Source organism: Rattus norvegicus, chromosome 12 (genome assembly GCF_036323735.1).
Source record: "Rattus norvegicus strain BN/NHsdMcwi chromosome 12, GRCr8, whole genome shotgun sequence".
Classification (NCBI taxonomy): Eukaryota; Metazoa; Chordata; class Mammalia; order Rodentia; family Muridae; genus Rattus; species Rattus norvegicus.
Window position 1 is genome coordinate 22,196,838 of NC_086030.1, and position 285,570 is coordinate 22,482,407.

The following is a 285,570-nucleotide window of genomic DNA, read 5'->3' on the forward strand; positions in this document are numbered from 1 at the left end:
TCTTGGGGTCTCTATGAGACTGAACCACCAACCAAAGAACGAGCATGGCCGGACCTAGGATCCCCACACACATGTAGGAGATGTGCAGATTGGTCTTCCTGTGGTCTGCCAACAACTGGAGAAGGGTGTGTCTCTGACTCTGTTGCCTGCCTGTGGATCCCGTCCCCAAACTGGGCCTCTTGTCTGCCCTCACTAAGAGAGGATGTGCCCAGTGCTGCAATGACTGCAGCGTGTGTGTGTGTGTGTGTGTGTGTGTGTGTGTGTGTGTGTGTGTGTGTGTGTGTGACATACCCAGGGGTTTCCCCCTTCTCAGAAGAGAAGGGGCGTGAAAATGTGTGGAGGAGCTGTGCCCCCGTACTGGGAAGAGAGGGAGGAGCTAATAATGGGATGTAAAGTGAACCAATCAATCAATTAATCAGTTCTGGGCTAGTAAACATGGAGACACACAATGGTATTTTTGGGGGTTGGAGACAAAGTCTCTCACTGACATGGATATATTAATTCTGGAGACATTAAATTGTTTACACCATTGTTCTATGTTTTCTCTCTTAAAAAAGGAGCTTAATTTTAATATTAGAAAAATGCAATTGAGAGATTTTTACCCTTCTTAAAATTTAGAGGTTTACAATGTTAAAAAGGTTAAAATCACTGGACTGAACTGTGCTTGGCCTTGTTTTTGCTGTTATTAAGCTATAGTGTAGCTTTAGATTTTTATAAGCTATGGATTATTTTATAAATTAAATCATACAGGAAACTTATGTTCCGTAATGATACACTATATAAAGATCAGAAGAGTTCCCAGTCTTTATGGGCTGTGCTTCTAGAGTCAAAGATTTTATTTTGGGGTTGGGGATTTAGCTCAGTGGTAGAGCGCTTGCCTAGGAAGCGCAAGGCCCTGGGTTCGGTCCCCAGCTCCGAAAAAAAGAACCAAAAAAAAAAAAAAAAAGATTTTATTTTGATACTAGAAGAGCTTCAACTCAAAATCACGATTGTTCATGCTCAACCCTAGCAGGGATGGAATCTACTCCTACATTCACGAATGTGCCTGTAACAACGAAATGCAAGTTGGGAGTCAGTAGCCTTGTCAATGATCAAACCTTTAAATGTGTTCAGAAATATATTCAGTCGTGCAAGAACTGATGAGGGTAATTATGACTAAGCTTTATTTAGCCTCCTAGGTAAGGTTTACAGGATACAGTTTGGAGCAGATACCAAAAGCAGACAGAGATTATTCATCTCAGATGTGCTTGGCAATTACCAGGCCTCAAACCCGTCAGAGAATCTGTTGACTATGGCATTTAATATATTTAAACTTATGACAGAGACTCCAAAGGTCTAGTAGTGACCCCTTAAGGTCTCCAGGAAGACATGGGCATGGAGAAAACCATTGGGAAAGACTGCCCTCAATGCCTTGCCCAATGCTAGGGCTCAGCCTGAACAGTGGACAAACAGGACACCTGGAGAACTAATTGTCCCATATTTTCTATGATAAGGTAAGGTCAGTCACTCCCATGTTTCTCCCCCAAATTAAAAGCTTCTCATCTTCTGGGCCTGATGGCCAAAGACTGCCTCTGCCCTCAGTGCCATGGAGACCTCAGGAGGCTGGGACAACTGTCTAGGTAATGAACTATGGACTAGTCTGCTGCAGTAAAAATTAAAAAGGAACATTTTCTATTCCCAAGAGCGGGAATCCACTCACTCTGGTGGCTACTCTCCTGGCTGTCTCCCTTTTAGCCACCCTCTCAACGTGGTCCCCTAGGCGGTAGTTACCATGCCACACACACACACCTCATTCTGTGGGCCCTGCGTGTTCTCATTCCGTGCAGGCAACAGAACCAGATCTGCATGCTCCAACTGCCTCTCTGCCATTTCTTTCACACACAGCTTTTTCTTTAGCCTGGTAAAATCAAAATACCAGAAAACTGTAATTTAGAAATTAGATTTACGGGCTGGAGAGATGGCTCAGAGGTTAAGAGCACTGTCTGCTCTTCCAGAGGTCCTGAGTTCAATTCCCAGCAACCACATGGTGGCTCACAACCACCTATAATCAGGTCTGGTGCCCTCTTCTGGCTTGTAGTTGCATACATGCAGGCAGAAAGCTGTATGATGTATACATAATAAATAAATAAATGTTTAAAAAAAAAGAAATTAGATTTACATGTTAAATTCTCAATCCACAATTCATCCACACAATAAATTCACTGTCAATTGATAAATTGGCCTACCTAGACAAGATAAAATCCATCTAGTTCACCTAAATCTGAACCACCCTCCTTCATAGACTCCATTTGATCTTCCTCCTTCCTCCTCTTTCCCACCTTACAAAAACTTATTCCCACTCCACTCTCTATTGTCCAATCATGTATCCTTTTCACATCAACTTACACTAGTCTGTCATTTTAATAGATATCTAGGCTATTGGCATTATAATATATCCTTCTCAGGTCTTTGATAACATTGACCGCTAAGCTAGATGTAACTCTAAGCCAGCGCACAACAGACAGCTAACTCCTTCCCCAAGGTAATCCACCACCATGTTAGTTCATTAGTCAATTCATTCTCTAGTTAAGACTACTAGGTCCCTGATTAAAAGAGGCAAACTGGTTTGCCTTGCTTACAGGGTTTATGTTATAGCCAAACAGGTTTCAGAATTAACTTTTTACTATTCCTTTATCTAAAGGAACTCACTTTACAGTGGCTGCTCCCAGGAAGCAACCACCTGTGACTCATAGTGAAGCACCAGACAGGGAAAGATGTAGAGTTTCTGTGAGGCTGAGGATACAGAGGCTAAAGTTATGAGGACCTAAGAGAGTGCTCTAGAGCCTGACAAGGTATTTTAGGGTTGGTTAATGCAAGTGAAAGCTTAAATGGTGATAAAGTGTTCTAAGGTACATAAAAGGAATTAAAATTTCTTCACCTTTCCTCCCCTCACTGCTACTGTTGTGTTAGGACTTTGAAAGTTCAGAGTTGTAATATTGATCAATGGAGTTCTGATAAGTTATTAGTCTTAACTCTGGTAAAGCCTTCTACTGTGTGATCCACTATCACAGTCACAAGCTCAAGATTTTAAGTTTCCTTTGGTGTCTTAAACATAGACTTAAATGTGTTTTTTTACTGCGCTAAAGTTACATACACACGGACTTCTGGAGAGAGTGAAGATGCCCCTCTTTCACGCCCTGTGGTCATACTGAAAATCAAGAGTAAGTGAGCTTTTGCCCCTTTTCCCTGAGCTCAGATTAAGGAGTGTTCATGCTTTTAACAAAAAACTGTGTTCCAAGCCTCTACTCTAATGCAAAGATGTGTGTCTACTGCATTAATCTCCAGTGTGGATTCCAGTACAGATTACAAACGATGGTAATGCTAACCTATCTAAAGTTAATCTCTTTTTGTAAACTCAAAATGATTCTTGTAAGCCTCCGAGAATACACTTGGATCCACCTCTCATGGGTCAAATGGACTCCACATAAGTAACCTGTCAATCAACAGCCTGTTTCCCAACTATCATGGCCTATTTCAGAGGGTGGGATTCCTCCCTCATTACCTGGTTTGGGGACTTCCCTACCTGCAACTAACAGGACCATGGGTCTAAAAGTTTCAATATACACCTAAGAAAAAAAATTTCTCTCTAACATACTCATCTCCTCTCCCTAAGGTATACGTGTGTGCTCCAGTATCCTGTCAAGTCCAGGTGTTTGTTCCAGATGTGCATCCAGGAAGGATCCAGAGCAGCTACCCACTGTGCTCCAGGCTAGCCCTACAGACTGCTTCAGCTGGGCCTGTAGTTTCCGAACTACAGATATGTGCCAGCCGTGAAACAGCCAGGTCTCCCAGGACTTGGCCAGCATCCCAGTGTTCTTCGGGTCCCCCAAAATGACTTTGTCAGCAGAAAATTGTCTAAAGAACACAACATACTCACTCCTGCCCTACCACAACCCCTTCCTAGTTCCTCATTTTTTTTTTTTTTTGGTTCTTTTTTTCGGAGCTGGGGACCGAACCCAGGGCCTTGCGCTTCCTAGGCAAGCGCTCTGCCACTGAGCCAAATCCCCAACCCCCTAGTTCCTCATTTTTAATTAAACAAAAAGGGAGAAATGATAGATAACAGCCATTCCACTAGCCTCCTCCTAGGGACCTAGCAATGGTTTATGTCATTGGCTTATGTCATCAGCTGCTGCTGTCCCCTCCAGGTGCACCATGCATGGGCTGCATATAAAAGATATGGGCTCTCCCTGCATATTCTCATTCATTCTCTCTCTCTCTCTCTCTCTCTCTCTCTCTCTCTCTCTCTCTCTCTCTCTCTCTGTCCCCCCCTTTCTGTCCTTGTGGGCCTCCCCTCATCAGTTCTCATAGTAGTCTGTAAGCAGCTCCCACCAAAATCCACCAAAGCTGTGTAGCTTCTGGCCAGTCCTTCCTGCCCCACCTATGCCTGCCATAAGATAAAATGGAGGCACCAGGACTTCTCCTCAGCCGGCAGCAATCACAGTAGCACATCCGTTTTCCATCTCTGCAGGAGCTGACCTGCAGGAGCTATCTACAGTGGCAGCCAAGGTCACTTGGAACCAGGCAGGACTTTCCACTCTAAGCCATGGGACTGATGCAGGGAAAGGGGAGTAGTGGTGGAACAAAAGCCACCAATCCCTGAGCAGGAAAACCCATCAATCCCTAAAAAAGAAAGCCCACTAATCCTTGAGCACCCCAAGATCAGGACTTGAAATCCCCAAATCTTCAATCTGGAAATCTCTTTCCTAAAAAGCTCTTCTCACTAAGAAATCCTATATAACCGCTACCATTTGTCCAATTCCCACTGCTGGGAGCAGAGGGCAGCCATCCATCCCCGAGTTTGTTGTTTCTCTCCATGGACGCTCCAATAAATCTCTTTTATGAGATTTGCTGCCTGGTGTGAGTCTCATCAGAAGAAGCCAAGAAGCAATGAAGAGAAGAAAGGAAGAAGGGAAGAGAAAGAGGGGGCTGAGGCTCCTGAGTCCTCAGTGTAGATGGGGATACCCTTCCTGGGAGCTACCACGCCTCTGCTGAGCAGGCTTCCTCTCAGGGGTGTGCGGTTCCTGAGCTTCCGCGTCTCAGGATGCCTTTTCACTCAGATAGCTTCTCTACTCAGAGCTGTCCTGGGTTTCCAAGTCCCAGTTCCAAGAGCCAGGAACACTCCTGGCAATTTTACCGTCTGTCTGCCTGCCTGTGTACATGTCTACCTGTCTGCCTCTGCCCCTTCCTCGGACCCTTATTCCTCTCCCCTCCCCAAGTAAACCCCCTTGACACCGGACCTGATGCATGGTATATACTGAGGAGCACACCATGGTCTGGACGCACTAGGTACCCTCCACCCCCACCTGCTCCGTTGTATTTTATGAGAGCCTCCCCCAGTTCACTCTCCAAGATTACAGAAGTTAACCAATCTACCCATGGGAGAAGTGGTAAGGAAGCCATCGAGAGGCAGGGAAAGTACTTACCAAAAGCAGAAAGACCAAGCCCACGGTCAGAATCTTGTAGCCCTTGAACTGCCCCATGAACAGATCCACACAGACTCTTGTTGAATTATAAATATGAATCCAAGTAGCTCACACAGCGTTATAAATTTAAGAAGCCCTCCCTCCATAAAGGAGAGGAATCAGTGTGTTGGCGTCCAATTTCCGTTAACACTGTCACGTGATATACATACATATTGTCAAACAGAGGAATATGGTAATAGATGTAGCTTGGGCCATTGGTGCCGAGGTCCAGCTGCCCCTATTATAAAGGGGTTGAGAGAGGGAGGGTTCAGGTTAGCAAAACAGGACCTTTATTCACAGTTCTATGTGGGAATACCTCTGGGGGTGCGGGAATGTTTACTGGGAACACAGAAGTCCTTGGGCTCAAGCCACCCTGAGACCCTTTCGGCTCGCAAGTGAGTGGCGCACACAAAGGCGCTGGAGCAAGGCTGGAGTTCCAAGGAAGAGCTGCAGTTGGTGGGGGTAGAGGGGGGTGGGCCGTGGGATGGAGTGGGGTGGGTGAGGGAGGGTCTCCTCTGCTGCTTGCCCATGGATCCGCTGCTCCAGAGCTTAGTTATTGTTTCTTTGTTGTTTGTTTCCCCTCACAGATAGAATACAGATTGATCAATCGTCCTTTAAAGGGAAAGAATGAGTGGATCTGACTTCTAATAGGGGAATAACTGCAACTCGGACATAAAGGGCTTAAACCTGAGCCGATGCAGTCTCTCCTCTTCTACTTGTCTAATCAATACTGAGATGAGTGTTTAAACTCACCTTATTTATTTTTAATTTTTTATTAGATATATTTACTTACATTTATTTCTTTTTTCCCCCATCTTTATTAAGTTACGTATTTCTTATTTACATTTAAAATGTTTTTCCCTTTCCTGGTTTCCAGTCTAACATCCCCCTAACCCCTACCCCTCCTCTTCTATATGGGTGTTCCCCTCCCCATCCTCCTCCCATTACGGCCATCCCCCATCATCCCTGTCATTGCGGGTCCAGCCTTGGCAGGACCAAGGGCTTCCCCTTCCACTGGTGCCCCTACTAGGCTATTCATTGCTATCTATGAGGTTGGAGCCCAGGGTCAGTCCATGTATAGTCTTTGGGTAGTGGCTTAGTCCCTGGAAGCTCTGGTTGCTTGGCATTGTTGTTCATATGGGGTCTCAAGCCCCTTCAGCTCCTTTTCTCTAATTCCTTCAAAGGGGGTCCCGTTCTCAGTTCAGTGGTTTGCTGCTGGCATTCGCGCATGTATTTGCTGTATTCTGGCTGTGTCAGGAGAGATCTACATTCGATTCCTGTCAGCCTGCACTTCTTTGCTTCATCCATCTTATCTAGTTTGGTGGCTGTATATGTATGGGCCACATGTGGGGCAGGCTCTGAATGGGTGTTCCTTTAGCCTCTGTTCTAAACTTTGCCTCCCTATCCCCTCCTAAGGGTATTCTTGTTCCCCTTTTAAAGAAGGAGTGAAGCATCAACATTTTGGTCATCCTTCTTGAGTTTCATGTGGTCTGTGCATCTTAGGTAATTCAAGCATTTGGGCTAATATCCACTTATCAATGAATGCATACCATGTGTGTTTTTCTGTGATTGGGTTACCTCACTCAGGATGATAGTTCAATCCATTTGCCTATGAATTTCATGAAGTCATTGTTTTTGATAGCTGAGTAGTACTCCATTGTGTAGATGTACCACATTTTCTGTATTCATTCCTCTGTTGAAGGGCATCTGGGTTCTTTCCAGCTTTTGGCTATTATAAAAAGGCTGCTATGAACATAGTGGATTATGTGTCTTTGTTGTATGTTGGAGTATCTTTTGGGTATATGCCCAAGAGAGGTATAGCTAGGTCCTCTAGAGGTATAGCTAGGTAGTGCAATGTCCAATTTTCTGAGGAACCTCCAGACTGATTTCCAGAGTGGTTGTACCAGTCTGCAATCCAACCAACAATGGAGGAGTGTTCCTCTTTCTCCACATCCTCACCAGCATCTGCTGTCACTGGAATTTTTGATCTTAGTCATTCTCACTGGCGTGAGGTGAAATCTCAGGGTTGTTTTGATTTGTATTTCCCTTATGGTTAAAGATGTTGAACATTTCTTTAGGTTTTTCTCAGCCATTCGGCATTCCTCAGCTGTGAATTCTTTGTTTAGCTCTGAACCCCATTTTTTTTCTTTTTTTCAGAGCTGGGGACCGAACCCAGGGCCTTGCACTTACTAGGGAAGCACTCTACCACTGAGATAAATCCCCAACCCCTTGAACCCCATTATTTAATAGGGTTACTTGTCTCCATGCAGTCTAACTTTGTAAGTTTTTTATATATTTTAGATATAAGTCCTCTATCAGTTGTAGGATTGGTAAAGATCTTTTCCCAATCTGTGGGTTGCCGTTTTGTCCTAACAACAGTGTCCTTTGCCTTAAAGAAGCTTTGTAGCTTTATGAGATCCCATTTGTCGATTCTTGAACCAGGAGCATAAGCCATTGGTGTTTTGTTTAGGAGATTTTCTCCAGTGCCCATGTGTTTGAGATGCTTCCCCACTTTTTCTTCTCTTAGTTTGAGTGTATCTGGTTTGATGTGGAGGTCGTGGATCCATTTGGACTTAAGCTTTGTACAGGGTGATAAGCATAAATCGATGTGCATTCTTCTACATGCTGACCTCCAGTTGAACCAGCACCATTTGCTGAAAATGCTATCTGTTTTCTATTGGATGGTTTTGACTCCTTTGTCAAAAATCAAGTGACCATAGGTGTGTGGGTTCATTTCTGGGTCTTCAAATCTGTTATTTTATCTGTCTGTCTCTGTACCAATACCATGTAGTTTTTATCACTATTTTTCTGTAATACTGCTTGAGTTCAGGGATAGTGATTCCCCTGGAAGTCCTTTTATTGTTGAGGATAGTTTTAACTATCCTGGATTTTTGTTATTCCAGGTGAATTTGCAAATTGTTCTGTCTAACTCTATGAAGAATTGGATTGAAATTTGGTGGGTATTGCATTGAATCTATAGATTGCTTTTGGTAAAATGGCCATTTTTACTATATTAATCCTGCCAATCCATGAGTATGGGAGATCTTTCCATCTTCTGAGATCTTCTTCAATTTCTTTCTTCAGAGACTTGAAGTACTTATCATACAGATCTTTTACTTGTTTGGTTAAAGTCACACTGAGGTATTTTATACTATTTGGGACTATTAGGAAGGGTGTCGTTCCCTAATTTCTTTCTCAGATTGTTTATCCTTTGAGTAGAAGAAGGCTACTGATTTATTTGAGTTAATTTTATACCCAGCCACTTTGCTAAAGGTGTTTATCAGCTTTAGTAGTTCTCTGGTGGAACTTTTGGGATCACTTAAATATACTATCATATCATTTGTAAATAGTGATATTTTTGACTTCTTCCTTTCCAATCTGTATCCCTTTGATCTCCTTTTGTTTTCTGATTGCTCTGGCTAGAACTTCAAGAACTATATTGAATAAATAGTGAGAAAGCGGGCAGCCTTGTCTAGTCCCTTAGTTTAGTGGGATTGCTTCAAGTTTCTCTCCATTTAGTTTAATGTTAGTGACTGGTTTTCTGTATATGGCTTTTACTATGTTTAAGTATGGGCCTTGAATTCCTATTCTTTCCAGGACTTTTATCATGAAGGGGTGTTGAATTTTGTCAAATGCTTTCTCAGCATCTAATGAAATGATCATGTGGTTTTTATCTTTTAGTTTGTTTATATAGTGGATTATGTTGATGGTTTTTCATATATTAAACCATCTCTGCATACCTGGGATGAAGCCTACTTGATCATGATGGATGATTATTTTGATGTGTTCTTGGATTCGGTTTGCAAGAATTTTATTGAGTATTTTTGCGTCAATATTCATAAGGGAAATTGGTCTGAAGTTCTCTTTCCTTGTTGGATCTTTGTGTGGTTTAGGTATAAGAGTAATTGTGGCTTCAGAGCAGGAATTCAGTAGTGCTCCATCTGTTTCAATTTTGTGGAATAGTTTGGATAGTATTGGTATGAGGTCTTCTACGAAGGTCTGACAGAATTCTGCACAGAACCCATCTGGACCTGGGCTCTTTTTGGTTGGGAGACCTTTAATGACTGCTTCTATTTCTTTAAAAGTTTAAATGGTTCATCTGTTATTGATTTAACTTTGGTTCCTGGTATTTGTCTAGGAAATTGTCCATTTCCTGCAGATTTTCAAGTTTTGTTGAATATGGGGTTTTGTAGTAGGATCTGATGATTTGTTGAATTTCCTCTGATTCTGTTGTTATCTCTCCCTTTTTATTTCTGATTTTGTTGATTTGGACACATTCTGTGTGCCCTCTGGTTAGTCTAAGGGTTTATATATCTTGTTGGTTTTTCCAAAGAACCAGCTTTTGGTTCTGTTGATTCTTTCTATGGTCCTTTTTGTTTCTACTTGGTTGATTTCAGCTCTGAGTTTGATTATTTCCTGCCTTCTACTCCTCCTGGGTGTATTTGCTTCTTTTTGTTCTAGAGCTTTTAGGTGTACTGTCAAGCTGCTGACATAAGCTCTCTCCTGTTTCTTTCTGCAGGCACTCAGAGCTACGAGTTTTCCTCTTAGCACAGCTTTCATTGTGTCCCATAAGTTTGGGTATGCTGTACCTTCATTTTCATTAAATTCTAAGAAGTCTTTAATTTCTTTCTTTATTTCTTACTTGACCAGGTTATCATTGAGTAGAGCATTGTTCAACTTCCATGTATATGTGGGCGTTCTTCCCTTATTGTTATTGAAGACCAGCTTCAGCCTGAGGTGGTCTGATAGGACGCATGGGATTATTTCTATCTTTCTGTATCTCTTGAGGCCTGTTTTATGACCGATTATATGGTCAATTTTGGAGAACGTACCTTGAGGTGGTGAGAAGAAGGTATATCCTTTTTTTTTTTTGGATAGAATGTTCTATAAATATCTGTTAAGTCCATTTGGTTCATGACTTCTCTTAGTCTGTCTATGTCTCTGTTTAATTTCTGTTTCCATGATCTGTTCATTGATGAGAGTAGGGTGTTGAAATTTCCTACTATTATTGTATGAGGTGCAATGTGTGCTTTGAGCTTTAGTAAGGTTTCTTTTATGTATGTAGGTGCCCTTGTATTTGGAGCATAGATATTTAGGATTGAGAGTTCATCTTGGTGGATTTTTCCTTTGATGAATATGAAGTTTCCTTCCTTATCTTTTTTGATGACTTTTGGTTGAAAATCGATTTTATTCAATATTAGAATAGCTACTCCAGTTTGCTTCTTCAGACCATTTGCTTGGAAAGTTGTTTTCCAGCATTTCACTCTGAGGTAGTGTCTGTCTTTGTCTCTGAGGTGTGTTTCCCGTAGGCAGCAGAATGCAGGGTCCTCATTGTGTATCCAGTTTGTTAATCTATGTCTTTTTATTGGGGAGTTGAGACCATTGATGTTGAGAGATTTTAAAGAATAGTGATTATTGCTTCCCATTATATTCATATTTGGATGTGGGATTATGTTTATGTGCTTTTCTTCTCTTTGTTTTGTTGCCAAGAGGATTTGTTTCTTGCTTTTTCTAGGGTGAAGCTTGCCTCCCTGTGTCTGGCTTTACCATTTATTATCCTTTGTAGTGCTGGATTTGTAGAAAGATATTGTGTAAATTTGGTTTTGTCATGGAATATCTTGGTTTCTCCATCTATGTTAATTGAGAGTTTTGCTGGATACAGTAACCTGGGCTGGCATTTGTGTTCTCTTAGGGTCTGTATGACATCTGTCCAGGATCTTCTGGCCTTCATAGTTTCTGGTGAGAAGTCTTGTGTGATTTTGATAGGTCTGCCTTTATATGTTACTTGACCTTTTTCCCTTACTGCTTTTAATATTCTTTATTTGTGCATTTGGTGTTTTGACTATTATGTGACGGGTGGAATTTCTCTTTGGTCCAATCTATTTGGAGTTCTGTAGGCTTCTTGTATGTTTATGGGCATCTCTTTATTTAGGTTAGGGAAGTTTTCTTCTATGATTTTGTTGAAGATATTTACTGGTCCTTTGAGCTGGGAGTCTTCACTCTCTTCTATACCTATTATCCTTAGGTTTGACCTTCTCATTGACTCCTGGATTTTCTGTATGTTTTGGACCAGAAGCGTTTTCTGTTTTACATTATCTATGACCCTTCTGTAGATGATTTCTGTGGAATCTTCTGCTCCTGAGATTCTCTCTTCTATCTCTTGTATTCTGTTAGTGAGGCTTGTATCTCCAGTTCCTTGTTTCTTCCTTAGGTTTTCTATATCCAGGGTTGGATATAGAAAGCCCTTTGTGCTTTCTTTATTGCTTCTATTTCCATTTTTAATTCTATCCCTTGTTTGATTGTGTTTTCCTGTAATTCTTTCAGGGATTTTTGTGATTCCTCTCTATAGGCTTCTACTTGTTTATTTATGCTTTCCTGCATTTCTCTAAGGGAGTTCTTCGTGTCTTTCTTGAAGTCCTCCAGCATCATGATCAAATGTGATTTTAAACTTAGATCTTGCTTTTCTGGAGTGTTTGGATATTCAGTGTTTGCTTTGGTGGGAGAATTGGGCTCTGATGATGCCATATAGTCTTGGTTTCTGTTGCTTGGGTTCCTGCGCTTGCCTCTTGCCATCAGCTTGTCTCTGGTGTTACCTTGTTCTGCTATTTCTGACAGTGATTAGACCATCCAATAGGCCTGTGTGTCAGGAGTGCTGTAGACCTGTTTTCCTGTTCTCTTTCAGCCAGTTATGGGAACAGAGTGTTCTGTTTATAGCTGTGTAGTCGCTCTTGTCTACTGGTCTTCAGCTATTCCTGTGGGCCTGTCCTGAGTCCACCAGGCACGTCGCTTGGAGCAGAAAAGATGGTCTTACCTGTGGTCCTGTGGCTCAAGTTGCTCGTGGGGGGCTGCTTTTGAGCTTTCCATGAGGGCAGCAACCAGGAGGGCCTGCGCCGCCTTTTCCCGGAGTCCCTGTGCACCGGGGTCCCAGATGGCGTTAGGCGTTTTCCTCTGGAGTCAGAAATGTGGGCAGAGTGTAGTCTCTTCTGGCTTCCCAGGCGTGTCTGCCTCTCTGAAGGTTTATCTCTCACTCCCATGGTATTTGGGTGCAGAGAACTGTTGACCGGGTCCCTTCAGGTTCTCTCTCACTCCCACAGGATTTGGGTGCAGAGAACTGTTGACCGGGTCCCTTCAGGTTTGAGCGGTGTCTGGATCGCAGGGGACCTGCTGCTCGAGTGCCCCTATCTTCCAGTTCCCAGAGGCCCTATACAGTTTCCTCTTGGGCCAGGGATGTGGGCAGGGGTGGGCAGTATTGGTGGTCTCTCCCGCTCTGCAGTCTCAGGAGTGCCCACCGGTCCGGGAGGTGAGCTCTCTCTCCCACGGGGTTTGGGAGCAGTGAGCCGTGGGTCGGGATCAGTGAGGTTGGGGCTCCAGCTAAAAACCAGAAGTGTCTAAGGGAGTTCTTTATATCTTTCTTGAAGTCCTCCATTATCATGATCAAATGTGATTTTAAATCTAGATCTTGCTTTTCTGGTATGTTTGGATATTCAGTGTTTGCTTCAGTGGGAGAATTGGGCTCTGATGATGCCATGTTGTCTTGGTTTCTGTTGCTTGGGTTCCTACGCTTGCCTCTTGCCATCAGGTTGTTTCTGGTGTTACCTTGTTCTGCTATTTCTGACAGTCGCTAGACTGTCCTATAAGCCTGTGTGTCAGGAGTGCTATAGACCTGTTTTCCTGTTCTCTTTCAGCCAGTTATGGGAGCAGAGTGTTCTGTTTTCAGGCGTGTAGTCGTTCCTGTCTACTGGTCTTCAGGTGTTCCTGTGGGTGTTTGTCCTGAGTCCACCAGGCAGGTCACCTGGAGCAGAAAAGTTGGTCTTACCTCTGGTCTCAGGCCTGGAGTCTCTTCTCAGAGCCAGGTTTCAGCTCTCTGTGAGGATAGCAACCAGAAGGGTTTGCCCCGCCTTCGCTCGGGACCTTGTGCACAGGCGGCCCAGATGGCGCTAGGCGTTTTCCTCTAGAGTCAGAATTGTGGGCAGAGAGTAGTCTCCTCTGGCTTCCCAGGTGTGTCTGCCCCTCTGAATGTCTAGCTCTCCCTCCCACAGGATTTGGGTGCAGGGAGCTGTTTTACTGGGTCCCTTCAGATCCGGGCGGTGACCCTATCTTCCTATTCCCAGAGGCACTATACCGGTTCTTCTTCGGCCTGGGATGTGGGCAGTGGTGGGCAGTACTGGTGGTCTTTCCTGCCCTGCAGTCTCAGGAGTGCCCACATGTCTGGGCCTTGAGCTCTTTCTCCCACAGATTTTGGGAGCAGGGAGCTGTGGGCCAGGATCAGCGAGGTTTTTCTATCACATAGATTATGCTTCCATGTACTTCCATCCCTCCTGATAGAAATCCCATCTCTAATCATCCCCTTCCCTTTTGTCAACATCTGCCTTTGGGATGGACCTTTTTATGGATGTGCTATGCGTACTGCCTTCCTTTCCTGCATGGTAGGAAGGTTAAGGCAGGAGAGGCCCTAGTATACCCATTTTTATCAGTAACTCTTTGCCCTTGGTCAATAGAATGAAAAGAACGCTCCTGCAAAACTGTGATGAATCCTTGCTCGTATTGGACCCTGTAATGTTTGCAGCCACAATGGCTCTTTCATTGTCTATCCCAGGAATACAAAGTGGAATACAGAGGAAGGTCTCTAAGATGTATTCTGCTTCCTTGTACACATGGGATGGTGTTACACTAGGAAACCCAAATTATACTGGACTTAAATGTGCCTAAAATATACTGCCTAGTGCCAGACTCCATGAGATTGAAGCAACACCAGATACTGAGTCATGCTAAACAGCATTTCCTAGATAGAGCAGGATAACCCAAGATGTCCTCTGGTCTTTGTGTGCACAGAGGGGCAAGCAATCTGTACATATATGTGTACACACACCACCCACAACCCCTTACACTCAAAAAGAGAAAACGATGCAAATCATTTGTATTGAACTAGATTTATCCACGTGGCGCACAGAGCGAAGTATGAAATACGGACCCACAGTGTCATAGTGGGTGAGCCAGGGTAGCTTCAGCTTTCCATCACAGAAGTTCATTTTGAGACGGCCACACCCAGGCTCTCTCTCAATCCATTCAGCCTCAGATCCCTCAGGAGCACTCAGGTGGGACAGATGAAGGACAGAAATAATTCCACTTCATTGCGGACAATAAGCTTCCTTGGGTGGATGTCGTCTGGCACAGCCAAGCTGGAGGTCATTTCCCACGCATCCACAAAGGCCACGCGGAGACCAACAAAGGCAGCGCGGAGGAAGCGGTTCATCTGGAGTGTGAGCCAGTCACTGCCATACACCGATTTGTAGCCAGTGTTGGCCAGTTTGATGACGACCAGAGTACTGGGTTCCCGGTCCAGCAGGGCCTTCACAGCTGCCCGAATCCCTGCCAGTCTTCGGGCAAAGATGGAGGGAGGGAACGTGGTAAAGTGGGCTCCCATACCCAGCACCACCACTGTGTAGGGTCCCCCGGCCAGGCCATGTAGTTCTCTGGCCACAGAGTGCAGGGAGGCCACTGGGGTGCGGAGAGAACGCAGGGGCCAGCTGTGTGCCCTCCAGTGCAACACTGTCCCCCGAGTTGTCTCCACGGCCATCAGGGGACCTACTTGATAAGTGGCATGTAGGTCAACTGGCTTCAGGGCTGTATGGAGGAGGAGAAACAGGTTTTTAACATAGGGAACCAAGCAAGATGACTCAGCCAGGAAGGGCTCTTGCTGTCAACACTCATTATTTGAGTTTAATCCCCTGAGATTCATTCGTATGGTAGAAAGAGAGAGTCAGCTCTTGCACATGGTCCTCTGATCTTCTCATACACTGTAGTATGCCACTGTACACACACACACACACACACACACACACACACACACACACACACACACACAGACACACACACAGACATATCCACACACAGAGACACAGACACACAGAGTGAATTAACATGGGATTATTAATTACCTTTTTGCATACATCTCATATATGTATATGCCACTAAGTAGACAAGGCTGGCCCTGAAGTCACAGATCTGTTTGCCTCTGTATCCCAGGTGTTCAGATTAAAGGTATGCAGCACTACACCCAGTACACACACACACACACACACACACACACACACACACACACACACACACACACACACACACACACATTTCTCTGTGTAGTCCTAGCTGACCTGGAATAGACTAGACCAAGTTAGTCTCAAATTTATAGGGAGCTACCTGCTTCTGCCTTCCAGATCCTGAGAGATATGGGCTACCACACTCAGATGATTTTGTCTTTTAATTATGTGTATGCTAACATGTGTCTCTGTTAGATATGTGCAAGTGGGTGCAGGTGCCTCAAGAGGCCAGAAGAGGGTGTCAGACTCCCTGGAGTTTGAGCTTGTGCACTTGTGAGCCACTGAGTAGGACCATTTTAATCATTGCTGTTCTCATCTCATGACACTTCTTCCTTCTATTATTCTGCAGGGCTGGGGATGAACCCAGGGCCTCTCAGATGCTAGACATGTGCTCCACTCCTGAGATGCACTCCCTACCCCCTCAATGGAGCATCAGAGGTAGTGCTCCATATCTGTGGTTGTGGCTGGCTGTGGCTCAGTGGTAAGCTCCTGCTAGAATCTCTCACTGAGGAACTGGGGAAGTATGGCTCAGTGGTAGTCTACTTGCCTATAATCCCCCTGTGATGCTGGGGTTTTGCTCAGTGATAGAGATTTGCTATGCAAATACAATGACCTGAGTATGATCCACAGAGCCCACATTAAAAACAGTCAGATTTGGTGCCTTTTGGTTGTAAGGCTATAGCTGGCAACATATAGATAAGATGCTTGGGGCTTGATGGCCACCCAGCCTAGCCTATTAGGTCAATAAGAGGCAATTGTCTCAAAAATTGTTATGAAGCGTGTGTGTGTGTGTGTGTGTGTGTGTGTGTGTGTGTTTGTGTGTGTGTTTGTGTGTGTGTGTTCAACAGAGGGGACTCTTGTGTGCACACAACCATTTGAGGGAATCTTACGTGGGTCATGCTAGATTTCACCTTCTTTGTAGCTGAAAATGGCTGGCCCTCTATTCCCAACCTAACTGCCAGTATCTTGAGGTAGTTTGAATATGCTTGGCTCAGGAAGTGGCACCATTCAGAGATGTGGCTTTGTTGGAGTAGATGTGGTCTTGTTGGAGAAAGTGTGTCTTTGTGGGCATGGACTTTAAGACTATCATCCTAGCTGCCGGGAAGCCAGTCTTCTTCTAGCAGCCTTCAGATGAAGATGTAGAACTCTCAGCTCCCTCTGTACCTTGCCTGCCTGAATGCTGCCATGTTACCAACCTTCATGATGTCAGACTGAACCTCTGAACCTGTAAGCCAGCCACAATTAAATGTTGTCCTTATGAGTTGCCTTGGTCATGGTGTCTGCTCACAGCAGTAAACCCTACCTGAGACATATCTCCAGAGTGCTGTAACCATAGGAGTACACTACTATACTCAGGCTGTTGTTGTATTTCTCTCTGCACTCTAGGCAGGGACGCTGAGATCCAAGGATGTGTAGTGTTTTACCATGACCATAAACAATGGTGGCAGGGATGTAGCTCAGCATGTGGAATGTTTGCCTGGGGTGGCAGGACTTGCGGATGACTCAATAGGTAAAAGACCCTGAAGACCTGAGCTCCATCCCTGGAAGCAGAAAACTGACTTCTGAAAGGTGTCCTCTGAACTCCACACGTGTGCCAGGACATGTGCACAACCTTGGACATACCACACACATGAACACACAATGAGCATGCCCATGCACACTGATAATAATAAAATGAAACATAGTAGACTGTATCTAAGAGTGACGTCAGAAATTGTTTTCTGTCCTCCACCACAGACAAACACACACATACACACAGGCACACACATACACATACACACACACACACACACACACACACAAACACATGTGCATGTGCATACATGCACACACATACACTAGATGGTGGCTGCAGATTTTATTTAGAAACACAGCAATGGCTCTTTTGCTATCACCCCACATTTCATTGTTTGAAGGATTGTAGCCCTGTCTTTAACCTATTCTCCTGAATGACTTCCTTCTGGCAGGCTGGGGATGTGCATAGGTTAGTAGACATCTTGCCTACCATACAACCCTGCATTATATCCCAAATACCTCAAGCATCACACCAACAGGGTGTGGTAACATATGCCTGTAATTTAATCACATGGGAGGTAGAGATAGGAAGATCAGAGCTTCAAGATCAACCCTGGTTACACATATGCATGCAGGCATGCACATGCATGAGTTTCTTAAAACTCACTCTTAGCTGGAATTTGCTTTTAAGTGTAGAACTCAGGATGCACAGGGTGGTGGATATTGTGACTTTGCAGTCATCTTGATCACCATAATGGGTTCTAGTCCAACCAGGGCTACATAGTGGGACCTCATCTCATAAAACAAAGCACACACCGCACTCGTTCACTCATTGCCCTTCAGAAAATCACAGCAGCCTGCACCACCTTTCTACTAAGCGAGGGAGTCTCTCCTTCAATGAATTCGCTGTCAGGCTTCTCCATCATGAGTCCTCACAGGCCCTCCTCTCCCCTCACGGTCACTCACAGGGCACTGTGTCTCGAAGATACTCCCACCACTGCCGGAGTGTGGAATCCCCCATCATGTAGACAATGCGTCCAGCCAGGCAGTTCAGGATGCTGTCCACAGTGGGGAAAGGGCGGCTAGAACAGAATGTCGAATGCCATCTGTCTTGGTGGTAGAATCCAGAGGGTTTTGGAGACAGGTGGCCAGGGTGACATGGGGGCCTTGAGGGCAGGGCTACAGGGGAGAGAAGAAAAGAGCAGATGCAAAAAAAAAAAAAACCCGAAAAAACTAAAAACTTGCAAGTTGCTGTGCAAACACTATGTTTAGAAACTCTATGGTCAGTAATATATACTTTGGTCCTCCCTTGCTTCCTGGATGTGGCTGGAAAGAGCAGAATTAGCTCTTCCTTCTTGCTTGAGTCTTGCACACCATCTAACCAGACATACTTGGGCTGGCAGGTCCCTAATTTTTAACTCTCAGATAATAAATCATTTCCAGTTGAAACTGCTTTCCCTGCCAAAAAAAAAAAATGTTACACAACTTAACGTAAAATAAGATAGAGAACAATTGGGGAGAACATTCTGACATCAGTCTTGTCCCCGTATACTTCTACACAGGAGAATGAACACCTCAAATACCACAGATACACACACACACACACACACACACACACACACACACACACACACACACACAGGGGGGGGGATGGGCAGAGAGACAGGGACAGAGACAGACAGAGACAGAGGCAGAGAGACTCAGAGACAGGCATAGATTCACAGATACAAACACATACACCCATACACCACAGTAACACAGAGAACACGTTCACACATACACACATACAAAGTCACACACATTACACACAAAGCCCAACTATATAAAGACGGATACCCCTAACACCCCTACACACGTATACACACAGAGAACAGAGACCAACACAGATAACTTACATACACAGATACACACACAGGCAAACACACACACACACACCCACACACACACCCACACACACACACACGCACGCACGCACGCACACACACCCACACACACGCACGCACACACACATGAGCAAACACAGCTGGACAACATGCACATGCATACAAAAGCCCACAGCCCATCTAAGCTGATGCCCATCCCAAACATGCCCCAGCCTCACTCACCCGTGTTTTCCATGTTCTCCTGGGCTGCTTGTAGGACTAGGATTGGAGGTATGCCTGAAGGGAGTTTCTGGTCAGTCACATTCCTGAAGAAACACTGAATGTGAGCTTTGGGGAAACTTGACCAAGTGAAAATTAGATTTATACTTGCCTAATTCTGGGTCCCTACACTTAAGTGGGCACACTACATGGGGCAAGTAGAGTGGTTAAGAGGAATACACAAGGAAGGGTCTTATCAGTTCACTAATAGTTAAGATAACAGAAGAGTCTCATAGTTCCCTTTTATAATAACAGAGCTCCACAGTGAGTGAGAAATTGCAATTTCCCTGCCACTATAATCTAGAAAGAATAATAAATTGTTATTGTTCTTACACAAACAGTCACGAGGAAATACAACACCCTCCTCCAACCACCGTTCCCCAACCCTGCTTTTGTAACACAAGTTCTCATGCTTATTAACCCCAGGCCAAGGACATTGAACTCTTCACTTTTCTGCCTTCCTTAAAAGGTTACTCTCAACCACCAGAAACTCAAGTTCCCTCCAGGCTTAGGAATATCTAAATAATAATTGATGATGGTGATGATGATGATGGATGGTGATGATGATGGTGGTGGTGGTGGTGATGAAGATGATGACCGTCATGTTCTTGCTGCCAAACCCAACAGACTGAGTTTGATACCTGAGCCCCTCATGGTAGAAGAAGAGGACTGACTTCCTCCAGTTGTCTTCTCACCTCCACATGCCTGTGGTTAAGACTGGGACTCACTCAAGATCCTAGACTTCTTACCCAGCCAGCAGGTCTTCATCATGTGGCGTGGTCACCTTCAGATAACTTCCACTCGAGTGACCCACTAAAGCATTGCAGGGCAAAGTACGGGGTTGAGCACAGAACCAGATCTCCCCAGAAACCACATCCTTGTATTGGCAGGTAGACCCTTTGGCTCCAGTTGACTGGGGGTCCACGTTACAGATGACAGTCTCTTGAGTGCCATTTGCTCCTCGGAAATACCCTCTAAAATCAACAGTGGCTCGTTTTTCTCTCCAGACTCTTTGCAGGACCCCAACTGCCTCACTGGAGTGGATCAGTCTCACTTGCACCTGGGCCCATCCAGCCCAAAGCAGGGGGAAGGACAAGAGGTAAGTGCCATTCTCCAGATCCTTCACATCCCCTGGGACTCCTGCTCTCAATTCTGGGCCCAGCAGCTGTGCCCGAAACAGATCTCCACCATGAGCTTTGGGCCTACCCCAGTGATCCCTAGCCACAAGGATGGCCTCTAGGTTACTTCCCAGAGTATAGTTGGCCTGGGCAGGTCCTTTCAAGTGGTAGGTAGAGGTTCTGGGGCTGGTAGAGGCCAGAAAGTCATCCCTATCTCCCCCAGTTGGAGGCCAGTATAGAAGGTTGGTCAAGTTGGGGAGTTCTTGAGAAAGAGAGTCCCAGTCGATGGACTCTGAGACATCTTCAGAGACAGGACGGGGTTGTTCGAGCCAATGTATCATGGGCTCATGCCAAGTGGTCATGAGGCAGAACACCTGTGGGTAAAGAAAGGGGATTATGCTAGTGTGTTGTGTGTGTCCCATTTTCTTCCTATTGGCTGATTAGCACCTAGGTGTCCTACCTGCCTGTGTCTTTCTGTCTGTCCTTCATTAGCAAGGCATTTGAGTCACCATGACATCTATGTGAAAGAAACATCTCAAGGCTAGGGTGATTGTATTACTAGAATTTCTGTAAATTCCCACTGGAATGACCCCATATTAACAGAGAAATTGTGGTGCCCAGTGGTGTTCCTTTTTGCCTTTTGTATTTTTAATATTCCTTGACGTATGTGTATGACCTCTAACATAAACCAAACGCCACAATCACTTTCTTTGTTGACGTTACACAATGAGACTTACAGATAACCAAGGCCATGAAATGCCCTGAGACATACTATCTAAACCTTTGGAACCTGTTGCCACAGGATGGCCCATCTGTTTAAGAGCTGTGGTAGATACTGCTAGGGTAATGAAAAAGAGATAAAGAAGTTAACTCTGGTAAAAATCTTATACCCACAGCACCCCTGGCACGGTTGGGGACCCCCTCTACAGAGCACTGAAACACTGGCTATCTGATGACTTGTGACCCAGTATCATGCCCTATGCCTGGCCCACTTACAGTCCTATTTGAGGAAGCCACTGCTATTGATCAAATCAGCTACCTTCTTTCTGAGGATACCAGGCTGAGCCGTGAGTTTCTGGGCATGAAAGATGAAACCAGGAACAGAAAGCTGCAGGAATTACTTTAACCAAGAAGACTTGGGCCCAAGCCAGGTACCTCAGCCTAGAGAGTAGAACTGTTACTGGCTCTCAGATGGGGAAAAGGACAGTTTCCCACCACACACCCAGACTGTCAGTTGACATGTTTTTACTACTCAGCTTATGATCTGTAGAGAAAGAGGGTTTCTCATTGATGGGGGAAAGGATATTAGAAAGTCGTGGCCCTCCTAGAGTGTATTTGGCCTTCTCTACAAATTGCTGTCTTTCGTCTTTCTCTTTTCTTTTCTCTCCCGACTTCTGTCTCCATTGTCCTCAATTAACCTCTTCCATGTGGGAGGGTAAAAAAACATTCTGTCCTCCCCAGTATGAATAGAGGGTCCTTGTCTACCTGCCACCACCCTCTGCCTCCGCTGTAAACTTAGGAACAGGGACACAGGCAAAATATTACCTAGAGTGACTACACACAGCAGCCCATATCCATCTTGACCTTTGTCTGCTGATGTCTAGTTTACAAAGAAAAGGGAAAGTATAGCGATTTGTCTTTGAGATAGAAAGAAAGAGTTTACAATTCTATGAGTGCCATTTGACTAGATTCCCAGGTTGAAAGAAACAAAGGAGTTTAAATGCAAAAATAGGGTTTATAAAATGAGGTTTCAAGTGAAAAATCCTTTAAAAAGTTCTGGCCTTGGGAGACAGGACCAACCTGTGTTGCAGGAAGGGACCCTGGGGATAGAGTTAATCATTTCTGAAATCAAGGACAAGCAGTCAAGATTGCTGGTGACACTCAGACCCCCTTCTCTGCACAGCCTAGGGATAGGAACTAACCAGGCTGTCAGTCCATGGACAGCGACTGACGAAACTCACTGTGGCTGGGACAGTCCAAATTAACACTAGAGGACTTGGAAGGGGCTGAAACTTATCTAACCTCACAGACTCTTAACCTAGGCATTTCCCCTCATTCTGATGTCTGCTGTTTGGCCTCGTGGGCTAATTCATATGGATAACAACAATATTACTGGGCTCTGAGACTGCTGGGTGGACATGTTCTGGTTTGAATGAATGTGCCTCTCCTGATGCTTTCCAAACTAAGGACAGACATAGGTTGATTAGGACCCAGAGGTACTAAACGTTTCCATTTCTGAGTTAAAGAACAGTTAGATGTCTTGCAGACAGGGTCCTCCACAAAGGGAGAGGCTTCAAGTTCTCATGAGATAAAGAAAACTATGTCTGACCTTGGAAGAAACCAATTGTTTCTATGCTGATTTATGAGTTATTAGAAAAATTCTTGGGGCTGGGGATTTAGCTCAGTGGTAGAGCCCTTACCTAGGAAGCGCAAGGCCCTGGGTTCGGTCCCCAGCTCCGAAAAAAAGAAAAAAAAAAAAAAAAAAAAAAAAAAAAAAAAAAAAAAGAAAAATTCTACTGTTTGGGCAATATTGGTACCAGTCTCAGTTATCTAGTCTCCCTGGCTAACTACTCTGCTATGAGCACAGGCTGGGTCCTTAATTTTCATTCTGACTGGATTAGTAGTGAGACCCTGTTAAGCCACTGAGGCCCTGCAACTGAAACTAAAACAGAATGAGTTCATGATTTGACTCATTCACTAGGACAAGTCCCCAGGGCCCCAGACCTTAGCACAACTGACTCTGGGATAGAAGTACCATTCAGGCTGCAAAACTCAGCATATAGACAGCACTACGTGTCAAACTACAACCAAGGCCTTAACACCTCATGTTCATATAGCTCTGCGAAAGCTGTAATGTACACTAACCTGGCTTAGCTCTCGTAGTTCTGTTTCTGGTTATTTTTGTTGACTGAAGTGTGTCAACACAGTATACTGGATTTCATCCTACAAGCTCACCCTGAGAAAGACTCAGTGCTACACTAGGATCCTGAACACCTTGTGTCGTTGCTGGCTGGCTAATAAAGACTTTCTATTGGCTTAAACCATGTCCCGGCAGTCTTCTCTTATCAGCTGAGACAAGCTTCACAAAGCAAACGGCCCAGGGGATTCACAGACTGTCTCGGTCATTGATTTGTCTAAACTATGCAGGCAATCAACTTCTAAAGGGCTAGCCCTAATCATCACTCACACAGAGACTGAACAATACAGAGGCTGGACAGTCATCCGGAGACAGGAGAAACACAGAGCCTGAGCAACTACCCATTTCCCTCCTTAGGGCCCTAACAGGAATTCTCCACCCCAGTTCAGCAGGAAGCAATTTTACATAGACCGTTGCCCTGGTCCCTTAAGTTGCGGTGGATAGGTTTGGTCATTTGATGTGTAATAATTGTTATGATCTAGGATGTAATGTTCTTATTAGTTATGATCAGGTATTGATACAAATTCAAAGTCATTTTGTTTGAATAATTTAAGTTTTGTTCTTTAACTATATATTAATACAAATGTAAACTTTTTATTGAATTATTGTATATTGATCAGAGGCCTATGGCAGTCAGAGTTGGGTATCAGATCTCTCAGAACTGGAGTTGCAGGCATTGGGAGCCACTGGGCATAAGTGCTGGTAACTGACCTCAGGTTGTCTGGAAGAGCAGCAAGCATTTTTAACCGCTGAGCCCTCTCCTGCCCTCTATTTCCCTCCTTCGTATTCCTCCCTCTTCCAGGTCTGCTTTCCTCTGGGTGTGTCCTCATTAGTTTAACTAAGGTGGCTCTCAAGTACACGGCAAGTTACCAGTAACCACAGCACTGAGGGAAACATCTTCCTCTTTCTACAGGAACCACTAACAGTCGGTAGATTTAGTACGGAAAAGGCCTTCTGAGATGATCTGTAGTAATTCCTGCTGTGTTAGATTCTCCTTTTTTGGGGGTGACTTTTGAGGCACAATTGGCCTGGAGCTTGTATTGTATGCCATTCTAAGAATAGAATAGGTAAGATACCTTGCTTTCCTATAACACACAGTTGCTGTGGAAATGAGGTCACCATCCTGGAAAGAAGGCATTCATTTTTTAAAGTCTCTTGCACTCTGATTGATCTCAGAAGAATGTCCAATTTGTCTTCTTGTATTTCAAATCATTCATCTTCTAAGGCAAGTATGAAATCTATGTTTTCATGCAAAAAAAAGTACTACTTAAATATCTATAACAATACCCTGTGAGTTAAAATTCCTGTTTTTATAGACAGACAAATAGGGAAAGCTTCCTCCTGACACTTCTTGGCTTTTTCTTGAATGTAACTTCATAGAAGAGACAGAGGCTTATCCTAACCTCTTAGCTTGCTTTTGCAGGAGGCAGGGATTTAAATTTGTTTCCTTTGCGTTTTTTTTTTTTTTTGGAACACGCTATTTTCCGTGTAATCCTGGCTGTTCTGGAATTTGCTCTGCAGACCAGATTGGCCTTGAATTCATAGATCTGCCTGCCTCTGCCTCCTCCTGAGTTCTGGGATTAAAGGCAGGAGCCACCACTGTCCAGTCTTAATTTGTTTTCTTATTTACTGTGTCAGTATGTAAACAATGCATGTGGATCACACTCACCCCATTATGGTCTATCTCCATCTCACTCTCATTGATCCCCTTCACTACCACCCCACTGTCCCACTGTGTGTGTGTGTGTGTGTGTGTGTGTGTGTGTGTGTACACAAGAGTTTTCCTATTCCCTGACCTTTCCCCCTCAATGGTAAAAATGGGACCAGACACAAAAAGACTTCTTCCTCTTTACCTTGGACAGAGAGAACAACATCCTTTAAAGGCAAGAGAACTGAGGAGTTGCTGGTGTGGAACACAGCCATTAATTACCATTTTCCCAGAGCAGCGGTGAGAACAGGCCAGGGAATCTCAGCAAGGCCAAGTCTGCCGACTCCCGTGTTGGCAGAGGTTTCTGGAGGGTCCTTAGATCCTTCTCTGAAATTCCAGCAGCCCCACTCCCATCTTTTCCTGCTGTCTGCAGTCCTCCTCCAGCTCCGTGGTGTCTGGAGGGGCTGCAGCATGTACAGGTGAGCGCTAATAACAGGGCGAGCTCCATGTATGCAGCGGTACAGAGGTTGTATGTGGAGTACATTTGCTTATGTGGTTGTTAGGGGCAACTTCTTACTCGTGCTACTGTAAGTAACCCCAATCAACCCATTTATTCACCAAGCTCTCTTGTCTGCTGTTCATGCCCTATGTTGGGCAAGCAGACATTTGCTCAGGCCTTCCCAACAATAGTCCACATACTCGCCTATACTTTTCTCCTTGGGTCTTCCCTGGACAACTTCTTCTGTGCTTAAATACCCTGATTGAGTCCAACACATGGTACCTGCTCAGACTCTTTCTAGAGTGATGTTCTCCCCAGCAGCTGATGCCCCAAACATATTACTGTAGTCGAAGGAAGGAAGAATGAGAGCTTCCCCCAGTCCACTGTCCATGGTTAAGACATGTAACTAATCCACATCCACACATGGGAGAGTCGGTAAGGTAAGCAAGCCAACAAGAAGGGGGGAAAGTACTTACCAAAACCAGAAAGACCAAGCCCACAGTCAGGATCTTGTATTTCTTGAATTGCTTCATAAGGAGACCCATACGAATTAGCTTCTTGAATTATACATACAAATCTAGAAAATTCACACAGTGTCATAAGTTTAACAGGCCTTCCCAATACAGAGGAGCTGATCCACTGTGTTGGCCTCTAATTTCAATTAGCACTGTCGTCTGACATATGTACATATTCCTATGTTAGTATAGGAACATGGTAATAGCTGTATCCTGGCTTCCGGTTAGCTCCACCACCTGGGCAACATCTTCCCACACCCCACATCCTGCCTGTCTCCTAACAGGTCTGCAGTAACCAGGGACACAGGTGAGACTCCTGCCCAAATACCCACACCATCTGGGACACCCACAGAGCTCAGCTGATGGTGAACCCACAGCACCCTCAACCCCCAGATCCATTTTCCTTCCAGTCTAATCCTCTACTAGGACCAGAGCAGAAAGTCCAATACCCTCCTCCACCCCACAGCCTGCCTGTCTCCCGGGAAGTCTGTTGCAACCAGGGACACAGTCCTGATCTGCACCTCCATCTGCAACTGGAGCAGATCCTGGCCCTGGAACCCAAAGTCTAAGTGTCTTCCAGGAGGTTTGCCCTAATCAGGGACACAGGATCCCCCACCCCGCCTCCACAACCAGCGACAGCACTGCCTTCCTCCAAGGAGGCCAGCTCCATTCAGACACCCAGGCCAGTCAACACCAGATATAACCATATGTTAAGAGGCAAGCAGAAGAACAGAAGCAACAGAAGCCAATGTAATTTGGCACCATCAGAACCCAGTTCTCCTATCACAGCAATTCCTGGATACCCTAACACACTTGAAAAGCAAGGTTCTGCCTAAAGTTCCATCTCACAAAGATGATAGAGGCCTTTAAGGAGGATATAAATAACTCTCTTAAAGACATACAGGAAAACACAGGTGAAGCCCCTAAAGAGGAACCAAATAAATCCTTTAGAGAAATACAGGAAACACAAACAGGTGAAGAAATTGAACAAAATAGTTTAAGACCAAAATCAGAAAAAGAAACAATAAAGAAAGTACAAATCGAGGAAACCCTGCAGATAGACAACTTAGGAAAGAGATCAGGAGCTACAAAATACAAGAGATAGAAAAGAGAACCTTAGGTGTAAAGGATACCATAAAAGATATATTGGTCAAAGTAAATACAAAGTGTAAAAATTTCCTAAGCAAAAACATCCAGGAAATTCAGGACACAATGAAAATATCAATCTTAAGATCAATAAGAATAGAAGAGTATAAAGATTCCCAGTTCAAAGGGTCAGAAAACATCTTCAAAAATCATAGAAGAAAACTGCCCTAACCTAAAGAAAGAGATAGCCATAAATATACAAGAAGCCTGGAGAACATCAAATAGATTGGAATAGAAAAAAAATTATCCCATCGCATAATAAGCAAAGCACTAAATTCACAGAACAATGAAAGAATGTTAAAAGCTATAAGGGGAAAAGGCAATGTAACATATAAATGCAGATCTATAACAATTACATCAGACTTCTCAATAGAGATTTTTAAAAGCCAGATGATTCTGGACAACTGTCATCCAGACTCCAAGAGAACACAAATGCTAACTCAGGTTACTATACCCACCGAAACTCCTAATCACCATAGATGCAGATACAAAGATATCCCATGACAAAACCCAATTCAAACAATATCTTTCTACTAATCTAATACTACACGGGATTCTAGAAGGAAAATCCAACACAAGTAGGTTAACTACACCAAAGAAAAAACAAGATAATAATCATCTCACAGCCAAACCAGAAGTAGAGAATCAGATACACATAACGTCACCTACAACAACAAACGTAACAGTAACTAACAATCACCTTCTTTAATACTTCTCAACATCAAAGGAATTGATTTCCCAGTAAAAAGACATGGACTAACAGACTGGATATGTAAACAGAATCCAGAATTTTGCTGAATACAAGAAACACACCTCATTGACAAAGACAGATATTACCACAGAGTAAAGGGCTGGACAAGATTTTCCTAACAAATGGTCCCAAGAAACAAGCTGGAGTAGCCATTCTAATATCCAATAAAACAGACTTTCAACTGGAAGCTATCAAAAGAGATGGCTAAGTACACTTCATACTCATCAAAGGAAAAATCTAGCAGATTGAACTCTCAATGCGGAACATCTATGCCCCAAATGCAAGGGCACCCACATTCGTAAAAGGAACTTTACTAAAGCTCAAAACACACATTGAATATCACACATTAATAGTGAGAGACTTCAACACCCCGCTCTCACCAATGGATAGGTCATTGGAACAGAAACTAAACAAAGACACAGTGAAAGTAACAGAAGTTATGAACCAAATGGACTTGACAGACATCTAAAGAACATTTCACCCTGAACAAAAGAGTATAATTTCTTTTCCCTACCTCACAGAACCTTTTCCAAAACTGACCATGTAATCAGACACAAAATTAGCCTAAAGAGGTACAAGAAGATTGAAATAGCCCCATGTATTCTATCAGATCACCACCGACTAAGGCTAAACTTCAATAACAACAAAAACAAGAGAGAGAGAGCCCACATATTCATGGAAATTGGACAACTCTCTACTCACTGATAACTTGAACAGGGAAGAAATAAAGAAAGAAATTAAAGACTTTACAGAATTCAATGAAAATGAAGCCACAGCATACCCAAACTTATGGGACACAGTGAAAGCAGTGCTTAGGGGAAAATTCATAGAACTTAGTGCCTTCATAAAGAAAAACACCCCTGTGATTCCACCTCACACCAGTCAGAATGGTAAAGATAAAAAACTCAGTTGACAACAGATGCTGGAGAGCATGTGGAGAAAGAGGAACACTCCTCCATTGTTGGTGGGATTGCAAACAGATACAACCACTCTGGAAATCAGTCTGGAGTTCCTCAGAAAATTGGACATAGTACTACCTCAGGACCCAGCTATACCACTTCTGGGAATATCCCCAAAAGATGCTCCAACATAAAACAAGGACACATGCTCCACCATGTTCATAGCAGCCTTATTTATAATAGCCAGAAGCTGGAAAGTACCCAGATGTCCTTCAACAGAGGAATGGATATAGAAAATGTGGTGATTTTACACAATGGAGTACTATTCAGCTATCAAAAACAATGACTTTATGAAATCCTTAGGCAAATGGATGGAACTAGAAAATATCCTGAGTGAGGTAACCCAATCACAAAAGAGCACACATGGCATGCACTCAGTGATAAGTGGATATTACCACAAAAGCTTGGAATACCCAAGATACAATCCACAGACCACATGAAGCTCAAGAAGTTGGAAGACCAAAGAGTGGATGCTTCAGTTCTTCTTAGAAGGGAGAACAAAATATTCACAGGAGGAAATACAGAGACAAAGTGTGGAGCAGAGACTGAGGGAAAGGTCATCCAGATACAGCCCCACCTGGGGATCCATCCAATATACTGTCACCAAACCTAGACAATATTGTGGCTGCTAAGAGATGCATGCTGATAGGAGCCTGACATAGCTGTCTCCTGAGAGGCTCTGGCAGAGCCTGATAAATACAGAGTCAGATGCTCTCAATCAACTATTGGACTGAAAACGGGGCCCCCAGTGGAGGAGTTACAGAAAGGACTGAAGGAGCTAAAGGAGTTTTCAACCCCATAGGAAGAACAACAATATCAACCAACCAGACACCACTCCCCCGAGCTCCCAGAGACTAAAACACCAACCAAAGAGTACACATGGAGGGACCCATGGCTCCAGCCACACATGTAGCAGAGGGTGGCCTTATTGGGGATCAATGAGAGGAGAGGCCCTTGGTCCTGTGAAGGATCAATGCCCCCATGTAGGAGAATGCCAGTGTGGGGAGGTGGGAGGGAGTGGGTGGGTGAATACTCTCAAAGACGCAGGGGGGTGGGGGGAAGGGATAGAGGGATTCCAGACGTGAAAAGGGATAACATTTAAAATGTAAGTTAAGAAAATATCCAATAACAACAAAAAAATAGGAAAAGAAAAAGAAAAAGAAAGAAATTGGAGGGTTCCCATACTAGCAATGTAACAGCACACCTGAAAGTTATAGAAGAGAAAGAAGCAAACACACCCAAGAGAAATAGATGGCAAGAAATAGTCAAACTCAGGGCTGAACTCAACCAATTAGAAACAAAGAGAACAATACAAAGAATCAACAAAACCAAGAGCTGATTCTTTGAGAAAATCAATAAGATAGGTAAACCCTTAGGCAAACTAACTAAAGGACACAGAGACAGTATCCAAATGAACAAAGTCAGAAAAGAAAAGGGAGACATAGCAACAGAAACTCAGGAAATTAAAAAATCATCAGATCTTACTACAAAAGCCTATACTATACAAAACTGGAAAATCTAGATAAAATGGATGACTTTCCTAGACAGATACCACATACCAAAGTTAAATCAAGATCAGGTAGACTATCTAAACAGTCCCATAATCTCTTAGAAAGAGAAGTAGTCATTAAAAACCTCCAAACCAATAAAAGCCCAGGACCTGATGGGTTTAGTGCAGAATTCTACCAGACCTTCAAAGAAGAGTAATACCAAAACTCCTCAAACTATTCCACAGAATAGAAACACTACCTAATTATTCTATGAAGCCATAGTCACTCTCATATCTAAACCACACAAAGACCCAACCAAGAAAGAGAACCTCACACCAATTTCACTTATGAAAACGATCCAAAAATATTCAGTAAAATTCTCACAAACTAAATCCAAGAACATATCACAAACATCATTCACCATGATAAAGTAGGCTTCATTCCAGGGAGGCAGGGATGGTTCAATATAAAAAAAATCTATCACTGTAATCCGATGTATAAATAAATTCAAGGGAAAAAGTCTCACGATCATCTCATTAGAGGTTGAAAAGACCTTTGACAAAATGCAACACCCCTTCATGTTAAAAGTCTTGGATGTTCTGCTAAAGCAAGCATGTGAAAGGAAATGTGATGAAGAAATCTTTGCTAACAACACGAGTGTGTTGGTCTGCCTCACATTGCATACTTGAGCTGTATTTGTTGGGACTCCATAGAGAGAAATGGACCATAAAAGGTCTGGTGGTATACTGCGATTTCTTCGCACTTCTGAGGACTTGCTTGGGCTGATTGGATTCAAGTGCTGCGGCAAGACCCATGCTGAGGCAAGACACATATGTGGAGGACACCTGATGTTTGGAGGGTGTAACTGGGACTGGATGAAGTGAAGGAGACAGAACTTGGCTTGCTGGTACAGCTCGTTGCGCAATGCTTATGGATCTCAAGTCTTCGCTCATCTTTGATTCCCTGACAGAGCTAAGAATTTCTCCCAGTGTTCCTGTTGGTCCCTCCTGCTGATTTGCTGATTTGAGCCGAGGCCTGGCTGTCTCTGCTATGCTATGCCACTGCTGTTGCTAACCTGACTCTACCAAACTGTATTGCTGGTGTATCCATTAAGTGTTTGTGAGTGGATTGAGCTGCAGCTGCCTGCTAACCTGTGAACTGAACTGCCTACTTCCAGATAACGCAGATGGGTGTTGCTCCAAAGAACCTTTCTAAACAGGTCCACTTCTCCTGTATCCTTTCCTTCCCACTACCTCTGGTGGGTAATGGGTTATAAAGAATGTTAAAGTCTTTAAGAAAAATCATTTAAAGTAAGGTTTGAAAAAATTAAAGTTATTTGTAATGCTTACCAAGCAAGTGAAAGATTTGTATGATAAGACCTTTAAATACCTGAAGAAAGAAATTGAAGAAGACCTCAGAAGGTGGCAAGATCTCCCCTGATCATAGACTAGTAGGATTAACATAGTGAAAATGGCCATTTTATCAAAAGCAATCTACAGATTTAATGCAATCCCAATTAAAATTCCAACACATTTTTTTTATAAACGTGGAAAGGGCAATTTTCAATTTTATACAAAAAACAAAACAAAACAAAACAAAAAAACCAAAAAAACCCAAAACCGCAACCTGGGATAGCTGAAACAATTCTTAACAGTAAAAGATCTTCTGGGAGGAATCACCATCTCTGATCTCAAGCTGTGCAACAAAGCAGGAGTGATAAAAACTGTATGGTATTGGTACAGAGAAAGACAGGAATCAAATGGAATGGAACAGAATTGAAGACCTAGAAATAAACCCAAACACCCATGGACACTTGATCTTTGACGAAGAAGCCCCAAACACACAGTGGTAAAGAGGAAGCATCTTCAACAAATGGTGTTGGTCTAACTGGAGGTCAGCATGTAGAAGAATGAAAATAGATCCATATTTATTACCTTGCACAAAGCTCAAGCCCAAGTGGATCAAGGACCTCACCATAAAACCAGCTATGCTAAATCTAATAGAAGAGAAAGTGGGAGAGGGCCCTGAACTCATCAGCACAGGGGAAAATGTCCTGAACAGAACCCCAATGGTTCAGGCTCTAAGATCAACAATTGATAAATAGAACCTCATGAGACTGAAAAGCTTCTATAAGGCAAAGGACACTGTCAATAGGACAAACCAGCAACCTACAGAATAGGAGAAAATCTTCAGTAACACTACATTTGACAGAGGGCTTTTATCCAAGATATATAAAGAATTGAAGAAGTTAACTCTCAAAAACCAAATAACCCATTTAAAAATTGGGGTACAGAGCTAAATAGAAAATTCTCAGCACGGGAATCTTGAATGGGTGAGAAGCACTTAAAGAAATGTACAACATCCTTAGTCATCAGGGAAATGAAAATCAAAACAACCCTGAGATTCCACCTTACACCAGTTAGAATGGCTAAGATCAAAAGCTCAAGGGACAGCATATGCTGTCGAGGATGTAGAGAAAAAGGAACACTCTTCCATTACTGGTGGGATTGCAAACTGGTACAACTCTTCTGGAATTCAGTCTGGCCTGAAAATGAATAGTTTTACCTGAAGACCCAGCTATACAATTCCTCAGCATACATCCAAAAGATGCTTCATCATACCACAAACATGCTCCACTATGTTCCTAGCAGCCTTATTTGTAATAGCCAGAAGCTGGAAAGTACCCAGATGTCCCTCAACTGAAGAAAGGATACAGAAAATGTGGCTCATTTACACAATTGATTACTATTTAGCTATTAAGAATGAGAACATCATGAATTTTGCAGGCAAACGGATGGCACTAGAAAATATCCTGAGTGAGGTAACCCAGATCTAAAGGATATGTACTCACTGATAAGTGGATATTAACCAAAAAAGTGCAGAATACCCAGGATACAACTTATAAACCTTAAGAAGTTTAAGAAGCAGGAAAGCCCAAGTGAAGATGCTTCAATCCCACTTAGAGGGGGAAGCAAAATAATCACAGGAGGAAGGGATCTGGGTGGGAGAGGTGGGGGGGGGACAGGTGGGAGCCAGGAGAGAATCCCAGAGGACCATGAGAATGAGTGGAAATATTCAGTTTCTGCGGGGGTGGGAAGTGTGGGGAACTTCTAGAAAGTACGAGACTGGGAGGAAACACTCTCAGGACTCAATCGGGGTGAACTTAGCCAAATGTAAAGAGAGGAATCTCAAAGAGTCCACCTCCAGTAGATAGTCAGGGCCCTAATTGAAAGGGTTACCAATTAACAGTCAAAATTTCTGACCCAGAATTGTTCTGTCAAAGAATTGCAGGGGGCTGGAGAGATGGCTCAGCTGTTAGAGCACTGACTGCTCTTCCAGAGGTCCTGAGTTCAAGTCTCAGCAACCGCATGGTGGCTCACAACCATCTGTAATGGGAACCGATACCCCTTTCTGGTTGTGTCTGAAGATAGCCACAGTGTACACCTGTAAATAAAAATTAATAAAAAAATAAATAAAAGAACTGCAGGGAAAAAAATGGAGAAGAGACTGAAGGAAAGGCTGCCTAGTGACTGGCCCAACTTAGGATCCATCTCAAGGAGAGGCACTGTTACTGATGCTATGATATGTTTACAGACAGGAGCCTAGCGTTAAGTTCTCCTATGAGAAGGCCCTATCAGCAGATGACTGAGACAGATGCAGATACTTACAGCCAACCATTGGACTGAAGTCAGGGACCCCTATGAAGGAACTAAGGGAAGGACTGAAGGAGCTGAAGTGGTGGCAACTTCATAGGAACCAGCAGTCTCAACTAACCTGTTCCCCCACCCCACCCCTTGGAGATCCCAGAGACTGAACCACCAACTAAGCAGCCTACTGGTCTGAGGCCCCTGGCACATATATAGAGAGGACTGCCTGGTCTGGCCTCAGTGGCAGGAGATGTGCCTAAGGGAGAAGAGGGCCCAGGGAAGGGGGATGCCCAGCATGGGAGGACAGTGCACTCTCAGAGGCAAGAGGGCAGAGGAATGGGATGATGAACTTTTGGCGGGGGAGAAGAAGGGGGATGTAGGATGTTGTCTTTATACAGGTGAAGGCAGGTACAAGATAGAACGAGGTCTGTCATTGGACGAGAAGGAAGGATGGGTGGGAGAAACGTTTGGGAGGGGAGGAGACTGAAAGAAGAGAGGGGGAAGCAGCAGAGAGACCATGGAGGCTGATGTTAAGATTCCTCTCTGCACATTTACAGGTTGTTATGAATGTTCTTAAGGGATGGATAAAGGGCTTTTTATGTCTAGTTGAGCAAATTACACAGTCAATTGGATCAGAGGTTATTCTGTTGTGTGTTCTTTCATGTGGCGATTTAATTGAAGTTCAAGAGAGTGTGTGGTGGCAAGACATGCTAGCCTGCCACGAAATTGGGATGTGTATGTCCGGCCCAGTGACAACCTGCCTTGGGAACTGGACAGGTAGAGAGATTGCTGCCAGGCTCAGAGAGTAGCCATTGACAGTGTGATATGGGATAGAGCAAAGTGGGTGAGAGGCTTTGCTGACTGAGATGAAGATAGCTAACAGATACCTTGGGGCACTGTGGTGCCGGATCTAATGCGGGATAAAAGACAGCCTTTTTTTTTTTTTTAAAATAATTTTACAGCAACAGGGGGCAATGGTTGGAATGTAAATAAATAAATTAAAATAAATAGAAGAGACTACTAAAACACCATGATTTCAGTAATATCCATTCTTAGAGTAAACATTCATAAGCACAATATACTTCAGAAGCTATTTAAATATCAGATTTCCTAAAAAAAATTGCTGCAGCTTTGGCCATTGGTGCCGAGGTCCAGCTGCCTCTATTACACAAGTGGTAAGAGAGGCAGGGTTCGGGTTAGCAAAACAGGACCTTTATTCACAGTTCTATGTGGGATGACCTCTGGGTGTGCGGGAATGTTTACTGGGAACACAGAAGTCCTTGGGCTCAAGCCACCCTGAGACCCTTTCTGCTCCCAACTGAGTGGCGCACACAAAGGCGCTGGAGCAAGGCTGGAGTTCCAAGGAAGAGTTGCAGTTGGTAGGGGTAGAGGGGGGTGGGACGTGGGATGGAGTAGGGTGGGTAAGGGAGGGTCTCCTCTGCTGCTTGCCCATGGATCCGCTGCTCCAGGGCTTAGTTATTGTTTCTTTGTTGTTTGTTTCCCCTCACAGATAGAATAACACAGTACAGATTGATCAATCATCCTTTAAAGGGAAAAAATGAGTGGACCCGACTTCTAATAGGGGAATAACTGCAACTCGGACATAAAGGGCTTGAACCCGAGCCAATGCAATCTCTTCTCTCCTACTTGTCTATTCAATACTGAGATGAGCGTTTAACATTCACTTTAAATAAACTGAAAGAGCAAACATCCACGTAGCTCCAGATGTAATACAAATCAACTCTATTACTCAACAACAAATTGTCCATCATCCTCTCAGCCTCAACCTTCCCACACAGTGCCCCCTCAATGACTTACAACAAGTTTAGGGCCAAGTCAGTAGGGCATGTCCCTATCTGCTGACAGCCTCTGAGGGTTTGGCTCTGCTCAGTGGCCTTCTGGACACTCTCAGATAAATTCTTTAAGCAAAATAACACCCAATGCAGAGCGGTTTATTAGCTTACTAAATGATACTTCTCCTGAAGTGGTAGCTCACAGAATTAATTTCATATTTCCTTATCAATTATTTATTCTTCTTCGGCCTCTTCACCTACTGTAATTATATACCAATAAGGTACAGAAACATACACATCAAAACTCTGCAATAATTTATAACTTCTAATTTTAAAAATATTATAGATGTAACACCAATGAGTGATACAGGTGTTAAACAACTTACTTACCAGTAAGAGCCTAAAGACATACTTGTGCATGTGGATTATTTGTTCTACATTGATAATAACTTCCAGGCGCATTGCCAAATTCCTCAAAATCTATAGATAATCACTATCCCAAAGATTTCTTTAAAAATTTTTTATGATACCACATGGGTATTGCCTAAAATTACATCTAAATATCATATAAAGAATTTTTTTATGATTCTACAGATGGCTCATCAAAAGGTCAAGAAACATACGTTTTATATACAAGTCCCATATGCTACACAAAAAGGTAGTACTCACCCCTGGTTGTACAACTCAACAGTCTAAACTCAACCCAAGCAATCAGTTTTCGTTAGGAGTTTCTCAGTTGGATATTTGAAGTGATGTCATGTACGGCCTGGGACCGCCCAGCCGGCTTATGCCTTTTTGCTGAGTTGTACACATCATGGGCCATTGTTTCCTGTAACTTCAGCCAAGAATACTAGAGACTTCCTGGTAGCTTTCTTCTACCCTAGAATGGGTTTCACTCTATTGTTAGAAGCTTCAGAAAATTGAAACTTATTGTAGGTTGGAAGTTTTCGGGAGATTGGAATGTATGCCATTGGTTTCTGATGTGACATATGTTTATTGTTATCCTGACTACAGGTTTGTGTTGTGGGACTTTTCTGCTTACAAGCAAGTGCTTTTTGCTTTATTAAATGAGACTTGATCAGAATACTGTCTTGTCTCCATTTCTCATGCCTCTTGTCCTATCCATCCCACTCCCCACTCTAGGGTCTCTGTTGACGTTCTCGTGGGTTGGGACAAACTGGCACATGAAGGATAGAGGTGCATGGAGAATGGAAGCTGGCTAGACTTGAGAGAGCAGGAATGTTGCAAAAGAACTGTGAGCGCGGAGAGGGTATCAGACGCTTCAAACAGTTGGAAGGAGGTCTTTGAGGACGGAGTCTACTGAACAGAAGTTGGAATAGATGGGTCATGAGTAGCATGAGACAGAAATGGAAGAGAGGTGCAGTGCACTCCCTCCTTCAGCTGAGTCTCCTTGCCTTGAAAAGCAAAGGTAAGTAAATTAAAAACCCACAAATCCAGTTGTACTGAAACATGATAGTGACAGAGAACTGCTGCCACCTCTGTCTCCAGAACAAAAACAGGAAGGGCGTGCCTGACAGGAAAGCCAGGAGCAACCGTGCCTGCTGGTACAGGGAGTTGTGTGTTACTGAGAGTACAGACAGAAACTTTCCCTGCTGATGCCTGCTCAAATTATGGAAAAGAAGGAGCTGCATCCTGTCCTTTACATCCAGCAGGGAGGAGACTTTCTCATTTCACACCTTTGAGGCATGGAGGACCCAAATTACACACATATTATTTTGAATTTATGACTACTGAACTTCAGGTTTTAAAAGATGCACTTTTGTATTTGTGTGTAAATAGATACTCGGTAAATATTTGTATAGAGAAATATTTAAAAATAAACATGTGAAAAGGCTTGGGATGGGTTTAAAGAGGAAATTAGCAGGAAATTGCAATCAGAAAAATTTTTCCTGGAATATTTAAACTAGGTAATACAGGGGTCCAGAAATGTAAACAGAATTACATGTTTCTCAAATTCACTTGGAGGCCAAAAGGGGTTAAACCAAAACTGTAGCCAATAGGCGTTTGATTCCTTTGACATTTTCACCTAACAAGACTTTGGATATGACCTGAAAAGGTACTGCATCAGAATGCCTACAAAATGTAGGAAAAACTAGAGCTCCTGGTAAGTCTTTCAGTGGAAATGTTCTGCTGTAATGTCTGCCACGTTTTATTTCATTTACAGCATCAGTAGGATATATACAGTTACGTTTACATGGACCTCCATTGCTTCCTTTTTCTTTAAAGTTTCATTTATTTCTTAGGTATACAGTATTCTACCTACATGTATACCTGCATGCCAGAAGAGGGCATTAGATTTCATTACAGATGGTTGTGACTCACCATGTGGTTGCTGGGAATTGAACTCCAGACCTCAGGAAGAGCAACCTCTGAAACTCTTAACCTCTGAGACATTTCTCCAGAGCCCCTCCATTGCTTTCTCCTGTCTTTTCTGTGATTACTGCTCAGGTACTTCTGAGTATCTTGGTACTTAGCAGGACAGTCTTCTTGAGTTCAAAATTCAAATTGCTGTGAATGTTAAAGATCCAGATCTTATAGCCTTAGGTTTAAATCTTTAACACTTAATGGCCTTTGTTAACTAAGTGGACTTTGTTGTTTCTCTAGTTTAGTGCTTGCCTTTGGTCTGACAAATGATCAGACTCTGGCAAGGGAGTTAGAAGAGGCTCACGAGACCCTGTCCTCTGTGACAGGCATTATCTTACACACTATTTTGAAAATCTACTTTATCATTAGGAGTCAATAGTTCTCAAATCAGCTCAACATCTGAAACTACAGCCTGTCCGGGGCCTCCCCTGCTGCAGGTATGTAGAGGTCTGTGCTAGAGCACACTACAGGCAAGCACACTGCCTCTCCCTAACTAGAAGACTGCAAGGCACAATTCCAGGCAGGCTCCAGGAAAACACTACTGTGTCATGCCTGGAATTTGGCTTTCTCAAGAGCTCTTTATGCATTTTCTTTCTAGGATTCCCATTGAAAGGACCTGTGTCAGCACAGGATGCACCAAGACCACATTCTCCCACAAAAGAGATTTATTCACCCTGGAGGGAGAAATGACAGGGAATAAGAGACAAAGACAGGACAGAGAGGACATGGGAAAGAAGGAAGGGAACAAGGGACAGGGTCAGGGTTATTTATCCCCAGGATAAAGAGCTGCCTCCAGATGGAGAGGAGACAGGTGTGGCCCATAGGCAACAGGTGGTTTATAAAGTAAAAGGGGGAAGCTGTGTGAGGGTGATCTGGTGTTTTGATTGGGCGTGTCAATTAGGACAGCCAAAGGGGGATTTTGATTGTTGGAGGTCCATATTTAGATTGCTGGATCTTGGTAATCAGCCTCAAGGGCAGAAAGTGACCAAATAAGAGAATAGACCCAGGTTGCTATCTTTAGGGATGAAATCTAATGGCTTTTAGCAAGGGGGAAAAGGGTAAGAGGCAAAACCACTCGGTGCCATGTTTGCCTTGCTTGGTTCTGTAAGAGCTCTTCCCCCATTACCACTAAAATCTGATGATGGCCCTGCTCATAGTAGCAAGTGCTTTAACGAAGATTTTGCCGTTAATGGATAGTAGTCATGTGACCTAAATCCCTTGTTATCCACAGGATCAAGCTACTATGAGACAACACTTTTAAATAATGACTTGGCTATTTTTAAAAATAGAAAGATGATACTCGTACCCACAAGGAAAAGTAAATGGAAAACTTAGGGAGACATCAAAACTATAAGACATCAGGCAGAAACTTTGGAGAAACAGGTCACTATACTACTGTGCACCAAAAGGATGCTTTTGGGGTTACAGACTGGACTGCCTCTTAATTCTCAGGTTGTCAATGCAGAACACAAAAGGCTTTTGTCTTGGAGTATAAAAGGAAGCCGTCTACCAGGAGACAGCATCATGTTATCTTGCCATGCTAAGGACTTATTTTATCCTTTAGGATACGATTGCTGGATAAAAGATGGTATGCAGATATTTAGCCACATGGATGAGAGATAACTTGGTTGGAGTAATATAGTGAACCAGTACAAGTGCAATAATACAGCTTTAAGCATATTGAAGTACACTTTAGGAAGCCCTGACAGTGGGAACATTACTTGTATGATAATGGAATGGAGATTATCTGAAATATTGCTTACTGAAGTTGATTTTGTATTTTCCATAATGCTATCTGTTGCTGATGGTTTAGATAATAACTTGCAGCTTCATTTGGTACTGTAACAAGAGCAGTCTTTTTGCAACAGAGGAGAGCCGTCTCCTCTTGGGCACTTTGGTTGCTCCTGTGCACTAAGAACCACACTTGTATCCACAGGGCTCCCCCTGATATTTCTGTCAATGCTGTTTTTCTATCACATAGATTATGCTCCATATACCTCCATCCCTCCCGCTAGAAATCCCATCTCTAATCATCCCCTTCCCTTTCATCAACAAAGGCCTTTGGGATGGACCTTTTTTATGGATGTGCTATTGGTACTGCCTTCCTTTCCTGCATGGTAGGAAGGTTAAGGCAGGAGAGGCCCTAGTATACCCATTTTTATCAGTAGCTCTTTGCCCTTGGTCAATAGAAGGAAAAGAACGCTCCTACAAAACTGTGATGAATCCTTGCTCGTATTGGGCCCTGTAATGTTTGCAGCCACAATGGCTCTTTCTTCTTCTATCCCAGGAATACAAAGTGGAATACAGAGGAAGGTCTCTAAGATGTATTCTGCTTCCTTGTACACATGGGATGGTGTTACACTAGGAAACCCAAATTATACTGGACTTAAATGTGCCTAAAATATACTGCCTAGTGCCAGACTCCATGAGATTGAAGCAACACCAGATACTGAGTCATGCTAAACAGCATTTCCTAGATAGAGCAGGATAACCCAAGATGTCCTCTGGCCTTTGTGTGCACAGAGGGGCAAGCAATCTGTACATATATGTGTACAAACACCACCCACAACCCCTTACACTCAAAAAGAGAAAACGATGCAAATCATTTGTATTGAACTAGATTTGTCCACGTGGCGCACAGAGAGAAGTATAAAATACGGACCCACAGTGTCATAGTGGGTGAGCCAGGGTAGCTTCAGGTTTCCATCACAGAAGTTCATTTTGTGATGACCATACCCAGGCTCTCTCTCCATCCACTCAGACTCAGATCCCTCAGGAGCACTCAGGTGGGACAGATGAAGGACAGAAATAATTCCACTTCATTGCGGACAATAAGCTTCCTTGGGTGGATGTCGTCTGGCACAGCCAAGCTGGAGGTCATTTCCCACGCATCCACAAAGGCCACGCGGAGACCAACAAAGGCAGCGCGGAGGAAGCGGTTCATCTGGAGTGTGAGCCAGTCACTGCCATACACCGATTTGTAGCCAGTGTTGGCCAGTTTGATGACGACCAGAGTACTGGGTTCCCGGTCCAGCAGGGCCTTCACAGCTGCCCGAATCCCTGCCAGTCTTCGAGCAAAGATGGAGGGAGGGAACGTGGTAAAGTGGGCTCCCATACCCAGCACCACCACTGTGTAGGGTCCCCCGGCCAGGCCATGTAGTTCTCTGGCCACAGAGTGCAGGGAGGCCACTGGGGTGCGGAGAGAACGCAGGGGCCAGCTGTGTGCCCTCCAGTGCAACACCGTCCCCCGAGTTGTCTCCACGGCCATCAGGGGACCTACTTGATAAGTGGCATGTAGGTCAACTGGCTTCAGGGCTGTATGGAGGAGGAGAAACAGGTTTTTAACATAGGGAACCGAGCAAGATGACTCAGCCAGGAAGGGCTCTTGCTGTCAACACTCATTATTTGAGTTTAATCCCCTGAGATTCATTCGTATGGTAGAAAGAGAGAGTCAGCTCTTGCACATGGTCCTCTGATCTTCTCATACACTGTAGTATGCCACTGTACACACACACACACACACACACACACACACACACACACACACACACACACAGACATACCCACACACAGAGACACAGACACACAGAGTGAATTAACATGGGATTATTAATTACCTTTTTGCATACATCCCATATATGTATATGCCACTAAGTAGACAAGGCTGGCCCTGAAGTCACAGATCTGTTTGCCTCTGTTTCCCAGGTGTTCAGATTAAAGGTAAGCAGCACTACACCCAGTACACACACACACACACACACACACACACACACACACACACACACACACACACACACACACATTTCTCTGTGTAGTCCTAGCTGACCTGGAATAGACTAGACCAAGTTAGTCTCAAATTTATAGGGAGCTACCTGCTTCTGCCTTCCAGATCCTGAGAGATATGGGCCACCACACTCAGATGATTTTGTCTTTTAATTATGTGTATGCTAACACGTGTCTCTGTCTGATATGTGCAAGTGGGTGCAGGCGCCTCAAGAGGCCAGAAGAGGGTGTCAGACTCCCTGGAGTTTGAGCTTGTGCACTTGTGAGCCACTGAGTAGGACCATTTTAATCATTGCCGTTCTCATCTCATGACACTTCTTCCTTCTATTATTCTGCAGGGCTGGGGATGAACCCAGGGCCTCTCAGGTGCTGGACATGTGCTCCACTCCTGAGATGCACTCCCTACCCCCTCAATGGAGCATCAGAGGTAGTGCTCCATATCTGTGGTTGTAGCTGGCTGTGGCTCAGTGGTAAGCTCCTGCTAGAATCTCTCACTGAGGAACTGGGGGAAGTATGGCTCAGTGGTAGTCTACTTGCCTATAATCCCCCTGTGATGCTGGGGTTTTGCTCAGTGATAGAGATTTGCTATGTAAATGCAAAGACCTGAGTATGATCCACAGAGCCCACATTAAAAACAGTCAGACTTGGTGCCTTTTGGTTGTAAGGCTATAGCTGGCAACATATAGATAAGATACGTGGGGTTTGATGGCCACCCAGCCTAGCCTATGAGGTCAATAAGAGGCAATTGTCTCAAAATATTGTTATGAAGCGTGTGTGTGTGTGTGTGTGTGTGTGTGTGTGTGTGTTCAACAGAGGGGACTCTTGTGTGCACATAACCATTTGAAGGAGTCTTATGTGGGCCATGCTAGATTTCACCTTCTTTGTAGCTGAAAATGGCTGGCCCTCTATTCCCAACCTAACTGCCAGTATCTCGAGGTAGTTTGAATATGCTTGGCTCAGGAAGTGGCACCATTCAGAGATGTGGCCATGTTGGAGTAGATGTGGCCTTGATGGAGAAAGTGCGTCAATGTGTGCATGGACTTTGAGACTCTCATCCTAGCTGCCTCGAAGCCAGTCTTCTTGTAGCAGCCTTCAGATGAAGATGTAGAACTCTCAGCTCCTCTGTACCTTGCCTACCTGAATGCTGCCATGTTCCTACCTTCATGATGTCAGACTGAACCTCTGAACCTGTAAGCCAGCCACAATTAAATGTTGTCCTTATAAGAGTTGGCTTGGTCATGGTATCTGCTCACAGCAGTAAACCCTACCTGAGACATATCTCCAGAGTGCTGTAACCATAGGAGTACACTACTATACTCAGGCTGCTGTTGTATTTCTCTCTGCACTCTAGGCAGGGACGCTGAGATCCAAGGATGTGTAGTGTTTTACCATGACCATAAACAATGGTGGCAGGGATGTAGCTCAGCATGTGAGATGTTTGCCTGGGGTGGCAGGACTAGCGGATGACTCAATAGGTAAAAGACCCTGAAGACCTGAGCTCCATCCCTGGAAGCAGAAAACTGACTTCTGAAAGGTGTCCTCTGAACTCCATACGTGTGCCAAGCATGTGCACAACCTAGGCATACCACACACATGCACACACAATGAGCCTGCCCATTATTATGCACACTGATAATAATAAAATAAAATATAGACTGTATCTAAGAGTGACAGCAGAAATTGTTTTCTGTCCTCCACCACAGACAAACACACACATACACACAGGCACACACATACACACACACACACCCACACACAAACACATGTGCATGTGCATACATGCACACACATACACTAGATGGTGGCTGCAGATTTTATTTAGAAACACAGCAATGGCTCTTTTGCTATCACCCCACATTGCATTGTGTGAAGGATTGTAGCCCTGTCCTTTACCTATTCTCCTGAATGACTTCCTTCTGGCAGGCTGGGGATGTGCATAGGTTAGTAGACATCTTGCCTACCATGCAACCCTGCATTATATCCCAAATACCTCAAGCATCACACCAACAGGGTGTGGTAACATATGCCTGTCATTTAATCACTTGGGAGGAAGAGATAGGAAGATCAGAGCTTCAAGATCAACCCTGGTTACACATGGAGCTCCAGGCCAGCCTGAGTTCTGTGAATATTTCCTTGATTCATACACACACACACACACACACACACACACACACGCACACACACACACACACACACACGCACACACACACACACACACACACACACACACACACAAGCATGTATGCACATGTATGAGTTTCTTAAAACTCACTCTCAGCTGGGATTTGCTTTTAAGTGTAGAACTCAGGATGTACCGGGTGGTGGATATTGTGACTTTGCAGCCAGCTTGATCACCATAATGGGTTCTAGTCCAACCAGGGCTACATAGTGGGACCTCATCTCATAAAACAAAGCACACACCCCACTCCTTCACTCCTTGTCCTTGAGGAAGACCCAGCAGGCTGCACCACCTTTCTACTAAGCGAGGGAGTCTCTCCTTCAATGAATTCGCTGTCAGGCTTCTCCATCATGAGTCCTCACAGGCCCTCCTCTCCCCTCACGGTCACTCACAGGGCACTGTGTCTCGAAGATACTCCCACCACTGCCGGAGTGTGGAATCCCCCATTAGACAATGCGTCCTGACAGGCAGTTCAGGATGCTCTCCACAGTGGGGAAAGAGCGGCTAGAACAGAATGTCGAATGCCATCTGTCTTGGTGGTAGAAGCCAGAGGGTTTTGGAGACAGGTGGCCAGGGTGACATGGGGGCCTTGAGGGCAGGGCTACAGGGTAGAGAAGAAAAGAGCAGATGCAAAACAAAACAAAACAAAACACAAAAACAAACAAAAAACCTTATACCATTTCACCTTCTTCTCTTTTATGTAAATAAGTATTTCACATTTGTGTGTGTGTGTGTGTGTGTGTGTGTGTGTGTGTGTGTGTGTGTGTGTTACTCTGAAGACACCATTTGGGAGTCAGTACTTTCCCTTCACCATGTATATCCTAGGGTTTGAACTCAGGTCATCATTGCCCACTAGCCACTTAAGTGGTCTAGTCAGGCAACCTTCGACAAACTTTATATGTAGTATATCAACTCATTCTTACAGAGCATTGTAAATTCCAATGAGAGAGAGAGAGAGGGAGAGAGAGAGAGAGAGAGAGAGAGAGAGAGAGAGAGAGAGAGAGAGAGAGCGCACATGAGTAATTGAAACAGTCTTAAGTAAGCATGGTAGCCATAAATTCCTGTGTAGTTGATATTGGCCTTGACGTCTTTGGTGGTTTGAGTAGGTTTGGCCCCCATAGACTCCTGTGTTTGAATGCTTAGCTCACAGGGAATGGCACTACTAGGAGGTGTGGCAATGTTGGAGTAGATGTGTCCTTGTTGGAGGGAGTGTGTCAATGTGGGGGTGTGTTTGATGTCTCCGAGGTTTAAGTTCTACCTAACTTAGAATTCCAGTCTCCTCCTGGTAGCCTACAGAAGAAAGCCTCCTTCTGGCTGACTTCAGACCAAGATATAAACCCCTCAGCTCGTTCTCCAGCACCAAACTACCTAGATTTTGCCATGCCTCCCACCTTGATGATAATGGATTGGGTCTCTGAAACTGTAAGCCAGTCCCAAGTAAATGTCTTTTATATAAGGTCATGGTGTCTCTTCACAACAATGAAATCCTAACTAAACAACATTTTAATCCTCCTGCCTTCACCTCTAGAGTGATGAGACTCCATGTGTGCACTTCCAAACTCAGGGGCAACACTGTTCATGTCTCCACTTATGGATGGGGACCCTGACAATTCACCGTGATCAAGAACAATGATGATGGGCCAGAAATGGTAGCCCATGCCTTTGGGAGACAGAGGCAGCCAGAAGTTTGTGAATTCAAGGTCACCCTGGTCTACATACCACATTCCAGAGCAGTCAAGGCTACACAGTCAGACCTTGCCTCAAAACAAAGAAGTGAAAAACAAGAACGTGAATTTCTGGAGATGCTCTAAGTTTTAGAATGCTTACCTATTGTACTTGATGTTCTGGGTTCAAGTCTTAGCACTGAATAAACCAGTTGTATCAACTTCTGGCCTGTAACTCAGGAGATGGAAACAAAGGGATCACAATTTGAGGTTGTGCCCCCTAGATGGATCACTGAGGAAAGGCTTTTGCTGTGCAAGCCTGGTGTTGACTAGAGTTCAATTCTTCAGGACCCACTTACAGGTGGAAGGTGAGAACTGACTCCACAGAGCTTTCCTCTGACCTCACATACACACATATGGCATGTGTAACCCACAACCACACATACGCACACACAATCATACACAGGTAAGTAACTTTCAAAGGCCACTAAGATGCCCCCATCGTCAGGCCTGAGGCCTGAGGTTGATCCTGAGACCCACGGGGTGGAAGGAGAGAACCTATTTCTGTAAGTTTCTCTCTAAGTGCCACATTTCTACTGTGCTATGTATGTGTATACACAGAGAGAGAGAGAGAGAGAGAGAGAGCAACGCACACACTGACACACACAGACACACAGATGCACACACACATATACACACACAGAGATACACATACTGAGACACACACAGACACACACTGAGATACACACATAGACACACACTAAGATACACCCAGACACACAAGACACACACACAAACACACACAGACATACACTGAGACACAAACAGACACACAAACACACCACTTTAAAATATTTTTCTATTTAAAATATGTCCAAGCTCATTCTTGGCTACATAGCAGGTTCAAGGCCACCCTGTGTTAGCCAAGACACTGTTTCAAAAGAAAAGATAAGCATCAGCTCACACCTTTAATACCAGCACTCACAAGGCAGAAACCACAGTGCACAGTGAGGTTCTATCTAAAATGGAAAAAAAAAACCTCACTCAAGCAACAACAACAGCTTGCTTTCTCTCTCAACCAACAGTTGGAAGCAGTGTGCAGAAGAGTTGCTGAAGACCACCACACAGAGCAAGGCCATGGAGTGCTACATTCCCACACATAGTGCTTAGGCCCTGCTGTCTCCACCACACATCAAGAAAAGCTGCAGGGAGCCAAAAGGACATAGAGCTAGGATAGAGGATGAGCCACAGAGATAATCCACAGGAATGTTAGTTCAGCCTCGGGGTCCAAAGGCAAAGCTGAAACCCTGAAACGGCCTCTTCAAAGCAGAGAGAAGGTGACCGAAGTCTGATGAAAAATGCTATTGGTGTCAAAGATGAGAGAAGACGGAGCTGCCATGGCTTGGCCACGCACCTAAGCTGCAAGAGAAGCCCTGGCTGTGATCCTTAGCTTGAACTCAATATCAGGTGACACTAGACTTGAATTTGTGATCCTCCTTTTCCAGAGTGCCAAGAAAGCAGGTATGCACCACGCTGCCCAGTAGAAGCTAGATTTACCCCTCTTGTTCTTTCTTTCTTTTTTAATATATGTACACGTGTTTATGCCCTCTGTGTGGGAATAGCATGTGGAGCCGGAAAAGAGTGTTGGCTGACTGCCGTTAGGCTGGAATCACAGGCTTTGTGAGTCACCTAACATGAATGCAGGGAACAATTCTGATCTACTAGAAGGGCAGCATGGGTCCTTAACCTCCGAGCTCTCCCTCTAGCCCTTTGCTAATGGACTCATCAGACCTGACATCGTCAAGCTTAAATATTTGGCTTCGGGGAGGTGATGCATATGGGTCTAACGTGGATTGTAAAGATGGCTTCGGGGTTTATATTTCTGGTAAACTCAAGACGTTGAATACGTCACACATGTAAAGTTATGCATTACTTGTACCTGCACCAAATACTGTTTTCTTTTTTAGCAGTTCTGCGGATGGCATCCTGTTCCCTGTCCAGCTGGGAAACACTCTACCATTATGCCATAATACCAGCGTATAAAGTAGGTTTTTAAAAAGAACCATGAAATACATGGATAGTATTTGAACTCAGGAAGTGTGCTGTTAAACCCCGAGTACTAATTACTATACTACACTTCCCTGACAGGAAAGAGGTTAAAGTCCTAGAATAAAACCTATCTGAAGGCTGTGGAGATGGCTCAGTGAGTTGGGCAAGGGTTTGGACCTAACCTTGTCCCCTAGAATATGTGTAGAAGCTGGGTGAGATACACTTGGAACCCCAGCACATGGGGAGATAGAGATGTCAGATTCCAGGGCCTCACTGACCAGCCAGCTGAGCTGAATAGCAAGGTTCAGTCTTCGTGAGAGACTGTCTCAAACTATAAAGAGGATCTTTATGTGTCCTTATGTATACTATCCCGGATCATTGACCTCATGACTTCTTCCCCAAACCCTACCTACATAAGCCCTTCCTCCAGCCTGAGGCTGATGGCTGGTGGCCATAGAAGCACTTTTCCTTGTAGGAGTAGCTGCCCACATGGGGAACAACTCAAGGACTCTGTAGTGGCTGGGTCTGTGTGTCAACTTGACACGAGCTGGGGTTATCACAGAGAAAGGAGTCTCCCTTGAGGAAATGCCTCCATGAGACCCAGCTGTAAGGCATTTTCTCAATTAGTGATCAAGGGGGAAGGACCCAGCTTACTGTGGGTGGTGCCATCTCTGGGTTGGTGGTCTTGGGTTCTATAAGAGAGCAAGCTGAGCAAGCCAGGGAAACAAGCCAGTAAGAAACATCCATCCATGGGCTCTGCATCAGCTCCGGCTTCCTGAACTGTGTGAGTTCAAGTCCTGACTTCCTTTGGTGATGAACAGCAATGTGGAAGAGTAAGCTGAATAAACCCTTTCCTCTCCAACTTGCTTCTTGGTCATGGTGTTTGTGCAGGAATAGGAACCCTGACTAGGACATACTACCTCAGTGACCATGCATTTGGGACTTAGAGGATGCTAATGGTCAGGGCAGTTGATCTCCAACCTGGGCCATCCAAGTGGTTGGACACAGGCAGCCATGGCCACAGGGTTGACCACTTGGATCCTTGTGACTGAAGCTCTAGACCCGACCTGGCCTCCCCTGAGGCACTGTATCAGGTATATTCAGGGGCAGAGCATAAAGCAACTGGTACATTCCACCCTGTGCCTAGTGTCCTTTAGTTGTTGACTAGAGTTTCTATGAAGACTTCTTTCTGATTCTATGTGTGTGGAGGAGGTTCATGTAGAGTCTCAATGACTACCCTCCCTCAGCTCTGTCTGCTCTTGGGGAGTCACCTGTAGATTTCTATAGTCCCCTTATTCAGGTTCACCATTGGGTTGGGAATATGATGAATCCAGGGTTTCCTTACTTCTCTGAGGGAGACGTCAATGCCTTCAGTTCCTTACTTTCTGAGGAAGTATCAAGAGAGAGGCTGGGTCCCTCTGAATACTGTGAGTGCTTGGCTAGTCAAGGCCACTCAGCATTTGCCAGTCTCTGTGCAAACACTGTGTTTGGAAACTCTATGGTCAGTAATGTGGACTCTGGTCCTCCCTTGCTTGCTGACTGTGGCTGGAAAGAGCAGAATTAGCTCTTCCTGCTTGAGTACTGCACACCCTCTAATCAACTACCCTTGGGCTGTCAGGTCCTTATTTTTCCGCTCTCAGATGAAAAAAATCACTGCCAGTTGAAACTGCTTCCCCAACAAAAAAAAAAGTAACACAACTTAAAGTAAAATAAGATAGAGAACAATTGGGGAGAACATTCCAACATCCATCTTGTCTCCATATTCTTCTACACAGGAGAATGAACACCTCGAATACCACAGGTACACACACACACACACACACACACACACACACACACACACACAGAGAGAGAGAGAGAGAGAGAGAGAGAGAGAGAGAGAGAGAGAGGGATGGAGAGACTCAGAGACAGGCATAGATTCACAGATACAAACACATACATCCATATATCACAGAAACACAGAGACACATGTATACATATACAAATACAAAGTCACACACATTACACATACAGCCCAAATACACAAAGACAGATACCCCTACTCTCCTACACATGTATACACACAGAGAACAGAGACTCACACAGATAACCACAGTGAGAGACACACAGACACACATGTACATAGACATGCACAAGATACAGATACACACCCAGATACACACGCAGGCAAACACACACACACACACACCCACACACACCCCCACACACCCACCCACCCACCCACACACACACACACACACATGCACGCACACACACATGAGCAAACACAGCTGGACAACATGCACATGTATACAAAAGCCTACAGCCCATCTAAGCTGATACCCATCCCAAACATGTCCCAGCCTCACTCACCCGTGTTTTCCATGTTCTCCTGGGCTGCTTGTAGGACTAGGATTGGAGGTATGCCTGAAGGGAGTTTCTGGTCAGTTACATACCTGAAGAAACACTGAATGTGAGCTTTGGGGAAACTTGACCAAGTGAAAATTAGATTTATACTTGCCTAATTCTGGGTCCCTACACTTAAGTGGGCACACTACATGGGGCAAGTAGAGTGGTTAAGAGGAATACACAAGGAAGGGTCTTATCAGTTCACTAATAGTTAAGATAACAGAAGAGTCTCATAGTTCCCTTTTATAATAACAGAGCTCCACAGTGAGTGAGAAATTGCAATTTCCCTGCCACTATAATCTAGAAAGAATAATAAATTGTTATTGTTCTTACACAAACAGTCACTAGGAAATATAACACCCTCCTCGAACCACCGTTCCCCACCCTTGCTTTTGTAACACAAGTTCTCATGCTTATTGACCCCAGGCCAAGGACATTGAACTCTTCACTTTTCTGCCTTCCTTAAAAGGAGGTTACTCTCAACCACACCAGAACATCAAGTTCACTCCAGGCTTAGGAATATCTAAATAATAATTGATGATGGTGATGATGATGATGGATGGTGATGATGGTGGTGGTGGTGATGAAGATGATGACCGCCAATGTTCTTGCTGCCAAACCCAAAAGACTGAGTTTGATACCTGGGCCCCTCACGGTGGAAGAAGAGGACTGACTTCCTCCAGTTGTCTTCTCACCTCCACATGCCTGTGGTTAAGACTGGGACTCACTCAAGATCCTAGACTTCTTACCCAGCCAGCAGGTCTTCATCATGTGGCGTGGTCACCTTCAGATAACTTCCACTCGAGTGACCCACTAAAGCATTGCAAGGCAAAGTACAGGGTTGAGCACAGAACCAGATCTCCCCAGAAACCACATCCTTGTATTGGCAGGTAGACCCTTTGGCTCCAGTTGACTGGGGGTCCACGTTACAGATGACAGTCTCTTGAGTGCCGTTTGTTCCTCGGAAATGCCCTCTAAAATCAACAGTGGCTCGTTTTTCTCTCCAGACTCTTTGCAGGACCCCAACTGCCTCACTGGAGTGGATCAGTCGCACTTGCACCTGGGCCCATCCAGCCCAGAGCAGGGGGAAGGACAAGAGGTAAGTCCCATTCTCCAGATCCTTCACCTCCCCTGGGACTCCTGCTCTCAATTCTGGACCCAGCAGCTGTGCCCGAAACAGATCTCCACCATGAGCTTTGGGCCTACCCCAGTGATCCCTAGCCACAAGGATGGCCTCTAGGTTACTTCCCAGAGTATAGTTGGCCTGGGCAGGTCCTTTCAAGTGGTAGGTAGAGGTTCTGGGGCTGGTAGAGGCCAGAAAGTCATCCCTATCTCCCCCGCTTGGAGGCCAGTATAGAAGGTTGGTCAAGTTGGGGAGTTCTTGAGAAAGAGAGTCCCAGTCGATGGTCTCTGAGGCATCTTCAGAGACAGGACGGGGTTGTTCGAGCCAAAGTATCATGGGCTCAGGCCAAGGCATCATGAGGCAGAACACCTGTGGGTAAAGAAAGGGGATTATGCTAGTGCGTTGTGTGTGTCCCATTTTCTTCCTGGAAGGAGGTGTTCCTATTGGCTGAGTAGTACCTAGGTGTCCTACCTGCCTGTGTCTTTCTGTCTGTCCTTTGTTAATCAGGAATCTGAGTCACCATGACATTTATGTGAAAGAAACATCTCAAGGCTGGGGTGATTGTATTACTAGAATTTCTGGAAATTCCCACTGGAGTCACCCCATATTAGGAAATTGGGGTGTCCAGTGGTGTTCCTCTTTATCTTTTTTTATTATTAATATTCTTTGAAGTATGTGTATGAGTGTTTTGCTTTTATCTATCTGTGTACCATATAACAGTCAAGGACACCAGAAAAGAACATTGAATCACACCAAACTCAAGGTACAAATGGTCGTGACCTACTCTATAGGTACTGGGAACTGAACCTAGGTACTCGGTAAGAGCAGCCAATACTCTTAGCCACTGAACAATAACTCCAGGTTTGAATGTGTGTTTGTTTTTTATTTTCTTTTTAAACAGTGTGTGTGTGTGTGTGTGTGTGTGTGTGTGTGTGTGTGTGTGTGGTGTGTGTCCATATGGCCCACATGTAAAATCAGAGGATAATTTGTAGGGTCATTTCTCTCCTCTGAGTACATCCAGGGGATCAATTTAGGTCATCAGGTTTGGTAAATAGCTCCCTCACCTGCTGAGCCATCTTGCTGATCCCACTGCTGACATCATCTGGTATGCTGGAGAAGAGTAGTAGCTTAGAAGCTTACACGCTCTGCAGAACCAAGAACTTAAATATCTAAACTGGCAGTGGAAAGAGAGAACCTAGACAAATCTCACTGTGTACATTGGTAAATCAAGAAGATTTGAGGGTAAGTAGAATTAAGAAATGTGGCTGAGGCCAGGAAATGGATTCTGTGAAGGTTTATCTAAAAACTATATTCTTGAATGTGGGTAGTATATAATATATGCATACAAATGCTACTTAAGTAACGTGTATATTGAAAACAGTGAGGACCAACATACAAATTACTTCTCTGTGTGTTTGTCACTCACAGCTAGATTAGAACACGTATGAGCATGGGCTAAGGTCACGGATGGCATGCTTACATTGCCAGCCTTCAGTGGGCAGAGGCAGGAAGTTCAGCAGTTTCTGATCGCTCTTGGGTAATTGGAGGGCAGAGTTTTTGGGGGGAGTGGAGCAAAGCCTGAATGGATGAACTCCTAAGTGAGTGTATGCTCTTGACATAAAAACAGCTATGTCAAGGACCCAAATACTCAGTCTCATGGGAAGTTAGAAAGGCCTTCCCCAAGGTAGTCTCAAGGAAATGGCAACGCTTTCCCTGCTGGTCTGAGAGTGAATGTTGATAGTGATGACCACCAAGCATATCATTGGCAGTGAAGTGGAGTTAGCCAGAACCCTGAGGGCTACAGAAGGCAGAGCTGGAGAAGTGACCAAGTCCTTTGGAAAAGGCCAGAAGATCATGTGTGGACCCTGGCCATCAGAACAAGAAGTTGATGTTGCCTTGGAGACCCCAAGATGTAGAGATGCCAGAGCCAGGGGATACAGGCCAAGGAAAGCCGCTAAGAAAAAGTGGATCCAGGGGCTGGGGATTTAGCTCAGTGGTAGAGCGCTTACCTAGGAAGCGCAAGGCCCTGGGTTCGGTCCCCAGCTCCGAAAAAAAAAAAAAAAAAAAAAAAAGGAACCAGAAAAAGTGGATCCAGCCAAAGAGGAGGATTCTGTTGCAGTCCAGAATGCTGAAGGAGTTGGAGATCTGAAGAGCACTTTGACATCAGACATGGAGATGCAGACTTAGGAGTTTGCTCCCCAGGGTTTTAGTCTTGCTTTGGTACAGCATTTCCTCATGCGACATTTTGGAATGGTAATTTGTATCCTGTGATGTTGGAAGTCTGTGGACTGCTTTTTTATTTTGACTTTATAGGAGGTCACAGGTAAGTGATTGCATGAATCTCAGATGAGACTTTGAACTTTGCACTTTTTACATTGTTGAGACTGCTATAGACTATGGGGACTTTGCAAGTTGCACTAAATGCATTTTGTAAGGTGCTGTGGGTAGTTATGGCCACCATAGTTTCATGTGTTTTAAGAAGGTTATGGGAACAGGAAGTAGAATGTGCTGGTTTGAATATGCTTGGCCCATGGAAAATGGCACTATTAGGAGGTGTGTCCTTGTTGGAGGAAGAGTCTTCCTATATGTGTGGGCTTTGAGTGTTCTATGCTTAAGCTCTGCCCAGGGCAGAAGAGACACTGCTCCTCTCTGCCTTTAGATCAAGATGTAGACCTCTTAGCTCCAGCACCAAGTCAGCTTGCATGATGCTATGCTTCCCACTGTGATGATAATGGACTGAACCTCTGAAAGAGTTAACCAGCACCAATTAAATGCTTGCCTTTAAAACGGCTGCCTTGCTCATGGTGTCTGTTCACAGCAATGAAAACACACAAACACACACACACACATACACACACACACATACAGACACACACACACACACACACACACACACACCACAAACATACACACATCCTGCATCCCACAATTACACACCACCACACAAAATTATCATAAGTAAAAAAATTAAGTGGGACACTGAGGGCTCACGTCCTCCTTTGAAGCTGGAGGTCATTTAAACGTGCTGTGACAACAGAGCACTGATTGCGATAAGACCTCTAACATAAAGCAAATGCCACAATCACTTTCTTTGTTGATGTTACACAGTGAGACTTACAGATAACCAAGGCCATGAAATGCCCTGAGACATACTATCTAAACCTTTGGAACCTGTCGCCACAGGATGGCCCATCTGTTTAAGAGCTGTGGTGGCTACTGCTAGGGTAATGAAAAAGAGGTAAAGAAGTTAACTCTGGTAAAAATCTTATACCCACAGCACCCCTGGCACTGTTGGGGACCCCCTCTGCAGAGCACTGAAACACGGGCTATCTGATGACTTGTGACCCAGTATCATGCCCTATGCCTGGCCCACTTACAGTCCTATTTGAGGAAGCCACTGCTATTGATCAAATCAGCTACCTTCTTTCTGAGGACACCAAGCTCAGCCGTGAGTTTCTGGGCATGAAATATGAAACCAGGAACAGGAATCTGCAGGTGTTACTTTAACCATGAAGATTTGGGCCCAAGCCAGGTACCTCAGCCTAGAGAGTAGAACTGTTACTGGCTCTCAGATGGGGAAAAGGACAGTTTCCCACCACACACCCAGACTGTCAGTTGACATGTTTTTACTACTCAGCTTATGATCTATAGAGAAAGAGGGTTTCCCATTGATGGGGAAAGGATATTAGAAAGTCGTGGCCCTCCTAGAGTGTATTTGGCCTTCTCTACAATTTGCTGTCTTTCGTCTTTCTCTTTTCTTTTCTCTCCCCACTTCTGTCTCCATTGTCCTCAATTAACCTCTTCCATGTGGGAGGGTAAAAAAACATTCTGTCCTCCCCATTATGAATAGAGGGTCCTGGTCTACCTGCCACCACCCTCTGCCTCCACTGTAAGCTGAGGAACAGGGACACAGGCAAAATATTACCTAGAGTGACTACACACAGCAGCCCATATCCATCTTGACCTTTGTCTGCTGATGTCTACGGGTCTAGTTTTCAGAGAAAAGGGAAAGTATAGTGATTTGTCTTTGAGATAGAAAGAAAGAGTTTACAATTCTATGTGTGCCATTTGGCTGGATTCCCAGGTTGCAAGAAACAAGGGAGTTTCCATTGCAAAAATAGGGTTTATAAAACTGAGGTTTCAAGTGAAAAATCCTTTAAAAAATTCTGGCCTCGGGAGACAGGACCAACCTGTGCTGCAGGAAGGGACCCTGGGGATAGAATTAATCATTTCTGAAATCAAGGACAAGCAGCCAAGATTGCTGGTGACACTCAGACCCCCTTCTCTGCACAGCCTAGGGATAGGAACTAACCAGGCTGTCAGTCCATGGACAGCAACTGACGAAACTCACTGTGGCTGGGACAGTCCAAATTAACACTAGAGGATTTGGAAGGGGCTGAAACTTATCTAACTTCACAGACTCTTAACCTAGGCATTTCCCCTCATTCTGATGTCTGCTGTTCGGCCTTAAGGGCTAATTCATATGGATAACAACAATATTACTGGGCTCTGAGACTGCTGGGTGGACATGTTCTGGTTTGAATGAATGTGCCTCTCCTGATGCTTTCCAAACTAAGGACAGACATAGGTTGATTAGGACCCAGAGGTACTAAACGTTTCCATTTCTGAAGTAAACAACAGTTAGATGTCTTGCAGACAGGGTCCTCCACAAAGGGAGAGGCTCTAAGTTCTCATGAGATAAAGAAAACTATGTCTGACCTGGAAAGAAACAAGTTGTTTCTAAGCTAATTTATGAGTAATTAGAAAAATTCTTGCCACTGTTTGGGCAATATTGGTACCAGTCTCAGTTATCTAGTCTCCCTGACTCTGCTATGAGCACAGGCTGGGTCCTTAATTTTCATTCTGACTGGATTAGTAGTGAGACCCTGTTAAGCCACTGAGGCCCTGCAACTGTAACTAAAACAGAATGAGTTCATGATTTGACTCATTCACTAGGACAAGTCCCCAGGGCCCCAGACCTTAGCACAACTGACTCTGGGATAGAAGTGCCATTCGGGCTGCAAAACTCAGCATATAGACAGCACTACGTGTCAAACTACAACCAAGGCCTTAACACCTCATGTTCATATAGCTCTGCGAAAGCTGTAATGTGCACTAACCTGGCTTAGCTCTCGTAGTTCTGCTTCTGGTTGTTTTTGTTAAGTATGTCAACATAGTATACTGGATTTCATCCTACAAGCTCACCCTGAGAAAGACTCAGTGCTACACTAGGATTCTGAACACCTTATGTAGTTGTTGGCCGGCTAATAAACCATGTTGAAGCAGTCTTCTTTTATCAGCTGAGACAAGCTTCACAAAGCAAACGGCCCAGGGGATTCACAGACTGTCTCGGTCATTGATTTGTCTAAACTATGAAGGCAATCAACTTCTAAAGGGCTAGCCCTAATCATCACTCACACAGAGACTGAACAGTACAGAGGCTGGACAGGCATCCGGCACTGGAGAAACACAGAGCCTGAGCAACTACCCATTTCCCTCCTTAGAGCCCTAACAGGAATTCTCCACCTCAGTTCAGCAGGAAGCAATTTTACATAGACCATTGCCCCGGTCCCTTAAGTTGGGGTGGATAGGTTTGGTCATTTGTTGTGTACCAGTTGTTATGATCTAGGATGTAATGTTCTTATTAGTTATGATCAGGTATTGATACAAATTCAAAAGTCATTTTGTTTGAATAATTTAAGTTTTTTTCTTTAATTATATATTAATATAAATTTAAAGTTTTTGTTGAATTATTGTATATTGATCAGAGGCCTATGGCAGTCAGAGTTGGGTGTCAGATCTCTCAGAACTGGAGTTGCAGGCATTGGGAGCCACTGGGCATAAGTGCTGGTAACTGACCTCAGGTTGTCTGGAAGAGCAGCAAGCATTTTTAACCGTTGAGCCCTCTCCTGCCCTCTATTTCCCTCCTTTGTATTCCTCCCTCTTCCAGGTCTGCTTTCCTCTGGGTGTGTCCTCATTAGTTTAACTAAGGTGGCTCTCAAGTACATGGCAAGTTACCAGTAACCACAGCCCTGAGGGAAACGTCTTCCTCTTTCTACAGGAACCACTAACAGTCGGTAGATTTAGTAGGGAAAAGGCCTTCTGAGATGCTCCATAGTAATCCCTGTTTTGTTGGGTTCCCCTTTTTAGGTCACTTTTGAGACGGATCTAACTGCACTATTGGCCTGGAGCTTGTTTTGTACGCCATCCTAGGAATGGAGTAGGTAACAAACCTTGCCTTTCATACGACACACAGTTGCTGTGGAAAAGAGATCACCATCTCTGGAAAGAAGGCATTCATTTTTTAGTCTCTTACACTCTGATTGCTCTCAGAAGAATGTCCAATTTGTCTTCTTGTATTTCAAATCATTCATCTTCTAAGACAAGTAAGAAATCTATATTTTCATGCAAAAAAACCCCTGTACTACTTAAATATCTATAACAATACCCTGTGAGTTAAAATTCCTATTTTTATAGACAGACAAATAGGAAAAGCTTCCTCCTGACACTTGGCTTTTTCTTGAATATAACTTCATAGAAGAGACAGAGGCTTATCCTAACCTCTTAGCTTGCTTTTGTGGCGGGAAGGATTTAAATTTGTTTCCTTTTGCGGTTTTGGGTTTTTTTTTTTGTTTTTGTTTTTGTTTTTGTTTTTTTGAGACATGTTTTTTTCCGTGTAACCCTGGCTGTTCTGGAACTTGCTCTGCAGACCAGACTGGCCTTGAATTCATAGATCTGCCTGCCTCTGCCTCCTCCTGAGTTCTGGGATTAAAGTAGGAGCCACACTGTCCAGTCTTACTTTGTTTTCTTATTTACTGTGTCAGTCTCATCCATGTATACAATGCATTTCGATCACACTCACCCCATTATGGTCTATCTCCGTCTCACTCTCACTGATCCCCTTCACCACTACTCCACTGTGTGTATGTGTGTGTGTGTGTGTGTGTGTGTGTGTGTGTGTGTGTGTGCGCGCGCGCGCACAAGAGTTTTCCTATTCCCTGGCCTTTCCCCCTCAATGCTAAAATGGGACCAGACATAGAAAGACTTCTTCCTCTTTACCCTGGACACAGAGCACAACATCCTTAAAGTCAAGAGAACTGAGGAGTTGCTGGTGTGGAACACAGCCATTAATTACCATTTTCCCAGAGCAGCCGTGAGAACAGGCCAGGGAACCTCAGCAAGGCCAAGTCTGCCGACTCCCGTGTTGGTGGAGGTTTCGGGAGGTTCCTTAGATCCTTCTCTGAAATTCCAGCAGCCCCACTCCCATCCTTTCCCTCTGTCTGCAGTCCTCCCCCAGCTCCAGCGGTGTCTGGAGGGGCTGCAGCATGTACAGGTGAGCGCTAATAACAGGGAGAGCTCCATGTATGCAGCTGTACAGAGGTTGTATGTGGAGTCCATTTGCTTATGTGGTTGTTAGGGGCAACTTCTTACTCGCGCTACTGTAAGTAACCCCAATCAATCCATTTATTCACCAAGCTCTCTTGTCTGCTGTTCATGCCCTATGTTGGGCAAGCAGACATTTGCTCAGGCCTTCCCAACAATAGTCCACATACTCGCCTATACTTTTCTACTTGGGTCTTCCCGGGACAACTTCTTCTGAGCTTAAATTCTCTGATGGAGTCCAACACACGGTAACTGCTCACACTCCTAGAGTGATGTTCTCCGCTGCAGTTGATGCCCCAAATATGTTTCGGTAGTAGATGTAGGAAGAATGAGAGCCTCCCCCAATTCACTCTCCGAGATTAAAGCATCCACACATGGGAGAGTCAGTAAGGTAAGCAAGCCAACAAGAAAGGGGGAAATTACTTACCAAAACCAGAAAGATCAAGCCCACAATCAGAATCTTGTAGCCCTTGAATTGCCTCATGAGGAGATCCACACAACGAAGCTTCCCCTTGAATTTTCATGCAAATCTAGGTAATCCACACAGGGCCATAAGTTTAACAGGCCTTCCCAAAACAGAGGAGCTGATTCACTATGTTCGCTCCAGTTTCAGTTATCGCTGTCATCTGATATATGTCCATGTTGTCTAATATAGGAACATGGTAATAGCTGCATCATGGCTTCTGGTTAGCTCCACCACCAGGGCAGATGGGCAGGCTCAACATCCTCCCACATCCCACATCCTGTCTGTCTTCCAGCAGATCTGCAGTAACCAGGGACGTAGGTGAGACTTCTCCCCAAATACCCACACCATCTGGGACACCCACAGAGCTCAGCTGACGGTGAACCCACAGCACCCTCAACCCTCAGATCCATTTTCCTTTCAGTCTACTCCTCCACACAGGACTAGAGCAGAAGGCCCAATACCCTCCTCCAGCCCACAGCCTGCCTGTCTCCCGGGAAGTCTGTTGCAACCAGGGACACAGTCCTGATCTGCACCTCCACCTGCAACTGGAGCAGATCCTGCCCCTGGAACCCAAAGTCTGACTATCTCCCATGAGGTTTGCCCTAATCAGGGACACAGGATTCCCCACCCTGCACCCCCCAACCAGCGACAGCACTGCCTTCCTCCAAGAAGACCAGCTCCATTCAGAGACACCCAGGCCAGTTAACACCAGAGATAACCAGATGTTGAAATGCAAGCACAAGAACATAAGCAACAGAACCCAAGGTAATTTGGCACCATCAGAACCCAGTTCTCCTATCACAGCAATTCCTGGATACCCTAATATACCTGGAAAGCAAGATTCTGCCTAAAATTCCATCTCACGAAGATGATAGATTCCTTTAAGGAAGATATAAATAACTCCCTTAAGGAAACACAGGAAAACACACGCAAACAGTTAGAAGCCCTTAAAGAGGAACCAAATAAATCCTTTAAAGATATACAGGAAACACAGTCAAACAGGTGAAGGAATTGAACAAAAAGGTTCAAGACCTGAAAACAGAAAAAGAAACAATAAAGAAATTACAAATGGAGGGAACCCTGCAGATAGACAACCTAGGAAAGAGAGCAGGAGCTACAGAATATGAGAGACAGAAGAGAGACTCTCAGATGTAAAAGATACCATAGAAGATACATTGGTCAAAGAAAATACAATGTGTAAAAAGTTCCTAACCAAAAACATTCAGGAAATTCAGGACACAATGAAAGTTCAATCCTAAGATTAATAGGAAATGAAGGGTATAAAGATTCCCAGTTCAAAGGATCAGAAAACATCTTCAAAAAAATCATAGAAGAAAACTGCCCTAACCTAAAGAAAGAGATAGTCGGGGTTGGGGATTTAGCTCAGTGGTAGAGCTCTTGCCTAGCAAGCGCAAGGCCCTGGGTTCGGTCCCCAGCTCTGGAAAAAAAAAAAAAAAAGAAAAGGGAACAAGAAAGAGATAGTCATAAATGTATGAGAAGCCTAGAGAACATCAAATAGATTGGACTAGAAAAGAAAATCATCCCATCACATAATAATCAAAACATTAAATTCACAGAACATTGAAAGATTGACAAAAGCTATAAGGGATAAAGGTCAAGTAACATATAAAGGCAGACCTATCAGAATTACACTAGACTTCTTAATAGAAACTCTAAAAGCCGGATGATCCTGGACAACTGCCATCCAGACCCCAAGAGAATACAAATGCTAGCTCAGGCTACTATACCCACTAAAACTCCTAATTGCCGTAGATGCAGATACCAAGATATCCCATGACAAAACCCAATACAAACAATATCTTTCTACTAATCTAACACTACAGAGGATTCTAGAAGGAAAATCCAACACAAGGAGGGTAACTACACCCAAGGAGAAACAAGATATCAATCATCTCACAACAAAACCAGAAGTAGAGAATCATATACACATAACATCATCTACAACAACAAACATAACCGGAACTAACAATCACTGTCTTTAATACCTTTCAACACCAATGGACTCAATTCCCCAATAAAAAGACATGGGCTAACAGACTGGATATGTAAATAGGATCCAGCATTTTGCTGAGTACAAGAAAAATGCCTCATTGACAAAGACAGATACTACAAAACTTTTCCAACCAAATGGTCCCAAGAAACAAGTTGGAGTAGCCATTCTAATATCCGGTAAAATAGACTTTCAACTAAAAGGTATCAAAAGAGATGGAGAAGTACACTTCACAGGGAAAACCTACCAGATTGAACTCTCAATGCCCCCAAATGTAAGGGCACCCACATTTTAAAAGTAACTTTACCAAAGCTCAAAACACACACTGAACCTCACACTTTAATAGTGGGAGACTTCAACACCCCGCTCTCACCAATAGACAAGTCATTGGAACAGAAACTAAACAGAGACACAGTGAAAGTAACAGAAGTTATGAACCAAACAGACTTAACAGACATCTAAAGACCATTTCACCCTAAAACAAGAGAATATGGCTTCTGCTCCCTACCTCAGGGAACCTTTTCCAAAACTGACCATAAGAAATCAGACACAAAAGAAGACTCAACAGGTACAAGAAGATTGAAATAGTCCCATGCATTCTATCAGATCACCACTGACTAAGGCTGAACTTTAATAACAACAAAAACAACAGAGAGCCCACATATTCATGGAAACTGGACAACTCTCTATTCAATAATAACTTGAGCTGGGAAGAAATTAAAAGACTTTAAAGAAAGAAATTAAAGACTTTACAGAATTCAATGAAAATGAAGCCTCAGCATACCTAAACTTATGGGAACCAGTGAAAGCAGTGTTAAGAGGAAAATTCATAGAACTTAGTGCCTTCATAAAGAAAAACACCCCTGTGATTCCACCTCACACCAGTCAGAATGGCAAAGATAAAAAACTCAGTTGACAACAGATGATGGAGAGCATGTGGAGAATGAGGAACACTCCTCCATTGTTGGTGGGATTGCAAACAGATACAACCACTCTGGAAATCAGTCTGGAGATCCTCAGAAAATTGGACATAGTACTACCTCAGGACCCAGCTATACCACTTCTGGATATATCCCCAAAAGATGCTCCAACATAAAACAAGGACACATGCTCCACCATGTTCATAGCAGCCTTATTTATAATAGCCAGAAGCTGGAAAGTACCCAGATGTCCTTCAACAGAGGAATGGATATAGAAAATGTGGTGATTTTACACAATGGAGTACTATTCAGCTATCAAAAACAATGACTTTATGAAATCCTTAGGCAAATGGATGGAACTAAAAAATATCCTGAGTGAGGTAACCCAGTCACAAAAGAACACACATAAGATGCACTCAGTGATAAGTGGATATTTGCCCAAAAGCTCGGAATACCCAAGATTCAATCCACAGACCACATGAAGCTCAAGAAGTTGGAAGACCAAAGAGTAGATGCTTCAGTCCTTCTTAGAAGGGAGAACAAAAATACTCACAGGAGGAAATACAGAGAAAAGTGGGGAGCAGAGACTCAAGGAAAGGTCATCCAGATATGGCCCCTCCTGGGGATCCATTCCATTTAATGTCACCAAACTCAGACAACATGGCAGATGCCAAGAAGTGCATGCTGACAGGAGTCTGATGTAGCTGTCTCCTGAGAGGCTCTGCCAGAGCCTGACAAATACAGAGTCAGGTGCTCTCCTGTTGGGCCCTACCTTGGTGTTTCCCTTCCCCCTGGCTGAGCCTTTTAGCCTGCTATAGCAAGAAATTGTTTACCTCCTTGGCAGCTGCTCTTAGCCCCTGATTTGGGGCTGGGACTTTCCATGGCACCCTTCCTCCCCACCCAGCCTTCCAGCTTGTTGTTGTTTAAGAAGTTGTCCCCAGCTCCAAAAAAAAAAAAAAAAAGAAAAAAAAAAAAAAAAGAAGTTGTTTATGCCCCTGATTGGGCCTGGGACTTTGCACCACACAGACTTTTCCTGTTTTCCTGGTTGGGGATTTTCACCTGCCTTGTTGTTTTCCATGGCTTTTGCCTCGGGTATATAAGGAGATCTCAGTAAAGCCTTGGTGGCACTCGCTGAAAACGGGTGACCAGTGTAGTGTTTTCTTTCAATCCCGCAGACCTACGCCTGACACTGGCAGCGCAGGCACCAACACTCTCCACCAACCATTGGACTGAAGATAGGACCCCCAATGGAGGAGTTAGAGAAAGGACAAGAGCTGAAGGGGTTTTTAACCCCATAGGAAGAGCAACAATATCAACCAACCAGACCCCCCACCCCAGAGCTCCCAGAGACTAAACCACCAATCAAAGAGTACATATGGAGGGACCCATGGCTCCCACCATTTATGTAGCAGAGGATGGCCTTATTGGGCGTCAATGAGAGGAGTGGTCCTTGGCCTTGTTGAAGGCTCAATGCCTCCATGTAGGGGAATGTCAGGGTGGGGAGATGGGAGGGAGTGTGTGGGTGGTTGGGGGAACATTCTCAAAGAGGCAGGGGCATGGGGGAAGGGATAGAGGGATTCCAGATGGGAAATCATGAAAGGGGATTACATTTGAAATGTAAATTAAGAAAATGTCTAATAACAAAAAAAGAAATTGGAGAGATCCCATACTAGCTCTAGAAGAGAAAGAAGCAAACACACCCAAGAGGAGTAGATGGCAGTAAGTAGTCAAACTCAGGGCTGAACTCAGCCAATTAGAAACAAATTGAATGATACAAAGAGTCAACAAAACCAAAAGCAGGCTCTTTGAGAAAATCAACAAGATAGATAAACCCTTAGCCAAACTAAAGGGCACAGAGACAGTATCCAAATGAACAAAGTCAGAAAGGAAAAGGGAGACATAGCAACAGAAACTCAGGAAATTAAAAAATCATCAGATCGGGGTTGGGGATTTGGCTCAGTGGTAGAGCACTTGCCTAGCGAGCACAAGGTCCTGGGTTCGGTCCCCAGCTCCGAAAAAAAGAAAAAAAAAAAAAGAACAATCCTTGACAATAAGGCTTGAAAAAATTAAAGTTATTTGTAATGCTTACCAAGCAAGTGCAAGATTTGTATGGTAAGAACTATAAATACCTGAAGAAAGAAATTGAAGAAGACCTCTGAAGGTGGCAAGATCTCCCCTGATCATAGACTAGTAGGATTAACATAGTGAAAATGGCCATTTTATCAAAAGCAATCTACAGATTTAATGCAATCCCAATTAAAATTCCAACACATTTTTTTTTTATAAATGTGGAAAGGGCAATTTTCAATTTCATACAAAAAACAAAACAAAACAAAAAAAAAAACAAAAAAACCCCAAAAAACCCAAAACCGCAACCTGGGATAGCTGAAACAATTCTTAACAGTAAAAGATCTTCTGGGAGGAATCACCATCTCTGACCTCAAGCTGTGCAACAAAGCAGGAGTGATAAAAATGTATGGTATTGGTACAGAGAAAGACAGGAATCAAATAGAATGGAACAGAATTGAAGACCCAGAAATAAACCCGGACACTTATGGACACTTGATCTTTGACGAAGAAGCCCCAAACACACAGTGGTAAAGAGGAAGCATCTTCAACAAATGGTGTTGGTCTAACTGGAGGTCAGCATGTAGAAGAGTGAAAATAGATCCATATTTATTACCTTGCACAAAGCTCAAGCCCAAGTGAATCAAGGACCTCACCATAAAACCAGCTATGCTAAATCTAATAGAAGAGAAAGTGGGAGAGGGCCCTGAACTCATCAGCACAGGGGAAAATGTCCTGGACAGAACCCCAATGGTTCAGGCTCTAAGATCAACAATTGATAAATAGAACCTCATGAAACTAAAAACTGTCCTGATAAAGTAGTAGCTCACAGAATTAATTCCTTACTTCCTTATTAATTATTTATCCTTCCTCTGCCTCTTTACCCACTGGAATTACATACCAATAAGGTATAGAAATTTATACATGTCTATTCTATACCATTAAGGTATAGAAGTTTATACATGTCTATTCTTTGTAATGATCTGCAACTTCTTATTTACAAAAAATTATAGATACAATACGACGAGAATACAGGTGTTAAACAACTCACTCACCAGTAAGAGCCTACAGACATAATTGTGCGTGTTCATTATTTGTTCCACATTGATAATAATTTCCAGATGCATCAGCAAATTCCTCAAGATCTATAGATAATCACTATCCCAAAGATTTCCTTTAAAAATTTTTATGGTAGCATGGGTATTTAGATGTAATTACCCAAAATTACATCTAAATATCATATAGGGATTGTTTTTATGATTTTACAGATGACTCGTCAAAAGGTCAAGGAGCATATATTTTATATACAAATCCCACATGCTCCCCAAAAGGTCGTACAAATCAACAGTCTAAACTCGACCCAGTCCATCAGCCTTGATCAGGTGTTTCTCAGTCATTGGATATTTGAAGTGATGTCATGTAGGAACTGGAACATGAAGGATAGAGGTGCATGGAGAATGGAAACTGGCCAAACTTGAGAGAGCAGGAATGTTGCAAAAGAGCTGTGAGCGCAGAGAGGGTAACAGACGCTGCAAACCTTTGGAAGGAGGTCTTTGAGGACGGAGTCTAGTGAACAGAAGTTGGAATAGATGGGTCATGAGTAGCTTGAGACAGAAACGGAAGAGAGGTTCAGTGCACTCCCTCCTTCAGCTGAGTCTCCTTGCCTTGAAAAGCAAATGTAAGTAAATTGAAAACCCACAAATCCAGCTGTATTGACACAGGACCATGAGACAAAACTGCTGCCACCTCTGTCTCTAGAATTAAAGCAGGAAGGGCATGCCTAACAGGAAAGCCAGGAGCAGCCGTGCGGGCTGTTACAGGGAGTTGTGTGTTACTGAGAGTACAGACAGAAGCGTTCCCTGCTGATGCCTGCTCAAATTATGGGTCCATCCAGTGGTGTGCTCACAGCTTTAGGAAAAGAAGAAGCTGCATCCTGTCCTTTACATCCAGCAGGGAGGAGACTTTCTAATTTCAGACTTTTGAGGCACAGAAGACCCAAGTCGCCCATATTACTTTAGATTTATGACTACTGAACTTCAGCTTATTTAAAAAAATGTACTTTTGTATTTATTTTTAAATCTATACGTTGTAAATACTTGTACAAAGCAAATATTTAAAAATAAATATGTGAAAAGGCTTAAGTTGTATTTAAAGAGGAAAATAGGAGGAAATTCTTACCAGAAACATTCTTCCCTCCCTGCAATATTTAGTCTACAGAGTACAGTGTCAAAGGAATGGATACACGAATATATGTTTCTCTAATTCTCTTGGAGGCCAAAAGGGGTTAAACTGTAAGTACTATCAACAGGAGTTAGATTCTTTTAAAGTTTTAATCAAAAATTATTTTTGGTACAGATTGATAATTTATTACATCAGACTGCCTAAGTCCTTCCTTGTGGAACTAGCATGCTTTGGTTCTACTCACATTTTTATTTCATTTATGGCATCAATTGGATACATAGTATCACACTTACATGGGGAACTTAGCAGGTTTCTGTCCCAGGTAGGTATCTTTGCCAATGTAATAAACCAAATCAAGTGAGATTTTTTTTTATTGGTAATTTTCTTTATTTACATTTCAAACGTTATCTCCCTTCCTAGCTTCCCTTTGGCAAACCCCCTGCTTCTATGAGGGTGCTCCCCCCACCCACTGCCTCACTGTCCTAGCATTCACCTACATTGGGGCAATGAGTCTCCACAGGACCAAGGGCCTCCCCTCCTACTGATGCCAGACAAGGCCATCCTCTGCTACATAAGCAGCTGGAGCCAAGGGTTCCCCAATGAGATTTAAAGAGTTACAAGAAGGTTTATTGGGGGGCAGTGCTTGGGCTGTTCACCAGCCTCAGAAACAAAGCTGGAGACTATGCAGGCAGAGAGAGAGAGAGAGAGAGAGAGAGAGAGAGAGAGAGAGAGAGAGAGAGAGAGAGAGAGAGAGAGTGAATATGAAGAGCTCTGGGATGCTGGGATGGCAGGAACACTTTAATCTGGGGACCTTGGCTGTGGCAGGTGATGATGTAATCAGGTGGTAGGTCCCTGAGAGCAGACCAGTGTGACTGCCTGATACTAACATTCCTCCTCCTTTTTTTTTATTTTTAAATTAAAGAAATGAGTAACTAGGAAGGGGTGATGTTGAGGCAGGAGCGAGGGTGTTGTGTTCTTTAGTCTTCTTCCTGCTGTCTGGGACAACCACATCTTTGGTGAACCTAGGAAAATTGGAATGCTGGTCAAGTCCTGGGAAAGCCGGCTGCTTCACTGCTGTCCGGGCTCTGTAGGGCCATCTGGGGCTAGGAATGTGCAGTGTTAGATGAAGCAGTCTATGAGGCTAGCCCACCTTGGGCTAGCTGGTTTGAAGCTGTCCTGGATGCAGATTTTGAGGGAATAACTGGACTTAATATATATTAGGGACAAAAAATGAAGTTAAGTTTAGAGAGAAAAAATTTTCTTAGGTGTACATTTGAAAATTTTAGGCCCATGATTTTGGTAGTTGGGGTAGACAAGTCCCAAAACCAGGGAACGGAGTAGGCAATAGGCAATAGATGGGGAACATTAGCCTGTTCATTGACAGGGGTACTTATCCGGAGTCCATTTGACCCATGAGAAGTGGAGTCAAGTCAATTCCCTGAAGCTTACAAGAATCCATCTTCCTTCCTTCCTTCCTTCCTTCCTTCCTTCCTTCCTTCCTTCCTTCCTTCCTTGTTGCTTACTTGCTTTGTTCTATTTTTGTTTTAGTCAGTGTTCTTTTTTAAAAATATCAAATAAATTTATTGATTTAGAGACAGGGTCTCTCTACACCTGGCTGTCTATCCTGGAGCTCACTATGTAGACTAGACTGGACCCACAGAGATCCTTGAATATACCGCCATCCCAGGTAAATAAGAAAAAACAAAACAAAACAAAACAAAAAGAAAAAAAAGGTTCAAGGCCAGCCTAGGCTACATGCAGTCTCGAAACCTGGGGAGAAGTCTAAAGCAGCAAAGTTAACAGGTAAATTGAATGCTGTCCAAGACGTTTTCCTGACTTGATCCTTGCAAAACTAATTGCCAGCTCAATCTATACTTGTTATACCCCCAAATAAACAAGATAGCAGGTCTGCGGGCAGGATGGTGCTCTGCAGACACAGGTTGGTCACCTCCAGTCCGCCAGCCTTTCAGGAGTGCGACAACAGTGGTGCTTCCTCTTGAGTTCCAGTCCCTCATGGATGCAGAGACCAGGTGCAACTTCGTGCAGGTCTTGCAAACTCGTGTCCTCTGCAGAGGGGGCAGCTCCCAGACATGCTCTTAGGTGTCTGCAGCGCACAGGTCCCATGCGGGATACTCACTACCCTGCGGATACGCGCCTGGGTCCTCTGCAATGGCGACGACTGCGCAGAGCTCCTCTGAGCTCCTCGCGGTATGGGTCTCAACGCAGACAACCGCTGCCCTCCTCAGTGTCCGGATGGCAGGTCAGATCCTCTGGTTCCTAAACGCTGGAGGTCCTCATCCGGTGGAGGGTCTTCCCATTCCGCATCCCCAAAGCAGCCAGGAGGAAGAGTCCGGGTTCCAGGACTTGGAGGCTCTTAATCAGTGTTCCATTGCTGTATTTCTTTCACTTTACAAAAGAAATGAGTGGGACAGGAGAGAAGGCTCACTGGTAAAGGAAACGATTGCTCTTCCAGAGCTCCTGAGTTCAATTCCCAGCAACCACATGGTGGCTCACAATCACCTGAAATAGGATCTGATACCCTCTTCTGGTGTGTCTGAAGATAGTGACAGTGGACTCACATTAAAAAAAAAAAAGGCATATTAGCATTACCATTGTTTGTGACCTATACTGAGATCTACATTGTAGAAAAGACAGTAGACTCACGCCTCTAGGTCATAGTAGAAGCTTAGGGAATGATTTCCGGTTAAAAGCACGAATACTCTTTAAGGCAAGCTCAGGGACGATAAACCATCCTGTGAAGGAGAAGAGGCAAAAGTCTTCACTTTCCAGTGTAACTACAGACCATGATGGAGGGGCTTCTTCCCTCTACCCAGGAGACTACCCAGTGTATATAGATTTAGCACAACGAGAAACACTCTTAAGTCTATACTCAGAAGACAGCCAAAGGGAATTTAAAATCTTGAGCTTGTGACTAAGATAAAATATTATCAGACCTTGATGCATGAATATTTTTAACATATCCTGGCATGGGGCTCCTTCCTGTCTTAGACCATTTATGTTCCCAGATAGCGCGCGCACGCGCGCACACACACACACACACACACACACACACACACACACACACACACACACAGTCTTTATATTTTAATACGCCTTAAGCAGCACAATAGCTGGGCAAATGCTTAACCTTCATGCTGTAAGAACCTACTTTTTATCCATAACCCCAGTACTGCTCATTAATTTCTATGTTCCATTTTGGCCGCTCTGAAAAGTCATCTTTGCATTGTTCCCGGGTCGTGCTCTGCGCTCACTGCACCCACCTTTGCGGCTCACCCACCACCTCCTCCAACACAGCCACCAGCAGCTTTCTTGCCAGAGTCCTCGAACTCCAATAATTCCTTACTCTCAGTATCGGACACCGCGTGTCCGATGTCAGACGTGGCAGTGGACACCAGCTCCGAGATCACCACCAAGGACTTGAAGGAGAAGAAGGAAGCCGGGGAGGAGGCAGAGAATGGAGGAGATGCGCCTGCCCATGGGAACGCTCGAAATGAGGGAAATGGGGAGCAGGAGGCTGACAATGAGGTAGATGAAGAAGAGGAAGCAGGTGGGGAGGAAGAGGAGGAGGAAGAATGTGATGGTGAGGCAGAGGGTGGTGTAGGTTGATGTCATTATGCAGGTGAAGGCAGACGGGATAAAACGAGGCCTGTCATTGGACAAGAAGGAGGGGAGGCGGGAACAGAGGTATTAGAAGGCAGGGAGAAGACGAGAGAGCTGGCAAGAGGGAGAAGAGGAAGCTGAGAGAACGTGGCGGCAGACGTTAAGATTCTTCTCTGCACATAGTTATAGGTTATTATCACTATTTTTAAGAGATGGGTGTGTACAGGATTTTGTGTTGTTTAGATGGGCAAATTATACCTTATCCATTGTATCAGAAGATATTGGGTGCTGTGTTCTTCCACCTGGCTACTTGATTGAGTTCAAGAGAGTGTGGAGTGGGGGGATGCCATGGGCCCACCATGGAATTGGAATGTGGATGCCTGGCGTGGTAACAACCGGCCAAGGGAGCTGTAAGGGCCAGGTGCAGCGCTGGAATCAGGGGGAGCCCAGGTCAGAGGGAGCCGGGGGAGAGAAAGTGCAGAATGGTACGCACGGGAACCTAAATGCGTGCCTTTTTTATTGCTACCACAACAGGGTGGAGATGAAGATGAGGAAGCCGAGGCTCCTACGGGCAAGCTACGGGCAAGCTACTATGGGCAAGCGGGTAGCTGAGGATGAGATGATGATGTTGACACCAAGAAGCAGAAGACTGATGAGGACGACTAGACAGCAAAAGGAAAAGCTAACCTTACACACCGTGACCTAGTCACCCTCCATTTTCCATCTCAGAATTTAAATGTGGTGGTCATCTTCGATTAGAGAAGCAGGCCCCGCCCACCCACAGCGGGTAACCACAGATGACGAGCGTTCTCCAGCACCACATCAAAACCACAACCTGAATTGGCAACGCGGAGAAAAAAGAACCAGAACTTCCCAGGTTCTGCTTATTTTCTTAAAAATACTTTAAAAGGAAATTTTGTTTGTACTGTTTATTTACATTTTCTATTTTTGTACCTATTGTCAGGGGTCAGCCATTTTTAATGATAATGGGTAGCCGAACCAGCGTTCAGAGAGTTTTCTGTCCTACGTCGGACTTTACTTGTGGTGCTCACTATAATCTCAAAGGAGAGAAAAAAAACCTTGTTAAAAAAACTAACAACGCTTCCTGGTTGCTGCCGCTGCAGAGAGCCCCTGGGCAGCACCCCACGAGCGAACCTGAGCCTCGGGACCACAGGTAAGACCAAATTTTCTGCTGCAAGAAAGCTGCCTGGTGAGCTTGGGACACACGGAAGCAGAATTTCTCTAGGAGGCACGGTCTGTGTTTACCGGAAGTCCCACACCCGCGGATCCCGGCTCGCAGCAGCTCTCTGCTCCCAGACCCGGTGAGAGAGAGACCCAACCGCCTGGTCAGGTGGGCACTCCTGAGGCTGCAGAGCGGAAGAGACCACCAACACTGCTCACCCCTGCCCACATCCCTGGCCCAAGAGGAAACTGTATAAGGCCTCTGGGCTCCCGTGGGGGAGGGCCCAGGAGCGGCAGGACTTCTGCGCCTGAGACACCGCCGGAACCTGAAAGAAACAGACCGGATAAACAGTTCTCTGCATCCAAATCCCGTGGGAGGGAGAGCTAAACCTTCAGAGAGGCAGACAAGCCTGGGAAACCAGAAGAGACTGCTCCCTGCACACACATCTCGGACGCCAGAGGAAAAAGCCAAAGACCATCTGGAACCCTGGTGCACTGAAGCTCCCGGAAGGGGCGGCACAGGTCTTCCTGGTTGCTGCTGCTGCAGAGAGCCCCTGGGCAGCACCCCACGAGCGAACCTGAGCCTCGGGACCACAGGTAAGACCAAATTTTCTGCTGCAAGAAAGCTGCCTGGTGAACTCAAGACACAGGCCCACAGGAACAGCTGAAGACCTGTAGAGAGGAAAAACTACACGCCCGAAAGCAGAACACACTGTCCCCATAACTGACTGAAAGAAAGGAAAACAGGTCTACAGCACTCCTGACACACAGGCTTATAGGTCAGTCTAGCCACTGTCAGAAATAGCAGAACAAATTAACACTAGAGATAATCTGATGGCGAGAGGCAAGCGCAGGAACCCAAGCAACAGAAACCAAGACTGCATGCCATCATCGGAGCCCAATTCTCCCACCAAAACAAACATGGAATATCCAAACACACCAGAAAAGCAAGATCTAGTTTCAAAATCATATTTGATCATGATGCTGGAGGACTTCAAGAAAGACATGAACACACTTAGGGAAACACAGGAAATCATTAATAAACAAGTAGAAGCCTACAGAGAGGAATGGCAAAAATCCCTGAAAGAATTCCAGGAAAACACAATCAAACAGATGAAGGAATTAAAAATGGAAATAGAAGCAATCAAGAAAGAACACATGGAAACAACCCTGGATATAGAAAACCAAAAGAAGAGACAAGGAGCTGTAGATACAAGCTTCACCAACAGAATACAAGAGATGGAAGAGAGAATCTCAGGAGCAGAAGATTCCATAGAAATCATTGACTCAACTGTCAAAGATAATGTAAAGCGGAAAAAGCTACTGGTCCAAAACATACAGGAAATCCAGGACTCAATGAGAAGATCAAACCTAAGGATAATAGGTATAGAAGAGAGTGAAGACTCCCAGCTCAAAGGACCAGTAAATATCTTCAACAAAATCATAGAAGAAAACTTCCCTAACCTAAAAAAAGAGATACCCATAGGCATACAAGAAGCCTACAGAACTCCAAATAGATTGGACCAGAAAAGAAACACCTCCCGTCACATAATTGTCAAAACACCAAACGCACAAAATAAAGAAAGAATATTAAAAGCAGTAAGGGAAAAAGGTCAAGTAACATATAAAGGGAGACCTATCAGAATCACACCAGACTTCTCGCCAGAAACTATGAAGGCCAGAAGATCCTGGACTGATGTCATACAGACCCTAAGAGAACACAAATGCCAGCCCAGGTTACTGTATCCAGCAAAACTCTCAATTAACATTGATGGAGAAACCAAGATATTCCATGACAAAACCAAATTTACACAATATCTTTCCACAAATCCAGCACTACAAAGGATAATAAATGGTAAAGCCCAACATAAGGAGGCAAGCTATACCCTAGAAGAAGCAAGAAACTAATCGTCTTGGCAACAAAACAAAGAGAATGAAAGCACACAAACATAACCTCACATCCAAACATGAATATAACGGGAAGCAATAATCACTATTCCTTAATATCTCTTAATATCAATGGCCTCAACTCCCCAATAAAAAGACATAGATTAACAAACTGGATACGCAACGAGGACCCTGCATTCTGCTGCCTACAGGAAACACACCTCAGAGACAAAGACAGACACTACCTCAGAGTGAAAGGCTGGAAAACAACTTTCCAAGCAAATGGTCAGAAGAAGCAAGCTGGAGTAGCCATTCTAATATCAAATAAAATCAATTTCCAACTAAAAGTCATCAAAAAAGATAAGGAAGGACACTTCATATTCATCAAAGGAAAAATCCACCAAGATGAACTCTCAATCCTAAATATCTATGCCCCAAATACAAGGGCACCTACATACGTAAAAGAAACCTTACTAAAGCTCAAAACACACATTGCACCTCACACAATAATAGTGGGAGATTTTAACACCCCACTCTCATCAATGGACAGATCATGGAAACAGAAATTAAACAGTGATGTCGACAGACTAAGAGAAGTCATGAGCCAAATGGACTTAATGGATATTTATAGAACATTCTATCCTAAAGCAAAAGGATATACCTTCTTCTCAGCTCCTCATGGTACTTTCTCCAAAATTGACCATATAATTGGTCAAAAAACGGGCCTCAACAGGTACAAAAAGATAGAAATAATCCCATGCGTGCTATCGGACCACCACGGCCTAAAACTGGTCTTCAATAACAATAAGGGAAGAATGCCCACATATACGTGGAAATTGAACAATGCTCTACTCAATGATAACCTGGTCAAGGAAGAAATAAAGAAAGAAATTAAAAACTTTTTAGAATTTAATGAAAATGAAGATACAACATACTCAAACTTATGGGACACAATGAAAGCTGTGCTAAGAGGAAAACTCATAGCGCTGAGTGCCTGCAGAAAGAAACAGGAAAGAGCATATGTCAGCAGCTTGACAGCACACCTAAAAGCTCTAGAACAAAAAGAAGCAAATACACCCAGGAGGAGTAGAAGGCAGGAAATAATCAAACTCAGAGCTGAAATCAACCAAGTAGAAACAAAAAGGACCATAGAAAGAATCAACAGGACCAAAAGTTGGTTCTTTGAGAAAATCAACAAGATAGATAAACCCTTAGCCAGACTAACGAGAGGACACAGAGAGTGCGTCCAAATTAACAAAATCAGAAATGAAAAGGGAGACATAACTACAGATTCAGAGGAAATTCAAAAAATCATCAGATCTTACTATAAAAACCTATATTCAACAAAATTTGAAAATCTTCAGGAAATGGACAATTTCCTAGACAGATACCAGGTATCAAAGTTAAATCAGGAACAGATAAACCAGTTAAACAACCCCATAACTCCTAAGGAAATAGAAGCAGTCATTAAAGGTCTCCCAACCAAAAAGAGCCCAGGTCCAGATGGGTTTAGTGCAGAATTCTATCAAACCTTCATAGAAGACCTCATACCAATATTATCCAAACTATTCCACAAAATTGAAACAGATGGAGCCCTACCGAATTCCTTCTACGAAGCTACAATTACTCTTATACCTAAACCACACAAAGACACAACAAAGAAAGAGAACTTCAGACCAATTTCCCTTATGAATATCGACGCAAAAATACTCAATAAAATTCTGGCAAACCGAATTCAAGAGCACATCAAAACAATCATCCACCATGATCAAGTAGGCTTCATCCCAGGCATGCAGGGATGGTTTAATATATGGAAAACCATCAACGTGATCCATTATATAAACAAACTGAAAGAACAGAACCACATGATCATTTCATTAGATGCTGAGAAAGCATTTGACAAAATTCAACACCCCTTCATGATAAAAGTCCTGGAAAGAATAGGAATTCAAGGCCCATACCTAAACATAGTAAAAGCCATATACAGCAAACCAGTTGCTAACATTAAACTAAATGGAGAGAAACTTGAAGCAATCCCACTAAAATCAGGGACTAGACAAGGCTGCCCACTCTCTCCCTACTTATTCAATATAGTTCTTGAAGTTCTAGCCAGAGCAATCAGACAACAAAAGGAGATCAAAGGGATACAGATCGGAAAAGAAGAGGCCAAAATATCACTATTTGCAGATGATATGATAGTATATTTAAGTGATCCCAAAAGTTCCACCAGAGAACTACTAAAGCTGATAAACAACTTCAGCCAAGTGGCTGGGTATAAAATTAACTCAAATAAATCAGTTGCCTTCCTCTATACAAAAGAGAAACAAGCCGAGAAAGAAATTAGGGAAACGACACCCTTCATAATAGACCCAAATAATATAAAGTACCTCGGTGTGACTTTAACCAAGCAAGTAAAAGATCTGTACAATAAGAACTTCAAGACACTGAAGAAAGAAATTGAAGAAGACCTCAGAAGATGGAAAGATCTCCCATGCTCATGGATTGGCAGGATTAATATAGTAAAAATGGCCATTTTACCAAAAGCAATCTACAGATTCAATGCAATCCCCATCAAAATACCAATCCAATTCTTCAAAGAGTTAGACAGAACAATTTGCAAATTCATCTGGAATAACAAAAAACCCAGGATAGCTAAAGCTATCCTCAGCAATAAAAGGACTTCAGGGGGAATCACTATCCCTGAACTCAAGCAGTATTACAGAGCAATAGTGATAAAAACTGCATGGTATTGGTACAGAGACAGACAGATAGACCAATGGAATAGAACTGAAGACCCAGAAATGAACCCACACACCTATGGTCACTTGATTTTTGACAAAGGAGCCAAAACCATCCAATGGAAAAAAGATAGCATTTTCAGCAAATGGTGCTGGTTCAACTGGAGGGCAACATGTAGAAGAATGCAGATCGATCCATGCTTATCACCCTGTACAAAGCTTAAGTCCAAGTGGATCAAGGACCTCCACATCAAACCAGACACACTCAAACTAATAGAAGAAAAACTAGGGAAGCATCTGGAACACATGGGCACTGGAAAAAATTTCCTGAACAAAACACCAATGGCTTATGCTCTAAGATCAAGAATTGACAAATGGGATCTCATAAAACTGCAAAGCTTCTGTAAGGCAAAGGACACTGTGGTTAGGACAAAACGGCAACCAACAGATTGGGAAAAGATCTTTACCAACCCTACAACAGATAGAGGCCTTATATCCAAAATATACAAAGAACTCAAGAAGTTAGACCGCAGGGAAACAAATAACCCTATTAAAAAATGGGGTTCAGAGCTAAACAAAGAATTCACAGCTGAGGAATGCCGAATGGCTGAGAAACACCTAAAGAAATGTTCAACATCTTTAGTCATAAGGGAAATGCAAATCAAAACAACCCTGAGATTTCACCTCACACCAGTGCGATTGGCTAAGATCAAAAACTCAGGTGACAGCAGATGCTGGCGAGGTTGTGGAGAAAGAGGAACACTCCTCCATTGTTGGTGGGATTGCAGACTGGTAAAACCATTCTGGAAATCAGTCTGGAGGTTCCTCAGAAAATTGGACATTGAACTGCCTGAGGATCCAGCTATACCTCTCTTGGGCATATACCCAAAAGATGCCTCAACATATAAAAGAGACACGTGCTCCACTATGTTCATCGCAGCCTTATTTATAATAGCCAGAAAATGGAAAGAACCCAGATGCCCTTCAACAGAGGAATGGATGCAGAAAATGTGGTACATCTACACAATGGAATACTACTCAGCTATAAAAAACAACGAGTTTATGAAATTCGTAGGCAAATGGTTGGAACTGGAAAATATCATCCTGAGTGAACTAACCCAATCACAGAAAGACATACATGGTATGCACTCATTGATAAGTGGCTATTAGCCCAAATGCTTGAATTACCCTAGATCCCTAGAACAAACGAAACTCAAGACGGATGATCAAAATGTGAATGCTTCACTCCTTCTTTAAATGAGGAAAAAGAATACCCTTGGCAGGGAAGGGAGAGGCAAAGATTAAAACAGAGACTGAAGGAACACCCATTCAGAGCCTGTCCCACATTTGGCCCATACATATACAGCCACCCAATTGGACTAGATGGATGAAGCAAAGAAGTGCAGACCGACAGGAGCCGGATGTAGATCGCTCCTGAGAGACACAGCCAGAATACAGCAAATACAGAGGCGAATGCCAGCAGCAAACCACTGAACTGAGAATAGGTCCCCTATTGAAGGAATCAGAGAAAGAACTGGAAGAGCTTGAAGGGGCTCGAGACCCCAAAAGTACAACAATGCCAAGCAACCAGAGCTTCCAGGGACTAAGCCACTACCTAAAGACTATACATGGACTGACCCTGGACTCTGACCCCATAGGTAGCAATGAATATCCTAGTAAGAGCACCAGTGGAAGGGGAAGCCCTGGGTCCTGCTAAGACTGAACCCCCAGTGAACTAGTCTATGGGGGGAGGGCGGCAATGGGGGGAGGGTTGGGAGGGGAACACCCATAAGGAAGGGGAGGGGGGAGGGGGATGTTTCCCGGAAACCGGGAAAGGGAATAACACTCGAAATGTATATAAGAAATACTCAAGTTAATAAAAAAAAAAAAAAAAACTAACAACAACAACAACAAAAACAACAACGACAGCAACAAAAATCTTATTCTGAGCATTCCAGTAATGTTTTTGTGTCCGTACCTACCTGTACTATAAGTCGTTGGATTGTATGAGATGGTTAAAAAGACCAAAGATAAAAAGGATTTTTTTCCTTTTTGTTTTTTTTTTTTTCTATGAAGTTGTTGGTTTTGTTTATTTATTTGTTTGTTTTTGGCCTGTTTGACTTACGTGTGAAAAAATGTCCAACAATAAACCAGAATTTTATTTTGCTGAGTTGTTCCAAATAATGAAATTAAATCTCTCAATCATAGTTAAGGTCTATAGGGAGACTGGCAATGTTACTGATCCTGAGAAAATGGGTCTGGTAAAGAATGCAAGATAGGGGGCTGGGGATTTAGCTCAGTGGCAGAGCGCTTACCTAGGAAGCGCAAGGCCCTGGGTTCGGTCCCCAGCCCCGAAAAAAAAGAACCAAAAAAAAAAAAAAAAAAAAAGAATGCAAGATAGCCTCTCTGTGGGTGAAAAGGGAAAAAGGTTTACTTCAAATTGCCAAGGCTGTTTGAGTTAAATGGGACAGGGAGAAAGGTGGCTTGTGAGCTGGCGTGGGGTTAAATAAGGGAACAGACCTTGGTGGTAAGCTTTAGGAATATTATCTATGGGTTAGCAAGGGAGAGGGGCAAGGCCTGCCCGGTTGGCATGTTCCAGTCTGCTGGAGCCCAATACTGTTCCTTCTCTATCGGGGTTGGAAGGCCAGCCCATCCTTAAATCTTGGAAAACACTCTGAGACAAACATGCTCCTGTCTGAAATGGGGGTCGAGGTGGGGATGAGGGTGCAACTTTGAGTTCAGAGCCAGCTTCTCAGTGAGCTCAAGCAGCTTCTGCCAACTTACCGATATAATGTAAATCACAATAGCTAGGGAAAGGTGTTCCTCATCATCAATCACTAAGGAATTGGTACCAAAACTACCCCGCAGTTGTTAGGATGTGCGTCTCTTTAGGTTTATTACTTTATATGTAGGAGTGCTTTGCCTGCAAGTTTGTAGCAAAATGCTCTGTAGCAAAGTGTTTGTAGCAACGTGAGGCCAGAAGAGGGCGGCAGATCCCTGCAGGTGCTAGGAATCTATGCCAGTTCCTCTGGCAGAGCAGCCAGTGCTGCTGTCTTAGCCATCTGGCCAGCTCCTAGGACAGTTATCCTAAAAGACAAGTGATGGGTGCTGTGAGACTGGAGGGGACGGAATCCTTGCAGTTGCTGATGACCATGTAAATTTAGTAGAGTTATTATGGAAAGCAGTGTGAGGTTTCCTCAAAATATTGAGCACAGAACTACCATATGGGGTCTGAAGAGATGGCTCAACAGTTAAGAGTGCTTGCTGCCTTTTCAGAGGACTGAAGTTCTGTTTCTGGCTCCCACATCAGGTAGCTGCCAACTGCCTGTAACTTCAGCTGTGTCTGTGTGGGGGGTGTTGGGGGGAATTTGATGCCCTCTTCTGGCCTCTATGGGCATTACACTTACATACAGAAATGGATATGCACATAAGTAAAAATAATAAAAGTTAAGTATTATAATTAAAAAAAGATAGCATGTGATCCAGCCATTCCAGTATTAGATACATAACAAAAGGAAACAAAAATCAGTATGTTGAATAGATATCTGCATTGGCATGTTTGCTGAAATAGAATCATCCTAAATGTCCACAACCGATAAAGAAATAAGGCAGATAATAAGTATAATTATATACTTATTATATAATTATACTTATTATATATATATTATATTATTATCTGAGTGCTGAGATTAAAGGGGAATGCTACTTCTTCTTATTATTATAGTAATAAAATAATAATAATAATATTAAATATAATAATAATAATAATAAGAATAAGTAGCATTCCCCTTTAATTTCAGCACTCAGGAGGGAGAGGCAGGTAGATCTACCATGGGCAACCTGGTCTACAGAGTGAGTTCCAAGACAGCCAGGGATACAGAGAAACCTTGTCTAAACAATAACAACAACAACTTCCACCACAACAACGAGATACAACAGATTATTATTATTCAGACCTAAGTATGTAAGAGACCCCACCATCTGGCACAGCATAGGTGACCTGAAGTATGGAAGTGAGCCAGACCCATGAAGAATAGTACTGCATGCTCTCTTTGCATACAGTCTTTTGAAGTCAAATATACAGGTCTAGTGAATTAAAAAAAATAAGTCCCAGATATTGGTATGATGTGCGTTTTGGGTACTTTTATATCAACTTGATGCAAGCTAGAGTCGTTTTCAAAAAGGGACTCTCCATTGAGAAAATGCCTCCATAAGATTTGTCTGTAGGCAAGTCTGTAGTGCGTTTTCCTGATTATCGATTGATGTGGATGGACCCAGCCCCCTGGGGTCAATGCCAGCCTAGGCAGGCGTAAGAGGCAGAATGAGCAAGCCAGGACGAGAAAACCAGTCAGCGGTGTTTCTATGCAGCTGCTGCTTCAGATTTTGTCTCTAGGTTCCTTGACTTCCTGTCTTGCCCTCCCTCAGTGACAAAGGAGCAATTCCAGTGTAAATTTCCAGAAATTCCAGTAATGCTATCTCCCCTTCCTCCTCAAGTTGCTTTTGATCATGACATTTCATTACTGTGGAGTAGAAACCCTAAGACACAGTGGAAATAGGTTGATTTGAGTGGGGCCATGCAAAAGCATTCTGGGCCACCACATCCAGCACAGCCTTGAAGTCTTGATCCTTCTTCTCCTGTCTCTGCTCCTGAAGGCTGGAATGTTCAGGGCCATAAAACAGCTTTGTGTGGTGCTGACCTAAGGCATTTTTTTGTAGGCTAGGCAGACATTCTACAAATGGAACTACCTCCCTCACCTTAAAAATGTGGGAGGTTACTCTACCATTTGGAGCCACAGGCTTTAAGCTTGACAAAGACGACGATGTCTTCCTGACAAGTCATTGTTTTCTTGGTACATGTCTTGGTATATTCTTGGTGTGCGTCTTCATTTCCTACCTTTTTTATTTGTTGTTGTTGTTGTTTAGCCTTTCGAGACAGAGTTGTAAAGATCCCAGGCTTGTCTTAAACACCTCATATAGCTTGAGAACCACCATGAACTCCAGACCATCCTATCTCAGAGTCCTATGGGCTATGGTTCTGTGTATTTCCAGGTGGTATGCTCAGCAGGGCTACACAGGAGAAGCGTCTGTGCCGTGGACCTCGGGTATGTCATAGGCTGAGCACTGAAGCAGTCAGACTCGTCCTGTACAGCCCATTAAGGCTATAATGACATTTTGCAAAGGACATGCTGTTTGCTGTTTACAGAGGTTCTGATCGATGGGTTTACTGATAGGAATTATTTGGTTCACCAAGTGCTCCGTATTGAAGAACTGGGGTTTGGTATAAAATTCTGGGGCTCCATCTCCTTGTGACAGTAGGTAAGGAGAGAAGCTGAAACAAACAGATAGCTCAAGTTCATTAGCCAGACTGCTTAGTCCAGTGAGAGGCCCCACCTCAAAACATAAAAGTGGGAAGATACCCGAAAGTCTGTCTGTCGGCTTCACATGCTTGCATGTGCACACACTTATGTTAACAGGTACATGCAACACACATACCACATCACACACGCATACACATATATACCACATGCACACATACTTACGACACATACATAACACTATACATACACTAACATATACACACATATACACACAACACCCCCCACATATACACATGCACCATATACATACAGACACACCACACACATCCCACATATATGCATACGCACCATATGCACACACTACCATATATACAATCCATACAACACACATACCTCACATACAGCCCATTAAGCCCATACCACATATATCCCCCATATACACATACTCCACACATACACACACACCATATACACACACTCCCATATATACACATGTGTACAACATACACACCTCACACATACATACACACCACATATACCCCCCATATACACACATACACCACACATACACACACACACCACTCATACCCCATTCATACATATATACAAATATACATGCATATATACACCCTGCACATACACAGAGAAGGAGGGGACTCAAATAAATAATTTTTTAAAAAGTGTCTGCTGGGCATACTTATGCCTACCTTTGATCTTAGCACTCAGGAAACAGAGGCAAGTAGATCTTAGTGAGTTCCAGGCTAGCCTGATGTATATATCGAGTTCCAGGCTAACCAGGGCTACACAATGAAACCTTGTCTCAGAAATAAAATAATAAAACAATAAAATAATGAAACAAAATAGGTGTGCAGAAGGCGAGGGTAAACGTGGGTGGTGAATGGAGCTGCTCGTCAGTATAGCCCTAAATAGGCTAATTTCCTCATCAAGCTAAAGCTGGCCTAGTTCTTATGTTTTTAGCACAGTTCAGGCCAGCCTCAAACTCTCTTTGTAGCTAAGAATGAGCCTCAAACCTCTTCAAATTTTCCTGCCTGCACCTCCCGAGTGCTGTGATTACAGGCATGTGTTACTACATTACACACCTACCTAGGCAGTCCTCTCTCCTTTCTCTCCTTCCCCATGGCAACATCTCTGGCCTCCTTCCTTGGTTCCGGTAAATTCTTCCACCCAAGAGCAGCTTCCCAATAAACCTGCCTATATATATTTTAATCCGACTTGAATTGGCTCACCTCACCGTCGGCAAGAACTTGGGTCCAATCAAGCTCTGTGCAAGTTGAGAAAGCAGTTTGCCCAGTGGGCCACATTCCCAGCTTATTTAATTACACCGTGCTCTGTCCCTGATGCTCAGTTCCAAGGTAGGCATTTTTTTTTAAATTTCCTGCTTGTTTTCTTTTTCTTTTCTTTTCTTTTCTTTTCTTTTTTTTCGGAGCTGGGGACCGAACCCAGGGCCTTGCGCTTGCTAGGCAAGTGCTCTACCACTGAGTTAAATCCCCAACCCCCCACTTTTTTTTTTAAGTCCTGAAAAGCTACTTTGGTCACATTTTATAAAAGCATTGGTTTTCTGCTGGGCAATAGTGCACACACCTTTAATCCCACCACTTAGGCAGCAGAGGCAGGTGGATCTCTGAGTTTGAGACCAGCTTGATCTACAGAGTGAGTTCCAGGACAGCCAGGGCTACACAGAGAAACCCTGTCTCAAACCAAACAAAACGACAAAGAACAACAAAAAGAGCTTTACTTTTCTTTTCATTTGTTGTTGTTTTAATGATGTCTTTGTGTCCACATTCCATATGTCCATGGGAGCACAGGTACCTATGGAAGCCAGAGGCTCAGTTTTGGAGGCTCCTATAGCTTGAGTTACAGACAAGTTGCACAACCTGCTGTGGGTGCTAGGAACTGCACTCAGGTCCTCTGCAAAAGAGATAGTCTACCTGCTGAGCCAGCTCTGCAGCCCCCGCCTCAGTTGACAGATGGGAGGGAGGGGAGATCCAACCTTGCCACTCAGCAACAGATATTCAGCACGTTTCCACAGAAACCATTGCATTCATTTTTTTTTTTAAATTACACTTGTGGATTTACTTGTGCATGCTTGGGGGTGGGGCACTCGTGTGGAGGTCAGAGAACAACGCATGACAGCCAGTTCTCTGCTTCCGTCATGTAGGTCCTAGAGACTGAATTGAGGTCCTCTGGTTTGGTGACAAGTACTTTTACCAACTGATCCATTTCGACAGGCCCAGATCATCAGATTCGGATAGATGAGTATTAGATAAAGTCTTGGGGCTGAAGAGATGGTTCAGCAGGTAAGACTACTTGTTGCTTTTGCAGAGGACCTGGATGCAATTCCCAGCATCCCCATGGTGGCTTATAACCATCTGTAATTCCGGTTCCAGAAGATTCATCCAATGCCCCCCTCTGGTCATTGCAGATACCAAGCAAGTATGTGGCACATATATATCAATTCAAGCAAAACACTCATACATATAACATAGAGTAAATAAATCTTTTTTAAAAAGATATAATATTAGACATTTCTACAGTAAAAATTCAGAAACAACTGAAATACTATGGACAAAAGAGAAATCCATTTTGACACATTAATATAATGGAAAACAGTTATGTTAAATGACTGTTTCCAGAACTACACATGCCAATGAAAATAAGTTTCAGAACAAGTTGAATAAAAGCAAGTTTTGTGGCAGGTAAAAAGTACTTGCTAGGTATTGTGTTTTATAAAAAGAAAAAGAAACCAGGGATACATTTGGTGGAGGTCAGGTTTAGTGTAGGGGTGCTGGGGAAGGGGGTGCCCCTGTGGGCCCATGCTGAGGCATCCCTTTCCCCTGTGGTACCAGCTACATGATGGTACAGTATAGAATAGAGTTTATTTAGGGCATGGGGAGAAGAGTTGAGAGGTAGGGGGGAGAGAGAGAGAGAGAGAGAGAGAGAGAGAGAGAGAGAGAGAGACAGAGAGAGAGAGAGACAGAGAGAGAGAGACAGAGAGAGACAGAGAGACAGAGAGAGAGAGAGACAGAGAGAGAGACAGAGAGAGACAGAGAGACAGAGAGAGAGAGACAGAGAGAGAGACAGAGAGAGACAGAGAGACAGAGAGAGAGACAGAGAGAGAGAAGAGGAGAGAAGAGGAGAGGAGAGAAGAGGAATAGAGGCTGGCCATGAGCACGTGGTGGGGGGGATGAGACAATCAGGGGAAGAGGGTAAGGAAGCAAGGCAGAGGAGAATAGAGTGAGGAGGGGGCAAGCAGCCCCTTTTATAGTGAGTCAGGCATACCTGGCTGTTGCCAGGTAATTGTGGGGCGGAACCTAAACATTAGGAAATGCTTACCCTAAGCAAGCCTGACAACCTGAATTGACTAACCAGAACTGTGTACAATAGCTGGATGCAGGGAGGGAAAAAAAGAAGCTGGCTGCAGCAGCCCACATCTGTAATGCTGTACTCCTACAGAAAATGGGGAGGTAGAGAGGGTAGAGAGTGTATGGTTTCAGACTCAGGGACAAGGGACTGGGTACATATTTTACACACAGCAGACCTGGCCTCCAAGTTCTCCCAGCATCCCTCAGTCCCCACCTGGGCTGGGCTTCCCTCCCCCCACCACAGGCTCTTCCCTGTATAACCCAGACATTTCGGTCTCCTCAACCCCTCTCCCCTCCTCTCTGCGTGCACACTCTTCCCTCTCTCCTTTCTCTCCCTCCCCATGGCAACTTCTCTGGCCTCCTTCCTTGGTTCCAGTAAATTCTTCCACCCAAGAGCAGCTTCCCAATAAACCTGCCTATATATATTTTAATCTGACTTGAATTGGCTCACTTCACCGTCGGCAAGAAATAAATTATCACAGAGAATCAGCCAGAAGTTCAAAGGATACCTAACCTGTAGCACACTACAGAGAAACGGAGAGACCCGGCTTTGACAAGGTCCAAGGATGAACTGTCTCCCAGAAGTTGTCCTCTGGCACTCACATACATGCTGTGATAGATATTCACATACACACAAAAAAGTAATAGTAATAATAATTATTATTATATTTAAAGCTAGTTACAGAAGGAGAGCTACATGGTGTGACATCACCTATTTGTTGAGACCAAGGAAAGACAGAGTGTGTGTGTCTACTGTAGTTGTACTTTATGGGTGATATAAAACTTAGAGGAAGGTCACAAACAAAATAATCAGGGGAGAACAATAAAAAGTCACTCAGTTTTATTTTGCTTTTTCACTTTTATTGATTCTTTGTGAGTTGCACAACATGCACCCAGTTCCAGTCATCTCCCTGTCCCCTCATACCTGTCCTTCAACTTTGCAACCTCCCCTGAAATCAAAACCACGCAAACACACAACAAAGAACCGAAGCATAGAAAACATCTCATCCTGGAAGCTGTGGCGCGTCACAGTGGCCCACAGTATGCCCCTCTGTCCACACTTCACTTGCAAACGTTCATTCCAATGAGTCATTGGTCTGTTTGAGACCTGTGGCTTCTGGGACACCATCAATATTGGATCCTCACCCGGACTCCTACAGGTTATCCTGTTGCTGCCCTGTGTCATGGAGATGCTGCAGTTTTGGATTAGGAGGTCTATCCCTGTCGGGTGTCCCAATCACTCACAGATGATGCAGAATTGGGGGAGGGCCAATTCAGAGCCCTGAATCTGGGCCTGGGTGGCAGCTGAGGGCTGGCTCCCAGTAAAGGCTTAGAGTCCACTCTTCCAAGTGCTGTGCAGCCTGTGCAGGTCAGGGACAGCTCTCCCTCACTCACCCCCTCCCATTAGGGCCAATTCTACTGTGCTGCTCAGGCGAGCGAGGTACAAGGCCCACCGTCCTGAGTGCTACCGCCTTAAGGAATAGGGCCATCTCTCTCACTCTCATGACCCTGCGGGCAGCTTTCCTGACTGCTGGAGGTGGCGAGGGGGACATCACCTCTGTGCCTGTGCCACCTCATGGCAGACAGGTGTGTGTTGGGGTCAGCTCTCCCACACTTAAGTTAAGCCCTAGGGGCTGACTTACCCACACACCGGCCACCAGGGCCTGCTCTACTGTGCTGCCTGGGAAGAGGAGCAGAGCCTGGCTCTCTTGAGTGCTGTGACTGGTGAGAGATGACCAGCTTTCCAGAGCACCCCAGCCAATGAAGGGCAAGGTCTTCTGAACAGCCTCTGGCCATCCCTGTGGTGTCTGGGAGCTGCCCCGACCATGGACATCCCCATGTTCTCTAGTGGGAATATGAGCCACAGACATTGACAGCAATCTCAGCCTCGGTGTAGCCCTGGACTCAGAGATGGCCCTCAGTGGGAGCTCAGGCTGGGATCTTACCATGGCCCCAGGTGGCAGGGCTGGCCACTCACAGCAGGCTGCTCCTCTCCATTCTTGGGTCTCCAGTTCCATCTCTCTTCACAATGCTCAAGCTACTCCACCTTTATCATCTGACCACCACATACTCATCCGTGGTGATAACTGCCACCGCAGGCTGGCCATATGGCTGGGCTGGCCCCCTTGGTGACAGTCTACATCTGTGTTGTTTAGTGTGGTCTGTGCCATGCACCAGAGGGCAGGTCTGTGAGGGTCATGGCTGCCCCAGGTCTCCGTTTGTCTTCCTCCTCCTGGGCTGTGCTTCCTGGATTTGATTTGGTTTTTATGTGTCCTAGGCATCAAACAGTTTTGGCTACCAAGCTAGAATGAACAGAGAACAGTCATCTGCTCTGACCCTGACAGATATAAGGCCGCCGCCGCCGCCGCCGCCACTACCCAGGTGTCTCTTTGTCTGAGGACAAAGGGTGTAGTTTAGTTTTGCTCATAGGGGCATGTGTAGAAAATTGCTGCCGTCTGAATACAGTTTGGTGGTGGGGGCCCTAAAATTTGATTGCTCTTTTCTGATCTGCTATTGTTTGGCTTTGTTTTCTCAGGCAGTTCTTTTAATTTTTTGAAATATATTCATTTATTTTCACACGTGTATACATGGGGAGTAATTTTATTAATTACTGATAATTTCACACATGCCTATAATGAGTTTGCCCCCCTACTCCTTCCCCTTACTCCTCCCATGTCCATCTTCACCTTCTCAGCTCTTTTTAACTTTATGTCCTGTTTTTATAAATAGCCCACTGAGTTCAGTTTTCATTGCTAATATGTTCTAGGGCGTGTGAGCTACACCCTTCAAAAAAACAAAAACAAAAAGCAAAATTAAAAACCAAAAACCAGACTCTTCCTCCTTCTGTACCCATTAGTTCTCTAAGCCATTCCCATGTTGCAGTGTTGGCCAGCTTGATCTTTCCTAAGACTGTGCAGACAACCACAGCTGCAGCCATCATGAGTGTAGCAGTTCAGTCACACACAGAAGGCACTGTTTCTATCCAATCCTCCCCAAAAGCTGACTTTTACAATCTCAGGACTACAGTAGGCAAGGTTACTTGTTGCCCTGCCTGGCCTCAAAGCTACTATGTAGTTGTGGATAGCCTGAGTTTCTGATCTGCTTGCCAACATCAGGCAGTGCGGGAATGAGCAACCAGGCTGTTGCTTTGAATAGTGGCTCCCATCGGTTCATCTAGTTGAAAGTTTGGTCAACAGGGGGTGACACTGAGGAGGGCTACAACACTGGTTCTCGACCTGTGGGTTGAAGCCCCTTTGAGGATGAAGGACCCTTTCACAGGGGCCATCTAAGACCATCAGAAAACACAGTAATTTACATTATGATTCATAACAGCAGCAAAATTGCAGTTATGAAGTAACCACAGAAATAATTTTATGGAGGTGGGGGTAGGGTGTGGGGTGGGGATAGGGAAGGTAACCACAACATGAGGAACTATATTAAAGGATGTCAATGATAGGAAGGTTGAAAACCATGAGATTAGATCAACTAGGACACGTGGCCCTGTTGGAGTAGGTATGACTTTGGTGGAGGAAGTGTATTGTAGGAGTGGGTTTTGGGGTTACAAAAGACCATGCCATTCTCTCTCTCTCTCTCTCTCTCTCTCTCTCTCTCTCTCTCTCTCTCTTTCTCTCTCCCCCGCTCCTTGCCTATGGATCAAGATCAAGCCTTGGTGAGGAAAAGGCAACTGATAAAATTGATCTGAGACATGAATGCTGGAATTGATTCTCTGTGTCAGATGTAGCGTGTCTTAGGTGATGGCCCGTTCCTTTAAAATAAATAAGTTAGTCCTGAGGAATGACTTCAGGCCTGAGGCCAGAGGTACAACCAACTTTTCTGCTCCAAGTGAACTGCCTGGTGGACTCAGGACACACAAAGGCAAGATTCCTCTGGGACCAGACACTTCTGGTTTCTAGCTGGAGACCGAACCTCACTGATCCCAGTTCACAGCTCCCTGCTCCCAAACCCCATGGGAGAGAGAGAGCTCATGGCCCAGACAGGTGGGCACTACTGAGACTGCTGGGAAGGAGAGACCTCCAGTACTGCCCACCCTTGTCCGCATCCCTGGCCCAAGAGGAAACTGTATAGGGCCTCTGGGAACAGGAAGACAGGGGCACTCAACCTGCAGGTGCCCTGTGGTCCAGACTGTGCCCGGATCTGAAGGGACCCAGTCAAACAGTTCCCTGCACACAAATCCCGTGGGAGGAAGAGCTAGACCTTCAGAGGGGCAGACATGCCTAGCAAGTCAGAGGAAACTATTCTCTGCCCACATTTATGACTCTAGAGAAAAATGCCTGGTGCCATCTGGGTCCCCTGTGAACAGGGACCCGGGAGAAGGCAGGGCAGGCCCTTCTGGTTGCTGCCCTCACAGAGAGCTGAAACCCAGCCCTGAGGAGTGACTTCCGGCCTGAGACCAAAGGTAAGACCAACTTTTCTGCTCCAAGCGACCTGCCTAGTGGACTCAGGACACATGCCTACAGGAACAGCTGAAGACCAGTAGACAAGAGCGACTACACGCCCGAAAGCAGAACACTCTGTTCCCATAACTGGCTGAAAGAAAACAGGAAAACAGGTCTACAGCACTCCTGACACACAGGCATATAGGACGGTCTAGCCACTGTCAGAAATAGCAGAACAAAGTAACACCAGAAACAACCTGATGGCAAGAGGCAAGCGCAGGAACCAAGCAACAGAAACCAAGACCACATGGCATCACCAGAGCCCAATTCTCCCAGCAAAGCAAACACTGAATATCCAAACACACCAGAAAAGCAAGATCTAGATTTTAAATCACATTTGTTCATGATGCTGGAGGACTACAAGAAAGACATAAAGAACTCCCTTAGAGAAATGCAGGAAAACACAAATAAACAAGTAGAAGCCTATAGAGGGAATCACAAAAATCCCTGAAAGAATTACAGGAAAACATAATCAAAGGGTGAAGGAATTAAAAATGGAAATCGAAGCAATAAAGAAAGCACAAAGGGAGACAACCCTGGATACAGAAAACCAAAGGAAGAGACAAGGAGCCGTAGATACAAGCATCACCAAGAGAATGCAAGAGATAGAAGAGAGAATCTCAGGAGCAGAAGATTCCATAGAAATCATCGACTCAACTGTCAAAGATAATGTAAAATGGAAAAAGATACTGGCCCAAAACATACAGGAAATCCAGGACTCAATGAGAAGATCAAACCTAAGGATAATAGGTATAGAAGAGAGTGAAGACTCCCAACTCAAAGGACCAGTAAATATCTTCAAGGAAATCATAGAAGAAAACTTCCCTAACCTAAAGAAAGAGATGCCCATAAACATATAAGAAGCCTACAGAACTCCAAATAGATTGAACCAGAAAAGAAACTCCTCCTGTCACATAATAGTCAAAACACCAAATGCACAAAACAAAGAAAAAATATTAAAAGCAGTAAGGGAAAAAGGTCGTAACATATAAAGGCAGGCCTATCAGAATTACACTAGACTTCTCACCAGGGACTATGAAAGCCAGAAGATCCTGGACAGATGACATACAGACCCTAAGAGAACACAGATGCCAGCCCAGGCTACTGTATCCAGCAAAACTCTCAATTAAAATAGATGGAGAAATCAAGATATTCTATGACAAAATCAAACTTACACAATATCTTTCTACAAATCCAGCCCTACAAAGGATAATAAATGGTAAAGCCCAACACAAGGAGGCAAGCTACACTCTAGAAAAAGCAAGAAACTAATTGTTTTGCAACAAAACAAAGAGAAGAAAAGCACACAAACATAATCTTGCATCCAAATACGAATATAACAGGAAGCAACAATCACTATTCCTTGATATCTCTCAACATCAATGGACTCAATTTCCTAATAAAAAGACACAGATTAACAAACTGGATACACAATGAGGACCCAGCATTCTGCTGCCTACAGGAAACACACCTCAGAGACTAAGACAGACACTACCTCAGAGTAAAAGGCTGGATAACAACTTTCCAAGCAAATGGTCTGAAGAAGCAAGCTGGAGTAGCCATTCTAATATTGAATAAAATTGATTTTCAACCGAAAGTCATCAAAAAAGATAAGGAAGGACAGTTCATATTCATCAGAGGGAAAATCTACCAAGATGAACCTTCAATCCTAAATATCTATGCTCCAAATACAAGGGCACCTACATACATAAAAGAAACCTTATTATAAAGCTCAATGCATACATTGCACCTCACACAATAATAGAAGGAGATTTCAACACCCTACTCTCATCAATGGACAGATCATGGAAACAGAAATTTAACAGAGACATAGACAGACTAAGAGAAGTCATGAACCAGATGGGCTTAACAAATATTTATAGAACAATCTATCCTAAAGCAAAAGGATATACCTTCTTCTCACCACCTTACTTTCTCCAAAATTGACCATATAATCGGTCATAAAACAGGCTTCAACAGATACAGAAAGATAGAAATAATCCCATGCATCCTATCAGACCACCACGGACTAAAACTGGTCTTCAATAACAATAAGGAAAGAACACCCACATATTCATGGAAGTTGAACAATGCTCTACTCAATGATAACCTGGTCAAGGAAGAAATAAAGAAAGAAATTAAAGACTTCTTAGAATTTAATGAAAATGAAGGTACAACATTCCCAAACTTATGGGATAAAATGAAAGCAGTGCTAAGAGGAAAACTCATAGCTCTGAGTGCCTGCAGAAAGAAACAGGAGAGAACATATATCAGCAGCTTGACAGCACACCTAAACGCTCTAGGACAAAAAGAAGCAAACACACCCAGGAGGAGTAGAAGGCATGAAATAATCAAACTCAGAGCTAAAAATAAACCAAGTAGAAACAAAAAGGACCATACAAAGAATCAACAGAACCAAAAGCTGGTTCTTTGAGAAAATCAACAAGATAGATAAATCCTTAGTCAGACTAACCAGAGGACACAGGGAGTGTGTCCAAATCAACAAAATCAGAAATGAAAAGGGAGACATAACAACAGAATCAGAGGAAATTCAAAAATACATCAGATCCTACTACAAAAGCCTCTATTCAACAAAACTTGATAATCTGCAGGAAATGGACAATTTCCTAGACAGATACCAGGTATCGAAGTAAAATCAAGAACAGATAAACCATGGTGTTGAACAGACAACACCATAACTCTTAAAGACATAGAAACAGTCATTAAAGTCTCCCAACCAAAAAGAGCCCAGGTCGAGATGGGTTCAGTGCAGAATTCTATCAGACCTTCATAGAAGACCTCATACCAATAAAATCCAAACTATTCCACAAAATCAAAACAGATGGAGCACTACCGAATTCCTTCTATGAAGCCACAATTACTCTTATACCTAAACCACACAAAGACCCAACAAAGAAAGAGAACTTCAGACCAATTTTCCTTATGAATATTGACGCAAAAATACTCAATAGAATTCTTGCAAACCAAATCCAAGAGCACATCGAAACAATCATCCATCATGATCGAGTAGGCTTCATCCCAGGGATACAGGGATGGTTTAATATATGGAAAACCATCAACGTAATCCACTATATAAACAAACTTAAAGATAAAAAGCACATGAACATTTCATTAGATGCTGAGAAAGCATTTGACAAAATTCAACACCCCTTCATGATAAAAGTCCTGGAAAGTACAGGAATTCAAGGCCCATACCTAAACATAGTAAAAGCCATATACAGCAAACCAGTTGCTAACATTAAACTAAATGGAGGGAAACTTGAAGCAATCCCACTAAAATCAGGGACTAGACAAGGCTGCCCACTCTCTCCCTACTTATTCAATATAGTTCTTGAAGTTCTAGCCAGAGCAATCAGACAACAAAAGGAGATCAAAGAGATACAGATTGGAAAGGAAGAAGTAAAAAATATCACTATTTGCAGATGATATGATCGTATATTTAAGTGATCCCAAAAGTTCCTCCAGAGAACTACTAAACCTGATAAACAACTTTAGCAAAGTGGCTGGGTATAAAATTAACTCAAATAAATCAGTAGCCTTCTTCTACACAAAAGAGAAACAAGCCAAGAAAGAAGTTAGGGAAATGACACCCTTCATAGTAGTCCCAAATAATATTAAATACCTCGGTGTGACTTTAACCAAGCAAGTGAAAGATCTGTATGAAAAGAACTTCAAGCCTCTGAAGCAAGAAATTGAAGAAGATCTCAGAAGATGGAAAGATCTCCCATGCTCATGGTTTGGCAGGATTAATGTAGTAAAAATGGCCATTTTACCAAAAGCAATCTACAGATTCAATGCAATCACCATCAAAATTCCAATCCAACTCTTCATAGAGTTAGACAGAAAAATTTGCAAATTCATCTGGAATAACAAAAAAACCCAGGTAGCTAAAACTATCCTCAACAATAAAAGGACTTCCGGGGGAATCACTATCCCTGAACTCAAGCAGTATTACACAGCAATAGTGATACAAACTGTATGGTATTGGTACAGATACACACAGATAGACCAGTGGAATAGAATTGAAGACCCAGAAATGAACCCACACACAGTTGATTTTTGACAAAGGAGCCAAAACCATCCAATGGAAAAAAGATAGCATTTTCAGCAAATGGTGCTGGTTCAACTGGAGGTCAGCATGTAGAAGAATGCAGATCAATCCATTCTTATCACCCTGTACAAAGCTTAAATCCAAGTGGATCAAGGACACCCACATCAAACCAGATGCACTCAAACTAATAGAAGAAAAAGTGGGGAAGCATCTCAAACACATGGGCACTGGAGAAAATTTCCTGAACAAAGCACCAATGGCTTATGCTCTAAGATCAAGAATTGACAAATGGAATCTCATAAAACTACAAGCTTCTGTAAGGCAAAGGACACTGTGGTTAGGACAAAACGGCAACCAACAAATTGGGAAAAGATCATTAACAATCCTACAACTAATAGAGGGCTTATATCCAAAATATACAAAGAACTCACGAAGTTAGACTGCAGGGAGACAAATAACCCTATTAAAAAATGGGGTTCAGAGCTAAACAAAGAATTCACAGCTGAGGAATTCCGAATGGCTGAAAAACACCTAAAGAAATGTTCAACATCTTTAGTCATAAGGGAAATGCAAATCACGACAACCCTGAGATTTCACCTCACACCAGAGAGAATGGCTAAGATCAAAAACTCAGGTGACAGCAAATGCTGGTGAGGGTGTGGAGAAAGAGGCACACTCCTCCATTGTTGGTGGGATTGCAGACTGGTACAACCATTCTGGAAATCAGTCTGGAGGTTCCTCAGAAAATTGGACATTGAACTGCCTGAGGACCCAGCTATACCTCTCTTGGGCATATACCCAAAAGATGCCCTATCACATAACAAAGACACATGCTTCACTATTTTCATAGCAGCCTTATTTATAATAGCCAGAAGGTGGAAAGAACGCAGATGCCCTTCAATAGAGGAATGGATCCAGAAAATGTGGTACATCTACACAATGGAATATTACTCCTCTATCAAAAACAATGACTTTATGAAATTCATAGGCAAATGGATGGGACTGGAAAATATCTTCCTGAGTGAGGTAACCCAATCACCAAAAAACCCCCACACGGTATGCATTCACTGATAAGTAGATATTAGCCCAATGCTCGAATTACCCTAGATGCAGAGAACACAGAAACTCAAGAAGAATGACCAAAATGCGGATGCTTCACTCCTTCTTTAAAAGGGGAACAAGAATACCCTTGGGAGGGAATAGGGAGGCAAAGATTAGAACAGAGACTGAAGGAACGCCCCTTCAGAGCCTGCCCCACATGTGGCCCATGCATATACAGCCATCCAATTAGACAAGATGGATGAAGCAAAGAAGTGCAGGCCGACAGGAACCAGATATAGATCTCTCCTGAGAGACACACCCAGAATACAACAAATACATAGGCGAATGCCAGCAGCAAACCACTGAACTGAGAACGGGACCCCTGTTGAGGGAATCAGAGAAAGGACTGGAAGAGCTTGAAGGGGCTCGAGACCCCATATGAACAACAATGTTAACCAACCAGAGCTTCCAGGGACTAAGCCACTACCCAAAGACTATACATGGACTGACCCTGGGCTCCAACTGCATAGGTAGCAATGAATAGCCTAGTAAGAGCACCAGTGGAAGGGGAAGCCCTTGGTCCTGGCAAGACTGAACCCCCAGTGAATGGGATTTTGGGGGGGGGAGTGCAATAATGGGGGAAGGATGGGGAGGGGAACACCCATAGAGAAGGGGAAGGGGAAGGGTTTGGGGGATGTTGGCCTGGACACCGGGAATGGCAATAACAATTGAAATGTAAATAAGAAATACCCAATTCAATAAAGATGGAGAAAAAAGAAATATAAATAAGAAATACCCAATTTAATAAAGATGGAGAAAAAAAAAAGATCCACAGGAATACCCTCTATTATGGTTCGAATATGCTCGGCCCAGGGAGTGGCACTCCTAGAAGACATGGCCCTGTTGGAGTAGGTGTGTCACTGGGTGTGGGCTTAAATACCATCAACATAGCTAACTGAAAGTCAGTATTCTGCTAGCAGCCTTCAGATGAAGATGTAGAACTCGCAGCTCCTCCTGCACCATGCATGCCTGGATGCTGCTATGTTCCTGCCTTGATGATAACGGACTAAACCTCTGAACCTGTAAAGAGCTCCCATTAAATGTTGTTCTTATAAAAAGTACTTTGAAATTTTAGAGAGACTCTGGATATTTTGAGAGGCTTTAGAAATTGAAAGGGACTTCGGATGATTTATAGAGACTAAACTTATAAAGACTGTAGATCCTTTAATTTTATGTATGTTTTATATTGTAATATTCTTGGAGATGAACAAGAAAGAAATAGTTATGGCATAACAGTTATATGTTTGTGTGTTGAACTGACAAGGGTTCAATTGTACTGGCTAGCTTTATGTCAACTTAACAGAAGAAACCACAATTGAGAAAATTTCTCCACCAATTAGTTTGAGGGCAAGCTTCTGGGCCACTTTTCTGATTGATGAATGATGTGGAAGAACAGAATTCAGTGGAATCAGTGCCACTCTTCAGCTGGTGGTCCTCGATGGTACAAAGAAGACTGGGCAAGACACAAGATACAAGCCAGTAAGCAGCACTCCTCTGTGGCCTCTGCATCAGTTTCTGCCACTAGATTCTCTCAGTGATGGACTTTTACCTTGAAGTATAAGCAAAATAAACCCTTTCCTCTCCAAAAATAAATTAATAAATTAATTAATTGAGTAAATAAACAAAATTCAAGCAATCTCTTAAAGGGCCGAGGCAGCGACACTTCATAAATACATGAGCTTAGAACCAACTGCCAAGACTGGAAAATTGTATGTACATACATATTTTATAACCTAATCTTCCTCAAATATTAAGTGGAGGCTCCAAAAATTGCAAATTGGTCCTCCAAATTCTTCAAAAAGACCTCATTAAAATGGCCTTTGGAGCTGGAGAGATCGCCCAAGAGATCTGAGGCGCTCTTCTGGCCTCTGCAGGCATTGCACTCATGTAGCAAGGACATGGACAGAGCTTTTCATACACATACATGAAGGAAACCTGTCACAAGGTTCCTGCTCTTTCCAATAAAATTATTTTGACACATACAGAAAAAAACCTCAAAATTACATCAAATGCTAATCCAAATGTGACATTCCAAGCTCTAATCAGAGCTGCCTTAGCTGGCTCACTCTCTTCTTTCTTTCCTTCCTTCCTTCCTTCCTTCCTTCCTTCCTTCCTTCCTTCCTTCCTTCTTTCTTTCTTTCTTTCTTTCTTTCTTTCTTTCTTTCTTTCTTTCTTTCTTTCTTTCTTTCTGTCTTTCTGTCTTTCTGTCTTTCTGTCTTTCTGTCTTTCTGTCTTTCTGTCTTTCTGTCTTTCTTTTTCTTTGGAGCAGAATGTCTTCCTCCTCTGTGGCTCTTCAGCCTACCTCTGACTTCCCAGTAACTGCTGTGCAATTGGCATGCCAGGATAATAAACAGCAAACATGGATGCTGCTCTTAACACACAGAGTTTTCCTAGCCTATTGGTTGAAGACACTCCCCCCCGCCCCCTTCTTACAGCAAGAACAGGTATTACACTAGAACCCTCAGGGGAAAATAAAAAAGTTAAGATCCCATTTACTCCCTGTGGGTGTCAATGGGGACACTCTGTTGGGCACACTTTCCTGCTGGCTCACTGGGAATCAGGAGTCTTTGAACATAGAACTTGAATTCTGCCCCAACATCTATGTAACAGAGCCAGCAGGACCTCAGCACCAACTGCTGAAACTTCTGTCTGGCTGCATGTACGCACGTCAGATGACAGTGCGAACGTAAATGAGAAGCCAACACAGTGAATCAGCTCCTCTGTCATGGGAGGACCTGCTAACCTTATGATGCTTTACGAGCTGTCAGGATTCATACTTACAACTGAAGGAAAGTCCAGGCTGTGTGGATCTGTTCATGGGGCAATTCAAGGACTACAAGATTCTGACCGTGGTCTTGGTCTTTCTGGTTTTAGTAAGTACTTTCCCTGCCTCCCGATGGCTTCCTTACCACTTCTCCCATGGGTAGATCGGTTAACTTCTTTAATCTTGGAGAGTGAACCGGGGGCTTTCATTCCTCCTACTTCTACAGCTGAAAGATATTTGGGGCATCAGCTGCTGGGGAGAACATCACTCTAGAAGGAGTGTGAGCAGGTACCGTGTGTTGGACTCCATCAGGGAATTTAAGCTCAGAAGAAGTTGTCCTGGGAAGACCCAAGGAGAAAAGTATAGGCGAGTATGTGGACTATTGTTGGGAAGGCCTGAGCAAATGTCTGCTTGCCCAACATTGGGCATGAACAGCAGACAAGAGAGCTTGGTGAATAAATGGGTTGATTGGGGTTACTTACAGTAGCGCGAGTAAGAAGTTGCCCCTAACAACCACATAAGCAAATGTACTCCACATACAACCTCTGTACAGCTGCATACATGGAGTTCGCCCTGTTATTAGCACTCACCTGTACATGCTGCAGCCCCTCCAGACACCGCTGGAGCTGGAGGAGGACTGCAGACAGAGGGAAAGGATGGGAGTGGGGCTGCTGGAATTTCAGAGAAGGATCTAAGGAACCTCCCGAAACCTCTGCCAACACGGGAGTCGGCAGACTTGGCCTTGCTGAGGTTCCCTGGCCTGTTCTCACCGCTGCTCTGGGAAAATGGTAATTAATGGCTGTGTTCCACACCAGCAACTCCTCAGTTCTCTTGACTTTAAAGGATGTTGTCCTCTGTGTCCAGGGTAAAGAGGAAGAAGTCTTTCTATGTCTGGTCCCATTTTAGCATTGAGGGGGAAAAGCCAGGGAATAGGAAAACTCTTGTGTGTACATACACACACATACACACACACACACACACACACACACACACACACACACACACACACACAGGGAGAGGCAGGGGTGAAGGTGATCAGTGAGAGTGAGACGGAGATAGACCATAATGGGGTGAGTGTGATCAAAATGCATTGTATACATGGATGAGACTGACACAGTAAGTAAGAAAACAAAGTAAGACTGGACAGTGTGGCTCCTACTTTAATCCCAGAACTCAGGAGGAGGCAGAGGCAGGCAGATCTATGAATTCAAGGTCAGTCTGGTCTGCAGAGCAAGTTCCAGAACAGCCAGGGTTACAGGGAAAGAAGCATGTTCCAAAAAAAATGCAAAAGGAAACAAATTTAAATCCCTGCCTCCTGCAAAAGCAAGGTAAGAGGTTAGGATAAGCCTCTGTCTCTTCTATGAAGTTACATTCAAGAAAAAGTCAAGAAGTGTCAGGAGGAAGCTTTTCCTATTTGTCTGTCTATGAAAACAGGAATTTTAACTCACAGGGTATTGTTATAGATATTTAAGCAGTACAGGTTTTTTTTGCATGAAAATATAGATTTCTTACTTGACTTAGAAGATGAATGATTTGAAATACAAGAAGACAAATTGGACATTCTTCTGAGAGCAATCAGAGTGTAAGAGACTAAAAAATGAATGCCTTCTTTCCAGAGATGGTGATCTCATTTCCACAGCAACTGTGTGTTGTATGAAAGGCAAGGTTTGTTACCTACTCCATTCCTAGGATGGCATACAAAACAAGCTCCAGGCCAATAGTGCAGTTAGATCCGTCTCAAAAGTGACCTAAAAAGGGGAACCCAACAAAACAGGGATTACTATGGAGCATCTCAGAAGGCCTTTTCCCTACTAAATCTACCGACTGTTAGTGGTTCCTGTAGAAAGAGGAAGACGTTTCCCTCAGTGCTGTGGTTACTGGTAACTTGCCGTGTACTTGAGAGCCACCTTAGTTAAACTAATGAGGACACACCCAGAGGAAAGCAGACCTGGAAGAGGGAGGAATACGAAGGAGGGAAATAGAGGGCAGGAGAGGGCTCAGCGGTTAAAAATGCTTGCTGCTCTTCCAGACAACCTGAGGTCAGTTACCAGCACTTATGCCCAGTGGCTCCCGATGCCTGCAACTCCAGTTCTGAGAGATCTGACACCCAACTCTGACCTCCATAGGCACCTGATCAATATACAATAATTCAATAAAAAGTTTAAATTTATATCAATACATAATTAACGAAGAAACCTTAAATTATTCAAACAAAATGACTGAATTTGTATCAATACCTGATCATAACTAATAAGAACATTACATCCTAGATCATAACAACTGGTACACAACAAATGACCAAACCTATCCACCCCAACTTAAGGGACCAGGGCAACGGTCTATGTAAAATTGCTTCCTGCTGAACTGGGGTGGAGAATTCCTGTTAGGGCCCTAAGGAGGGAAATGGGTAGTTGCTCAGGCTCTGTATTTCTCCAGTCTCCAGATGCCTGTCCAGCCTCTGTATTGTTCAGTCTCTGTGTGAGTGATGATTAGGGCTAGCCCTTTAGAAGTTGATTGCCTGCATAGTTTAGACAAATCAGTGACTGAGACAGTCTGTGAATCCCCTGAATTAGCCCTTAAGGCCGAACAGCAGACATCAGAATGAGGGGAAATGCCTAAAAAAAAAAAAAAAAAAAAAAAAAAAAGAGTCTGTGAGGTTAGATAAGTTTCAGCCCCTTCCAAGTCCTCTAGTGTTAATTTGGACTGTCCCAGTCACAGTGAGTTTCGTCAGTCGCTGTCCATGGACTGACAGCCTGGTTAGTTCCTATCCCTAGGCTGTGCAGGGAAGGGGTGTCTGAGCGTTACCAGCAATCTTGGCTGCTTGTCCTTGATTTTGGAAATGATTAACTCTATCCCCAGGGTCCCTTCCTGCAGCACAGGTTGGTCCTGTCTCCCAAGGCCAGAATTTTTTAAAGGATTTTTCACTTGAAACCTCAGTTTTATAATCCCTATTTTTGCAATGGAAACTCCCTTGTTTCTGGCAACCTGGGAATCCAGCCAAATGGCACTCATAGAATTGTAAACTCTTTCTTTCTATCTCAAAGACAAATTGCTATACTTTCCCTTTTCTCTGTAAACTAGACCCGTAGACATCAGCAGACAAAGGTCAAGATGGATATGGGTTGCTGTGTGTAGTCACTCTAGGTAATATTTTGCCTGTGTCCCTGTTCCTCACCTTACAGTAGAGACAGAGGGTGGTGGCAGGTAGACCAGGACCCTCTATTCATAATGGGGAGGACAGTATTTTTTTTTTACCCTCCCACATGGAAGAGGTTAATTGAGGACATTGGAGACAGAAGTGGGGAGAGAAAAGAAAGAGAAAGACGAAAGACAGCAAATTGTAGAGAAGGCCAAATACACTCTAGGAGTGCCATGACTTTCTAAGAGCCTTTCCCCCATCAATGGGAAGCCCTCTTTCTCTACAGATCATAAGCTGAGTAGTAAAAGCATGTCAACTGACAGTCTGGGTGTGTGGTGGGAAACTCCTTTCCCCATCTGAGAGCCAGTATCAGTTCTACTTTCTAGGCTGAGGTACCTGGCTTGGGCCCAAGTCCTCTTGGTTGAAGTAACTCCTGCAGCTCACTGTTCCTAGTTTCCACTCATGACTGAGCTCTGTGTCCTCAGAAAGAAGGTAGCTGATTTGATCGATAGCAGTGGCTTCCTCAAATAGGACTTGAAGTGGGCCAGGCATAGGGCATGGTGCTGGTTCACAGGTTATCAGATAGCCAGTGTTTCAGTGCTCTGTAGAGGGGGGCCACAACTATGCCATGGGTGCTGTGGGTATAAGATTTTGACCAGAGTTAATTTGTTTGGCTTTTTTCATTACCCTAGCAGTAGCCACCACAGCTCTTAAACCGATGGGCCATTGTGTGGTGACAGATTCTAATTGTTCAGATAGTATGTCCCAGGGCATTTCCATGGCCCTGGTTATCTGTAAGTCCAACTTCATGTCACGAACAAAGAAGGTGATTGTGGTGTTCAGCTTATGTTAAAGGTCTTGTCCCAATCAGTGCTCTGTTGTCACAGCACATTTCAAACGACCTCCAGCTTCATGCTTGAAACAGAGGACGTGAGTCCTCAGTGTCCTACTTCGTTTTTTTACTTATTATTATTTAATGTGGGATGGGGTGTGGTTGGAGGATTCAAGATGTGTGTGTTTGTGTGTGTGTGTGCATGTGTGTATATGTGTGTGTGTGTGTTTGTGTGTGTTCATTGCTGTGAACAGACACCATGAGCAAGGCAGCCATTTTAAAGGCAAACATTTAATTGGTGCTGGTTTACTCTTTCAGAGGTTCAGTTCATTATCATCACAGTGGGAAGCCTAGCATCATGAAGGCTGACTTGGTGCTGGAGCTGAGGTCTACATCTTGATCTAAAGGCAGAGAGGAGCAGTGTCTCTTCTGCCCTGGGCAGAGCTTAAGTATAGAACACTCAAAGCCCACCCACATAGGAAGACACTTCCTCCAACAAGGACACACCTCCTAATAGTGTCACTTCCCATGGGCCAACACATTCAAACCAACACATCCCACTTCCTCCCCCCATAGGCTTCTTGAAACACATGAAACTATGGGGCCATAACTACCCACAGCACTTTACAAAATGCATTTAGTGCAACTTGCAGAGTCCCCATAGTCTATAGCAGTCTAACAATGTAAAAAGTGCAAAGTTCAAAGTCTCATCTGAGAATCATGCAATCACTTAACTGTGATCTCCTATAAAGTCAAAATAAAAAAGCAGTCCACAGACTTCACACCACAGGATACACATTACCACTCCAAAATGTCACATGAGGAAATACTGTCCCAAAGCAAGACTAAAACCCTGGGGAGCAAACTTCTAAGTCTCTATCTCCATGTCTGATGTCAAAGTGCTCTTCAGATCTCCAACTTCCTTCAGCATTCTGGACTGCAACAGAATCCTTCTCTTTGTCTGGATCCACTTTCTCTTAGCAGCTTTCCTTGGCATGTATCCCCTGGCTTTGGCATCTCTACATCTTGGGGTCTCCAAAGCAACATCAACTTCTTGTTCTGATGGCCAGGGTCCACACATGATCTTCTGGCCTTTTCCAAAGGACTTGGGCCACTTCTCCAGCTCTGCCTTCTGTAGCCCTCAGGGTTCTGGCTAACTCCACTTCACTGCCGATGATATGCTTGGTGGTCATCACAATAAACATTCACTCTCAGACCAGCAGTTAAGGCCTTGCCATTTCCTTGAGACTAGCTTGGGGAAGGTATTTCCAAACCCATGGGTCTGAGTATTTGACTCCTTGACATACCTCTATCCATGTCAAGAGCATACACTCCCTTAGGAATATATCCATTTAGGCCTTTATCCACTCCCCCAGAAACTCTGCCCTCAAATTACCCAAGAGTGAGCAGAAACTGCTAAACTTCCTGCCGCTGCCCACCGAAGGCTGGCACTGTAAGCCATCCCTGACCTTGGCCCATGCTCATCCATGTTATAATCTGGCTGTGAGTGATGAATACACAGAGAAGTAATTTGTATGTTGGTCCTCACTGTATTCAACATACAAGGTTACTTAAGTAGCATTTGTATGCATATATTATATACTACCCACGTTCATGAACATAGTTTTTAGGTAATCCTTCACAGAATCCATTTCCTGGCCTCCTTTGCCACATTTTTTAGTTCTACTTACCCTCAAATCTTGTTGATTTACCAATGTACACAGTGAGATTCCTCTCGGTTCTCTGTCTCCACTGCCAGTTTAGATATTTAAGTTCTTGGTTCTGCAGAGCGTGTAAGCTTCTAAGCTACTACTCTTCTCCAGCATACCAGATGATGTCAGCAGTGGGATCAGCAAGATGGCTCAGCAGGTGAGGGAGCTATTTACCAAACCTGATGACCTAAATTGATCCCCTGGACATGGAGGGAGGAGAGAAATGACTCTACAAATTGTCCTCTGACTTCACATGTCAGCCAAAGACACACACACACACACACACACACACACACACACACACACACACACACACTGTTTAAAAAGAAAGTTCAAACCCAACAGGCATTTGAAGCTGGAGAAAAGGCTCAGTTACCATTGGTTGCTCTTACCAAGTACCTGGGTTCAGTTCCTAGCAACCATATGGCAGGCCACAACCATTTGTATCTTGAGTTTTGAGTTTCACAGGATTCAATGTTCTCTCCTGGATTCCTTGGGGACACAGAGAGATGAAAGCAAAACACTCATACACACATCAAAGAATACTACTAATAAAAAAAGGACAAAGAGGAACACCATGGGCATTCCAGTTTCCATGTTAATATAGGGTGACTCCTGTGGGAATTTCCAGAAATTCTAGTAACACAATCACCCCAGCCTTGCAATGTTTCTTGCACATAAATGTCATGGTGACTCAAATGCCTGGCTAATGAAGGACAGACAGAAAGACACAGGCAGGTCAGACACCTAGATGCTACTCAACAATAGGAACCCTCCTTCCAGGAAGAAAATGGGACACACACAACACACTGGAATTTTCCTATTGCTTTACCCACAGGTGTTCTGCCTCATGATGCCTTGGCCTGAGTCCATGATACCTTGGCTCGAACAACCCCATCCTGTCTCTGAAGATGTCTCAGACTCCATCGACTGGGACTCTCTTTCTCAAGAACTCCCCAACTTGACCAACCTTCTATACTGGCCTCCAACTGGTGGAGACAGGGAAGACTTCCTGGCCTCTACCAGCCCCAGAACCTCTACCTACCACTTGAAAGGACCTGCCCAGGCCAACTATACTCTGGGAAGTAACCTAGAGGCCATCCTTGTGGCTCGGGATCACTGGGGTAGGCCCAAAGCTCATGGTGGAGATCTGTTTCGGGCACAGCTGCTGGGTCCAGAATTGAGAGCAGGAGTCCCAGGGGATGTGAAGGATCTGGAGAATGGCACTTACCTCTTGTCCTTCCCCCTGCTCTGGGCTGGATGGGCCCAGGTGCAAGTGCGACTGATCCACTCCAGTGAGGCAGTTGGGGTCCTACAAAGAGTCTGGAGAGGAAAACGAGCCACTGTTGATTTTAGAGGGCATTTCCGAGGAACAAATAGCATTCAAGAGACTGTCATCTGTAACGTGGACCCCCAGTCAACTGGAGCCAAAGGGTCTACCTGCCAATACAAGGATGTAGTTTCTGGGGAGATCTGGTTCTGTGCTCAACCCCGTACTTTGCCCTGCAATGCTTTAGTGGGTCACTCGAGTGGAAGTTATCTGAAGGTGACCACGCCACATGATGAAGACCTGCTGGCTGGGTAAGAAATCTAGAAACTTGAATGAGTCCCAGTCTTAACCACAGGCATGTGGAGGTGAGAAGACAACTGGAGGAAGTCAGTCCTCTTCTTCCACCAGGAGGGGCTCAGGTATCAAACTCAGTCTGTTGGGTTTGGCAGCAAGAGCATGGTGGTCATCATCTTCACTCTCATCATCTCCATCACCATCATCACCACCATCATCATCACCACCATCATCAATTGTTATTTAGAGATTCCTACACCTGGAGTGAACTTGAGTTTCTGGTGTGGTTGAGAGTAACCTCCTTTTAAGGAAGGCTGAAAAGTCAAGAATTCAAGAATGTCCTTGGCCTGGGGTCAATAAGCATGAGAACTTGTGTTACAAAAGCAGGGGCGGGGAATGGTGGTTGTGGGAGGGTGTTATATTTCCTAGTGACTGTTTGTGTAAGAGCAATAACAATTTATTATTCTTTCTAGACTATAGTGGCAGGGAAATTGCAATTTCTCTCTTACTCTGTTTATTATAAAAGGGAACTATGAGACTCCTCTTTTATTTTAACTATTCATGTACTCATAAGACCCTTCCTTGTGTATTCTTCTTAACCACTCTACTTGCCCCATGTAGTGTGCCCACTTTAGTGTAGGGACCCGGATTTACACAGAGGATAAATAACCAGTCAGCAATGGTCTGCTCTTTGCAAATCTAATTTCATCTATTCAACCTCCCTCACCGCTCACATTCAATGTTTCTTCAGGAATGTGACTGACCGGAAACTCCCTTCAGGCATACCTCCAATCCTTGTCCTACCAGAAGCCCAGGAGAACATGAGAAACATGGGTGAGTGAGGCTGGGACATGTTGGGGTTGGGGCTAGGCATCAGCTTAGATGGGCTGTGTGTGTGTGTGCGCACACGTGTGTGTAAGTGTTTCTGTTTGTATCTGTGTGTCTCTATTCTCTGTATACATGTGATAGGGTGTAGTGGTGTGCATGTGTCTGTCTCTCTGTGCCTATGTTTTTAGGCGTGTGTGTGTGTGTGTGTGTGTGTGTGTGTTGTATGTATGTGTGGGTAATGTAAGTGTGTGTGCCTGTGTATCTATGTCTTTCTCTGTGCCTACCTCTGTGTCTCTCTCTGTCTCTCTGTTTCTCTTTCTGTGTGTTGTGTTCGTCTGTGTGTGTGGGTCTGTATCTCTGTATTTTTGTGGTGTATGGGTGGTGTTCACTTTCTTGTACAAAAGGATACAGACATAAGTCTGATGACAGAATGTTCTCGCTCTTTATCTTATTTTATTTTACTTTAAGTTGTGTTACTTTTTTTTTTTTTGCAGAAAAAGCAGTTTCAACTGACAGTGATTTGTTATCTAAGAGTGCTCAAAGCTGGAAAAAACTGGGGACCTGCCCGAGGTTAACTGATTAGAGGGTGTGCAGTACTCAAGCAGGAAGAGCTAATTCTGCTCTTTCCAGCCACAGTCAGCAAGCAAGGGTGGACCACAGTACTGACCACAGAGTTTCCAAACACAATGTTTGCACAGTGACTGGCAAGTGCTGAGTGGCCTTGCCTAGCCAAGCACTCACAGTATTCAGAGGGACCCAGCCTCTCTCTTGATACTTCCTCAGAAAGGAAGGAACTGAAGGCATTGACGTCTCCCTCAGAGAAGTAAGGGAACCCTGGATTCATCATATTCCCAACCCAATGGTGAGCCTGAAGTAGGGTCAAGAGAGATCTATAGGGGACTCCCCAAGAACAGACAGAGCTGTATGAGGGAGGGTAGTCATTGAGACTCCACATGAACCTCCTCCACACACACAGAATCAGAAAGAAGTTTTAGTAGAAACTGCTCAACAACTAAAGGACACTAGGCACAGGATGGAATGTACCAGTGGCTTTATGCTCTGCGCCTGAATATACCTGATACAGTGCCTCAGGGGAGGCCAGGTCGGGTCCAGAGCCTCAGTCACAAGGATCCAAGTGTTCAGCCCTGTGGCCATGGCTGCCTGTGTCCAACCACTTGGACGGCCCAGGTTGGAGATCAACTGCCCTGACCATTAGCATCCTCTAAGCCCCAAATGCATGGTCACTGAGGGAAGTACTTGAGTTCTTTCCACATGTGGGCAACCACTTCTATCAGGAAAGGTGCTCCTACGGCCACAAGCAATCAGCCCCAGGCTGGAGGAAGCTCCAGGTGCCACATGAGTTCTCAGACAGTGAACCTTGGTACACATAAAGGTCATTTTTGGTTTTGGTGACAAAGTCTCTCACTGAGCCTGGAGCTTTCTGTTCAATGAGGCTGGCTGGTTAGTGAGCCGCTGGGGAGGCCATCTCTACCTCCACCCTTGCTGGGGTTTGAAGCATACTCCATCCAGGTTTTGCACATATTCTAGGGGTCAAACCTAGGTCTCCATAATTGCACAACCCACTGAGCCATCATTGGTTAGTACTGGGGCTATGACAGCACATTTCTTGGGTTCAAATGCTTTCCCTGCCTTTCATTGTTCTCTTTCAAACCACCACAATATTGACTTGGGGATACTAGTCACACTCAGATGGCACACACACATGCTCATATATTAAGAGAAAGAAAGAAAAGAAGAAGGGAAGGAAGGAAAGAAGGAAGGAATAAAGAGAGAGAAAGAGAAAGAAAGAAAGAAAGAAAGAAAGAAAGAAAGAAAGAAAGAAAGAAAAACGAACGGCAGGGTAAGTCCAGCTTCTACTGGGCAGCGTGGTGCACACCTGCTTTCTTGGCACTCTGGAAAAGGAGGATCACAAATTCAAGTCTAGCACCACCTGATATTGAGTTCAAGCTAAGGATCACAGCCAGGGCTTCTCTTGCAGCTTAGGTGCGTGGCCAAGCCATGGCAGCTCCGTCTTCTCTCATCTTTGACACCAATAGCATTTTTCATCAGACTTTGGTCACCTTCTCTCTGCTTTGAAGAGGCCTTTTCAGGGTTCCAGCTTTGCCTTTGGACCCCGAGGCTGAACTAACATTCCTGTGGATTATCTCTGTGGCTCATCCTGTATCCTAGCTCTATGTCCTTTTGGCTCCCCGCAGCAGCTTTTCTTGGTGTGTGGTGGAGACAGCAGGGCCTAAGCACTATGTGTGGGGATGTAGCACTCCATGGCCTTGCTCTGTGTGGTGGTCTTCAGCAACTCTTCTGCAGACTGCTTCCAACTGTTGGTTGAGAGAGAGAGAGAGAGAGAGAGAGAGAGAGAACTGTTGTTGTTTGAGTGAGGTTTTTGTTGTTTTCTCGTTTTAGATAGGGCCTTACTGTGCAGTGCTAGCTGGCCTGGAACATTCTGTGTGTAGCAGGCTTGTCTCGACCTCACAGAGATCTGCTGGTTTCTGCCTTATGAGTGTTGGTATAAAAGGTGTGAGCTACCCCAGCTGGTGCTTGTTTTTCTTTTGAAACAGTGTCTTGGCTAATACAAGGTGGCCCTGAACTTGCTATATAGCCAAGGATGAGCTTGGACATTTTTTAAATAGAAAAATATTTTAAGGTTTTGTGTGTGTGTGTGTGTGTGTGTTTGTGGGTGTGTGTGCATCTGTGTGTCCTTTGTATCTCTCTCTCTCTCCCTCTCTCTCTCTCTTTCTGTGTGTGTGTGTGTGTGTGTGTGTGTGTGTGTGTGTGTGTGTGTGTGTACTCATACATAGCACAGTAGAAGTGTGGCACTAAGAGGGCAATGGCAGAAATAGGTTCTCTCCTTCCACCCCGTGGGTCTCAGGATCAACCTCAGGCCTCAGGCCTGACGATGGGGGCATCTTAGTGGCCTTTGAAAGTTACTTACCTGTTTATGATTGTGTGTGCATATGTGTGGGTGCGGGTTACGCATGCCATATGTATGTGAGGTCAGAGGAAAGCCCTGTGGAGTCAGTTCTCACCTTCTACTTGTAAGTGGGTCGTGGAGAATTGAACTCAAGTCGCCACCAGGTTTGCACAGCAAAAGCCTTTCCTCAGTGATCCATCTAGGGGGCACAACCTCAAATTGTGATCCCTTTGTTTCCATCTCCTGAGTTACAGGCCAGAAGTTGATACAACTGGTTTATTCAGTGCTAAGACTTGAACCCAGAACATCAAGTACAATAGGTAAGCATTCTAAAACTTAGAGCATCTCCAGAAATTCACGTTCTTGTTCTTCACTTCTTTGTTTTGAGGCAAGGTCTGACTGTGTAGCCCTGACTGCTCTGGAATGTGGTATGTAGACCAGGGTGGCCTTGAATTCACAAACTTCTGGCTGCCTCTGTCTCCCAAAGGCATGGGCTACCATTTCTGGCCCATCATCATTGTTCTTGATCACGGTGAATTGTCAGGGTCCCCATCCATAAGTGGAGACATGAACAGTGTTGCCCCTGAGTTTGGAAGTGCACACATGGAGTCTCATCACTCTAGAGGTGAAGGCAGGAGGATTAAAATGTTGTTTAGTTAGGATTTCATTGTTGTGAAGAGACACCATGACCTTATATAAAAGACAGTTACTTGGGACTGGCTTACAGTTTCAGAGACCCCATCCATTATCATCAAGGTGGGAGGCATGGCAAATCTAGGTAGTTTGGTGCTGGAGAACGAGCTGAGGGGTTTATATCTTGGTCTGAAGGCAGCCAGAAGGAGGCTTTCTTCTGTAGGCTACCAGGAGGAGACTGGAATTCTAAGTTAGGTAGAACTTAAACCTCGGAGACATCAAACACACCCCCACATTGACACACTCCCTCCAACAAGGACACATCTACTCCAACATTGCCACACCTCCTAGTAGTGCCATCCCTGTGAGCTAAGCATTCAAACACAGGAGTCTATGGGGGCCAAACCTACTCAAACCACCAAAGACGTCAAGGCCAATATCAACTACACAGGAATTTATGGCTACCATGCTTACTTAAGACTGTTTCAATTACTCATGTGCGCTCTCTCTCTCTCTCTCTCTCTCTCTCTCTCTCTCTCTCTCCCTCTCTCTCTCTCTCTCTTTGGAATTTACAATGCTCTGTAAGAATGAGTTGATATACTACATATAAAGTTTGTCGAAGGTTGCCTGACTAGACCACTTAAGTGGCTAGTGGGCAATGATGACCTGAGTTCAAACCCTAGGATATACATGGTGAGGGGAAAGTACTGACTCTCAAATGGTGTCTTCAGAGTAACACATACACACACACACACACACACACACACACACACACACACACACACACACACACAAATGTGAAATATTTATTTACATAAAAGGGAAGAAGGTGAAATGGTATAAGGTTTTTTGTTTGTGTTTTGTTTTGTTTTGTTTTGCATCTGCTCTTTTCTTCTCTCCCCTGTAGCCCTGCCCTCAAGGCCCCCATGTCACCCTGGCCACCTATCTCCAAAACCCTCTGGATTCTACCACCAAGACAGATGGCATTCGACATTCTGTTCTAGCCGCTCTTTCCCCACTGTGGACAGCGTCCTGAACTGCCTGGCTGGACGCATTGTCTACATGATGGGGGATTCCACACTCCGGCAGTGGTGGGAGTATCTTCGAGACACAGTGCCCTGTGAGTGACCGTGAGGGGAGAGGAGGGTCTGTTAGGACTCATGATGGAGAAGCCTGACAGCGAATTCATTGAAGGAGAGACTCCCTCGCTTAGTAGAAAGGTGGTGCAGGCTGCTGTGATTTTCTGAAGGGCAATGAGTGAACGAGTGGGGTGTGTGCTTTGTTTTATGAGATGAGGTCTCACTATGTAGCCCTGGTTGGCCTAGAACCCATTATGGTGATCAAGCTGGCTGCAAAGTCACAATATCCACCACCCTGTGCATTCTGAGTTCTACACTTAAAAGCAAATCCCAGCTGAGTGTGAGTTTTAAGAACAGTGTGTCATGCATGTGCATACATGCTGGTGTGTGTGTGTGTGTGTGTGTGTGTGTGTGTGTGTGTGTATGTGTGTGTGTGTGTATGAATCAAGGAAATATTCACAGAACTCAGGCTGGCCTGGAGCTCCATGTGTAACCAGGGTTGATCTTGAAGCTCTGATCTTCCTATCTCTTCCTCCCATGTGATTAAATGACAGGCATATGTTACCACACCCTGTTGGTGTGATGCTTGAGGTATTTGGGATATAATGCAGGGTTGTATGGTAGGCAAGATGTCTACTAACCTATGCACATTCCCAGCCTGCCAGAAGGAAGTCATTCAGGAGAATAGGTAAAGGACAGGGCTACAATCCTTCAAACAATGCAATGTGGGGTGAGAGCAAAAGAGCCATTGCTGTGTTTCTAAATAAAATCTGCAGCCACCATCATGTGTTTGTGTGTGTGTGTGTGTGTTTGTGTGTGCGTGTGTGTGTATGTGTGTGTGCCTGTGTGTATGTGTGTGTTTGTCTGTGGTGGAGGACAGAAAACAATTTCTGACGTCACTCTTAGATACAGTCTACTATGTTTTATTTTATTATTATCAGTGTGCATGGGCATGCTCATTGTGTGTTCATGTGTGTGGTATGTCCAAGGTTGTGCACATGTCCTGGCACACATGTGGAGTTCAGAGGACACCTTTCAGAAGTCAGTTTTCTGCTTCCATGGATGGAGCTCAGGTCTTCAGGGTCTTTTACCTATTGAGTCATCCGCTAGCCCTGCCACCCCAGGCAAACATCTCATATGCTGAGCTACATCCCTGCCACCATTGTTTATGGTCATGGTAAAATATCCTTGGATCTCAGCATCCCTGCCTAGAGTGCAGAGAGAAATACAACAACAGCCTGAGTATAGTAGTGTACTCCTATGGTTACAGCACTCTGGAGATATGTCTCAGGTAGGGTTTACTGCTGTGAGCAGACACCATGACCAAGGCAACTCATAAGGACAACATTTAATTGTGGCTGGCTTACAGGTTCAGAGGTTCAGTCTGACATCATGAAGGTTGGTAACATGGCAGCATTCAGGCAGGCAAGGTACAGAGGGAGCTGAGAGTTCTACATCTTCATCTGAAGGCTGCTAGAAGAAGACTGGCTTCCCGGCAGCTAGGATGAGAGTCTCAAAGTCCATGCACACATTGATGCACTTTCTCCATCAAGGCCACATCTACTCCAACATGGCCACACCTCTGAATATTGCCACTTCCTGAGCCAAGCATATTCGAACTACCTCAAGATACTGGCAGTTAGGTTGGGAATTCCAAGTCAGCCATTTCCAGCTACAAAGAAGGTAAAATCTAGCATGGCCCACATAAGACTCCCTCAAATGGTTGTGTGCACACAAGAGTCCCCTCTGTTGAACACACACACACACACACACACACACACACACACACACACACACGCTTCATAACAATTTTTGAGACAATTGCCTCTTATTGACCTAGAACTTTCCAAATAGGCTAGGCTGGGTGGCCATCAAACCCCACATATCTTATCTATATGTTGCCAGCTATAGCCTTACAACCAAAAGGCACCAAGTCTGACTGTTTTTAATGTGGGCTCTGTGGATCATACTCAGGTCATTGTATTTGCATAGCAAATCTCTATCACTGAGCAAAACCCCAGCATCACAGGGGGATTATAGGCAAGTAGACTACCACTGAGCCATACCTCCCCCAGTTCCTCAGTGAGAGATTCTAGCAGGAGCTTACCACTGAGCCACAGCCAGCCACAACCACAGATATGGAGCACTACCTCTGATGCTCCATTGAGGGGGTAGGGAGTGCATCTCAGGAGTGGAGCACGTGTCTAGCATCTGAGAGGCCCTGGGTTCATCCCCAGCCCTGCAGAATAATAGAAGGAAGAAGTGTCATGAGATGAGAACAGCAATGATTAAAATGGTCCTACTCAGTGGCTCACAAGTGCACAAGCTCAAACTCCAGGGAGTCTGACACCCTCTTCTGGCCTCTTGAGGCGCCTGCACCCACTTGCACATATCAGACAGAGACACATGTTAGCATACACATAATTAAAAGACAAAATCATCTGAGTGTGGTGGCCCATATCTCTCAGGATCTGGAAGGCAGAAGCAGGTAGCTCCCTATGAACTTGAGACTAACTTGGTGTAGTCTATTCCAGGTCAGCTAGGACTACACAGAGAAATGTGTGTGTGTGTGTGTGTGTGTGTGTGTGTGTGTGTGTGTGTGTGTGTGTGCTGGGTATAGTGCTGCTTACCTTTGTTCCAAAGACCTGTAAAACAGAGGCAAACAAATCTGTGACTTCACGGCCAGTCTTGTCTACTAAGTCAATCTCAGGCCAGCCGTGATAGCGTAGTGAACCTTGTTGCTAGAAAACAAACAAACAAACAAACAAACAAACAAACAAATGAGATGTATACAAGAAGATAATTAACAATCCCATGTAAATGTACTCTGTGTTTGTTTGCGTGTGTGTGTGTGTGTGTGTGTGTGTGTGTGTGCACGTGTGTGTACACTCACATACTCTAGTGTGTGAGAAGATCAGAGGACCATGTGCAAGAGTTGAGTCTCTCCTACCATTTGAATCTCAGGGAATTAAACCCTAGTAATGCTTGCTGGCAGCAAGAGCCCTTCCTGTCTGAGCCATCTTGCTCTGTTCCCTATGTTAAAACCTTGTTTCTCCTCCTCTTTACAGCCCTGAAGCCAGTTGATCTACACGCCACTTATCAAGTAGGTCCCCTGATGGCCGTGGAGACAACTCGGGGGACCGTGTTGCACTGGAGGGCACACAGCTGGCCCCTGCGCTCTCGTCTCACCCCAGTGGCCTCCCTGCACTCTGTGGCCAGAGAACTACATGGCCTGGCCGGGGGACCCTACACAGTGGTGGTGCTGGGTATGGGAGCCCACTTCACCACGTTTCCTCCCTCCATCTTTGCTCGAAGACTGGCAGGGATTCGGGCAGCTGTGAAGGCCCTGCTGGACCGGGAACCCAGTACTCTGGTCGTCATCAAACTGGCCAACACTGGCTACAAATCAGTGTATGGCAGTGACTGGCTCACACTCCAGATGAACCGCTTCCTCCGCGCTGCCTTTGTTGGTCTCCGCGTGGCCTTTGTGGATGCGTGGGAAATGACCTCCAGCTTGGCTGTGCCAGACGACATCCACCCAAGGAAGCTTATTGTCCGCAATGAAGTGGAATTATTTCTGTCCTTCATCTGTCCCACCTGAGTGCTCCTGAGGGATCTGAGGCTGAGTGGATGGAGAGAGAGCCTGGGTGTGGCCGTCTCAAAATGAACTTCTGTGATGGAAAGCTGAAGCTACCCTGGCTCACCCACTATGACACTGTGGGTCCGTATTTTATACTTCTCTCTGTGCGCCACGTGGATAAATCTAGTTCAATAGAAATGATTTGCATTGTTTTCTCTTTTTGAGTGTAAGGGGTTGTGCGTGGTGTGTGTACACATATATGTACAGATTGCTTGCCCCTCTGTGCACACAAAGGCCAGAGGACATCTTGGTTATCCTGCTCTATCTAGGAAATGCTGTTTAGCATGACTCAGTATCTGGTGTTGTTTCAATCTCATGGAGTCTGGCACTAGGCAGTATATTTTAGGCACATTTAAGTCCAGTATAATTTGGGTTTCCTAGTGTAACACCATCCCATGTGTACAAGGAAGCAGAATACATCTTAGAGACCTTCCTCTGTATTCCACTTTGTATTCCTGGGATAGAAGAAGAAAGAGCCATTGTGGCTGCAAACATTACAGGGTCTAATACGAGCAAGGATTCATCACAGTTTTGCAGGAGCGTTCTTTTCCTTCTATTGACCAAGGGCAAAAAGCTACTGATAAAAATGGGTATACTAGGGCCTCTCCTGCCTTAACCTTCCTACCATGCAGGAAAGGAAGGCAGTACCAATAGCACATCCATAAAAAAGGTCCATCCCAAAGGCCTTTGTTGATGAAAGGGAAGGGGATGATTAGAGATGGGATTTCTAGCGGGAGGGATGGAGGTATATGGAAGCATAATCTATGTGATAGAAAAACAGCATTGACAGAAATATCAGGGGGAGCCCTGTGGATACAAGTGTGGTTCTTAGTGCACAGGAGCAACCAAAGTGCCCAAGAGGAGACGGCTCTCCTCTGTTGCAAAAAGACTGCTCTTGTTACAGTACCAAATGAAGCTGCAAGTTATTATCTAAACCATCAGCAACAGATAGCATTATGGAAAATACAAAATCAACTTCAGTAAGCAATATTTCAGATAATCTCCCTTCCATTATCATACAAGTAATGTTCCCACTGTCAGGGCTTCCTAAAGTGTACTTCAATATACTTAAATCTGTATTATTGTACTTGCACTGGTTCACTATATTACTCCAACCAAGTTATCTCTCATCCATGTGGCTAAATATTTGCATACCATCTTTTATCCAGCAATCGTATCCTAAAGGATAAAATAAGTCCTTAGCATGGCAAGATAACATGATGCTGTCTCCTGGTAGACGGCTTCCTTTTATACTCCAAGACAAAAGCCTTTGGTGTTCTGCATTGACAACATGAGAATTAAGAGGCAGTCCAGTCTGTAACCCCAAAAGCATCATTTGGTGCACAGTAGTATAGTGACCTGTTTCTCCAAAGTTTCTGCCTGATGTCTTAATGTCTCCCTAAGTTTTCCATTTACTTTTCCTTGTGGGTACGAGTATCATCTTTCTATTTTTAAAATTAGCCAAGTCATTATTTAAAAGTGTTGTCTCATAGTAGCTTGATCCTGTGGATAACAGGGGATTTTGGTCACATGGCTACAATCCATTAACGGCAAAATCTTCGTTAAAGCACTTGCTACTATGAGCAGGGCCATCATCAGATTTTAGTGGTAATGGGGGAAGAGCTCTTACAGAACCAAGCAGGGCAAACATGGCACCGAGTGGTTTTGCCTCTTACCCTTTTCCCCCTTGCTAAAAGCCATTAGATTTCATCCCTAAAGATAGCAACCAGGGTCTATTCTTTTATTTAGTCACTTTCTGCCTTTGGGGCTGATTACCAAGATCCAGCAATCTAAATATGGACCTCCAACAATCAATTCCCCCTTTGGCTGTCCTAATTGACATGCCAAATCAAAACAAACCAGATCACCCTCACACAGCTTCCCCCTTTTTCTTTATAAACCACCCGTTGCCTATAAGCCACACCTGTCTCCTCTCCACCTGGAGGCAGCTCTTTATCCTGGGGATAAATAACCTTGACCCTTATCCTTTGTTCCCTTCCTTCTTTCCCATATCCTCTCTGTCCTGTCTTTGTCTCTTATTCCCTGTCCTTTGTCCCTCCAGGGTGAATAAATCTCCTTTGTGGGAGAACGTGGTCTTGGTGCATCCTGTGCTGACACAGGTCCTTTCAATGGGAATCCTAGAAAGAAAATGCATAAAGAGCTCTTGAGAAAGCCACATTCCAGGCATGACACAGTGGTGTTTTCCTGGAGCCTGCCTGGAATTATGCCCTGCAGCCTTCTAGTTAGGGAGAGGCAGTGTGCTTGCCTGCAGTGTGCTCTAGCACAGACCTCTACATACCTGCAGCAGGGGAGGCCCTGGATAGGCTGTAGTTTCAGATGTTGAGCTGATTTGAGAACCATTGACTCCTAATGATAAAGTAGATTTTCCAAATAGTGTGTAAGATAAAGCCTGTCACAGAGGACAGGGTCTCGTGAGCCTCTTCTAACTCCCTTGCCAGAGTCTGATCATTTGTCAGACCAAAGGCAAGCACTAAACTAGAGAAACAACGAAGTCCACTTAGTTAACAAAGGTCATTAAGTGTTAAAGATTTAAACCTAAGGCTGTAAGATCTGGATCTTTAACATTCACAGCAATTTGAATTTTGAACTCAAGAAGACTCTCCTGCTAGTACCAGAGTACTCAGAAGTACCTGAGCAGTAATCACAGAAAAGACAGAAGGAGAAAGTAATGGAAGGGCTCTGGAGAAATGTCTCAGAGGTTAAGAGTTTCAGAGGTTGCTCTTCCTGAGGTCTGGAGTTCAATTCCCAGCAACCACATGGTGGGTCACAACAATCTGTAATGAGATCTAATGCCCTCTTCTGGCATGCAGGTATAAATGTAGGTAGAATACTGTATACATAAGAAATAAATGAAACTTTACAGAAAAAGGAAGCAGTGGAGGTCCATGTAAACGTAACTGTATATATCCTACTGATGCTGTAAATGAAATACAAACGTGGCAGACATTACAGCATAACATTTCCACAGAAAGACTTACCAGAAGCTCTAGTTTTTCCTACATTTTGTAGACATTCTGATGCATTACCTTTTCAGGTCATATCCAAAGTCCTGTTAGGTGAAAACTTCAAAGGAATCGAACTCCTATTGGCTACAGTTTGGTTTTAACCCCCTTTGGTCTCCAAGTGGACTTGAGAAACATGTAATTGTGTTTGCATTTCTTTACCCCTGTTTAGATATTCCAGGAAAAAACTTTTCTGATTCTGATTTCCTGGTAATTTCCTCTATAAATCTATAAGGCCGCTTCACATATTTATTTTTAAATATTTGCTCTGTACAAATATTTACCATGTATCTATTTACAAAAAAAATACAAAAGTGCACCTTTTAAAAGTTGAAGTCCAGTCGTCATCAAATCAAAGTAATATGGGTGGTTTGGGTCCTCCGTGCCTCAAAAGTCTGAAATGAGAATGTCTCCCACACTGTTGGATGTAAAGGACAGGGAGCAGCTCCTTCTGTTCCTAAAGCTGCGAGCACACCATTGGATGGACCCATAATTTGAGCAGGCATCAGCAGGGAAAGCTTCTGTGTGTACTCTCAGTAACACACAACTCCCTGTAACAGCCAGCACGGCTGCTCCTGGCTTTATTGTTAGGCACGGCCCCTCTTGGCTTTCCTGTTGGCACACCCTTCCTGCTTTTGTTCTACAGACAGAGGTGGCAGCAGTTTTGTCTCACGGTCCTGTGTCAATACAGCTGGATTTGTGGGTTTTTAATTTACTTACATTTGCTTTTCAAGGCAAGGAGACTCAGTTGTAGGAGGGAGTGCACTGCACCTCTCTTCCGTTTCTGTCTCAAGCTACTCATGACCCATCTATTCCAACTTCTGTTCACTGGACTCCGTCCTCAAAGACCTCCTTCCAAAGGTTTGCAGCATCTGTTACCCTCTCTGCGCTCACAGCTCTTTTGCAACATTCCTGCTCTCTCAAGTTTGGCCAGTTTCCATTCTCCATGCACCTCTACCCTTCATGTGGCAGTTCCTACATGACATCACTTCAAATATCCAATGACTGAGAAACACCTGATCAAGGCTGATGGACTGGGTCGAGTTTAGACTGTTGATTTGTATGACCTTTTGTGGAGCATGTGGGATTTGTATATAAAATATATGCTCCTTGACCTTTTGATGAGCCATCTGTAAAATCATAAAAAATTCTGTATATGATATTTAGATGTAATTTTATGCAATGTCCATCTGAAAGGGGAATCCTTGTTGTGATGAATATCTGTAAATCTTGAGGAACTTACTAATGTGCCTGGCCATTATCATCGATATGGAACGAATAATCTAATAATAATAATAATGATGATGATGATGATGATGATGATGATGTCTGTAGGCTCTTACTGGTAAGTTGTTTAACACCTGTATCTCTCATTGTTACTACATCTATAATTTTTATAAAACAATAAGTTATAAATTATTGCAGAGTTATGATGTGTATTTTTCTGTACCTTATTTGTATATAATTCCAGTAGGTGAAGAGGTAGAAGAAGGATAAATAATTGATAAGGAAATATGAAATTAATTCTACGAGCTACCACTTCAGGAGAAGCATCATTTAGTAAGCTAATAAACCGCTCTGCATTGGGTGTTATTTTGCTTAAAGAATTTATCTGAGAGTCTCCAGAAGGCCACTGAGCAGAGCCAAACCCTCAGTAGCTGTCGGCAGATAGGGACATGCCCTACTGACTTGGCCCTAAACTTGTTGTAAGTCATTGAGGGGGCACTGTGTGGGAAGGTTGAGGCTGAGAGGATGGTGGGCAATTTGTTGTTGAGTAATAGGTTGATTTGTATTACATCTGGAGCTACGTGGACGTTTTGCTCTTTCAGTTTATTTAAAGTGAATGTTAAACACTCATCTCAGTATTGATTAGACAAGTAGGAGAGGAGAGACTGCATCGGCTCGGGTTTAAGCCCTTTATGTCCGAGTTGCAGTTATTCCCCTATAAGAAGTCGGTCCACTCATTTTTTTCCTTTAAGTGACATTTGATCAATCTGTACTGTGTTATTCTATCTGTGAGGGGAGACAAACAACAAAGAAACAATAACTAAGCTCTGGAGCAGCCGATCCGTGGGCAAGCAGCAGAGGAGACCCTCCCTTACCCACACTCCATCCCACGGCCCACCCCCCTCTACTCTCACCAACTGCAGCTCTTCCTTGGAACTCCAGCCTTGCTCCAGTGCCTTTGTGTGCGCCACTCACTTGCGAGCGGAAAGGGTCTCAGGGTGGCTTGAGCCCAAGGACTTCTGTGTTCCCAGTAAACATTCCCTCACCCCCAGAGGTATTCCCACATAGAACTGTGAATAAAGGTCCTGTTTTGCTAACCTGAACCCTCCCTCTCTCAACCCCTTTATAATAGGGGCAGCTGGACCTCCGCACCAGTGGTCCAAGCTACATCTATTACCATATTCCTCTGTTTGACAATATGTATGTATATCACGTGACAGTGTTAACGGAAATTGGACGCCAACACACTGATTCCTCTCCTTTATGGAGGGAGGGCTTCTTAAATTTATAACGCTGTGTGAGCTACTTGGATTCATATTTATAATTCAACAAGAGTCTGTGTGGATCTGTTCATGGGGCAGTTCAAGGGCTACAAGATTCTGACCGTGGGCTTGGTCTTTCTGCTTTTGGTAAGTACTTTCCCTGCCTCTCGATGGCTTCCTTACCACTTCTCCCATGGGTAGATTGGTTAACTTCTGTAATCTTGGAGAGTGAACTGGGGGAGGCTCTCATAAAATACAACGGAGCAGGTGGGGGTGGAGGGTACCTAGTGCGTCCAGACCATGGTGTGCTCCTCAGTATACACCATGCATCAGGTCCGGTGTCAGGGGGTTTACTTGGGGAGGGGAGAGGAATAAGGGTCCGAGGAAGGGGCAGAGGCAGACAGGTAGACATGTACACAGGCAGGCAGACAGACGGTAAAATTGCCAGGAGTGTTCCTGGCTCTTGGAACTGGGACTTGGAAACCCAGGACAGCTCTGAGTAGAGAAGCTATCTGAGTGAAAAGGCATCCTGAGACGCGGAAGCTCAGGAACCGCACACCCCTGAGAGGAAGCCTGCTCAGCAGATGCGTGGTAGCTCCCAGGAAGGGTATCCCCATCTACACTGAGGACTCAGGAGCCTCAGTCCCCTCTTTCTCTTCCCTTCTTCCTTTCTTCTCTTCATTGCTTCTTGGCTTCTTCCGATGAGACTCACACCAGGCAGCAAATCTCATAAAAGAGATTTGTTGGAGCGTCCATGGAGAGAAAGTACAAACTCAGGGGTGGCCGGCTGCCCTCTGCTCCCAGCAGTGGGAATTGGACAAATGGTAGCGGTTATATAGGATTTCTTAGTGAGAAGAGCTTTTTAGGAAAGAGATTTCCAGATTGAAGATTTGGGGATTTCAAGTCCTGATCTTGGGGTGCTCAAAGATTGGTGGGTTTTCTTGTTTAGGGATTGATGGGTTTTCCCATCAGGGATTGGTGGCTTTTGTTCCACCTCTACTCCCCTTTCCCTGCATCAGTCCCAGGGCTCAGAGTGGGAAATCAGAGTCGTTCCAGGTTGCCTCAGCTGAGGCATCAGGTCTATGGAACTGTTCAGGGAGGTTAGAAAAGAGGAGCTGCCACTGTAGGTAGCTCCTGCAGGATGGGATGAGCCACTGTGGATAGCTTCTGTGATGGCTGCAGGCTAGGGAGCAACCTGATGCCTCCATTTTGACAGCTCCTGTGGGGGCACAGGTGAGGCAGGAAGGACTGGCCCGCAGCTGCACTCCTTTGCTGGATTTTGCTGCAAACTGCTTAGGGACTTCAATGAGGATTGGGAAGAGAGCTGAAGAGAAGGACAGAACAGGCGGGGGAGAGAGAATGCAGGGGAGCATATCTGTATATGCAGCCTACACCTGGTGCATCTAGAGGGGACAGCAGCAGCTATGACATAAGCCATTGTTAGGTCCCTGGGAGGAGCCTAATGTACTGACCTGTAAGCTATCATTTCTCCCTTTTTGTTTACTTAAACATGAGGAACTAGGAAGGGGTGATGGTAGGGCAGAAATAAGTATTCTGTTCTTTAGAAATTTTTCAGCTGACTTGGGACCCTAAGAACACTGGGATGCTGGCCAAGTCCTGGCAGACCTGGCTGTTTCACGACTGGCACATATCTGTAGTTCGGAAACTACAGGCCCAGCTGAAGCAGTCTGTAGGGCTAGCCTGGAGCACTGTGGGTAGCTGCTCTGGATTCTTCCTGGATGCACATCTGGAACAAACACCTGGACTTGACAGGATACTGGAGCACACACATATACCTTAGGGAGAGGAGATGAGTATGTTAGGGGGAAATTTTTTTCTTAGGTGTATATTGAAACTTTTAGACCCATGGTCCTGTTAGTTGCAGGGAGGGGAGTCCCCAAACCAGGTAATGAGGGAGGAATCCCACCCTCTGGAATAGGCCTTGATAGTTGGGAAACAGACTATTGATTGACCCCCACACGGTTTACCTCCTCTTCTCTTCTGAGACGGTGGTGACCTCCAGGTGTTACACATACACACAGGCACACACATGCATGTACGCAGTCACTGCAGGATTAGGCATATCCTCCCTCACTGAGACCAGACAAGAAGGCCCGTTTAGGGAAATGGGTTCCCCAGACAAGCAACAGAGTCAGAGACAGACCCTGCTCTTGTTGTTGGGGACCCAAATGAAGACCAAACAGCACATCTGGTAAATGCATGTGGGGATCCTAGGTACCACCATGCTCATTCTTTGGTTGGTGGTTCAGTCTCTGGGAGACCCCAAGGGTCCAGATTAGTTAACTCTGTTGGTCTTCCTGTGGAGTCCCTGTCCTCTTCAGGTCCCTTAGTCCTTCCCCCGATGCTTCCACAAGATTCCCTGAGCTCCATCTAATGTTTAGCTGTTGGTTTCTGCATTTGTTTTGGTCAACTGTTGGGTGGAGGCTCTCAAAGGACAGTTGTGCTAGGATCCTGTCTGCAAGTATAACAGAGTATCCTTCATAGTGTCTGAGATTGGTGCTTGCCCATAGGATGAGTCTCAATTTGGGCCAGTCAATGGGTGGCCATTCCCTCTGTCTCTGCTCTATCTTTGTCCCTGCACATAATGTAAGCAGGACACATTTTAGGTCAAAAGTTTTGTGTGTTGGATGTTGGCCTTATCCCTCCACTGGGTGTCCTGCCTGACTAAAGAAAGCAGCCAGTTTCCTTATCCCCTACTGCTAGGAGTTTCAGGTAGAGTCACCCCCTTAGACACCCTAACCCTCTGCATATTCCAGGTCTCTGGCAGGTCCTAGAGATGCCCTTCCCCAATCACCTCTGATTTCTGTTCTTTCTCCCCTGATTTCCATGCATGCGATCCCCTCCCCGACCTACTCCACTCCCAATCCATTCTCCTACCCAGTTTCCTCCCTCCATCCACCTATGACATCTATTTTATTTCCCCTTCTGAGAAAGGGCCAGCCTTCAACCAGCATCCCCTGGTCTCTCCTTGTTATTTGAGTTCTTTGGGTCTGTGGCTTGTAGAGTGGTTATCCTGTACTTTATAGTCAATATCCACTTATAAGTGAGTACATACCATGAGTACCTCACCCGGGATGATGATGGTTCCATCCATTTGCTTACAAATTCTCAAGAGAGGAATCTCAAATGTCTAAGAACTCATAAAGAAATGTTCAACTCCATTAGTCATCAGGGAAATGCATATCAAAACAACTCTTAATATTCTGCCTCACATATCTTAATGGCTAAGATCAAGAAATCAAGGGACGGCACATGCTAGAGAAGATGTGAAGCAAGGAGAAATACTCCTCCATTGTTGATGGCTGTGCAAACTCCCACAACCACTCCTGAAATCATTCAAAAACAAAAATATCATGAAATTTGCAGGCAAATGGATAGAACTAAAAAGTGATGGTGTACTGTGACTTACAGAAGCTTTTCAGTTTTATGAGGTCTCATTTATTAATTGTTGATCTTTGTGCCTAAGTTATTGGTATTCTGTTCAGAAAGCACTCTCCTATATCAATGAATTCAAAGATATTTCCCACTTACTATCCTATTTAGTATATATGGCTTTATGTTAAGGTCTTTTATCCACTTGGAGTTTAGTTTTGTGCATGGTGATAAAGATGAATCTATTTGCATTCTTCTACACACAGACATCCAGTTAGACCAGCACCATTTGTTGAAGATGTTCTCCCTTTTCCATTGTATGGTTTTGTGGCTCCTTTCTCAAAAATCAAGTGTCCACAGGGTTTATTTCTGGGTCTTCAATTCAATTCCATTGATCAACCTGTCTGTCCTTATTTAAAAGCTGCTTTGGAAACGTGCTTCTCTGATCAGCTCATGTCACATGTTGCTGCCCTTAATCTAGACGTCAGTGAAGTCATGACTTCCAGTAACAGAGATGGCTGCCAGTCATGTGTCTGCCATTAATCAAGATGGCAGGGAAGCCACAGCTCCACCTTCTTTTTCTCATAGTTAAGAAGGCAAGCAGCCACGTGTTGCTTATATACCAGAATAGAATCATGTCACATAATTTAAAATTAACTAGGTGCAAACTTTTTATTACTAACCCCAAGTTATGAGATGTAAGCATAACCAATAACTTATAGGTCAATATTCCTGGTTTTGACCCTGGACTTTAAAAACTTGCCTGGGTCTTAAAAGCATAACCTAATTTCCACCAGCAATAAAGGAGAACTGTATAAAACAAGTTCGTAATTATACATATTTATTTTTTTTAATTTATTTAATACTTAATAATAATTCTTTGGTTTCCGGGCAAACATCCCCCTCCCCCCTCCCCTTCCTTATGAGTATTCCCCTCCCAACCCTGCCCCCATTGCCGCCCTCCCCCCAACAGTCTAGTTCACTGGGGGTTCAGTCTTAGCAGGACCCAGGGCTTCCCCTTCCATTGGTGCTCTTACTAGGATATTCATTGCTACCTATGAGGTCAGAGTCCAGAGTCAGTCCATGTATAGTCTTTAGGTAGTGGCTTAGTCCCTGGAAGCTCTGGTTGCTTGGCATTGTTGTACATATGGGGTCTCGAGCCCCTTCAAGCTCTTCCAGTTCTTTCTCTGATTCCTTCAACGGGGGTCCTATTCTCAGTTCAGTGGTTTGCTGCTGGCATTCGCCTCTGTATTTGCTGTATTCTGGCTGTGTCTCTCAGGAGCGATCTACATCCGGCTCCTGTCGGTCTGCACTTCTTTGCTTCAGCCATCTTGTCTAATTGGTTGGCTGTATATGTATGGGCCACATGTGGGGCAGGCTCTGAATGGGTGTTCCTTCAGTCTCTGTTTTAATCTTTGCCTCTCTCTTCCCTGCCAAGGGTATTCTTGTTCCCCTTTTAGAGAAGGAGTGAAGCATTCACATTTTGATCATCCGTCTTGAGTTTCATTTGTTCTAGGCATCTAGGGTAATTCAAGCATTTGGGCTAATAGCCACTTATCAGTGAGTGCATACCATGTATGTCTTTCTGTGATTGGGTTAGCTCACTCTGGATGATATTTTCCAGTTCCAACCATTTGCCTACAAATTTCATAAAGCCGTTGTTTTTGATAGCTGAGTAATATTCCATTGTGTAGATGTACCACATTTCCTGTATCCATTCCGCTGTTGAAGGGCATCTGGGTTCTTTCCAGCTTCTGGCTATTATAAATAAGGCTGCCATGAACATAGTGGAGCACGTGTCTTTTTTATATGTTGGGGCATCTTTTGGAATTATACATATTTAAATAACATCTGAATTTGTGTTCTGTGAGATCCAGTGGCCAGAAAACCAAGAGGACATTTGAGCCAGGTGGTGATGGCAGGAGAAAAAAATACCATCTATTCACAATTCAGAACCAGTCAGAAACAAGCATGGAGGGCCCTCATACCAGCAAATACATCAATAGTTAAGCATACGTTTTAAATTAGCTTTAGTTCATCTAAACAGACCTTTATAGTCTTAAAATTTCTTCATCATGCAAAGAATATTTTAAACCAGGGGTGAATCACATATATACAGAATGTTGCAAAAAATATAACTGAATTTCTATCATCATATAAAAAATCATACCAATTTACAACGTGGGACTTGTTACTTTTTCTTAGTCTTAAAGGGGACACAGTAATACACAGAAGGTTCATTAGAACTAAGAAGTTTTATAATCGTTGCTTTATGCCATGGGGTCATATTATGATGGTGAATTCCCATGGAGCCCATATGACTGCTATTTAAATACATTTTTGTTTCTCCAGGTATATATGTTTAAATGAGAGTTCCATCTAAATTATATGCACATATACACACAGAGCTAAATCTAAGTTCCATATACACAGAGTTCCATATATAAAAACTTATGCTCTAAACAAGAATTGATTCACATGTATACTTATGTATAGATTTTAATGATAAGCTTTTTGTTATATAAGTTTAAAACCAAATATTGAGCTACTGTTCTCCAATGTATCAGACAACACACACACACACACACACACACACACACACACACACACACACACAGAGTTTTAATAAAAAACCAAGAGGCATTCACTGCTGTTCAGAGTACCTGGGTTTAGTTCCCAGCACCCGTAGGGCAGATCACAACCATTTGTAACTCTAGGTCTAGGTGATCCAATGTTCACTTCTTATCTCCATGGGCACCAGGCATGTAGTGCACATATAGATGGATGCAAATCAATCATATATATACAAGTTTTAAAAAATAGGAAGAACCTCATCAGGTACCCCCTGATTTTTTGGTAACATATGGTAACTCAATTGGGACTCCTGAGAAGTTCTACTAACAGTATTGCCCCAGCCTTGCGATGTTTCTTTCACATAAATGTCATGGTGACTCAAAATCCTGGCTAATGAAGGACAGACAGAAAGACACAGGCAGGTAGGTAGGACACCTAGGTACTACTCAGCCAATAGGAAGACAATGGGACACACACAGCACACTAGTATAATCAATCCCCTTTCTGTACCCACAGGCGTTCTGGCTCATGACCACTTGGCATGAGCCCATAATCCGGTTGCTCCCACCACCCCATCCTGTCTCTGAAGATGTCTCAGAGACCATCGACAGGGACTCTGTCTCTCAAGAACTCTTCAACTTGACCAACCTTCTATACTGGCCTCCAACTGGTGGAGACAGGGATGACTTTCTGGCCTCTACCAGCCCCAGAACCTCTACCTACCACTTGAAAGGACCTGCCCAGGCCAACTATACTCTGGGAAGTAACCTAGAGGCCATTCTTGTGGCTCGGGATCACTGGGGTAGGCCCAAAGCTCATGGTGGAGATCTGTTTCGGGCACAGCTGCTGGGTCCAGAATTGAGAGCAGGAGTCCCAGGGGAGGTGAAGGATCTGGAGAATGGCACTTACCTCTTGTCCTTCCCCCTGCTCTGGGCTGGATGGGCCCAGGTGCAAGTGAGACTGATCCACTCCAGTGAGGCAGTTGGGGTCCTGCAAAGAGTCTGGAGAGGAAAACGAGCCACTGTTGATTTTAGAGGGTATTTCCGAGGAACAAATGGCATTCAAGAGACTGTCATCTGTAATGTGGACCCCCAGTCAACTGGAGCCAAAGGGTCTACCTGCCATTACAAGGATGTGGTTTCTGGGGAGATCTGGTTCTGTGCTCAACCCCGTACTTTGCCTTGCAATGCTTTAGTGGGTCACTCGAGTGGAAGTTATCTGAAGGTGACCACGCCACATGATCAAGACCTGCTGGCTGGGTAAGAAATCTAGAATCTTAAATGAGTCCCAGTCTTAACCACAGGCATGTGGAGGTGAGAAGACAACTGGAGGAGGTCAGTTCTCTCCTTCCACCATGAGGGGCCCAGGTATCAAATGAAGCCTGTTGGTTTTGGCAACAAGAACATGGTGGTCATCATCTTCATCACCATGACCACCACCACCACCACCACCACCACCACCACCACCACCACCATCACCTAGAGATTCCTACAGCTCAGTGTGAACTTGAATTTCTTGTGTGATTGAGGCATAGAAATCAAGATTTCAAGATTATCCTTGGTTGCATAGTATCTTAGTTAGGGTCCTACTGCTGCAAGCAGTCACCGTGACCAATGCAACTCTCATAAGGACAACATTTAATTGGGGCTGGCTTCCAGGTTCAGAGCTTCAGTCCATTGTCATCAAGGCAGGAACATGGCAGCATCCAGGCAGGCATGGTACAGGAGGAGCTGAGAGTTCTACATCTTCATCTGGAGGCAGCTAGGAGTAGACTAGCTTCCAGGCAGCTAGAATAAGGGTTTTAAAGGCCAAGCCCACAGTGGCACAACTAACCCGACAAGGCCACACCTCCAAATGGTGCCACTCCCTTGGCTAGGCATACTCAAACCACCACACAGAGTGAATGCATATTGATCTTGGGAGCAAGAGCATGAGACCCTGTGTCAAAAACGCAGGGGGAGGGTGCTACGTTCCCCAGTGACTGCATGTTTGTGTAACAATAGTAACAATTTATAGTGCTTTCTAGACTATAGTGGCAGGAAAATTGCAATTTCTCACATGTTGTGGAGATCTGTTGATTATAAAATAGAACTAGGTGACCCTTCTTTTATCTTAACTATTAGTGTACTGATAAGACCCTCCCTTGTATATTCCTCCTAACCACTATACTCACCACATGTTAGTGTGCCCACTTTAGTGTAGTGACCCCAATTTACACCGAGGATAAATAACCAGTCAGTCATGGTCTTCTCTTTTTTCATGTAATTTCATCTGGTCAGCCTCCCTCACCGCTCACACTCAGTGTTTCTTCAGGAATGTGACTGACCAGAAACTCCCTTCAGGTGTACCTCCAATCCTTGTCCTACCAGCAGCCTGGGGAAACATGAGTAACATGGGTGAGTAAGACTGGGACATGGGGTTGGGGATGGGCCTCAGCTTAGATGGGCTCTGTGTGTGTGTGTGTGTGTGTGTGTGTGTGTGTGTGTGTTTGTGTGTGTATACTCCGTGTGTTGTGTGGGTGGGGTTCACTTTCCCGTGTAGAAGAAGTATATGGAGAACAGGCTAATATCAAAATGTTTCCCCCAATTTTTCTGTATCTTATTTTATTTTACTTTAAGTTGTGTTACAATTTCAATATCCTATTTTGTGTACTCTGGCATGTATATGTATGAGAACATATGTGCCATGTCAGACATGTGGAAGACAGAGGACAACTTGCAGAAATTAGTACTCTCTCTTTACAGTGTGAGTTCCAGGAGTTGAAGTCAGGTCATCAGGCTTCGGAACAGGCACCTTTACTTGCAAAGCCATCTCACTGGCTCCTATGGTAGATTTTTATTTTTGTTTGGTTTTGTTGTTGTTGTTGCTTTCTGATTCCCCCTCAAGGGAATGGGCTTCAGTGGTTTGAAAATCAGTAGTAATCAGAGCGAAAACAGATGAGATCCTGCCAGAGCAAGGGTGGCTGGGTAGTTGGTGTACAGAGCTCAAACTTGAAGAAGAGCTAATTCTCCTCTTTTCAGGCCACAGTCAGAAAAGAAGGAGTGAGGTAGGACCCAGGTCCAGTGCACATATTACTGCCCATAGACCTCCAAATGCAATGTTTGCAAAGTGACCAACTGGGGGGACCTTGACTAATCAAGTATCCATAGTCAAAGGTTCCAGCCTCTCTCTCTCTCTCTCTCTCTCTCTCTCTCTCTCTCTCTCTCTCTCTCTCTCTCTCTTTCTCTCTCTCAGTGCTCCCTGAATAAAGAAGAAATTAATGTCATTGGTGCCTCCCTCCAAGAAGTAATAAACCCCTGAGTCCCAAAGGTGAGACTGAAGTTGGAGGCAGAAAAGAGCTAGAGGAACCTTCCCAGCAACTGACAGAACTGGAATCAGGTTAGACCGTGAGAGTCCACATGAAAGTGCACACATGCACACATGAAAACTTTGTAGAAACTGCTCAACAACTAAAGGACATGGGCACAGGGTTGAATGTACCAGTTGCTTCAAACTTTCCCTGAATATACTGATACAGTGCCCCTAGGGGAGGGCAGGTTAAGTCTAGCACCTCAGGTACAAGGATCCAAGTGCTTAGCCCTGTGGCCTTGGGTTGCCTGTGTCCAGTCTCTTGAAAGTTCTGGGCTGAAGTTCAACCACTCCCAACCCCTAGGATCCTCTAAGCCCCAAATGCATGGTCATTGAGGGAAGTCCTAGAGTTTTTCCCACATGTGGGCAACCACTTCTACCAGGAAAGGTGTGTCTATGGCCACCAGCCATCAGCCTCAAGATAGAGGAAAGGCTCCAAGTGCCATGTCAGTTCTGGGAAAGTAAACCTTGAACACATAAAGGTCATATTTTGTTTTGGATACAAAGTCTGTCACTGAGCCTGGAGTTTACTGTTCAGCCTGGCTGGTCAGTGAGTCACTGGGGAAGCCATCACTACCTGCCCCTTTGCTGGGGTTCCAAGTATATCACACCCAGCTTTTTATACATATTCTAGGGGGTAAAGTTAGGCCCTCACCATTGTATAACCCACTGAGTATCTCCCCAGCACTCACTGGGTTTTATTCCAGATCTTTAGCCTCTGTCCTGCCAGGGTAGTGTAGTACAGTGGTTAGTACTGGGTTGTGACAGCACACTTCCAGGGTTCAAATGCTATTCCTATCTTTGACATTCTTTTGAAAAGCCCACTTTATAGGCTGGTGATAGGACTTAATAGTAGAGTACTTGCCTAGTTGGACGGGCACAGAATGACATCCCTATCACTGCTGTTGGTCACAATAAATTACTTAATATTCTAGGTCCTCAGTATCCCCATCTACAAGTCGAAATATGAACAGTGCTACCTCCAGAGCGTGGAGATCCAACCTGGAGTCCCAGCGCTCGCTAGGGGAAGGCAGCAGAATTAGGAAGTCAGGGCCATTCTCGCCTACATGGGAAGTATATGAGGTACATGCGATGGTTTCAAACATTCACAGACATGCAGGTCCACACACACACACACACACACACACACACACACACAAACTTCACAGGCTCTGTAAGAGTACATTGATATGCTACATATAAAGAATGTAGAAGAATGCTATCCACATGGCTCATTAGGAAAAGGTGCTTGCTGCCAAGGCCTTCAAACACTGGGAAAAGAACTGACTCCCAAAGGCTGTCTTCTGGGTACCATGTGTGCTGGGACACACACACACACACACACACACACACACACACACACACACACACACACAAGCAAATGTAAAAACTATTCATTTAAAAAATTCATTCACAATAAATGTAAAGAACACAGTCATTTTATAGCACTCCATGTTGTGCTTTTCTTTTTTTTAAATTTTTTTCATTAACTCGAGTATTTCTTATTTACATTTCGAGTGTTATTCCCTTTCCTGGTTTCCTGGCCAACATCCTGCTAACCCCTTCCCTCCCCCTCTTTATGGGTGTTCCCCTCCCCATCCTTCCCCCATTGCCGCCCTCCCCCCAACAATCACGTTCACTGGGGGTTCAGTCTTAGCAGGACCAAGGACTTCCCCTTCCACTGGTGCTCTTACTAGCCTATTCATTGCTACCTATGAGGTCAGAGTCCAGGGTCAGTCCATGTATAGTCTTTAGGTAGTGGCTGAGTCCCTGGAAGCTCTGGTTGCTTGACATTTTTGTACATATGGGGTCTCGAGCCCCTTCAAGCTCTTCCAGTCCTTTCTCTGATTCCTTCAACGGGAGTCCTGTTCTCAGTTCAGTGGTTTGATGCTGGCATTCGCCCCTGTATTTGCTGTATTCTGGCTGTGTCTCTCAGGAGAGATCTACATCCGGCTCCTGTCTGCCTGCACTTCTTTGCTTCATCCATCTTGTCTAATTGGGTGGCTGTATATGTATGGGCCACATGTGGGGCAGGCTCTGAATGGGTGTTCCTTCAGTCTCTGTTTTAATCTTTGCCTCTCTCTTCCCTGCCAAGGGTATTCTTGTTCCCCTTTTAAAGAAGGAGTGAAGCATTGGCATTTTGATCATCCGTCTTGAGTTTCATGTGTTCTATGCATCTACGGTAATTCAAGCATTCGGGCTACTAGCCACTTATCAATGAGTGCATACCATGTGTGTTTTTCTGTGATTGGGTTACCTCACTCAGGATGATATTTTCCAGTTCCACCCATTTGCCTATGAATTTCATAAAGGCATTGTTTTTGATAGCTGAGTAATATTCCATTGTGTAGATGTACCACATTTTCTGTATCCATTCCTCTGTGAAGGGCATCTGGGTTCTTTCCAGCTTCTGGCTATTATAAATAAGGCTGCTATGAACATAGTGGAGCATGTGTCTTTTTTATATGTTGGGGCATCTTTTGGGTATATGCCCAAAAGAGTTATAGCTGGATCCTCAGGTAGTTCAATGTCCAATTTTCTGAGGAACCTCCAGACTGATTTTCAGAATGGTTGTACCAGTCTGCAATCCCACCAACAATGGAGGAGTGTTCCTCTTTCTCCACATCCTCGCCAGCATTTGCTGTCACCTGAGTTTTTGATCTTAGCCATTCTCACTGGTATGAGGTGAAATCTCAGGGTTGTTTTGATTTGCATTTCCCTTATGACTAAAGATGTTGAACATTTCTTTAGGTGTTTCTCAGCCATTCGGCATTCCTCAGCTGTTAATTCTTTGTTTAGCTCTGAACCCCATTTTTTAATAGGGTTATTTGTCTCCCTGCGGTCTAACTTCTTGAGTTCTTTGTATAGTTTGGCTATAAGCCCTCTATCTGTTGTAGGATTGGTAAAGATCTTTTCCCAATCTGTTGGTTGCCATTTTGTCCTAACCACAGTGTCCTTTGCCTTACAGAAGCTTTGCAGTTTTATAAGATCCCATTTGTCGATTCTTGATCTTAAAGCATAAGCCATTGGTGTTTTGTTCAGGAAATTTTCTCCAGTGCCCATGTGTTCGAGATGCTGCCCTAGTTTTTCTTCTATTAGTTTGAGTGTATCTGGTTTGATGTGGAGGTCCTTGATCCACTTGGACTTAAGCTTTGTACAGGGTGATAAGCAAGGATCGATCTGCATTCTTCTACATGTTGACCTCCAGTTGAACCAGCACTATTTGCTGAAAATGCTATCTTTTTTCCATTGGATGGTTTTGGCTCCTTTGTCAAAAATCATGTGCACATAGATGCGTGGGTTCATTTCTGGGTCTTCAATTCTGTTCCATTGGTCTATCTGTCTGTCTCTGTACCAATACCATACAGTTTGTATCAATATTGCTCTGTAATACTGCGTGAGTTCAGGGATAATGATTCCCCCTGAAGTCCTTTCATTGTTGAGGATAGTTTTAGCTATCCTGGGTTTTTTGTTATTCCAGATGAATTTGCAAATTGTTCTGTCTAACTCTTTGAAGAATTGGAATGGTATTTTGATGGGGATTGCATTGAATCTGTAGATCGCTTTTGGTAAAATGGCCATTTTTACTACATTAATCCTGCCAATCCATGAGCATGGGAGATCTTTCCATCTTCTGGGGTCTTCTTCAGTTTTTTTCTTCAGAGTCTTGAATTTCTTGTTGTACAGATCTTTTACTTGCTTGGTTAAAGTCACACCGAGGTACTTTATATTATTTGAGTCTATTATGAAGGATGTCGTTTCCCTAATTTCTTTCTCGGCTTGTTTCTCTTTTGGGTAGAGGAAGGCTACTGATTTATTTGAGTTAATTTTATACCCAGCCACTTTGCTGAAGTTGTTTATCAGCTTTAGTAGTTCTCTGGTGGAACTTTTGGGATCACTTAAATATACTATCATATCATCTGCAAATAGTGATATTTTGACTTCTTCTTTTCCAATCTGTATCCCCTTGATCTCCTTTTGTCTGATTGCTCTGGCTAGTACTTCAAGAACTATATTGAATAAGTAGGGAGAGAGTGGGCAGCCTTGTCTAGTCCCTGATTTTAGTGGGATTGCTTCAAGTTTCCCTCCATTTAGTTTAATGTTAGCAACTGATTTGCTGTATATGGCTTTTACTATGTTTAGGTATGGGCCTTGAATTCCTATTCTTTCCAGGACTTTTATCATGATGGGGTGTTGAATTTTTCAAATGCTTTCTCAGCATCTAATGAAATGATCATGTGGTTTTGTTCTTTCAGTTTGTTTATATAATGGATCATGTTGATGGTTTTCCGTATATTAAACTATCCCTGCATGCCTGGGATGAAGCCTACTTGATCATGGTGGATGATTGTTTTGATGTGCTCTTGGATTCGGTTTGCCAGAATTGTATTGAGTATTTTTGCGTCGATGTTCATAAGGGAAATTGGTCTGAAGTTCTCTTTCTTTGTTGGGTCTTTGTGTGGTTTAGGTATAAGAGTAATTGTGGCTTCATAGAAGGAATTCGGTAGTGCTCCATCCCTCTCAATTTTGTGGAATAGTTTAGATAGTATTGATATGAGGTCTTCTATGAAGGTCTGATAGAATTCTGCACTAAACCCTTCTGGACCTGGGCTCTTTTTGGTTGGGAGACCTTTAATGACTGCTTCTATTTCCTTAGGAGTTATGGGGTTGTTTAAGTGGTTTATCTGTTCCTGATTTAACTTCGGTACCTGGTATCTGTCTAGGAAATTGTCCATTTCCTGCAGATTTTCAAGTTTTGTTGAATATAGGCTTTTATAGTAAGATTTGATGATTTGTTGAATTTTCTCTGAGTCTGTAGTTATGTCTCCCTTTTCATTTCTGATTTTTTTAATTTGGACACACTCTCTGTGTCCTCTCGTTATTCTGGCTAAGGGTTTATCTATCTTGTTGATTTTCTCAAAGAACCAACTTTTGGTTCTGTTGATTCTTTCTATGGTCCTTTTTGTTTCTACTTGGTTGATTTCAGCTCTGAGTTTGATTATTTCCTGCCTTCTACTCCTCCTGGGTGTATTTGCTTCTTTTTGTTCTAGAGCTTAAGTGTGCTGTCAAGCTGCTGATATATGCTCTCTCCTGTTTCTTTCTGCAGGCATTCAGAGATTTGAATTTTCCTCTTAGTACAGCTTTCATTGTGTCCCATAAGTTTGGGTATGTTGTACTTTCATTTTCATTAAATTCTAAGAAGTCTTTAATTTCTTTCTTTATTTCTTCCTTGACCAGTTTATCGTTGAGTAGAGCATTGTTCAACTTCCACGTATATGTGGGCATTCTTCCCTTACTGTTATTGAAGACCAGTTTTAGGCCGTGGTGCTCTGATAGTACGCATGGGATTATTTCTATCTTTCTGTACCTGTTGAGGCCCGTTTTTTGACCAATTATATGGTCAATTTTGGAGAAAGTTCCATGAGGAGCTGAGAAGAATGTATATCCTTTTGCTTTAGGATAGAACGTTCTATAAGTATCTGTTAAGTCCATTTGGTTCATGACTTCTCTTAGTCTGTCTACCTCTCTGTTTAATTTCTGTTTCCGTGATCTGTACATTGATGAGAGTTGGGTGTTGAAATCTCCTACTATTATTGTGTGAGGTGCAATATATGTTTTGCGCTTTAGTAAGGTTTCTTTTATGTATGTAGGTGCCCTTGTATTTGGGGCATAGATATTTAGGATTGAGAGTTCATCTTGGTGGATTTTTCCTTTGATGAATATGAAGTGTCCTTCCTTATCTTTTTTGATGACTTTTAGTTGAAAATTGATTTTATGTGATTTTAGAATGGCTACTCCAGCTTGCTTCTTCCGACCATTTACTTGGAAAGTTGTTTTCCAGCCTTTCACTCTGAGGTAGTGTCTGTCTTTGTCTCTGAGGTGTGTTTCCTGTAGGCAGCAGAATGCAGGGTCCTCGTTGTGTATCCAGTTTGTTAATCTATGTCTTTCTATTGGGTAGTTGAGACCATTGATGTTGAGAGATATTAAGGAATAGTGATTATTGCTTCCCATTATATTCATATTTGGATGTGAGGTAAGTTTGTGTGCTTTTCTTCTCTTTGTTTTGTTGCCAAGACGATTAGTTTCTTGCTTTTTCTAGGGTGTAGTTTGCCTCCTTATGTTGGGCTTTACCATTTATTACCCTTTGTAGCGCTGGATTTGTAGATAGACATTGTGTAAATTTGGTTTTGTCATGGGATATCTTGGTTTCTCCATCTATGTTAATTGAGAGTTTTGCAGGATACAGTAACCTGGGCTGGCATTTGTGTTCTCTTAGGGTCTGTATGCCATCTGTCCAGGATCTTCTGGCTTTCATAGTTTCTGGCGAAAAGTCTGGTGTGATTCTGATAGGCCTGCCTTTATATGTTACTTGACCTTTTTCCCTTACTGCTTTTAATATTCTTTCTTTATTTTGTGCGTTTGGTGTTTTGACTATTATGTGACGGGAGAAGTTTCTTTTCTAGTCCAATCTATTTGGAGTTCTGTAGGCTTCTTATATGCTTATGGGTATCTCTTTCTTTAGGTTAGGGAAGTTTTCTTCTATGATTTCCTTGAAGATATTTACTGGTCCTTTGAGCTGGGAGTCTTCACTCTCTTCTATACCTATTATCTTTAGGTTTTATCTTCTCATTGAGTCCTGGATTTCCTGTATGTTTTGGACCAGTAGCTTTTTCCACTTTACATTATCTTTGACAGTTGAGTTGATGATTTCTATGAAATCTTCTGCTCCTGAGATTCTCTCTTCTATCTCTTGTATTCTGTTGGTGATGCTTGTATCTACGGTTCCTTGTCTCTTCCTTTGGTTTTCTATATCTAGGGTTGTTTCCATGTGTTCTTTCTTGATTGCTTCTATTTCCATTTTTAATTCCTTCAACTGTTTGATTGTGTTTCCTGGAATTCTTTCAGGGATTTTTGTGATTCCTCTCTGTAGGCTTCTACTTGTTTATTTATGTTTTCCTGTGTTTCTCTAAGGGAGTTCTTTGTGTCTTTCTTGAAGTCCTCCAGCATCATGATCAAATATGATTTTGAATCTAGATCTTGCTTTTCTGGTGTGTTTGGATATTCGGTGTTTGCTTTGGTGGGAGAATTGGGCTCCGATGTTGCCATGTAGTCTTGGCTTCTGTTGCTTGGGTTCCTGCGCTTGCCTCTCGCCATCAGATTATCTCTAGTGTTACTTTGTTCTGCTATTTCTGACAGTGGCTAGACTGTCCTATAAGCCTGTGTGTCAGGAGTGCTGTAGACCTGTTTTCCTGTTTTCTTTCAGCCAGTTATGGGAACAGAGTGTTCTGCTTTCGGGCGTGTAGTTTTTCCTATCTACAGGTCTTCAGCTGTTCCTGTGGGCCTTGTCCTGAATTCACCAGGCAGGTCGCTTGGAGCAGGAAGATTGGTCTTACCTGTGGTCCCAAGGCTCAAGTTTGCTCGTGGGGTGTTGCTTATGAGCTCTCCTCGGTGGTAGCAACCAGGAGGACCTGCGCCGCCCTTTCCGGGAGCTTCCGTGCACCAGGGTTCCAGATGGCGTCTGTGCTTTTCTTTTTAATCTGCTCTATTTTTCTCTCTCCCGTAGCCCTGCCCTCAAGGCCCCCATGTCACCCTGGCCACCTATCTCCAAAACCCTCTGGCTTCTACCACCAAGACAGATGGTATTCGACATTCTGTTCTAGCCGCTCTTTCCTCACTGTGGACAGCATCCTGAACTGCCTGGCTGGACGCATTGTCTACATGATGGGGGATTCCACACTCCGGCAGTGGTGGGAGTATCTGCGCGACACAGTTCCCTGTGAGTGGTGGTTTAGTCCCTGAGAGGTCTGGGGGGTCTGGTTGGTTGATATTGTTGTTCTTCCTATAGATTGTATTGCAACCTTCAGCTACTTCAGTCCTTTCTTTAATTCCTCCATTGGGGACCCCATTCTCACTTCAATGGTTGGCTGTGAGCATCAGCCTCTGTATTTGTCATGCTCTGGCAGAGCCTCTCAGGAGACAGCTGTGTCAGGCTCCTGTCAGCATGCACTTCTTGGCATCAGCAATGTTGTCTGCATTTGGTGACTGCATGTATATTCTTTTCTATTAGTTTCTGTGTATCTTGTTTTATGTGAAGGTCCTTGATCCACTTGGACTTGAGCTTTGTACAAGGACATAAGACTGAAGGATTGATTTATATTCTTCTACCTGCTGACCACCAGTTGAACCATCACCATTTGTTGAAAATGTTGTCTTTTCTCCACTGGATGGTTGTAGCTCCTTTGTCAAAGATAAGTGACCATGGCTGTGTGGGTTCACTTCTGAGTCTTCACTTCTACTCCATTGATCTAGCTGCCGGTCTCTGTACCAATGCCAAGTGGGTTTTTTTTATCATGATATATTGATAGGATCAGTCTTCTAGTATATTTTGAGTCCTGTTTTGTGACCAATTATATGATCAGTTTTGGAGAAGATACCATGAGATGTTGAGAAGAAGGTATATTCTTTTGTTTTAGGATGAAATGTTCTATAGATATCTGTTAAATCCATTTGATTCATAACTTCTGTTAGTTTCATTGTGCCTCTGTTTAATTTCTGTTTCCATGATCTGTCCATTGATGAGAGTGGGGTGTTGAAGTCTCCCACTATCATTGTGTGAGGTGCAATGTGTGCTTTGAAATTTAATAAAATTTCTTTTATGAATGTGAATGCCCATGCATTTGGAGCATAGATGTTCAGAACTGAGAGTTCATCTTGGTGGATTTTTCCTTTGATGAGTATGAAGTGTCTTTATCTTTTTTAAAAAACTTTGTTTGAAAGTCGATTTTATTCGATATTAGAATGACTACTCCAGCTTGTTTCTTGGGACCATTTGCTTGAAAAAATTTTCCCAGCCTTTCACTCTTAAGTAGTGTCTGTCTTTGTCACTGAGGTGTGTTTCCTGGATGCAGCAAAATGCTGGGTCCTGTTTATATATTCAGTCTGTTAGTCTATGTCTTTTTATTGGTGAATTAAGTCCATTGATGTTAAGATATTAAAGAGTAGTGATTGTTGTTTCCTGTTACTTTTATTGTTAGAGGTGGAATTATGTTTGTGTGGGTATCTTCTTTTGGGCTTGTTGCAAGATTACTTTCATGCTTTTTCCAGGGTGTAGTTTTCCTCCTTTTGTTGGAGTTTTCTCTTTATTATACTTTGCAGGACTGCATTTGTGGAAAGATACTGTGTAAATTGTTTTGTCATGGAATATCTTGGTTTCTCCATCTATGGTAATTGAGAATCTAGTTGGATATAGTAGCCTGGGCTGGCATTTGTGTTCTCTTAGGGTTTATATGACATCCTCCTAGGATCTTCCAGGTTTTATAGTCTCTGTTGAGAAGACTAGTGTAATTCTGATAGTTCTGCCTTTATATGTTACTTGACCTTTTCCCCTTGCTGCTTTTAATATTCTTTCTTAGTTTTGTGCATTTGGTGTTTTGACTATTATGTGATGAGAGGAATTTGTTTTCTGGTCTAGTCTACTTGGAGTTCTATATGCTTTTTGTATCATTCATGGGCATCTCTTACTTTTGCTTCGGGAATTTTTCTCCTATAATTTTGTTGAAGATATTTACTGGCTCTTGGGAATCTTAGCTCTCTTCTATACCTATCATCCTTAGGTTTTGTCTTCTCATTGTGTCCTGGATTTCCTGGAAGTGTTGGGTAAGGATCTTTTTACATTTTGCATTTTCTTTGACTGTTGTGTCAATATTTTCTATGGTATCTTCTGCCCCTGAGATTCTCTCTTCTATCTCTTTATTCTGTTGGTGATGCTTTCACCTATGACTCCTGATCTCTTCCCTAGGTTTTCTATCTCCAGGGTTGTCTCCCTTTGTGATTTATTTATTTTTTCTATATCCATATTTTAGATTTTGGTGGTTTTGCTCAATTCCTTCACTCGTTTGGTTGTGTTTTCCTGTAACTCTTTTAGGGATTTTTCTGTTTCCTCTTAAGGGCTTCTACTGTTTTTCTATGTTGTCCTGTATTTATATAAGGATGTTACTTATATCCTTCTTAAAGTCCTCTAATATAATCACAAGATGTGATTTTTTTATTAATTTAATAATTTAATCAATATATCTGAGTGAACCTTAAAGAAGAGTTACCAATATATTATCACAAGGACAGCCATGACAGCTCTTTAAAATATCAAGTATTGTGCACATCCCCTACAACCATCAGAAGCTCCTGCAGCTGTCCTACCACAGTGGACATGGTACCACTCACAGAACCTGCATCATTCAGCTTGTTTTGTACCTCACAGGACCAGTGAGACTTAAGACATATAATACAGGCTTTCATAATCTTTCAAAGCACAAAACAAAACTATTTTTCAATTTTACATATAAATATAGCCAACACTTTTGACTAAATATATGGCTCTTTACCCTACATTTTAAGTATTTACTTATAATCATATTACGTTATAAAGAGAAAGAGCTCTATATTATAAAACCATTTTTATCCTACTGCAAGTCAAACATTACAAGGTTAAAAATAAGAAATCGTGAGCTGAGCATGGTATCAAAACTCTAAAATTCCCACCGCAGGAAGGTCCTGAGTTGGGGTCCAGGCAGGTTTACAGTTAAGTTTGAGGCCAGCTTAAACCATAAGTTTGAGATTCTGCAACAAAACCAAACAAAACACAAATACTGGGAATACAGCTCAGTAGTAGAGTGCTGGCCTAAAATACACAAGGTCCTATACTAGAGCCCCAGAAAACAGGAAAATTTTGTTTACATCTTCCTAATAGTAGTTATGACTATCCAAATATAGTTGGTCATTCTCCCCCACACAGGTCATCTTGTCAAAATGTATAATTAGACCATTAGATCTCTAGAACTCACCTTCCAGAGTCCCAGCCCTGCGCTTCAGACATTCCACTCTCCTTCCATTCATGCCCAGTTAGCTTGCCTGTGCACATCTGCGCTTTCTTTTTTTTTTATTATTATTATTAACTTGAGTATTGAGTGTTATTCCCTTTCCCGGTATCCGGGCAAACATCCCCCTCCCCCCTCCCCTTCCTTATGGGTGTTCCCCTCCCAACCCTCCCCCCATTGCCGCCCTCTCCCCAACAGTCTAGTTCACTGGGGGTTCAGTCTTAGCAGGACCCAGGGCTTCCCCTTCCACTGGTGCTCTTACTAGCCTATTCATTGCTACCTATGAGGTCAGAGTCCAGGGTCAGTCCATGTATAGTCTTTAGGTAGTGGCTTAGTCCCTGGAAGCTCTGGTTGCTTGGCATTTTTGTACATATGGGGTCTCGAGCCCCTTCAAGCTCTTCCAGTTCTTTCTCTGATTCCTTCAACGGGAGTCCTATTCTCAGTTCAGTGGTTTGCTGCTGGCATTCGCCTCTGTATTTGCTGTATTCTGGCTGTGTCTCTCAGGAGCGATCTACATCCGGCTCCTGTCGGTCTGCACTTCTTTGCTTCATCCATCTTGTCTAATTGGTTGGCTGTATATGTATGGGCCACATGTGGGGCAGGCTCTGAATGGGTGTTCCTTCAGTCTCTGTTTTAATCTTTGCCTCTCTCTTCCCTGCCAAGGGTATTCTTGTTCCCCTTTTAGAGAAGGAGTGAAGCATTCACATTTTGATCATCCGTCTTGAGTTTCATTTGTTCTAGGCATCTAGGGTAATTCAAGCATTTGGGCTAATAGCCACTTATCAGTGAGTGCATACCATGTATGTCTTTCTGTGATTGGGTTAGCTCACTCAGGATGATATTTTCCAGTTCCAACCATTTGCCTACGAATTTCATAAAGCCGTTGTTTTTGATAGCTGAGTAATATTCCATTGTGTAGATGTACCACATTTTCTGTATCCATTCCTCTGTTGAAGGGCATCTGGGTTCTTTCCAGCTTCTGGCTATTATAAATAAGGCTGCTATGAACATAGTGGAGCACGTGTCTTTTTTATATGTTGGGGCATCTTTTGGAATTATACATATTTAAATAACATCTGAATTTGTGTTCTGTGAGATCCAGGGGCCAGAAAACCAAGAGATGGCTCAGTGGTTAAGAACACCCGACTGTTCTTCCAGAGGTCATGAGTTCAATTCCCAGCAACCACATGGTGGCTCACAACCATCTGTAAAAGAGATCCGATGCCCTCTTCTGGTGTATCTGAAGACAGCTACAGTGTACTTATATACAAGATGTGATTTTTAAATCCAAATCATGCTTTTCTGGTGTGTTGGGGTTCCAGGGCTCGCTGTGGTGAGAGAACTGGGTTCTAATGATGCCAAGAAGCCTTGTTTTCTGTCGCTTATGTTCTTGTCCTTGCCTCTTGTCATCTGGTTATTTTTGGTGTTAGTTGTTATTGCTCTCTCTGGCTGGAGCCTCTCCCTCCAGTGAGCCTGTGAGCCTTTGGGCCTGTGGGTCTGTGAACTTAGAGTGACAGTGCTCCTTCTCCTGGGAGACCAGCTTTTTGGGGGCAGGATTTGTGTCTGGAGAGCTGTGTCACAGGGTTAACTCCAGGGTGCAGATGGAGACCGGAAGGATCCTGTCCCCAGTTGCTGTGAGGTTCCCGAGCCCTGTGGTCTCCTGGCAGGTCCCTCTTAGGCCAGTTATCAAAGCAAAAGTGTTTGTATCACCTGTGAACTTAGGGGTACCTGTGAACCATGGGGCCAACACTCTTTTTCAAAATTGTGTTGTGTTTAATTATGGCTAAAGCAGTTATCTGGTGTCAGACATCAGCAGTTTGGCCCTGCACCGGTTGACTAAGTCCAGCTGAAACTAGTTTCCTTCTTACCTCACCTGGATTGTTTCCCTTCTGGCTGTAATGTTTGCAGGGACCTCCCACAACCTATAACTCCATCTCCAGGGAATTCCATCCCCACCCCCTTTATAGCATCTGCAGACACTAGCCCTCACTTGCAAGTATTCACACAGAGACACACATAAGCATACACATAATTGAGAAATAAAACCATCTGAGTGTGGTGTCTCCCATCTCTCAGGATCTGGAAGGTAAAGAGGGTTCTTATCTCTTTGTGAAGTTGAGGCTAGGGCCTGATCTAACCTGTTTCAGGCTTTGAGAACCTGTTTCAAAAATATTTTTTGAGACAGTGCAGTGACCCATAGCTTTAATCTCAGCGGTAGGGAAACAGACACAAGCAGATTCGTGATTTTGAAGACAGTCTTTTTTGTATAATGAGTTTCAAGCTACCCAGGGCTACATAGTTAGACCCATGTGTCAAAAAACAAGCAAATAAACAAACAAAGCTATGTTTGCAAAAGGGAATGGTTCATGTTTCTATGTTAATTCATTATTAAATTTTATTACATTAATTAATTAATATGTGTGTCTGTGTGTCTGTGTGTGTGTCTCTCTCTCTCTCTCTCTCTCTCTCTCTCTCTCTCTGTGTGTGTGTGTGTGTGTGTGTGTGTACACTCACATACTCTAGTGTGTGAGAATATCAGAGGACCATGTGCAAGAGCTGAGTCTCTGCTACTACTATATGAATCTCAGGGAATTAATCCCTAGTAATGTGTGCTGGCAGCGAGAGCCCTTCCTGGCTGAGTCATCTTGCTTGGTTCCCTATGTTAAAACTTTGTTTCTCCTCCTCTTTACAGCCCTGAAACCAGTTGATCTACACGCCACTTATCAAGTAGGTCCCCTGATGGCCGTGGAGACAACTCGGGGGACCGTGTTGCACTGGAGGGCACACAGCTGGCCCCTGCGCTCTCGTCTCACCCCAGTGGCCTCCCTGCACTCTGTGGCCAGAGAACTATATGGCCTGGCCGGGGGACCCTACACAGTGGTGGTGCTGGGTATGGGAGCCCACTTTACCACGTTCCCTCCATCCATCTTTGCTCGAAGACTGGCAGGGATTCGGGCAGCTGTGAAGGCCCTGCTGGACCGGGAACCCAGTACTCTGGTCGTCATCAAACTGGCCAACACTGGCTACAAATCGGTGTATGGCAGTGACTGGCTCACACTCCAGATGAACCGCTTCCTCCGCGCTGCCTTTGTTGGTCTCCGCGTGGCCTTTGTGGATGCGTGGGAAATGACTTCCAGCTTGGCTGTGCCAGACGACATCCACCCAAGGAAGCTTATTGTCCGCAATGAAGTGGAATTATTTCTGTCCTTCATCTGTCCCACCTGAGTGCTCCTGAGGGATCTGAGGCTGAATGGATTGAGAGAGAGCCTGGGTGTGGCCGTCTCAAATGAACTTCTGTGATGGAAACCTGAAGCTACCCTGGCTCACCCACTATGACACTGTGGGTCCATATTTCATACTTCTCTCTGTGAGTCACGTGGAGAAATCTAGTTCAATACAAATGATTTGCATCGTTTTCTCTTTTTGAATGTAAGGGGTTGTGGGTGGTGTGTGTACACATATATGTACAGATTGCTTGCCCTCTGTGCACACAAAGGCCAGAGGACATCTTGGGTTATCCTGCTCTATCTAGGAAATCCTGTTTAACAAGACTTAGTATCTGGTGTTGCTTCAATCTCATGGAATCTGGCACTAGGCAGTAAATTTTAGGCACATTTAAGTCCAGTATAATTTGGGTTTCCTAGTGTAACACCATCCCATGTGTACAAGGAAGCAGAATACATCTTAGAGACCTTCCTCTGTATTCCACTTTGTATTCCTGGGATAGACAAAGAAAGAGCCATTGTGGCTGCAAACATTACAGGGTCCAATACGAGCGAGGATTCATCACAATTTTGCAGGAGCGTTCTTTTCATTCTATTGACCAAGGGCAAAGAGTTACTGATAAAAATGGGTATACTGGGGCCTATCCTGCCTTAACCTTTCTACCATGCAGGAAAGGAAGGCAGTATGCATAGCACATCCATAAAAAGGTCCATCCCAAAGGCAGTTGTTGAAGAAAGGGAAGGGGATGATTAGAGATGGGATTTCTAGCGGGAGGGATGGAGGTATATGGAAGCATAATCTATGTGATAGAAAAACAGCATTGTCAGAAATATCAGGGGGAGACCTGTGGATACAAGTGTGGTTCTTAGTGCACAGGAGCAACCAAAGTGCCCAAGAGGAGACGGCTCTCCTCTGTTGCAAAAAGACTGCTCTTGTTACAGTACCAAATGAAGCTGCAAGTTATTATCTAAACCATCAGCAACAGATAGCATTATGGAAAATACAATATCAACTTCAGTAAGCAATATTTCAGATAATCTCCATTCCATTTTTGTGGGGAGTGGTTGTGGTGGCAATCCCAAGATGGCACCCGGGACTGCTGCCACGTCTTATGACTAGCTCCTGACTTCCTCATACACACAAAAGTAAGCCACACCCATTGTGAGAGCTTCGCATGCGCACCGTGACACAAGATCAGGCCATTTGGCGTGGACCTATGAACTGAGACTACTTAGACTGGACTGATGGGGCGTGGTTACGGGTTTTTCAGTAGGGAGTGTGCTTGGGGGTAGGAGATTGCTGCTTCCATGCAGAAAGAAAGGTTCCTGAATAAACTGCTTCGAGAAGAACGTCGTGGTGTCGCTCCTTTCTGTGGGACAGAGACGGAGATGACAAGTGGTGGCCTGGATGGGGAAGTTTGTTCAGAACTCATCGCAGTCAGGGTGGCTAGACGGTAAGTTCCCAGGTAAGTGGGACGAGCTAAGCTCTCGGGTTCAGACTATAAGGTTCCCAGTTTTGGGACAAGTTGCACCAAGCGCAATGGGGAACTCGACCTCCGCTCAGACAGTTCCCCAGGCCCTCAAGGATTTGTTGAAAGCGAAAGGAATCGGGCTAAAGAAAGACACAGTGGAGAATTTTTTAAAAGCAGTGGACCAAGGTGCTCCATGGTTTCCTGTAACAGGACAGACACCTGACTATGCCCAATTGGGAAAAATTAGGGAAAGACTTGAGGTTTGCCGAGGAGCAGGGGGTTTTATCAAAAAGAGTAATGCCAGTATGGAAATTAGTGAAAAATTGCATAAGAGATGAGGAAAGATGTGGTGCAGAGCTAAAAAAGGGCAATGAGGCGATAAGTCAGGTTAGACAGGAAAGCTCCCAAAAATCGGAGACCAAGGGAACTTCTAGACAGGGAGATATGTCCCAAGACGATCTGGAGAGCATTGCAGACAGCTTAGAGAAAGTGAAACTGAAGGTAGAGCCATCAGCTCTGGGGCTGCCTCATCCACTGCCGTACGATCCGGGCGGGGCAGAGGGTTGTTGTCTACACCCAGAAACCTGGAGGGAACTTCGAGCCCAATGCTTCCCTGTATTTCAGGATGCGCAGGGCAATCGCACACATGAGCCGCTAGATTGGAAGATTGTCCAAAGACTGGCCGAAGGAGTTCGCGCATACGGTGTTACCGCTGCTTATGTAGTGGCGCAGTTAGAATCCTTACATCTCTTTTGTATGACTCCTAGCGATTGGCAGAATCTGGCTTGTGCCTGTCTGACATCAGGCCAGTATTTGGACTGGAAGGCATACTTTATTGAGTTTGCTGCTGAGCAGGCTGTGGTCAACGCTCGTAACGGGCAGCAAGTTTGGGATCAGGACATGTTGCTAGGACAAGGGAGATTTGGGGCAGCTCAGATCAATTATCCTCTTCAACACCACAGGGACCAGGGCATGGAAATCCCTTCCTAATAGAGAAGAGGTGATCGGAAACTTGACTAAGATCATCCAAGGACCCACCGAGCCCTTTGCAGATTACATTGCTTGTATGGTGGAGGCGGGAGGCCGGGTCTTTGGGGATCCTGATACCGCCATGCCACTGTTGAAACAGCTTATCTTTGAGCAGTGTACTAAAGAGTGCAGACAAGCTATTACTCCGTATAAGGGAAAAGGCTTAGAGGTGTGGATATAGCTCTGCAGGGACTTGGGGGGAGGGGCTTTGTCTAATTCAGGGTTGGCTGCTGCCGTCATGCAGATGTCCCAAGGACGGAATGGCCAAAAGAATAATAACTGCTTTAAATATGGGCATCCTGGCCATATGAGGCGCCAATGCCCACAGCTAAAAGGAACAGGGGATCAACGGCCTAAGATGTCTGGACTATGCCCCAGATGCAGAAAAGGTAATCACTGGGCCAATGAGTGCCAGTCGGTTAAGGACATTCACGGGCAGCCACTTAATACCGGTGCCCGGCCAAAAAACTTGAGAGGAGCCCCCAACCACAGGACCTGCAAATATATGGGGTGGTGTCGGAAGGATGGCCCAACCTGAATCCTCCGATGCACTGGGGCCGCCCCTGAGAGCAACAAAAGGAAGTGCAGAACTTAACCTCAGTTCCACCACCAGACTCATATTAACCCCCCGAATGGGAACTCAATTAGTGGATACAGATTCTAAGGGCCCTTTACCTGCTGATACAGTGGGATTGATTTTAAGAAGAAGCTCTGCTACCATGCAAGGGTTAATAGTTCATCCCGGGGTGATTGATCCGGATTTTGCCGGGCAGGTTAAAATAATGGTGTCTTCCCCTAGAGGCATCGTTGCGATATCTCCTGGGGATAGGATAGCTCAACTGCTCCTTTTACCTAGGTATCACTCTAAATTTCCTGCTAAAGATTTGGAATGAGGAAGTAAGGGCTTTGGCTCAACTGGGGTCTCTAACATCCTTTGTTCCTTGGACCTTGACACCTGGCCACTGTTAAAACTGTCTATGGAAGGGAAATCCATATCCGGCCTCCTAAATACTGGTGCTGATTGTAGTATCATCAGCATCAAGGATTGGCCCACTGCGTGGCCAAGACAACAGTCAGAGCAAACACTGAGAGGACTAGGATATGCTCAAATGCCGGAAATGAGCTCTCGTATCCTACATTGGACGGATGATGAGGGACATTCTGGTGAGTTTCAACCATATGTATTGGCCGTTCCAGTGTCCTTCTGGGGTCGTGACCTGATGAAAGAAATGGGCTTTATTTTAACTAATGAAGGGCGCTACAACACGCAGGCCCGGGATATGATGATGGGAATGGGCTATGTCCCTGGAAGGGGGCTAGGCCGCTCTTTACAGGGCAAAGCCTCCCCTGTGATGGTCCGCAAAAAGACTGATCGTGGTGGGCTGGGTTTTTCATAGGGGCCACTGAGGGAGCTTTACCCATTACATGGAAAACTGAGGATCTGGTGTGGGTTCCTCAGTGGCCACTTCCCTCAGAAAAGTTGAATGCTGCCCAGGAATTGGTACAAGAACAGCTAGAATTGGGCCATATGCACCCTTCTACTTCCCCCTGGAATACTCCTATATTTGTTATAAAGAAAAAATCAGGGAGATGGAGACTTTTACATGACTTGAGAGAAATAAATAGACAAATGGTTTTGATGGGCTTGCTTCAGAGAGGGCTGCCATTGCTGTCTGCTTTGCCCAAAAATTGTCCTATAATAGTTTTAGATATTAAAGATTGTTTTTTCTCAATTCCTTTGCATCAGAATGATATGGTTAGGTTTGCCTTCACTGTTCCTTCTCAAAATAATGAAGAGCCTGATAAAAGGTTTGAGTGGACGGTTCTGCCACAGGGTATAGCAAATAGTCCTACTATGAGTCAACTATATGTTGATACAGCTTTAAAAGAGGTTAGACAGAGGTTTCCTAAGGTGAAATGTTATCATTACATGGATGACATCCTTATTGCAGCTCCCAGAGAGGAGTTGCTTGATGAGGCATATAGCTGCGTGGTTGCACAGTTAAGGGAAAGGAACTTGGTTGTGGCCCCAGAAAAGGTTCAAAAGGACCTGGTAGTAAATTATTTAGGGACAAAAATAACTACAAACTCGGTGTCCCCTCAAAAGATCCACATTCGTACTGATAAATTATGTACATTAAATGATTTTCAAAAATTATTGGGAGACATTCAGTGGGTCCGCCCTTCTTCGTCTTTAACCAATAAACAACTACAGCCACTATATGACCTCTTACCATGCGATACCAATTTGAATTCTCCCAGATGCCTTAACGATGCTGCCAGAGCGGCTTTGAGTTTGGTGGAGCAGGGCATTCAAGTTGCTGCTTTGAAGCACAGAGATGAGTCACAGCCTATTGCATTGTGTATCCTGCCAACAAAACAGCCAACGGGGGTCTTATGGCAAGGGGCTCCCTTGCTCTGGATACATCCAAAGATATCCCCACCCAAAACACTTGTTCATTATCCCACCTCAGTGGCTCAGTTAGCCTTGCTTGGCATTCAGCAATGTATACAGTACTTTGGCATCCTGCCAAAGGATTCGATAGTTCCCTATAATGTAAAGTAGCTGGAAGTGTTGTCAGCCTCAATAGATGATTGGGCTATTGTGAGGTGCAGTTTTCAAGGTAACATTGATAATCACTTTCCCAAGGATCCAATATTGCAATTGATTACAGCTCATCCTGTGATTTTTCCTCATATTACTTCTAAACATCCCTTAACGGATGCTCTGCTTATCTTTACAGATGGTTCCAAGATGGGTTGTGGAGTACATGTAGTTGCAGGAGCAGCACCACTTACTATATACAATTCCCCCCTGCATCACCCCAAGTTATTGAGTTACAAATTGTGATTAAGGTGTTTGAATTATTTCTAGGCCCTTTTAATTTGATCTCTGATAGCCAATATGTTGTTAATATGTTACAATGTTTGGAGGTGGTGGGCAAAGTTAATTTAAAATCTACCATTGGAAAATTGGTTCTAGCATTACAAGACTTAATTTTGCATAGGTCTTCACCTTTTTTTGCACAACATATCCGTGCTCATACCGGGTTGCCTGGACCCCTGGCTGAGGGGAATGATATTGTAGATAAAGCCTCTAGGGCATGTGTGACCTTTTTCATTACTTCACCTGTTGCATTGGCTCGAGATTTTCATTCATGTTTTCATGTTAACTCCAAGACCTTGTCCTCCCGATTTAAAATTTCTCATGCAGAAGTGAAAGATATTGTAAAAATGTGCCAAAAATGTGCCCCATCATTGCCTCAGATTGGGGTTGGGGTCAATCCATTTGGGTTGTGCCCTCTACACCTATGACAAATGGATGTTACCCACTTTCCAGAACTTGGAAAGTTAAAGTATCTTCATGTTTCCATCGATACAGCTTCTGGAGTTGTTTTTGCCTCTCTATATGCAGGAGAGAAGGCACGTCATGTGATTGCACATTGCTTTGAAGCTTGGGGTGCCTGGGGGCAGCCTAAAGAATTGAAAACTGATAATGGGCCGGCCTATACTTCTGCTTCTTTTGTGTCCTTTTGTAAAATGATGGGTGTTCGATTGACTCGTGGATTGCCCTACAACCCTCAGGGGCAGGGCATTATTGAACGAGCCCACCGCACCCTAAAGGAACACTTAATTAAACAAAAGGGGGGAATTGCATCTGCTGGCTCCACCCCTAGGGAAAGATTAGCCATTGCTCTCTTTACCTTGAATTTTTTAAATGAAGATAAGCAGGGTCAGGTTGCAGCCGAGCGTCACGTCAACCCTGATGCTTCTTCAAAAGGCATGTTGATGTGGAAGGACGTCCTAACTGGTACTTGGCAGGACCCTGACCCAGTGTTGGTTTGGGCGAGAGGGTCTGTTTGTGTGTTTCCCCAGGATCATCGGCAGCTGCTGTGGGTCCCGGAGAGGCTGACCAGAGTGGTCCAAGATGAACGGAAGGAGGATACTATGGATGTTCCTGTTGTTGCCGATGCTTCCTGGGGTGATGGCTGAAGACCTACGCTGAGGACTTTTATCTGTATTTCCAAAACCCCTGCCATTGACGCATTCAGCACAAGTGTTTCCCCGGTTTTTCTCTCTAATGCTTCGTTACAGTTACCCCTCTTTGCCATGCGATGGAGAAATAGCGCCTCTCAATGATATTGCAGCTTCAGCTGAAGGGATTGCTATGCTTTCAGATGATTCAAAATATTTCTCAGAATAGTGATTGCATTCAAATGTATAATCAACCAGCTGCATGGTTTGACATGCCTATCAATAGTTCTACTAAAGCTAATGCCACATGTATTTGAGGGGTGTGGCCTGCCAGTATTTCCAAAGGCAATGATACCATACCTTCCCAACCTAGATGGGCTCCCTTTTGCAAGGGTACCCATGAGTCACTTCCACCATGGACTGGGTGTCAGGCTAGAAAGGCAGCATGGGCTGTAACGAAGTATTTTACCTTTTCTCCTTATATTAGCACAGTCCATAATGGCTCATTTTCAGGATATAATTGGACCTATCAGAATCCTGCTCAGGCAGTAGCTAGTAATCCTTTCAATGTGTGGTTGTTGTGTGGAGTGAATGGTAGTTGCACAGATATCTCTCCTCTGAGCATGTTAGTGGGAGGGGGTTGGGGTAATGTAAGCTTTCATTGGAATGGATCTATAGGGTTTGAAACCTCTGTTTCTCAATTTGCTTATGGGCTTAATGTTTCCTTTAAGGCTACGCCTGTCTGCATGTGGCCTCCTTATGTGTTTATTGTCTATAATGGGAGTTATGATGATAATGTTGTTAATTGTAGTAGTGGTAGTTGTTTCTATAGTATGTGTTGGAATGTATCTGCATATTCTTTAGCTGTTGTGACTAGGATGCCTCATTTTGTACCCGGGCCTGTTCAGGCTCCTTCTGCTATGACTTTGTTTAGGCAGAAAAGGGATTTTGGCATCACCGCAGCCATTGTTTCTGCTATAGCAATCTCTGCCGCTGCAGCCACAGCTGCGGCCGTATCCCTTACCTCGGTAGTACAGACTGCTGCCGCTGTGAATAGTTTATCCGCAGGTGTTGCAGAAGCTTTGGATTTATCCCACAACTTATCTCAGTATATTACAGGAAATTGGTCTTAACATTTTGATGGACTAGTTCGGGAGCTTAGACAATCCATCGTCCATATCAACTCCACCCATGTGGATGTGTCTTTAGCTGGAGGACTGGCCAATTGGATCACCACAGTTGCCTCTCAGCTGAAAGAATGGGCAGGACTCGCTGGACTCGCCCTGTGCCTGATTCTTACGAGCGTCCTGGCCTTTTGGTGCATTTGCCATATGCGGTTTCATCAACGCAAAACTCAAACCTTAATGATTGCAGCAGTGGAGAAGGGCAGTCTCCTCAAGTGTGGCTTGGCGTGCTAGAGAAGTAGTCAAGGATGGATAAGACTCCCTGGGTGTGTCACCAACCTAAGACAGGGATCAAACCTAAGCTGTTTGTCTCCCAATGACGGGTAAGGGGCATTGCTGCAGGAGGCAACCTAAGACAGGCATTCTCTCTGCCAAATATAAAGAATGGGGAGATGTGGGGAGCGGGTGTGGCGGCAATCCCAAGATGGCGCCCGGGACTGCTGCCAAGTCTTATGACTAACACCTGACTTCCTCATACACCCAAAAGTAAGCCACTCCCATCGTGAGAGCTGCACAGGCGCACCGTGACACAATATCAGGCCATTTGGCGTGGACCTATGAACTGAGACTACTTAGACTGGACTGATGGGGTGTGGTTACGGGTTTTTTAGTAGGGAGTGTGCTTGGGGGTAGGAGATTGCTGCTTGCATGCAGAAAGAATGGTTCCTGAATAAACTGCTTTGAGAAGAACGTCGTGGTGTCACTCCTTTCTGTGGGATGGAGACGGAGACAACACATTATCATACTATCAGGGCTTCCTGAAATGCACTACAATATACTTATATCTGTATTATTGCTCTTGTACTGCTTCTTTATATTACTCCAACCAAATTATCTCACATCCATGTGGCTAAATATCTGCATACCATCTTTCATCCAGCAATCGTGTCCTAAAGGATAAAATAAGTCCTTAGCATGGCAAGATAACATGATGCTGTCTCCTGGTAGACGGCTTCCTTTTATACTCCAAGACAAAAGCCTTTTGTGTTCAGCATTGATAACCTGAGAATTAAGAGGCAGTCCAGTCTGTGACCCCAAAAGCATCATTTGGTGCACAGTAGTATAGTGACCTGTTTCTCCAAAGTTTCTGCCTGATGTCTTAAAGTTTTGATGTCTCCCTAAGTTTTCCATTTACTCTTCCTCATGGGTATGGGTACTGCCTTCCTTTTTTAAAATCAGCCCACTCAGTGTTTAAAAGTGTTGTCTCACAGTAGTGTGATCCTGTGGATAACAAGGGATTTTGGTAACATGACTAATATCCGCAAACTGCAAAATCTTCGTTAAAGCACTTACTATGAGCAGGGCCATCATCAGATTTTAGTGGTAATGGGGGAAGAGCTCTTACAGAACCAAGCAGGGCAAACATGGCACCCAGTGGTTTTGCCTCTTACCCTTTTCCCCCTTGCTAAAAGCCATTAGATTTCATCCCTAAAGATAGCAACCAGGGTCTATTCTCTTATTTGGTCACTTTCTGCCCTTGGGGCTTATTACCAAGATCCAGCAATCTAAATATGGACCTCCAACAATCAAAATCCCCCTTTGGCTGTCCTAATTGACACGCCCAATCAAAACAAACCAGATCACCCTCACACAGCTTCCCCCTTTTTCTTTACAGTCCACCTTTGCCTATGGGCCACAACTGTCTCCTCTCCAACCAGAGGCAGTTCTTTATCCTGGGGATAAATAACCCTGACCCCTATCCTTTGTTCCCTTCCTCTTTTCCCTTGTCCTCTCTGTCCTGTCTTTGTCTCTTATTCCCTGTTCTTTGTCCCTCCAGGGTGAATAAATCTCTTTTGTGGGAGAATGTGGTCTTGGTGCATCCTGTGCTGACACAGTCCTTTCAATGGGAATCCTAGAAAGAAAATGCATAAAGAGCTCTTGACAAAGCCAAATTCCAGGCATGACACAGTAGTGTTTTCCTGGAGCCTGCCTGGAATTGTGCCCTGCAGGCTTCTAGTTAGGGAGAGGCAGTGTGCTTGCCTGCAGTGTGCTCTAGCACAGACCTCTACATACCTGCAGCAGGGGAGGCCCCGGACAGGCTGTAGTTTCAGATGTTGAGCTGATTTGAGAACCATTGACTCCTAATGATAAAGTAGATTTTCCAAATAGTGTGTAAGATAAAGCCTGTCACAGAGGACAGGATCTCGTGAGCCTCTTCTAACTCCCTTGCCAGAGTCTGATCATTTGTCAGACCAAAGGCAAGCACTAAACTAGAGAAACAACAAAGTCCACTTAGTTAACATAGGTCATTAAGTGTTAAAGATTTAAAGCTAAGGCTGTAAGATCTGGATTTTTAAATTCACAGCATTTGAATTTTGAACTCAAGAAGATTCTCCTGCTAGGTACCAGGATACTCAGAAGTACCTGAGCAGTAATCACAGAAAAGACAGAAGGAGAAAGCAATGGAGGGGCTCTGGAGAAATGTCTCAGAGGTTAAGAGTTCCAGAGGTTGCTCTTCCTGAGGTCTGGAGTTCAATTCCCAGCAACCACATGGTGGGTCACAACCATCTGTAATGAGATCTAATGCCCTCTTCTGGCATGCAGGTATACATGTAGGTAGAATACTGTATACATAAGAAATAAATGAAACTTTACAGAAAAAGGAAGCAGCGGAGGTCCATGTAAACGTAACTGTATATATCCTACTGATGCTGTAAATGAAATACAAACGTGGCAGACATTACAGCAGAACATTTCCACAGAAAGACTTACCAGGAGCTCTAGTTTTTCCTACATTTTGTAGGCATCCTGATGCATTACCTTTTCAGGTCATATCCAAAGTCCTGTTAGGTGAAAACTTCAAAGGAATCAAACTCCTATTGGCTACAGTTTGGTTTTAACCCCCTTTGGTCTCCAAGTGGACTTGAGAAACATGTAATTGTGTTTGCATTTCTTTACCCCTGTTTAGATATTCCAGGAAAAAACTTTTCTGATTCCGATTTCTTGGTAATTTCCTCTATAAATTTATAAGGCCGCTTCACATATTTATTTTTAAATATTTGCTCTGTACAAATATTTACCATGTATCTATTTACAAAAAAAAATACAAAAGTGCACCTTTTAAAAGTTGAAGTCCAGTCGTCATCAAATCAAAGTAATATGGGTTGTTTGGGTCCTCCGTGCCTCAAAAGGCTGAAATGAGAACGTCTCCCACGCTGTTGGATGTAAAGGACAGGAAGCAGCTCCTTCTTTTCCTAAAGCTGTGAACACACAATTGGATGGACCCATAATTTGAGCAGGCATCAGCAGGGAAAGCTTCTGTGCGTACTCTCAGTAACACACAACTCCCTGTATCAGCAGGCACAGCTGCTCCTGGCTTTCCTGTTAGGCACACCCTTCCTGCTTTTGTTCTACACACAGAGGTGGCAGCAGTTTTGTCTCACGGTCCTGTGTCAATACAGCTGGATTTGTGGGTTTTTAATTTACTTACCTTTGCTTTTCAAGGCAAGGAGACTCAGTTGTAGGAGGGAGTACACTGAACCTCTCTTCCGTTTCTGTCTCAAGCTACTCATGACCCATCTATTCCAACTTCTGTTTACTGGACTCCATCCTCAAAGACCTCCTTCCAAAGGTTTGCAGCGTCTGATACCCTCTCTGCACTCACAGTTCTTTTGCAACATTCCTGCTCTCTCAAGTTTGGCCAGTTTCCATTCTCCATGCAACTCTAGCCTTCATGTGCCAGTTCCTACATGACATCACTTCAAATATCCAATGACTGAGAAACACCTGATCAAGGCTGATGGACTGGGTCGAGTTTAGACTGTTGATTTGTACAACCTTTTGTGGAGCATGCGGGATTTGTATATAAAATATATGCTCCTTGACCTTTTGATGAGCCATCTGTAAAATCATAAATAATTCTGTTTATGATATTTAAATTTTAGGCAATGTGCATGTGGTATCATAATAAAATATCTGAAAGGGGAATCCTTGTTGTGATGAATATCTGTAAATCTTGAGGAACTTACTAATGTGTCTGCCCATTATCATCGATATGGAACGAATAATCTAATAATAATAATAATGATGATGATGATTATGATGATGATGTCTGTAGGCTTTTACTGGTAAGTTGTTTAACACCTGTATCTCTCATTGTTACTACATTTATAATTTTCATAAAACAATAAGTTATAAATTATTGCAGAGTTATGATGTGTATGTTTCTGTACCTTTTTTGTATATAATTCCAGTAGGTGAAGAGGTAAAAGAAGGATAAATAATTGATAAGGAAATATGAAATTAATTCTATGAGCTACCTCTTCAGGAGAAGCATCATTTAGTAAGCTAATAAACCGCTCTGCATTAGGTGTTATTTTGCTTAAAGAATTTATCTGAGAGTCTCCAGAACGCCACTGAGCAGAGCCAAACCCTCAGTAGCTGTCGGCAGACAGGGACATGCCCTACTGACTTGGCCCTAAACTTGTTGTAAGTCATTGAGGGGGCACTGTGTGGGAAGGTTGAGGCTGAGAGGATGATGGACAATTTGTTGTTGAGTAATAGGTTGATTTGTATTACATATGGAGCTCTGTGATGTTTTGCTCTTTCAGTTTATTTAAAGTGAATGTTAAACACTCATCTTAGTATTGATTAGACAAGTAGGAGAGGAGAGACTGCATCGGCTGGGATTGAAGCCCTTTATGTCCGAGTTGCAGTTATTCCCCTATTAGAAGTCGGGTCCACTCATTTTTTCCCTTTAAAGAACAATTGATCAATCTGTACTGTGTTATTCTATCTGTGAGGGGAAACAAACAACAAAGAAACAATAACTAAGCTCTGGAGCAGCGGATACATGGGCAAGGAGCAGAGGAGACCCTCCCTCACCCACCCTACTCCATCCCACGTCCCACCCCCCTCTACCCCAACCAACTGCGGCTCTTCCTTAGAACTCCAATCTTGCTCCAGCGCCTTTGTGTGCGCCACTCACTTGGGAGCGGAAAGGGTCTCAGGGTGGCTTGAGCCCAAGGACTTCTGTGTTCCCAGTAAACATTCCCGCACACCCAGAGGTCTTCCCACATAGAACTGTGAATAAAGGTCCTGTTTTGCTAACCTGAACCCTCCCTCTCTTAACCCCTTTATAATAGGGACAGCTGGACCTTAGCCTCAACGAACAAGGCTATAGCTGTTAGTCATATTTGTTAAGTACATCTGTTAGGTCACAGGGTTTATGGAAATTGGAGGTTATCACAGCAAATCAGCTCTTTTATCATGGGAATTTAAAATGTCTTATCTACCTGGGTTCGTATTTATAATTCAACTAGAGTCCAGGGTGTGTGGATCTGTTCATGGGGCAATTCAAGGACTACAAGATTCTGACCGTGGGCTTGGTCTTTCTGCTTTTGGTAAGTACTTTCCATGCCTCTCGATGGCTTCCTTACAACTCTCCCATGGGTAGATTGGTTAACTTCTGTAATCTTGGAGAGTGAACTGGGGGAGGCTCTCATAAAATACAGTGGAGCAAGGTGGGGGTGGGGATACCTAGTGCGTCCAGACCATGGTGTGCTCCTCAGTATATACCATGCATCAGGTCCAGTGTCAAGGGGGTTTACTTGGGGAGGGGAGAGGAATAAGGGTCTGAGCAAGGGGTAGTGGCAGACAGGTAGACATGTACACAGGCAGGCAGACAGATGGTAAAATTGCCAGGAGTGTTCCTGCTCCGACGGAAGGGTGTCCTGGGACTTGGAAACCCAGGACAGCTCTGAGTAGAGAAGCTATCTGAGTGAAAAGGCATCCTGAGACACCGAAGCTCAGGAATCGCACAGACCTGAGAGGAAGCCTGCTCAGCAGAGGCGTGGTAGCTCCCAGGAAGGGTATCCCCATCTACACTGAGGACTCAGGAGCCTCAGCCCCCTCTTTCTCTTCCCTTCTTCCTTTCTTCTCTTCATTGCTTCTTGGCTTCTTCTGATGAGACTCACACCAGGCAGCAAATCTCATAAAAGAGATTTGTTGGAGCGTCCTTGGAGAGAAAGTACAAACTCAGGGGTGGCCGCCCTCTGCTCCCAGCAGTGGGAATTGGACAAATGGTAGCGGTTATATAGGATTTCTTAGTGAGAAGAGCTTTTTAGGAAAGAGACTTCCAGATTGAAGATTTGGGGATTTCAAGTCCTGATCTTGGGGTGCTCAAGGATTGGTGGGTTTTCTTGTTTAGGGATTGATGGGTTTTCCCATCAGGGATTGGTGGCTTTTGTTCCACCTCTACTCCCCTTTCCCTGCATCAGTCCCAGGGCTCAGAGTGGGAAGTCAGAGTCGTTCCAGGTTGCCTCAGCTGAGGCATCAAGTCTATGGAACTGTTCAGGCAGGCTAGAAAAGAGGGGATGCCACTGTAGGTAGCTCCTGCAGGATGGGATGAGCCACTGTGGATAGCTTCTGTGATGGCTGCAGGCTAGGGAGCAACCTGGTGTCTCCATTTTGACAGCTCCTGTTGGGGCACAGGTGAGGCAGGAAGGACTGGCTGCAGCTGCACTCCTTTGCTGGATTTTGCTGCAAACTGCTTAGGGACGTCAATGAGGATTGGGAAGAGAGCTGAAGAGAAGGACAGAACGAGCGGGGGAGAGAGAATGCAGGGGAGCATATCTGTATATGCAGCCTACACCTGGTGCATCTAGAGGGGACAGCAGCAGCTATGACATAAGCCAATGACATAAGCCATTGTTAGGTCCCTGGGAGGAGCCTAATGTACTACCTGTAAGCTAACATTTCTTCATTTTTGTTTACTTAAACATGAGGAACTAGGAAGGGGTGATGGTAGGGCCGAAGTATGTATTGTGTTCTTTAGAAATTTTTCAGCTGACTTGGGACCCTAAGAACACTGGGATGCTGGCCAAGTCCTGGGAGACCTGGCTGTTTCACGACTGGCACATATCTGTAGTTCGGAAACTACAGGCCCAGCTGAAGCAGTCTGTAGGGCTAGCCTGGAGCACTGTGGGTAGCTGCTCTGGATCCTTCCTGGATGCACATCTGGAATGAGCACCTGGACTTGACAGGATACTGGAGCACACACGTATACCTTAGTGAGAGGAGATGAGTATGTTAGAGAGAAATATTTTTTCTTAGGTGTATATTGAAACTTTTAGACCCATGGTCCTGTTAGTTGCCGGGAGGGGAGTTCCCAAACCAGGTAATGAGGGAGGAATCTCACCCTCTGGAATAGGCCTTGATAGGTGGGAAACAGGCTGTTGATTGACAGGTTACTCATATGGAGTCCATTTGACCCATGAGAGGTGGATCCAAGCGTATTCTCGGAGGCTTACAAGAATCATTTTGAGTTTACAAAAAGAGATTAACTTTAGATAGGTTGGCATTACCATCGTTTGTAATCTGTACTGGAATCCACACAGGAGATTAATGCAGTAGACACACATCTTTGCGTCAGGGTAGAGGCTTGGAACACAGCTTTTTGTTAAAAGCATGAACACTCCTTAATCTGAGCTCAGGGAAAAGGGGCAAAAGCTCACTTACTCTTGATTTTCAGTATGACCACAGGGCGTGAAAGAGGGGCATCTTCACTCTCTCCAGAAGCTCGTGTGTATGTAACTTTAGCGCAGTAAAAAACCACATTTAAGTCTATGTTTGAGACACCAAAGGAAACTTAAAATCTTGAGCTTGTGACTGTGATAGTGGATCACACAGTAGAAGGCTTTACCAGAGTGAAGACTAATAACTTATCATAATTCCCTTGATCAATGTTACAACTCTGAGCTTTCAAAGCCTTAACACAACAGTGCAGTGAGGGGACGAAAGGTGAAGAAATTTTAATTCCTTTTATGTACCTTAGAACACCTTATCACCATTTAAGCTTTCACTTGCATTAACCAACCCTAAAATACCTTGTCAGGCTCTAGAGCACTCTCTTAGGTCCTCATAACTTTAGCCTCTGTATCCTCAGCCTCACAGAAACTCTACATCTTTCCCTGTCTGGTGCTTCACTATGAGTCACATGTGGTTGCTTCCTGGGAGCAGCCACTGTAAAGTGAGTTCCTTTAGATAAAGGAATAGTAAAAAGTTAATTCTGAAACCTGTTTGGCTATAACATGAACCCTGTAAGCAAGGCAAACCAGTTTGCCTCTTTTAATCAGAGACCTAGTAGTCTTAACTAGAGAATGAATTGACTAATGAACTAACATGGTGGTGGATTACCTTGGGGAAGGAGCTGTTGTGCTCTGGCTTAGAGTTACATCTAGCTTAGCTGTCAATGTTATCAAAGACCTGAGAAGGATATATTATTATGCCAATAGCCTAGGTATCTATTAAAATGTCAGACTAGTCCATAGCCCACTACTTAGTTGTCCCTGCCTTCTGAGGTCTCCATGGCACTGAGGGCAGAGGCAGTCTTTGGCCATCAGGCCCAGAAGATGAGAAGCTTTTAATGTGGAGGAGAAACATGGGAGCAACTGACCTCACCTTATCATAGGCAATATGGGACAATTAATTCTCCAGGTGTCCTGTTTGTCCACAGTACAGGCTGAGCCCTAGCATTGGGTGAGGCATTGAGGGCAGTCTTTCCCAATGGTTGTCTCCATGCCCATGTCTTCCTGGAGACCTTAAGGGGTCACTACTAGAATTTTGGAGTCTCTGTCATAAGTTTAAATATATTAAATGCCATAGTCAACAGATTCTCTGACGGGTTTGAGGCCTGGTAGTTGCCAAGCACATCTGAGATGAATAATCTCTGTCTGCTTTTGGTATCTGCTCTAAACTGTATCCTGTAAACCTTACCTAGGAGGCTAAATAAAGCTTAGTCATAATTAACCTCATCAGTTCTTGCACGACTGGATATATTTCTGAACACATTTAAAGGTTTGATCATTGACAAGGCTACTGACTCCCAACTTGCATTTCGTTGTTACAGGTGCATTCGTGAACGTAGGAGTAGATTCCATCCCTGTTAGGTTTGAGCATGAAAAATCGTGATTTTGTGTTGAAGCTCTTCTAATATCCAAATAAACCCTTTTACTCTAGAAACACAGCCCATAAGAGACTGGGAACTCTTCTGATCTTTATATAGTGTATCATTTCGGAACATGTTTCCTGTACGATTTAATTTATAAAATAACGCATAGCTTATGAAAATCTAAAGCTACACTATAGGTTAATAAAAGCAAGAACAACGCCAAGCATAGTTTAGGCCACTGATTCTAACCATTTTAACGTTTTTAAAACCTCAACTTTTTTTGTATTATTCTCCCCATATTTTATTATTTTAATGGTTATTTTATTTATTTACATTTCAACTGTTATCCCTCCTTCCAGTTTCCCCTCTCCACAAACCCCTGTCCCATCTCCCCTCCCCTCTGCTTCTATGAGGGAGCTCCTCCTCCCACCCACATACTCAGGCCTAGCTCCCTAGCATTCCTCTATGCTGGGGCATTGAGCTTTCACAGGACCAAGGGCCTCCCCTCCCATTGACACAAGAGAAGTTCATCCTCTGCTCCATGTGCAGCTGGAGCCCTGGGTCTCCTTGTGTGCTCTTTGGTTGGTGGTTTAGTCCCTGGGAGCTCTGGGGGGGTGTGGTTGGATGATATTGTTGTTCTTTCTATGGGTTTACAAACCCCTTCAGTCCTTTCCCTAAGTCCTCCATTGGGGTCTTGTTACTCAATCCAATGGGTGGCAGTGAGCATCCACATCTGTATTTGTCAGGCACTGGCAGAGTCTCTTAGGGGACAGCCATACCAGGCTCCTGTCAGCAAGCATTTCTTGGCATCAGTAATAGTGTCTGGGTTTGGTGTCTTCCAGTTTCAAAAAGTAGTTGAAAATCTCTCAGTTATGTTTTTGTAATTTTAAAATAAAGCACCCTTTAAAGAGTGAAAACATAGAGCAGTGGTGTACACAATGTAATGTCTCTAAAACTACTATATCCATATTTTAATTAATTAATTCCCTTTACATTCCAATATCAGCTCTCCCCATCTCCTGTCAGTCTCCCCCTCACAGCTCCCCCACACGGTTTACCTCCTCTTCTCTTCTGAGACGGTGGTGGCCTCCAGGTATTACACATACACACAGGCACACACATGCATGTACACAGTCACTGCAGGATTAGGCATATCCTCCCTCACAGAGACCAGACAAGAAGGCCCGTTTAGGGAAATGGGTTCCCCAGACAAGCAACAGCGTCAGAGACAGACCCTGCTCTTGTTGTTGGGGACCCACATGAAGACCAAACAGCACATCTGGTAAATGCATTTGGGGATCCTAGGTACCACCATGCTCATTCTTTGATTGGTGGTTCAGTCTCTGGGAGACCCCAAGGGTCCAGATTAGTTAACTCTGAGGGTCTTCCTGTGGAGTCCCTGTCCTCTTCAGGTCCCTTAGTCCTTCCTCCAATGCTTCCACAAGATTCCCTGAGCTCCATCTAATGTTTAGCTGTTGGTTTCTGCATTTGTTTTGGTCAACTGTTGGGTGGAGGCTCTCAAAGGACAGTTGTGCTAGGATCCTGTCTGCAAGTATAACAGAGTATCCTTCATAGTGTCTGAGATTGGTGCTTGCCATAGGATGAGTCTCAAGTTGGGCCAGTCAGTGGTTGGCCATTACCTCTGTCTCTGCTCTATCTTTGTCCCTGCACATAATGTAAGCAGGACACATTTTAGGTCAAGAGTTTTGTGTGTTGGGTGTTGGCCTTATCCCTCCACTGGGTGTCCTGCCTGACTAAAGAAAGCAGCCAGTTTCCTTATCCCCTACTGCTAGGAATTTCAGGGAGAGTCACCCCCTTAGACACCCTGACCCTCGGCACATTCCAGGTCTCTCGCACGTCCTAGAGATGCTCCTCCCCAATCACCTCTGATTTCTGTTCTTTCTACCATGATTTCCATACATATAATCCCCTCCCCCAACCTACTCCACTCCCAATCCATTCTCCTACCCAGTTTCCTCCCTCCATCCACCTATGACATCTATTTTATTTCCCCTTCTGAGAAAGGGCCAGCATTCAACCAGCATCCCCTGGCTTCTCCTTGTTATTTGAGTTCTTTGGGTCTGTGGCTTGTAGAGTGGTTATCCACTTAAGTGAGTACATACCATGAGTACCTCAGCTGGGATGATGGCTCCATCCATTTGCCTGCAAATTCTCAACAGAGGAATCTCAAATGTCTAAGAACTCCTAAAGAAATGTTCAACTCCCTTAGTCATCAGGGAAATGCATATCAAAACAACTCTTAATATTCTTACTCACATATCTTAATGGCTAAGATCAAGAAGTCAAAGGACAGCACATGCTAGAGAAGATGTGGAGCAAGGAGAAACACTCCTCCATTGCTGATGGCTGTGCAAACTCCCACAACCACTCCTGAAATCATTAAAAAACAAAGATATCATGAAATTTGCAGGCAAATGGATAGAACTAAAAAGTGATGGTGTACTGTGACTTACAGAAGCTTTTCAGTTTTATGAAGTCTCATTTATTAATTGTTGATCTTAGTGCCTAAGTTATTGGTATTCTGTTCAGAAAGCACTCTCCTACATCAATGAATTCAAAGATTTCCTCACTTATATCCTATTTAGTATATGTGGCTTTATGTTAAGGTCTTTTATCCACTTGGAGTTTAGTTTTGTGCATGGTGATAAAGATGAATCTATTTGCTTTCTTCTACACACAGCCATTCACTTAGACCAGCACCATTTGTTGAAGATGCTCTCCCTTTTCCATTGTATGGTTTTGTGGCTCCTTTCTCAAAAATCAAGTGTCCACAGGGTTTATTTCTGGGTCTTCAATTCAATTCCATTGATCAACCTGTCTGTCCTTATTTAAAAGCTGCTTTGGAAACGTGCTTCTCTGATCAGCTCATGTCACATGTTGCTGCTCTTAATCTAGATGTCAGTGAAGCCATGGCTTCCAGTAACAGAGATGGCTGCCAGCCATGTGTCTGCCATTAATCAAGATGGCAGGGAAGCCACAGCTCCACCTTCTTTTTCACATAGTTAAGAAGGCAAGCAGCCACGTGTTGCTTATATACCAGAATAGAATCATGTCACATAGTTTAAAATTAACTAAGTGCAAACTTTTTATCACTAACCCAGGTTATGAGATTTAACCATATCCAATAACTTACAGGTCAATAATCCTGGTTTTGACCCTGGAGTTAAAAAACTTGCCTGGGTCTTAAAAGCATAACCCAATTTCCACCAGCCATAAAGGAGAACTGTAGAAAACAACGTCGCAATTATACATATTTAAATAACATCTGAATTTGTGTTCTGTGAGATCCAGCGGCCAGAAAACCAAGAAGAGAATTGAGCCAGGTGGTGATGGCAGGAGAAAGAAATACCATCTATTCACAATTCAGAACCAGTCAGAAACAAGCATGGAGGGGCCTCATACCAGCAAATACATCAATAGTTAAGCATACATTTTAAATTAGCTTTAGTTAATCTAAACAGACTTTTATAGTCTTGAAATTTCATCATCATGCAAAGAATATTTTAAACCAGGGGTGAATTACATATACAGAATGTTGCAAAAATATAACTGAATTTCTATCATCATATAAAAAAATCATACCAATTTAAAATGTGGGACTTGTTACTTTTTCTTAGTCTCAAAGGGGACAGAGTAATAAACTGAAGGTTCATTAGAACTAAGAAGTTTTATAATTGTTGCTTTGTACCATGTGGTTATATTATGATGGCCAAGTCCTACTTAGCTCATATGACTCCTAGTTAAGTACATTTTTGTTTCTCTAGGCATATATGTTTAAATGAGAGTTCCATCTAAGTTACATGCACATATACACACAGAGCTAAATCTAAGTTACATATACACAGAGTTACATATATACAAACTTATGCCCTAAACAAAAATTGATTCACATATATACTTATGTATAGATTTTAATGATAAGCTTTTTGTTATGTAAGTTTAAAACCAAATATTGTGCTACTGTTCTCCAATGTATCAGACAGCACACACACACACACACACACACAAACACACACACACACACATAGAGTTTTTAAAAAAAAACCAAGAGGCATTCACTGCTGTTCAGAGTACCTGGGTATAGTTCCCAGCACCCGTAGGGCAGATCAAACCATTTGTAACTCTAGGTCCAGGTGATCCAATGTTCACTTCTTATCTCCATGGGCACCAGGCATGTAGTGCACATATATATGGATGCAAATCAATCATATATATACAAGTTTTAAAAAAGAGGAAGAACCCCCGCAGGTACCCCGATTTTTTGGTAACATATGGTAACTCAATTGGGACTCCTGAGAAGGTCTACTGACAGTATTGCCCCAGCCTTGCGATGTTTCTTTCACATAGATGTCATGGTGACTCAAATTGCTGGCTAATGAAGGACAGACAGAAAGACACAGGCAGGTAGGTAGGACACCTAGATACTACTCAGTCAAGAGGAAGACAATGGGACACACACAGCACACTGGTATAATCAATCCCCTTTCTTTACCCACAGGCGTTCTGGCTCACGACCACTTGGCATGAGCCCATAATCCGGTTGCTCCCACCACCCCGTCCTGTCTCTGAAGATGTCTCAGAGACCATCGACAGGGACTCTGTCCCTCAAGAACTCTTCAACTTGACTAGCCTTGTATACTGGCCTCCAACTGGGGGAGATAGGGATGACTTTCTGGCCTCTACCAGCCCCAGAACCTCTACCTACCACTTGAAGGGTCCTGCCCAGGCCAACTATACTCTGGGAAGTAACCTAGAGGCCATCCTTGTGGCTCGGGATCACTGGGGTAGGCCCAAAGCTCATGGTGGAGATCTGTTTCGGGCACAGCTGCTGGGTCCAGAATTGAGAGCAGGAGTCCCAGGGGAGGTGAAGGATCTGGAGAATGGCACTTACCTCTTGTCCTTCCCCCTGCTCTGGGCTGGATGGGCCCAGGTGCAAGTGAGACTGATCCACTCCAGTGAGGCAGTTGGGGTCCTGCAAAGAGTCTGGAGAGGAAAACGAGCCACTGTTGATTTTAGAGGGCATTTCCGAGGAACAAATGGCATTCAAGAGACTGTCATCTGTAATGTGGACCCCCAGTCAACTGGAGCCAAAGGGTCTACCTGCCATTACAAGGATGTGGTTTCTGGGGAGATCTGGTTCTGTGCTCAACCCCGTACTTTGCCTTGCAATGCTTTAGTGGGTCACTCGAGTGGAAGTTATCTGAAGGTGACCACGCCACATGATCAAGACCTGCTGGCTGGGTAAGAAATCTAGAATCTTAAATGAGTCCCAGTCTTAACCACAGGCATGTGGAGGTGAGAAGACAACTGGAGGAGGTCAGTTCTCTCCTTCCACCATGTGGGGCTCAGGTATCAAACTCAGTCTTTGGTTTTGGCAGCAAGAACATGGTGGTCATCATCGTCACCACCACCACCACCACCACCACCACCACCACCACCATCACCTAGAGATTCCTACAGCTCAGTGTGAACTTGAATTTCTTGTGTGATTGAGGCATAGAAAGCAAGATTTCAAGATTATCCTTGGTTGCATAGTGTCTTAGTTAAGGTCCTACTGCTGCAAGCAGATACCATGACCAATGCAACTCTCATATGGACAACATTTAATTGGGGCTGGCTTCCAGGTTCAGAGCTTCAGTCCATTGTCATCAAGGCAGGAACATGGCAGCATCCAGGCAGGCATGGTGCAGGAGGGGCTGAGAGTTCTACATCTTCATCTGGAGGCGGCTAGGGGTAGATTAGCTTCCAGGAAGCTAGAATAAGGGTTTTAAAGGCCAAGCCCAGAGTGGCACAATTACTTCGACAAGGCCACACCTCCAAATGGTGCCATTCCCTTGGCTAGGCATACTCAAACCACCACACATAGTGAATACAAATTGATCTTGGGAGCACGAGCATGAGACCCTGTGTCAAAGACACAGGGGGGAGGGTGCTATGTTCCCCAGTAACTGCATGTTTGTGTAACAACAGTAACAATTTATAGTGCTTTCTAGACTATAGTGGCAGGAAAATCGTAATTTCTCACATGTTGTGGAGATCTGTTTGTTATAAAATAGAAGTAGGTGACCCTTCTTTTATCTTAACTATCAGTGTACTGATAAGACCCTCCCTTGTATATTCCTCCTAACCACTATACTCACCACATGTTAGTGTGCCCACTTTAGTGTAGTGACCCTGATTTACACCGAGGATAAATAACCAGTCAGTCATGGTCTGCTCTTTTTTCATCTAATTTCATCTGGTCAACCTCCCTCACCACTCACACTCAGTGTTTCTTCAGGAATGTGACTGACCAGAAACTCCCTTCAAGCTTACCTCCAATCCTTGTCCTACCAGCAGCCTGGGGAAACATGAGTAACATGGGTGAGTAAGACTGGGACATGGGGTTGGGGATGGGCCTCAGCTTAGATGGGCTCTGTGTGTGTGTGGAGAACAGGCTCCTATCAAAATGTTTCCCCCAATTTTTCTGTATCTTATTTTATTTTGCTTTAAGTTGTGTTACAATTTCCATTTCCTATTTTGTGCACTCTTGCGTGTATATGTATGAGAACATATGTGCCATGTCAGACATGTGGAAGTCAGACGACAACTTGCAGAAATTAGTACTCTCTCTTTACAGTGTGAGTTCCAGGAGTTGAAGTCAGGTCATCAGGCTTTGGAACAGACACCTTTACTTGCCAAGCCATCTCACTGGCTCCTATGGTAGATTTTTAGTTTTGTTTGGTTTTGTTGTTGTTGTTGCTTTCTGCTCCCCCTCAAGGAAATGGGCTTCAGTGGTTTGAAAATCAGTAGTAATCAGAGCGAAAACAGATGCGATCCTTTCAGCGCAAGGGTGTCTGGGTAGTTGGTGTACAGAGCTCAAACTTGAAGAAGAGCTAATTCTGCTCTATCCAGGCCACAGTCAGAAAACAAGGAGTGAGGTAGGAACCAGGTCCAGTGCACATATTATTACTGCCCATAGAGCTCCAAATGCAATGTTTGCAAAGTGACCATCTGGGGGGCCTTGACTAATCAAGTATCCATAGTCAAAGGTTCCAGGCTCCCTCTCCCTCTCCCTCTCCCTCTCCCTCTCCCCCCTCTCTCTCCCTCTCTTTCTCCCCTTCTCTCCCTCTCCCCCTCCCCCCTCTCTTGGTACTACCTAAATAAAGAAGAAATTAATGTCATTGGTGCCTCCCTCCAAGAAGTAATAAACCCCTGAGTCCCAAAGGTGAGACTGAAGTGGGAGGCAGAAAAGAGCTAGAGGAACCTTCCCAGCAACTGACAGAGCTGGAATCAGGTTAGTCCTTGAGAGTCCACATGAAAGTGCACACATGCACACATGAAAACTTTGTGGAAACTTCTCAACAACTAAAGGACATGGGCACAGGTTGGAATGTACCAGTTGCTTCAAGCTTTCCCTGAATATACTGATACAGTGCCCCTAGGGGAGGGCAGGTTAAGTCTAGCACCTCAGGTACAAGGATCCAAGTGCTTAGCCCTGTGGCCTTGGGTTGCCTGTGTCCAGCCTCTTGAAAGTTCTGGGCTGAAGTTCAACCACTCCCAACCCCTAGGATCCTCTAAGCCCTAAATGCATGGGCACTGAGGGAAGTCCTAGAGTTTTTCCTACATGTGGGAAACCACTTCTACCAGGAGAGGTGTGTCTATGGCCACCAGCCATCAGCCTCAAGATAGAGGAAAGGCTCCAAGTGCCATGTCAGTTCTGGGACAGTAAACCTTGGAACATATAAAGGTCATATTTTGTTTTGGATACAAAGTCTGTCACTGAGCCTGGAGTTTACAGTTCAGCCTGGCTGGTCAGTGAGTGACTGGGGAAGCCATCACTACCTTCCCCTTTGCTGGGGTTCCAAGTATATCACACCAAGCTTTTTATACATATTCTAGGGGGTAAAGTTAGGCCCTCACCATTGTATAACCCACTGAGCATCTCCCAGCACTCACTGGGTTTTATTCCAGATCTTTAGCCTCTGTCCTGCCAGGGTAGTGTAGTACAGTGGTTAGTACTGGGTTGTGACAGCACACTTCCAGGGTTCAAATGCTATTCCTACCTTTGACATTCTTTTGAAAAGCCCACTTTATAGGCTGGCGATAGGACTTAATAGTAGAGTACTTGCCTAGTTGGACGGGCACAGAATGCCATCCCTATCACTGCTGTTGGTCACAATAAATTACTTAATATTCTAGGTCCTCAGTATCCCCATCTACAAGTGGAAATATGAACAGTGCTATCTCCAGAGTGTGGAGATCCAACCTGGAGTCCCAGCGCTCGCTAGGGGAAGGCAGCAGCATTAGGAAGTCAGGGCCATTCTCGCCTACATGGGAAGTATATGAGGTACATGCGATGGTTTCAAACATTCACAGACATGCAGGCCACACACACACACACACACACACACACACACACACACACACAGACAGACACACTTCACAGGCTCTGTAAGAGTACATTGATGTGCTACATATAAAGAATGTAGAAGAATGCTATCCACATGGCTCATTAGGAAAAGGTGCTTGCTGCCAAGGCCTTCAAACCCTGGGAAAAGAACTGACTCCCAAAGGCTGTCTTCTGGGTACCATGTGTGCTGGGACACACACACACACACACACACACACACACACACACACACACGCAAGTGTAAAAACAATTCATTTACAAAAAATGTAAAGAACACAGCCATTATAGAGCACCCTATGTTGTGCTGTTCTTTTTAATCTGTTCTATTTTTCTCTCCCCTGTAGCCCTGCCCTCAAGGCCCCCATGTCTCCCTGGCCACCTATCTCCAAAACCCTCTGGCTTCTACCACCAAGACAGATGGCATTCGACATTCTGTTCTAGCCGCTCTTTCCCCACTGTGGACAGTATCCTGAACTGCCTGGCAGGACGCATTGTCTACATGATGGGGGATTCCACACTCCGGCAGTGGTGGGAGTATCTGCGAGACACAGTGCCCTGTGAGTGACCTTGAGGGGAGAGGAGGGTCTGTGAGGACTCATGATGGAGAAACCTGACAGCGAATTCATTGAAGGAGAGACTCCCTCACTTAGTAGAAAGGTGGTGCAGGCTGCTGGGTCTTCCTGAAGGGCAACGAGTTAATGAGTGGGGTGTTTGCTTTGTTTTATGGTGGAGGCATTTTCTCAGTTGAGGTTTCTCTTCCCAGACAACTCTAGTTTGAGACAAGTTGGCAAAGAACAAACCAGGCCTCCCAAGGATCCAGTCCCCTGTGGGAACTGAGATTACAAGTGTCCATCACCAACCCAGCTTTCTAACATAGGTTCTTGGGCTCCAACTCAGGTCTTTATGTTTGTGGTGCAAACACATTACCAAGTGAGTGACTCTTCAGCCCAAGCCTTAAGGTATGTGAGAGCTAGCCTCCACATCGAGCTACAGGCCAGCCAGCTACACAGTGAGCCCCTCCAAAAAAAGGGAGGGAGGGAGGGAGGGAGAGAGGAGGGGGGAAGTCAAAGGAAAGAGGAAAAAGGAAAGAGAAAAAGAAGAAGAAAAAGACAAACTAATTTTGGGAGTACACAAAGAATCTAGAAGCTGATGTATACAAGTTCAGGCTTTTCCTGGCACAATAACTTTGAGACTAGCTCAGGTTACATAAGACCTTGTCTCAAAACAAAAACAATGACAACAGAAACATCTGAAAGTCACTCTCAAGATGATCGTTGCCCGGTGTGAAATAAGGGAGACTGAGGAAGTAGAGAAAATTTTGTATAGAGAAAATAAGTTTGGGTTACCCATGTTGCATTTGAGGCTACGGCGAAACATTAGAAACATTAGTGTTCTAAAGGACATTTGATGTGGAATGAGACTCAGGGAACTGCTAGCTCTTAGACAAAGATCATAGGGAGAGAACTGATTGGATTCCCCACAAGGTAAAGATAGTGAAAAAGATAGAGGCCAGGAAAAGGTCTCAGTGGGTAAAGCATTTGTTATGCTAGCCTTGTGACCCAAGTTTGATCCCTGGAACCCACATGGTGAAAGGAGAGAACTGACTCAAAAGTTGACTTCTACATACACTCCATAGTACACATGTGCTCACACTCACACATGGATGCCATCAACGCACAGTACATACACAGTACACACAGAACTACTACTGTACGACTACTACTACATGAATCTCTACTACTACTATATGAATCTCAGGGAATTAATTCCTAGTAATGTGTGCCGGCAGCGAGAGCCCTTCCTGGCTAAGTCATGTTGCTTGGTTCCCTATTTTAAAACTTTGTTTCTCCTCCTCTGAACAGCCCTGAAGCCAGTTGATCTACATGCCACTTATGAAGTAGGTCCCCTGATGGCCGTGGAGACAACTCGGGGGACGGTGTTGCACTGGAGGGCACACAGCTGGCCCCTGCGCTCTCGTCTCACCCCAGTGGCCTCCCTGCACTCTGTGGCCAGAGAACTATATGGCCTGGCCGGGGGACCCTACACAGTGGTGGTGCTGGGTATGGGAGCCCACTTCACCACGTTCCCTCCCTCCATCTTTGCCCGAAGACTGGCAGGGATTCGGGCAGCTGTGAAGGCCCTGCTGGACCGGGAACCCAGTACTCTGGTCGTCATCAAACTGGCCAACACTGGCTACAAATCGGTGTATGGCAGTGACTGGCTCACACTCCAGATGAACCGCTTCCTCCGCGCTGCCTTTGTTGGTCTCCGCGTGGCCTTTGTGGATGCCTGGGAAATGACCTCCAGCTTGGCTGTGCCAGACAACATCCACCCAAGGAAGCTTATTGTCCGCAATGAAGTGGAATTATTTCTGTCCTTCATCTGTCCCACCTGAGTGCTCCTGAGGGATCTGAGGCTGAATGGATTGAGAGAGAGCCTGGGTGTGGCCGTCTCAAATGAGGCCGTCTCAAATCATCCATCTGTGATGGAAACCTGAAGTTACCCTGGCTCACCCACTATGACACTGTGGGTCCGTATTTCATACTTCTCTCTGTGTGCCACATGGACAAATCTAGTTCAATACAAATGATTTGCATCGTTTTCTCTTTTTGAATGTAAGGGGTTGTGTGTAGTGTATGTACACATATATGTTCAGGTGCTCCCCCCTGTGTGTACACAGAAGCCAGAGGACGTCTTGGGTTATCCTGTTCTATTACTGCCTTCCTTATTCTTTGAGAAAATGTCTCTTATTGATCTTGGAGCTAGGCTGGCAGCCAGGAAGCCTCCACCATCCTTTTGTCTATGTCTCCTCAGCTCTGGGGTTACAGGCACAAAGTTTGTATCAATTTTTTTAACGTGTTATTGTGAGTTTGAACTCAAATCCTCATGTTTACACTCTTACCTACTGGACTATGTCCCAAGGCTGTCTTTTCAGATTTTTGAAGAGAGCTCTTAGATGTGTGGTGGTGTCAGAGGTAGGAGTATCTCTGAAAGTTCCAGGACAGCCTGGTCCACAGAGTGAGTTTCAAGACATTCAGGGCCACGGAGAAAAAAGCTGCCTTGAAAGAACAGAATGAAAAAAAATAGAAAGGAAAGAAAGAAAATAGAAGTAATGAAGGGAGGGAAGGGGAGAGAGAGAGAGGGAGGGAGAGAGAGAGAGAGAGAGAGAGAGAGAGAGCGCGCTTAAGTCAAGAGAAACCAACAGAAACCCCTGAGCACTGCTTGTATTTACTAGTCTATCTAGCTCTCGTCAAGTTAAAATACTTATATTGGAAATAAGTAAATTATTGAGGCTAGAGAATGGCTCCATGGTTTAGAACACTGACTTCGGAGAAAATTGGTTTGGTTCCCAGCAATATTGTGATGGCTCACAACCATCTATAACTCCAGTGCCAGAGAGTCTAACTCCTTTTTCCTACTTCCCCAGGCACTGCTTACATCCGGTGAGCATAAATACAAGCAAAATGCACTTGCACTTACAGTCATGTCAATATATCAACTTTTAATAAGTTACCAATGTCCAAGCTTGCCTGCAGACACGACAAAGCCATGTGCCTGATGGGCCTTAAAATAAACAGAATGGGGGCTGGAGAGATGGCTCGGTTCTGTGAGTGTGGGCTGCTGTGCAAGAGGCTCAGTTAGATGAGTGGCTTACAACTCCCTACATCTCTCGTTCCTATAGAAACAACGGCCTCTCTTGATCGTCATGGGCACCTGCCCGCATATGGTGTATACTCACACAGACACACAAACCTACACAAGAAGAAAAAATAAATACAAAGTTGGGCATGTTGGCACAGGCCTTTAATCGCAGCATATGGACGCAGAGTCGTGTGGATCTGAGTTCAAGGCTAGCCTGGTATCAAAATGCTACATTACTAATACGCCCAATCAAAACAGACAGCTCATCCTAACACAGGCTTTCTCTTCTTTTATAAACTGCCATTTGCCTACAGACCACGTCTGTCTCCACTTTATCCAAAGTCCTTCGTCCCTCTGGGACAAATATGTCTTTCACCTTCTCCCTTGTCCCTTCTCTTCCTCTCCCTTGTCTTCTATGCCCAGTCTTTGTCCCTCCGGAGAAAATAAATCTCCTTTGTGTTGAGAACTTGGTCTTGGCGCGTCCTGTGAGAACTCCAGTCTTTTCACAGATCAAGAGTGAAAATATTCTGCCTGTCAGCGAATGGTGGAGCACACGTTCAGTCACAGAACTGCAGAGGAGCTCTGTGGGTTCTAGGCCAGCCCTACATTTGTGAGATCCTGTCTCAAAACCAACCAACCAACCAACCAATCAAGCCAGCAAGCAAATTGCCCTTGAGAACAGTTGCCAGGTAAACCATTTCCAACAGAGGTCCCCAGGGCTCACGCATGGTATAAAAGAGTCTACAGTGTTAGAGAAGCTGGAAGGGCAGCCATCTGGTGAAATCTTAATCCAGAACTCTAGCTAACTGCCTCAGCCTCCCAGGTCGGTTTTTGATGGATGTCTGTAAGCTTCCAATTTGATGATTTTTGTTCTTTTACTTAGAAGCCTCCCCTGACGAAACTCTCTGCTCTGCCCAGGACTCTGTTAGTGGTTGTCTTAAAGGGTAGTTTTTGCTGGATACTTGAGTATCTGATTTAATGGGCTCTCTCTCTCTCTCTCTCTCTCTCTCTCTCTCTCTCTATATATATATATATATATATATATATATATGTATGTATATATATACACACACCTGTGTCTCTCTCATACTTAATAAAGTCATTTGTTCCAAACCAAAATTGTGGCTATTGGAGACCATCCTCTGAATTGTACAAAATTGCTGCTGGTTATTATACACCACTTCACTTATTTCCCACTCATTTACTGAATTAATCACGTGGTTCTTCAAACTGTTTTCTGAGTGACATATAGCTTAGGTATTAACTCCATGTCAGATGTGTGGTTTCAATTATTTCCTCTCATTCTTTATATTATCAGTCTTTAATTTTGTTTTTGTTGTTGTTGTTAGTCATTATGTTAATGTGTGTGTGTGTGTGTGTGTGTGTGTGTGTGTGTGTGTGTGTGTTAGCTAATTTTCTGGTTGTCGTGACAAAATCTTGCTCCTGAAAGGTTTATTTCAGCTCATGACTTTGGGGGATGTGGCCCATCTCCGTAGTGGGAAAGCCTGGGGGTGGGGTTGCAAGGCAGCTGGTCACGTGACATCCACCTTCAGGAAGCAGAGAGGGGTGAGCACCCTGCCCGGGCATGGTCTCCTCTTTATCCAGTCTTTGATCCCAGTCCACTAGATGGTGCTGCACACACTGAGAGTGGACCTTCCCTCTTCAGACAACCCAGTCTAAGGATCCCCTCACAGAGAGGAAACCTCTGGCTTCTTGTCACATCCTGCTTGTTTGGGGCTCTTTGTTTTTGTTTGTTTGTTTGTTTGTTTTACTGTGTTTGCTTATGTCTTAGCATCCAGCCTACATGAGATCCTGTCTCAGAGAAAAGCCACTGCTGTACCCTTCGGTTTGAAGGAGAGTGTTCAGTACAGAGGAAATGCCCAATTCACAGTCATGGAGAAACAGGAAAGATTACTGTCTGCATGAGTGGTGTGAATCGGGTATTGCAAAAAGGAAACAGTGCTGACTCACGAATAGGACCCTGCAAAGAGGGCCTTGTATTAATAAAAATGTCAACAGGAAGTTTTGAGGTAAAATTGAATGTAATTTACATTATTGCACAGACTGCGTGTGGTTGAAAAACCAGTGTTCTGTGTGTTGTTGACGGTTTCCGTGACATCATGTTTATGCAACATCTAAAAGGAGATAAAAACTTTGCCTTCTGATTTCATGTCCTTTTTAAAATAATTCTTATTTTAAATGTGTGTGTGCACGTGTATGTACATTCGCGCACATGAGTGCTTGCATGCACATGCATGTGCTAATACATTCATGCAGGTGTCCACAGAGGCCAGAAGAGAGAGGACATCAGATCCCCTAGAGCTGAAGCTTGTGAGCTGCCTGACCCCGTCTCTGGGAACCAACCCAGGTCCCCTGGAATGTCAGCACAGGATGCTAACCACCACGCAATCCGCCTAGACCTTCATTTCCTTCTCGATCACTGAATACCAATGGTTCCTGAATAGTTCATTGCAATCCAAAAGCATAAAGGTAGTTTTAAAGAACTGTATAATTGGTCCACAGAGCAAAGGAAAAAGCATCGGCCTTGGCGTCATACCATGGAGAGTGGGAACTAACTCTTCCACTGGCCGGTTGTACTGGATGCAGCTGGAGTTATTACAGGGAAGTTAAGGGGGTGCCATGATGGGCTTATGACTGAGAGTCTTAGATGAGTGTGGAGAGCGCTGCTCCCAGCCAGTGGTGAACGGTGACGGCACACAGCTGGAACCTTTGCACTTGGGAGGTGGAAACAGGAGCGCCAGGAACTCAAGGTCAGCCTAAGTTAGATGAAGTTCTGCCTCAAACAAGACAAAACAAACAAAACAAAACCATGTGATTCCTCAGCATCATGGGTATCTAAGGCCTGGGAGGGCCTGAATGTTTAGCATCTTTGAACAGCTTTCTCTTCACAGTCTCTGCCAATTTAAAATTTCTTTCAAGACCACCCCACTAGTTAGCTTAAAATAGCCTCTAACTCAAGTTCCTTCCACTTCCCTCCCAGCTTTGGGATTATAGGTATGCATCACCACAGCCACTTAAGTTTAAATTGTATATTGTAATTATACTTTTTTATATTTTCATTTTTATGGTTTTGGTTTTTCAGTACAGGGTTTCCTCTGTGTAGCCCTGGCTGTCCTGGAACTCACTCTGTAGACCAGGCCGGCCTTGAACTCAAGAGATCTGCCTGCCTCTGCCTCCCAAAAGACAAGATTAAAGCTATGTACCACCACTTCTTGGCTTTTTATATCTATTTTTAATGTGTGTGTGTGTGTGTGTGTGTGTGTGTGTGTGTGTGTGTGTCCATGTGTACCGTAGCTCACAAGTGTAGGTTTGAGAACTATTTGTGGGGTTGGTTGTTTCCTTTAACAATGTGGGACTCAGTGATCAAACTCAGGTTATTAGGCTTGGCGGCAAGCACCTTTGCCTGCTGAGCCTCTTTGCTGGCCCTACTTCAAAATTGTTGCCATGTTGAATTCCGGGCCTGGGCATGCTGGGCAAGTGTTCAAACTCAGACCCATGCCTCATTTTTAAAGACATGCATTTTCTCTAATTAGCTGCTTCTCCTAAACCAAGACGATTTGGGGTGGAGGACTTTCTTTCTTGAGCTATGATTAGTGCTGGGGATACAGACCAGATGGAGAGCTCTTACCCAGCATGCGCAAGGCCCTTACTTTGCTTCTCGGCACTGAAAATAAGGGGGGGGGGGGGGAGGGTTATATAATTCACAGATCTTGAAACATTTTAATTCAAAGTGTACAACCTATGTCACAGTCACAAAGATAGGCAGACTTCAATACGAATCCCAAAAAGTTTAAATCACACGTGCCACTCCCCCCCCCCCCTTAATAGGCACTTCCTATTTTCTCTTGCCTCACTACCGACCACTAACTGCTTTCACGTTTTTCTGGATTTGCCAGAAGTGTATGTGTTTTAGTTAGGCTCCTGGTAGGTAGCTCAGGCTGGCACTGAACTCACTATTCAGTCCAATCTGGCCTGAACTTGAAACCCCCTTCCTTGGCTTCCCAGGATTTATACCAGTATTACAAGTATTCAGCGTCAGTCACAGCTAAGCATCTTACATAGATGGAACCACATAATATGTGGTCTTATGTGACTGCCCTTTCAAGCCAGTCCTTCTGGTTGATTCTGAGCCTCTAAAGGCTGAGTTGTCTCTGAAGCTATTCTTCTGGCTTGCTTTAACTTGCTTTCGAGATTCTCAAGTTGCTCTTGGTGTCAGGACGTTTTTCCCTTGTATTGATAATATACTACAGTGTGCATATATACACCAAATTTGATTTACCCATTCATATTTGGGTCGTATACTAAGGCAGAAAATTAACACGTGAACAGTTTTTCATGTGTAAACCATCGTCATTCACATTAACTTCTCTTTTCAGGTTGAACCGTGACACCTAACGGGGAAAGCTCTTTACAACACTAGACTGCATTACTTTCTCCTTGGAAGCCTAGGCGCACGCGCACGTTCGTGAGGAGGTGGAGAGGTGCCCCGCCCCTCGCTCAATAACTCTTCAGATAATCTCGCAGGCGAATCCTGAGTGGCGAGGAAATGCAACCAATCCACGAATGTGTCCGGAAAGCGGCGCTCCGCAGTGGTTGATAAAGTCTGATGACGTACGCACCATCCAATGCGCAAGCGAAGGGCTGGGCTAGAGTCAGCTGGTGAACCACCTGACCGGAGCCTGGAGCCGGAAGCTACCTATCCGGTAGACAGCTCCCCCTGCACCTACGGCTGCCATGGTGAGTGAGGACGCATGCGCGGGCTTGTGCGCCTAGGGTTGCGCGTCCCTGTTCCCCAAACTTCGGTTACCCCCTTATGGCTTGCACTCCGCTGTCACCCCCAGTCCACCCTGGGACCGAAAGGAAACAGAGATGGAAGGGAGGCGACCGGGAGGGCTGGAGAAGGAAGGCTCCGCTACCGGGTGTTTTGCGGCCGGGAGTAGTTTTGATGGCACAAGGGGCGGGGCATAAGGGCACTGGAATGAGAAGGGGCTGTGAAGCTAGGAAGGTCTCCTGGGTCACCTGCCTGACAAGTGGAAGAGCTCAGGCGTCCAATAGTGACCATGGATGGAGACTCAGTGTTACAAGCCATTTAGAGGGTCTGAAAGGCTTATATCCAGGAGGGAGATGGGTTTACAAGGCTGTCATGGTTCTCACCTCTTGCCTCTTTACCCACTAGACTTCCGCACTGACCCAAGGGCTGGAACGAATCCCAGACCAGCTTGGCTACCTGGTGCTGAGCGAAGGTGCAGTGCTAGCGGTGCGTTGTGGGAAAGCGAGGCATGGGGTGGTGGCGGTGACGGGGTCCTTTGGGGACACACAACCCAGAAATCCCTTCAAATATTTCCCGCTTTCTCTCAGTTGTCTACTTTTGTCCTCTCTGTGGTTCCCTGCTTGCCATATTTAATGTTTGGATATATGGTATAAATGCTTATTTCCAAAAGGTTGGGGTTATAGCTCAGTCAGGAGAGTGAGTTACTTAGCACGTACAAAGCCTTCAGTTCAATTCCCAATACTGCACAAAACCAAACACAGAGGCACGTGATCTGTAGCCCCAGCACTTGGAAGGTGGAAACCGGCAGATTAGAAATTCAGGTTCATCTTTGGCTATGTATCAAGTCAAATCACAGTCTGGACCACATGTAACTCAGCCTCAAAAAACAAAAACCAAACTTTACCAAAGTCATTCAATTAGTTAGTTACTTGTAGTATGTTTTTATTTGGGATATCTTTAAAAAAGCCGAGGACAACCTTTGGGAGTGAGTTCTCCTCCTGCCATGCGGGTCCTGAGGATTGAAATCCGGTCCTTAGGCAAGCACTTTTATGCTCTGAGCCATTTCACCTGCCCCTAGAATTTTGGGGGGCGGGGGCAAGACTTCTCTAGAGGCAAGGATTGAGCTGAGCTGCTAAGACAGAAGGTTGTGAACGAGGAAGAGAATTCTCAGGGCTGGGAGCTGGACATACTTGCCTGAGTGTAACAGCGCCTGGTTGTGGTCTTGTGTTGAAACAGTTTGAAGAGGAAGGATGCTGTGGTAAGACTCTGATACTGAACTTCCTATGGCTAGCTTCAATATCTTTGGACAAATCTTGAGGGTTACTTAAAGGGTTTTGAAAACATAAATGTGACTCACAGAAATGGTGTAGCATGACTGTCCCAGGAGAGCCATCTAAGAGACTGGCCGGGTAGCAATGAGAAGTAAGGGCTATAGACATTGTATCTATTTTTTTAGTGTCTGCACATGTGTGTGCCCATGCATATGCTAAGACCAGTGTAGGACATTAGAGACCTCCTCTTACCCTTCTCTGCCTTATTCCTTGAGGCAGGGTCTCATACTGAACCTGGAGCTAGACTGGCAACACTGAGCAAGCCTTAGCAATCAACCTGCCTGTACACCCACAGTACTGGGATTCCAGGTGTGAGCATGGCCATGTAGGGTAGGGGATTTGAACTCAGGTCCTCTTGCTTGTACAGCAAGCGCTCTTATCCACTGAGCCATTGCCACAGCCCAGAGATCACATCTTAGAGGTATTAATATATGTTGGTAATAACTAGGTAAAGTACTTCTGCATGTACCTTACCTTTCTGATGTACTCATCCTGTAGGACTCTGAGCAGGGAAAACCAGAAAAGTACTGTGGTACCTGAACAAATAAGAAAGTAAAAAAGGAAGCTGACCAAGGAGGTAGCTAAAGGGAATTTTGATGGCCTGACTATAGACAGGAGATGAGTGAGGTCTGAGATGAGTGAGATGGACTGATAGCAGTTATAGTACATTTATTATGTAGGCACTGTTATAATATTCTCATTGTTTTCTCATGAAACTTCCACAAGCACAGAATATGGGTCCAATATACAGATGGAGAAACTGAGAGCAAAAGGAACTAAATCTAGTAAAGGGCCCATTTAGAATCAGTGGGAAGAGGGAGTAGAAGCAGTTTGTCCAGAGAAGTCTGGACTACTGTCTTCTCATTGACCCTAGAAGTAGCCAGAGGGAAAGCTTCAAAGACAAAGTAGGTGTTTCTGGTTCATAGCCTTCAGACAAGGACAAGTGGGAAGACTGGGGACAAGTGGAACCTTCAAAGATTGAGCAGTTAGCTTAGTGGTAGAACATCTTCCTAGAATCCTCTGTGAGGGGCTGAAGGCATGGGTCAGTAGTAGAACACTTGCCCAGGAGTCCCCCAGTGAGGGGCTGGGGGCGTGGCTCAGTGGTAGAGCCCCTGCCTAGAATCCCCCCAGTGAGGGGCTGGGGGTGTGGCTCAGTGGTACAGCCCCTGCCTAGAATCCCCCAGTGAGGGGCTGGGGGCGTGGCTCAGTGGGAGAGCCCCTGCCTAGAATCCCCCAGTGAGGGGCTGGGGGTGTGGCTCAGTGGTACAGCCCCTGCCTAGAATCCCCCAGTGAGGGGCTGAGGGCGTGGCTCAGTGGTACAGCCCCTGCCTAGAATCCCCCAGTGAGGGGCTGGGGGTGTGATAGATCACTTGGTAATCACACCCTAGGTTTTGATTTTCTGCATGGCTATCAGTAGAGTTGCAAAAGAAGCCTGGTGTCTCAGAATGAGAAACAAAATGGCACAAGGGAAGGCAGCACCATCATAAAGGGGTTTTAGGTAGGATTTTTCTGAAGCTGGGTGATTTGGGACTACAGACAAGGGAGACCATAACAAGTATAGGAAACAGAGGTCCTGTGCCTTGAATTTGTTCCCAACTCTGGCCTCTTTCTTTTGTTCCTGCCCCCCTTCACCCACATGCAGTCATCTGGGGATCTTGAGAACGATGAGCAGGCAGCCAGCGCCATCTCAGAACTGGTCAGCACAGCCTGTGGCTTCCGGCTGCACCATGGCACGAACATCCCTTTCAAGCGCCTGTCTGGTGAGCTCCTGCCTTTGTTGGGTGGTTGCTTCTAGAGACCTCTCTGCTCAGGGAAGGAATTCCTGGCTCCATTCCACTGACTCCCAGTTCCTCCTGGGGTTCCTGGTTCAACTACTGCCTTCATATAGGTTCCTCTAGGACGAGTACGGAGCAGTAAGAACGAGAAGAGGTTTGCACAGCTGCCTGACCTCTGTGATCTACATAATTGCTTTGTCCCATCCCAGCCAATTTTGTTGTGATCCTCCATGGTGGCCGCTGTACACACTAACTCTCGCTCTCTTCCCTCTCCAGTGGTCTTTGGTGAACACACGCTGCTGGTGACTGTGTCAGGACAGAGGGTGTTTGTGGTCAAGAGGCAGAACCGAGGTCGGGAGCCTATTGATGTCTGAGCTATAAAAGGCACTGGCTGGAGAAGAGGACTGCCTCTGGGGCCTATGGCGGGGGGACATCATCTTCTACTGTGCTTGTTGGAGCTGGGCTTGTGCTTACCATCTCCTTCCTGACCCCCACCTGAGGCACAAAGGCTTGGCAACTTGTGTGCTAAGGAAAAAGGGAAACTATGACTAGGGGGATCCCCTTTCTTCCCTTCTGCATAATAAACTCTAGTCCAACCCTTCCAGGGCTCAGGATGTGTGCACACAGTGGTTTGTCTGGGTGGGGGTGAGGTTTCATTTTCTGCCTATCACCAACCTTCTAGGGAGACCGCTATGCCTCAGTCCCTCAGTCAGCGGGCCAAGACCACCACCAGGCATCCTAAAACTGACAGCTAGAGAGAGGAGTGGTGGTGCACATCTGTAAGTAAATTAGGAAGCAGAGAAACATACGTACACAGGAAGGCAGCTGTTTGCATACTGAAGGCCATCTCCCCTGTGGTCAACACACAGACAAACTCATATTCCCTCCCAAACAGCTTTTAATAGTTTTACTTCAGCTGGAAGATGTAGTCAGAGAATAAGTTACAGGAACAGACAAAAACAGAAAATAAGAAAACAGAACTTAAAGTGCTTCAGGCTGCCAACGTAAACATAAGGGACACAAAGAGGCCCACTTAGCTATGTCCCCAACCCCTGAGACAGGAGAGTCATTGTCATTGTCGTGGGTCCCTTTACCACTACCACCCTCTAATCTTGGCCCTGTAGGTGGGTGCAAAGGAATTTTAGCGGCAGAGAGGATTGGACATGAATGAGAGAGAATACTCTGTAAACTCGGGACGACATGAAGGATCGGGGCGAAGGAGCTCCTGCAGCCTTTGCCCTGCTGGGGTGGGGCCAGCCCCCCCGCCCCCCAAGAACTTAGGGAATACTGTTGGCTGAGCTGCAACCAGACTGCAGTCTCACAGCTTCTGCCTCTCATCCCTCACCAGCAGACACAGACAGGCAGCCTAGCAAGGCCTCTCTGCCCACAGTGGGAGGCGCAGCTTAGGAACAAGGAGCCCTCCCGGGGCTTAGGCTCTCTGGTGTGTCCGGAGCTCAGCTGGTGCTACTTGACAGGCTCCACGACCAGGACTTTACACTCACGCTTGGCAATCTTGTCTAGAGAAAGCACAGCCTTGTCCGGGGGCAGGTAGAGGGGACGACCGACAGGGGAGGCCACAGGGGGGGTGATGGCCCTGCGTTCCATCACACTGCCTGACCTGGAAGAAAACAGAGGCTGTGAGCTGGCTCTGTGAGGGTAGAGCATCCCATTCAGTGGCCTGCTTTTGACCCCAACTCCCTTCTCGGTCAGACTGACATTAGTTCAGGTCCCTTACCTCATGAGGTGGCTACGGGAAGGCTGTTGGTGGGAGAAAGACTGAGAACGGCCCAGGCTGGCCTGGTGCCTCTCCACCAGGTCCCGGACAGCAGGACTGCTGGGGCTGCTTTTTCTGGACAGGGGCCGGGCCTCAGGTGGAGGGTGGGACACACTGGCAGTGAACTGGAGCTTCAGTTTCATGTGCTGGCTCAGCTGGGTAGGAAGGTACAGACCTTCAGACCCAGGTTGGGCTGGGTTTCCATTTTCCCCATGCCCAGCCTTCTAGTGCCACCTAAGCCATTGCCCCTCTAGAAGTTAGAAGCCCTGACTATTCCACCCAACACTGGGCCCACCTCGAAGAGCCCCGTCCTCAGGGCCTGGAAGGCCACACTGAAGGTAAGCGCGCTGCCCTTGCGGGAGAAGCCAAGGTTATTGAGGGGTGTGTGGCAGACGATGGAGTCTAGGGCTGCCTGCATGGCCCGACGTTCCTCCTCGCAAAGCTGCTTTCCTGAGGACAGAAACACATACCCGTGAACACTGGGCAACTTTCCTCAGCTCCCACAAGTCTTTATCAGCACAGGGGGTGTTTAATTTGCAAAGTGCTCTTTGGGGTAAACTGAGTAAATGTTATCTTTTGCTGAGGGTTATAGACAACGATGGTTAATGCTATGTGCTGTGGCCTGTCCTAACCCAGATGGTGTGTAACTCCATTAATATGCATATCAAGCTGTGAGATGTTATTTACTCAGTTTTAGAGAGGATAGAAGCTCAGAGAGAGGAAGTAACTTACCCAAGGTCACAGAGCTAGTAAATGTGTGTGTGTTGGGGAGGAAGGAGGGCAACAAGGGACTTGTACCAGAGGGCACAGGTCCAGTGTCTCTGCCTACTGCTCCATCTGTGACCCTGGATGACTAGCTAGGGACACCGGAAAGCCATCCAGGTGCTGCAAGTCACCCACTGAGATGGGGCTGGCACCACTTGGAGCTGTCTGTCCTCACTGTCCTGCTTCTTCCTTTCCCTGTCCCTCCCAGGGGACAAGGTCTCAGCCTGGTAGGTGACCCACCAGCCTGTGCGTGTTCCGGGGTCCACACAAGCCTCACAGCAAGGAAGTCTTGGAGGTTGTTGAGCAGGGTGTAGGTGACAGTGAAACGCTCGTAGGTCCGAACAGGGGACTCACAAGAAGCGGTCATCACAAAGCAGGGGCGGTCTAGGCGGACACTGGGCAGGCTAGGAGCAGTGAGAGAGGAGGCTAGATGTATGTGTTAGGCAGAGGTAAGCAGGAGACTGCCTGATGGGTCTCCCGCATACTCACCGGTAGTGGGTGTAGATGCTTTGGGTGAAGGGCAGCTTAGGGGTAGACCACTGAACCACAGCAATCAAGGGGACTTCAAGGCCCTGCAGATTGGACAAAGGAAGACTTCCCATGTTTAGAGGCTCATGGCCTTTCCCTTCCATTGTGTTTTCTTTGAGCTCTCCAACTCTTTATATAGCTGGGGACAGCCTCAAACTTCTGACCCCTCCGCTACCTCCCAAGTGCTAGGATCCCTGAGCAAGCTCCCTACCACCTGAACAGTTCCCGCGGCTCTCACCACTTCTGTGAACACATGGGCTCACCTCCTTGGCCCCAGGAGGGGGCTGTTCGCCCCCTCTCAGCTGAAACAGGAAGTTGTGTTCCTCCAGGGCACTGAGTGGACAGGGGAAGTAGCCAGAGGTACCAGGAAGCCGACAGAAGGAGCCCATGGAGACTTCCCCAGACTGGTGGCTAGTTCAGTAGAAAGGAAGGCATGATCTTAACTGCATGTCATCGCTGTCCCCACCTCTCCACAGCCCTGCATCCCCCGAGAACCTCACCAGACATTGTCCACCAGGAGCACAGAGCCATCGGGCATGACAGGTAGATAACTGGCGTTGAAGTTGGGGAGGATTCGGATATCCCAGATGGAGATCTCTTCCTGGGAAGAGCTATTCAGCACTGGATAGGGGAACAAGCCCAATTCAGAGTTGAGAGAGCCCTCCCACCCCAACTCCACCTTTACCTAACATACTGGCCCGACCCATCACTGCCCTCTAGCTAGTCAAGCCTTGAGCCAGCACATCTGCTAACCCTTGAGGACGGTCAAGTGTTTTCCAGCCACAGTGAACTGCCGGCATTTCAGAACTGGAGGGGGCAGCAGCGTCAGTAGGGTGCTCACTGCAGAGAGAGGATGAGGCAGGAAATCAGACCTCCGCACACAGATCTCCCCTTCCACTGTGGCCCCTCTAATCTACTCCTCTCCAAGCTCAAGCTTTCCCCCTCTCCCCCACCTTGGGCCTTGAAGGCGCTCTGTTCTCCACGGAAAGTCTCCCCAGGAGATCGAGTCTGTAGCAAGCGCAGGTAGCCTTGATCTCTGACTTCTGGTGCCTCGACCTCCCGCTTCCACACGGTCACTACAATCTAGGTACAGGAGCCATTGGACCATGATCACGAGGAGTGGTAGATGGGTCTTGAAATGTCATCTGAATTATAGGGCAGAAGCTCCAGCTTTGTCATCCTACCTTGGCCTTGGGTGTCCCTGGGGGCAGTCTATCCAGTGAAACGGTGAGTGGGAAGATGACCTCATCTGTGGACACAATCGGTTCTTCCATAGGCAGCTAGGGGTTTCAGAAGGGGTGAAGACGTCAAGAAGGTGTCAAAGATGTAGAATCCTTTAACCTCTCTGCAAGACAGGGCAAGTCTTCATGCCCACCCCTGGATATCAGCTGCCTCCCAGCTTAGGTCCCTCTGAAAAGCAGGACAATGCTGTCATCTGCCTCCTGCATCAGGTCCCTACGGAGTCCATGCTCCAGACTGCCTCTCTTGCTTCCAGCAAACCTCCCCTCAACCCTTGTCACCCAGAGATCCTCACCGTGGTCGCTCCCCCTGAGGTAGCAGGGCCCGGGCCGTGGGTGAGAAGGGGGCTGCAGCTTCGAAACAAACCCCCGCCCCCGGGGTCCCCTCCCCCCGGGGGGTCAGCATCCTGGTCGCCGGCGCTGCCGCACCCAGGCAGCACTCCTCCGGCGCTGACCGAAGCCAGGGCGGCCAGGGCAGTCGCCAGCTCAGTCCAGGCCCCTCGGGATGCCAAGCCTGTGCCGCCCCCAACGCCAGGCCCCGCGCTGCCCCGGCAGCGCAGCACCAGCAGGAAGCGGACTGTCTCCCCCAGGTACAGATGGTTGCGCCGGGGCAGTGCCCGGTACCGGCCCGGGTCCCCGGCCAGCTCGGCGCGTGGTGGCAGCGGCACAGCCGGGAAGTACATCGAGTAGTCGCATTGGGACTCCATTGGATGGGGAGGGCGACGCGACCCGAGACCGGGCCGGCAGGGAGCCACGGGACCGGCGGGAGCTCGGCCCGCGAGTTCCAACACCGGAGAACCGCGGCTCCGCCCAGCAGGCAGCAGGACACACCAGCCTGGCCCGGAAACCAGGGAAACGAACCCGGAACCTAGACCCAAAGGCGCCGGAACAGGGGTGCGGGGTTGAATGACTGAAGAGAAAGCGGAAGCGGAAGGAAGGGGGCGTGGCCTACGAGGCTCCTCGGAGGAGTCGAGGGGTGAATGCAGGCTGCTGAGGAACCACTAAGGATACTAGACAGGCTTCTTTGGGTAGAATTTACTTTTACTCGTCTCTGTTTCCCTCCTTTCTCTCTTTCTCCTCTGACTCTCTTGCTTTCTCCCTGACTTTCTCTTTCTGTATCCTCTCTCTCAAGCTTCTTTCCTTTTATGACAGGGTTTCCTGTAGCCTAAGTTATATACTCCCTGTATAGCTGAGGATGAACCCAAACTTTTGTTCCTTTTTGCCTCCATTCTCCGGAGTGCTGGCATTACAGGTATGTTCAGGTCTGACTTATGCAGGACTGGGCGTTGAGCCCAGGGGCTTCACGAATGCTAGGCAAGTATTCTGCAAACTGAGCTACATCTCTGTCTTTGTTCTGCATTTGTTGCTGCTGCTGCTGCTGTTATTGCTGGTGCGTGTGTGTATTTGTTACTGGAATGCCTGAGCCTCAGCCTCATGCTAGCCAGTCGTTTTACCAACGCCTGTATCCCCAGCCTTGAGGAAATATTAAAAGAAAAGAAAAACCCCTTCTTAGTCTAATTTCTAGCCAATAAAAGATTCTCCATTACTTCCCCTTTTAGAGCCCTACATAGAACAAAGAACTGTGCACAGGAGAGATGGCCCTTTGGTTAAGAGCACTTGCTTTTCTTGCAGAGGATCAGGGTTTGGGGTCTCAACATTCTCATGGTGGCTCACAATAATTGTTAACTCCAGTTCCAGGAGATCTGTGGGCACCAGGCACGCATGTGGTGCAGATTTACACATGCAGGCAAAACACTCATACGCATAAAATAAATCTAATAATTTTTTTAAAAAAATAAGTAAATGTTTCATAGCATTTATTCATCCAACAAATACTTTTACAGTGAAATCAACACAGCTCCACAACTAATATTTCGTAGAGACGTGGACATTTGTCATGCCCAAAACACTCTGTGTCACTCTCATCTTTTGCCCCTCCAGGGGGCTTTGGGGAACTGCTACATGAATCTGTCTTGAGGCTTGAAGAGGCAAAGTTAGGGGTTGGGGGAAGGGGCAGATGCTGCTGGGATTCCTACAGGAAGTCCAGACAACGCCAGTCTCCCCTTAGAGCAAACTTACGTTCCTTCCGAGGGAAATGGAGAGGCATCTAGAGGTCTTCCACCCTTTGTATGTGTCCTAATTTGTAGTCAATACCTATGGGGTCAGTGGCTTTGAGGTCTTGAGAGGCAAGGAGACTACAGGAGGAAACTGCTTAGCGTCAAGTTTATCCTTATACTGTAGCTCAGGGGTAGCCAAGCGTTCACATTCCTCTTGGTCTTTCTGGTTCAGTCCATTCTGAAGTACATAGCCCAATACCTTAGCTGATCCAAACTGGAAAGGACGGAGTCTTACATCAGTGATGTATTTGGGGTCTAAAGCCTCACCGCCCATCAGGCAACGCCTAGCCAGAGCTTCTCTTCGAGCCCGGAGCTCAGCCACAGCACGTTGCAGTCGACTCCGGCCATATTGTTCTATCCGTGCCCACAGACTACGGTTGAAGTGGATATAAAGAGCCCAGTCTAGGTTATTCCAAGCTCGGGCCTGTTTGGTCAGCTGCTGATCCTCACCAGTCGCCACAGTCTTATTGGCAGTACTGAGAATACTCTGCTCACTTCCAGCCTGGGCATTGTGCATGAAGCCCACCACATCATCCAGACTCCAGCACAGGGCATCTGCCAACAGAACCAATGACTCATCAAAGTACTCAGCCACCATCACCAGGTCAAAGACCGAGTCCAACCAGGCCAGACCCCACTGAATAAAGGATGAGGGCCCAAAATCTGAGGAGGCAAGACTGGCTGGCTGCTTGTAACTATCGGCAGCTGTGGTAATAGGTCGGAAGAGAGTTCCAGGACTAGCACCAGAAGGTACAATATGTAGCTGGAGGGATTTGGGGTCTCTGGGTAGATGGGGACTCACTCTCATGGTCTTTGTCTCTGGGGGGAAGGGCAAACCAAAGTCGAACCATAGTAGGTTACGGGCATAATGGTTGCCTCGGGCCCCGGGTCTGTAGAAGGCTCGAGGGTTGGACAGGAAGGCGGCCAAAGATGGTGCCTTTCGGAAAGCCGATGAAGCTGATTTGTAATAGGAGAAGGCAGAGCGAGCTAGAGCCGCTGGATCTCGGACAATGGAAAAGAAGAAGCTATCAGAAGGCATGACCTGAAGTACCTGCAGAGGAAAGAAAGAACAGACACAGAGAGGAAGAGCTTGGCTGAGGAGAAAATGAGGACCAGCTGAGGCTCCGATGAGCCCTCAGACTCTGCTGTCCACCCTCAGCTTCCCCAGTAGCTGTGACCTTGGGGGAATTACATAACACCTCTGAAACTCGACTCGCTTGTCTGCAAAAGGAAAGTCGTCAGAGGTTCCCAGATGATTCAGAAGGATACCCAAGATAACAGCTGGTCAGAAACCTTGAGCACAGAAAGCTTAATTTCCTTGGGTCTTTGTGTCTTCATTGGTTGCGAAACTCTCAAACCTGGGGCGGAGGGGAGCTCAGCACGAAAACACAAGTTCATATTCTCAGTCCACACATAAGAGCCAGGCAACAGTGGTGCTCACCCACAGACTCCGTGCTGAGGAGGCAGAAACAGGTAGAACCCTGGGTGCTAACTGGCATACACTTGAAATCTCTAAGAACCAAACCTCATGTTCACCTCTACAACAAAAGTCTATTTGGATTCAGTTTGTGCGTGTGTGTGTGAGTGTGTATGCGTGCACGTCTATGTGTGAGTGTGTGTGCACTCGTGCGTGTGGACTCTGGCAGAGAACCTCATTCCTCAGGCATCTTTGTTTTTAAGATAGGATCTTTCACTGGCCTGGGACTTCTCAACTAGGCAAGGTTGGCTAGTCAGGGAACCCCAGGGTCTCTCCTGTCTCTGTCTCCTCACTGCTGGGAACACAGAACCTGCTACTATGCCCAGCTTTTTTACATGGGTTCTGGGGCTCAAATTCAGGTACGATGCTTGCATGGGGAACATTTTACTCCATCTCCCTAGCCTTGCCTCCTTTTGACATAAGGCACAGTGACCTTGAACTCTTGCCTCAGCCACCTGAACATTGCAGTTACAGATAGGTGCCAACATGGCTAGCGCAGAAACCTGTTAAATGCCTTTTCTGGGACATTCGTGGTCACGGCTTCAAGACAGCAACGGGCCTTGAGGCTTCTCAGGATAGAAGGAGGGAGACACTAGTGGTAACGACTATGCTCAGGCTAGTCCAAGGTGGCTGCAGCACAAGGCACTTCTGGGACTCCTGAGGAACTTGGAGAACAAAAGACACTCCTTAAGCTTAAGTAGGAGGGTTTGGCATTGAGGAAAAACTGGTAGGACTGAAATCAGGAGTGTATGTGTTTATTTCTCAACAGGTACCTTGATGACCAGGCTGAAACATGGCTGTTGCATACCGATTAGCATGGTATGTCAAGAAGCTTTCTATTGTGATAGTGACTTTTTATCATGGAACCCAACATGACTCTTATCACAGTGTGCTTTGATGACAAGGCTGACCTTTTTTTTTTTTTTTTTTTTTTTTCCGGAGCTGGGAACCGAACCCAGGGCCTTGCGCTTGCTAGGCAAGCGCTCTACCACTGAGCTAAATCCCCAACCCCCGACAAGGCTGTCCTTAAGGAAGTTTTAAGAATTACTGTCTTTCGGTGGGCAGATGAGTTAAGTAGTTAAGACCTTTTACGATGCTCTTATGAGAGCTGTTATTCAGATCCCAGCACCCGTGTAATGAGTCAGGCATCTCCCAAATGCCTGTAAACTTACCTCCAGTGGCAGAAGAGATAGCCTGAGAGCCTAGCCGTATGTTCAGGGAGGGGTTCTGCCTCAAAGGCAGAATAGGCAGAGAATGACAATGAGGACCCTGACATCTTTCCCAACCCTTCTCTCATGTACACACACACACACACACACACACACACACACACACACACACACACACACACACAAAAATAAGAAATCTTTAGTTTGAATCAAACTCCAAAATGCTAATAGGAACCTATTTAGGATTTAGGGTCTTATGTGCGTATGGAAACTATATGAACAGATGAGGTTTCATGGAGAGATGATTTAAGAGTGGGGATTTACAACAGAACAGACTAAAAAATACTGAGAGAAGAAAATTAGCATCATGATTTTTTAAAGGACTATGATAGGCTGGAGAGATGACTCAGTGGATAGTGCTGTGCAGGACTGAGGACCTGAGTTTGGATCCCCGCGACCCACTAAATGAGGTTGGACAGAACATGCCTCTGTAATCACCAGTGGTGAGACGGGAGGTGGAGACACTTGAATCCTTGTAAGCCCACAGACCAACACGATGGAGTACATGGCCATCAACAAGTAAAAAGGACCTCGTCTCAAATGAAGTGGAAGGTGAAAACCAACAAGTTGTCCTCAGTCCTCTACACATGCTCCACGGCACACACACAGACATCTACACATGCACATGACACACACAGAGACATCTACACATGCACATGGCACACACAGGCATCACACATGCTCCACGGCACACACACAGACATCTACACATGCTCCACGGCACACACACAGACATCTACACATGCACATGGCACACACAGGCATCACATATGCTCCACGGCACACACACAGGCATCTACACATGCACATGGCACACACACAGACATCTACACATGCACATGGCACACACACAGGCATCTACACATGCACCATTGCACACACAGACATCTACACATGCACATGGCACACACAGGCATCACACATGCACATGGCACACACACAGGCATCTACACAGGCACATGGCACACACACAGGCATCTACACATGCACATGGCACACACACAGGCATCTACACAGGCACATGGCACACACACAGACATCTACACATGCACATGGCACACACACAGGCATCTACACATGCACCATTGCACACACAGACATCTACACATGCACATGGCACACACAGGCATCACACATGCACATGGCACACACACAGGCATCTACACAGGCACATGGCACACACACAGGCATCTACACATGCACATGGCACACACACAGGCATCTACACAGGCACATGGCACACACACAGACATCTACACAGGCACATGGCACACACACAGACATCTACACAGGCACATGGCACACACACAGACATCTACACAGGCACATGGCACACACACAGGCATCTACACAGGCACATGGCACATACACAGGCATCTACACAGGCACATGGCACACACACAGGCATCTACACATGCACATGGCACACACACAGGCATCTACACAGGCACATGGCACACACACAGACATCTACACAGGCACATGGCACACACACAGACATCTACACATGCACATGGCACACACACACAAACATCTATACATGCACATGGCACACACACAGACATCTACACAGGCACATGGCACACACACAGACATCTACACAGGCACATGGCACACACACACAGACATCTACACATGCTCCACGGCACACACACAGACATCTACACAGGCACATGGCACACACACAGACATCTACACAGGCACATGGCACACACACACAGACATCTACACATGCACCATTGCACACACACAGACATCTACACATGCACCATTGCACACACACAGACATCCTACACAGGAAAGATCAGAGCCTTTGAACATTTTTTTAAGCAGAAGTTAACTGTCTCTGGCATCCAAAATAACTTCCCAGTTCTACCATTTGTTACTTGTATGACTTTGGCATTTCACTGATGTTATTAGAACCTTCATTTCTTAGAAATCTGGATCAGTATATCTGGAAGACCGTGGAAGGACAGGTAGTCAGTGGTGGGGACAAGAAGGTCATCTCTCACCCACTAGAGGAGCTTAGTTCCGTAGTCCTTGTCATTATCTCAAACTTGAGAGTTGCCCCTCGATAGTCAACAGCAGCTTCTTGCTGCCCCTAACGTCACCCTCATAATCCTCAGCTGTCTCCTGCTCTGCCTTCAACAAGGGTGTGCTGGGTATGGTGGCTCACACCTGTAATCCCAAGAAAAGAGGACAGCTGAGAATTGAAGAAAAGCCCAGTGTACATAGAGCCTGTTTCAACAGGAAGTGTCTGGCAGTCAGCTAGTCTACTTACTGCAATGCTCCCCTGATCCACATGCATATACTCTGTGATGGTCTGCTTCCCTAAGCATGCCCATTCTGAGCCGAGGATATAGGTCAGTGGTAAAGCGCTTGCACACAATGGGTGGGGGAGTCCCGGGCTCAATCCCCAGGACTACACTAAAGCAAACAAGAAAAGCCACTAAGGATGTCTGATGTCTGCTGGGCGTGTGGTTCACACCTATGATTCTAGCACTCTGAGAGGCCGACATAGAAGTATTGCTGTTCTAGGGGCTCATAATGGTGACTTTCTTTTTTTAAAAAAAAAAAAAAAGTTCCCCTCAAAGAATGTCTGAGCTGGAGAACTAGCTCACTTTGTAGAGAGTGCTTGCCTAGCGTACACAAAGTGCTGGATCCCATCCCCATCACGGTGTAAGCTGATAGTGGTGGTGCATACCTGTACCCAGCACTCAGGACATGGGGGCAGGAGCAGCAGGATTTCAAGGTCATCCTCAGTTATGTAGTAGGTTTGAAGCTAGTCTGAGCTCCATGAGATCCGGTATCAAATACAAACACAGACAGAAGGACACACACACACACACACACACACACACACACACACACGAAAGCTGAATGTATAAGTCTTGACTTGAAACCCCCATCTGATCTTTCCTTTCAGTTCCTTGCCCACTTCGCCAGTCTTTCTCTGTTCTCTTTCCAAGTACTCCTCCTCCCTCACGATGCTAGGATGGCAGCGTGAGCCACCAGACCCAGTGCTTTCTTTTCCTTCTGAGAAACGTTCACCAGTTTAAGCTTGTGAGAGAATGTGCTATCTCTCCCATGTGAAGTTTCCTTGAGGGGGGAGGTCAGAACTGGGGTCTTTTTTTCATTGTTGTCGTTTGTTTTTGAGACAGAGGTCTGGTAATGCGGCTCAGGCTGGCTTTCAACTATTTCGTTTTTAAATTTTTAAAGATAGGATGTTTTGTATTCTGGACTGACTTTGAACTGACCGTGTAGCCGAGGCTAGCCTTGAACTCCTGATCCTTCTGCCCTCCTGAGTGTGTACCTCCACAGTTGCTTTATGGGGTGCTAAGAATTAAGCCTAGGGCTTGTTATGTTAGCTTCTGCATGTTAGCCAACGGCTCTACATCCCTAGTCGGACCTCCAGTCGCCACCTGTCTCAACTTCTCCAGTTCTGGGATTCAAAATGTCCAACAATTCTGTACGTGGTTGAGAGCTTAACACAGAACCGATGAGAAGTCTCAAATGTGGTGCCTATACATAACCACAGCACTAGAGAGACAGAGACAGGATCCTAGGGGCTCACTGGCTAGTCAGTGAGCAGGTTCCTGGTTCAGTGAGAGACCCTGTCTCCAAAACTAAGATGAAGAGTGAGAAAGACATGTGGGATTGACCTCTGACCTCCACAAGCACACGTACCCTCCACACGCAAATCCCATCTGAGAGGAGACTCTGGCTTCCGACACTACACCTGCCTCAGAGAAAGGACATTTGTAGAGAGAGCAATAGGAGACCTCACCTTTATGCTCCAGGGTCCAACTCGCACGTAAACCCTCATACCAAGGCATGCACCTTCTCTTTCAGATCTTGGCCACAAGTCTGAGGAGATCTCTTTCCTAGTCTACCCTCACTGTACCTTCTCACCTCTTTGAGGTTGAATCTCATGTGATGACAGAGGATATGGAAAGGCTTCTGGGTATCCGAACTCTGAGGATGGTAGCCTTTGACCTTAGAGGCCTGGAAAAGCTTTGGGTAGCCAAACTGGTAGTGGGCAGGCAGGGCAAAACGTAGCCCTTGCTGGTCCCCGTAGCGATGAAGGAGATTGAGTACAGAGCTGCTCCCAGATTTGTGTGTCTTCAGGAATACAAGTCGCTGTCGGGGTAGGCAAGACTTAACAGTTGGTCCCAGTGAAGGGATCCAGGACTGTCGGAACTGCAGTCCAGGTAGCCTGGAAAAAAAGATGGGGAGGGCAATGTCCTGCCCCTTAGCAATATGTGGAGCAGGTAGGTCCTTGTAATGAATAGACAGTAGGGACTCACACCCCCGCCCCCAAGTATTTACCCCCTAGAGTCACATCCCCAAGTGGGATCAAGGAAGAGTACTTTTGTGGGGGTTAAAGTCAGAGAGGTAGGACAGGATAGGGACTCACCTCCTCTGGAATGATCCCCCCAAGAACTGAAGGCCAAATCCGATGGTCATGAAGACTCCCAGAGCCACCCCCAGGCTACGAGGCCTCCAGAGCCTCATGGTCCTGGCAGGAGACAGAGGGCCCATGTATCACAAGAGAAGTGACATTAAAGAGGGCCAGAGCCAGGGCCAAGAGCCATGGGTGGCAGAGAGAGCTGGAGATGGCAGTCCAGCCGTGGAAGGCACCCTTTGAAGATCAGGGGATCATTTCCCAGGCCTCCTCGAAGCCCTTGTTGAGTCTGCCCCCTGAGTTAGCAGATTTTTGCCTCTGTCAGCGTCTAGAAGGGAAATGAGGGGTAAGGAGAGGAGTCTAAGGAGCTTTTCTTCTGCCACTGAGACCTGAGGCAGGGATGGGGAACAGCCTGGTGTGTGGGTGTGGGCGTGTGCACATTCTTTACGGGGGACCTTCGTGGATAACCTGGTATCTATTCCTTTGGCTCCCTACCTTGTTTGTCTACTGTCACTTCCTAGCTCTCCGATTGTACTCATCCCTCCAAGCATGGACATTTAACGGGGACAGAGATAAAGCCAGGACCCAGATCTCAAATGAAACAGACAGTAAATGAGATTGAACCTGTTGGCATTGTCAAGCCAGGTCCTGGCTGCCTTCTGAGTCTCTCTGTCAATAACAAATAGGAATGAAGAACCTCCCTTCTTCTGTAGCTAGTATAGAGAGAAACCTTAGGAAGGAATGGAGGACCAGATAGGGACAGGTTGGGTAACCCAGGAGAAGGAAAAGGGGGGCGGTGGCCTTAGAGGAGTGCGTGGTGAGCCACTGTTTCTGTGCTACCCACTCAGCGCAAGAAAGGCTCCAAGGTCTAAAAGGGGCTGATGGAAATGTGGGTCTACAGAGCCCCCAGATATACCCCATCCCACTCCGTAATTCTACCAGTGTAGACGGCAAGCAGAAAGGGAGGGTTTTGATTGATTGATTCTTCTTCCCCGGCCTTAAGGGTCCTGATTAATTTGGAATGTAACTCCATCTTTTCAGATCACACCCTACAATCAAGGATCAAAGTCCTTCCAACACGCTTAAACAGTCTCCTTCCCCAAACTAGCCAGGCTGATCCCAAGCGGAAAGATTCCAAGCTGGCTGTGCAGAGATCCGCCTCCTCCTGGCATTATCCCTAGCTCCCTCCTCGGAGCACAGCCCCCAGGATTCAGCCGAGAACTCACTTCCCTATCCCGAGCTAAACTCGATTTCTTCCCATCCACCTCGAGCTCCTCTCAACACCCTCATCCCAGCTCTCCCTCTTCGGCGTTGGTGAGTGCTGCATCTGTCTCCGGCCCCTTGTTAAGGGTCTTCTGTGGACCCCTCCAGTCACCTTCCAGAAATTCAAAGGTCCCTCCACTGGTTCCAGACCCAGCTTCCCTAGGCACTCACCAGGCCATAAGGAGAGCAGTCGAAAAACCAGGTCAGGCTCCTCAGCCTCCGCCCGGCTCCTCAGCTCCGCCGATCAACTAGCCCTACAAACTTTTCTCAGCACCCAGACTCCTCCCCCTCCCCTCCCTTTGTCCCGCCAGCCCAAACAGCCGCTTACTTGCTAGCTTGGGCATTGATGGTCTCTCTGGGTCTCTCCTCTCCCTGTCCCTTTACCAGTCTCCGCTGGGGAAAGATGGCCTAGACTGCCTTTGAGAGATGCCACTTCTACCCTCCTTTCAAGTAGGAATCAATTACATCTTTTTCTTTCGGCTTTCCACAAAACAAGAGATTTATTCAGGTGAAGAGACTGAAAAGAGAAACAGAGAGGCTGCCAAGAAGAGCAGCCCTTACCCCGAAGGCAGGAGCAGTGGCGTGTTAATCTAAGTAGGCCTGGTGTTCTGCACATTTTACAGGTACTTCCTCATGTAATTTGTTTGATCTCCAAATTGTTTTTCTTTTTTTTTTTTTTTTTTTCTTTTTTTTTTTTCGGAGCTGGGGACCGAACCCAGGGCCTTGCGCTTGCTAGGCAAGCGCTCTACCACTGAGCTAAATCCCCAACCCCCAAATTGTTTTTCAATGCATTAAGATACTCATACCTCAGGCTTGAGAAATACAGGGTTGTTCTTTAGGACTGCTTGCTCCCAAGGGACAGACTCCAAGAGGGAAGACGCAGGTACAAATTGAGCCAGTTACAGACGCCCACGGGGAAGTAGACTGGAGGAAAAGCACTGCACGTACAGGAGGACCCCAGTTCAAATCCTCCATAACCACGTAAAGATGGTGGGCTTGGTCACAAACACATCTTCCCTGTAATTCCAGTGATATGGGGGTGGGGTGGGGTGTAAAAGGATCATTGGAACTTGCTGGCTGCCAGCCGGGAGCATCAGGTTTTGTGAGACTGCCTGTCTCAGGGGAATAAGGCGGTGATATGTCTCTGAGTGTGCACATGTGCAACACACACACACACACACACACACACACACACACACACAGAGCCATACACATGGTCAAATTGTTTATTTACCAATAAACACCGATGTGAACACTGAAACATTAGACAGCAAAGGTCACAAGATGGGTTCCCCCATATTTAAGAAACAGATGATTTTAAAAGTCAATAAAACTCAGGTCCTACCTCCCACCCCGCCTGTTCCACTATCAGCACCTAATTTTATGGGTCTCCAACGTTCAATCCTCCTGCCTCAGCCTCCAAAATAATAATGGTTTACAGGCAAGTGACATCACTCTCAGCTAGTTTATTTGTTCATTTTCAATATCAGGTACCCCCATGCCAATAGTGCCACCCCTCCCCACTTCCAAGTTCCTTCAACCCGACCCCAACCCCTACCCCCTGCCTTTTGCATCAATGAGACCCAAGCCTTAAAAGAGCTGAACCACAATCCCTTCCTAAATAAATATCCCCAGTTCCCAAATGAAAAAATAAATATTATGAACACCCATCTACCTCCCCTCCCAACCCACTAATAGGAAACTGCTGGATTTGGGGCCCCAGCCATTTACCTACAAAGTCCCTTTCTGCCCTCCCGGTAGCCCCCTTCCATTCTTCCTCATGCCCAGCTGAGGGAGGTGGAAGGAAAAGGCCACTAAGCCTCCTGACGCTAGGGCGCCCCTCGCTTGTTATCGAAGTCCAAGCAGGGTCAGGGCTGAGGGGAGGAGAATGAAGACACGTGGGGCATGGAGGCCAACAGACGACCCCAGATTCCTGCTTCGGCCCTGGTTGTATCTGGCACTGCCACTTCCTCCTCTCACTCCAAGACCATCCCTTCGAGGAGGACGAGGTGGCCTTGGAGGCCTGGCTGGGGGAACCACAGGCGCTGCCCCAGCTTTCCAGTCGTCTGCGTACTGCTGTCCCCCTCCGGAGCCACTGGCGTCTTCATCTGTGGAGATGGACAGGAGGAGAGGTAGATGGTATAGAGGAAGAGCAAGAGATTCCGAATGGAAGGGAAACTGAGGTAAACCATAAGCATGTTGTTTTTATATATATAGCCATGCATGAAAATGCCAAAATGGAATCTATTACTTTGTAAATTGATATAAAAAAGAGATAAAGAGAGGCAAGAGGACACCCAACTGTAAGCGATGACAGGAATACCAGGGAGGAAACACATAATCAGATACTAGACAAGGAAATGGGAGAAGACAGAGCAGAAAAAGAAAAGAAAAAGTCATGGGAGAGCAGGCAGACAAGAAGCCAGAAAACAAAGGTAGAGAAACAGGGGTGGGGGGAGGGGGAGGAGTTGGGAGAGTATCCAAGACAAGAAAAAGTGAATGTGCTTGTTTATCTTTTTGCCTAATTTCACGGGCTGGGGGGGTGGTGGTGGTGGAGGTGGGAACAGTCCAGTGACACCATAACTAGCTTCCCTGCCCCCGGTTCTGCTCTTTACAATAAATTTCCTCAGTGTTCGGTAGGGATGTTCCGTAGGGATGTTCCTGTCTCCCACTACGATCAAGGATGGAGAGCTTTGAGACAGGCACTTAAGGCTTTTAAGTGAATAGAAATGATTGAAGCTAATTAATGTGGGGCAGGATGAGGGGTGGTAGGGTGGCTAGTGGGGCAATGTGTGGGACTCGAAGGGGGATGGGCAGAGGCGCAGAGGGAGGTGGTGTCAAGGAGCAAAGGGGAGTTCCAAGAGCAGATGAGACTTAGAGGCAGTGGGCTGGGTTTCAGGGCTGGCTCTTATGAGGACTGTGGGTGGGGCTTGAGAAGCAGTGCACCAGGGCCTGGGTCAAGGGGCCTTGCAGAGTGGGTTTCTGAGCCTCACCCGCATCATGCATGTCAAGGTCCTGGCCCAGCGCAGCCGCCTTCATTCGAGCAGTAGCTGCTCGGAGATGGAGCCTCCGCCGACGTGTCGGGACATCGGGACTCGAAGTATCCAACTCCGGGTTATGGAGCTGCTCGTTCAAGGAGCCCACGACCACAGGCGACATATACCTGAGAGCACAGCACCCCGAGAGCTCCCGCTGCAGCTTTCCCTCCTTCCAGATTCCCATAGCCGCAGGAGCCCTACACTCACCGGCCTCTCCCAACCCCAGTCCAGCAGGGTGCCGCCTCCTGGGAGAGATCTGCCGCCATGCGGGAGTCCCCACACACCGTAACGGGAAGTCCAGCCCAGAAGCCCCGCACTCGGCTAAGCCTCTCTCGGAGCTCCCAAACCTGCAGGACAGAAAACAAAGCTGCAGCGCTTCAGAGCGGCTGTCATGCCACACCCACCAGCACCGGCGGCGGCTCCACTACGAACCAGACGGTGCAGATTAGTGCCTGCCGCTGTTGTGGGGCGTTCTTCCTCAGCTGACGACCTCCAAGACCGGCTAGTCTCTTCCCGGGGTGCTGGTGCTCGCCGGTTACGGGATTGCACCGGGTGAGGCGTCCCACATTCCTGAAACACCTTATGCACGGGAAAGACCAATAGTCGCTCTGAAGCAAACCACCCTGTGTCCTGCCTCCAAAACTACAGTGCCCCATATGCCCTATTGTTTCTGACACCCACACCTCAACTCCACCCTTCCCTCTCTATACCTTGGCTGACACCTTTACACTGTTTTCCTGCAAGTGCATCAAACCTTCTGAGATCTTCACCCCTATGGACTCAGCAGCCAGCTCGAAGGAAAAGGGTCCCTGGAGTTTCTCAGCCAGCAGCAGGAGACCATCTTGAGGGGAGGGGAGAAAGAGAAAGGAGATAGTAGGGGAGCAGCACTGATCTAGTGTGTTCCCACACATTTCACTGGGGCCTGAGAAGGAAAGAGCACTTTGCCTGTGAGACAGCATGAGAACTCCACCTCCTTCTTATTCTTCCCCCACTTTGGTTTTAGGCCACCCTCTCCTTATTCAAATGGCCCCCAACCTTACTCAGGGTCCTTCTCCATCTAGGGCTTTCTTGAGCCCCCTCACCCAGATATCCGCCCCATTCAGGCTCCAATCCCCTGCTGCTGAGACAGCCGTGGGCCACATTGAGGCAGAAGCCCCGGCAGGGCATAAGCGAGGGTACTCCCCGACAAAGTGGGCAGCCGATCAGACGCATGAGGGCCTGTCTGCAGCCTTCCAACATGGGTACCTGTGGGTAGAGAATGGGTCTGGGCATCTATGAACACCCAGGTTGTTCTTAGCAAGCCTGATACTGGGCATAGAGAGGTCAAAGATCCTGACCCACCTCCCCAGGCTATCTGTTGGAAGCTGGATATGAGCAACTGTGGCTGGTGACCCCATGTGGCACCCGGTGATACAGGACTGAGAAGGAGGGTACCTAGAGAAAAGGTTGCTGATTCTGCTTCATGAGAGGGGTTTGACTAGGGTGTTACTGAGGAGGAGGTAGTGAGGAAAGATTCAGGGGCAAGAGTGAGTCCAGGCTGAGGAGAGAGGAAGGAGGTGAGAGGTGAGGCTGGGGACAGGACCAGTGATGAAGAGAGGCCTTTTGGGAGGAGGGAGGGGCACTGAGGGGTTCACTACAATCTTGAACTGCTATGGAAAGACTAGCAGAAGGCATGTGCGTCACCAGAGGGAAGACCAGAAATCCCAGGAGATCATGTCAGACACCCCGTGGAGGCCTGACTTTGGCCTCCCTTCCAGATGTCCTCTGGAGCACCAGAGCCCAGGAACAAGTAAGAGACAGCTCTAGGCCTCTCCTGCCAGCTGGTGTCTGTCTTCTTTACTTCCTGGGCTCTGTCCATATTCAGGACCCCTCTAACCTTAAGTGCTTCGCTGACCACATTTCTTCCGGTCTCCAGACCCTGGACCAAGGCCCGGGCTGCCACCAGTGCCCGGGTTATCTGGAGGGAAAGAAGATGAGAAAGAAAAACAAAACAAAACAAAACGAACCCACAAAAATGATTATCAGTTAGTCAGGACTGGAGTGGAGGTTGCGTTTGTGGGATTACCTTGGTGATATACAGAGGGGGATTCAAAAGCGCTGGGTATTGGGAAAGAGCTGGTAGAGTTTAGACAGACTGTGTATCAGAACGCTGAACCTAAAGCTAGAAGACAGAGGGCGTGAGCTCCTCCATCACTACTTATTGGCTCCGAGACTTGCCTGGGAGCCCATTTTTCTCCTCCGTAAAATAACGGGACTCTTATTTACCTCAAACAATTATAGTGATCATTCAATGTGATTCTGTAAGTGAAAATGATTCCCAACTTTGGTGCCCAATTCTTATTTAGTTGAACCACAGGTTACCATGTTAGGATTAGAGCAGTGTTGGCAGAAAGTAGTTGAGGGTGGAGGGCCAAGTGTGTATATAAAAGTAGGGCAAAGAATGCACTTAAAGGAGACCAAGGGGCACTGGTCAGGCCTAGGTGACCAAGGCTTGAGATGGGGATCACCAATCAGAGAAGGCTAGAATGCGGGCCATGAGTTCAGAGGTGACATGGGCACAAAAGGGGGTGGTTGCCTTGGAGATGCTCATAAGTTAGAGGTCACTGGGGTCAGAGGTTGCTGGAGCTCAGGCTGTGGGACCTCCTCACCTGTAGGCGGAGGCGGCGGGGTGAGTCCCCGAAGGGCTGCAGAGAGCCATCAGCAGTTGAAGTGAGCCGAGTAAGGCAGAGCAGGAAATCAGGAGGGAAACTGTATTGTGGGTGCAGCAAAGGGAAGGCTCTCTCCAGGAGCTGGGCCCAGAAGTCTGCCAAGGTGTCATCTAACCCCTCGCCAGACTTCTCATAGTAGTCCCGCAGGCCGGAGAACAGGCTATTGAAGATGACGGCATGCTGGGAATACAGGCGACCATAGGAATGCGAGAAGAGCTGGGCCAAAGAATGCTGGGATATAGACAGCATCTCCCGAAAAAACTCTAACAGAAGTGGAGGGATGAGAAAAGGAAAGAGAGGGAGGGAGAGCAGGGGAAGGGCAGAGGCAGGAGGGAATGAGGAAAAGAAGAGGCAAAAGAATTAGAAGCTGAGCAAGTTGGAGATCTGGAAGACTGGGAACAGGAAGGGCAGGGTCCTGGAGAGAATGTGGAGTGGGGATCAGAGATAAGCAGAGAGTTCTGGAATGGGTGGTGGTGGGTTACCTATGACTGCGGGAGGTGGGAATAGGAAACGGGGGTGCAAGGCATAAACATAAAGAGGTGTGAAGCACATCTGGGGGACCCCCAGAGGTTCTCACCGTTAAACTTTCTGTGGCGGGCAGCCAGCGTGTGAATCAGGAAGGAGCCACTGTCTTCCACCAAGCCACGGAAGGTGACCTCAGCATCCCGGATCAACTTCTGCTCTGTCTCACTGGAACAGCAGGTGTACTCCTGAGGACAGATCTGAAGGTGCTCACCTGGGCAGAGGAGACGGGGAAGAGTACTGGATGGCAAGAAGGGATATAGGAATTTCCTTTCATCCCCTGCCTATATCTGGGGGATGATTTTCCTCTTCCACCTGCCCGGTTTCTTTTTCCTTTGTTTGCCCCTTCAGCCCTACCTGAACCCCCTCCTTCATTGTCCCTCACCCATCACAGCTTCACCCCTATTTGTAATAGGATCATCTATTGGACAGCTGCTTTGAGGGCCATATTAGTGACCAGAGGGTTTTCAGGTGACCCTCCCCAACACTGCACACCCCACGCCTCCAGGGACTTGTGGGACATCTATGGAATGAAGAACAGGATTTGTAGGGGTGGGGCTACTTGGTAAGCAAGAAAGTATTGTCATAAAAAAAGCTCACAGGAATTGCAAGGCGATTTCTGGCTGTTAGAAAGACACTAACGGGTGTGTTAATTATGGAGAAGGGAATTCCTTGGGTGGGGATTGAATGAGAGCTATTATGTGAGCAGCAGGGTTACGGTGATCCCAGCAAGGAAGTTACAGGAGGAGGAGAAAAATGCCCTACAGAGGAAACAATCATTGTAATGGTCACTGAAAGGAAAGAGTTATTGTGAGCTGAGGAGGACCCGTCCCCGCCCCTTCCCACCCCTGACTCTTCCCTCTCTCTTTCTTCTCACCTGAGATGAGGGAGGGAGGGATAAGGTTTAAGCTATATCCCCGGGCCCCCAGCACCTGCCGAGTCTCTGCACAACTCCGGACGACCTTTGCTTCACTCCCATGTCCCGGTCCTGGACCGGGACACAGAGGGAGCAGCAAAAGCAGGAGAGGTCGCACCGCGGACATAGCTGCTCTCCTCCCTGGGACGGGGCAAAGTGAGTCCTAAGGAGGAAAAAAGAGTCCACGGAACTCTAAAATCCTGTTCTCGGCCGCGGGACGTCTCGAAGAAAAGAATACGAGCGTCCCCCCCAAAACTGAACAGCCCCAGCACGGTAGCTGGACTAGGAGGCATCTGCGGAGACAATGGGAGCCGGGGAGCGGGACAGGGGGCGGGACCCGAAGCTGGAGCCCGCCAATGATCAGAAGAAACCGGCCCCGGGGGCGGGGACAGGGTAGAAATGAAGCCAATGTGGAGTGACAACTCGGCAGGGGGCGGAACGCGGCCCGCACGGCCGAGGTTGGCTGAGTAGGGGGGGTGTGGTCTTGAGAAGGGGCGTGGTATTTTGCTCGAAAGGCGGGGCCTGAGTGAAATTGAGCCCATTGCAATTGAGGAGCCGGACTGAAGGCGGTAGCAGAACGCTGAGCCAATGGAGGGGGACATAGGAGTAAAGAAGGCGTGACCAGGGTGGAGCGAACGCACGCGCTAAAGCCCACGTGACAGGAATGCACGCCACATGCCTGGTGGCTGCTCGAAGCCGAGCGTGCTGTGTGGCTGGAACGTGGTTAGCACGAGCTCGCTCTGTGCCAAGTCTCGCGACACTTCTCAGCCGCGCGAAGAACAGTTACTCTCGCGCCTGCGCGCGGCTGATCTCGTGCCTTCCCGCGTTTTTCTCAGATTTACCCGCCCTCCACCTGAGGAAGAGGAGCCGCTGCGGCGGGCGTCTCGCTTCAGAGGTGGGATGTCCACAGAGATCTGAAAGGACCCCTGAGGTGGTGATCTTTCTTCAACTGTGTTCATCTAGAGGTCATTCTTCCAAGCTCAAACAGTGAGGTTGCCTCTTTGGACTCACAAATAGGCAGAATTCCAAACCTCCTTCCCTCATGTACCTTCACCGAGGTCTGTAGCTCTGTGGAGGCCGGAAATCCCATTTTCCGACCGGGAGAGATAAGTAGTCCCCTAAACGGAAGACCCTCCTACCCTGCCCCCAGCTCAAGTAAGCTTCGGGGTCAACCTTATATAGATAGCTCTTTCTGGAAGTAGTGAATGCATACTTTTTGGAATGTTTCTGGCCTAACTCAAATGATACTTCTTCCAAATCCCTCATAGCCTCCTCCCCTTTCCTGTAGAGTCGAGGAATGAGTTCCAGAAATGGAAGTTTGAGGTGCTTTGCCGATTCGGTTTTAACAGCTAAGCTTCAATCTCTTACCTCAACCAGTGTACCCCTGTCTGGTTCCTCTAAGAGGGATTTGTGCCAGAAGCTGCTCAGAAACTGCTCTGTGTGTAAATCTTGTTTGTTTAGCTAACTTGAAACTTGGCCCCAGATCTTCTGGCCCTGGCCAGCCTGCCCCCCATCCCCTCCTCTCCTCTCTCTCTTTCCTCTCTCCCCTCCCCCTCTCTCTTTCCCCTCCCCCTTTTCCCCTCCCCCTGCCCCTTTCCCCCTCTCCCCTCTCCTCTCCCCCCTCTCTCCCCTCCCTACCTCCCTCCTCTCCTGCTCTCCTCCCTCCCCTTCCCCCTCCCTCTCTTCCCCCCTCCCCTTCCCCCTCCCCTCCTTTCCCCTCCCTCTCTCCCTCCCTCCCCTTCCTCCTCCCTCCTCTTCCTCCTCCCTCTCTCTCTCTCCCTCCCTCCTTCTCTCTTTCTCCCTCCCTCCCTCCCTCCCTCCCTCTCCCTCTCCCCCCACCTTTCTCTTTCTTTCCCTATACTGAAGACCGGACTCAGGCCCTATGACCCTAATTTATTTACCCATACTGAAGGCTTGGTACTGCCCAGAGTTTTGTAACATGTTAGACAAGCCTTCTTCAGCTCAACTCTAATCCCCAGGCCCCCTTTTTACTGTTTATTTTGAATAAGAGCTCACTAAGTAGCCCAGGCTGCTCTGAAATTCCAGGCTGGCTTTGAATTTGATGAACATCCTGCCTCAGCCTCCCAGCTAGCTGGGATTGCAGGCCTACACTGTCACCCCTAGTTTCTGGTTTCTGTTTACTAGCCCTTAAGGCAGTAGTGACTGTAGTACCTCAATGTGGTCAGGTTGACTATTGGTTTTGGTGCCCCATTTACTAAGACTACATTCTGGGAGAGAAAGGTGATGGTCACGAGAGGGATGGAGTAGTAAGAACTCTTTCCTTTTCTCCTACAGCTGGATTAACATGCCTACTCTGTGGTCACCCTCCACCCAGCACCATGGCTCTTCCTCAGGCAGTATGTCCTCCCCTCTTCGAAAGTCTGTGAGATGTGCACAGATGGCCTTGTCTCCTTGTTCTTCCAACATCCAACCCTGTGATGACAGAGACTCCCAGGGAACTGCAGAATGGTGAGTGCAGTTGGTGAGAGGCAGTTGAACTTGGGAGCCCCTTTTGTATCCCCAGCAGCTTTCCTCTCTGTTTTCTAGCTTGGGTATAATATATGGGGCTGTATGGCAGTGTCAGAAAAGCTGTAGTGAAAGCTGGGTATGGCGGCACATACCTGCAATCCCAGAATTTGGGATGAGGAAGTGGGAGGATCAAGAGGGTTAAGGATAACTACATAGTGAATTCAAGCTAGCCTGGACTGCATGAGACTCTGCTCTAAAACTAAAAATCAAGTCAAATCAAAACAAAACAAAACAACACCAAACAAACAAAAATGGAAGGTAGAGAAGGGGAAGGGAGAAGAAATGTTATACTGGTTCAGATTACAGAACCAATTCCTCCTGGATCTCTTGACTGCCTTACGTCTTAAAAACATCAAGAATTAGCTACGTAGCAAGACCCTGGAAACAGAATAGAGTACAGGTCAAGTTTTGGATTTATCTTGCTACCTAAACCTATTTTGAATGTGGAATAATGTTTAGCACTGCTGGGGGAGGTTAGGACCATAAGAGACTGTAAATAAAGAGTGATCTGTTTGTTGCTTGAAAACTTGTAGGTATATTTTAGTTGGTATTCTATAGTTCTGTTTCACATTTTTAAAACAGATTCATGATCCTTATCTGTTACAATTTTATGAGTTTATTCTGTGAACATCATAATAGCATATCGTGTTTTTGTAATCTTTCTAGGAAAAAAGTAATCTCATACACCTTATCTTCATCTCATTTATTTTAGTTGGCCTTCTCTGAATCATTTTTGGTTTTGCTAGTGCTATTATTGAAGACTAGATTATATCAGCACTATAAACTTGGATCACTAAGATGAAGGTTAAATGTCAAGGGTGAACTATAATTCCACGTATATACTAATCTATGTATGTGATGAATTTTTCCTGAGCCATGCTAATTTTTCTTCACACAGAGTAGTAGTCTGAATATCAACTGTGAATATCAATTGTCTTATTCACTGGTTTCAGTTTCTCATTTAAAAAATAGTAGGTACATTTAATTATGTGTATATGTACATAAATGTACATGGAAGTTAGACGTTAACTTTCTAGAGTCAGTTCTCTCTTTTCACTGTATGGTTCTGGGAGTTGAATTCTGGTCATCAGACTGTGGTGGAAAGGGCTCTTACTTGCTGAGCCATTTCACCTGTTTTTAGTTCCTCATTTTTCATCTTTAATGCTTTGAAGTGACTTTTCTTGTCCCTTATCTCTTAAAACTTGAATGTTTTTCTCATGTAGATGTGGCACAGTTGGAGATCAGTACAAATTGTAACTCTTTATGTGGAGGAGATGGGATGATACTTAATCACACTCTCTTTATAGGGATAGTTCCTCAACTAGTGAAGACAGTGACTTTGAAGATAGCTTAAGAAGAAATGTGAGGAAGAGAGCAGCAAAACGACCACCCAAAGCTATCCCAGTGAGTCTGCCATTTTGTTTAATTGCAGGGCCTCAGGTGATAGGATGGAAGAAGAGAGGACATTAGCATAGAGAAGAACCAGAATTCTTTTAAAAGGAAAAAGGTTAATAGTAACAAGTCTCACAACAATAAAAAAAAGATCGGTTACTTAAGATCTGAAACAACAGAGGAAGCCTTGATGTGGAATCGACAGCTTAAGGCTGTCTAAAGTGATGATGAAATCAGATGTTAGCATCATTTTACAGTGTTTGTACAGCTAACATTTTTACACTTAATAGGTGGCAAAACATCCGAAGAAGCAGTCCCACATAGTACCTGGTGGGAATGACAAGAACAAGTCAGTGCCGCCAACCAGTGACCTTTTTGATGCTGTGAAAGCTGCTAGAAGTTGTGCGCAGGTAAAGAAGTGTCTCATCACTTCTTCTCTTCCTCTTGTCATCAGTAAGAAATTTAACTATACTGTTTAAAAAATATAGTTATGTCCAGAAAATTATTACAAAAGTTAAACTGTTGAAATTTGTTTCCTGAAATGTTTTGACTTGCATTAATGCTTCATCATTTATGTTTATTCAAAATTCACATACAAATGAAAAGAGAAGCCTACTACCAGTCTCTGTCCACTGGTTTCCTACTGTAACTGTGGGATAAAATGCTTCCCTCACAGTGTACTTGTGTGTATTCCACGTATAAGTTATGCTACCTGGGTGTTTTTAGATACAGTTGTTAAACATTTGGCATAAATAGCACATAGGTTGGTATCTTCAAAAATGCTGACCAGATAGTCTTTATTGCTTTCATCAGAGCACCAATAGCTATATTCTGGAAGTGCAGATCTATTTGAAGTTCTGAGCAATTTTCCACTTCAGACACTTGAAGGGAGTTTTTGAATGAGAAAAGTAGACTTGTGGTCTACTTTCACTGAGGGGCACAGTATCGGGCATGGGATACTGTGCTTGCTTTGCCCTGCCAGAAGAGGGCATACTCTAGCTAGTAGTGTCTGTAGCTAGTTGTTGGGTGCTTTCCCACCTGTGGCTTTCCAGATAGGCTGGTTTATATAGGTCATTCCGTTGAGACCTTGTTTACTCTCCTTCAGCTTGAGCTCAGTGAGCAAGAGGCTATGCTGGATTTAGAGAGCGGCAACTGCAGACTTCATCTCTGTGTTGAGACAGGATTTCTCAATGTATTCCCAGTTGGCCTGGAACTCAGTATGTAGGTCAGGCTGATCTTAGCTCATAGAGATCTGCCTGTCTCTACCTCCCAACTTCTGGGATTATAGGCATGTATCACACACCAAACTCACCTGCTTCTTGATACCTCACCCTTTGTAGGGTGAGACAATAAGGGTCAGAATCTACAAATTTAATTTGTTGTTGGCATTTCACTGAGCATATGTAAGCTAATAAAGATAAGACAGTGGATATGAACCCCTACAGTGACAGTAAGGGCCCTCAGAGGAGACTGTGCCTATTTTAAAGGAATCACAGAACAGCATCAATTCTGCTTTTCTAGAAGAAAGAAGAAGAGTCGCTGGGTAACCTAAGAAGCCTAGATATGTCTCTTCTTAAACAGTTATATTAAATATTTTTCTGTTCCCACATTTATTTTAAATAGTTTATTTTTATTTTATGTGCATTGATGTTTGCCTTTGTGTATTGTATGTCTTTGTGAGGGGGTTGGATCCCCTGAAACTGACATTACACATAGTTGTGAGCTGCCATGTGAGTACTGGGAATTGAACCTGGTCCTCTAGAAGGGCAGCCAGTGCTCCTAACTGCTGAGTCATCTCTTTCTTCAGCCGCCTTTTATTTATGTTTTTATTGCATATCATTTAAAATTGTATATAGCTTGGCAAGTCTGGTGTCACATGCCTTTGAATTCGGTACTTAGGAGGTCAGCTTGGGCTATATATAGTAAGTCCAGACCAGTCAGGAATATGTAGTGAGACCCTGTCTAAACAAAACAAAATGAAAATTTATAAAGTCTATATATACTTTAAAAGGTGCAACACTAGGCTGAGCATATAGCTTAGATGTACAACACTTGCTGGCATATGTAATTCACTTCTAGTTTCAGTCCCCAATATTAGAAAAATCACACAAATGATTAGCCTTCAGTTCAAGAAACAAGAGCTTCTCTCCACCCTACTCAGTCCTCAGTTCCCATTGTCAGCCAGAGACAATGCTAGCCTGAACTGTATGTTAATCATTTTCTTGTCATTTTAGCATTATCATTAATTAATGCTCTTAATCAATTTAAGCAACTCATTCTTTGATAAATGCTGGGATCCATTCATATTAATGCATAATCTAGATTTTATCATTTTTGTTTTTTTAAGTTTTATGGCATGGAGTTTTATTGGTTGTATTTTTGTTATTTGGCCTTTCAATTTACAGCTGTGTATTGAAAGAATGTGGTCTTTCAAACTTAAGCAGACCAAGCTTTCTGACCTAGCATGTAGTTTGAAACTGCTGTACAGGCATCTGAAAGGAATTCATATTCTCCAGTTAAGTGTGCTCTTGAATGAGACTGAGAGTGCTAAATATAATATTTTGGTATTTCTGGTATTATTTTTATGCTTTGTAATGTGTGATAAATCAGTTATATAGAGAGGTATATTAAAAATCTAAGAAGGTCTGGGTGTGGGGCTACACACCTTTAATCCCAGCATTCAGGAGGCAGAGGCTGGTGGATCTCTGAGTTAGAGGCCAATCTGGTCTACAGAGTGAGTTCCAGGACAGCCAGGGTCACACAGAGAGACCTTGTCAAGAAAAAACAAAACAACACAAAAATAACATAAGTCAATGAAGTTGACCTTTTTAGCTATTTCTTTTATATTTATACCCATATTTGCCTAAAGATTATGAGATATTATATAGAAATTTATAATTTAGAATTATATCTACTTAATAAATCAAATGTTTTACAATTAAAATTTGACACTTCTAAAATTGCTTTGTTTATATTTTGGTTTTGGTTAGTATTTCTCTGGTATCTTTTTCTTCCCCAATCTTCTAGTTGTACTGTGTATCTTTAGGACCTATTCTTTTTATGTCTTGACTTTTTTTCCTAGTTTGCTAGTCTGAATCTCAGAGAAATTTAGCCATTTTACATTTATTATCATTATTGTTATATTTAAATATATTTCTATCATTTTGTGACTTTGTGTGTCCCAGCTTTTTATTGTTTTTTTCCCCTCAAGTACATGCTTCATTTTGAATGTCTTCTAAAGGACCTTAGCTGTCTTCTTTAGTATACATGTTGTCATATTGTTTTAGTTCTGTCTGTTCCCATCCTCAACAAATCAGACCTTATTTTATATAGTATTTGTTTATATAAAACAAATGCCTACATTTTCAAGTTTTTCTTCATTATTCTTTCTTGAAGTTCATAGGAATCATTTTACTGTATCTCCAGATTACCCTTTAGGAGGGCTTTATTAATAAAGCTTTTCATATTTTGCTTATATAAAAATATACTTGTTCATGAAAGACCTTTTACTAGATACAGAATCCTAAAAGTTAATTCTTGAGATGGGGTCTCACTATGTAGCCTTGGTTAGCCTGGAATTATGTATACTAGGCTGGCTTGGAACTTACAGAGCTATGCCTGCCTCTGCCTGCCTCCTGAGTTCTGGGATTAAATTGTGTGCCACACACACACATACACGCACACACCATACATACCCCTACATTTTGAGGGTCTTACTCTAGCCCAGGCTGGCTTGTAATTGACTCTAAGCCCATATTGGCTTCAGACACAGAGAGATCCTCCTACTTTACTCTCCTGAGTGCTAGGGTTACAGGCATGAGCCACCTTAGCAAATTGAAAATATGATTAACACTGCTTTATGCCTTTCTTTGTAGTTATTGAAAACCAGCTATTGTCTTAGGGTTTTATTGCTGTGAAGAGACAGCATGACCAAGGCAACTCTTATAAAGGCAAATATTTAATTGGGGCTGACTTACAGTTTAGAGATTCAGTCCATTATCATCATAGCAGGAAACATGGCAGCCTGCAAGCAGACATGGTGCTAGAGGAGCCAATAGCTCTACATCTTGATCTGAAGGCAGCATATGGGAACTGTTTTCCACAGGCAGCTGGGAAGAGGGACCAGATAGCACTGGCCAGACGAGCACATATGTGAGACTTCGAAGCTCTGCCTCCACAGTGACACACTTCCTCTAACAAGGCTACACCTCCTCCAATAAGACCACACTTCCTAATAGTGCCACTTCCCATGGGCCAAGCATAGTCAAGCACCACAGCTAGTATTGCTAATTTAACAGTAATTAATATGGTAATATAGGGCTGGTGGGATGGTTCAGACCACCTAAGCATGATGACTGAGTTCAGTTCCCAGAACCATATAATTGTAGGAGAGAGTCAACTTCTGAAAGCTGTCATCTGACCTCTACATTTGTGACATGCTCACGTTCATACTGTACACATCAGATACACAATAAATACAAATTTAAAATACAGGATTTTATAATGGCTCTACATATCAGTGTTTCTAGTACAGTATCCACTAGCCATATATAATTATTGAACTCTTAAAATACAGTTTATACAACTAAGGGTTTTCATTTTTAAGTGTAATTTGATAGTTGTGTTTAACACAAGGCCAATGTATTTGCATAGTTCCCATTTGTAAATGTTTTGGTTTATAAGTGTTAAATGTATGGTCTTGGTAATTGATTCTTTTTGTACTGCTTTTAAAATTTTCTTGCCTTTGTGTTCTGATGTCTTACAGACCTTTTAATGGAAAAGTTTCCTTTTTAATTTGTCATGCTAGAGAGAGCTATGAGCTGCCTGGATCGTAGAATTGACGTCTTTCTATGTCTATGGAAGATTCTTTACAGCCCCTTCTTCATTTTATTATATTAGAATTCGGTTAGATTTAGACCGTTTCAGTCTCAGATTTCTTCAGCACTTCTTAGACTTCCATCTGTCAGCCATTCTGAGTTGCGTTTTGGACATCTCACTGATTTATCTTGCCATCTATTCTTCTGTGTCCAGTTACCTGTAACCTATCCAGTGAAGTTTGTGTTTTCATTAGATTTAATTTTTTTTTTAAATTTCATGTGCATGAGTGCTATATATGCTGTATATATACCACCAGCTTGTAATACCTGCAAAGCCAGAAGAGGGCACCATATCCTCTAGAACTGGAGTTCTAGGTAGTTGTGAGCCACTATATGCTTCTAGGAACCAAACCCAAGTCCTCTGTAAGAGCATCAAGTGCTCTCAATTACTAAGCCATCTCGCCAGCCATATGTTGCAAACCTTTACATTTTATTATATGTCTCCTTTCTGCAGTGTTAGCTCATTTTTAAATTTTACTGCATTTTACTTTCATTTGTTTATTTCTTAAATCATGAAACCATTTTATAATTGGTGGTATCTTCAGTCTTAAAGGAGAATGCTTATAATTTTGTCTGTTTTTTTATAATTATTACTTTCAGTGTCTTCTTTCCTCATATGTTTTACTGGGTTTTTATTATGATCCACTCATCTTTTCCAAAGCTCTGTGTTGGAACTCTTTGGGGTCAGGGTCAAAGTTGTGCTTATAAGAGAGAGATCTGCATTTTTCCTAACATGAGAACACTTTTGAATACATTTTGCTGTTGTTGTTTTGAGAGAGAGTATCATGTACCCCAAACTGACTTCAACCTCACTATGAACCTGAGGAATGCCTTGAACTCTTGTTCCTCCTGCCTCTACCTCCTAAATATTATATTGCAGTTAGAGCTGTTTGCCACCATCCCTGCTAAGAATCACTTTAAAATAAGCTCTACCTGAGATCATTCTAGTCATACAGGTAGAAAGAATCTGGGCTGCAAATCCAGTCCCAAGGACTAAGTATGGTTATAATTCTCGAGAGAGATTGACTTTTTCTCTCCAACTACACTACAGTGTACATTCTCTTTCTGTGCCCAGTGGTTCTGTAGACTCATTTTCCATTCTTTGTTTTCATAAAAATATAGCTCTGCAGGACTCCACTTTATTTGGTGGCCTTCTCTTGGGCTACTCTTAGGCTATTTCCTAGTCCATGCATTCTATATAGCTGTCTCATTTAGTGAAACCCTTCTATCCAAAGCCAGCTTCCTACTTCTAGAATTGCTATTATCTCATTTTTTGCCTACGTGTGCTTCTACCTCCATTCTAATTCAGCAATATATTTAAAAAGATGTCTGTAACTTTTTATGAGAAATTTGTATGTATTTCATTTGAGAAGATGAAATATAATAATATGTTGTGTTGTATTGTTGGAATTGAAGTCATCTACATGTTTCTCCTAGTCTTTGGTAGATGAGTGGCTAGAAAACTACAAGCAAGATGAAAATGCAGGATTCTTGGAACTTGTTAATTTTTTCATCCGAGCCTGTGGATGTAAAAGTGAGGAAACCCCCCTGCTTCTTCCTGATCCCTATCCTTCATGTTTAAAACTCTACTTTTGTTTGTGAGTACATTTGAAATTGCCTCAAAAAAGAAGGTAAGACATGAAGAGCTGGAGTATTTAAGAACACGTTGATGCTTACATTTTGGGAGTAATTTAGAAGGAAACTATGATGATAGTGAAAGGCATAACTTTTTGGTGGGAAAAAAATCTTCTGCCTTGATAACAATAGGCTCAGGTTTCAAACTGGACTATCATACTTTTGGAGGCTTTTTTATTTTATTTTTTGAGAAATTTCACCATGTATCTCACACTGGCCTTGATCCTGAAGCAGTCCTCTTGCCTCATGCAATCCTCATACTGGAATTATAGGTGTGTACATGAAATCCAGTGCTTTTTTAGTTTGTGTATGAGGTAATCTATTACTGGTTTCTATTCATCAGCTATTTCACCTATGTTTTTCCCTTGACCTTTTGAGTGCTGGGATTTCAGGGGTGCACAAAACAGTGAGTGCCTTTTAGGTTTTGCGGATGAGATAGTCTATTAATCTTACTTCTCAGATACTGTGTTTTCTATCTGATCTTTTGAGCCCCCAGCTCCACATGCCAGGGTTTAGTTTACTGGGCCAGGGATGTCAAATTATTTTATAGGAATTCATCATCTGGCCTACTTTTGTTTTCTTTTTCAGTTTGATTGGGGTACTTTTTGAACCATAGTCTTTGACTACATAATTCCATTGCATCTTTCAGAAGCTATTTCATAGCAATTGTACAGATAAATAGTGACAGGCTTATGACTAGAAAGGACTCAAGTTGTGTGATTGCTCCCTCTAGCTCTTCCCAATATTCTGGTTCATCCTCAAATGTATCTGTGTCCTATTATTTTTTTCTATCTCTGTCTCCTTCAATTTTCAGGCACTGTCACACCCGAGATGTTCAAGACAATGTCCAACTCAGAGATCATCCAGCACCTAACAGAAGAGTTTAATGAGGTGGAGGAAGCTCATCAGGATCATGCTCTTCTTACTCTGAATTCAAAACACAAGCTCATTGCCTCTTTATTTCTGATTCTTGGAAATAGCTTTTATAAGAAAGAGCTCAGCCTCTTCGAATATAAGAGACATAGAAATTAGTTGATGGGCTTTGGGGTTGAGGGATAGTGTAAAATGAAGTATATAAAGTTACGTTTTCATTACGCTGTTGAGTTTTGACTTCTAATCCCTGACTTTCATGGACCTAGTAATTTTCTTACCCTTTTCATAAACTATTTGTAGGACTCAGGTGACTATCCCCTGACAGCTCCAGGTCCATCCTGGAAGAAGTTCCAGGGAAGCTTCTGTGAGTTTGTGAAGACACTAGTCTGTCAGTGCCAGTACAGCCTCCTCTTTGACGGCTTTCCAATGGATGACCTTATCTCCCTGCTCATTGGCCTCTCAGATTCCCAGGTCCGAGCCTTTCGTCATACTAGTACTTTGGCTGGTGAGCACTTAGAACTCAGTGGGCTGTCCTGAGGTTAGTGGGGCTTTATTGTATGTTGTGGGTTTTCTTTCCCACCTGCATCAATGCTATTGTACCTTGTTGCTTTTGTCCTAGACCCCCTCCTGCTTCTCACCAGAGGTCATAGGAAAGAGGAGAGCACAGTAATGATTCCCAGTTTCTATATCTTCCTAGAGCATACTCCTGACAATAGACTGGCATATAAAATAAGGCCAGAAAAGTTGCTGAGGGGGGCCACTCCAGGACAGAAAACTTTGGGACTTCAGGGTCACCCTGCTTGTTTGTTTGTTTGGTTTTTTTTGTTTATCTTTTTCCTTTTACTTTCGTACTCATGCTCCTCTGACTTGAACAATGGCTTTTTTGTTTCCTCTGACTCAAAGCCATGAAGCTAATGACTTCTCTGGTAAAAGTTGCACTCCAGTTGAGTCTGCACAAAGACAACAATCAACGTCAGTATGAGGCAGAACGAAACAAGGGGCCAGAGCAGAGGGCACCAGAGCGGCTCGAGAGTCTGCTGGAGAAACGAAAAGAGGTGAGGGTGACTCCTGGCCCCTTCTTCCTCCTCAGCCTTCATCTTCTGGTGCCCAGACCTTATCAGGTTCCATCACTTCTCTCAGTACACACAGGCCTCAGGCAGCCTTTCAGATAAAGAATAACAGGGATGGCAACAGTGCTCCTGCACTCATCTATCAGAAGTCACTGTGTGTTTCTTTTGGGGACAATGGCTCACACATGTTTGATTTGGAGGGAAATTAGAGTTTTCTGTATTTTACTTTTATTAGCTTCCATTGGTCTGAAAGTATTATCAGTAGTGTTTATATGTTACACGGCATGCCAAGTTGTTTGAATTTCATGTTAACTGTGCAGTGCTGAAAAACACATGATAAGGGAGGCTTCCCTGGATATGAATCTTGTTTTCGTAGTTGTTACTATAAAGGGCCTTATTAACTTCTAAACTTCAGTTTCCTTTTCTTTAAAAAGAGGGATAATTATTAGATGGGTTAGGAGTGGAAGATCTGAGGGTAATTGGAAGAAGGCAAGGAATATTACTAAAGCATATTGTATGAAAAATATTACTAAAGCATATTGTATGAAAAATATTACTAAAGCATATTGTATAAAAATATTACTAAAGCATATTGTATAAAAATATTACTAAAGATATTGTATGAAAATTTTCAAAAATTTAAAGGGGCAGTCCTACCTTCTAGTCTATTTAAATGAAATAATGAGAATTGGCTGTCTAGCCACACAAGTTTTGTTTTGTCTTCCTTGTGGTAGGCTTTTTATCACTCTGACAGATACCTGAGAGAAACAGTTCAAAGGAAGAAATGTTTTATCCTGGCTCGTGGTTTCAGAGGCTTTAGTCAATATTCAGGTAGTGACTGTTGTACTTTGTGCTTATGGCGAGGCTGTCTGTTATAGCACAGAGGTTCTGCTGCAGTAGATCAGACAGTAGATCAGTAGACAGAGGAGAGAGGAGTCTGGGGACAAGCTATTTTCTTTTAAGACATGACTCCAGTGACCTACATCATCTAACTAGGCCATATCTCCATTTAGCTATCAACTCATCTATGGATTAATCCATTGATGAAGTTAGAGCCCTTGGGATTCAGTCACCTTCTTAAAGGCCCATTTGTAGGCATATGTATGTATGTGTGTGTGTGCGCACACACACACACACACACACACACACCTTTGGAGGAGAATTTTTTAAATTTAAACTATAATACCTTTAGTGGAATAAGCTCTGGGAAAATCTTTTAGACTCATTAGACTTTGAATAGCAATGTTTAAGTCAGACACTGATAAACCTGGTTTTTTTTTTTTTTTTTTGGTTTGGTTTTTTTTTTGTTGTTCTTTTTTTTTTTTTTTTCCGGAGCTGGGGACCAAACCCAGGGCCTTGCGCTTCCTAGGCAAGCGCTCTACCACTGAGCTAAATCCCCAACCCCTGATAAACCTGTTTTTAACTCCTTGCTACTATCTGCTCTTCTCCACCTTGAGGTTGCTAGAACATACTATGTCTAACTGTATCTAGTGATGATTTTCCTAGTCCCCATTAAAAACAATTGCTTCTCTGCTATGTCACAACAGAAGGAAATGGTTGTCATTGTGTGTACCTGACTCTCTTATCTGCTTATTTGCTCTCTTTTTCTATGGCCCTGAAAATTGGACCCTTTACACCTGCCAAGTAGGCACTGTTATCGAGCTGTGTCAGCCTGAGAGGAAGACTTCGTGTTACTTCATTTTTGTTTGTTGTTTTTCATTGTAAGGGCGATGTTAAAGGCCTACACATGGTAATAGAACTAGCTAGGATTTTAAATTATGTGTAAGAAATCCTCATTTTATCTGCAGGTTTACTTTCTATAGTTTCATTTTCTCACCACCAGCAAAGGTTAAAAATCCTCCAAAGTAGCTGGCCATGGTGGCACATGTCTTTAATCTTAGCCCTTAGGAGACAGGGGCAGGAGGATCTCTGAATTTGAGGTCTACTTGATCTATGTAGTGAGTTCTAGGCTAGCCAGGCTTGAATAACGAGGCCTTGTCTCAAAAAAAAAAATCCACCACCACCAACAAAAATCCAAAGTTCAATCCAGTAACTGTTTTGAGAGAGAAGGTGTGTGAGAGAGATCTAAGTTCACATAACATTATTTTTGTCACTGTGTGTAATTTACAAATTAGTTTCTGATAGATACTAATACATAATATATACATAAATACATAATACAGGTTGGTTGAACATCCTTAATCTGAAAATCTGAATTCTGAAATGCTTTGCTAAACTTTTTGAGCATCAGTATGACACTCAAAAAAAAAAATCTTCATTTTGGTATACATTTCCAATTTGGATTTAGAAATTGTGTTCCCAATGAGTAAAGTCTGTACAAATATTCCAAAATCTAAAAAACCATAAAATCTGTAATCCTTCTGGTTCCAAGAATTTCATAGAAGGGTATTTTAAACCTATGTGCATATTTGATACAACCTGTAGTTGAAGCATTGCTTAAGAGCCTTGGATACATTCTCTATAAAAGGAGAACTGCACCAGTGAGAGTCTTTTCTCTTCTTTTTCTGAACTCTCCATCAGTTGTCGTTCTCCCACTTTAGTTCCCATACCATATTGTTTTCTTCTGTTCATTTGTGAATGTGTATCATCCCTTTAGTCTGCTTCTCTGTAATATACTTCCAGCACATCTTATCCCCAGTAGTCTTTTCTCAGTTTCTGGTTCTGATGATATTTTAAATGTGAAAAACCGAAGGTATTATAGAATTAATTTATAATAAATACCATATTCACAGTGTATTCTATAACAATGAATACTTTATTATATTAGCTTATCTGTTTTGTTAAGCTATGGGCATAAGCAATTCTTCAACCCTAAAGATTTAAGTATACCCTCTTAATAACATTACCTGATACCATTTTTTTCATGTCTCCAAAAGTCATGATTCTTTAATACTTTTCTAATTAGTTCATACTTAAAATTCCCCATCCAGGATTCAAGAAAGGACATTTAATGGTAGTATTTCTGGAGCCTCTTTTAATGTTCTCTTCCTTGGGATAGGATCTTGTTTATGTAGTCTAGACTGGCTTCAAACTCCTGCTTCAGGTTTCTTTGTGCTAGGATTAACTGTACTAACGTCTGACTTCCTCTTTTATTTAGTCTTATACAGAATGTCAGCTTCCTCAGATTTCCCCTAATATGTGAGTGTGTTGAAGAAATAGGATTAGTTGTTTCCAAGATGTTTTCTCCTTATATTCTACTTCCTTAGTATCTGTTGTTCAGCTAGTCTGAGGTTTCTCAGCAGTGGCCTTATTGACATTGGGAGGCTGCCCTGGCCTTGTATATTGTTTAGCAGTGTTCCTTTGCTTCTGTCTACTAGATTCCAATAGCACTTTGATACCAGCCCAGTTCTGACAACCAAAACTTTAAAATATTTCAATTTAAAAATATTTTTTAAAAGATTTATTTATTTATTATATGAGTACACTGAGCTGTCTTCAGACATACTGGAAGAGGGCATCGGATCCCATTACAGATGGTTGTGAGCCACCATGTGGTTGCTGGGATTTGAACTCAGGACCTCTGGAAGAGCAGTCAGTGCTCTTAACCGCTGAGCCATCTCTCCAGCCCTTAAAAATATTTTTATTCTCTGATAATTTTGTACAGTGCATTTTGATCATATCCATTTTCCCCCAATTCTTCCAAGATCCACCCTACTTCTCTATACATCCAACTTTGTGTTCCCCCCTTTTCCCCATCCACTAAGTCTAATTCATACTACCCATATACTCTTGGAAGTGCGGCCTTCCGTTAGAGCACATTCTGCTTACCAGGGGAGGACTCTCAAAGAAAACTGACTTTCCCTTTACCAGCAGCTACTAGTTTCTAGAACTCCTAGGCTTGGGGTGTTGTTTAATGCAAACCTCCTTTTCCATGTTGGGATTTGGCCTTGCTTGATCTTGTAAGGGGCTTGTGTGGTCAGAACCACTATGAGTTCATAAGTAGCCCTGCTGTGTCCAGAGGACACTGTTTTTGTGAATTCATCTACCATTTCTGGATTTTCCACAATGATCCCTAAATCTTGTGAAGAAGGAATTATTTATCCTTTGGGGAACAAAATCGTCCACTTTAAAATCACTGATCCAAACTCTTTTATCTTTTTACTGGTTATACTTTTATCAAAATCAATTTATTTGAAGTTCACTTTGAGGCTGGTGAGATTACTTGGGTAAAAACACTTGTTTCCAAGCCTAGGTTTATTCTTAGAACCCACACAGTAGAAAGAGAACTGACTCCCGAAAGTCATCTTCTGACCTCTATACCTATATATGCTGCCCCTTCCTCAAATAAATACATTAATAGTTTTTTAAATTTCATTTTCCCAATTATTAGTAGTAAAAAACACAACTGTGAGTTAGTCATTGAATAGAATAACCCCAATCAGAAGGGACATTTTAAAAGAGATTTGCCTATATTCTTGTGTGTCTGTACGTGTACAAAGTGTCCAGAAGATGTCAGATCTTCTGGAGCTGGAGTGACAGGTGTTTGTGAGCCACATGAGTGTGAAAACTGAACTTGCATTCTCTGGAAAGGCAATATGTGTTCTTAACTTCTGAGTTATCTCTCCAGTACCCAGGAACATTAGTTTTTACCAACACAAAGCAAACGTTGTGGCATTAAACTATTGCTTCTTCTGGAATTAGGAGGGAATATTGGCTACCTGAGGGTTTATACTATGTCCTCAATAAACAAGAAGTGGGTAGAAATGCTTTTCTTTATCTGTGACATTATGCTTTTGAGGTACAAGAGGGATGGATAATCTGACCTTGTTCCTTCCTCCAGTTCCAAGAGAATCAAGAGGAGATAGAGGGGATGATGAATGCCATCTTCAGGGGTGTCTTTGTTCATCGGTACAGGTAGGTCATTTACAGGCTCTTACTGAAGCCATTGTCCTTGGTAGTAGCGCGGGACAGGGCAAGGCCCTTGCTGAGTTATTTGGCTAGTTTCAGGATTAATGTAGTTGGGATGAAAACTGACAGATATGTTGAATTGGTTAAGCTGTGGTTTATCCCTACCTACCAAGGACCTTGTGAATTTTTTCTGAGAAAGAAAATCAGTGATCAAGGTATCACTGGGTATTCTCTTCCTCTTGACCTTTCCCAGTCCTGGCCCTGTCTTCTGTGTTTCTAGAGGTGGAGACTTGAGCAGACATGGGCAGAAACCTGAAAGGTGGCTTTCCTGAAGCATGTCTGGGCTCAGCAAGCCAAGCCTGTGTTTTCACTATGCTAAGGGTCAAGGTGTTTCACAGTGTTTGAAGAACTGGTAGAATTAAGTCTTCTCTGTTTTAGAATTATAGTATTTGTAGTATTGTCTCACTTTTGTCCAGATTTCAACTTCTGATTCTCTACAACTTTAATCATTTCTTGAAGAGGAATTGAAAAAATAGCACATTTTAGCTAACAGTTAAGTGAATTTTTAAAATTGGATTTCAAAGGAGTATAAAGGATGCAGTTGCATAAAGTTAACTAGTTCATATTCTGGTTATAGAAAGATTTGATTTCATCTATTTTGTATATTTACTTTGGAATGAAGAAATAAAAGACTGGGTACTTGGTGTTTTGTCACAAACATAACTTTGTTGAGAGGGCTGTGTATAGGCCAGAAAGTCACCTTTGAGAGAAGGTAATATGTAAGTTTGTCTGCCTAAGGGACATCCTTCCTGAGATCCGTGCTGTCTGCATCGAGGAGATCGGGTGTTGGATGCAAAGCTACAGCACCTCCTTTCTTAATGACAGCTACCTAAAATATATTGGCTGGACCCTGCATGACAAGGTGAGCTTGTTAGCCTTCTCCACCTCCCTGTCTTCCACTTCTAACCTGTTCCAAAACACCTTACCTTTTCTTGCTCTGCCACTCAAACATTTACACATTGAGAAATTATCTCCCAATCCAGGTATTGAATCTTGAGATTTCTTCAGTGCTGAGGAGTGTAAAATAAAGCAGAAAGAAGAAAAACATTCAGTAGTCAGAATACCTTTGAAACCTCATATGTCATAGAGGAAGTAATCTCTTTTAAACAGCAAGTTGATAATGGTAACACAAGTGCCAGAGTGCCATCCGAAGGGATTCTTTTCATCATGATTGTCCAGTTCTTCTGTGAGCCTTTTGTGTTTTCAGTGAGAAGACAGCTCTACTATTTTTTTACATTCTAAGAGTCCTCGGTGTAGACATCACCCATGCTTAGAATGAAGAACAGTGAGGAGCACTTGGCGTCTCTGTGATGACCATTTGTTAGTCATGTTTCTCTTCTCCTGTCTCCTTCATCAACAGCACAAGGAAGTCCGCCTAAAGTGTGTGAAGGCTCTGGCAGGGCTGTACAGCAACCAGGAGCTGAGTTCACGGATGGAGCTCTTTACTAATCGCTTCAAGGTAAGATGGGATGACATTCCCAGGTTTGGCTCTTTGCTCTGTTTCCCATTTCCCTACACAGGTCTTTCCACCTGGCAGACTGATAGCTTTTCTCGATATAGCTCCCACCCCCTCTGCTAGGAATTTCAAATTTCAGGAGACTGTGGTGTTTGGGAGTGGGTGTAGTGAGGGACTGCATAATGTTCTTTGCATAGGACCGGATGGTTTCCATGGTCATGGACAGAGAGAGTGAAGTAGCAGTGGAGGCCATCAGATTGCTGACCCTTATTCTGAAGTGAGTTGTGGGAAGTGGGGAGGCAGCCTCACAGAGTTGCCTTGGAGACTCAAACGAGATCCTCCAGAGTTCTGTCCCCTGCCTGTCACAGTTGTGTACAGATTAGAATCTGTACACACATTGTGTACAGATTAGAAGACAGAGCATTCCTGAGTTGTAGGATAGAGGGGGTCTTCCTTATTTTTAACTCTCAAGACTCCTCTTTTCCACTTTTAAACATTATTTGTGAGTCATATCCTTATAGGTATTGCCTTGTTTTGTTCTGTACCTTGCTGTGTGAGATGATTAATGCATATACAAACACACATGCACACGCATGCACATATACACACATGCACACCCTTTCTCCTTTTATCTTGGCAGGAACATGGAGGGAGTACTGACTAGTGCAGATTGTGAGAAAATTTACTCCATTGTATACATTTCTAATCGTGCCATGGCCTCTTCTGCAGGGGAATTTGTGTACTGGAAGTAAGTGGTATGTGTTTGTCACGCTGTTCTCTCATCCTCTCTCTCACCTCTTTGTTTCACCTATGGACTTGTCAAAACTGTTGAAGTCTCTCTTGTCCCCTTTTCTCTCTCAATCTTATGGAAGTTCCATGACTCTTCACTTGTCCTCTTGTCCCTACTTCTTCCCATGCTGCTCTTTGCACCTATCCATCCTGCCAGGATTTTCCATCCTGAATGTGGGGCAAAAGCAGTGAGTGGCAGGGAGCGACGCCGGAGTCCACAAGCCCAGAGGACTTTCATTTACCTTTTATTGGCCTTCTTTATGGAGAGTGAGGTAATGTAGAAAGTAGAGGACAAGATGGGCAGTGGGTAGGAGGGTCCTGCTTATCAACAGCCACTTGCTGGAACAGTCTGAGTGACATTGATGGACTACTTACTGGGAACCTTCCTTCACAGCATCACGACCATGCTGCTTACCTAGTTGACAGCTTGTGGGACTGTGCAGGGTCTTACCTGAAGGACTGGGAGAGTCTGACAAGTCTGTTGCTGCAGAAAGACCAGAGTGCGTGTCGTGCTAGCTGGGGTTGTGTATTTTGCACCTTCTTGTATGAAACAGAGAGGTTCGGGTTTTTGTTTTGTTTTTTTGATTTTATTTTTTTAATTTTTAATTTTAATTTCAATTTTTGGCTGACTTGGAAAAAGCAGCAGTGATATCCTGGGAAGGGAATGTGGAGATGGAAAGTGATTAATCCGTGGGGTTTTTTTTTGTCCTCTTTCTATCCCAGATCTGGGTGATATGCAAGAGAGAATGTTGATAGAAATCCTGGTGTCCAGTGCCCGGCAAGCTGCAGAGGGTCACCCACCAGTGGGGCGCATCACTGGAAAGAAGGTGAGCATGAACAGTGGGTTAGTAGGTCAGTACTGTTGGAACAGTGGGTCAGTAGGTCAGTACTGTTGGAACCAGATGGTTATTGGCCACCTTCACCTCTACATTCTGGGTTAGGGCCCTCCTCCTCCTTTTCCTCTAAAAGTCCCACCTCCATATAAAGACATCCGAAGGGAGCAGAAGTGTGTGCAGATACACCCACCCTCTGTACCCAGTGTTTCTTCACAGTTTTCCACCCCCAATGACTAATCCCAGAGTCTGACCGCCAAAGAACGCAAGCTTCAAGCTTATGATAAGGTGAAGCTGGCTGAGCACCTCATCCCCCTCTTGCCCCAGCTCCTTGCCAAGGTAAGAGCTCCTTGTACAGCCAGAGCAGAAATGGGTAAGGGACCAACCCCAAGGTAGGATGAGGAGTTCTCCTTTTGTCACCTAAGTCACAGGACACTCTTTCTACCATAGTTCTCAGCAGATGCAGAGAACGTTGCTCCCTTGCTCCGGCTGCTCAGTTACTTTGACCTCAACATTTATTGCACTCAGCGCTTGGAGAAGGTGAGTAGGCAGCAAGAATTTTTCCTAGACCTCACTGCTCCCCTGCTTAGGTTAAGGATTCTTCTAGTATCTGGTTAATTTGTTTTCCACAAGGCCCTGGATTCAGGAAGAACGTCTCATACCCCACTGTTAAATATGTCTTGTCTTTAAACATCACTGTTTTCCTTCTCCCGTCCACTCTTCAGCCTGTTGTCTACCACACCTTGTCTCCCTTTAGCACTTGGAGCTGCTTCTGCAACAACTCCAGGAGGTGGTGGTGAAGCACGTAGAGCCTGAGGTGCTTGAGGCTGCAGCACATGCCCTCTATTTGCTCTGCAAGCCAGAGTTCACCTTCTTCAGCAGAGTGGACTTCGCCAGAAGCCAATTAGTAGATCTGCTGACTGATAGATTCCAGCAGGAGCTTGACGACCTAATGCAGGTGGTGCTAAATAGCAGGGCACCTCTGGGAGGGTGAGAGAGGGCTGGAGGTAAAGGTGAATTCTTGAGATACTCCTGCTGTGAGCTTCTTTGTTCCTTAGTCATCCTTCCTAGATGAGGATGAGGTATACAGTCTGACAGCCACTCTGAAGCGTCTCTCTGCCTTTTACAAGTGAGCAGCTCTCCTGCTACCTTCCCCTTCTCCTAGTGTTGATGGAATTGATTGCCTTGGATGTGTCCTAACATAATGTTTACTTCTCTCTTTAAAGTGCTCATGACCTGACTCGCTGGGAGATCTCTGAACCATGTTCTCGACTCCTCCGGAAGGCTGTAGACACAGGAGAAGTTCCTCACCAGGCAGGTGATGGGCTGGACACAAACAGGCAGGGCAGAAGACTGTCAGAATCTGTGTTCTGGAGGACACCTTGCCCAGGCAGTCTCAGTTCTAGGGTGTGGAGTGGACATAGGGAGGAAGGCCAGGTGGGGTTATCACTTCTGTTCTCTGAGGTGGACTGGGGACTTTTGGGGTTCCTGGGAGCCAAGGAGAATGTTTGGGAATTCTAAGAGACTGAATAAACCAGGAAGATCTGACAGTTCTGCCTAGGTTAGAAGCCTCTGGACATTGTCCAAAATAATTTATTCTTTTCTATTAGAAATTATTTCCTTGGTCTCATCTTCTCTCTTATTTGGGACAAGATTTGTTTGTTCTGTTTGTTTGTTTGTTTGTTGTTGAAACAGAGTTTCTCTATATAACCCTGTTAGTCCTGGAACTTACTTGTTGACCAGGCTAGCATCAGACTCACAGAGATCTTTCTGTCTTTGCATTCTGAGTGCTGGTATTAAACACATGCACCACCTCCAGCTTCTTTCTTCTTATTGATTGTCTGTGTGAGAGTACTGACACTCCTAATCTGACATTTTGTGGTTACAGGTGATTTTGCCAGCCTTGACTCTGGTATATTTTTCCATTCTCTGGACAGTGACCCACATTTCAGAGTCTACTTCCCAAGTGAGTGTTGGTTTGAGGAGGAGACTGGGAATGAAGGAGCCTTCATTCCTCTGTAAAACAAGCTGCTCTTTTTACAGAAGCAGCTGATGAGTCTGAAGAAAAGAATGGTAGCCTTCTGTGAACTTTGCCAAAGCTGCCTCTCAGACGTGGACCCAGAGATCCAGGAGCAGGTGAGCATGTGTCTCCTGGAGTTTGAGAAGATTGTTCTCCAGGGAAATGAGGTATGTAATTATAGTTTTGTTAAGTACTCTGATTTTTTAAATCATCCTTTTTTCCTTCCACAACAGGCTTTTGTTTTATTAAGTGACCTGCTTCTCATCTTCAGCCCCCAGATGGTTGTAGGGGGCCGGGATTTCCTTAGGCCTCTTGTCTTTTTTCCGGAAGCTACTCTCCAGTCGGAACTAGCCAGCTTCCTCATGGACCATGTCTTTCTCCAGCCTGGAGAATTGGGCAACGGTATAAGAACTCTAGGCCTAGAGTTTAGGAAGGGTTTGGGATTGAGCCTGGCAATAGAATCTTGGGCAAGAGGCCTAAGCCTGTGACTGGTTCTACTTTTGCTGGGCAGGTCAATCACAGGAGGATCACGTCCAAATAGAGCTTCTGCACCAGAGGCGCCGCCTGCTTGCAGGATTTTGTAAGCTGTTGCTTTATGGGGTATTGGAACTGGATGCGGCCTCAGATGTTTTCAAACACTACAACAAGGTAGGACAGTACCCTGACATGAAAGAGAGGGACCGAGTTGAACACAGCCCTGACTTTAAGCACTGCAACATCTAAGGAAGGAAGTCAGGTTGGGGGCAGTCTGAGAAGATCAGGCTTAAAAGAGAAGTAGGAGAGAACAGAGGCAGAGGTTTAGAAAAAGGACAAAGGAAAGAGATATGAGTGAACATATTTAAGGAGAAAAAGCTTATGAGACTTTCCTTGACTGGGAAATAACCCTGTTTTTTCCAATTCAGAAATTTGTTTTCCCTGCTTTAAACTTAATCTACAGGATAGAGCATTAGAAAAGGAAAACAGTGGGGAAGGCCAGGTCCTCTTTATTTATTGAGCATCTGCAGTGAACCAGACATGCCAGGTATTAAGGACAGCAGTGAACAGCACAGACACTCTTGTTCTACAAACTCTAGACTGGTGGGGAGGGACACGTAGGCTCTAGTGTTGTCTGAGGGTAGGTATTAGAGCTCTGTTCCTTTTCTCCAGTGGATAGAGTCAACCAAGTTTTGCCTCTAGGTGTTCTGTTCATTCGTTCTTTCGTTCGTTCGTTCTTTCTCTCTTTCTTTCTTTCCCTCCCTCCCTCCCTTCCTTCCTTCCTTTTTTTTTTTTTTACTTCTGGTTTCTTTTGGACACAGCCGTATTTAGAGATGAGGTTTAGTCTGAGTTTTTGTACTCAGGTAACTGTTTTTCCTACTTAAGGCTCATTGGGAAGTTGTGATTAGGGTGATGAAGAAATACGTCAAAGATTTTTTTCCTATGGTTAACATTACCTTCACTTCCTCTCTCTTAGTTCTATGAAGATTATGGTGACATTATCAAGGAAACATTAACTCGGGCGAGACAAATTGACCGATGTCAGTGCTCTCGGATCCTGCTCCTGAGCCTAAAGCAGGTGCTTTCGCCTGAGGCGTAATAACTGTGGCATTTGCTTCCTAGATTCCCACCTTACTGTCTACCCCAGCATCTTAGGGATGCAAGGGCTTTTGTCTTGTTTTTTTTTTTTTTTATCCTGTGTATTCTGTGTAGACCAGGCTGGCTTCGAATTCACAGAGATCTGCCTGCCTCTGCCTTTTTTTTTTTTTTTTGGAGCTGGGGACCGAACCCAGGGCCTTGCGCTTCCTAGGCAAGCGCTCTACCACTGAGCTAAATCCCCAACCCCTTGCCTCTGCCTTCTAAGTGCTAGGATTAAAGGTGTATACAACCACTGCTTGGCTGCTGCAAAATTTTTAAGGACAGAAATTTCCTTGAATCTCATTTCTTGTGACAGGTTTCTTCACACCTTATAAACTCTGTCTTAGTCATTGTTTTATTGCTGTGAAGAAGCACCATGAGCAAGGCAACTCTTAGAATGTATTTTAAATTGGGGCCTTGCTTTCAATTTTGGAGGTTTTAGTCTTTATCATCATGACAAGGACCATGGCAGCATGCAGGCAGTCACTGGAACAACAGCTGAGAGCTGCTACATTCTGATCCTTAGGGCAGAAATAGGGAGAGTGACACTGGGTTTAGCTTGGCTTTTTTTTTTCCCCCTGGAGCTGAGGACCGAACCCAGTGCTAGGCAAGCGCTCTACCACTGAGCGAAATCTCCAACCCCAGCATTTTGAAACTTCAAAGCTCACCTCAGTGATATACTTCCTCCAACAAGGCCACATCTCTTAATTATTCTAGTCCCTGGTGACTAAGCATTCATATATATGAGCCTTTTGGGGCCATTCTTATTTAAACCACCATAGACAGACCTTAAGATAACTGAACAGATAGTTTTCTTCCCTTTCCCAAGCCTAATGGAAATCAGTTATAATACCAATATTAACGTGTTAGGAAAAATTTTAAAATTTGTTTGTTTAAAATGTATTTAGGTGTTTCAACTAAATGTATGTCTGCACCATGTGCCTGCATAGCCAGAAGAGGGAGTCAGATCCCCTGGGACTAGAGTTATAGATGGTTGTGAGCCACCATGTGGGTGCTGAGAATTGAATCCAGGTCCTCTGGAAGAACACCAAATGCTCTTAGCCACTGAGCCCTCTCTCCAGCCTCTAGGGAATTCTTACAATTTTAAGTCTGCTTTTTTATAGCATCCTTTATTTATGACAGACATTTAAAAGTTTTTTACATTTATTTATTTTGTCTTTGTAGCTGGGGTGGGAGGGAAGCATGAACCACTGTGTTAAGTGCGGTGATCAGAGGAAAGTGTAGAAATTGATTCTCTCCTACTTTGTGGGTTCTAGGGATTGAATTCAGGTAGTCAGCCTTGGTAGCAAGCACCTTTACTCACTGATCCAGTTCAGCAGCCTGATGAGAGATACTTATCTCTGTAGAGCTAGAGTGCCGGGGACGGCGCTCAGTAGTGAGTGCTTGCCTGCAGTGTGTGAGGCCCTGTTTGATGCCTAGGGGCACAGTTTTTAAAACTGTCATAGAGCAGGGCTGACATGCTCTGCTGCAGGGGGTCAGGATGTGGCAGTATCTGGGTAGGGAAGATAGTAGATGGCACTCTACACCCAAGCCTTGTAGGGTCTTGAGTAGAGAAGAGAATTAAGGTTTTCTTGAGCTCCCTTTTCTCCTTTTCCAAATATGCCACGTCTCCTGGACACAGCTCTACACAGAACTGATACAGGAGCAGGGGCCCCAGGACCTGACAGAACTGCCAGCCTTCATTGAGATGAGAGACCTGGCCCGGAGGTTTGCCTTGAGCTTTGGACCCCAGCAGCTCCATAACAGAGATCTTGTGGTCATGCTGCACAAGTAAGGAAGTGCTGGTTGGAGGTTGGTTACAGGGAGGGCAGGGAATAAGGTCTTGATGGGAAGGGTATCCATGTGCAGAAGTAGCAAGCAGGTTGGTGGTGACTGTGCCTGGGCAGCAAGAATGTAGGGAGGGTACATTTGGGTGTTTCAGACTCTTAACTGAAATAATTCTCCCAATCAAGGGAAGGCATCAAGTTCTCATTGTCTGAGCTTCCTCCTGCTGGCTCTTCTCGAGAGCCCCCAAATATTGCATTCCTGGAGCTTCTTTCAGAGTTCTCCCCCCGCCTCTTCCATCAGGACAAACAGCTACTGTAAGTTAGTGGGTGAATAGAGATGTGGATTTGTAGAAGAGTCTGGAGAGGGCTCAGTTCATTCTATGTACCATCCCTTTAGACTATCATACCTGGAAAAGTGTCTGCAGCGTGTCTCCATGGCACCTAGCCATCCCTGGGGTCCAGTCACCACCTACTGCCACTCCCTCCATCTAGTAGAGAACACAGCAGAGGCCAGCTCTCAGGGGCCCCCCCACTCCAAGAAGAGGTGTATTGAAGGTAAGGGGTCAGCGTTGGGGTTGGCATCAGTATGTTCAGCACTGCGTCCTAGTTGCCTTTGCCCTAATAACAGGAGATGGGTTTTGATCGTCAAAATTGTACTTTGTCAAATATTTTATCAGGCACCCACTATCATTCATTTTCTTCCTCATTTACCTAGCCAGCTTAAAATAGAAAACTTGAAAAATGATATAGAAACTAATGATAAAGCCAAAGATTGAACAAAGCATTCTTGTTTTCTTTCTTGACAGCAAACAGTACATTAATTTCTCAAATAACTTTCAGATCACCACTTGTCTTAAAATTTACCTATTTAATTTTCTTTTACATTCTAATCTGTTTTATATGTAATGTGCATTTGCTAATATGTACCCTAAAATGTAACTTTGAAGCTGTCACAGCTTTAATGAGACATAATTTACAAACCGAGTCAAAATTTTCCTCTTAAAGTGTGTACTTCAATGGCTTTTATGTTTCCTCAACAAGTTTTAATTGTGGACATGAGCTTATGTTGTGTGTGTGTGTGTGTGTGTGTGTGTGTGTGTGTGTGTGTGTGTGTGTGTGCGCGCGTGTGCGCGCGCACGCACAGGTGCCTGTGAACTGAACTGAGATCTGTAAGAGCAGGACATGCTCTTAACTGCTGACTGTCTCTCCAGTACTTATTTTTTTTTAATTCTAGTACTTAATTTTGTTTGTTTTTTGTTATTTTTTCTCCTTTGAGACAAGGTCTTGTGTAGGCCAGGCAGGACTTGAACTCTATATAGTGGAGGATGACCTTGAAGTTCTGAGTTTTCTTCCTCCACTTCCCAAGCATTAGGATTACAGACCATGACCACCATGCTCACCTTCTTGTGTTCGTTTAAAATTGAGTTGTCTTTTTATTGTTGAGTTGTTGAAGGTTCTTTACACATTCTAGATAGATGTTTACTAGGTAAAGAGATAAAAATGTTTTCAAATTCTGTTTGTTATCCTTTTATGTTTTTAGTACTCTTATTATCATGAATTCCATTTTACCTACTTTTTATTTTTTTTAACTTGTGCTTTTCATGTCCTATCAAGGAACCATTGAATAGTCCAGGTTCACAAAGATTTACTTATGGCTACAGCCTCTCCTGTCTATAATCCTTCATATAGTTTAATGGCAGCAAATTTTGGGTTTGTTTCTCTGTAGATACATGGTCACAGAGAAGGAAACGGTCAGTAGAGGTGTGAATGTCCACCACTGGCAAATGGTGATGTACATTTGTCTGCTGTTTTAAAATCATACCACCTGAGTTTCCTTAGGGAAAGAGAGGTTTAGGTGTGGACACCTCAGTTGGTGGCATAGTCCTCCTTTCCCTCTGTAGTTGGCAGAGAAAGCACCTATACTCAGCCTCTTTGGTAAGAAGACACTAGAATTGCCATCCTTTATCTTCTGACTTCAGAAAACCCTGTCTCCCTGGCCCTTATGCATCTGCTCCAGTATCTGAGCCAAAAACAGTTGCCATCAATCTAGAATGGATAGGATTTTAGAATTTATTGCCTAACAGACTGCTTAATTTTAGGGAGTTAGTCATCTCCCACATTTGTCATCAAATGTTTATATCCTCTGCGAAGTAGATATTTGTCTCTGCCTATCTTGTTTTCTATGTAGATAGTAGTTTTTAGGATAGGAGCTGTATATAATGATACAGCATCCCACTGTAGCACCCAGGTACATTTTTATATAGGGCTATGCTCATTCTTGAGGTGGAACAAAGTAAGGCTACACAGATTTTTCATTCTTTTATGTTTAACTTTCCCTTAAGAAACAAGAGACAAGTTTATAAAAGTAGCTCTGGCAGGTTTCTGACGTATTTGATATGTGTGTCTGCTTCTTTGCAGTTCCCCGCAGGCTTCAGGAAGAAGAGTCTTCATCCCAGGGAGAAAGCCTTCAGCTGAACAGTGGCCCCACAACACCTACACTCACCTCCACAGCAGTGAAGAGAAGGCAGTCTCCGAGGACAGTAGGCAAGAGGCAAAAAGGTGGACCAGGACCAGGACCAGGACCAGGACCAGGACCAGGACCAGGACCAGGACCAGGACCAGGACCAGGACCAGGACCAGAGCTGATCTGCAGGTGAGGCCAAGGGAAGCCTTGGTGTTTCTGTTCTTCCCACTGCAGTACCTTCTGATCTCTGGGTACTTCTGGTGCTTTTGCAATGTCTTTTCCACATCCTGTGCTGTTCTCTCTTTTTACCCTTTGCTTTTTATTAACCCCTGTCATTTCTTCATTCTTAATAGTCAGCAGCTCTCAGGCACCCAGAGGTTGAAAATGTCGAGTGCACCGTGTTTCCAGATTCGATGTGATCCTTCTGGCTCTGGCTTGGGCAAGCAGATGACCCGGTGAGGTTTCCTCCCATGCTGCCTTCTCACCTTAGCCAGTGTTTCTTGGATTGTCTTGATCCTAGAACATTCTTTCCAGCATACCATGTCTTCCCAGTGTGCAAAGGGCTGTTCCTCCAGAATGAGGAGTGGGTGCTAGCCCTAAGTCCTACCCTTCCTGCTGCCAGGCCCTCCTTCCCCATGCCTATGAGAAGAAACTCTGGGGGGCTGAAAGGACCATCTGAAAACCTCTTCTCTTTGTCACTACCATAGACTCAGCCTTATGGAAGAAGATGAGGAAGAAGAGCTGAGACTTCTGGATGAAGAATGGCAATGTGGAGACAAGGTGTGGACCCAGCAGTCCCTTCTTCTAGAACTTAGAGGCTGGGACACCTGTTCTCAGTCTTCATGATGACCTTGTTTTTGAAAGCTGCTAAAAGTTGTTGGAAAGAATCACAGAGGGAAGAGGAAAGGTTACAGACTTAGTTTGGACTTCACTTTTATTAAATAAGGAGCTTAGGAATGACCAGAGGTAGTCATTTGCACTCATAATCTCAGCACTTAGGAGACTGAGGCAAGAGGATTGCTATGAGTTTAAGGCTACATAGTGAGTTCCAGGCCTGCTGGGGCTGGACAGTCTGGACAGTGAGACCTTGCTTTTGAGAACTGGTAGGAAAAGAAATTAAAAATACAAAGACCAGCAAGATAGTTTAGTACATAAAGGTGATTTTTTCCCTAAGCCCGAAGGCCTGAGTTCAGTCCCCAGACTCCCATGTGGTAGATGGTAAGAAATTATCCCCAAAACTTGTCCTGTTCTACAGTGTGTGTGTGTGCGCGCGCGCGTGTGGAATAGCACATTTTTTTCAGTCTCCAAATAAATATTGTTGCCACCGAATTTCCCAACAGTTGGAAGAATTGCCTACAGCCAGGAACTGAACACTCATAGTCTACCCCAGCTACACCCTTCCTTTCTCTTTCCTAACAAGGCTTCTATCCTTGTCCCTCCACTCACTCCTTTCTCTTCCCTGGCTACCTGAACTTTAGGTTGATGATCTGATCTAATGAGCAAAACAGGGAGCTTGAAGTGAGGTCACCTGAATGTGAATCCCTAGTTTCATATGAAGTTAGCTGTTGCTTGTCTGACTTCTATTCCCCCATCCTTACAATGGAGCATTTACACATAATGTAGAGTGCAGAAGCTTATTAATGGCAGACATTTTTTCCCTTCAGCTCTGGAGGCTAGAAATCTTGAGTTCTGGTAAGCACAGATGGGTTCTGGTAAGGACCCAGTGCTAGTTGCAGGCTGTCTCAGATACAGGCAAAGGCAAGCCAATGCTAGCCTCTTGAGAAGGCACTAACAAAGTTCTAAGGGCTCCACTCTCTTCACCTAAACACATTTTAAAGGTCACCTCTTACTTTCATGGGCTCAATGGGTTAGGATATCAACATATATATCAGGTAGGTTTTGCAGGGGAGGAGGCCTGCAGACATTCGATCCACACTAAGCTAATACTGTCTGCTATTATTATTTTATTGTCTTACCTGGGTAGGGGAAGGATAATTTGAACAGCAAAGAAGTCTAGGATAATCCCATTCTATGGTTCTAGAGCTGAATGCATATAAAAGGGTTAGCTTGGAGGCCAAGAGAGGAGTCGGTTCTCTGATTTATTCATTGAGACTTCAGAAGGAATCATGTTTCTGTTGGGTAGAAATTCAGAATGGTCTTCCTAACTTTTGACCTTGTTTGTTCTAGCTACTTCATAGCCCTTCTTCTCCCAGTGAGCATGGGCTGGACCTATTAGATACAACAGAGCTGAACATGGAGGTGAGTGTTTCAGGGCTATTATGTGTGTCCTTGGAAGTGAGGGTGGCAAACTATCTGTCATTCTAATAGAACAGAACCTATGGGCAGCTCTCTGGTGTTCTTCAGGAACCCACATGGGGAACTAGAATGGCTACCCTAGAACACATAACCTTCTCTTTACTATTTGTCCCCCCCCTACCCATAACTCCATGTCTTCCATTCTTCTTGTTGCAGGATTTCTGATGGGACTTAGGCTTCTCCCCTTCTCCACTTACCACACTGCAAGGCCATGAGTGAGCAAACGAAGGAGTAAAATGAAGCATTCTTTGGGTCCCAGCCAAGTACTTTAAGGGAATAGAGAAATGGCCTTATTCAAACCTCCATTTCTTTCTGAAGTGGGTGCTGTATATAGATGCTATGAGCCCTGTGATCCTTAATTCACCCTAGCTTTATGCTTTTGCCTGTTTGAAGTGGTGGGAGTTGGGTAGGGAGCTTTACCTCAGTATTGAAGTTTAATAAACCTTCTGTTTGATATCTCTTCCCCAAACACTGCCAAGCTCTCAATAAACATGTTCACATCAGCTATTTCATAGGCATGGCTTGAGATTGTCATGCTGATTGCGTTCTTTGACTTCTTGGCACCATGACCTCCTGTTTAAGTGCCTCCACACCTCAGGTGTTTTGTGTATATGTTTTCAAGGATGGATGGATCTGTCAGTGAGATGAATGGGACAGATGACTGAGGAGAGCTTAACTGTCTCTGAGCAGTTGCACTGATGGTGATAGTGTTGGCCAAAGTGAAGAAAGATGGCACTGATGGGCAAGTGAGGTGGAAATGTCTTGAAACTTGTTCTACCCACCTAGCCCAAGAGCATGGAATGGTGGCTATCATCCAATGGTTTTTTCAGGCTAGTTTCATACCCTTATCCCAAAGATGTAAAGTTCTCAGACTCATAGTACCTGAGTGTAGAAGGACACAGAAATTACTGCACCTATCTAGCCCCCAATAAAGAAATGGAGGAAAATGTCTTTACCTTTCCTTCACTCACCAGTTCCCCACAATAACACCCGCCTCTGGTCTCTTCTCTCCTATATCTCTTACCTGATTGGCACAAAATTGCCTCAAGAGACCTTCCTTCTGGAAACTAGACTTGTTAATTCTTGCTCTGCCTCTTGCAGCAGCATAGGATATCTGTACTGTTACCAGATAGGCTGTCACAAACATGAAGACAATGGGTGACTTTCTGATGTCACTACTTAAAGTTCTTTTCCTACCCTTTATTATGGATCCTTTCTGAGCACCACCATCCAGCCAGTGGTAGTGTGGAAAGAACAGTCTTCCAGTGGATGATCAGGCCACCCAGCCAAACCATTTATACCTGTCCCCACCTTGCTGGTATATACCTGTCCCCACCTTGCTGGTATTGCTCCACTTCCTCTCCCATCCCGATAAAAGAAGAGGTTGGAGTGTGAATCTCTTTGGCAGACAGCTTGGTGGTTTCCTGTGCAGCAGATTCAGGAATCCATGGAATATTGAAGCAGTTTTGAACACTGAGGTGAAAATATGCAGGGAATATGAGGTAGAAGAACCCAGGAGGGGAAAGATCCCTGAGTTAATTAAATAGCAGCCAAGTTAAGGATACTTCAGAAATGAAAAGAGAAACTTGGAGACTTTGTAAATGTGAACATCCAGATAGCACAATATGGTAAATCAAACAATCCCTGGCCTCAGATTCTGGAGATGTGTTACACCTTCCACCCCTCATCCCAATTTTTTGTCACTGTGTTGAGAGATTGGGCCATCTTTTCTTTAAATATGGGCTGTCTCTTCGGGTTTCTATTGCAGTGATAAAACACCACCTGAAAAACAAGTTGGAGAGGAAAGGATTTATTTGGCTTACATTTACATTACTACTAATCATAGTAGATTGAAGGAAGTCAGGACAGGAACCCAAATAGGGGCAGGAGCTGATGCGTGGCCATGGAAGGACACTGCTTACTGGCTTGCTCAGCCTGCTTTCTTTTCTTTTTTTTTTTAATTGGATATTTTCTTTATTTGCATTTCAATTGTTATCCCCTTTCCAGGTTTCCCCTCCAGAAACCATCCATCCCTGTACCTCCTGCCTCCATGAGGGTGCTTCCCTACCCACCCACCCACTCCCTCCCCTGCCATTTCCTTACACAGGGGTGTCGAGCTTTCACAGGACCAAGGGCCTCCTCCCATTGATGCCCGACAAGTCCCATCCTCTGCTACATATGTGGTTGGAGCCATGGGTCACTCTATATGTACTCTTTGGTTGGTGGTTTAGTCCCTGGGAGCTCTGGGGTGTCTGGTTGGTTGATATTGTTCTTCCTATGGAGTTGCAAACCTCCTTAGTTACCTCAGTACTTTCTCTTAACTCCTTCATTGCAGTCCCCCTTCTTAGTCCAATGGTTGCATGCCAGAAGCCACATCAGTATTTGTCAGGTTCTGGAAGAACCTCTCAGGAGACAGCTATATGAGGCTCTTGTCAGCATGTACTTCTTGGTGTCACCAATAGTGACTGGGTTTGGGATGTAGGATGAATCTCCATTTGTGGCAGTCTCTGGATGTCCTTTCCTTCAGTCTCTGCTCCACACTTTGTCTCCGTATTTCCTCCTGTGAGTGTTTTGTTCTCCCATCTAAGAAGTCCTGAAGCATACACAGTTTCGTCTTCCCTCTTGAGCTTCATGTGGTCTGTGAATTGCATCTTGGTTATTCTGACCTTTTGGGCTAATATCCACTTATCAGTGAGTACATATCATGTGCGTTCTTTTGTGATTGGGTTACCTTACTCAAGATGATATTTTCTAATTCCATCCATTTGCCTAAGAATTTCATGAAGTCATTGTTTTTAATAGCTAAGTAGAACTCCATTGTGTAGATGTACCACATTCTCTTTATCCATTTCTCTGTGAAGGCCATCTGAGTTCTTTCCAGCTTCTGGCTATTATAAATAACTCTGCTCTAAAAACAGTGGAGCATGTGTCCTTGTTACATGTTGGAGCATCTTGTGGGTATATGCCAAGGAGAGGTATAGCTGGGTCCTAAGGTAGTACTATATCCACTTTTCTGAGGAGCCCCCAGACTGATTTCCAGAGTGGTTGTACCAGCTTGCAATCCCACCAACAATGGAGGAGTGTTCCTCTTTCTTCACATCCTTGCCAGCATCTGTTGTCCCCTGAGGTTTTGATTTTAGCTATTCTGACTGGTGTGAGGTGGAATCTCAGGGTTGTTTTAATTTGCATTTCCCTTATGACTAAAGGTGTTGAACATTTCTTTAGGTGTTTCTCAGCCATTCAGTATTCCTTAGTTGTGAATTCTTTGTTTATCTTTGTACCCCATATTTTAATAGGATTATTTGATTCTCTGGAGTCTAACTTCTTGAGTCCTTTGTATATATTGAATATTAGCTCTCTATAGTATGCAGGATTGGTAAAGATCTTTTCCTAATCTGTTGGTTGCCATTTTGTCCTACTGACAGTGTCCTTTGCCTTACAGAAGCTTTGCAGTTTTATGAGATCTCATTTGTCGATTCTTGATCTTAGAGCATAAGCCATTGGTGTTCTGTTCAGGAATTGTCCCCCTGTGCCCATGTGTTCGAAGCACTTCCCCATTTTCTCATCTATTAGTTTCAGTGTATCTGGTTTTATGTGGAGGTCCTTGATCCACTTGGACTTGAGCTTTGTACAGGGTGATAAGAATGGATTGATTTGCATTCTACATGCTGACTGCCAATAGAACCAGTACTACATTGAAAATGCTATCTTTTTTCCATTGGATTGTTTTAACTCCTTTGTCAAAGATCAAGTGACCATAGGTGTGTGGGTTCATTTCAGGGTCTTTAGTTCTATTCCAATGATGTATATACCTGTCTCTGTACCAATACCATACACTATATTTTATCACTGTTGCTCTGTAATACATCTTGAGGTCAGGGATGGTGATTCTCCTAGAAGTTCTTTTATTGTTGAAAATAGTTTTCACTATCCTGTTTTTTTGTTATTCTGAATTTGCAGATTGCTTTTTCTAACGTTTTGAAGAATTGAGTTGGAATTTTGATGAGTTGAAATTTTGATGGGGACTGCATTGAATTTGTAGATTGCTTTTCACAAGATGGCCATTTTTACAATACTAATCCTGCCAATCCATGAGCATGGGAGATTTTTCCATCTTCTGAGATCTTCTTTGATTTCTCTCTTCAGAGACTTGAAGTTTGTCATGCAGGTCTTTCACTTGCTTGGTTAGAGTCACACCAAGGTATTTTATATTATGTGACTATTGTGAAGGATGTCATTTCCCTAATTTCTTTCTCTGCTTGTTTATCCTTTGAGTATAGGAAAGCTACTGTTTGTTTAATTTTATATGCTGCTACTTTATTAAAGTTGTTTATCAGGTTTAGACGTTCTCTGGTGGAATTTGTGGGGTCACTTAAGTATACTGTCATATCATCTACCAACAGAGATATTTTGACTTTTTCCTTTCCAGTTTGTATCCCTTTGACCTCTGTTTGTTGTTTACTTGGCTAGGACTTCGAGTACTATATTGGATAAGTAGGGAGGGTGTGGGCAGCCTTGTCTACTCTCTGATTTTAGTGGTATTGCTTCAAGTTTCTCTCTAATAGTTTGATGTTGGCTACTGGTTTGCTGTATATTGCTTTTACTATCTTTAAGTATGGGTTTTGAATTTCCTGATCTTTCCAAGACTTAATATGAAGGGGTGTTAAATTTTGTCAAGTGCTTTTTCAGCATCTAATGAAATGATCTTGTGTTTTTTTTCTTCTAGTTTGTTTATGTGTTGGATTACATTATAGCTTTCCGTATATTGAACCATCCCTGAATCCTTGGGATGAAGCCTACTTGATAATGGTGAATGATCGTTTTGATATGTACTTGGGTTCAGTTTGCAAGATTTTTATTGAGTATTTTCATGAGGGGAATTGGTGTGAAGTTCTCTTTCTTTGTAGGGTCTTTGTGTGGCTTAGGTATAAGTGTAATTGTGGTAGTGTTCCTTCTGTTTCTATTTTGTGGAATAGTTTGAAGAGTATTGGTAGTAGGTTTTTTTTTGAATGTCTGTTAGAATTCTGCACTAAACCAATCTGGTTCAGGGCATTTTTTGGTTGGGAGACTTTTTTTTTTTTTTTTTTTTTTTAAAGATTTATTTTATTATATATAAGTACACTGTAGCTGTCTTCAGACACACCAGAAGAGGGCATCGGATCTCTTTACAGATGGTTGTGAGCCACCATGTGGTTGCTGGGAATTGAACTCATGACCTCTGGAAGAACAGTCGGGTGTTCTTAACCACTGAGCCATCTCTCCAGCCCCTAGTTGGGAGACTTTTAATAACTGCTTCTATTTCTTTAGGGGTTATGGGACTGTTTAGATGGTTTATCTGATCCTGATTTAATGTTGGTACCTGGCATCTGTCTAGAAAATTGTCCATTTCATCCAGATTTTCCAGTTTTGTTGAATACAGTCTTTTCTAGTAGGATTTGGTAATTTTTTGTATTTCCTCAGTTTCTGTTGTCTGATATTGTTAATTTGGATACTGTCTTTGTGCCCTCTGGTTAGTCCGGCTAAGAGTTTATCTATCTTGTTGATTTTCCCAAAGAATCAGCTCTTGGTTTTATTGATTCTTTTTATAGTTCTTTTTGTTTCTACTTGGTTGATTTCAATTCTGAGTTTGATTATTTCCTGCTGTTTATGCTCTTTCAAGTTTCTTTTTGGAGGTATTCAGAGCTATGATTTTCCTCTTAGCACTGCTTTCATTGTGTCCCATAAGATTGGATATGTTGTACCTTCATTTTCATTTTCATATATATATGGGCTTTCTGTTGTTTTTGTTGTTATTGAAGACCAACCAGCCTTAGTCTGTGGTGATCTGATAGGATGCAAGGCGTTATTTCAATCTTACTGAATCTGTTGAGGCCTGTTTTATGACCAATTATGTGGTAATTTTGGAGAAGGTACCATCAGATGCTGAGAAGAAGGTGTACTCTTTTTTTTAAGGATGAAATGTTATATAGATATCTGTTAAACCCATTTGGTTCATAACTTCTGTTAGTTTCACTGTATCTCTGTTAAGTATCTGTGTCCATGATCTGTCCATTGATGAGAGTGGGGTGTTGAAGTCTCCCACTATTATTATGTGAGGTACAATGTGTACTTTGAGCTTTAGTAAGGTTTCTTTTATGAATGTGGGTGCCCTTGCATTTGCAGCATAGATGTTCCAAATTGAAAGTTCATCTTGGCAGATTTTTCCTTTGACAAGTAAAAAATGTTCTTCCTTGTCTTTTTTTTGACAACTTTTGGTTGAAAGTTCATTTTATACTTTATTAGAATGACTACTCCAGCTCGTTTCTTGGGGACCATTTGCTTGGAAAATTTCTTTCAAGTCTTTTGCTCTGAGGTAGTTTCTGTCTTTGTCACTGAGCTGCATTTCCTGTATGCAGCAAAATGCTGGGTCCCATTTATCCTGTCAGTTAGTCTATGTCTCTTTATTGGGGAATTGAGTCCATTGATGTTAAGAGATATTAAGGAAAAGTGATCGTTGCTTCTTATTATTTTTGTTGTTAGAGTTGGAATTATGTTTGTGGCTATATTTTTGGTTAGTTGAAAAAAAGATAACTTTCTTGCTTTTTCTAGCATCTAGTTTCCCTCCTTGTGTTGGAGTTTTCCATGTATTATCCTGGAAATTTACTGGATTTTTGGAAAGATATTGTGTAAATTTGTTTTTGTCATGGAATATCTTGGTTTCTCCATCTATGTTAATTGAGAGTTTTGCTGGATATAGTAGCCTGAGCTGCCATTTGTGTTCCCCTGGGGTCTGTATGACAGCTGCCCAGGATCTTCTAGCTTTCATAGTCTCTCGTGAGAAGTCTGGTATAATTATGGTGTTACTTGACCTTTTCCCCTTACTGCTTTTAATATTCCTCTTTGTTTTGTGCATTTGGCTTTTCGATTATTATTATTATTATTATTATTATTATTATTATTATTATGTGACAGAAGGCGTTTCTTTTCTGGTCCAGTCCATTTGGAGTTCTGTAGGCTTCTTGTATGTTCATGGGCATCTCTTTCTTTAGGTCAGGGAAGTTTTCTTCTATAATTTTGTTGTGGATGTTTACTGGCCCTTTAAGTTGGGAATCTTCGCTCTCTTCTATACCTATTATCCTTAGGTTTGGTCTTCTCATTGTGTCCTGGATTTTGTGGATGTTTTGAGTTATGAGTTTTTTTTTCTTTTTGTATTTTATTTGACTATTGTGTCAATGTTTTCTATGGTATCTTCTGCCTTTGAGATTCTCTCTTCTATCTCTTGCATTCTGTTGGTGATGCTTCTGTCTATGACTTCTGATCTCTTTCCTTGGTTTTCTTTTTTTTTTCTTTTTTTTTTTTATTAACTTGAGAATTTCTTATATACATTTCAAGTGTTATTCCCTTTCCCAGTTTCCGGGCAAACATCCCCCTCCCCCCTCCCCTTCCTTATGGGTGTTCCCCTCCCAACCCTCCCCCCATTGCCGCCCTCCCCCCATAGTCTAGTTCACTGGGGGTTCAGTCTTAGCAGGACCCAGGGCTTCCCCTTCCACTGGTGCTCTTACTAGGATATTCATTGCTACCTATGGGGTCAGAGTCCAGGGTCAGTCCATGTATAGTCTTTAGGTAGTGGCTTAGTCCCTGGAAGCTCTGGTTGCTTGGCATTGTTGTACATATGGGGTCTCGAGCCCCTTCAAGCTCTTCCAGTTCTTTCTCTGATTCCTTCAACGGGGGTCCTATTCTCGGTTCAGTGGTTTGCTGCTGGCATTCGCCTCTGTATTTGCTGTATTCTGGCTGTGTCTCTCAGGAGCAATCTACATCCGGCTCCTGTCGGTCTGCACTTCTTTGCTTCATCCATCTTGTCTAATTGGGTGGCTCTATATGTATGGGCCACATGTGGGGCAGGCTCTGAATGGGTGTTCCTTCAGACTCTGTTTTAATCTTTGCCTCTCCCTTCCCTGCCAAGGGTATTCTTTTTCCTCTTTTAAAGAAGGAGTGAAGCATTCACCTTTTGATCATCCGTCTTGAGTTTCGTTTGTTCTAGGGATCTAGGGTAATTCAAGCATTTGGGCTAATAGCCACTTATCAATGAGTGCATACCATGTATGTCTTTCTGTGATTGGGTTAGCTCACTCAGGATGATATTTTCCAGTTCCAACCATTTACCTACGAATTTCATAAACTCGTTGTTTTTGATAGCTGAGTAATATTCCATTGTGTAGATGTACCACATTTTCTGTATCCATTCCTCTGTTGAAGGGCATCTGGGTTCTTTCCAGTTTCTGGCTATTATAAATAAGGCTGCGATGAACATAGTGGAGCACGTGTCTCTTTTATATGTTGAGGCATCTTTTGGGTATATGCCCAAGAGAGGTATAGCTGGATCCTCGGGCAGTTCAATGTCCAATTTTCTGAGGAACCTCCAGACTGATTTCCAGAATGGTTTTACCAGTCTGCAATCCCACCAACAATGGAGGAGTGTTCCTCTTTCTCCACATCCTCGCCAGCATCTGCTGTCACCTGAGTTTTTGATCTTAGCCATTCTCACTGGTGTGAGGTGAAATCTCAGGGTTGTTTTGATTTGCATTTCCCTTATGACTAAAGATGTTGAACATTTCTTTAGGTGTTTCTCAGCCATTCGGCATTCCTCAGCTGTGAATTCTTTGTTTAGCTCTGAACCCCATTTTTTTAATAGGGTTATTTGTTTCCCTGCGGTCTAACTTCTTGAGTTCTTTGTATATTTTGGATATAAGGCCTCTATCTGTTGTAGGATTGGTAAAGATCTTTTCCCAATCTGTTGGTTGCCGTTTTGTCCTAACCACAGTGTCCTTTACCTTACAGAAGCTTTGCAGTTTTATGAGATTCCATTTGTCAATTCTTGATCTTAGAGCATAAGCCATTGGTGTTTTGTTCAGGAAATTTTTTCCAGTGCCCATGTGTTCCAGATGCTTCCCTAGTTTTTCTTCTATTAGTTTGAGTGTGTCTGGTTTGATGTGGAGGTCCTTGATCCACTTGGACTTAAGCTTTGTACAGGGTGATAAGGATGGATCGATCTGCATTCTTCTACATGTTGCCCTCCAGTTGAACCAGCACTATTTGCTGAAAATGCTATCTTTTTTCCATTGGATGGTTTTGGCTCCTTTGTCAAAAATCAAGTGACCATAGGTGTGTGGGTTCATTTCTGGGTCTCCAATTCTATTCCATTGGTCTATCTGTCTGTCTCTGTACCAATACCATGCAGTTTTTATCACTATTGCTCTGTAATACTGCTTGAGTTCAGGGATAGTGATTCCCCCTGAAGTCCTTTTTGTTGAGGATAGCTTTAGCTATCCTGGGTTTTTTGTTATTCCAGATGAATTTGCAAATTGTTGTGTCTAACTCTTTGAAGAACTGGATTGGTATTTTGATGGGGATTGCATTGAATCTGTAGATTGCTTTTGGTAAAATGGCCATTTTTACTATATTAATCCTGCCAATCCATGAGCATGGGAGATCTTTCCATCTTCTGAGGTCTTCTTCAATTTCTTTCCTCAGTGTCTTGAAGTTCTTATTGTACAGATCTTTTACTTGCTTGGTTAAAGTCACACCGAGGTACTTTATATTATTTGGGTCTATTATGAAGGGTGTCGTTTCCCTAATTTCTTTCTCGGCTTGTTTCTCTTTTGTGTAGAGGAAGGCTACTGATTTATTTGAGTTAATTTTATACCCAGCCACTTTGCTGAAGTTGTTTATTAGCTTTAGTAGTTCTCTGGTGGAACTTTTGGGATCACTTAAATATACTATCATGTCATCTGCAAATAGTGATATTTTGACCTCTTCTTTTCCGATCTGTATCCCCTTGATCTCCTTTTGTTGTCTGATTGCTCTGGCTAGAACTTCAAGAACTATATTGAATAAGTAGGGAGAGAGTGGGCAGCCTTGTCTAGTCCCTGATTTTAGTGGGATTGCTTCAAGTTTCTCTCCATTTAGTTTAATGTTAGCAACTGGTTTGCTGTATATGGCTTTTACTATGTTTAGGTATGGGCCTTGAATTCCTATTCTTTCCAGGACTTTTATCATGAAGGGGTGTTGAATTTTGTCAAATGCTTTCACAGCATCTAATGAAATGATCATGTGGTTCTGTTCTTTCAGTTTGTTTATATAATGGATCACGTTGATGGTTTTCCGTATATTAAACCATCCCTGCATGCCTGGGATGAAGCCTACTTGATCATGGTGGATGATTGTTTTGATGTGCTCTTGAATTCGGTTTGCCAGAATTTTATTGAGTATTTTTGCGTCGATATTCATAAGGGAAATTGGTCTGAAGTTCTCTTTCTTTGTTGTGTCTTTGTGTGGTTTAGGTATAAGAGTAATTGTGGCTTCGTAGAAGGAATTCGGTAGTGCTCCATCTGTTTCAATTTTGTGGAATAGTTTGGATAATATTGGTATGAGGTCTTCTATGAAGGTTTGATAGAATTCTGCACTAAACCCGTCTGGACCTGGGCTCTTTTTGGTTGGGAGACCTTTAATGACTGCTTCTATTTCCTTAGGATTTATGGGGTTGTTTAACTGGTTTATCTGTTCCTGATTTAACTTCGATACCTGGTATCTGTCTAGGAAATTGTCCATTTCCTGAAGATTTTCAAGTTTTGTTGAATATAGGTTTTTGTAGTAAGATCTGATGATTTTTTGAATTTCCTCTGAATCTGTAGTTATGTCTCCCTTTTCATTTCTGATTTTGTTAATTTGGACGCACTCTCTGTGTCCTCTCGTTAGTCTGGCTAAGGGTTTATCTATCTTGTTGATTTTCTCAAAGAACCAACTTTTGGTTCTGTTGATTCTTTCTATGGTCCTTTTTGTTTCTACTTGGTTGATTTCAGCTCTGAGTTTGATTATTTCCTGCCTTCTACTCCTCCTGGGTGTATTTGCTTCTTTTTTGTTCTAGACCTTTTAGGTGTGCTGTCAAGCTGCTGACATATGCTCTTTCCTGTTTCTTTCTGCAGGTACTCAGCGCTATGAGTTTTCCTCTTAGCACAGCTTTCATTGTGTCCCATAAGTTTGGGTATGTTGTACCTTCATTTTCATTAAATTCTAAAAAGTTTTTAATTTCTTTCTTTATTTCTTCCTTGACCAGGTTATCATTGAGTAGAGCATTGTTCAATTTCCACGTATATGTGGGCATTCTTCCCTTATTGTTATTGAAGACCAGTTTTAGGCCGTGGTGGTCCGATAGCACGCATGGGATTATTTCTATCTTTCTGTACCAGTTGAGGCCCGTTTTTTGACCAATTATATGGTCAATTTTGGAGAAAGTACCGTGAGGAGCTGAGAAGAAGGTATATCCTTTTGCTTTAGGATAGAATGTTCTATAAATATCCGTTAAGTCCATTTGGCTCATGACTTCTCTTAGTCTGTGTACATCACTGTTTAATTTCTGTTTCCGTGATCTGTCCATTGATGAGAGTGGGGTGTTGAAATCTCCCACTATTATTGTGTGAGGTGCAATGTGTGTTTTGAGCTTTAGTAAGGTTTCTTTTACGTATGTAGGTGCCCTTGCATTTGGGGCATAGATATTTAGGATTGAGAGTTCATCTTGGTGGATTTTTCCTTTGATGAATATGAAGTGTCCTTCCTTATCTTTTTTGATGACTTTTAGTTGGAAATTGATTTTATTTGATATTAGAATGGCTACTCCAGCTTGCTTCTTCTGACCATTTGCTTGGAAAGTTGTTTTCCAGCCTTTCACTCTGAGGTAGTGTCTGTCTTTGTCTCTGAGGTGTGTTTCCTGTAGGCAGCAGAATGCAGGGTCCTCGTTGCGTATCCAGTTTGTTAATCTATGTCTTTTTATTGGGGAGTTGAGGCCATTGATGTTGAGAGATATTAAGGAATAGTGATTATTGCTTCCCGTTATATTCATATTTGGATGTGAGGTTATGTTTGTGTGCTTTCATTCTCTTTGTTTTGTTGCCAAGATGATTAGTTTCTTGCTTCTTCTAGGGTATAGCTTGCCTCCTTATGATGGGCTTTACCATTTATTATCCTTTGTAGTGCTGGATTTGTAGAAAGATATTGTGTAAATTTGGTTTTGTCATGGAATATCTTGGTTTCTCCATCAATGTTAATTGAGAGTTTTGCTGGATACAGTAACCTGGGCTGGCATTTGTGTTCTCTTAGGGTCTGTATGACATCAGTCCAGGATCTTCTGGCCTTCATAGTTTCTGGCGAGAAGTCTGGTGTGATTCTGATAGGTCTGCCTTTATATGTTACTTGACCTTTTTCCCTTACTGCTTTTAATATTCTTTCTTTATTTTGTGCGTTTGGTGTTTTGACAATTATGTGACGGGAGGTGTTTCTTTTCTGGTCCAATCTATTTGGAGTTCTGTAGGCTTCTTGTATGCCTATGGGTATCTCTTTTTTTAGGTTAGGGAAGTTTTCTTCTATGATTTTGTTGAAGATATTTACTGGTCCTTTGAGCTGGGAGTCTTCACTCTCTTCTATACCTATTATCCTTAGGTTTGATCTTCTCATTGAGTCCTGGATTTCCTGTATGTTTTGGACCAGTAGCTTTTTCCGCTTTACATTATCTTTGACAGTTGGGTCAATGATTTCTATGGAATCTTCTGCTCCTGAGATTCTCTCTTCCATCTCTTGTATTCTGTTGGTGAAGCTTGTATCTACAGCTCCTTGTCTCTTCTTTTGGTTTTCTATATCCAGGGTTGTTTCCATGTGTTCTTTCTTGATTGCTTCTATTTCCATTTTTAATTCCTTCAACTGTTTGATTGTGCTTTCCTGGAATTCTTTCAGGGATTTTTGTGTCTCCTCTCTATGGGCTTCTACTTGTTTATTTATATTTTCCTGGAATTCTTTCAGGGATTTTTGTGTCTCCTCTCTATGGGCTTCTACTTGTTTATTTATGTTTTCCTGGAATTCTTTCAGGCATTTTTGCGATTCCTCTCTGTAGGCTTCTACTTGTTCTCTAAGGGAGTTCTTCACGTCTTTCTTGAAGTCCTCCAGCATCATGATCAAAAATGATTTTGAAACTAGATCTTGCTTTTCTAGTGTGTTTGGATATTCCATGTTTGTTTTGATGGGAGAATTGGGCTCCGATGGTGCCATATAGTCTTGGTTTCTGTTGCTTGGGTTCCTGCGCTTGCCTCTCGCCATCAGATTATCTCTAGTGTTACTTTGTTCTGCTATTTCTGACAGTGGCTAGACTGTCCTATAAGCCTGTGTGTCAGGAGTGCTGTAGACCTGTTTTCCTCTCTTTCAGTCAGTTATGGGGACAGAGTGTTCTGCTTTCGGGCGTGTAGTTTTTCCTCTCTACAGGTCTTCAGCTGTTCCTGTGGGCCTGTGTCTTGAGTTCACCAGGCAGCTTTCTTGCAGCAGAAAAGTTGGTCTTACCTGTGGTCCCGAGGCTCAAGTTCGCTCGTGGGGTGCTGCCCACGGGCTCTCTGCAGCGGCAGCAACCAGGAAGACCTGTGCCGCCGTTTCCGGGAGCTTCAGTGCACCAGGGTTCCAGATGGTCTTTGGCTTTTTCCTCTGGCGTCCGAGATGTGTGTGCAGAGAGCAGTCTCTTCTGGTTTCCCAGGCTTGTCTGCCTCTCTGAAGGTTTAGCTCTCCCTCCCACGGGATTTGGGTGCAGAGAACTGTTTATCCGGTCTGTTTCCTTCAGGTTCCGGCGGTGTCTCAGGCAGGGGTCCTGCCGCTCCTGGCCCCTCCCCCACGGGAGCCCAGAGGCCTTATACAGTTTCCTCTTGGGCCAGGGATGTGGGCAGGGGTGAGCAGTGTTGGTGGTCTCTTCTGCTCTGCAGCCTCAGGAGTGCCCACCTGACCAGGCGGTGAGGTCTCTCTCTCTCACGGGGTCTGGGAGCAGAGAGCTGCTGCGGGCCGGGATCCGGGGGTGTGGGACTTCCGGTAAACACAGAACGTGCCCGGTCCTAGAGGAATTCTGCTTCCGTGTGTCCCAAGCTCACCAGGCAGCTTTCTTGCAGCAGAAAAGTTGGTCTTACCTGTGGTCCCGAGGCTCAAGTTCGCTCGTGGGGTGCTGCCCACGGGCTCTCTGCAGGGGCAGCAACCAGGAAGACCTGTGCCGCCGTTTCCGGGAGCTTTCCTTGGTTTTCTTTTTTTCTTTTTCTTTTTTTTTTTCCGGGGCTGGCGATCAAACCCAGGACCTTGCGCTTCCTAGGCAAGCGTTCTACCACTGAGCCAAATCCCCAACCCCTTTCCTTGGTTTTCTATCTCCAAGGTTGTCTCCCTTTGCGATTTCTTTCTTGTTTCTATTTCCATTTTTAGATCCTGGATAGTTTCGTTCAATTCTTTCACCTGTTTGTGTTTTCCTGTACTTCTTTAAGGAAATTTTTTTTGTTTCTTCTTTAAGGGCTTCTACCTGTTTACTTGTGTTGTCCTGTATTTCTTTAAGTTATTTATGTCCTTCTTAAAGTCCTCTAGCAGCATGAGATGTGATTTTACATCAGAATCTTTCTTTTCTGGTGTGTTGGGTGTTGAGGACTTGCTGTAGTGGTAGAACTGATGATGCCACGTGGCCTTGTTTTTTGTTGCTTAGGCATTTGCCTCTTGCCATCTGGTTATATCTAGCATTACCTGCCCTTTCTGCCTCTGACTGCAGCCTGTTCCTCCTGTGATCCTGCTTGTATGAGAACTCCTCAGAGTCCAACTGTTCCTGTGATCCTGTGATCTTGAGATTCTAGTTGTGTTCGATCTCCTGGGAGTTGAGCTTCCTCTGTGATCCTGGGTATTTCAGAGCACATTTGATCCTGGGCGTGTTATTGGAAGCACATCGGTTATCAGAGCACATTGGAATCCTGTTTCTTCTTGGTGTTGTGGTACTTGGTGCAGAGCCAGCACCCGGAGGTGCAGCTCAGAGCACTGGTTCATACCTGAAGTGACTGGTGCCCCCGCTGGGTGGGGGTTCCTGTGTCCCTGGATCTTGGGTAACCCAGTTACTCCAGATGTTGGGGCATGTTTTGGGGCAGATGTTGTGGCCTCTCCTTTGATCCTGGGTGTTTTCAGAGCACTTGGGAGTCCGGCTCCCTTTGAGTGTTGTAGAAGTGGGTACAGAGCCAGTGCCCAAGGTCTGCTAGGGCACTGGTTCAGACTGGAAGGAACCCAGCCTGCTTTCTTGTAGAACCCAGAACTACCAGCCCAGGGATGGCACCACCCATCATGGACTGGGTCCTTTTACATTGATTATGAGAAAATGCCTTACAGTTGGATCTCATGATGGCATTTCTGCACTTGAGACTCCTTCCTCTCTGATGATTCTCTGTATGTCAAGTTGACACATAAAACCAGCCAGTACATGGTGGTAACTAGGACAGATACTGAGAGTCACATCCGTCCAAAAGTTTGGGGATCTTTGTCATTTAATTCTTTTCCCTTTTAAACTAGGTATGGTGGCACATACTTGTTAAACCTAGCACTAGTGAAGCTGAGTTAGGAGAACACAAATTTGAGGCCAGTCTGGGCTATATGGCTGTTTCTGAAACATACTGTTTTAAAAACTACTACTTGTAAATGATGTCATAATTTCAGAAATAAACTTATAAATAAAATAATTCTGTTATATCAATCTCATTTTGTATATTACAGTGCACATTTAAATATAATAGGTGAATCAAATGTATATATCAGTTACTTTTTTGTTGCTGTGATAAAATACCATAAGCAAGAACAGCTCCTAGAAGAAAGAGTTTATTTTGCTTACTGTTCCAGAGAAATAAGAGTCCATCTTGGCAAGGGGGTGTGGCTCCTGGAATGAAACAGAGAGTGAACTGGAAGTGACAAGGCTTTGGACTCTCAAAGTTTGCCTCCAGTGACAGCACCTCCCCTGAAAACAGTGCCATGAACTGGGACCAAGCCTATCTATATAATGGGCATTCTCATTTAAGCCACCATAGTATTTAAATAGTTGGTAGTTAGAAGTACAAAATACATTCTGATATTAAGAAGAAAAGGTTTAGAACAAAGAGAAACTTACTTTAAAAAGATATAGTTTAGCATTTTCTGACGTTCTTGTTGAAAACTATTTTGGTAAATAGTTGTAACAACCTCTTTAACTTCAAAAAGGATTTCAACATTGAGCCAAATGGCATAGATAACTATATTTAGTGTTTCAATAGAGAAATTCAACCCTTCCCCCCATTTTGGGAAACTTGGAAACATCAGAAAATGATTTCCAAGGACAGGTAGCATCCTCCTTAAAGATAGGCCAGAACTGACTTCCATTTTGAGTGGCAGTCTGGATGAAACTCTGGGACCTGAAAGCCAGAATTATTCCTTGTATTCCCTGAAGCACCCACTTCAGCCACTCAGTGGTGATGCCTCATGGGTTTGGCTTGCTTTCCTTCCTTCAGAAATGCTAGTATTGATTAGAGATGGTGTGTTACATGCGGGTCCCACTGAAAGCACTAGAAGAATAGCTTTGTAGTGTGTGCATGTTTCTGTGTGTACTGTCAATTGTGGAGGGCAAATGTTGATATCAGGCATCTTCCTTAGTCACTGTCCACTCATCTTTTCAGACAGTCTTTCATTGAACCTGGTGTTTATTCTTCTGGACTGGCTGAACAACTCCCAGGGATTCTCCTGACTCCTCCCAACACTGGGATTCTATGTACATGTCCAGCTTTTTGTTCCCTATCCAGTGGTTGCTAGGGATTGAACTCAGGTCTACATGGATGGCACTACCAACTAAGCCATCTCTCTACCCCCTGGATTTTTATTTTTTCGTTTTTATTTTATGTATATGAATGTTTTGCTTGCATGTATGTCTACGTACCAGCTGTGAGAAGTGCTCAAAGAGGCTAGAAGAGGGCAATGGATCCCCAAGAACTGAAGTTACAAACAGTTGTAAACTGCCATGAAGATGCTGGGATGCAAATGCAGCTGAATGCTCTGAAAGAGCCTCTAAAGCTCTTAACCTCTGAGTCATCTTTCCAACCCCGAGATTTGTTTTTATATATTATGTGTTTCTGTGTTATATGTGTGTGCAGGTGCCCACGGAAGCCAGAAGAGGGCACTGGATCCCTTGGAGCATGCTGAAAGCCAAACTCATATGCTCTGTAAGATCAATAAATGCTCTTTTACTAGCACACCCTGTTTTAATGTACAAGTTAGAAATGATCTTTGTTTCTTTTTTATTGATTCTTTGTGAATTTCACATTATGCATCCCAATCAGAGTCAGCTCCCCATCCCTCTATATCTATTCTTCACCTTTGCAACTTCCCCCAACAGAAAACAAAAAATAAAAACAAGGGGGGAAGGAGGGAGATAAGGGAGGTGTAGGTAGGTTAAAAAAGTCTCACTGTGGAAGCTAGTATGTCACAGTGTGTCACACAGTGTACCTTTGCCCAAACAGCTTTACTTGTGAATGTTTATTGTGGTGAATCATTGGTCTGGTTTGAGGCCTCTGGTTTCTGCTGCACCCTCAATACTGGATCCTCACCAAGCTCTTCTTGGCTATCCTGTTGTTGCCCCATGTCATGGAGATCCTGTAGCTTTGGTTCTTCAGGACTTGCCCTATCACATACTCTGGGGTAGATGTGGGCCAACTCAAGGCCCTAGATCTGAGCCCTTATGGTGGTTGTGTTGTTCAGCCAGTTCTCTTTCGCCTGTACCACCAAAGCCAGATCTTCCACTTTGCCCAGGAGAAGGACAGGGCTAGCTCCCCTACTTGTGGCAGCCAGCAAGAGGCAAATCTGCCCCTCAGGCATTCACGCCATATGGGCCATCTTGCCTGCATCCATGCCACCAGGGCCAACTCTTCAGTACTGCCCCTGCTAGGGGCAGAGCCAGTTCTCCTATTCACATGCTCAGGCTAGCTTACCCATGACACCAGGGCCAGCTCTCCTATGATGCCCAGGCAAGTGAGGAGGCTGGCTCCCCTGAATACAGCAGCTAGGGAGGGGCAGGTCAATTCTGCCCATCTGTAGGACATCAAGATGGCTTCAGGAGGCAGCCCAGACCAGGGACGTCCTCATGGCCTTTGGTGGTGACATGGGCCACATACAGAGACCCTTGCTGCTGCAGGTTGATGGACCTAGACATGAATAACCCTCAGTGGCAGCATGGGCCAGGACCTTACCTTATCTTCAGGTGGCAACATGGGCTACTCACATCAGGGTGATCCTCACCCACCTCAAGTATTTACTTCTGTCTCTCTTCATAGTGCTCATCATTCCCTTCTCTTTCTCTCCCATCTCTCTATCACATACAGAGTGATAGCTGGAGTGCCATTGGTTATCTTTAATAAGTGCCTGCTGCTGTGTCCCTTCAGTTCACCTGCCTGCCACTATCAATACTCTTTTGAACATCTGTGGATGACTTAGATACCACTGGGTTTTACTGCCTATCTCTGTCAGCTGAGCTTTGCCCAGGTGGGACTCTGTCCAGCAGTAGTTCAGAATGGTCAGGCCTAGGCTAGGCTGGGTCCTTAAGTAAAGGCCAGCTTGGGAGGAAGATATGGAGGCTTTTGTGAGTTTATAAGTAACAGTAAACAATGTCTTTTGGGTGCTTTAACTCTATTCTGTTGGCTCAATATTTAATAATTGCTTTTTCATTAATTTATTCACTTTATTTCCTGATTGCAGGCCACCCTCCCTTTTCTTCTAGTCCCACCCTCACAAACCCCTTCCTCCACTAATTCCTCCCCTTTTCCTAAGATCAGGAGAAGCCCCTATGGATACCAACCCATCCTGACACATCAAGAAGCAGCAGGACTTAAAAACGTTCTCAGCCACTGAGGCCAGACAAGACAGCCCAGCTAGGGCAAGGAGATCCAAAGGCAGGCAACAGAATCAGAGACAGTTCTCACTCGAATTGTTAGGGGACCCACATGAAGACAAACCTGCACGAATGTGTAGGATCCTAGGTCCAGCCCATGCATGCTCTTTGGTTGGTGGCTCAGTCTCTCTGAACTCTCATAAGCCCAGGTTAGTTGACTGTAGGTCTTCTTGTGTCCTTGACCACTCCCATCTCCCTCAATCCTTTCCTTACACTTACACTTGGAAACAAGACTCCGTAATTTCTGCCTAATGTTTAGCTGTGGGTTGCTGAATCTGTTTGCATCAGATGCTGGACAAAGCCTTTCAGAAGACAGTTATGCTAGGTTCCTGTTTACAAACATAGCAGAGTATCATTAATAGTGTTACCAGTTGGCTTTCTCCCATGGTATGGGTCTCAAGTTGGGCCAGTCATTGGGTGACTGTTTCTTCAATCTCTGCTCCATCTTTATCTCTGCATATCTTGAAGGCAGGACAGATTTTGGGTTGAAAGTTTTGTGCATGTGTTGGTGCCCCCCCCAACTGGAAGTCCTGCCTGGCTATAGGAGGTGGCCACTTTAGTCTCTATATCTCCAGCTGGTAGGAGTCTCAGCTAGACCACATACATCCCCCATTGACTACCAGGATCCTCCCCAGTCCTAGGTCTCCTTATCATCCCAAAGATGACACCCCACTAATTTATGTTCTCATTCCTAGCCCTATCCCACTCCCTATTCTCCCCACACCTGTTGTTCCCTACCACATCTCCCAACCAGTTCCCTTCATCCATCTCTGATAAAATAACTATTTTGTTTCCCCTTTTGATTAATTCAAGTATCCTCCTTTGAACTCTCCTTGTTACTTAGCTTCTTTGGGTCTGGATTTTAACATGGGTATCCTGTACTTTATGGCTAATGTTCATAAGAGAGTACATGCCATTCTTATGCCCAGTTCATGAAAACCTCAGGAGACTGCCAGGAACCAAGATGCTGATGCAAACATAGAGTATGTTTCTTAGAGTTTGAACCTGGGACACAAGTCTCCCTGCTCCGCAAGTTAGGAATGCAATACTCAGGTCTAGGGGCTCAGGGTTTATATATGGGAAATGCACAAGCTGGGGCTTTCAAGCCTTGGTGTTACATGATTGGGTAGGGGTAAAGGAATGCCATCCTTCAAAGTGATAACATTTGTTCTGACAGCAAGAAGGGACTATATATCTGGAAAGGAACCTCTTTGACCTGGGAAGAAATAACTCAATCCATTATCAGTGCACTCTTATAAGCTGGCCACAGCTGTCTGAGAATGCTTGGTTGTCTCTTCTCCATAGTCTAAGGGTGGGGGCCTCATTACTTCAAGGACATTCATTTTCTTCCTTCAAGGACAGGAGACAGCTGCATCAAGTGGGTGGTTCTTAGTAAGCTTGGGCTTACACAGAGGGGAGTCCTGGCTGCCTTTTGACTCTTCACCTTATTTGTCTTTCTGGGTCTGGATTACCTCATTCATGATGTCGTTTTTAATAGCTGGGTAGTATTCAGTAATAAGTGCTTCTCAGCTATTAGAGATTCCCCTGTTCAGCTCTGTATCCCATTTTTGATTGGGTTTGGTTTGTTGGAGTCTTATTTCTTGAGTTCTTTAGAAATTTTGGATATTAGCCTTCTGTCAGATGCGGTGTTGGTGAAGATCCTTTCCCAATCTCTAGAGTGCTGTTTTGACCAATTGTCAGTATCCTTTGCCTTATAGAAGCTTCCCAGTTTCACAAGGTCCCATTGATCAATTATTGATCTTAGAGCCTGAGCCACTGATGTTCTATTCAGGAAGTTGTTTCCTGCGCTAATGAGTCCAAGGCTACTCTCCACTTTTGGTTTTATTATATTTAGTGTATCTGGTTTTACATTGAAGTCTTTGATCCACTTGGACTTGAGTTTTGTGTAGGGTGATAGATACAGAGCTTTTTGCATTCATGTAAATGAAGACATCCAGGTGGTCCAGCACCAGTTGTTGAAGATGCTTTATTTTTTCCATTGTATAGTTTTGGCTTCTTTGTCAAAAATTAAGTGCCTGTAGGTGTATGGGTTCATTTCTGGGTCTTTGATTCTATTCCATTGATCAACCTGTTTTTTTGCCCATACTATATAATTTTTATTACAGTTGCTTGTTGGTACAGCTTGAAATCAGGGATGATGACACCTCCAAAAGTTCTTTTATTATACATGATTGTTTTAGCTATTCTCGGTTTTTGTTTTTCCATATGCAGTTTATAATTGCTCTTGCAAGGTCTATAAAGAATTGGGTTGGGACTCAAGCTGTAGGTCCTCTGTGATGCAGACACCTCCCTGACCTGAAGGGACCTGGTCAACAGTTCTCTGCACCCAAATCCTGTGGGAGGAAGAGCTAAAATCAGAGGGGTAGACACGCCTGGGAAGCCAGAAGAGACTATACTTTGCCCACATTTCTGATTCCAGAGGAAAATACCAAATAGCATCTGGGACCCGGATGCACAGGGATCCCCGGGAAAAGGAGGCACAGGCCTCCTGGTTGCCGCCCTCACAGAGAGCTCAAAAGCAGCGCCACAGGAGCAACATCAGCCACGGGACCACAGGTAAGACCAACTTTTCGGCTCCAAGTGACCTGCCTGGTGGACTCAGGACACAGGTCCACAGGAACAGCTGAAGACCAGTAGACAGGAAAGACTACACCCCCGAAAGCAGAACACTCTCTTCCCATAACTGGCTGAAAGAAAACAGGAAAACAGGTCTACAACACTCCTGACACACAGGCCTAGAGGACAAACTAGCCACTGTCAGAAATAGCAGAACAAGGTAACACCAGAGACAACCTGATGACAAGAAGCAAGCACAGGAACCCAAGCAACAGAAACCAAGACTACATAACATCATTGGAGCCCATTTTTCCCACAAAAGCAAAACTGAATATCCAAACACACCAGAAAAGCAAGATCTAGATTTGAAATCACATTTGATCATGATGATGGAGGAATTCAAGAAAGATAAAGAACTCCCTTAAAGAAACAGAAGAAAACATAAACAAGTAGAAGCCTATAGAGAGGAATCACAAAAATCTATGAAAGAATTCCAGGAAAACACAAACAGTTGAAGGAATTAAAAATGGAAATAGAAGCAATAAAGAAAGCACAAAGGGAGACCACCCTGGATATAGAAAACCAAAGGAAGAGACAAAGAGCCATAGATACAAGCATCACCAACAGAATACAAGAGATAGAAGAGAGAATCTCAGGAGCAGAAGATTCCATAGAAATCATTGACACAATAGTCAAAGGTAATGGAAAACGGAAAAAGCTACTGGTCCAAAACATACAGGAAATCCAGGACTCAATGAGAAGATCAAACCTAAGGATAATAGGTATAGAAGAGAGTGAAGACTCCCATCTCAAAGGACCAGTAAATATCTTCAACAAAATCATAGAAGAAAACTTCCCTAACCTAAAGAAAGAGATGCCCATAAGCATACAAGAAGCCTACAGAACTCCAAATAGATTGGACTAGAAAAGAAACTCCTCCCATGATATAATAGTCAAAACACCAAATGCACAAAATAAAGAAAGAATATTAAAAGCAGTAAGGGAAAAAGGTCAAGTAACATATAAAGGCAGACCTATCAGAATCACACCAGACTTCTCGCCAGAGACTATGAAAGCAAGATGTTCCTGGACAGATGTTGTACAGACCTTAAGAGACCACAGTGCTAGCCCAGGTTACTGTATCCAGCAAAACTCCCAATTAACATTGATGGAGAAACCAAGATATTCCATGACAAAACCAAATTTATACAATATCTTTCTACAAATTCAGTGCTACAAAGGATAATAAATGGTAAAGACCAACATAAGGAGGCAAGCTGCACCCTAGAAAAAGCAAGAAACTAATTGTCTTGGCAACAAAAAAAAGAGAAGAAAAGCACACAAACATAACCTCACATCCAAATACGAATATAACAGGAAGCAACAATCGCTATTCTTTAATATCTCTCAACATCAATGGACTCAACTCCCCAATAAAAAGACAAAGATTAACAAACTGGATGCGCAATGAGGACACTGCATTCTGCTGCCTACAGGAAACAAACCTCAGAGACAAAGACAGACACTACCTCAGAGTGAAAAGCTGGAAAACAACTTTCCAAGAAAGCAAGCTGAAGTAGCAAGCTGAAGAAGCAAGCTGGAGTAGCCATTCTAATATTGAATAAATTCGACTTTCAACCAAAAGTCATCAGAAAAGATAAGGAAGAACACTTCATATTCATCAAAAGAAAAATCCACGAAGAGGAACTCTCAATCCTAAATATCTATGCTCCAAATACAAGGGCACCTACATACATAAAAGAAACCTTACTAAAGCTCAAAGCACACATTGCACCTCATACAATAATAGTAGGAAATTTCAACACCCCACTCTCATCAATGGACAGATCATGGAAACAGAAATTAAACAGAGACATAGACAGAATAAGGGAAGTCATGAACCAAATGGACTTAACAGATACTTATAGAACATTCTATCCTAAAACAAAAGAATACATTTTCTTCTCACCACCTCATGGTACTTTCTCCAAAATTGACCATATAATTCGTCATAAAACAGGCCTCAATAGATGCAGAAAGATAGAAATAATCCCATGCGACCTATCAGACCACAACAGGCTAAAGCTGGTCTTCAGCAACAATAAGGGAAGAACACCCACATGTACATGGACGTTGAACAATGCTCTACTCAATGATAACCTGGTCAAGGAAGAAATAAAGGAAAAAATTAAAGACTTCTTATAATTTAATAAAAGTGAAGGTATAACATACTCAAACTTATGGCACACAGTGAAAGCTGTGCTAAGAGGAAAATTCAAATCTCTGAATGCCTGCAGAAAGAAACAGGAGAGAGCTTATGTCAGCAGCTTGATAGCACACCTAAAAGCTCTAGAACAAAAAGAAGCAAATACACCCAGGAGGAGTAGAAGGCAGGAAATAATTAAACTCAGAGCTGAAATCAACCAAGTAGAAACAAAAAGGACCATAGAAAGAATCAACAGAAGCAAAAGTTGGTTTTTTGAGAAAACCAACAAGATAGATAAACCCATAGGCAGACTAACGAGAGGATACATAGAGTGTGTCCAAATTAACAAAATCAGAAATGAAAAGAGAGACATAACTACAGAATCAGAGGAAATTCAAAAAATCATCAGCTCCTACTACAAAAGCCTATATTCAACAAAACTTGAAATCTGCAGGAAATGCACAATTTCATAGACAGATACCAGGCACCTAAGTTAAATTAAGAACAGGTAAACCATTTAGACAAGCCCAAACTCCTAAAGAAATAGAAGCAGTCATTAAAGGTCTCCCAACCAAAAAGAGTCCAGGTCCAGATGGGTTCAGTGCAGAAATCTATCAGACCTTCATAGAAGACCTCATACTAATACTATCCAAAGTATTCCACAAAATTGAAATAGATGGAGCGCTACTGAATTGCTTCTATGAAGCCACAATTACTCTTATACCTAAACCACAGAAAGACCCAATAAAGGAAGAGAACTTCAGACCAATTTCCCTTATGAATATTGAAGCAAAAATACTCAGTAAAATTCTGGCAAACTGAATCCAAGAGCACATCAAAACAATCATCCACCATGATCAAGTAGGCTTCATCCCAGGCATGCAGGGTTGGTTTAATATATGGAAAACCATCAACGTAATCCACTGTATAAACAAACTGAAAGATAAAAACCACATGATCATTTCAGGAGATGCTGAGAAAGCATTTGAGAAAATTCAACACCCCTTCATGATAAAAGTTCTGGAAAGAATAAGAATTCAAGGCCCATACCTAAACATAGTAAAAGCCATATACAGCACACTAGTAGCTAACATTAAAGTAAATGGAGAGAAACTTGAAGCAATCCCACTAAAATAAGGGACTAGACAAGGCTGCTCACTCTCTTCCTACTTATTCAGTATAGTTCTTTAAGTTCTAGCCAAAGCAATCAGACAACAAAAGGAGATCAAAGGGATACAGATGGGAAAAGAAGAAGTCAAAATATCACTATTTGCAGATGATATGATATATTTAAGTGATCCCAAAAGTTCCACCAGAGAACTATTAAACCTGATAAACACCTTCAGCAAAGTGCCTGGGTATAAAATTAACTCCAATAAATCAGTAGCCTTCCTCTACACAAAAGAGAAACAAGCCGAGAAAGAAATTAGGGAAACGACACCCTTCATTATAGTCCCAAAGAATACAAAATACCTCGGTGTGACTCTAACCAAGCAAGTGAAAGATCTGTATGATAAGAAGTTCAAGCCTTTGAAGAAAGAAATTGAAGAAGTCTTCAGAAGATGGAAAGATCTCCCATGCTCATGGATTGGCAGGATTAATATAGTAAAAGTGGCCATTTTGCCAAAAGCGATCTACAGATTCATTGCAATCCTCATCAAAATACCAATCCAATTCTTCAGAGAGAACAATTTGCCAATTCATCTGGAATAACACAAAACCCAGGATAGCTAAAACTATCCTCAACAATGAAAGGACTTCCCGGAGGAATCACTATCCCTGAACTCAAGCAGTGTTACATAGTAATAGTGATAAAAACTGCATGGTATTGGCACAGAGACAGACAAACCAGTGGAATAGAATTGAAGACCCAGAAATGAAAGCACATCCCTATGGTCACTTGATTTTTGATAAAGGAGCCAAAACCATCCAATGGAAAAAAGATAGCATTTTCAGCAAATGGTGCTTTTCAACTGGTGGTCAGCATGTAGAAGAATGCAGATCGATCCATGCTTATCACCCTGTACAAAGCTTAAGTCCAAGTGGATCAAGGACACCCACATCAAACCAGATGCACTCAAACTAATAGAAGAAAAAGTGGGGAAGAATCTCAAACACATGGGCACTGGAGAAAATTTCCTGAACAAAACACCAATGGCTTATGCTCTAAGATCAAGGATCGACAAATGGGATCTCATAAAACTGCAAAGCTTCTGTAAGGCAAAGGACACTGTTGTTCGGACAAAAAGGCAATTAACAGATTGGGCAAAGATCGTCACAAATCCTACAACAGTTAGAGGGCATAGATCCAAAATATACAAAGAACTCAAGAAGTTAGACTGCATGGAGAAAAATGACCCTATTAAGAAATGGGGTTCGGAGCTAAACAAAGAATTCACAGCTGAGACCACCTGGACCTGAAGGGACCTGGTCAACAGTTCTCTGCACCCAAATCCCGTGGGAGGGAGAGCTAAACCTTCAGAGGGGCAGACACGCCTGGGAAGCCAGAAGAGACTACACTCTGCCCACATTTCTGACTCCAGAGGAAAACACCTAATGCCATCTGGGGCCCTGGTGCACAGGGGCTCAGGAAAAAAGTGGCACAGGCCCTTCTGGTTGCTGCCCTAACAGAGAGCTCAAAAGCTGCCCCCCACGAGCAACTTCAGGTGCGTGACCACAGGCTGCTCCAAGCGACCTGCCTGGTGGACTCAGGATACAGGCCCACAGGGACAGCTGAAGACCAGTAGACAGGAAAGACTACATGCCCGAAAGCAGAACACTCTCTTCCCATAACTGGCTGAAAGAAAATTGGAAAACAGGTCTACAGCACTTCTGACACACAGGCCTATAGGACGGTCTAGCCACTGTCAGAAGTAGAAGAACAAGGTAACACCAGAGACAACGTTATGGTGAGAGGCAAGCACAGGAACCCAAGCAACAGAAACCAAGACTACATGGAATCATCGGAGCCCAATTTTCCCACCAAAGTAAACACTGAATTTCCAAACACGCCAGTAAAGCAAGATCTAGATTTAAAATCACATTTGACCATGATAATGGAGGACTTCAAGAAAGACATGAAGAACTCCGTTAGAGAAATGGAGGAAAACATAAATAAAGAAGTAGAAGCCTATAGAGAGGAATCACAAAAATGCCTGAAAGAATTCCAGGAAAACACAAGCAAACAGGTGAAGGAATTAAAAATGGAAATAGAAGCAATAAAGAAAGCACAAAGGGAAACAACCCTGGATATAGAAAACCAAAGGAAGAGACAAGGAGCCATAGATACAAGCATTACCAACAGAATACAAGAGATAGAAGAGAGAATCTCAGGAGGAGAAGATTCCATAGAAATCATCGACACAACTGTCAAAGATAATGTAAAACAGAAAAAGCTACTGGTCCAAAACATACAGGAAATCCAGGACTCAATGAGAAGATCAAACCTAAGGATAATAGGTATAGAAGAGAGTGAAGACGCCCAGCTCAAAGGACCAGTAAATATCTTCAACAAAATCATAGAAGAAAACTTCCCTAACCTAAAGAAAGAGATGCCCATAAACATACAAGAAGCCTACAGAACTCCAAATAGATTGGACCAGAAAAGAAACTCCCCCCATCACATAATGGTCAAAACATCAAGTGCTCAAAATAAAGAAAGAATATTAAAAGCAGTAAGGGAAAAAGGTCAAGTAACATATAAAGGCAGACCTATCAGAATCACACCAGACTTCTCTCCAGAGACTATGAAAGCCAGATGTTCCTGGACAGATGTCATACAGACCTTAAGAGAACACAAATGCCAGCCCAGGTTACTGTATCCTGCAAAACTCCCAATTAACATTGATGGAGAAACTAAGATATTCCGTGACAAAACCAAATTTACACAATATCTTTCTACAAATCCAGCGCTACAAAGGATAATAAATGGTAAAGACCAACATAAGGAGGCAAGCTACACCCTAGAAAAAGCAAGAAACTAATTGTCTTGGCAAGAAAACAAAGAGAAGAAAAGCACACAAATGTAACCTCATATCCAAATATGAATATAACAGGAAGCAATAATCAGTATTCCTTAATATCTCTCAACATCAATGGTCTCAACTCCCCAATAAAAAGACATAGATTAACAAACTGGATACGCAATGAGGACCCTGCATTCTGCTGCCTACCGGAAACACACCTCAGAGACAAAGACGGACAGTACCCCAGAATGAAAGGCTGGAAAACAACTTTCCAAGCAAATGGTTTTTTGAGAAAACCAACAAGATAGATAAACCCATAGGCAGACTAATGAGAGGATACGTAAAGTGTGTCCAAATTAACAAAATCAGAAATGAAAAGAGAGACATAACTACAGAATCAGAGGAAATTCAAAAAATCATCAGCTCCTACTACAAAAGCCTATATTCAACAAAACTTGAAAATCTGCAGGAAATGCACAATTTCGTAGACAGATACCAGGCACCTAAGTTAAATTAAGAACAGGTAAACCATTTAGACAAGCCCAAACTCCTAAAGAAATAGAAGCAGTCATTAAAGGTCTCCCAACCAAAAAGAGTCCAGGTCCAGATGGGTTCAGTGCAGAAATCTATCAGACCTTCATAGAAGACCTCATACCAATACTATCCAAAGTCTTTATGATAAGAACTTCAGGCCTCTGAAGAAAGAAATCGAAGAAGACCTCAGAAGATGGAAAGATCTCTCATGCTCATGAATTGGCAGGAATAATATAGTAAAAACGACCATTTTACCAAAAGCGATCTATAGATTCAATGCAATCCCCACCAAAATACCAATTTAATTCTTCAAAGATTTAGACAGAACAATTTGCAAATTCATCTGGAATAACAAAAAACCCAGGATAGCTAAAAGTATCCTCAACAATAAAAGGACTACTGGGGGAATCACTATCCCTGAACTCAAGCAATATTACACATCAATAGTGACAAAAACTGTATGGTATTGGTACAGAGACAGGCAGATAGACCAGTGGAATAGAATTGAAGACCCAGAAATGAACCCACACACCTATGGTCACTTGATTTTTGACAAAGGAGCCAAAACAACCCAATGAACGAAGATAACATTTTCAGCAAATGGTGCAGGTTTAACTGGAGGTCAACATGTAGAAGAATGCAGATCGATCCATGCTTATCACCCTGTACAAAGCTTAAGTCCAAGTGGATCAAGGACACCCACATCAAACCCGATGCACTCAAACTAATATAAGAAAAAGTGGGGAAGCATCTCGAACACATGGGCACTGGAGAAAATTTCTTGAACAAAAGACCATTGGCTTATGCTCTAAGATCAAGAATCGACAAATGGGATCTCATAAAACTGCAAAGCTTCTGTAAGGCGAAGGGCACTGTGGTTAGGACAAAATGGCAACCAAAAGATTGGGCAAAATTCTTTACCAATTGTATAACAGATAGAGGGCGTAGATCCAAAATATACAAAGAACTCAAGAAGTTAGACCGAAGGGAGACAAATAACCCTATTAAAAAATGGGGTTCAGAGCTGAACAAAGAATTCTCAGCTGAGGAATGCCATATGGCTGAGCAACACCTAAAGAAATGTTCAACATCTTTAGTCATAAGGGAAATGCAAATCAAAACAACCCTGAGATTTCACCTGACACCTGTTAGAATGGCTAAGATCAAATACTCAGGTGACAGCAAATGCTGGCGAGGATGTGGAGAAAGAGGAATACTCCTCCATTGTTGGTGGGATTGCAGACTGGTACAACCATTCTGAAAATCAGTCTGGAGGTTCCTCAGAAAATTGGACATTGAGCTACCTGAGGACCCAGGTATACCTCTCTTGGGCATATACCCAAAAGATGCCCCAACATATAACAAAGACACATGCCCAATATGTTCATAGCAGCCTTATTTATAATAGCCAGAAACTGGAAAGAACACAGATGCCCTTCAACAGAGGAATGGATACAGGAAATGTGGTATATCTGCACAATGAAATACTACTCAGCTATCAAAAACAATGACTTTATGAAATTCATAGGCAAATGGATGGAACTAGAAAATATCATCCTGAGTGAGGTAACCCAATCACAGAAAAACACGCATAGTATGCACTCATTGATAAGTGGCTATTAGCCCAAATGCTCGAATTACCCTAGATGCACAGAACACATGAAACTCAAGAAGGATGACCAAAATGGGAATGCTTCACTCCTTCTTTAAAAGGGGAACAAGAATACTCTTGGCAGGGAATAGGGAGGCAAAGTTTAGAACAGAGGCAGAAGAAACACCCATTCAGAGCCTGCCCCACATGTGGCCCATACATATACAACCACCAAACTACATAAGATGGATGAAGCAAAGAAGTGCAGGCTGACAGGAACCGGATATAGATCTCTCCTGAGAGACACAGGCAGAATACAGCAAATACATAGACAAATGCCAGCATTAAACCACTGAACTGAGAACAGGACCCCCGTTGAAGGAATCAGAGAAAGGGCTGAAAGAGCTTGATGGGGCTTGAGCCTCATATGAACAACAATGCTAACCAACCAGAGCTTCCAGGGACTAAGCCACTACCCAAAGACTATACATGGACTGAACCTCGGCTCCAACCTCATAGGTAGCAATTAATAGCCAAGTAAGAGCACCAGTGGAAGGGGAAGCCCTTGTTCCTGCCAACAGTGAACCCCCAGTGAACGTGATTGTTGGAGGGAGGCCAGTAATGGGGATAGGATGGGGAGGGGAATACCCATAGAGAAGGGGAGGGGAAGGCGTTAGGGGGATGTTGGCCTGGAAATCGGGAAAGGGAATAACAATCCTGATGTAAATAATAAATACCCAAGTTAATGAAGATGAAAAAAATACTAGAATACAGGAAAAAAAAAAGTATGAGCCTAGAATTCCTGATCTTTCCAAGTCTTTTATCATGAGTGGGTGTTGAATTTTGTCAAACACTTTCTCAGCATCTAATGAAATGATCATGTGGTTGTTATCTTTCAGTTTGTTTATATAGTGGATTATGTTGATGGATTTATGTGAACATCTAGTGCGTTGGGGTACGATCGCACACAACCAGGACACAGTGGGTACAGAGCAAAGGCATAAGCAACTGCACACGATTGCAAGCTTTATTAATCCTTATATAGATATGACTATGCATTACTTCAATTTCTATTTTGGCAAGATACCATAAGATTATTATTCCCACGATACCAGAAATAACTGGGGAAGACTAAACAAAGAAATATGACTAAACAAATGTTTCTTCTCAAAATATTTATGTAACAAATCACCCCTCTTCTTACTATCAAAGTATACTTGCCATTACCAAGAGAGCGTGAGAACCGCTTCCACAGAAACAGGACACAGCAGAACATAGTTTAAGGCCAAGTGAGAAAAACATTTTCCTCTCAAGGTCGGCATTCCAACCCCTACTTGCACCTGTCACCAGTCCTTACTTGACCCTGCCTGGGAGCTGCATCTCTATGTCTTGACAGATTTACACATATTCAACCATCCCGGCATCCCTGGGATGAAGCCTTGATCATGATGGATGATCATTTTGACGTTTTTTCGATTTGGTTTGGGAGAATTGAGTATTTTTGTATTGACATAAGGCAAATTGGTCTGAAGTTCTCTTTCTTTGGGCCTTGTGTGCTTTAGGTATAAGTGTAATTGTGGCTTCATAGAATGAATTGGGTAGTGTTTCTTCCAGTTTTTTTTTTTTTTTTTTTTTGTGGAATAGTTTGGAGAGTATTGGTATAAGGTCTTCTATGAAAGTCTGATAGAATTCTGTACTAAACCCATCTGGTCCTGGGCTTTTTTTTGGTTGGGAGGCTTTTAATGACTGCTTCTATTTCTTTAGGGGTTATTGGTCTGTTTAGATAGTTTATCTGATTCTGATTTAACTTTGGTCCTGGTATTTGTTTAGAAAATTGTCCATTTCATGCAGATTTTCCAGTTTTATTGCATATAGGCTTTTGTAGTAGGATCTGTAGTAGAATTTTTTTAATTTCCTTAATTTCTGTTGTTACATCTCCCCTTTCATTTCTGATTTTGTTAATTTGGATACTCTTTCTGTGCTTTCTGTTTAGTCTGGCTAAGGGTTTAACTATCTTATTGATTTTCTCAAAGAACCAGCTCCTGGTTTTGTTGATGCTTTGTTTTCCTCTTAGCACCGCTTTCATTGTGTTCCATACATTTGGGTATGTTGTACCTTCATTTTCATCAAATTCTAAAAAGTCTTTAATTTCTTTCTTTATTTTCTCCTTGACCAAGTTAACATTTAATAGAGTATTGTCCAGCTTCCATATGTATGTGGGCTTTCTGTTGTTTTTGTTGTTATTGAAGACCAACTTTAGTTCATAGTGTTCTGATAGGATGCATGGGATTATTTCAGTCTTGTTAAGGCCTGTTTTGTGACTGATTATGTGGTCAATTTTGGAGGAGGTACTATGAGGTCCTGAGAAGAAGGTATATTCCTTTGTTTTAGAATGAAATATTTTATAGAAATCTGTTAAATCCATTTGGTTCAGAACTTCCTTTAGTTTCACTGTGTCTCTGTTTAGTTTCTGTTTCCATGATCTGTCCATTGATGAGAGTTGGTTGTTGAAGTCTCCCACTATTACTGTGTGAGGTGCAATGTGTGCTTTGAGCTTCATTAAAGTTTCTTTTTATGAGTGTAGGTGCCCTTGCATTTGGAGCATGGATATGAAAAATTGAGAATTCATCTTGGTGGATCTTTCCTTTGATGAGTGTTAACTGTCCTCACCTTTTTTGAAAACTTTTGGTCAAAAGTTGACTTTATTCAATATTAGAATGGTTACTCCAGCTTATTTCTTGGGACCATTTTCTTGGACAATTTTTCCCAGCTTTTTACTTTGAAGTATTTTCTGTTCTTTGTTATTGAGGTATTTTTCATTTATACAACAAAATGTTGGGTCCTGTTTACATATCCAGTCTGTTAGTCTATGTCTTTTTACGGGGGACTTGAGTCCATTGAAGTTGAATGATATTAAGGACCAATGGTTGTTGTTTCCTGTTATTTTTGTTGTTAGAGGTGGAATTATGTTTGTGTGGCTATATTTTTGGTTAGTTGATTGCTTTCTTGCTTTTTCTAGGGTGCAGTTTCCCTCCCTGTGTTGGAGTTTTCCATCTATTATCTTTTGTAAGGTTGGATTTGTGGAAAGATATTGTGCAAATTTGGTTTTGTCATGGAATATCTTGGTTTCTGCATCTGTGTTAATTGGGAGTTTTGCTGGATATAGTAGCCTGAGCTGGCATTTGTGTTCTCTTGGGGTCTGTATGACATCAGCCCAGGATCTTCTAGCTTTCATAGTCTCTGGTGAGAAGTCTGGTATGATTCTGCTAGGTCTGCCTTTATATGCTACTTGACCTTTTCTCTTAACTGCATTTAATAGTCTTTCTTTGTTTTGTATATTTGGTGCTTTGACTATTTTGTGATGGGAGGAATTTGTTTTCTGGTCCAATCTATTTGGAGTTCTGTATGCTTTTGTATGTTTATGGGAATCTCTTTCTTTAGGTTAGGGAAGTTTTCTCCTATAATTTTGTTGAAGATATTTAGTGGCCCTTTAGGTTGGCAATCTTCCCTCTCTTCTATACTTATTATCCTTAAGTTTGATTTTCTCTTTCTGTCCTGAATTTTCTGGATGTTTTAGGTTAGGATCTTTTTGTGTCAATGTTTTCTATGGTATCTTCTGCCTTTGCGATTCTCCTATTGTTTTGTATTCTGTTGGTAATGCTTCTTTCTATGACTCCTGATCTCTTTCCTAGGTTTTCTATCCCTAGGATTGTGTCCCTTTGTGATTTATTTATTGTTTACATTTTCATTTTTAGATCCTGGATGGTTTTGTTCAATTCCTTCAACTGTTTGGCTGTGTTTTCCTGTAATTTTTTAAAGGGATTTTTGTGTTTCATCTTTAAGGGCTTCTACTTGTTTACTTGTATTTTCCAGTATTTCTTTAAGGGAGTTATTTCTATCCTTCTTAAAGTTCTCTAACATCATGAGATGTGATTTTAAACCAGACTCTCTCTTTTCTGGTATGTTTGGGTATTCAGGACTTGATGTAGTGGTAGAATTGATGATGCCAAGTGGCCTTGTTTTTTTTTTTGTTGCTTAGGTTCTTGCACTTGCCTCTCACCTTATGGTTATCCCTGGTGTTCTTTGGTCTTGCTGTGTATAACAGTGGCTTGACTCTTCTTTAAGCCTGTGTGTCAGTACTCCTGCAAGTCCAGCTCTCTTCTGGTAGGATTTAGATACATAGAGCTCTGCTACAGGGTCAGCTCTGGGCACAGACTGAAACCATAAGGATCCTATCACAGAATGCTGCTTGGTTCCTGTGTCCTGAGGGCTCCAGTCAGGTTCCTCTGAGGAGAAATGGTGGTCCTACCCATGTTCCCAGATGTGTCAGCACTCCTGGGAGACCAGCTCTCCACCAGCAAGACCTGGGCACAGGAGAACTGTGTCACTGGGTCAGCTCCAGACAGAGATGGAAACCAGAAGGATCCCATCCCAAACTGCTACTCAGTTCCTATGTCCTGAGGCCTACGGGCTGGTCCTTCAGAGCACAAGTGGTGGTCTTACCTGTGCTCTTGGATTTGACAGCACTCCTGGAGACCAGCTCTCTCCTGTCAGGATTTGGGTACCTATATCTGAATGTTTAAATTACCATTATTTATTTTGTATATGTGGGCACATGCATGCATGCAACAGTGCACACATACGTTAGGCCTCACAAGTCCATTTATATAGAAATAAGCACAAGCTGGACTAAGTAAAAGCTAGCACTCCCTAGGAACTTGTGAAATGGATTCACATCCATATGACTCTATCGACATGCACCTGTGGCTAGGACCTCCCTTAGTCCCTCTTCACAGGTACCTGTAGTCCATTTCAAGGCCTCACACTAAATTCCATATGCTCCTCACCTCAGGTTCCTGTTTTCTTTATACCCTGCCTTTCATGCTGTTCTCACTATTTCATTTATTGCTATTCTCTATCTTTTGCTTTCTCCTTGTATTCTCTACATTTCTCTAGTCCTGGCTGTGTCTAGTCTACTGCTTTCTCTCGGCTCTAAATCTTCCAGATGCCTCTAGATATTTTCTCTCTCTTTGTTAATCCCACCAAACAAGAATAGGACCACTGTCACAATTTTTGAGCTACATTTGAAGTAAGCATTATTAAACACTGGCCAGGATGATGGACATCAACCAGGTCCATACCCTGGATACTGTGAATCACATTAGGATTTCATAAATACAAACTCCTCTTCCTCCCAAGAGTGTGGATTAAAAGCTAACATTGTGCACCACCACCACCTGGCTTGTTTTATAGACCACTTAAACACAGTAATTTAAACTTAAAACATAAACTTAGCCTTTACATCTTATCCATAATAAAAACTTTCTTAATGGAGGGGCATTTCAGCACTTATTTTCCTGTGCATTCTTACATCCAGTATAGAGCTCAGGACAGCTTGCAGGCATTCTTTCTCTCCATCAACCATGTGATTGAACTCAGGTCATCACCCTTGGTGCCAAGAGCCTCTACCAGTTGAGCCCCAGAATTCTGGATTTTAATGGACTGGGCCACCCTGTGTTTTGATCTCAAGAACTGGGCCTTGTTAGAATTGCTGCCTGATTTTCTGTCTGCATTAGGCCAAGCCAGTAGACAGAAAGAATAGGAGAACCCAGTGAAGAGCTGGTTACTTTCACAAGGAGACTGGGATATGGAGGTCAGGACTTCTGGGGGGGAAGAAGTACCTGTGTGAAGACTTCCATGCCTGAACTGAGGAAGCTGGTTGATATCATCCCATTTCTCCAAAGGTACAGGAAGATCATGATGCTCTGTGTTGTCATGTCTTGTTCACAAATCACACACACACACACACACACACACACACACACACACACACACACACCCCAACACACACACCACACACATGCATGCACACCAACAAACCCCCTACCCTAGTGTCCTGGAGAGAGAAAAGCTTCAAGGAATGTGTCATACCATGGTCACTAACAATCACTGAGGGTACAAGCCACACTCAGCTGAGCGTCCCAAATATACTAACAGACTGAATCCTCTAGCCACACACTGCTTCTTGACAGGCTACATTATTTTCCTAGATGTTATCAGTACAGAAAAACTAGGATTAATAAATTGATATTATAAAGAATTAAGAGGAATTCAGTTGAAGGAGCACTGTGTCTAATATGACTCAAGACTGAGTAAGTAGTATACTAACCAGAATGTTAGGAAGTGTAGGAAGGAGAGGCCCTAGGTTGTATAAGGCTCAATGCTCCAGTGTAGGGGAATGCCAGGGTAGGGAAGTGGGAGTGGATGGGGGTTGGATGGGTGGGGGAACACCCTCATGGAGGAAGGGGTCGGGGGATGGGATGGGGAGTTTCAGGAGGGAAAACTGGGGAAGGGGATAACATTTGAAATGTAAATATAAAAATATCCTATGAAAAAAGAAACTGTAGGAAGAAATATTGTCTCTCTTAACTAGAGTAAGGAGCCATCAGGTCCATCTGCACATTAAAGAACATGCCTCTGTCTACCCTAAGCTTCAAGTTGGCTGGCCTATTAGCTTCTAGGGATATTTCTTGTCTTCACCTTTCATCTCCCCTGAAATGGTGGGGTTCATCACCATCTGAAATGGTGGGGTTGTACACACAGTAGCTATGAAGTCCAGCCTTTGCATGGCTTCTAGGTAGTCAAAGGTCCTCATGCCTCAAGCCTTTTTACACATTGAGCCCCTTCTATAGACTTCTCAGCTGAGTTCTCAGTTTCTTCTACATGTTGGTAAATGGTGTCAAATACAGTGGAGAGGACTGCCCCTTCAGGACTTGGAGTTAGCCTGTCTGCCACTGCAGCAAAGAATCTGACTGAAGTTGACACAGCTTGCCCTCTGTGACATCCATTCAGGTAGGAAGTGCCACCCTACTGCAGCTACCTGGAGGTAGCAAAATAGGCAGGATCTCAGCAGGTAATTGATGGAATCTTCCATATCCAGGTGATTAAAGTTATCAGCCCCTCTGCCCCAGGGATTGTTGATAGAAAAAAAGAAACACAATTCTCGTAAAGCCCCAGAAGGTCTTTACTTACTGGCTGGGAGACCCGAGTGAGACAATGAGACTTGTATCAATGCAAAAGCAAGAGGTTTATTTTTCCAGCGTGCCTCGATTGATCTTCAGCAGTCTCTCAAGCAAGGGACAGGAGGTGATCCTGATTCTAACTTACAAGCCCCTTTTATACATTTTTTAAGAGGGCACATGACAGTAACAGCAATCATCCTGGGAGAGTACCTTCGTTCCCCTGAAGGCCCAGGTGGCCATTGGCCAGTACATTTTATGGTTTTACTGAGAAGTGTTTTGTCAGAATTGTTTCTAGGAAATCGTCCTGGAGCTGGGAGCATGAAACTCTCCCTTGGGGCTTAAGGCCCTTGCCTAGAGCCATCTCAGAGTTGGGTCAGAGTTACTGAATCTTATCACATCCCTCCCCATCCCCCTTCTTGTGTGAGCTCCAACTCTGGAGCTCTCCCTTCTTGGTATTAGCTCTGCCAGTTCATATTCTTCTCCTGATCACAGGGACTCATATTGTTGCCTTAAAACATCAGCTGCACAGTACTTATTTTATCTTTTACAAAGGCAATCATCTTGTTAATAAAGCAAGAACCAAAGAAAGGTTAGTGCAAGCATCAAAATAAAAACAGGACCCAATAAAGTGGAGATTAGGGTTGTTACACATGGGGAAGTATTAAACCAAGGTTCAAAACAACTTTGATTTTGCTCCCTCCCCTTCTCCTCCCCACCCTGTTTGGCTAGCCCTTCTCTAACCTTAGCCATGGAATTCTTAACTACCCCAGAATGGTCTATGTAAAAGCAACATTCTTCATTGAGGGCAGCACACAGTCCTCCCTGTTGGAGGAACAGTAAGTCTAACCCTCTTCTGTTCTATAGGACCACTTCTGATAGAGAGGTCAGAGACTCCTGTAGGTGGGATCCATGTTTCAAGGCTCTCAATGTTCAAATCTATGGCAGCCCTGAGGTTCTGGTATTGGTGACCTTGTAGTACCAAGGAAGAGGTACCAGTAGCCACTCCAGCTGCTCCTAGCCCTAAGAGCAAGAACACTGTGAGAACCGTGAAAGCTTCCCTTCTTGTTTGATAGAGGGTACTATCCCATCTATCTAGAAGCTCTCCATGGGGGTGGTAAATAAGCCTTGGGATCAATTGGACCAGTCCACAGAAATCAGAGGACTGGTCCAGGATGGTAGAGTACACACAAAGGGCCAATCCTGAGGCACAAGCCCAACATCCATATTGCGGGTAGGGCAGGTGGTAGATGGGAAAGTCACTGGTGGCTATGAACATTGGTGGAGGTGGGTTGGTGGAACCTTACCCACACAAAGCCCTGTCCCTGTTATAGCCTGTAGGGTTAGCTTGGTCTTTTGCTGCTATTGGTTGATGAGGTCACCAAGTCATTGAAGGCTTTCCTTCATAATATTGTGGGGCCACAGCATAGCAAAGCCAACAGGAACAGGTGACATTAGGGTCGGTTGCTAAATCCCGAGGGTTGCTGATATCCCTCATATTGGCTCTTATTGAGTCCCCCAACCCTGTATGCTTCATTCTCACTGTGATCAGATCCCATGAAGAGCTAGGTCTCCAGTATGTACTTCCTGATTTTCATACCCCCCAGGTGGTACAGAAAAAGTGGTCCCATACACACACTGATGGGCCTGCTGCCAGTTTCTCCCATCTCAGGGGCACACATATATGCGGGTTTCTTGTAACACATTCCTCTGAAAGAGCCAGAATTGGGGTCAATCTGAGGCCATCACACACCTCCAAACAAAAAGTGACCCCTTCTATCCAGGAGGACTAGAGCTAGTTTAGTTCCTGGAACAGCTACAAGTCAAACTGTTGAAGTCAAGCCACCTGTAACTCCCTATCCGACCCCTTCAGAAAGTCCCGGAATGATCCACTGACCACAAGTCAGTTTGGTGGTAACTTCACTTCATTAATAGTACCCTGACTAGTTACCATTGTTTGGATTCTGCCCCAATTGTTTGCAAGGTATATAACTCCCTGTTAGAGTCTGTCAATGAGGGTGCAGAAGGTACCTGGAAGAGAATGGGGGACAAGAGACATGAAGAAGGACACCAAGACAAGAGTCTGATCAAGGCAGCAATTTTATTTTTTCCCAAGGCTGAATTTATACCATAACAGGGGTAACAGAGAGAGGGGGAAGTGGGAAACATTTATGCAGGCCAAGGACACAGTATTTGTGTGGTCAGCTGATGTCAACAGGATGTTGGTTTTTCAGAAAGGTTACAGGTTTGTCATGTTGGGCATCTTGACATCAGATGTATTTCTCAGCAAGGTCACAACTTAATCATATCATTATTCATCTTGACAACCAGATTTATATTAGTCTTCTTCAGCTGGCTGGGGATTTTCCATGAACCCAGTCATACTTAATTCTAACCATAATAATAACATAAATAATGGAGGGTTTCAAAGGCATTGCTCCCAACAAGAGTTTGCTCAGGGTTGTCTCTCTCTGAAAGGGAGTCGACTCCAGTGTGTTGGAATAAAGCTCCTCTTACTTTTGCATTGATTACTGCCTCAGTGAGTCTCACTCAAGGGGTCCTGGAAGGGGTTCAGATCAGATCTCACATTTAGTGCATTGGATAGGAACTTTACCTCTTGTGGGGGAGGTGCACCACTTGCAGAAGGGTGGTGGATCAGAGGGTGACTCGAGCAGGCACTGCTGTTGTCTGTGTTTCCTCTAACTTCTTTGTGTTCTGCTTTTGGTTTCATTTGTGCTTGCAAGCATCAGAAGGGCTTAAAGAGACCCGGCAACAAGATTTAACCCGGTGGAAGGCCGGCAAGTTCACCAGAATCTGTGTGTATTTTGCTCGTGGCAGGAGCAGATAGCCTGAGTTATCCCATCTGTGTCAGGGAAGGGCTTGTCAGTGTACTTTGCTCCAGAAAAAGGGCATTTGGTCTGTGTTAGTAGTAGTAGTAGTAGTAGTAGTAGTAGTAGTAGTAGTAGTAGTAGTAGTAGTAGTTGTTGTTGTTGTTGTTGTTGTTCTTCTTCTTCTTCTTCTTCTGCTTCTGCTTCTGCTTCTGCTTCTGCTTCTGCTTCTGCTTCTGCTTCTCCTCCTCCTCCTCCTCCTCCTCCTCCTCCTCCTCCTCCTCCTCCTCCTCCTCCTCCTCCTCCTTCGGCATTCTTGTTTTTCTTTATGTTCTTGAATTTGGACTGACAAAATTTTCGGACATGGGATAGACTGTTTTCTCACCTTAATCTTATTCTGACTCATTTTAAAGAAGTTAGGACTAACAACTGCTTAGTGTAACTTAGAGTGGCCTGCTTTTGATGTTAAATGGCCACCTGGAAGAAGACCTTTTATCTCCACAAGGTATCAGCAGTAGAGGACAAAATGTTTCAGAAATTTTCCCTTCTCCCCCTTGCTAACACTTCTTTGTCAACAGGAACAACAAAAAAACAAATCCAGCCCAGTAGCCAGCTCCATCCTTGTTGACAGCATCAGCTTTAGAGCACTAACTACTCTTCCAGAGATCCTGAGTTCAAGTACCAGCAGTTACTTGGTGACTTTCTTTTTCTTCTTAGGACCAGCTCACACCTGCTTATCCCTGCTTCCACCCACCTTCTGATGAGTGAAGGCACAGTGCACACTGGCATCCAGGGTCCCTGACAGGAGAGGCCCCAAGTGGGCATATGGATCCCTCAACAGAGTTTGCAATTGATTCCTGGTCACTCATTTTGTTCAGTAAATGGCTATCCTTGCCAAGAGAAATGCTCGCTCCCTGTCTGAACAAATGTGGTCTCTGAGTTATTAAGATGAAAAAGATGTATTTTATAAAGATATAATGAAGTATAAAGACAGGATATGCCTCTGGTAAGCTCATGTTGAGGCATTTCTTCCCCTGAGAGACCAGCCACATGATGGCATAATGTACTATAAAGTTTATTCAGAGCATGACACCTACTCCCCGACAAGAGCTCTTACAGGTTCTCTTTACTACAGATGGAGGCCAAGAAACTGACTCCTGACCCCACAGGGAACTCACCCAGATTGGGGCTTTAATGCGGTAGGGGGTGAGGAACGTCTCCAGATTTGCTACCTGGCTCTGTAAGGAGGTCTCAACAATAATTTGGCCAAGGTTTAGATATTATATTAGATAAGATAAAATAGAGAATACTAGTATGTAGCCCTGGCTTTCATCAACTAGTTAATGCCAAATATTAGAGAAAAGTTACAGATTCAGGCTAATAAAAGTTGCAGAGAGACTGTAGAAGAGTGCAAATTAGACAAGAAAAAATTAATTAGAGCCCATCTAGCCAACAAAGCCTCGGATCCAGGAGAAAAGACTACCATAGAAATGGCCAAAGGTTTATTTACCAAAGAAACTGGACTCAGTGACAGTAGGATTGCCTGTGTTTATTGTTGCCACACTACTGTTGCATAAAGATGCAGATAAATTAACTTTGGAACTCATGACTAGGCTCCCCGAAATTCTGCCTGATGGCTCAGTAATGCCTACATGCTTCATTATCAGACTTTATTAATCAACTCTGGCCGAGATATTTTGCAGCCACCTGTTTCCTTGAACCCTGCAACTCTCCCACCTGACCCTGACTTAGACTATGCACTCCATCAATGTGATGAGGTCATGGCCCAGTTATACAATACCCAGCCTGACTTGAGGGACTCTCCTCTATCAGAGACAGAACAGACCTGGCTTATGGACAGAAGCAGCTTCATCTATGAAGGTCAGAGGAGAGCAAGGGCAGCAGTGACAACAGAAATGGAGGTAATCTCTATTCAATCTCTTCCTTCAGGCACTTCAACTCAAAGGGCCAAGCTATTAACATTGACACAGGCCCTAGTCATGGGAAAAGGACTGGGTGTTAGCATCTTCAGGGACAGCCAGATATGCATTTACAACTGCTCATGTGCATGGAACCATTTACCAGGAACAAGGGCTCCTAACAGCAGAAGGAAGAACTGTCAAAAATAAAGATAAAATTCTACAGGGCATCAAAAAGGAACCAATGACTAGAGGTAACAGCCATTCTCTGGATTGGCCACTGTCCTACCTGAACTACCTAGAGCAACTGACCTATGCAGAAGAAGAAATTAAGTGGGCTAGGTGATGGTCGACTGAAGGTTAGCTAATATTAATCACCTCTTTAACAAGAACTGCTTTCATAAAGATCCACAGGGTCACTCACTTGGAAGTAAAACAAATGCCGAACTTTAAAGCTTGCCAGATGACCTACACTCCCAGGAACCCCAAATATCCAAATTCCTGACAGGTAAGAGACTGGGGGCCTACTGGGAAAATTGATTTTACAGAGACCAAGCAAGAAAGATATGGCTCAAAATATCTGCTGGTACTTGTGGACATTTTCTCCAGATAGATAGATGGAGATACTAGAAGAGATTTTTCCCAGGTTTGGAGTACATAAGGTAATAGGATCAGATAATGGACCTGCCTTTATATTTCAGGTAAGTCAGGGACTTGCTAAGATCTTGGGGACTAATTGGAAACTGCATTGTGCATATCGTCCCCAGAGTTCAGGGCAGGTAGAAAGGATAAATAGAACTCTACAATAGACCTTAACTAAATTAGCCTTAGAGGCTGGTGGGAACTGAATGATGCTCCTTCTCTTTGCCCTATATTAGATGTATATGGCATTCTAGTCCCCATTGTATCCAGCCGACAGTTGGCAGCTATTACAGAACTGAAAAATGATAAATTTAACATTTAAAGTCAGAGCTACCCACTAGGCTCATGAATATGTTTGGCCTAAACTATGTGCTCTCTGTGAATCAGGCCTGGTTTTAGAACCACACAAGTCAAAAGAGACTGGGTCTATGTGAAGAGATAGATGCGCCTAAACCCAGGTGAAAAGGACATTTCATCATCCTGATGACGTGATCACCACCTGGGTGTACTACAACCATGCCAGACCTGCTACTCCACTGAAGAAGACTACTTGGCTCCAGCTGTACCAAAATAGAGGGGTTCGAAAGGACACCACCCCCTCAAGTTATGTAGTACATGTCTTATATCCCCCTGTTAGCTTTTACACTATAAGCTTCAAGATTGACACTATGCTAAAAGAAAAAGGGGGAATGAAAGTGCTAGAGTTGGGGTCAGTCTGAGGCCAGTGGGAAAATTCCACCACAACCTCCGAGCACAAAAAGACCCCTCCTTTTCAAGAGGAGTAGAGCTACAAGGAGTAGTTCCTGGAACAGCTACAAGCCAAATTGTTGAACAAAGCCACCGGTAACTCCTCATCTGACCCCCCTCAGGAACTCCCAGAACGGTCCACTGACCATGTGTCAGTTTGGAGGTCAATTTGCTCCACCAATAGTACCGTGCCTAGTTACCATTGTTTGAATTCTGCCCCAATTGTTTGCAAAGTATATAACTCCCTGTTAGTGTCTGCTCAGGGTTGTCTCTGAAAGGGAGTTGACCCCAGTGCGTTGGAATAAAGCTCCTCTTGCTTTTGCATTGATTACTGACTCAGTGAATCTCACTCAAGGGGTCCTGCAAGGGGTTAAGATTGGACCTAACACGTCAACTTCCGGTGTTCACATCCTTAGCCCCGCCCTCCAAGGCCTTTTCTGGGACCTGGTTTAGATTTGCAAGTTCCTCATCCTCCACATTCAGGTAATCCCTTCCCCTGCATCTCTAGGGTGGGGATATCCCAGGAGTCAAGGGCTGCCGCTAACTTACAGATATCAAAGACAAGGTCCAGCCACCAGATATAAGGTGGGTGTTTCTCTGTAGTGGACCAAGCTACATCCCCAGTGTCTGGGAATACTTATCAAGTCACTTTGGTAAGGTTGTGTGTGTGGGGTGTTGAGGCTCAGCATGGGAAGGAAGATACACCGTAGCCATCTCATGGTTTTTCTGGCCTTGCAGAAGGGTGTGTGATCTTGAGCTTGAGGGGGTTGCTTGGATGTCTGGCTGCTATCCAATTGACATCAGGTGCTGGTCTGATGTGAGTTATGTGAACCCAGGCAATTACTCCATCCACGTTAATGGCTGTCAGGGTGGTCAACAACACCAGGAATGGTCCCTTTCCACTTTGCTCAAGTTTTAAGCACATTGCCTCTTAACATATACCCAATCTCCAACTCGTGTGGAATCTCTGGGATACCTATGTTATACAGGGCACTAAGTTTAGGCCACAATTCCTGGTAGCTGATCTGGAAAGCTTGCAATCAAGCCATAAGATTCTTATCAGCCTAAAAAGTTACTCTGGGGAGGGGGAGTGTCAAGAGCCAGGGTCAAGGGAGTGAGGATCTTGAAGGGAGTTAGACTGACATGATAGGGGATATATCTGGCCTTAAACAATGACATGGGAAGGAGCACCACCCAGCTTGTGCCAGTCTTTAAGGACAACTTGGTTAAGGTCTTCTTTAGGGTCTGATTCATCCTTTCTACCTGCCCTGAACTTTGGGGGATGGTATGCACAATGGAGTTTCCAATCTGTCCACAGAAACTTAACCACTCCCAAAATATTCCAGAATGATTACCCCTTAGCCTTTTTCCTGATGGTGCCTTAGTGGGATAGGCATTTACCCTCTGACAAGCTTCACAATTTCTAGCTATCATGTCTGCTAGTTTTCCTAGATTTAAAATAACTACACTGGACCCCTTGATCACCTGTTCTAGTTTTCTACTACCAAGGTGGGTATATCTGTGCATTTGTGTAAGCAGTTCAAGGGCCTGATGTTATGGTAGGACAGTTTTTCCCTCCAGTGTCTTCCAGTGTCCACTTTTTTCCAAATAGATAGTGGGACACCCTTTAATCAGCTTTAGCTCATGGTCAGTGTACCCAGGTAGTGACCAGTCACTTCTCAATTTCTAATCTGGGCTCTCTTCTCCTGGGTGGTGGTTTGTCAAGAGGATAATGTTTATTTCTTTCATTGCTACTTCCCTTGCTGCCTGGTCTGCCAGGTGGTTCTCATTAGCTATGGGGTCTTCACCTTTCTGGTGCCCAGGGCAATGGATTATACCCACTTTTGCTGGTTTAAAAAGGGCCTGCAGTAGGGCAACAATCTCTGGTTTGTTCTTGATGATCTTGTCTTCCAAGGTTAGGAGTCCCTGTTGTTGATAAATGGCCCCATGCACACTCGCAGTCTGGAAGGCTTACCTGCTGTACCATCACAGCTTCAGCCTTCCTTTGGCCATCAACCAAGAAGTTGCTTCTGTCTCTCAGATCTTGCATGGGGCGATAGTCCTGAGAACCAGATTCTTTACATGCAATGGGCGTGTTCCAAGCAGAGCAGCACTTTCATAGGACACCCAGTTGTAGCAGCCTGTAATGTGAGGCTGCTCATGCTTCCTGCAAATCAAGTACTGGCACATTGAGATAGGATTAGCCTGGGTCTTAAGCTCCACATACACAGAGGCCTGCAGACATGCATATCCTAGCCTGGCTGTTTCAGCCCAAGTGAGAGGAAACTTTTCCAACCACCAAGCAATATCTTCTGTCTTTTGGGTTTTGGACTTAAACAATGTGTATTTGTCCTAATAATAAGGACCTGGTTAGGTTCTCCAATGGGCACCCTTAATTGAAAGTCCTTGGGAAGGAAGTGGATCTGAGCCCCCATCTTGGAAAGCAAATCTCTCTGAACCGCATCCTCCCTAGTTGCTGTCTTTTCCAAGGGCTACCATCTTGGGGGCCCTTTACCAAGGCCTGGGATTTCCCACTCCCAGCTTCCGTATGTTGGAGCACTCTCGGGTCCAGTGGTCTTTCCCCTTGCAATATGCACACTGGTCCTTTTTAAGGATTTTTCTGTCTCTCTTTGGTTGGGGTCTTTCTTCTCTGCTTTCCCTAACTACTGTAACCAAAATTCTCTGCAAATTCCTTTCCTGTCACTTTTCTTTTTTCATCTCCCTTTCATCTTCCTTTCTCTTTCTCTGCTCCTTCTCCTCCTTTGTCTCCCTGTTATGGTATACTTTCACAGCAACCTGTACTAAATCCCTCAACGACTTCTCCTGTAGTCATTCTAACCTCTGAAGCTTTTTCCTGTTATCTCTACTAACCTGCTCTATAAAGGCCATGGTCACAGTAGCTTTGTGCTCCTTGATGCTGGGGTCATAGGGTGTTTATTGGTGGAGTGCCTCCACGAGCTGCTCTAGAAAGGCTGAGGGTGACTCGTCTGGTCCCCACTTAACCTCATGTACCTTGGTCAAATTTGTGGCCATCGGGTGGCTGCCTTGAGACTTGTCAACAGAGCCTGGTGGTAGGCCTTAAGGCAGTCCTTACCCTTGGCTAAATTAAAGTCCCAATCAGGTTGGGTTAAAGGGAATTCTATGTCAATGACTGATAGCTTTTCTGAGGGAGTCCCTGTGACTGAGGGCACATTCTTTTGGGCCTCATTGAGGATCCTTTCTCTCTCCTCAGTGGTGAAGAGGACCCTCATAAGCTGTTGTATGTCATCCCAGATGAGCTAATGGGTAAACAGGACAGCTTCAAAGAGATTATTTGAAAAAGGAGGATTCTGAGACTTCCAATTGTATAGGTCAGTAGAAGAGAACAGCCAATATTGCATAGCTTGATTGCCCTCATCATCAAGAGGCTCATATACCCTCAGCTGGAGGGCTACTGTGGTATCAGGGGAGGTGGCTCTCTGATTTCGGGTCCTCATGGCAGGACTAGGAAGTTGGGGGTCTCCAGTAAAGGGAGGTACAACAGCCCCAGTCCTGTGTAGACCAAGGATCCTGGGGCCTGTGCTGGTGCTGGCGGGGCCGTGGGGGCAAGGGTAGGGAGATATAGAGGAGGAGGGTCTTGGAGCAACAAGTCTGCTGTTGAAGGGTCTTGGAGGATCGACTTCTGTAAGGTCCAGATCCCTCCTTCTGTGTTTCCTTTTTCCTGGCAGCCAGAACCTCAAGGTGGGTTTTGGGGAAAGAAATGCTTTTTTCTATGGAGGGGAGGTCCCCGCTAGATTCTTCCAAGTTATTATATAGGGTGACCACGTGGTCCCTGTCTAAAAATTCTCCCTTCAACTGCTCTGATGACAGGCAAATTGAAGGTCCCTGTGGGAAGTCACTTAACACCACGGGAAAGTCACTCTGAGAAAAGAGGGTGATCATTTTGCTTTTTTTTTTTTTTACTACAACAGACAGGGTCTCTCCTGTTTCCTTAACTTCCTTCTAGTGTGTCACTAAGATATTCAGTGGGACAGACTTAGTCTGTTCCATATCAAAAGATATCATCAGTCCAAGTCCAAGAACACAGAAGGAGATAACCAACAAATATAGAAACCAACCCTCCAAGACTTCAGGAAGTGAATTAGAGTGTGACTTGGCCAGAATTGGCCACCTGTTATACTCGAAGTCTCAGAAAGGAGGAGAGTTCTCCTGACTCACTCTGGGGAGTCTGAAGCATCTTCCAGACCTCCCACAGTCACAACATTGTGTCACATCTGCCAGCCATTAATTGTCCTGTTCAGTAGCCATCTTGGCTATCTCCCTTGTTCTGGAGCCAAAGTGAAAGTAAAAGAACAAATTACTTTCTACATTACAGACACTCGACTTGAGCTGGAGCCTGGCCCTCTTACCCAGTGGTCTCGAGTGCCCACTCAGGGGTCTCAGATTGCAGACATGCTCCCAAATGTAAAGCACCAGAGGGTCTTTACCTGCTGGGAGACACCAAGTGAGACAATGAGACTCAGATTAATGCAAAAGCAAGAGGTTTCTTTTTCCAGTGTGCCTGGATCAACCTTCAGCAGTCTCTCAAGCAAGAGAAACATGTTTCCAACATGGAAACAGGTTTGTGAAACCTTTATAGTAACAGGACAAAGGAAGTCAAATCAAAATACTCTAAAAATATGTTGGGGGGAAACATTAGGTCAACAGTAGAGGTAGGCAAAAGGTGGAACCTTGTGTTGCTAGGCCTCAGAGGTGATCTGACATTGTTTGAAGTTTTTGGTTAGTTGACAAGGTAGGACTATGTTTGATCATCGAAAATGATTTACCTATGGGTTCCAAATCTAAGGTCAGGCACATAAGAGGCCAATAAGTTGCTCTAAAGGTGGCTAACAATGACCCAAGATAATTTAGCTCTGGATTTAAAACATTCCAAAATCTCAGCAGTTTCTAAAGTTCAGATCAATTAGTTTGTCTTGCAGGTCAATGGAAGGCAGACTTTGTTAAGGGAACTTTTAAAGGTCCTTTAGCCTATACAGCCTGGCCCCTCTGAGGTGAATCAGCTTTGTCACATTAACTGTTGAGAGCAGGTCTCTGTCAGGAATGTCCACTGGGCCTCTGAGGAGATCAAAGGATCAAGGGAATGCTGGCCATGGTGGGAACTGTGGGGGCAAAGGCCTGGAGACCGCTCTGGTAGGCACTTGTGAGGGCAAGTTTATATGCCTACAGAGGCAAGGGTGAAGAGACAAAACAGTCTTCAGATAGTATCCTGGCCTCTGATGCAGATCCAGGATTCAGGTTTTTAGTACATAATGCTCTGATCTGATCCCTGGACAATGTCACTTGTCACCATATATGCTGAAGCATCCTGGTCAATTTGTGGCATTCTGTAAATGACTTTGTGCAGGATAACGGCCTGTAGCAATGCTTGTGGAAAGAAGAACAATTTGGTAGAACCACTTACTGCCTCCATGACAAAATTCATGGGCAAGGGCCAACCTACCCTTGTGACCTCCTAATTCAATATAGCAATATGTCACATAGCAATTTGACATGTGGGAGTGGGATGGGTAAGAATGGAAGCAGGACAGGTCACAGAGAGACCTCAAGGTTTTGGCTCCCAGTGAAATAGGGAAGGACAAGCAAAGGAGTGACCTGTGTGTTGTGAGGGTCACCTGGGCTGCTGCAGTGAAGCCAAGGTTGATGTGGAGTGACCAGCAAACCAACTTGTTATTTCTCTCTTCCCAGCAGATGATGTTGATGAGTAGATGGTGGTAAGGGAGGCAGAGAGAAGTCAGTTGGTCAGAATGGGAGTCAGCAGGATGGAGGTGAACAAACAGCCTCAGGCGACCATGCTTCAGGGCTAAGCAGCTTGAAGTCACGTGCCAACAAGCTGAGCTCTGCATGGGGCAAGTGAAGACTATCCTTGGTGTTATGAAATATAAAATATAAATTGTAGTATAACATGGCAGGAGTAATACCTAGAGGGGTGGTGCCGTTGGTGTTCCCCTGAGGAATCATGCCATGTGACAGGCCTAGTATAAAGATTTATTGTGGAGATGGGATCAGGAACCTGGAAAGGGGTTGTGACAGAGAAAGGAAGGAACAGAGGACGGAGAGAGAGGGGGGGGAGAGAGAGAGAGAGAGAGAGAGAGAGAGAGAGAGAGAGAGAGAGAGAGAGAGAGAGAGAGAGAGAGAACAAGTGAGGCTGGCTGGGAACATGAGGGAACTGAAAAAGAGGTTGGAAGAAGGGGTGCTGGGGCAATGAGCAGTCTTTTTTATACAGTGCTGGGCAGCCATGCACCTGGCTTATGCACCTGGCTCACACACCTGGCTCACGAACCTGGTGGGGCGATGATAAGCTGTTGCTGGGTAGCTGTTGGGCAGAATTGCCTGTAAGCTAATATTTGGGTTTCCAGGTGGACATGGGACAGGAGCTGGGGAGGGATGGTGAACTGCAGACTCAAACCAGGGACTACTAGTACGTAATAAGAAGAGCACACTTTGGAGAGTGTTGGGTCACTCAGGCTGGCTCCTGACTGCCTCCCCAACAGCTTTCCTGATTACAGGATCTTGCAATCTCCAGTTGCTCTGTTTCCTGTCCCTTAGCTGGGTAGGGCTGGATGGGATAAGGGCTAAGTTTCTCAGGAGCAGCCATGCATGTCTCTTCCTCTCTCTGAGGCACAAAGATGGTTGACCTCAATGACCCTTGTAGCCTTCCCCATTACTGTAGGTCTAGGGAGTGGCAAGCAAAGCCTGGTACTGTAACTTTAAGTGGGAGAACCCATTACCATGAGTTCACTACCACTGGGGCATACAAAAGGAAATAAGGCTAGGTTGTGGGAAAGTACCACAGTACCTCTAACTGCTGACAATGTGCAAACTTCTGCCATGAGAACAGGAACACACAAGCTGTCCCTGCAACAAATATGGCCCAGATGCAGACACTGGTCCTGTTTTCAACATTACTGATCCTCTGTGTCTCAGCAGGTAAGTGGAGAGGCCAGAGAAGTACAGAGCCTTGGGGGGTGGCCAGCATGGACACACAGCCACTGACCTTCCTGTCTTCTTTCCTCAGCGAGCCCTGAAGTGTGGGTGCAAGTCCAGATGGAGGCCACCAACCTCTCATTCTTCTCAGTTCACTGTGGGGTTTTAGGATGTAACCACATCTCCCTGGTAACAGTGAGCTGGAAAGGATTTGTTGATGCTAGAGAGACCAAACTAGCTGTTTTACATCCAGAATTTGGCACCCAGCAGTGGGCTCCTGCCAGCCAGGCCCACTGGGAAACCCCAATTAGCATCTCTGTCACTCTGACCCTGGAACAATCCAAAGCAAGAAGCTCCCTAGCCAACACTACATTCTGCTGCGAGTTTGTTACCTTCCCTCATGGTTCCAGGGTGGCCTGTAGAGACCTCCATAGCTCAGATCCAGGTGTGTCTGGGGAGAGGAGGGAGATAGGGAGGACCTTAACACTGGCTGCCCATCTGACACTTTTCTCTGTGTCTAGGACTCTCTGCCCTGACTCCAGCCCCCAGTCTTCAGGCAGATCTGGCAGGGATCTTGGGAACCTCAGGGTTTTTCCTGTTTGGTTTCATCTTTATACTATGTCTCCGGTGGTGGCAGAGGCATCGGTGAGAATGGGTCCAGTAATAACCCCACAGCACTTGGTTAGTTGCCCTCTGCCCCTGACTCTGTCTCTTCTGTTTCACAGGTGTTCCAGAAAATCTCAGTTGTCCCTCAGCAGAACCCAGGCACAGATGGAGACTCCAGTAGGCTTGAAGGATGGTGTCTGTAGCAGGATACCAGGGACTTGGGGTCTCATCTGACTCTCCATCCCCCACAGCCCACCAAAACCATCCCTGGCCACTGGCCACTCTCCACCACCCCAATCCCTTCCCCTAAAACCCCACCATCCTGTTCAGCAGCTCTGTATGAGGCTGTAGTCCATTCTGATCAACACCTGCCCCAGTGCATATCACTCCCCACTAGTGACTCAGTCAGCCCCCATGCCCGTTTCCTCAGCTTCCCCATTTGGCCTCTATACAGGGCAGCTTCATCTTCGTTGATAATGGACTGTATACTCTGGCATGAGTGAAACTTCCCCACATTCTTCCCAACTTCCACCAACTGTCTGGAGCACAGTACCCTTTGGGACATGTACCTACTGGTGTCTTCATGCTGGCCACCAGGCCTCTCCATGGACCTTGCTCTACTCTTAGGCCTCTGATAAGTGCCAGGATGTGGTTAGCATGTGGGCATGTACGGACACAGGTGTGAGTGGAAGAGTATGACAAAGGCCCGGTTACATCCTGTTTTGCACACATTTCCAACCATTCAGATGGTGTCTTTAATCATGCCATTAAAGTGGTCTTTTTGTTTTGGACGTTAGCCCTGACTTCTTTGGGAGTGTTAAAGGCGGGTTCAGTCCCTTGGGAGGAAAGAACCCGGTTAGAGCCAAAAGAGACTGGGACTGAGACCCAGACCTGGGCAGAATGTCCTAAACCTGTGGGCCTTGCTGAGGGACATAAGGAGCCCCATCTCTCCTGGGGCTTCAAATCTGTGTTATCTAACCTGGTCTCCTCATGATGGACTCCCTGTGTAGCTGGGTAGAGCCCTGAAACTGATGTTCAGAAGTAGAGAGAGGAAAGGGGAGAGGGAGGCCTCTTCCAGCTCTCATACTGCGTCTTCCACTCTCCTTTTATGGTTAGGGATCAGACTCCCCACTGGCCAATCAGAGGCATGTTGTAGAGTGTATTCTGTAAGCTCATGTTTTTCTTCTTGGCCTCAAGCTCCTGGAATAACAACTCTGAGACTTAAACTGGGCCTGGTTTTTGATCATCTCATAATTTAGAAACCTATTTGTCTTATTCTTTGTAAACCACATAGCCGGCTATCTATGCTCAGGTTCTATACATATGTACTCCTCAGAGTCCCCAGGGTAAATCCTCCCATGCTTGACTCTATTCCAGAATTCCTCTGTCTATACTGGAACGTACACCTCCTCATCTCCTGCCTTAACTAATAGGCTAACAGCATTTATATAGACAGTGGTGCTTCCATACATTACAAGAGATTCTCTCTATAGACACAGGCAAAGAGGCTTGCAGACACAGAGATTGAATATAGGCTCACCCACCTGAAATTGTTCTATCCAGGAACTGGGTTCCTCTGCAGGAGATAAGCCCCCTGGGCTCCTACACCATCCACAAAGGAGGCAAAATGAGCGAGAGAGCCTCGTGAGCCATAAGGACCCAAGGTTTGGATTCCTGGATCACACCATAGCAAACCACGTTGCTTGAGTGCATATGAGGCTCCACTTGCTTGTGGGGCACATAATGAGGGTAAGGAAGCCTTTAGGAGCATGAAGATTGCAAACAGAGAGACTGAGCTGTGGTTTGGCCTGTTTAAGTTTCAATGCCCTTGAACCAAGCCTGAAAGACAGAGAAGCTTGGGAATCTATACAGGGCAGAGAATCAGGGGTCTCTTAAGAGAGAAACTGAGCATTAGCATTCCTGGTGGCCAGAGGCTGCCTTCCACATGCACCCCATGGAGACCATGTTAGTGGTTTTGTCCCTACCAGGCGATGACTAACCCCACTGCTGAGGGGCCACAGTGCCATAGCATAAGAAGCCCAGAGGCCACTGGCAAGAGGAAATCTTCAAAAGAGCTGTGAGTCGGGGCAGTGTGACCCAGCCCTACCCTCTGCTGGGATGGGAAACTGGACCATCCCTAGCCACTATCCAGAAGCTGCCACCAGTTATTTCTTTCCCCAACTACTCACCTCTGAGAATACCAGCATCTATATCCCTCAAGAATCCTCCACAGGCTCCTTCTGCCTCTAGTCACCCCAAACCTGCCTTCCTTGGCACAGTCTCTGCCACCCTCAGCCTCATTTCCTTGACAACTTTGCTTATGGTATTCCTAGTCTCTCTCACCTTCCCTATGCCCCTGCAGCTTACACCTAACATTGGGTGTCTGTACTACAGCATAGCCCTCCTGGCCCAGTATGGAAACCATGCTGGAAAAGGGAGCCCTCCATTTTACACCGAGGTCAGATGAGCGAGCTATCTGGGCATTGAAGATTTTGACCTCAAGTAGCAAGGTTCCCCCCACTCCCTTTTTGTCTTTGTTTTTAATGGAGAGGTGTCATAGTAGCCCTTAGTCTCTGTGTTGGGAACTATCTGATACTAAGCCAGAACCCAACTGGCAATGATTTTTGTAATGTTACTTAGCAGCTGTTTTAAAAATTGGTTAGGCAGCGTGCCAGGAGCAGGGCTCTGATGGCCAGTATAGGACCAAGGAGGGGAGGAAGCCAAGCCACAAGGAGTTTGAGCGCCATGAGGTTGGGGTATCTGACACGTAGCATGCTTGGAGATTCCCAGTGGAGATCTTTGAGCATTTCTATGCCTTGTTCCGCCAGACAGATTTGTTAACATAGAAATAGCATTCCTTTCCCAACATAATGTAAGTCCCTCACTGTTTGGCAGTTATCAAGGCCAGAGCTCTTGAGTTTTGGAGAGCAACCCCTGCTAGGATGTTTATCTGTTGTTGAAGGTCGAGGGAACTCGAGACTGTCCATAGTGGAAGGCATTGCCTGGCCAAGCTTGTCCTGGGCTGCTTCAGTTGCTCCTGTGGCTCCCAGTGAGACTTCGAGGCCCAGTCAATGAACAGAGGGATGGAAATCTCTTTTCTTTTGCTCTCCTCCCAGCTGCAAGGCAAGCTCTTTAGGCTTCTAGAGATAAGCCAGGGGAACAGTCATTATGGGGTGCAGAAGCCTTGGAAAGGGGGTTTAATGCAATAGTCAGTAGTGTTATTGCACCAGAGAAGAGTGGAGCAGAGAGGAGTGGGCAAAAGATCTATATAGGAGGATTGTGAGGCGATGGAGGAACTTCCATGGGGAATTTATCTCCAACACCATCCTGCCATACAGGAGTACTTCAAGAACCTAGTCACCTGAACTGGGCACAGGGTCAGATATCTCTCTTTCTCAGAACCTTGAACTTGCAGGTGAAGGACCAGATTGTGTGCTTCTGTCAAGTTCATCTGAACACATGGAGAGAGGGCATGAAGGAATGGTAGTCATTCCAGGAAACAGAATTCATCATCGCCAGTGAGACTGATCAGCACAGGTTTTGATGCCCCTGGCTTTCTTGTCCCCTAGAAGGCACCTCAGGCTCCATTCTCTAACCTTGTTTCAGGTTGTCTCCCCTGCCTCTGCCTTTCCCCAGGCCTCTTTTCTCTTCCCTATAATCATCTCCAAGTCTTAGTTGCTTCCTCTGATCTTGCCCCTCACTCTGCCCTGCACTTCCAAGTTCTCCCTCTTCTTGTTTCAATCTGGCACTATTACTCTGTTCATAATGACAGCATCACTTAGACATTCTTTCCATAATATTGGTGACCCACCAATTTTCTTGATTGTTTTGTTTTGTTTTGTCTTTTATTGACTAAGTTATTTATTCATTTTACATCCAGATCACAGCTTCCCCTCCCTCCTCTTTTCCCAGTCCCTCCTTCTCCTGCCCATCCATCTCTTCTCCCTTTATCCCCTGAAAAGGGAAGGCCTCCCATGGACAACAGCCAGCCTCAGCATATTGAGCTGCAGCA

At 44.4% G+C, this 285,570-nt stretch overlaps 12 protein-coding genes and 2 long non-coding RNA genes across 44 annotated transcripts; 7 read left to right on the forward strand and 7 right to left on the reverse strand.

Annotated features, from left to right (window-relative positions):
• Window positions 1-14,415: 14,415 nt before the first annotated feature.
• On the reverse strand, window positions 14,416-36,487 carry Nxpe5 (neurexophilin and PC-esterase domain family, member 5). The gene is made up of 6 exons (XM_039089975.1): window positions 36,407-36,487; window positions 25,913-26,013; window positions 20,004-20,746; window positions 19,219-19,301; window positions 18,080-18,292; window positions 14,416-15,125 (listed from the first exon to the last, which is right to left on the reverse strand). Exons 2-6 carry the CDS (start codon window positions 25,979-25,981, stop codon window positions 14,593-14,595), a joined length of 1,641 nt encoding a protein of 546 aa, XP_038945903.1. The 5' UTR covers window positions 25,982-26,013; window positions 36,407-36,487; the 3' UTR covers window positions 14,416-14,592.
• A 4,335-nt stretch (window positions 36,488-40,822) lies between these two features.
• Nxpe5l2 (neurexophilin and PC-esterase domain family, member 5 like 2) lies at window positions 40,823-59,296 on the reverse strand. The gene is given in 6 exon segments (XM_039089978.2): window positions 40,823-41,437; window positions 44,477-44,533; window positions 44,536-44,685; window positions 50,150-50,232; window positions 50,935-51,677; window positions 59,119-59,296. Coding segments are annotated over 6 exon segments (1,623 nt in total). The 5' UTR covers window positions 59,176-59,296; the 3' UTR covers window positions 40,823-40,904.
• A 10,430-nt stretch (window positions 59,297-69,726) lies between these two features.
• Window positions 69,727-70,569, forward strand: Ptmal2 (prothymosin alpha like 2). The gene is made up of 2 exons (XM_039089890.1): window positions 69,727-69,954; window positions 70,492-70,569. The coding sequence occupies exons 1-2, from the start codon at window positions 69,727-69,729 to the stop codon at window positions 70,567-70,569; spliced, it is 306 nt and encodes a 101-aa protein (XP_038945818.1).
• Window positions 70,570-95,239: 24,670 nt separating this feature from the next.
• LOC102551138 (uncharacterized) lies at window positions 95,240-117,612 on the reverse strand. Of its 15 annotated transcripts, none has more exons than XR_005491855.2 (9): window positions 116,559-117,612; window positions 112,206-112,316; window positions 111,683-111,814; window positions 103,774-103,865; window positions 102,935-103,034; window positions 102,522-102,742; window positions 100,395-100,633; window positions 98,534-98,607; window positions 95,240-97,085 (listed from the first exon to the last, which is right to left on the reverse strand). It is a non-coding gene; the product is annotated as an uncharacterized LOC102551138 (long non-coding RNA). The 15 variants fall into 15 exon arrangements; XR_005491846.2 differs by adding an exon at window positions 98,908-98,989 and having other exon boundaries at window positions 95,240-98,607; XR_005491850.2 differs by having other exon boundaries at window positions 98,908-100,633.
• On the forward strand, window positions 103,341-113,557 carry Nxpe5l1 (neurexophilin and PC-esterase domain family, member 5-like 1). The gene is made up of 4 exons (XM_039089979.1): window positions 103,341-104,123; window positions 104,858-104,940; window positions 109,404-109,616; window positions 112,644-113,557. The coding sequence occupies exons 1-4, from the start codon at window positions 103,393-103,395 to the stop codon at window positions 113,174-113,176; spliced, it is 1,560 nt and encodes a 519-aa protein (XP_038945907.1). The 5' UTR covers window positions 103,341-103,392; the 3' UTR covers window positions 113,177-113,557.
• Window positions 117,613-125,212: 7,600 nt separating the features above from the next.
• On the forward strand, window positions 125,213-142,320 carry LOC120095896 (NXPE family member 3-like). Its single transcript, XM_039089980.1, has 4 exons — window positions 125,213-125,953; window positions 127,008-127,090; window positions 135,607-135,819; window positions 141,609-142,320. Exons 1-4 carry the CDS (start codon window positions 125,223-125,225, stop codon window positions 142,139-142,141), a joined length of 1,560 nt encoding a protein of 519 aa, XP_038945908.1. The 5' UTR covers window positions 125,213-125,222; the 3' UTR covers window positions 142,142-142,320.
• Window positions 142,321-155,079: 12,759 nt separating this feature from the next.
• On the forward strand, window positions 155,080-170,179 carry Nxpe5l3 (neurexophilin and PC-esterase domain family, member 5 like 3). Its single transcript, XM_039090102.2, has 5 exons — window positions 155,080-155,142; window positions 163,210-163,952; window positions 164,992-165,074; window positions 167,448-167,660; window positions 168,966-170,179. The coding sequence occupies exons 1-5, from the start codon at window positions 155,086-155,088 to the stop codon at window positions 169,496-169,498; spliced, it is 1,629 nt and encodes a 542-aa protein (XP_038946030.1). The 5' UTR covers window positions 155,080-155,085; the 3' UTR covers window positions 169,499-170,179.
• A 5,252-nt stretch (window positions 170,180-175,431) lies between these two features.
• Lamtor4 (late endosomal/lysosomal adaptor, MAPK and MTOR activator 4) lies at window positions 175,432-179,253 on the forward strand. The gene is made up of 4 exons (NM_001108330.1): window positions 175,432-175,503; window positions 175,943-176,023; window positions 178,511-178,628; window positions 178,920-179,253. The coding sequence occupies exons 1-4, from the start codon at window positions 175,501-175,503 to the stop codon at window positions 179,015-179,017; spliced, it is 300 nt and encodes a 99-aa protein (NP_001101800.1). The 5' UTR covers window positions 175,432-175,500; the 3' UTR covers window positions 179,018-179,253.
• Window positions 179,254-179,523: 270 nt separating this feature from the next.
• Trappc14 (trafficking protein particle complex subunit 14) lies at window positions 179,524-183,869 on the reverse strand. 2 transcript variants are annotated; one of them, NM_001024969.2, is made up of 11 exons: window positions 183,245-183,814; window positions 182,895-182,990; window positions 182,664-182,793; window positions 182,464-182,550; window positions 182,211-182,331; window positions 181,974-182,121; window positions 181,672-181,754; window positions 181,423-181,586; window positions 180,713-180,867; window positions 180,379-180,572; window positions 179,524-180,261 (listed from the first exon to the last, which is right to left on the reverse strand). In NM_001024969.2, the coding sequence occupies exons 1-11, from the start codon at window positions 183,653-183,655 to the stop codon at window positions 180,108-180,110; spliced, it is 1,743 nt and encodes a 580-aa protein (NP_001020140.2). In that variant the 5' UTR covers window positions 183,656-183,814; the 3' UTR covers window positions 179,524-180,107. The 2 variants fall into 2 exon arrangements, 1 of the variants encoding a protein (NP_001020140.2); XR_005491612.2 differs by lacking the exons at window positions 179,524-180,261; window positions 181,423-181,586 and having other exon boundaries at window positions 180,433-180,572; window positions 183,245-183,869.
• Window positions 183,870-184,738: 869 nt separating this feature from the next.
• On the reverse strand, window positions 184,739-193,729 carry Gal3st4 (galactose-3-O-sulfotransferase 4). Of its 5 annotated transcripts, XM_039089699.2 has the most exons (5): window positions 193,611-193,729; window positions 192,189-192,504; window positions 191,684-191,987; window positions 185,868-186,116; window positions 184,749-185,620 (listed from the first exon to the last, which is right to left on the reverse strand). In XM_039089699.2, the coding sequence occupies exons 2-5, from the start codon at window positions 192,311-192,313 to the stop codon at window positions 185,498-185,500; spliced, it is 801 nt and encodes a 266-aa protein (XP_038945627.1). In that variant the 5' UTR covers window positions 192,314-192,504; window positions 193,611-193,729; the 3' UTR covers window positions 184,749-185,497. The 5 variants fall into 5 exon arrangements, with proteins under 5 accessions (NP_001102534.1, XP_038945627.1, XP_006249087.1 ...); NM_001109064.1 differs by having other exon boundaries at window positions 184,739-186,116; window positions 193,403-193,611; XM_006249025.4 differs by having other exon boundaries at window positions 184,749-186,116.
• A 922-nt stretch (window positions 193,730-194,651) lies between these two features.
• On the reverse strand, window positions 194,652-200,985 carry Gpc2 (glypican 2). Of its 5 annotated transcripts, NM_138511.2 has the most exons (10): window positions 200,585-200,985; window positions 199,763-199,921; window positions 199,126-199,448; window positions 198,354-198,434; window positions 197,560-197,722; window positions 197,188-197,318; window positions 196,910-197,056; window positions 196,685-196,824; window positions 196,433-196,602; window positions 194,652-195,547 (listed from the first exon to the last, which is right to left on the reverse strand). In NM_138511.2, exons 1-10 carry the CDS (start codon window positions 200,748-200,750, stop codon window positions 195,288-195,290), a joined length of 1,740 nt encoding a protein of 579 aa, NP_612520.1. In that variant the 5' UTR covers window positions 200,751-200,985; the 3' UTR covers window positions 194,652-195,287. The 5 variants fall into 5 exon arrangements, with proteins under 5 accessions (NP_612520.1, XP_038944981.1, XP_038944980.1 ...); XM_039089051.2 differs by lacking the exon at window positions 196,433-196,602 and having other exon boundaries at window positions 195,409-195,547; window positions 200,585-200,959; XM_039089053.2 differs by lacking the exons at window positions 199,126-199,448; window positions 200,585-200,985 and having other exon boundaries at window positions 199,763-199,904.
• Window positions 200,986-201,453: 468 nt separating this feature from the next.
• On the forward strand, window positions 201,454-231,711 carry Stag3 (STAG3 cohesin complex component). Of its 7 annotated transcripts, none has more exons than XM_006249020.4 (34): window positions 201,454-201,554; window positions 202,919-203,092; window positions 204,460-204,556; window positions 204,835-204,954; window positions 210,859-210,955; window positions 211,871-211,947; window positions 212,230-212,434; window positions 212,833-212,984; window positions 217,801-217,874; window positions 218,667-218,790; window positions 219,289-219,387; window positions 219,582-219,661; window positions 220,025-220,132; window positions 220,331-220,445; window positions 220,568-220,673; window positions 220,897-221,000; window positions 221,253-221,345; window positions 221,457-221,546; window positions 221,764-221,964; window positions 222,065-222,135; window positions 222,233-222,320; window positions 222,895-222,972; window positions 223,050-223,142; window positions 223,260-223,428; window positions 223,538-223,674; window positions 224,477-224,578; window positions 226,280-226,428; window positions 226,611-226,739; window positions 226,822-226,979; window positions 228,843-229,077; window positions 229,242-229,343; window positions 229,596-229,668; window positions 231,076-231,147; window positions 231,361-231,711. In XM_006249020.4, exons 2-34 carry the CDS (start codon window positions 202,929-202,931, stop codon window positions 231,367-231,369), a joined length of 3,771 nt encoding a protein of 1,256 aa, XP_006249082.1. In that variant the 5' UTR covers window positions 201,454-201,554; window positions 202,919-202,928; the 3' UTR covers window positions 231,370-231,711. The 7 variants fall into 7 exon arrangements, with proteins under 7 accessions (XP_006249082.1, XP_038944946.1, XP_038944943.1 ...); XM_039089015.2 differs by having other exon boundaries at window positions 201,460-201,518; NM_053730.1 differs by lacking the exon at window positions 201,454-201,554 and adding an exon at window positions 201,571-201,610.
• Window positions 228,733-232,353, reverse strand: LOC134481272 (uncharacterized). Its single transcript, XR_010056731.1, has 2 exons — window positions 232,229-232,353; window positions 228,733-229,755 (listed from the first exon to the last, which is right to left on the reverse strand). It is a non-coding gene; the product is annotated as an uncharacterized LOC134481272 (long non-coding RNA).
• A 45,250-nt stretch (window positions 232,354-277,603) lies between these two features.
• Pvrig (PVR related immunoglobulin domain containing) lies at window positions 277,604-282,354 on the forward strand. Of its 2 annotated transcripts, XM_006249032.5 has the most exons (4): window positions 277,614-280,955; window positions 281,044-281,397; window positions 281,474-281,597; window positions 281,678-282,354. In XM_006249032.5, exons 1-4 carry the CDS (start codon window positions 280,895-280,897, stop codon window positions 281,790-281,792), a joined length of 654 nt encoding a protein of 217 aa, XP_006249094.1. In that variant the 5' UTR covers window positions 277,614-280,894; the 3' UTR covers window positions 281,793-282,354. The 2 variants fall into 2 exon arrangements, with proteins under 2 accessions (XP_006249093.1, XP_006249094.1); XM_006249031.5 differs by having other exon boundaries at window positions 277,604-280,955; window positions 281,044-281,597.
• The last annotated feature ends 3,216 nt before the right edge of the window (window positions 282,355-285,570 follow it).

Coding starts and splice junctions, on each gene's coding strand:
- Nxpe5 (XM_039089975.1), bottom strand. CDS start 25,981: ATGGGTCTCCTTATGAAGCAATTCAAGAAATACAAGATCCTGACTGTG. Junction 20,747..25,912: donor GCTTGGTCTTTCTGGTTTTG/GTAAGTACTTTC, acceptor CTTTACCCACAG/GTGTTCTGCCTCATGACCAC. Junction 15,126..18,079: donor TCTTCGAGACACAGTGCCCT/GTGAGTGACCGT, acceptor TCCTCCATACAG/CCCTGAAGCCAGTTGACCTA.
- Ptmal2 (XM_039089890.1), top strand. CDS start 69,727: ATGTCAGACGTGGCAGTGGACACCAGCTCCGAGATCACCACCAAGGAC. Junction 69,955..70,491: donor ATGGTGAGGCAGAGGGTGGT/GTAGGTTGATGT, acceptor CTACCACAACAG/GGTGGAGATGAAGATGAGGA.
- Nxpe5l1 (XM_039089979.1), top strand. CDS start 103,393: ATGATGCCTTGGCCTGAGTCCATGATACCTTGGCTCGAACAACCCCAT. Junction 104,941..109,403: donor GGAGAACATGAGAAACATGG/GTGAGTGAGGCT, acceptor TCTCCCCTGTAG/CCCTGCCCTCAAGGCCCCCA. Junction 109,617..112,643: donor TCTTCGAGACACAGTGCCCT/GTGAGTGACCGT, acceptor TCCTCTTTACAG/CCCTGAAGCCAGTTGATCTA.
- LOC120095896 (XM_039089980.1), top strand. CDS start 125,223: ATGACCACTTGGCATGAGCCCATAATCCGGTTGCTCCCACCACCCCAT. Junction 127,091..135,606: donor GGGAAACATGAGTAACATGG/GTGAGTAAGACT, acceptor TCTCTCCCGTAG/CCCTGCCCTCAAGGCCCCCA. Junction 135,820..141,608: donor TCTGCGCGACACAGTTCCCT/GTGAGTGGTGGT, acceptor TCCTCTTTACAG/CCCTGAAACCAGTTGATCTA.
- Nxpe5l3 (XM_039090102.2), top strand. CDS start 155,086: ATGGGGCAATTCAAGGACTACAAGATTCTGACCGTGGGCTTGGTCTTT. Junction 155,143..163,209: donor GCTTGGTCTTTCTGCTTTTG/GTAAGTACTTTC, acceptor CTTTACCCACAG/GCGTTCTGGCTCACGACCAC. Junction 165,075..167,447: donor GGGAAACATGAGTAACATGG/GTGAGTAAGACT, acceptor TCTCCCCTGTAG/CCCTGCCCTCAAGGCCCCCA.
- Lamtor4 (NM_001108330.1), top strand. Junction 176,024..178,510: donor GCGAAGGTGCAGTGCTAGCG/GTGCGTTGTGGG, acceptor ACCCACATGCAG/TCATCTGGGGATCTTGAGAA. Junction 178,629..178,919: donor CCCTTTCAAGCGCCTGTCTG/GTGAGCTCCTGC, acceptor TTCCCTCTCCAG/TGGTCTTTGGTGAACACACG.
- Trappc14 (NM_001024969.2), bottom strand. CDS start 183,655: ATGGAGTCCCAATGCGACTACTCGATGTACTTCCCGGCTGTGCCGCTG. Junction 182,991..183,244: donor CCTCAGGGGGAGCGACCACG/GTGAGGATCTCT, acceptor TGAAACCCCTAG/CTGCCTATGGAAGAACCGAT. Junction 180,868..181,422: donor CCCGGAACACGCACAGGCTG/GTGGGTCACCTA, acceptor TTCTGTCCTCAG/GAAAGCAGCTTTGCGAGGAG.
- Gal3st4 (NM_001109064.1), bottom strand. CDS start 192,313: ATGGGCCCTCTGTCTCCTGCCAGGACCATGAGGCTCTGGAGGCCTCGT. Junction 191,988..192,188: donor GGGGGATCATTCCAGAGGAG/GTGAGTCCCTAT, acceptor CTTTTTTTCCAG/GCTACCTGGACTGCAGTTCC. Junction 186,117..191,683: donor TGAGATTCAACCTCAAAGAG/GTGAGAAGGTAC, acceptor TTTCCTCTGCAG/GTACTTCAGGTCATGCCTTC.
- Gpc2 (NM_138511.2), bottom strand. CDS start 200,750: ATGTCCGCGGTGCGACCTCTCCTGCTTTTGCTGCTCCCTCTGTGTCCC. Junction 198,435..199,125: donor CCCGCCGCCTCCGCCTACAG/GTGAGGAGGTCC, acceptor CTTTCCCTCCAG/ATAACCCGGGCACTGGTGGC. Junction 197,319..197,559: donor TGAATGGGGCGGATATCTGG/GTGAGGGGGCTC, acceptor CCTCCCCTCAAG/ATGGTCTCCTGCTGCTGGCT.
- Stag3 (XM_006249020.4), top strand. CDS start 202,929: ATGCCTACTCTGTGGTCACCCTCCACCCAGCACCATGGCTCTTCCTCA. Junction 212,985..217,800: donor TGCTGGAGAAACGAAAAGAG/GTGAGGGTGACT, acceptor TCCTTCCTCCAG/TTCCAAGAGAATCAAGAGGA. Junction 221,346..221,456: donor TGCCCCAGCTCCTTGCCAAG/GTAAGAGCTCCT, acceptor TTTCTACCATAG/TTCTCAGCAGATGCAGAGAA.
- Pvrig (XM_006249031.5), top strand. CDS start 280,895: ATGGCCCAGATGCAGACACTGGTCCTGTTTTCAACATTACTGATCCTC. Junction 280,956..281,043: donor GATCCTCTGTGTCTCAGCAG/GTAAGTGGAGAG, acceptor TTCTTTCCTCAG/CGAGCCCTGAAGTGTGGGTG. Junction 281,598..281,677: donor CGGTGGTGGCAGAGGCATCG/GTGAGAATGGGT, acceptor TCTGTTTCACAG/GTGTTCCAGAAAATCTCAGT.